This window comes from Chiloscyllium punctatum, chromosome 9 (assembly GCF_047496795.1).
Source record: "Chiloscyllium punctatum isolate Juve2018m chromosome 9, sChiPun1.3, whole genome shotgun sequence".
NCBI lineage: Eukaryota > Metazoa > Chordata > Chondrichthyes > Orectolobiformes > Hemiscylliidae > Chiloscyllium > Chiloscyllium punctatum.
The window spans coordinates 80,244,831-80,489,592 of record NC_092747.1 but is presented as its reverse complement, the minus strand read 5'-3'; the positions used below and the strand labels follow the sequence as shown (position 1 = coordinate 80,489,592).

The 244,762-nt window shown below is 41.5% G+C and overlaps 1 protein-coding gene and 1 long non-coding RNA gene across 6 annotated transcripts; one reads left to right on the top strand and one right to left on the bottom strand.

Annotated features, from left to right (window-relative positions):
* Nucleotides 1-1,456: 1,456 nt before the first annotated feature.
* On the bottom strand, nt 1,457-112,387 carry dnajc3a (DnaJ (Hsp40) homolog, subfamily C, member 3a). 4 transcript variants are annotated; one of them, XM_072577881.1, is made up of 12 exons: nt 112,220-112,387; nt 54,776-54,886; nt 40,614-40,738; nt 40,405-40,479; nt 30,619-30,771; nt 26,114-26,295; nt 22,113-22,232; nt 19,019-19,124; nt 18,634-18,754; nt 14,684-14,816; nt 14,114-14,262; nt 1,457-1,837 (listed from the first exon to the last, which is right to left on the bottom strand). In XM_072577881.1, the coding sequence occupies exons 2-12, from the start codon at nt 54,840-54,842 to the stop codon at nt 1,680-1,682; spliced, it is 1,389 nt and encodes a 462-aa protein (XP_072433982.1). In that variant the 5' UTR covers nt 54,843-54,886; nt 112,220-112,387; the 3' UTR covers nt 1,457-1,679. The 4 variants fall into 4 exon arrangements, with proteins under 4 accessions (XP_072433982.1, XP_072433980.1, XP_072433981.1 ...); XM_072577879.1 differs by lacking the exon at nt 112,220-112,387 and adding an exon at nt 69,387-69,864; XM_072577880.1 differs by lacking the exon at nt 112,220-112,387 and adding an exon at nt 69,242-69,381.
* A 170-nt stretch (nt 112,388-112,557) lies between these two features.
* On the top strand, nt 112,558-130,262 carry LOC140481015 (uncharacterized). Of its 2 annotated transcripts, none has more exons than XR_011961451.1 (3): nt 112,558-112,620; nt 114,429-114,543; nt 128,977-130,262. It is a non-coding gene; the product is annotated as an uncharacterized lncRNA (long non-coding RNA). The 2 variants fall into 2 exon arrangements; XR_011961450.1 differs by having other exon boundaries at nt 112,567-112,718.
* Nucleotides 130,263-244,762: the final 114,500 nt, after the last annotated feature.

Genomic DNA, 244,762 nt, shown 5'->3' with positions numbered 1-244,762 from the left:
TTGAAGGCATTTCTTGTAATTATTTTTTTTATTTCTAGGTGTCATTTCCAGATGTCAGTAGTGCTTGTTGGGGAAAAAAAAAAATCACCCTTGATCTAAAAAGTGTATATCATTACCACCTTCATGGACAATTTAGATATTAAAAACCCATCTGTCACATTAAAAAGTTGTCACAAGTGGGATGCCAGATGTTAAAAAGAAAAATCTGGTATTCACCTGAAAAGAAGTCCATGCTATTGCCAAAAAAAAGGTTGCTAAACAAGGCAGAAATATACCCCATTCTAATCCCTGTACAAACACATAAGAAATGTATTACTATTATTCAGTATTTCAAGTTCCATCTAACAATACTTTTAGGATACAACTGATGGGAGATTCTAATACCACAAACTCTGCCTCAAAAGATAGCAGAAATGAAAGCAAAGGCTTCTTTATGTCTCAAAAAAAATAGTATCCATATCAACACACTACTGCAAAGCCTGCATCATAAAACTTTTGCATGTTCATCAATCTTGGACAGTCTGAAAAAAGATAGACATTTATAATTTCATTTTCTAATATGTTACTAGAATAGAAAATAGAACTGCAAGAACAGCCTTCAGACGATTCATTTTTCTATCAACTAGAGAAGCTCTATAGTAAATTTAGAAAGATGTCGCACTAATGTCATATATAAAAAAAAACATCTCTCAAAATTGAGAAGGTCATTTGTGACCAGAAAATGTTATTCCATCACTAAACAAGCCACATATAAAAAGAACAGGAGTTGCTTACTCTCTGACTTCATGGAAATTAATGAATTTAAGTAAAGAATAAATGAGTTATAACTGAAACAGGGAGACTAATTGCAGCCAAAATCTTTAAACCTATTAATTACAGATAAATTCATTGTTGAAAGCAGTGTGTATTATTTTGAAAAGTTCATAGATTGTATTTGTTGCCCATAAATGCATAATGTGTTAAACACTGTACGGAATTAGTGTTTCAAATATTTAAATTCCCAGATTTCCAAAATTAGAAAAAACTACTTTACCAGAAAGTATATTCACTTATACGGTCACATGCTATATAGGGAACAACTGCTTTTGTGAAACCATTCTAATGTCCATTTTCGTTAGAAGCAAATAAGAATAGATCAAATAGTGAATGGGATAAAACAGGTCCTATTACAATTCCAAAATGTTCTATTTACCTGAAGTTGTAGAAGTTCACATTCCATGTATTTGAAACTCTCTCACATCACGAAAGTTACAATCATTGCAAGCTACTAAATCATTCTCATTCCACTAAAAAGTTATAGAATTCAAAAATTCCTAAAACCAATTTTAATTATAAAAAAATGCAATAATAGCAATTTTGTAAGAGGTTTTAGACTTTCAAATCACCTGTGCAAGAGGATTGTAATAATAATAATAATAATAATAATAATAATAATAAAATAAATTTTTAAGTGGAATTACATTTAAGGCAATCTGCTTTATTAGAAGTGTACATCACATCTTTAGGTTTAATGAAAATATTTCAAAAGTGTCATTCAAGAGTGAAAAATACTACATTCTGAACATTTTTGGCTGAACAAAGTTACACTGTTTAAACTTTTAGATCTGGGTTTCTGGCATCACATTCAAGATTCTGTTCTATAAAAGTCTTTACAGAAATGAGTAGATGATACTCAAGACTTAGTTAAAGTGGAATTTAAAATTAAAAGGTCCTCCTGAGCCAAAAGGATTGAATCCTTGCCACTGGTTCCAAGATCTGTGAAAACTGTGACCACCTCCACCTTGTTGATTTTCTGGATCAAGAGGATCCTCTCCGGAATCAAATTTCTTCCTCATTTCTATGACAAAGAAACAAAATATTAGTATAAAAGGTTAGAGTATTCTGACAGATTTGGCCATCCAGTGCCCTAGTCACCTTTGCAATCCATTTAGATCCATTCCCCACTACATCCCCACAGCCCTGAAATTCTATTTCCTTGAAGTTTCTTTTCATTTTACTGGTCATCTCCACTTACACCACCCTAGAGACAGCAAGTGCCAGATCATGTACTGCATAAACTAATTCTGTCTCACCATCCATACCCCAGCTATTTATGAAAATCTTGTGGAAGTAACTGTGCTATCAGCTAACACTAACAGTCTTGCCTTTTCTACCTTGCAAAGCCTACAAAGTTTCCTTCAAAGTTATGAAATCTTCAAAAATTCAATCTTGCTCGAGGTAAAAATACAGCTTTTTAAAATTCATTCTTGGAATGATGGCATCACTGGCTGAACTAACATTTATTGCCCAGCCCAAATTGCCAAGAGGGCAGTTAAAAGTCAACCACATTGCTATGGGTCAGGAATAGAGGCTAGAGCAGGTAAGGATGGCAGTTTCTCTTGTTAAAACAGGAGATTGTGAGCTAGATGGTTTCATAACAAAATGGACCACTGTTTGAAAAAAGACCCCTGCCAGCCCAGCAATGCTCTCCTATAACCTCTTCCATCAGACAGAAAATACAGAAACTTAAATGTGCATTGGCAGGTTTAAAAACAGATTCTTCCCTGCTGTTATTAGGCTGATGAATGGATTCTCTATCTTCAAGTAATGTCAATCCTACTAATGCTGATGTTGCTTTGTGGACTTCTTGTGTAATGTAACATTTTTGCCTTCCTCTAAGCGCCCTGAAATCTGTATGTCCTGGTTTGCTATATCTGCCTGTACTGCTTGCAAAGCTTTTCACGGGACTTAGGTATAAGTGACTACAATAAATCAAATCAAGTCAGAGACTCTTAATTCCAGATTTTTATTGACTTTAAATACCACCATCCGTCATGGTAAGATTTAAATGTGGTTCCCCAGAACATTGCCTGGTCTCTGTTAACAGTAGTGATAACCTGCCTGGGCCATTGTCTCTTTTCCACAATTTAACTTCATAGCAAAACACCCTCATCCCTGGAACCATTTTGACAAATGATCTCTGCACACCCTCAAGAATGCTCACAACCTTCCTAAATTATAACAAAAACTCAAGTGCGCCCAGAAGTTTAAAAGAGGTTCAGAAGTTTTCCTGGAGTCATACAACATGGAACAGCTTGTTTGGCCCACCATAGTCTGTGTCAACCAACAAATTCTACTAATCCCATTTACCTGCAATTAGAGTCAGATGTATACCACAGAAACAGACCCTTTGGTACAACCCGTCCATGCTGACCAGATATCCCAACCCAATCTAGTCCCGCCTGCCAGCCCCTGGCCCATATCCCTCCAAACCCTTCCTATTCATATACTCATCCAAGTGCCTTTTGAATGTTGCAAGTATACCAGCCTCCACTACTTCCTCTGGCAGCTCATTCCATACACGTTCCACCCTCTGCATGAAAAAGTTGCCCCTTGGGTCTCATATCTTTCTTCCCTCACCCTAAACTTATTCCCTCTAGTTCTGGACTCCCCCACCCCAGGGAAAAGACTTTGCCTATTTATCCTATCCGTGCCCCTCATGATTTTATAAACCTCTATAAAAGGTCACCCTCAGCCTCCAACGTTCCAGGGAAAATAGCCCAAGCCTTTTCAACCTTTCCCTATAGCTCAAATCCTCCAACCCTGGCAACATCCTTGTAAATCTTTTCTGAACCCTTTCAAGTTTCACAACATCTGGAAGGAGACCAGAATTGCATGCAATATTCCAACAATGGCCTAACCAATGTCCTTTACAGCCACAAAATTATCTCCCAACTCCTGTACTCAATACTCTGACCAACAAAGGCAAGCATAAAAAGGCCTTCTTCACTATACTAAGTACCTGCGACTCCACTTTCAAGGAACTATGAACCTGCACTCCAAGGTCTCTGTTCAGCAACACTCCCTAGGACCTTACCATTAAGTGTATAAGTCCTGCTAAGATTTGCTTTCCCAAAATGCAGCACCTTGCTTTTATCTAAATTAAGCTCCATCTGCCACTCCTTAACCCATTGGCCCACCTGATCAAGATCCCATTGTAATCGGAGGTAACCTTCACTGTCCATTAAGTCTCCAATTTTGGTGTCATCTGCAAACTTACTAACTATACTTCTTATGCTCACATCCAAATCATTTATACAAAAGATGAAAAGTAGTGGACGCAGCACCAATCCCCGTGGCACTCCACTGGTCACAGGCCTCCAGTCTGAAAAACAACCCTCCACCACAACCCGGTCTTCTACCTTTGAGCCAGTTCTGTATCCAAATGGTGAGTTCTCCATGTATTCCATGAGATCTAACCTTGCTCACCAGTCTCATGGGGAACCTTGTCAAACATCTTACTGAAGTCCATGTAGATTACATCTTTACCTCTGCCCTCATGATTCCTCTTTGTTACTTCTTCAAAAAACTCAAACAAGTTTGAGAGACCTGATTTCCCATGCACAAAGCCATGTTGACTAACCCTATTTAGCCCCGGTCTTTCCAAATAGATGTACATCTGTCCCTCAGGATTCCCTTCAACAACTTGCCCACCACCGATGTCAGACTCACTGGTCTATAGTTCCCTGGCTTGTCCTTACCATCTTTCTTAAACAGTGGCACCATATTAGCCAACCTCCAGTCTTCCGGCACCTCACCTATGACCATCGATGATACAAATACCTCAGCAAGAGGCCCAGCGATCATTTCCCTAGCTTCCCACAGAGTTCTAGGGTGCACCTGATCAGGTACTGGAGATTTATCCACTTTTATGCATTTCAAGACATCCAGCACTTCCTTCTCTGTAATATGGACATTTTTCAAGATGTCACCATCTATCTCCCTACAGTCTATATGTTCCATGTCCTTTTCCACAGTAAATACTGATACAAAACACTCATTTAGTATCACCCCCATTTTCTGCGGCTCCACACAAAGGCTGCCTTGCTGATCTTTGAGGGGCCCTATTCTCTCCCTAGTTATCCTTTTGTCCTTAATGTTTTTGTAAAAACCTTTTGGAATCTCCTTAACTCTATTTGCCAAATCTATCTCATGTCCTTTTTTTGCACTCCTGATTTCCCTCTTAAGTATACTCCTTTATACTCTAAGGATTCACTCAGTATACCTTACATATGCTTCCTTCTTTTTCTTAACGAAACTGTCAAATTCTCTCAGCATCTAGCATTCCGTACACTTATCAGCGTTTCATTTCACCCTAACAGGAATACATGTTCTCTGGACTCTCGTTCTCATTTCTGAAGGCTTCCTATTTTCCAGCTGTCCCTTTAGCTACAAACATCTGCCCCCAATCAGCTTTTGAAAGTTCTTCCCTAATACTGTCAAAACTGGCCTTCCTCCAATTTAGAACTTCAACTTTTAGATCTGGTCTATCCTTTTCCATCACTATTTTAAAAACTAATAGAATTATGGTTGTGGTCCCAATGCTCTCCCACTGACACCTCAGAGGAGGTCAAGTTTTGCACCTTCTCTAGTAGGTACTTCGACATACTGAATCAGAAAATTGTCTTGTACACACTTAAATTCCTCTCCATCTTAACCCTTAACACTATGGCAGTCCCAGCTAAGTTAAAATCCCCTACCATAACCACCCTATTATTCTTACAGACAACGGAGATCGCCTTACAAGTTTGTTTCCCCATTTCCCTCTGACTATTAGAAGGTCTATAATACAATCCCAATAAGGTGATCATCCCTTTCTTATTTCTCAGTTCCACCCAAATAACTTCTGTGGATGTATTTTTGATCCATAGCCTACTATACTCTGGCTTTTTCTGTGTTCATCCAGATGCTTAACTACTACAAATGTAACAGTCTCCCCCACCCTCTCAGGCAGCATATTCCACACTTCTACCGTCCTCTCGGTGAAAAAGCTTCCTCAGATCTCCTTAAATCATTTACGCCTTACTTGACACTACTGGTCTTAGGTCACATCTGCCATGGAGAGAAAATTCTCATGATCTATCCCTTGCTTCTCTGTTTTGTATCTCAATCCCCTCAGCCTCCACCTCCTGCCCCACCCCCCAAACCAAGGAAAATAAACCCAGACAATCCAGTCTCTCCTCATAACTGAGGACTTCCCATCCCAGGCAATGAGTGACCCTTCCTCAGGACAGCATAAATCCTACCAAACCTGTTGAGCTTTACCAGCAATTATTAGATTACAGCATCCACATTTGTTTTGGTTTTTAAAAAACTTCTACCATAGCTCTGCCTAACTTATCACTCCAACATCAGACTGCAACCTGAAACCATCCTCCTTACTATCAACACCAACACCAAAGTAATAAATATCTCCACTAGGGTCCAAGCAATTTTCAGGTCATCTGTAAGCTAACTAAATATAATCTTCCAAGTCAATAATGTACCAAAAACAGCAAACATCCCTGAACTTATCTCTGTGGCACACTAATAGTTACATGGACTTAATTACAAAACCAAACCTCCAACATCACCCTCTGTGTCCTATTTGTCAGCCAATTTTGGTTCCAGGTTGCCAACTTGTCTGGGCTCCCATGGGCTCTTATCTTTTGCACCAGCCTTCCAAGTGAGACCTTGTCAAAGGCCTTACTGAAGTCCATGTAAATCACATCACCTGTTCTACCCTCAATATATTTAGTTACCTTTTCAAAAACAGGTTCTCCCTTTATCAAATCTATTATAACTATTCCTGATATATCCCTTGCTTTCCAAACAGATTCATCCTGACCTTCAGAGTATTTTCTAATAATGTCCCTATCAGTGACATCAGATTAATTGGTCTGCAAATACCTGGCGTATCTGTGCTGTCCTTCTTGAAGGATGGAACCACATTATCTTACCTCTAGTCACCTGACACTTCACCCATGGCTAAAGTAACAAATATCTCCAGGAGGGTCCCAGCAATTTTACACCTTGTATCCCAGGCTGCTGTGGGAGCCATCTCAGACGTCAGGGATTGATACACTTTGATTGCCCATACAAAATCTAATACCTCCTCCTTATCAATCTCAACATGCTCTAGAACTTATCATCCCCAATGAAATCTCCAGCTCAGTCTTTTTCTTTTGTGAATACAGATGAGAAATATTCATTTAAAACCTCAAGTACATCTTCCAGCTCCATGCACATTTTGTCCCTTTGGTCTCTAATAGGTTCCACTCTTTCCTTAGTAATCATATTGCTTTTAATATATCTACAAAACACCTTGAAACTTTCGTTAATCCTATCAGACAAAAGGCATTTCATGGCTCTCGTTGCCTTCCTAATTCAAGAAAAGCTCATTTTTAATAAGCTACCTGAAAAAACGTCCTTCTTTCTTTATCAAACTCTTAAAATTGCTTGCCATTCAGGATTCCCTGGATTTGCCATCCTTTTAATTCACTCTTGGAACATGCTAACCTTGAACTGTCACTAATACTTTTTTAAAAAAAAGATTCCCATTTTCCAAATGTAGACTGACTTGAGCAGCTGCTCCCATATAGTTTGCCAGATCCTGTCACATGATATTGAAATTAGTCTTCTCCTAATTTAGGCAACTTCTCCACTATTCTTCTCCATTTCCATTCCTTTAGCTCACTGCATACTTATGAGAAATGATCTCCTAACTACTGCATGAAGCTCAGAGAAAACATTGGTTAACATGCAATGCATATACTTACATAAACAGGGTCTCAATTTGAATGGATAGCACAAAGGAAAGACTAACATATGGACCAAACTAGTCTACTTAATGATAGTTAAATCGTGCTTATTCCATTATCAGTGTTAAAACTGAATAACGAATGTGGAAAGGGAAGCTCAACTGATTAAGGATGAGACAAATGGAATGGTGTTTTATTCAAAATGCTTGCACTCAGTTACAGACCAGTGTTGTTTTGTTATTCTTAGTTGATTACTGGTTTTCAGAGAAGAATCCTGAAATGGTTTGTAAATTTAACAAATAATATTGGCGTATCTGGCCCTGGAAGTGAAATAATAGGCCACCTTGACAACAATTTTAAACTCATGATCTTGGCCTTTCTAATGCAGTGTTAGGATAGATTTTATGCTTTACCTTATTGATGGCATGAACTTGAAATGAGAAAAAAAATCATGAACTTGAAGAAATAAGAAACATGGCAACAAGAAATGCTGAAACAAATGTTAGTCAGAAACTATAGACTTCACTAAAGATATAGCAGATTCATGGTCAGCAGCTTTTATAGTTCAGCTGCAAACAATTGCCAAAAAGTACATTTTTATTTTTTATGACAATTCCAATTGTTTTGCTAACTTGTTAAAATGCTCTATTTTCATTAGCACATTTGCAAATTTTCTGCCCTTATACATTCTTCAGAGATTCACAATTAAGAATATGATGTCTCTTCTCTATCCCTTCTTTCAAATATATCATCTCACGTGTCTCTAAATCCAGTCTGCTACTAGTCTGCCCATTGTACGAGCCATGTCATTTTACAGCTGAATCTATCCTATTGTTTGTCACACTAGGGTAACAAATTTTGCAGACCAAGTCCAAGTATCTCCCATATGACAGCATTATCTACTATCCACCAGTTTAAACATCCATTTACCACAACTGTTTTCTGTCCAAGCCAAACTTTTAATCTAAATCTTAACAAGCCTTTTACCAAAACTTCAGTAAAATCCATAGAATCCAAAATATAACACCTGCTATATTCTCTTAAACCTCTTGCCTATCATACAAATAAGGAAATGGTGGTACGGACTGTCTTTCATTATTCCAATAAAATCTGAATTAGCATGTTCTGTCTGCATCATGCCACAGTACTTTATCAAATTAGTTCAATTCTAGAAAAGCTAAAATGATTTTTATTTCAATGAATATGGACACTTTATTTCAACTCATTTCCAAGTGCTGTGCAACACAGTTTTTGCCAGATCGCAGGTCCCAATGGATCAGCTGGTGAGATTAAAAAACACTCAGTTCTGAGGCTGCTGGATTACACAGAGGAACAATGTGTATATGAATTTCAATGCTGATCTGGTGCTAGCTACGTATGCTGTACATTCATGGCAGATTTAGATTAAACAGCATATTCCTTCAGCTGTACACACCAGGTAATGCACTGAATAGCCTGTGCTTGCACAATTATATACTGTCCAACACATGTGATTCCACAATTAAATTATGCCCAACCATTTAAATAATCCTGAGCTAACAATTACACTGATAACTAATTTAAGATGGTCAGTTGAACTCTGGCACAACTGCAAGTACTGGATGCTAGATACTGTAAACACACACAGCCTGTTCTTCACAAACTCAACAGGTACACACATTTTACCTGTTTCAATTCAGTTAAATAGATAAAAACCTTTTTTTCCCCTTTACTTAGGGCAATGCCTTGATCAGAGTGAACCAAACAACCTGGCAGTTAGTAACCAACTGTCAGCTAACTGGTCCATTCTCCATAGCAATGGCACTATCAAAGTCCATTTGCCAAACGATCAGTGCTCTTACAAAAACAAATCTTTTTTCTTCAATGAATTCTCTCAATCATAAGAGGTTAAAATTTACAAAATCATGAACCTGAAGTTCCTCTTCAGGATGCACTGTGTAGATAAAGCAAAATTCCAAGTCAGAAATATACATCCACGTAAGACCATCTATATGGCCAGCCATTTCATAAACAATGGAAATATCATTGTCTGAAGTGTAAACTAATTTCCAGATCTTAAAATATTTCATTTTATGGGACTTTGAAATAAAAATCAGATGTTTTCCACACATTAATGCGGCAAATAATTGCAGAAACTCTCAGTCTGTTTATAATAGCGATAATGGAATTGATTATAAGCACCATATGGTTGGCATCCTTATCCAATAATGTAACACCTCATTTCAGCGATTTCAATATTAGACATGTAACATTTGCAGCACACTTTGAAGCACAACCTTGAATAATGCAAAAGTGCTACTGCTGAGCCAAAGATAATTCACCAATGATGTATCCTTATTAATCTAATTAGTTGGATAGGAGAGGGTTTAAAAACAAGCTTCATTTGTCCGATTTGCACCAAGACACCTTTAATGCTCTCGCTCTTCACTCAATGATTGGGACCCAAAAAGACAAAGTGAAAAAAGGATCATTTTGAGCAAAACAAAACAAGACTATGATATCATTATGGGCTTTGGTTTAGATTTCAAACTTTGGTTAGGATCACAAATGTAGAAATCAAAGGGAGGTTAGGCTGTTAGTAAATGCTCTCTTATTGAATTTAAAGCATGAACACTCACATAGGACAATTTCTCAATTGACTGTCATCTTATACCACCCTGCAAAAAAATGCTATCCCTTATTCCCAACTCCTCTGCCTCTGCTCCTAGGACGACTAGTTCCACCACAGACCAACCACACGGCCTCCTTCTTTAAAGGCCGCAATTGCCCCTCTGACACATTGTTGATGATGCCCTAGAGTGCATCTGATCCACATCCTGCACCTCCACCCTCGAACCCCACCCCTCCAACCGCAACAAGGACAGAACCCCCCAATCCTCACCTTCCACTCCACCAACCTCCATGTACATAGTGTCATCCTCTGCCATTTCCACCACCTACAAACAGACCCCACCAGAGATATATTTCCCTCCCCACCCCTATCTGCTTTTCATAAAGACCGTTCCCTCGGACTACCTAGTCAGGTCCACGCACCCTAACAACCTACTCTCCCTTCCCAGCACCTTCTCCTGCCTCTGCAGAAATCTCAAAACTGTGCCCACACCTCCCCCCTCATGTCAATCCAAGTCCCCAAAAAAGGAGCCTCCCACATCCAAAATTTCACCTGCACTTCCACATGTCATTTACTATATCTGTTGCTCCCAAAAACGGTCTCCACTATATTGGGGATACAGGATGCCAACTCACACAGCACTTCAAAGAACTTCTCCGGGACACCCACACCAACCAACCCCTAATATGGATTTTACCAGTTTGCTCATTTCCCCTCTCCCCACCTTACCCCAGTTCCAACCTTCCAGCTTAGCACCATTCTCATGACCTGTCCAATCTGTCAATCTTCCTTCCCACCTATCTGCTGCATCCTGCCCTCTGGCCCATCACTTTTACCCCCACTTCCATCCACCTAATGCATGGAAATGTTACACAAAAATCACCTCTCCTTCATTTTCTCCTTGAAGAAAAAAGGATAGGTACTCAAAATCATGACGCATCTGGATAGAACAGAACAAAAAAGGATTCTGGAATAGTGGTGCTGGAAGAGCACAGCATGCAGGCAGCATCCGAAGAGCAGTAAAATCGACGCTTCGGGCAAAAGCCCTTCCTCAGGAATACAGGCAGAGAAGCGTGGATCTGCTCTCTGCCTGTATTCCTGATGAAGGGCTTTTGCCCGAAACGTCGATTTTACTGCTCCTCGGATGCTGCCCAAACTGCTGTGCTCTTCCAGCATCACTAACCCAGAATCTGGTTTCCAGCATCTGCAGTCATTGTTTTTACCCACACAAAAAAAAGGAGGCTGTTTCCATAGTTGGAAGGTCAACCACCAGAGGGCACCAATTTTAAGAGTATAGCAATAAAAGTTTGCTTTCATTTTGTTGTATTTGCACAGTATACAGAGAATTTGCATTCCACACAGCATGGTGGAGGCAGATTAATCATGGCTTTCAAAAAGAGAATTGGATAATTGCAGAGAGAAAATTTGCAGGTTGATAGGGAATAGTAAAGGCACTGGAATTAAAAAGTTGTTCTTGCATTGCGATACATCAACATGACACACTGAACTGCCTACTTCTGTGCAGTCACAATCTGACCTAGGCAAATTTGATGGCAAATCAGGGAGTCAGTCAATATACAGAAAGAGAAGCTCAATGCACTCCTAAAATGAGATACCAACATAGTAAAAGTACAACCTTAAACTACATGCAAGCAGCATATTATACAGCTACACAAAAGCTACAAATAGTGGATTGTAGATAGGAATGAAGAAGTGGAATATAAAATCATGGCACAATTCGAAAGGATGTGCATAAAATCATTGGACGTAGGTGGAGGACTGTGGCTAATAAATTATCCTAGACTTCTAAATAAAGGGCTCGGAGGACAACAGCAAGGCGGCTATTTTGCACAAGACACTAGTTCAACCTCAGCACAAGTATGGTGTTCAGTTATACACATCTCACTTTACAAAGTGTAAGGGACCACACATTTTTCCTTTTGGGACACGAAGTTGCTATATTGCTGAAGTACTACGAGAGTTTTACAACTTGATAATATCATCATGTACATTTTTAACCGTACAGACAATGTTACTTTTTTTGAAACAGTGAAACTTTTAAGATAAAGTGACACATGAGTGTTTGCAAAGGAAGGCCAACAGCCTTTCAATTAGTTGGAGGTTCAGTCTGCTACAGATATACAGGTACAAGACAATCAAGGGCCTATATAAAAATGAAAAAAAAATCTCTTCCTAGTTGTATGGGTAAAGGCAAAACAAAAAGCTAAAAGAAAATCACATCCTAGGTTTACTGAATCAAAGTGGAGATGACCATCACTTTAAGCGGAGTGTCAATGCTAAAAATCAAAAAAGGAATTAAGACTTTTTAACCCAAGTGTGTTCTGGACTAGTCTTCAGAAGAATTCTTCTTCTATAGCTATTTCTTCCCACCTAGGGAGGTGCCAAATCATCTGTCTTTTGCCTGAAATCGACAGTGTCTGTATGTATTTGAGTTTTTTTACAAAAGGGAGATAATTTAAATTGCATAGCAGTAAATAGAAATCCTCTTTTCTGTTTATTTGTAACATACAGCTTTAACAAAGGGCAGTTATTTTCTGTTAATGGTAAAGTATTGTGTACCATTCTGGTCATGACAATATGTGGAGGCTTTGGAGAGGGTGAAAAAAAAAGGTTTACCAGAACATTGCTTGCTTAGTCGTGTATTAGCTCTAAGGACAGATTGAGCAAATCTGAATAGTCCTCGCGAGAGTATTGGAGTCCAAGTGGCAACCTGATAGAAATTTATAAAATGGAGAGGCCTGGATAGGGTAGATACTGAGAGAATCTTTCAGAGGGTGTCAAATACTTGAGGACATAGGTTTAAAGCTAGAAGGGAAAGTTTAAAAAAGATGAGTAAAAGTGCTTTTACAAAACGAAAGGTGGTAGGTGCCTGGAAATGCACTGCCAGGGAAGGTAGCAGAAGCAGGTACAATAGCAACATTTAAAGACGCATTTAGCTAACATATGAACAAGAAAAAGGATATGGACCATGAGCAGTCAGATGGGATTAGTTTAGGAAGGCATCACCGGTCGCGCAGACAGTAGGTCAAAGGGCTATACTGTTCCATGTTCTACAAAACCTGGTAGAAATCCTTTGGTCCTGAATAACTGTCAGTTCGGCAAAATGAAGGCCTCAGTGGATTTTATACATTTTGTGATAGCTTTTAGAATAGTGGAGCATGACGATGTGGTGGTGCTGGAGGAAGAAATTGCCTTCTCCATGCAACCCTGCACAAAGGAAATTCCTCATTGGGATACCACTGCAGGCCGGATACCATTTGAATGGTATCCTAATTCTGGAAATAACTGTCTATTTTGCTGAAAGTGACCTACCTCAAACAGATCTCCTTCCGCAAAAATAAACTCAGCATTGACGAATTCAATTTGCAGCCAAAATTCCTTAACCCTGGAAGCATTCTGGTAACTCTCCTCTACATCCTCTCAAGGACTTTCACATTCGACTCAAACCATGGTGACCAGAGTCAGATGCACCATTAATTGTGGCCTACCTGGAGTGTTATAAAGATTCAGCATAACTTCTCTGCTTTTGTACTCAATACCTTTGTAAAGCTCCAGATCTCCCCATGCTTTGCCCATTACAATGTGGCATGATTCCTGCCCTCTTTAAAGATTGTACACCTCAGGCCTTGCCCCTGCACACACCAAATATGTAGGAGTTGATTATCGCCCTATTCCCTTATCCTAATGACTCAGTTCTCTTGTATTAAATCCCAGCTAGAACTTGCCTGCTCATTCTGTTACATATTCTGTTGCAGATTGCCAATAACTACACCTTTTGCAGGTTCAACAACTGCAGCAGTTAAGTATTCGTCCTTTCAAGCATGAATTTTACAAACTTTAAAGAGAATTTTGGTGCATTCTGAAAAGCAATGTCAAATAACCTATTAGAGAAGGAATGGCAAAGACAAATGCTGCTCCATACCTGGATCAGTGAGTACCTCTTTAGCAGCTGCTATGTCAATGAATTTTTTTTCTGCTTGTTTCTTTTCAGTTTCTTCCTGGAAATTATCAGGATGCCACTGCATTGCCAGCTTTCTGTATGCTTTAATAATCTCACGCTTTTTGGCACTTCTGAAAATGGCAAAGTACACAGAAACCATGCTCATTGTTTGGACGTTCTTTGTTTAACATCTACATGAATAAATGTTGACTAGGTCTGAGCTATGTGAAAGAGTTGAGGTTATGTTGTTCCACATTTCAGCCTATTATAAAAGTAAAAGTTGGAACAGTTCAGAATACATGCTTAGAAAGTATATTCCTGGATTTAAAATACTAAACATGAATTCTCTTATAAGCATCATAATTTAATACACAGCACAATCAGTAAATAAACAAACCCATGTATACAGTAATAATGGTATAGGCTATAGATGGGTGATTGAATGACTTATTATTTGCAACTTGTAGGTTAAGCATAGAGGTTTTCAATTACTTTACTCCAGATTCAGGATCTTTAGATATTGCAACATTTAGCAAAGATTTTGGTAAATACCTTTTCACTCCTAATATCTTGTAGTAATCTTTCTTCTGTGACTGTTTTAGAAGTTTCTGTGCTCTTTCCAGTCCTTCCCTTATTTCTTGATCATGGTCACTGTGGTCTCTTGCAACTTCGTAGTCTTTGATTGCTGTACAATTTAGACAACAAAATTTACTCCTTGCATGCTGAACTTCACGTCTCTTATTAGTAAGAGAGTGGCTTAAAGCAAGCTGTAGGTTTTACGGTTGGATAAAAACAAATTCCAGTTTTATAAGTGGGTAAATATCAGTGAACAAAAGCAAGTTAAAAAGGAAAAAGTAGTCTTCATCACTGCTTGATTTACTTCAAAAAGGTACAATGGATAGACAAGTTGGAGAAAGAAAATGCCAGAATTCAAAACATTATAATCCATTATTTGCAATGTTAATAAGCAAGTGAGGATCGGGTATCCAAAATCACGAGTGGTCTGGATAGAGTGAAAAAACGAGAAGCTCTTTCTATAGTTGGGACTATTGCAAAGCAGAACGCACAGATCTCAGGTATTTTGTAAAAGAAAAGTTCTTTCATGCCGTGAATGGTTAGGTTCTGGAATGTACTGTTAAGAGTATGCTGGATGCAAGTTCTAATAAGCTTTCAAAAGAGAAGTAGATCATTATTTTAAAAAAAAGGTAGAAAAGTTGCAGTCACAGGGAAATATGGGGAATAGCATAAAGAAAGCTACTTCTTCACAGGGCCAGCACAAGTGTGATGGTCCAAAAGGCTGCCTCCTATTTTCTTAGCCATTCTTGATTCCATGTGCCAAAGACTGACACCAGCATCCTTTCTATCTGCACATGAAGGGCATTAAAGTAAAACGATTGGGTGATGAAAAATTCATAAGGTCACATTCTTCACTGGCAGAAAGAATGCAAAAGCAGCATGTTATCTAAAATGGTGAGAGACTGCACGGGGTGTGGGGTGGTGGCATACATGGCCTTGTGGCTTTCCAGGGAAATGGAATACAAAAAGGTGGGCAAGTTATGTAGGCTACTGGTGAGACAGTATCTGAAATACTATGTGCTGTAATGGTCACTTTAAAAGGGAGGCTGTAAATGCATTGGAGCTAGTTCAGAAAAGGTTTAACCAGACTAATTTCTGTAATGTTTGGATGCAAGAGAGATAGTCTAATGAGGAAACGTTTGGGGAGACTCTGTATGCGAGTTGAGAGGTGTAAGTTGAGGCTTAATTAAAAATATACATAAAGATTTGGAGGGATTTTTACAGGGCATTTGGGGGAAAAATAAAAGGATGTTTCCTCATCCAGGATCTAGAGGGTTACTACTTATCAAGAGTTGCCTACTTATTTCAAAAAGGGTAAGTGAAATTTTCTGTGAAGGTCCTGAAACTTTGCTTCCATCACCTTTCCAGGAAGGGAGTTTTTAAGGCTGGGGTAAATATATTATTGTTAAGCAAGGGAGCTAAGATCATCAGGGATGCAGGAATGTAGGGTCACAATCAGATCAGCCAGCAGAGCAAGCTCAAAGGGCTGATAGGCCTACTTCTATTGGTACTTTTGTGTATTTGCTGATTGGCATTTTTGCTGATGTCTAAAGAAGTGACCAATTCATGAGAAGTGGGTTCTGATAAAAGTGCTGCATGTCATGTAGTTCTTCAGACTGAAATCAACCTATGATAACATCGGTGACTGCTGCCAAGCCATTAACCACCCAAAACCACTGTGGTACAAGCTAGCCCATAAAATAATCAGCATTCGTCCGCATCACCAGCTGTTGTCTTCAAACTTGTGAACACCAATGTTAAAGACCTTCACTCATGTGTAGAATACTCGTGTGGTTGTTTTTCACCACTGTGGACATGATAAGCTAGAGGGCCTTTTCCTGTGCTGCAGATCTTTATAATGCTCCTCAGTGGTTCAATAGGAAGTTGTAGTGGCACTTTACAAACAAGTACTCAGCTAAAGTGTGGATGGAGCAAGTATGGAGTCTCAGCCTCAGCACTCACGTTGTATGGAACAGAAGAAAGGAAGGGAATAAATGCAGATATTTGACTGTCCCCACAATCAGTTAAGGCAGAATTAAAATAAACTGCAATTAGCCTAGCAGAGTTTACCATGTCCACACTCATTCCAGGAAAAATGAGTAGCAAAGTATTTGAGTTCAACACAAAAATACTGAAACACTTACAAAACAAAGTGCTGGAAATACTCAGCAAGGTCAGTGTGGGGAGAGAAACGAGCGACATTCTGGCAAAAGATTATACAGCCAAAATATTAACTGTTCCTCTATCACACCACAGTATTGGAAATTGGGATCCCACCTAAACCTGCATTCAATTAGCATTCCATATTTGGCATTGCCTGTGTAGAACAAGACCTCATTTACATCTGTCATATCAATAATCAGTCTTCTAAAAATGTAAACAAATGCCCACTGCATTAAAAACACACAGGAAAGCAAGAACTATCAAGGTCATGTCAAAAAATTTATTAGGTGCCGCCTTATCTAATATTTTCAACAGTTTGTGTGAATAAAGACTTTGTTCTTAGAAGAAAAACAAAAATCAACAAAAAAAAGGGAGGTGGGCAAGGAACCGTATTCTGGTTTTGTGAGGAGCTGAACCATGGGCAACAGCCGAGAGGATTTAGACAGCGATTGAAATAGCATAGACAGCCAGTCCCAAACTGGGGTCTACTTGTAAGGGGAGGATGGGCAAGATGATCCTGGCTCGAGACTTGGGCATTCCCCTACATCAATCCAAGGCAAGAACAAAAAAAAACTGTGTATAGTCAAAAGACCACCAAATAAAAAAAAAAAAGAGTTAGGTGTGTGCTGGGCTAAGCCATTGTTTTTATTAGTCAATACAAGGCGGCACGGTGGCTCAGTGATTAGCACTGCTGCCTCACAGCACAAGGGACCTGGGTTCAATTCCCACCTCAGGTGACTGTCTGTGTGGAGTCTGTACATTCTTTCCATGTCCGCAAGGATTTCCTCTGGGTGCTCTGGTTTCCTCCCACAATCCAAAGATGTGCAGGTAAGGTGAATTGGCCATGATAACAATTGCTCAGTGTTAGCTGCATTAGTTCAGGGGTGAATATAGGATAGGAGAATGGGTCAGGATGGGTTACTGTTCAGAGGGTCAGTGTGGACTTGTTGGGCCAAAGGGACTGTTTCTATACTGTAGGGAATCTAATCTAAATCAAAATTCAAAGCATCAGGTGTGCTGCTCCTACTCAAATTTTACAGAAAGGATTTGGTATCAATGAAGCATTCTCAGCTGTTCAATGCCAATGTACCATATCTAAACTGGCATCTTTCAATAAACTCAAATTGCTATAAATCAATACAATGTAACTGATTACAGACCCCAAAAATAACAAAACACGGATGATACAAGTATTTCCGGCATTGACCAATAAAAACAATGGCTTAGCCCAGCACAAACTAACATCTGTAGGTATAGACAAAAATATTCAGAAGGGAAAAGCTTGGTAATGTCATTATGATAATATGGACAGGACCTGACTACTTGTGCATAAAAGTGCAAAAGAGAGACAGGCAAAGTTAAAAAATTATGGATTTTACAAAAGGAAGACTTAAGTACAAACCAAATCTGGTTGATCAAAGTATTGCATCAAGAAAATAATGCAAAAGGGAAAGACAGAAAAGGATTCACTGCATCCAAATTCACATGTGAGATTCCTCTGCTTATTGGCAAGCTGTCAATTTAATAAGTAAGCTTTGTATGTTTAGCTGTAGAGTCTAAACTGACCATCCAAATAATCATTTATAAAACCTGAGAATAGGACCATATTGTTATACCAACTGTAAAGATCACAGGAGCAAATTTACAAATGTGTAGAAGTGCACAGGTTTGCCCAACGGTTTCACAACTGGTTCAAAAAAAAAAAGGAATGAATAAGATTTTAGATTTGAACACAATAGACAACATAAAAACAGAACTAGTACCTTCTTCATATCGTTCCTCTAAAATATAAGCTTCTGCTCGGTCTTTCAATGCATTTATATTGCTGGCATCCTGCTGCAATACTTCTGTGCAAGTTTTGATGGCTTCTTTTCCTTGTTGGTTCTAAACAAAAGATAATGATGATAATAAGAAAAATCAACTTAAATGGATACTAATCTTCATGATTTACTCCCTAATTTATCCCTGAAGAAAAACAAATAACTTCGGCATAATTGCACCCAGATACACATTTCCCACATTTGCAGATACCTGAAGTGAATAATGAATTTACATTGCATATTCAAACAAAAAAAAGGGAACTGTAATCCACCACAGTAGGATGTCATTACATTCAAAACAAAAACCTCAGATAACTGAAATTCTTACCTTTGATAAACAATGACAAATTCTTTCCTTTGCATGCAAGGTATACTGCAGAACTTTTGGCTCGGTTTTCATAGCAGTTTCATATTTACTGACAGCATCAGAGTATCTATAGCAGGAAATAAAGAGTGTACACAGAATTAGAAGCAATATTTTCTGTATTCCTTGTGGTAAGCAGAGGAATTTACTCACTGTGATTGATAGATTGTCACCAGAAGCTCTGCTAGATAATGTCGCTAAAAGTTTAGTTTGCAAATAACCCCTTTCAAGTTGAAGGATCAAAGAAGGTGCAAGAGGATGATGCAGATTCCAGAGACATTAGAGCAGTTTACCCAGGAGGTGAGACCTGCACAGGTTGGATGGGTTACATCTGAAGAGGAGTGGGACCATCTCGTTCATAGGAAGGATTTCTATGTTATTGGGATGAATGTATCCTTTTTTGTTGGGGGGAAAATGGGGGAGTTTCTGATAAGTACTTCAGAAGGGAGACAACCCGAAATGGTATTAGAGTACAATATGTCTGGTAGGCAGAGGAAATACTGGCCAGATAAGAAAAAACAAAAAGTGCTCAGTCTAGCAAATCTAAATTGAAGACATCTTCATGCAATAAGCTCAAGGGTAAGGGAATATCATCTGTAGGAGCCATTTCCTTGGCCATGTCTGCCCTCCCGGATAAGTATCCATTTTGCAGAGAAATAGTATTGGGCAGGGGCCTCCCACACAGTTTAGTTTATTCTCTCACCATGACGTAATACTGAAGTGTAGCGGATTGGTTCAAAAACAAAAAGCCTCCACCTACCTGCTCACTGTTTTCCCACAGTGATGTATTGTTAGATGTATGTCGCTTAACTGCTCACATGGTGCCTAGCTTGTCAATTAGCTTCTCTCTCTACAATATACTGCCAATATTTGTTGTTCATTTAATTGGGGAAATCTGTTCTTAATTTGGTGTGGATCACTACAAATAGCATGCTACGGTGATAACAGTTAATCATGTCCACTTGTGGAACACGTAGCATTACTTAGTTCTGACCCAGAAGGCGGACCTCCGATTCAGTATCATCGCATAATCATCCTGAAGCCTTTGAATTAACGATCAGTACCTGTCTTTTTGCTATATAATCCTGTAATTTTTGCTGCATATCGGAGATTTACCAAGCCACTATGTGAACAGAGGGTCTCCCCCGATGTATTGTGTAATAAACTGGTTAATGCTCAAGGTCTGCCTCAGAGACTTTCTTCAAAATCATCACATAGCTATGTCCGAGACTTAGTGTTACAAAGCGGAGGTTGTCACCCCTCTGATAATTAAAACCAAAACACCCGAAGAGATCGCCTCGCCATCTGATAAAAAAGTGAAACTTTTACCACCAATTTGTTATAAAAGTGGTTAAATGAAATGGAATCCTTTCACCCACTCTACAATTAACAAATAACAATTTATTTATCTAACACCACAGTGAACAATTAACAAAATTACTAACATACAGAATAAATTTCTAACGGCTACCTATTACCTTAGGAAACTAAATTCAAGTTGGTATACTGTTTCAATAATAGGTCCTACTTATATAAATCCAACTAATAAGAATATATTACACACACATTAAAACTTAGTCTCTCAAATGTCACACACAATATATCCTCCTGAACTTTCTGTATCTTCTTCCTTCGCTTTTTTCTAAAATGCCTTCTCAGGTGGTTTCTGATGTGAACAATATTTGCTAAAGATGCCTTTATAGGTAGGCATTACTTTTCACAGCACGTAGATTTCTTGACAGCATCATGTATTTAGTTCTCAGATGGCAGGTTTATTCTGTTCAGATAGAAGCAGGCTCTCATTTTCAAGTGTCTGCATCTTTTATACCCGTGATTACCTTTTAATTTCTTTACAACTGGTTTGGTTCGAGTTTGTCAACACTATCAGATTTGAATTTAATTGATCCTTTGTATCCAAGTGCCTTTCTAAATTAATTGGCTGAATTTAAACTGTCGTCTGAATAAAAATGCTGCTTTGGTCTGGTAACTCAACCTTTTCATACAACATTTCTATAAGTGCACCTGCAGTAACTGCTGTTCAGATATCCATTTTAACTCTAAGCATAAAAAGCACTTCCCTTAAGAAACAACATGATGCTTCCCTGCCCCCCCCCCCCCCCACCCCAAACACGTGCAGGTTTGGTGGACTAGCCACGTTAAGTTGCCCTGCACTTTATAAAGGACCTCCAGGATTGATGGCTTAGGCAAGGTAAATATGAGGTTAGAGGGCAAAGGTGGGTAGGATACTCTTTGCAGGGTTGGTTGAACAGCCTCTTTCTGCACTGTAGGGACTATAATTACATCCAAGAGAGCATTTGTTTGGTCAGTATGTGAAAAGCCCAAGGAGGCAGTTCTGAAGTTAATATTTGGAAAGATCGAGCAGGAGAAAGATGCAGGAGCATTTTGGAGACAATGAACGTAATGGAGTTAGATTCAAGTTAGCAATGGAAAAAAAGATCAGGATATACGGAGAATAAAAAAAGAGTTTAAAGTGGCAGAGAAGCTAATTTTACAAAAGGTAAATTTGGCCCACGTAGACCAGGAACAGCTACTTGCTGACAAAAACTTTGTTTTTGGGCAGTGGGGGGTATTTGAGGAATGGGAGTGTACAGGACAAGTATGATCCTGTTAAGGCAACTAGTGGAACCAAGATTTCAGAATTGTCAGTGTCAAAAGAACATGGCCTTAAGCTTCTACTTCTCGTGTAATATTTATGACAGATACCAAAGGCTCAATAGAGTAGAATGCCCAGGGCAGTGTAAAAGGTGCGAGAAAGGTGGATATAAAACTTAAATGAATGAGACATAATTGGCAACAAAAACAGGAAGTTGTTTTTTGAATTTCAAGAGACTCTCAAGCACCGAAGCAGACTTGACAGAAATGTTGGCAAGTGAACAAGATGGCGTGCTGAAGTGGCAAGTAATTGGAATTTTGGGGTCAGAATGGGGACTTTTTGGAACACTAATAGTCTGCATTTTCTCTCCCAGTGTAGAGGAGACCACATGGTCAGTAACAACCTCACCATTTAATAACCAAGAGTAATTTAAACATTTCTTACTTTTCTTGTTTTATCAGTTCTTCTGCAGTTGCCAACTGCTTGTTGAGTTTCTTCACTTGCTTATAATGGGCAAAACAGAGCTTGTGATCTGGGTCCAATTTCAGGCACTCCCGAATTTCACTACACAAAACAACAATGTTACCGCAAAAGCTGGCAAAAGGTTTCAGTGAATCAAATATTAGTTCCAGGAGGGAACAGGAAAAGAAAACAAAGAATTGTGACCAGTGGGAATAGTTGGGCTGAGGTACAAACAAATATGGCACCTACTTTTATGTTAACCTCTTGCACTCTGAACTGAAAGACAACAAATATTGGAATGGCTTAAATCAAGCCAAACTAATATTCATGAACAGCACATATTCCTCATAATTGCTTTGTATTTACTATAAATATTATTGCAGAGTCATTATTTTGTTCAAAATGGTTAAGGTCCTGCAGACAGAACGTAGGCAGGATTATAATAACTGTCTAGAAATTTAATATTCCATAATATTTTTTCCACTCAGAGGCTTCGTGACAGTTTATTTTCAGAAAACATTTGTCAATAACAGAGAGAGAGATTTTACTTTGTTTTCTTTCTAGAAAGCTTCCATTTTAAGTAATTCTCTTTTCACGTTGTTTAGCCAATGCAGGCACCATTCATGTTTAGTACTGCCGTGTCACATTAGATCCTGTGACCCTATAGCAGATCCAATCAGCACAATTTTCTGCTGATGCTACTCCCTGACCCTTTTAGGAAGTGGATTGCAGATCACAACTTGCAAAACACAAACATCATTCATCATCTCTCCCAACCCCACTCGGAGGAATATTTTAAAAAAAAAGGCTCATAAGAATGGCAATCCTCTTCTTTCAAGAGCCAATGAGGAAATTGGCTCCATATTTTGTGGAAAGAAGAATGAGTAGGATCTCAGACATTCAAGTTCAAGTTCATGAAAGGGGCTAAACATTGAAAACAACAAGGATGTACTTACCCTGGCTAGGAAATCTAGAACAAGGAAAAATAGCATCTCAGAACAAGGTCCATTACTTAGGACTGAGGTGGACTCATGAATCTTTAGAACTTTCTATCCTAGAAGGCTGTTGGCGCAGTCACTGACTACATTAGAGGGCAAGACAGATTTTTATTCTCTCAAGGAGCAGGCAAAGGCTTCATCTGCAGGAAGAGCACCCAACTCCAGCTCCTTGGAAACTGTGCTGTGAAACTGGAGCTGGAATAATCTTGGATCATTTGGGAGGGGGGAGGGCATTACTGAGAGGAGTTACAGGGAGGTAGTCACACCTCACAACAAGAAAAAGGCAGATGGGTTACAGTCAGGACACAAAGAGAGCTGGCAGAGAGTGCAGGGATGTTAGTGGGTTTTGAGAAGATTTATAGCTCAGGTTGAGGTTCTGGATGTCAGTTTGCCCGCTGAGCTGGAAGGTTCATTTTCAGACATTTTGTCACCATACTAGGTAACATCCAGTGAGCCTCCAGACAAAGCACTGTTGATGTTTCCTGCTTTCTATTTATATGTTTGGGTTTCTTTGGGTTGATTAGGTCATTAATTGTGGTGATGTCATTTCCTATGGTGATGTCATTTCCTGTTCTTTTTCTCAGGGGGTGGTAAATGGGGTCCAAGTCAATGTGTTTGTTAATAGCGTTCCAGTTCGAATGCCTTGCTTCTAGGAATTCTCGTGCATGACCTCTGTCAACAAACATAGGGGGTGGTAAATGGGGACCAAGTCAATGTTTGTTGACAGAGGTCGCGCACGAGAATTCCTAGAAGCAAGGCATTCGAACTGGAACGCTATTAACAAACACATTGACTTGGATCCCATTTACCACCCCCTGAGAAAAAGAACAGGAAATGACATCACCATCCCAAAGAAACCCAAACATATAAATAGAAAGCAGGTTCGTCTGGAGGCTCATTGAAGATGTTACCTAGCATGGCGACGAAACGTCTGAAAATGAACCTTCCAGCTCAGCGAGCAAACCTACATCCAGTGCAGGGATCCATTGTGGCTGTTCCCTTCAATAACAAGTACACTCTTTTGGATACTGTTAGGGGGAGCGACCTACATGGGGAAACCATGGGGTACAGATCTTTGGCACGGATTCTGTCCCTCTTGCTCAGAAGGGAAAGGGAGAGAGGAGCACAGCATTAGTCATTGGGGACTCCATAGTTAGGGGGACAGATAGGAGGTTCTGTAAGTCTCTCTCGGTCCCACAATTGGCATTGCCTCCCAGGTGCTAGGGTCCATGACGTTTAAGATTGTGTTTTCGGGATCTTGGAGGGGGAAGAGGGAGCAGAAAGGATGTATCTATGGATGTAGTATGAACTAAGGTTAGAAACAGGAAAGGAGAGGTCATCCTGTTGGGAGATTTCTATAGACCTCCAAATAGTTCCAGAGATGAGGAGGAAAGGAAACCACGGATGATTCTCAATATGAGCAGGAGTAACAGTAGTTGTTATGGGGGCCTTTAACTTTCCAAATATTGACTGAAAATACTATAGTTTTGAGTACCTCAGATGGGTCCGTTTTTGACCAATGTGTGCAGGAGGGTTTCCTGACACAGTATGTAGTAGACAGGCCAACAAGGGGCAAGGCCACATTGGATTTAGTACTGGGTAATGAACCTGGCCAGGTGTTAGCTTTGGAGGTAGGAGAGCACTTTGGTGATAGTGACCACAATTCAGTTATGTTTACTTTACTAATGGAAAGGGATATACCATGGAGCAAGAACTACACCTGGGGGAAAAAGGCAATTATGATGTGATTAAGTAAGATTTAGGATGCATCGGATGGGGAAGGAAACTGCAGGGAATGGGCACAATTGAAATGCGGCGCTTATTCAAGGAACAGCTACTGTGTATCCTTGATAAGTATTACCTGTCAGGCAGAAAGGAAGTTGTCAAGGGAGGGAGCACTTAAATATGGAAAAGTGTGACGTGATTCACTTTGGAAGGAGTAACAGGAATAAAAAAAGAGTAATGGGCTAATGGTAAGATTTGTGGCAGTGTGGATGAACAGAGAGATCTTGGTGTCCATGTACGTAGATCCCTGAAAGTTGCCACCCAGGTTGATACGGTTGTTAAGAAGTGTGTTAGCTTTTATTGGTAGAGGGACTGAATTTCAGAGCCAAAAGGGCATGTTGCAGCTGTACAAAACTCTGGTGTGGCCACAGTTCTAGTCACTGCAACTATGGAAAGGATGTGGAAGTTTTGGAAAGGGTGCAGAGGCGATTTATTAGGATACGGTCTGGAGGAAAGGCTGAGGAATTTGAGGCTGTTTTTGTTAGGGAGAAGAAGGTTGACAGGCAACTTAGTTGAGACATACAAGATGATCAGCGAGTTAGATAGGATGGACAGCGAGAGCCTTTTTCCTCAGATGGTGATGACTAGCACAAGAGGACATAGCTTTAAATTGAGGTGTGATAGATGTAGGTCAAAATGTCAGACAATTTCTTAACTCAGTAGCAGGGGCGTGGAACATTAGTAGACTCGCCAACTTTAAGTGCATTTAAATGATCATTACATAAACATATGGATGAAAATGAGATAGTAAACGTTAAATGGGCTTTAGATTGGTTCCACAGGTCAGTGCAACATCAAGGGCCAAAAGGGCGCTGTAATGTTTTATGTTCTAAAATCAGGTTAAAGCCCAAGATCAGCCATGATCATAATAAAAAGGCAGAGTGGGTTCCATGGATTGATCAGTCTATTCCTGCTTCTCATGTTTCTTCCAGCAATGAATACAAGAATGCTTATCTACTAAATTGCAACAATTTCCTGTTTGATACTTCAAAAGGCAACAACGAAATTTTAGATTTCTCCTGGATAGTAATTAATCCACAAGTTATTTTACATTAAACTCCTTCAAAAAAGAAATTTACAAATAGCTCACAAGCTAGGTGACCAAAAACACGGAAGTGAATAATCCTCACAAAGACTACGATTTGTAGTTCAAAAATCATAGAAGATCAAAGTTTAAAACAAAAGTGATAGGATACTTGCCTAAGAGACATTTCATGATCTCCAAGCTGGTAATAGATTATACTGACTTTGTAGAATGCTTCAGTGTTGTCATGTTTAAGTTTTGATGCTGCTTTCAAGTCACTTATTGCTTTTCCACTTTCATCAATTTGTATGTAGCATTCTGCCCGAAGTTCTCGCAACTCAGAATCCCAAATACACGTCTGTTGAAGAAGGCACACACAAACCTTTAGTGCTAAATTGTTTAACATGCTTTGCAAAACTTGAGAACAACTTGCATTTACTGTAGAGATCATTGTAGAAATTGATTTTTGACACCTCAGATCATTCAAAAAAAAAACAACTGTGCGCGCAGCGGTGTTGGGAGCGGACAGGTCAACTTGTACATCAAACTGCAATAAAAATTGGTGTATGGGATCTGCTCATCTTCGGCATGTTTTGAACTCCTGCATATCTCCACAACATAGTTCTATTAGCTTTTGATCCCTTGCACCAATTGATGTACAAGTTGGCAAAACAATTTTTGACGCCCACAAAGAAGTAAGTTGCACTACTGATGCAAATGTAGCATGTTGTGGCTGAAAACAGCAGTACGCTGAGCATATGCAAATACATGATTCTTGAGGTAAAAAGATCTTTTATACTGAGTCAATCTGTATGCTGTGATCTATGGTATACAGTATCTTGAAAAATAGGAACAATTAAAAAATGAGAAACATTTATGTAATGAACACTAGGCCACATGAGACACGATTGGATATTTCTAAATGGTGAAAAGTAAGAAGGGATAAAGGTGATGCAAGAATTATATGAATTCAGAGGAAAGACAAGGACAAGGACAGGAGAACTGGAAGAAATCATGCAAACAGGACAGTGTAGGCCACGAAGAAATGTACACTTTAAAATTTGGGCTAGTCTGGAAACCATCACCAAAAGGACTGTACACACTGCGAGAGTAAGAGCAAACAGGCCCAAGAAGAATGACAGCAAGAAAAACCGCAAACACCATAAGGCCAAAGGAAAATAACTCAGTTGATCTTGTCCACACTTGGTTTGAGGCACATATTCAACTTCTACTTCTTCAGTGCCTTCACACACCAAAAATCTTCATCCCATAAATTGAGCACATCCAAAATTATGGATCTGCTGTCCTAATTTGTATTTATTCACAGTACCCCACCCCAAAACGACATTGTCAAGTCAAGAGCCAACACTGCAATTTTAAATTCTAATCTTGGTTTCAATTATTTCATTGCCTTATCCATAATTAGTTTTATAATCTCTCTAGCCTTACAACTATTCAAAACCAGTTAGCTCCTCCAATCCTAGCCTCTTGCACAACCTAGATTTTAACTGTTCCACTGATAGCAGCCATATTTTCAATCCCCTCCATCTTAGCTTTACAGTTTCTTCCTAGACCTCTCCATTTTTGTCTTCATCTGGAAAACTTGCCACAATATTTGTCCTAAGGTAGCCCCATGTCAAATGTTGTTTCATAACATTCAAGATACTTGGGGAAATTTCATCTATTAAAAAAGGCATTACATAAATACCAGTTAGCATTGACCTTGAGCATAAAGCTGACAGATCGAAGCACATGTCTGTGATGCATCCTATGAGAGGCTTTCCAGATTATAGAGTCATAGAGATGTACAGCATAGAAGACGACCCTTCGGTCCAACTCGTCCATGCAGACCAGATATCCTAACCTAATCCAGTCCCATTTGCCAGCACTTGGCCCAGATCCCTCCAAACCCTTCCTATTCATATATCCATCCAGATGCCTTTTAAATGTTGCAATTGTACTACCCCCCACTACTTCCTTTGGCAGCTCATTCCATACACGTACCACCCTGTGAGTGAAAGGGTTGCCCCGTAGGTCTTTTATGTCTTTCCCCTCCCTCCCTAAACCTATGCCCTCTAGTTCTGGACTCCCCCACCCCAGGGAAAAGACGTTGTCTGTTTATCCTATCATGATTTTATAAACCTTGATAAGGTCAGCCTTCGACACTCCAGGGAAATCCTGATAATGGTGATCATCCCTTCTTATTTCTCAGTTCCACCCAAATGACTTCCCTGGAAGTATTTCCAGGAATATCCTCCCTCAGCACAGCTGTAATGCTTTCCTTTATCAAAAACACCACTCCCCCTCCCTTTCTATCCTTCCTGTAGCATTTGTATCCTGGAACATTAAGCTGCCAGCCCTGTCCATCCCTGAGCCATGTTTCTGAAATTGCTATGATATCCCCAGTCCCATGCTCCTCACCATGCACGGAGTTCATCTACCTTCCCTGTTAGGCTTCTTGGATTGAAACAAATGCAGTTTATCAGTCTACTTTGTTCCTGCCTGCCCTGACTGTTTGACTCACTTTTTCAACTGTACCAGTCTTGGGATTGACTTCTTTCTCAGTATCTCCCTGGGTCCCACCCCCACCCTCCCAACTTCTTACTAGCTTAAATCCTTACACATAACTCTAAGTCCCCCTACCAATACTTTAGTCCCCTTCCAACTCAAGTGCAATTCATCCTTCGCAAAACAGATCCAAAAATGTGAATCCTTCTCCCCTGCACCAGATCCTCAGCCACGTATTAATCTGCTCTATCCTCCAATTCCTACCCTCACTAGCTCGTAGCACCAGGAGTAATCTGGATATTACTACCCTAGTGGACCTCCTTTTTTAGTTCCTGCCTAACTTTTGATATTCTCCCTTCAGAATCTGATCCTTTTCCCTTCCTATGTCACTGGTTCCAATGTGCACAGTGACACCCTGCTGGCTCCTCTCCCCCTTGAGAGCATTCTGCACCCTCTGAGACATCCTTGATCCTGGCACCAGGGGGGGGCGACACACCATTCTGATTTTTCACTGCTGGCCGCAGAAACATCTGTGACCCTGACTAGAGAGTTCCCTAACACAAAAAAAAAATCAATCAAGGAACCCGGTGTACCCCTCATTACATTACAGCCAGCCTTGATACCAGAAACTTGGCACTTCATACTACATTTTCCCTGAAAGTCCATTGCCCCTATATTTTCTAAGAACAGCACACTTGTTTGAAATGGGGATGGCCACAGAAGACTCTTGTACTAACCACCTATCTCTCCTACCTTTCTTGGAGTTAACCCACTTACCTGACTGTATCTGTGGCTTTTCTCCCTTCCTACAACTGTCATCCATTACACCCCCTAGTTTTTGTAAATTCCTCACTGCCTTTAACCGTCGCTCCAACCGATCCATTCGATCAGATAGGATTTGCAACCAACGGCATTTATTAAGATATAATCCTCATTAACCCTTAAAAACTCTCCTGAAACTCCTACATCCCACAGCATAATCGCTCTGCTCAAGGCAACTTTTCTCCTTTCAATCTACAGACCCAGAAAATTGCACTATCTTATTGCTCTACAAAATACTGTTCCAGGCTAACTTAATAGCTATGGCTAATATTTTTGGGATGAAGATAGGAGATACATCAACAGCAGGGACACATACACAGTTCCCTGCTCTTGGGTTATCGCCTATCTTTGTCCTAACCTGTGAAGCCTACCTAGCTGGTCCAAAATTATTTTTTTGGTGGTCTACAGGAAATGGTGTTCATTTAAGCCATTTGGCTCTTTCTTCCCTATCACGCAAAACGTGCAAAGTGTCAAACCAAACATGGCAACTGGCTTCCTGGTGATCCTTATGCAAATTAAAGTGGATCTACAATACATGGCAGGAAAGCAATTTAAAACACACCCAGGTGTAGATTCCCTTCAAAGTGGCATGGGCTGCATCAGGATAAACAAGAGAATAGGACTAGTGACCCCATTTTGAAGTAGTTACAGCAGCTATAAATGTTCTATCTATTCTGTGGAGCCATTTAAATTGCTCCTGACCATGCCAAGTCAGAGGTACAGCTAACTTACACGCCAATAAAACTTCAGGATTAGAAATGCAACAGCTTAAGCTGTAAAGTGAAAAAGATGTCTAGATAAATGCCTTGGTAGATAATGACAGATGTTAAAATTGAGCTGGTAAATTCCAGACATCAGGCAGTAAATTAAAAAAAGGACAGATATATTGATGCAATATTAGTACACAACATCAGCAAGGTGTACTTATACAACAGTTAAGGGGGATTCTTGTAAGGTAAAGGCTATAAAAAAATATTTAAAACGGACTTTTAAGTGTGGACACATTAAACAAATTTATAACATCATCATCAGGAAAGCAAGCAATGCAAATGATTTAAAAAGAATGGAGATGTTGAGAAAGGAAAAAAGGTTCCATGTAATTAGATAGACTACACTGATCCTAAGCTACACAAAGTCATAAGGGTCAAAACGAGAAAACATACACCAAGTTTGAAATTCAGAGTATCCTTAATGAATAAGCAGGTAATGAAAATCAGAAATGCACAATTGTATAGTTGCAAATCTGCATTCTGCACTGTACTCCTTCAAAGTAAGGTTGAAACAGCAGAATAAATTGCATCCCCTTCAAATATAGAACTTTGACTTGTAAAGGAATATAGCTAAAGCTTACCTCAATAAGTATGTCGAGGAATTCAATTGCGTTTGTGTAATCCTGGTTTTGAAATGCAGTTTGAGCCTGCGTAATAATCCGTTGTAATTCATCTGCTTTCGTTAATTGGGCATTTGCTTCATTTTCTTCTTTCTCACTGGGGTTAGATTTTAGCTGACAAACAGAAGGACAGATTCAGGAGTTTAATCCAAAAACAAAAACACCAAGATAATCTGCAAAAATCAGGAGGTGATGGCCTAGTGCTATTCCCAGCGACCCAGATAATGTCTGGGGACCCTGGTTCAAATCCCTTCAAAGCTGATGGTGAAATTTGAATTCAATAAAAATATCTGGAATTAGGTGTCTAATGATGATCATGAATCCATTGTTGAAAAATAAATCCATCCGGATTACTAGTGTCCTTTAGGGAAGGAAACTCACCTTACCTGGTCTGGCCTACTGGTGACCCCAGACCCACAATAATGTGGTTGACTCTTAACTGCCCTCTGGAATGGGCAATAAATGCTGCTTGGTCAGTGATGCCCTCACCTCGTGAAAGATTAAAGAAGGAAAACTCCACTGACTCCTATGTCACTACCCAATTTATACCATCATGAAGTCAGTTACCTGCTCACTACAATTGTTTCCCATACATTCTAGTTCTTGGACAGTCAATTTCTATAAATTCTGAAGAAATGTTCTGCTGCAATCTTTGTGATCTACAGCTCTTCAACTTTTCTTAACCCATATTTATCAGGAATCAGTTCTTAAATCCTAATGAAACAGGAAAGCCAGTTCAGCAATATTTAGGAGTAAATGGAGTTTTTTTGAAAAAGTAACAGAGCATTGATGAGAGCAGAGCAGTAGACAAAATCTATATGAAGGGATGGCACGGTGGCTAGCACTGCTGCTTCAGAGTGCCAGGGACCCAGGTTCGATTCCGGTCTCAGGCAACCGACTGCATGGGTTTCTTCTGGGTGCTCCGGTTTCCTCCCAAAGACTTGCAAGCTAGATGGATTGGCATGCTAAATTGCCCGTAGTGTTAGGTGCATTAGTCAGGGGTAAATGTAGGGGAACGGGTCTTGGTGGGTTGCTCTCCCAAAGTTCGGTGTGAACTTGTTGGGCAAAAGGGCCTGTTTCCACACGATAGGGAATCTAATCTAATTAAGGCTTTCAACAAGTTACTCGTGGGAAACTGGTCAGCAAGGTTAGATCTCATGGAATACAGGGAGAACCAGCCATTTGGATACAGAACTGGCTCAAAGGTTGAAGATTTTCTGCAATAGAGGTCATAGAGTCAGAGATGTACAGCACAGAAAAAGACCTTTCAGTCCAACTCGTCCATGCTGACCAGATATCCCAAACTAATCTGATCCCACTTGCCAACACCCATCCCATATGCCTCCAAACCCTTCCTATTCATATTCCCATCCAGGTGCCTTTTAAATGTTGCAATTGTCTTAGCCTCCATCACTTCCTCTGGCAGCTCATTCCATACATGCACCACTCTCTGCGTGAAAAGGTTGCCCCTTGGGTCTCTTTTTTATCTTTCCCCTCTCACCCTAAACCTATGCCCTCTAGTTCTGGACACCCCCATCCCAGGGAAAAGACCTTGTCTATTTACCCTATCCATACCCCTCATGATTTTATAAACCTCTATAAAGGTCACCCCTCAGCCTCTGACGCTCCAGGGAAAGCAGCCCCAGTCTATTCAGCCTCTTCCTATCCTCAAAATCCTCCAATCAGGCAACATCCATGTAAATCCTTTCTGAACTCTTTCAAGTTTCACAACCTCCTTCAGATAGGAAAGAGACCACAACAGATCAGTAGAGAAGTAAAAGCAAGCATTAAAAGGGATATTTCACAATATAGAAGTAAAATACCTATGAAACAAAGTTCTAAGGCCACCCACCTTGTGTTAACGAAAGAAATTAAGGAAAGCATAAAAAAAAACTAAGGAAAAGCACAAAATTCTACAAAGTCAATGGAATATAAAGATAGGCCAAATAGTCCAATTCTACTCCTATTTAGTTTATTCATATGACCAAAGAAGGCGACCATAATGGATTATCCAATCAGCTTTTTGGCTGAAAATGCTTGCAAATGCTTCAGATTTCTTTTGCACAGATATGCTGCTCTCCACCATCATTGAGAATGTGCATGCTTGGAGGTGCCTCCAGTTATATTGTTATTTGACCACCACAGTTTGGATGAGAAACAATTGCAGAATACAGCTCTAAATTGTTGTAGGTTTGCTTAGCTCTCAACTGCATACTACTTCCATTGTTTGCCTTACAAGTCATCCTGCTTTGCAACTGAATTAAGTTGAAACCTCAGGTTTTAGATATAAGACTATACGACAAATGAGCAGAAATTAGGCCATTCACCTCAGAGTCTGCTCCACCGTTCAATTATAATAAGTTTCTCAACCCTATTCTCCTACTTTCTCCCTGTAAACCTTGACACTCCAGGACCTATCCTGGTCTTAAATACACTCAATGACCTGACCTCCACAATCTTCTGTGGCAATAAATTCCACAGATTCACCACCCTCTGGCTGAAAAAGTTTCTCATTATCTCCATTCTAAAAGTCTTCCTTTTACTCTAAGGCTGTGCCTCCAGCTCCTAGTCTCTCCAACCAACAGAAACATCTTCCCAACATCTACTGTCCAAACCATTCAGTATGTTTCAATTAGAGCCCCCACTTATCCTTCGAAACTCCATCGAGTATAGACCCAGAATCCTCAAACATTCCTCAGACATGAAGCAGTTCATTCATGAACTTTCTCTGAACACGCTCCCGGGCCAGTACATCCTCGCTCAGATATGGAGCCCAAAACGGTGCACAATACCCCAGTAGTGGTCTTATAGAGCCTCAGGAGTACATCCCTGCTTTTATATTCAAGTCCTCTCAAAATAAATGGCATCACTGCATCTGCCTTCTTAACTACTGACTCAACTTGTAAGTTTACCTTGAAAGAATCCTGGACCAGAATTCCTAAGTCTCTTTGCACTTCAGAACAGTCCATGCTTCTATTCTTCCTAACAAAGTGCATGACGTCACATTCTCCCACGCTGTACTGCATCTGCCACTTCTTTGCCCATTTTCCTAACCTGTCCAAATCCTTCTGCAGCCTCCCCAATGCTACTTGTCCCTCTACCCATCTTTGTACTGTCTGCAAACTTAGCCAGAATGCCCTCAGTTCCTTCATCTAGATTGTTAATGTATAAAGTGAAACGTTGCAGCCCCAACATCAAGCCTGGCAGAACACCATCCAGAGAAGGCCCCTTTTATCCCCACTGATTTCTGCCAGATAGCCAAGCTTCTATCCACGCTAACACCTTACCTCTAACACCAAAGGCCCTTACCTTACTCAGTAGCCTCCTGTGCAGCACCCTGCCAAAGGCCTCCTTGAAGTCCAGGTGGCTAACATCCATCCCTCTCCTAGGGTCTAACCTACTCGTTACTACCTCAAAAGAAGAAATCTAGCAAATTTGTCAGATATGACCTCACCTTGATAAAACCATGCTGACTTTGTCCTATTTTACCATACACTTCCAAGTATTCAGAAATCTCATCCTTCCAGGATCTTACCCACAACAGAGTTTAGGCTAAATTGGTTGGTGATTTTCCATCTATTGCCTTACTCCTTTTTAAACAGGGTGTCACGTTAGAGATTTTCCCTCCCTGATTCTAGCGATGCCTGAAAGATCACCACTAACTCCACCACCAGCTCTTCAGCTTAGAACTCTGGGGTTTCATCCATCCGGTCCAAGTGATTTATCCACCTTCAGGCCATACAGTTTTTCCAGCACCTTCTCCTTGATGTCAGCCACCAGACTCAGCTCTGCCTCCTCACTCTTGAATTTTTGGGATATTACTCATGTCTTCCACCATGAAGACTGACGCAAAGTATTATTTAGATTAGATTAGATTACTTACAGTGTGGAAACAGGCCCTTCGGCCCAACAAGTCCACACCGCCCCGCCGAAGCGCAACCCACCCATGGCCCTACATTTACCGCTTGCCTAACACTACGGGCAATTTTAGCAAGTCCAATTCACCCGACCTGCACATCTTTGGACTGTGGGAGGAAACCGGAGCACCTGGAGGAAACCCACGCAGACACGGGGAGGACGTGCAAACTCCACACAGTTAGTCGCCTGAGGTGGGAATCGAACCTGGGTCTCTGGCGCTGTGAGGCAGCAGTGCTAACCACTGTGCCACCGTGCCGCCCATAGTTCCTCAGCCATTTCCTTGTTCCCCGCTACTACCTCTCCAGCTTCATTTTCCATTTTTGCCCTTTATCTATGTAATGAAATTCTATAGTGCTCCCCTTTATTACTGGCTAGCTTACCCTCTTATTTAACCTTCTCCCTCCTTGTTTGTTGCCCTCTGTTAGTCTTTGTAAGCTTCCCAATCCTCTCGTTTCCCCACTGTCCTTCATCACATTATAGGCTTTGTCTTTTGCTTTTATGCTATCCCTGACCTCCCTAGTCAGTCATAGTTGCCTCGTCCTCCCTGTACCATACTTCCTTTTCTTCAGCATAATCTCTGCTGTGTCATGGTTTTAGCCATCCCCCGTCTCATTGTCATTCATTTGTCCAGAGTACTTGAAGTTTGACTGCTAGCTCTTTCCATACACTATCGTATTGGCATCTGTGCTGGAAATTTTAATAACCACTATGTTCTGCACTCTTACCTCCACCTCATTCGGCTTTTTGCATTTGCCCTCTAACTGAGCACCCCCCTCCCTCCCAACAATTTAGTTTAAAGACCCTGTCTACAGCCCTAATTATGCAATTCACAAAGGCTCTGGTCCCAACAAGGTTCAGATGAAGACCATTCCATCAGAACAGCTCTGTTCTTCCCCAGTACTGGTGTCAATGTCCCATGAATTCAAACTCTTTCTCCCACAATCTTTAAACCATGCATTTACCTGCTTTGCCTTACTGAGGGTGTGTCAATTAGCTCGTGGCTCAGATAGTAATCCAGAGATTACCACCTTTTTGGTTCTGCTTTTTAAAATTTATCCCCCAGCAGTTCATACTCCCTTAGCAAATAAAACTAGGGCAGAGGTTTTAGGTCATTGGTATCTACATCGTCCATGGCCACTAGATCTTTATCCTTCCACTCTAAGCTTCTCTACAGCCCAGATGAGATATCCTGAACCAGAGCACCAAGCAGGCAACACAGCCTTTGAGAATCACAATCCTGGTCACAGAAAAAGGTGTTAATGCCTCTAACTACACTATCCCCAATTACAACATTTCCTCTTCTCTCCTCCCACTTGAACGACTCCCTGCATCACTGTGCTCTTGTCAGTCAGCTCCTCCTTCCTGCAGTCCCCATTCCTGCCCACAGGGAGCAAAACTCGAACCTGTTGGACAAGGACAGAGGTTGAGGCTCCTGCAACTCTACCTCCTGGATCCCTCTACCGGTTTCACTCATAGCCACACCCTCCTGTACCTGACTAGTGGCCGAATTTGAGTTAGTCTAAAAGGGGGTGTGACTGTCTCCTGAAACATAGCATCCAGGTAAAATCGCCCCCTCCCTGAGGTGTCACAATGTTTGAAGTTCAGACTCCAGCTTATCGACTCGAGCCAAAGTTCTTCTTCCAGCAAACATTTAGTACAGACATGGCTACTGGGAATCACAATGGGGTCCACCAGCTCCCACATCATGCAGCAATAATACACCATTTGACCCTCCATTTTTATTTTAATTAGTTTTGAATTTGCTTTTTTAAAATCAACTGTTTTTAAATCTCTGCTTATACAAGTCATAACCAATAAATCAAGATTAAATTTAATACAGATTCAAAATTTAGCAGTCCTCTTAATATGAGCCAGCAAGCCACTCAGTGTATCAAACTAGTCAAAGTACTGAAACAAAACTGACCAAACATGGACTTACACACTGGAAATGACCATGGTCAATCCACCTGTTACAGTAGTGTTCATCAAAATGACACTATTAATAGCAGCTACCATCATAGATTGTCTAATGCTATCCCTGGCAAACTCTCCTGCACTCTTCATTGAAGCAGGATTGATCTACTGGCCTGAGAATGAGATCGTAGGATATCTAGCCACAAAGTTACAAATGGAGTGGAGTACAATGCTGCTACGGCTAATGGCCTAAAGGGTGCCACAGTTGCCTCGTTGTGATTAGCTAGATCTATTGTAATCCATCCCATTTAACAAGGTGGGTAATACTAAATAACATGGGAGAGTTTTCACTGTGAACAGGGGCCTCCTTTCCAGAAGGACTGTTGATGATCACTCCCACTAATATGGTCAGAGGGACACATCTGTAACAGAGAGAGATTACACGCATTGGAAATGAACATGGCCAATATTGGGTGGTCAGTCTGGTTTCATCGCTTTAACAAGTTTGACACAATGAGTGGCTTGCTGGTCCATTTTAGAAGGCATTTAAGAGTCAATCATATTGCTATGGGTCTGAAGTCTCATGAGTCAGAACAGGCACATGGATGGATGGATGGATTTCTACAACAAATTATTCAGAGCCAACACAAGTTTGCTTTTAAAATCCAGACTTAACTGATTTTTAATTTCACTAGGTGCCAGAATGATATTTGAAGCCATGTCTCTAAAGAATCAGCCAGCACCTCTCGAAGACTAACCCAGTGATATTACAATTACAAAAAAGGTCTTCCTTTGAAGGACCAAAACATTGAGTACATATAGGCTGAGAAACAGAAACAGCAGTTATTGGAAGTCCCAGTTTCAGGAGTTTGGGCAAAGGTAGGACTTCAAATACTAGCATTTTATGCATTATTAACAGCACCACACGATAGGGAGAACAGAATAGGAAAACAAGGATGATCAGTAGCATGAGGCACAGCACACAAAAAAGGAGAAAGTGAGGACTGCAGATGCTGGAGATCAGAGCTGAAAAATGTGTTGCTGGAAAAGCGCAGGTCAGGCAGCATCCAAGGAGCAGGAGAATCGACATTTCGGGCATAAGCCCTTCAGGAATTCCTGAAGAAGGGCTTATGCCCGAAACGTCGATTCTCCTGCTCCTTGGATGCTGCCTGACCTGCTGCGCTTTTCCAGCAACACATTTTTTAGCACAGCACACAAAAAAGGTCAGTTTCAGATTCTTGGGACATTAACTACAAATAAAATCAGCACTGGAAAAGCTCAGCAGGTCAAGCTACTCTGTGGCAAGAAGTATTGTTGTGTTATCAGTTTTAGACTTGGCTCAAATAAATGCAATTATAGCAATATTTGAAGACATATAGACAATATTAGCAGTCTTAACTGAATTCAAAATGGGAATAAGTTTTTGATCAGTACTCCTGACAAGTACTGCCAGGAAAGATTGGATAATTCTTTTAAAGACAAACGTTCAACTATAATGTTTCATCATGGCATTCTGAGCCCTGGTTCAAATATATCTTTACTCATCAGTTCTAGGCAACCAGCTTCCAATTAAAAACAACTATTTAAAATGAAGCTAGCTGCTCATTTCCAGTATACAGAAGTAGTAATATTAACACTCAAAGAACTGCATTTAGAAAAGTTCAATTAAAAGAACAAAATGTTTGCTTGGCATATCTGACCTAAATATTCAAGACTTGCTCCCCTTGCAATCAAGATAATTTTTTTTTTAAAATGAAGAAAACTGCAAGATACCAGTTTCCCCAAGACTACTGTATTTTAGTGCTTTTTTTTCCCCCTAAAAGAAAGAACTGAATTAAGTAATGACAAGGGGGTCAATTACCCAAATCTGATTTCCCACAGATGTCATTAAAATGCTGTAGTGCATGACTGTAGTCACATTTAGATCCCTTCTTCCTTTCCCTCAAAGACACTGTTGAACAAGTGGATGTTAATGATCATCTGATTATTTTAATGGTAATTTCATCCTGCCAAAGCATAAATGATTGTTAACTCAAATTTGAAAATTCCCATGGTGGGATTTGAACGTACCTTTGGAATGCCTGCCTACCATTGTAACTGTTGAATTTATTGGTTGGCCAATACTAAATCAGTACTTGCTTCTTTTAAAAAAAAAACTTTAGTACCATTTTGGATAAATTAAATGAAGCAACAATTTGTGCAGTATTACACCATATATCTATGAAACATTTTTATGAACTGCAAAAAGGTGGCACCAACAAACACCTTCAGAAAAAACAAAAATCAAGAGGCATCCTATGTATTTATGAAACAGCACATCATGAAAAGTTGCTTAAGTAATCTGGCCAGTTGTTATTTTTATTTTTCTCAAAAAAATTATCCCTCAACTTTGTCTGTCTAAATGGGTGTGAAACGAAGGTCATCAGGTTTAAAAGCATTGAGTTAGATTACTTAATTGTTCAACTTTGCTCCACTTAATTTATTAACAATACAATGACTTAAGTCTTTTGTTGAAGATAGAAAGCTGATGTCTAATATTGATTATTCAAAGTCATTAGAAACAATACAAGTTAACTTTTAGGGTCCTTGAGGCTTTTAATTTTACTGTGTTGGGAATACAGAGGCAAGGAGGCGGATTTAATTCAGCATTTATTGATATAATATCATGAAGGTCTGAAACATTAGCTGTATAAATACAAGAGAAATGGATTTCACTGACAGATCAAGATATGAAGTTAAATGCAAACAACCAGCACCCATACAAATTTGCTAACTTGAAGAGTTAAAACAAAGTTAGTAGATAATCTTGAAGAAAATATGAAGTTCTATCTTAAATTAAGCAATTGGAAGCTTTTTGGACTTGGATGAAGAATTGCAACTGCATGGGACACACAATTCTAACACCACTCATGATTTCAGCAAATTTGGTAACCAGGCAGAGACTAAAGGTAAAAATTGGCAGAAGAACAAGAAGAAAATTTTACACTTAAATTCTTTAGCATGCGGAGCATTCGTTTAGGAGCCATTAGTTAATTATACAGCAGTGGAAAGAAGAAAAATTGCAGGCTTTTGGGACAGATCCAATCTTTACAGTGGTTCAAGACCTTAAACAGTGTGCAATATTTAAGGCAGTTACCCCAGGGACAATAGGTTGTATTAGAACAAAACCTCTAAAACTAAAAGAGGTTTTCTTTCTTGATACAATTTTTCTTAGGCTACTGGAGCGGTGTGTGAAGGATGCAATTTTAATTTGTCTTTATTTACTTAATAAACTAGAATACTGGGGGGACAAGGATGAAGAATAAAAGATCTTTAAAACACCATCTCCAATTTGGCCAATGCACCAGTCCTGGCCAAATAGTAGCACCATCTCAGAATTTAGACACTAGAGCACAACTAGGATTGCCCATGGGTAGATTTTCAAACAAAGTGTTTAATGAGGAAATACACACTTACTCAATAGCCATATACAACATAAGTGACACAACAGTATCTGAAGACCAAAGGAGCTGTAGAATCTTGCATTTATTCCTCAAATAGCAAAACAAAAACATCTTTAATTTAGCAGTTAATTTTGGAACCTTGCCAAGTAAAAAAATGGCTGAAATATTTAAGTAAAGCAATTACTGTACTTCAAATTATCTTCAAACTTTGAAGTCACAGTGATGGTGAAAGGTACTCGAAATGCAGTTTACTTATCCCCAAAGATAGAGTTTTTAGTGGCAGGTTTAAAAAAAAAGTGCCTCTAAATTATTCAATGCTTGGGTGACAAAAAGGATAAACACTGTGCGGAGGCCAAGTGAACATTCCTGCTTCAGTGATTTTAAAAACTGGTATGGATGTGGTAAAAGTTGTTCACAAACGCAACAAATTTAAAACTAAAAGGTAGTATGGTCTGTGTTTGCACAAACTTACCACTTTCTTGAAGTCATCTTCTGCTTCATCCAACTTCCCTTGTTTTAGCAGCAAGTTTCCCCTCTGTAACCTAGCCTGAAATGTAACACAAGATCATTTCTAAGTCTACTTATTCAAAACATATGGCATTACCATCAGCACAATTCTGTGCAAGATCACCTTGCTGTTCAATAGAAGTAATAAACAGCATTAAATAGAATGTTACTTACAGATGTGAAGTCTGGTTTCAGCTCAATAACTTTACTCAGGTCTGGGAGAGCAGATTTTGATTTACCCATAGCTAAATAGACTGTGGCTCGCCTGTAATAAGCAACATAGCTATCTGGGTCTCCATCTGTAAATGAAAACAAAATCATGATTACACCAAAAAGTCTGCTCCCCGCTCCCCTCCCCAGCCCTAAATACACTAACAAACCAAAGCTCTCAATAAAAAGACAAGCCACATGTGAAATGAAAGATTTCTGTGCTATAGCAGTAAATAATTTGCAATGTCTTCAAAACAGCAACTTGGGTCAGTAACAAAATATCTTAAATGCATATACACCTCTTGTGTACTAACAGCAGAATGCACCACAGTGAGAAGCTGAGCAAATTGATGGGAGTATGAGGAAGATAGTGAAATTTTTGTATGGTGATAATATTTTTGAATGTCTATGCTGACCAGGTAGCAAATTAAAGTATTTAAAGAAAGCAGCAAAACTGCTGAACTTCAGCAAGTAGAATATTGTTGAAAACGCATTTCACAAACAAACATCAGCAGGAGGGCCAGTGATCATATATATGTGACCTGAACTTAGGTTTAACAAATATTGTTTACAGATGACAAAACTCAGTTTATAATAATCAAGGATCATCATAGACTTAAAAATATACACAGGTAACAATGGAAAGTGCAAAGTAATAGTTTACAGGAAGCATGAAAAAGGACCACAAATGAACAAAAATATATAATTTTCAAGTGCAGAAACAGAAACAAAGACTTGGGAATTTATGCACACAAACCTTAGATGGCAAGGCAAGCAAGAGGACAGTAAAACAAAAACCAAAAATAGATTCTGTGCCTTGATTTTAAAAAAAACTAAAAGAAAGTCATTCCCATCCTTTATAAAATATAGTCAGGCAGCAGGTATTGTGTTCAATTCTAGATTTGACATTTAAGAATGACAAGAGTTGAAAGATTTACTACAATAGAACCAGAGTAAAGAATTTCAAATGTACACAGACTACAGCAAATAGCGCTGCTCTCTTTAGAGTTATGGAGGTTCATAGACTGATTTAATGTTTACAATTATAACTGATTTGAAAACTAGAATTATGCAAACATACACAATGATAATCAATGCACTAAGTTGAAAAAATATCAACTAGAAACTTATTCATTGCATGGATGCTGCCTGACCCAATTTAAATTTAACAAAAAGTGTACATCAGCAATATCCTGACCAAAAATGAAATCATTTGCAAGTGTTAAATGGCAGACAAGTTTTTTGCAAAAAAGCAAAATCCATCTGAGAACTTAGACCAAGGTGTCTACTTCATGTTGAGCAATGAGGCTCACTAACCATCTGCCAACAAAGCAGAGAATTAAATAAACAGCAATCACAGGAATAAGGGAACTGGAGTGAACTTGATTGTGACTGATCTATACTTTAACTCCATCTACTGACCTTGGTGCTGTAATTCTGGATATATCCTGCAAGCACTCGAGGTGCAATAGACGCCAGCTATTCACCCAAAATTACTTGCATACATCAGGAGATCTAATCTTGGATTGACCTTTGTGCCCAATGGGATCTCAGGATGCGGAAGGAAGCAGGGAGGAGATGGCTGAGGCCTTCAGAAATCTTGTATCCTCTTCAGCCACAAAGTCCTAAGACTGGAGAATAGCCAACTTTGTTCTCTTAAAAGGGCAGAGATAATCTAATAACATAAGCAAGTGAGTTTACAGTGATAGGGAACTGTTGGAGAAGATTTACTCACTGCGAAAAATTGATTTATTTGAGATAGTCAGCATTGCTTTATGTTGAAGATGGGGAGTTCTTGTCAACTTGATTGCTCTTTTTGGAGGAGAGATGCCAATTATTAACTGGGGAGGGCAGTAGATGGTGCCTACGAGGAGTTTAAAGCATTTGGCAAGACCACTCATGGTAGACTGGTCCAGAAGATTAAGTCACAAGGAATTCATGGTGAGTCAGGAAAGTGGATGTAAAATTGGCTTAATCATAGAAGGGAGGATAATTCTAGAGGAGTCTTTCTCTGACTGGACATCTGTGACTAGTGGTGCTGTGCAAGATATGTTCTCAATATGTCTCTTATATAAAAAAAGTTTTGAATGAAAAATGTAGTGGTCTGATAAGTTTGGGGATGACCATGAAAACTGAAGAAAGATTATCAGAAATTGTAGCAGGACCATGATAAGCTGGGGAAGTGGGCAAAAAAAAAGGCAAATGGCCAATCAGGCAGACATTTCATGGTGAATGGTAGAACCTTAAAGGAGTGTAGTGGAACACAGGGACCTTGACGTTCAGGTTCACAGTTCCCTGAAAGTCGAGCAGTGAAGGAGGATTTTGGCAAACTGGCCTTAGTCAGGGCACTGAGCATAGAAGTTCGGAAGTTATGTTGCAGTCATACATGATTAGGGTTCAGTTTTGGTCACCTTGCTATAGGAAGGATGTTGAAGTTGAAAACTATAGGCATTGGAAGAGCACAGGAGGTCAAGCAGAATGTGAGGAACTGGCGAGTCGGCATTTCAGGGGTTAAGCCCTTCATCAGGGATGTGGACGGAAAAAAAGTGGGCTGACAGATAAATGGAGGATGGTGCGGGAAGGGGGGAGGTGGATGCAGGTGGAGAGCTTCGAGTGAATAGGTGGGAAGGAAAATGGACAGGGAGGACAAGTCAAGAGGGCAGTGCTGATTTGGAGGGTTGGATCTGAGATGGGTGGGGAGAAGAAAGAGGTTTGGAAACTAACTAAATTGATGTTGATGCAGTATGGTTGAAAAAGTCCCAAAAGGCAGAAGTAGGGGGGTTCGCTCTCTAGTTGTTGGGTGGCTTGCATGTCCTTGGGGTAGTCGGCCACAGGGGTTGTTTCGTGTGTCCTAGAGATGTCCTGGGCCTCCTTCACTGCGCATCTCTGGGGCACACATGAAATAACTCCCCCTCCCACTCCAAGGGGAAGTAAGTCCTGAGCTCCTCCACCATCAACTCCAAGCCACCCAACAAGTGGTGGAACAATGCCTCATCTTGAGTCTCAGGACCCTTCAACCACATGGCATCAACATAGACTTCACTAGCTTGCAAATCGCCCCTTCCCGCACCTCATCTCAGATTCAACCTTGCAACTTGGCACTGCGTTCTTGACCTGTCCTACTTGTCCATCCTTCTTCCCACCTATCCACTCCATATTCCCAACAGACCTATCATGATTATCCTTCCCAGCTACCTTCCCCAATGCTCTATATCTCATTCCCCCTTCCCCCTCCACATTCCTGATAAAGAGTTTATGCCCAAAATGTCAACTCTTCTGCTCCTCAGATGCTGCCTGGCCTGCTGTGCTTTTCCAGCACTTCACTTTTCAACTGACTCTCCAGCATCTGCAGTCCTCACTTTCTCCTATGGAAAAGATGTTATTAGACAGGAAAAAGAGTGCAGAAGAAATTTATAAGGATATTGCTAGGATTTGAGGGCCTGAGCTATAGGGCGAGGTTGGACAAGCTAGGACTTCTTTAGAGCATAGGAAACTGAGGGGGATGTTAGAGAAGTGTATAAAATCACGAGAGAGTGAATGCACTCAGCCTTTTTTGCAGGGTGGTGGAATAGAGGACTAGAGGGCATCAGTTTAAGGCAAGAGGGGAAGATTTTTAAAAAGATAACCGTCAGGGCAACTTTTTTTAGAAAACCACAGAGGGTGATACACAATTGGAATGAGCTGCCGGTGGTAGTGGTTGAGGCAGGTATTTTAATAACATTTTAAAAGGTATTTGAACAAATACACAGACGGGAAAGGTTTAAAAGATAAAAGGGCCAAGTGCAGGGAAATGGGACTAGTGTGAATGAACATTTTGGTCGCATGGAGCAATTTGGCCCAAAGGGCCTGTCGTCTCGGTGCCGCAAATTGCTGACTCTATCACACCTACCACCTTCTAAAATCTTGCCTCACACATCTCTTTTAAACTCTTGTCCGAAACTTATGCCCCCTAGTATTTGACATTTTCACCCTAGCACTAAGACTGACTACCCACAACACAATTTTATATATATTTCTGTTTGATTGTCCTTCAACACTCTAGCACAAACATATCAAGTTTGCCCAACTTCTCCTTTGATCAGAATGGTGCACACTACTCCAATGTGGCCGAAAATCTTGTACAGCTGCAACATGACTTGCCAACTTTTATACTCGGTTCGGAGCAAAGAAGGCAAGCATGCTATCAGCCTTCTTTATCACATCAACCATTTGTGTTGTCACTTTTCAGGGAGCTAGAATCTGGATATAAGCATCTCAAGGAGTTCAGTGGAGGGAAAAAGTTGTTTGCTTTTTACTGAAAAAAAAAAACTCATTGGTGAGCATTTCTAGTTTAAAATGTAAAGCTAAGTTTGTCTAGATCCAGTAATTCTTTTCACACCCCCCCCCCCTTCTTACAAATAGCTTGTTTAGTACAAGATTAATATGAATGCTTATCAAGGAGAAATACAACAAACTATTCAGAGTGGGAATTCTACAAGTATAAATAACAGGGATACTGGAGTGATTTAATTCTCAACTGAAAATATGACAGGTGGCAAATCAGGTGATGTTACAGCTGTAACATGTGGGAGATTGCTGGGCACAAAAGATGGTCCACAAGTACGTCTGTAGCAAATGTTTGCAGTTTCAGCAACTTCAGATTAGAGTTGAGGCACTAATCTGAGCTCAGATACCGTGACACATTGTCTCTTGGAGTAAAGAGGGAAAGTTACCGAGACAGTCACACCATTTAGATTAGGCCATTCAAACTTGATCTACGATAAGAACACATTGAGACTGCAAGTGAGGCAAGTACGAGGACTCAAAGGGCAGCCACTGTCCCTGCACTTGCCCAATATTTATGAATTATTGTAAGCAGAGTGAACAAGAGAACAGACGATAAGCAAACTGACCACGGAACAAGGAGCCAAAGTGCAGGAAGTAAATACACATTAGTGATGGAAAGCAGCACAGTTAGGGAAATAACTCTCACCAGGCAAGCAACATCACCTTTTGAGTCAGGCTTAGCTACAGACAATAGTATGGTTAAGAATATCGTTGAAGGGTTGGAGGGGATCTTGAAAAGGATCCAATTACTATTGTGAATGTTGGTACTAATAATATAGGATGGAAGGAAGGGAGATTCTAAGCATATTGAGGTGGTAAATTTAAAGCAGAACCTCCAAATCATCTCTGGATTACTACCAGACTCACTGGTAAACTGGCTCAAGGTAAATAAAGTAAGAAGAGTTAAATGTATGGCTTAAAATTTAAAGATGACATGGAAAGAATGAATTTGATTTCATGGGACACTGGCATGAGTATTGGGTACAAAGAAGCTGAACTAAAACGTGATAGCTATCACAAGAGAAAGTACTGGGGTAACTAATGGATCTATGGTCGATTATGGAGATAGAAGATGAAAAATCCCAGAGGATTGGAGAGTTAACTCCCCTTATTTCAAAGGGAGACTAAAAATATAAAACTTAGGCCAGTTAGCTTGCCGTCGGTCATTGGGAAAATGCTACAGTCTATTATAAAGAGTAGAATCGCAAGGCACTTAGAAATACATAATAAGAATCAAGCAGACTCAGCACAGTTTCATGAAGGGGAAACTGTACCTATCAAATTTACTAGAGTTTCTGGAGGTGGTAACAAGTAGCACAGATAAAAGGAGACCCAGTAGATGTAATATACATGTATTTCCAAAAGCTAGACAAGTCTATTTAATAAAGGTAAGAGCTTATAAAAAAGTGAAGATGATGGTTCTGCGCAGTAAAATAGCATAGATAGAGGACTGGTTAACTAATAAAAGAGTTTTGAGATAAGTGGGAATTTTCAGATACTACAGGTTTGAAGAATCATAGCACCCCTACAGTGCAGAAGAAGCCATTCAGCCCATGGAATCTGCACGGATTCTCCAAAGATGATCTCAATCATTTCCACCCCATACCGTATTCTCATAACCCTGCATTTATTCTGGTTAATCCACCTAGCCTGCACACCCCTGGATACTGCAAACAATTTTAGCATGGCTGAATGTTTGAACTGTGGGAGGAACCTAGAGCATGGAGCAGAAACCCATGCAGACATAGGGACAACATGCAAAGTACACGGTCTTCCAAACTTGGGTGACTTTGAACCTGGGTCTCTGGTGCTGTAAAGCAGCAGTGCTGGCCACTGTGCATTACCCTTTGTGATGAAATGTGTCCTGTTATCAGTTCTAAATATCTAGCCTGTATCATGAGATTCTATCTCCTGGTTCTAGACTTTGCAAACTGAGTAAGTATTCTCCCTTCACCAACATGACATTATCCTCCTAAGTTCCATGGAGCACAAGCCCAACCATCCCTACAACTATAATTGGTAAAGTGTCACAGAGATCAGTACTCGACAGTGTTTACTTACAATATATATTCATGACTTGGACAAAACCAAAAGACATAGCAGAAATTAGGCCATTCAGCCCAGAGGTTGATCCGCCATTCAATCATATCTGATAAGCTTCTCATTCTCCTGCTTTCTCCCAGTAACCCTTGATACTCAAGAACCTTCATAGAAGGAAATATGCCTTTATTCAAATGTGACTACTGACCAACAATAATGTAGTGGATCTTTAAATACCCTCTTAAAAGCACCAACAAACTTTTCAGTAAAGGACAGTTAGGGATGAACAAATTAATGCTCATGGTCTTGTCATTGACACTCCATTCAGTAAATGAATAGAAAGAGGTAACACTTCCCAGTGTAATTTACAGGAAAGAAAAGAAAATTTCATTGTAAAAATTTCTACTTTAATAATTTGAGCTGTTCACCTGTGCATTTCAACCTTGGTTCTGGTAGTATTTGAATCAGAAAGTTGTGTATCCAAAGTTTCAAATCGGATTTGAGCACTGAATCTGCTTTAATGTTGTACTCTGCGAAAATGCTACATTTGCTTCATTTGTCAGAGGTCTCATCCAGAAGATAGTACAGTAAATAGTCTGACCTTTGGGGTGGATATAAAATATCCCTTTGCACTATCCCAGAAAGAGCAGGTGAGTTCTCCAATAGTTTTAGACAGTATTCATCTCCATAATTAAAACAGATGTTATGGCCCTTTACTTTGCAACTGTGGTGGAATTTTGCTCTGATTTTGTCTGCAACCATCTATCCTCATCCCTCTGCTCTATTACTGGGAGCAGAAATTTGAAAGCATCTGACAGTTTCACTGTAGTCCCCTTGACTGTTTAACTCAGTCTCCATGCCACTTGAATGCTCCAGTAATGTATAATAGTTTCTAAAATGTTTCTTTTTCCCCCTAAATTTTCAAAATCCTTGACTGTGTTCAGTTCAACCCTATGCCTGCACATTCTGAACTTTCATGGCCTATTTTGATGTGCCTAAGACTTTAAGACACTCGTTTTTGTTGCACAATGTTGTAACTAAGTTCAATTACATATTGAGTGACATCAAGAAAATGCTCGACTTCCTGCTTTAGATGCAGCATATCTTGAAAATTCTGAAGGGCAATATTTGGCATTGTATCTAACTAAACTTGTCAGGGCAAATGCAAAACACTGAATAAAGCTATGAATGTGAAACTGAGCATATTTACATTATGAACACTGGAGGGAAAAAAAAACATCTTTATGCACCAACAACAGACTAAACATCAACTAAACTTTTCCAGTCCATTTCTGTAGACAGATGTCAAAACTTCTACTGATTTGAAATGGCTGCCCTGGGTCAGTAGCAGTAGAACTCTCCAGCATACTGTTTCTTTCAGTTTAATGTATAAATACATAAAATGAAATAAAAGAAATTGAGAAAAGATAGCAATTCTTACCACACCTCACTGCATTTAAAAAAAAATGAAGTGGAAGAAAATCTCAGGAAAGTTAGAATGCAGACAGCCATTAGAAAATTACTTCTGCCAGTGGATCATTCTCATTGGGGAACAAGAGGAGAAATTCTCATCATAGAATATTTTTGTGAACTGCTGAACCTTTTTTAGGATTCAAAGATGTTCATAGATATCAGGAACAGTGCTTGTGAATTATTGTATTGCGGTTATTCCCAAATGGGGATTTACAAGGCTGGCAATGAACACAGTTTAGAGGAGCTTATTATGGGCACCTGCTGACTGTTGCACTGCACTTAATTTTGCTCTTGGTATGTGAATGCTATTGGCAAGGCCATACCGTCACCCTGGTAAATAGTGCTGTGAAGAAGGCATATGGTGTACTGGGCTTTATTGGTAGAGGAATTGAGTTCCAGAGTCCTGAGGTCATGTTGCAGTTGTACAAGACTCTGGTGCAGCCTCATCTGGAGTATTGTGTGCAGTTTTGGTCGCCATACTTTAGGAAGGATGTGGAGGCATTGGAACGAGTGCAGAGGAGGTTTACCAGGATGTTGCCTGGTATGGTAGGAAGATCGTATGAGGAAAGGCTGAGGCACTTGGGGCTTTTCTCATTGGAGAAAAGAAGGTTTACGGGAGATTTGATAGAGGTGTACAAGATGATTAGGGGTTTAGATAGGGTTGACAGTGAGAACCTTTTTCCGCGTATGGAGTCAGCTGTTACTAGGGGACACAGCTTTAAATGAAGGTGTTGTAGGTATAGGACAGATGTTAAGGGTAGATTTTTTACTCAGCGGGTTGTGAGTTCATGGAATGCCCTGCCAGTAGCAGTGGTGGACTCTCCCTCTTTATGGGCATTTAAGCGGGCATTGGACAAGCATAAGGAGGTTATTGGGCTAGTGTAGGTTAGGTAGGCGTTGGTTGACGCAACATCGAGGGCCGAAGGGCCTGTACTGCGCTGTATTTTTCTATGTTCTATGATTGCCCTGGAGGAGATGGTGTGTTGCCTTAAATTGCTGCTGTTTATGAGCAGGTCATCCCACAATAGTGTTGAGTACAGAATTTCAGGATGATGATGCAGGAAATAGTTAAAGGGCAACAAATCAGGGTAGTAGGCAAGCTGCACTTGTTGCCCTACTTAGAGATTGAGGTTTGTTGACTCCATTCTTGTTGCCTGCCTCTTTTGGCTAACTTTTTGATACAAAAGTAAAAGTTGTGAATCCCGCACATCTCTTTTAAGAGTACAAGTTTGAGTTGATTCAGTTGTATAGGTTTTACAGGATAAGCGGCACTGAAGTCAGCCATTTGCTGTTGCTGCTCCACTTATCTTTCCTTATCTCAGCCTAATATCGTAACCCCACATTCACTCCTCCCTCATGTACTTTTCTACCCTCCCCTTAAATGCTGTCGACTGTTCTGCAATTGAACTAACAGCATTTAATAAGATGCAAATTGAACACTTAACGCTGGCCGAATACAGTGCCTTTTGTTCAAACCCCTATGTTTGATGTTGCATTTCCACAGAAACTCAATAGAGGAGCCTTGATTATCCAAATGAGATGGACAGGCGCTATTTCATTCAGATAATTGGTTAGCCAAGTAATCAAATTTTATCTTAAACAAGGAAAGCCATGCTAATATAATTCTGGATTAGTGGTGCTGGAAGAGCACAGCAGTTCAGGCAGCATCCAAGTAGCTTCGAAATCGACGTTTCGGCAAAGCTTTTGCCCGAAACGTCAATTTCGAAGCTACTTGGATGCTGCCTGAACAGCTGTGCTCTTCCAGCACCACTAATCCAGAATCTTGTTTCCAGCATCTGCAGTCATTGTTTTTAACCATGCAATATGTTGTTGTGTGCTACCGGAGCATTTTTAAAAAATCAATAATTTTAATGAGGACATTGGGGAAGCGCTTGATGAATACTTTCCTTCAATATTCACACTAGAAAAGGGCAATGTTAGTGAGAATACAGAGATACAGGCTACTAGATTAGATGGCATTGCAGTTGAAAATGAAGAGGTTTTAGCAATTTTGGAAGATCAGAAAATAGACAAGACCCTTGGGCCGGATGGGATTTATTCTGATTTTCCTAGGGAGGAGATTGCAGAGCCTTTGGCTTTGATCTTTATGTCATCATTGTCAACAAGAGTAGTGTCAGAAGACTGGAGGATAACCAATATTGCTCCCTGGTTTTATCTTTTTTTGCCCTTTATGTATGTAAAGAAATTCTAAGTGCTCCCTTTTATTACTGGCTAGCTTACCCTCTTATTTAACCTTCTCCCTCCTTGTTTGTTGCCCTCTGTTAGTCTTTGCAAGCTTCCCAATCCTCTCGTTTCCCCACTGTCCTTCGTCACATTATAGGCTTTGTCTTTTGCTTTTATGCTATTCCTGACCTCCCTAGTCAGTCAAAGTTGCCTCGTCCTCCCTGTACCATGCTTCCTTTTCTTCAGCATGAATCTCTGCTGTGTTTCTTGAACTGCTCCCAGAAATTCCTGCCATTGCTGTTCCATTGTCTTTCCTGCTGGCTCCTCTTCAAGTCAAATCTACACAGCTCCTCCCTCATGCCTCTGTAGTTGCCTTAATACCTCAGATTCTATTCTTGCTCTCAAATTGCAGATTAAATTCAATCATATTATGATCACTACCTCCCAAGGGTTCTTTCACCTTAATCTCTCTTAACAAGTCTACCTCACTGTATAACACTAAATCCAGTATTGCCTGGAAGAGGGGGATGGTAGTATCAGCAAGCGTGCAGATGCCAAAATAGATGGGAAGGCCAATCGTCAGGATGACATGAGAAGGTTATGGTCAGAGACAAGTTTAAAGGGTGTGGTGGAAAAAGTCTTAACAGATGGAAAAAAAATGTGAAAAAGTAGGAGGCTATGCAACTTGGCAGCAAGAGCCAAATACTATTTAAAGACTGCAGAAAGCTACAGAAGAGAAGGATCTGTGGGTTCTTGTGCATGAATCACAAAAAGCTAGCATTCATGTTCAGGAGGTAACAAGAAAGACAAAGTGGGTGGTGAACCTATGTAATTCTTTACCACAGAAGATTGGAGCCCAAGTCACAGAATATATTCAAGAAAGATTTTAAGCATCGAGGGATATGGGGAGAAAGACTGAGTTTAAAATAAATATAAATCCTTTCACAGGTTGAGGGCATTGCTAGCTAGGTGATTACTTCTTACCCCTAAGGTTAGTGGTCAACCAAATTGCAGTAGGTCACAACAGTTGTGGAGGGAAACTGCCATCCTTAAAAGGGCACTAGTGAACCAGTTACATTTTTTCTGACAAACAATGGGTTTGTGGTCATCATTCAACTCTTATTTCCAGATTTTCATTGAAATCAAGTATGGTTTAGAGATGTTCATGGTTCATTATACTGAAACTGTTAAAACATCAGTTAGGCCACAGCTCGAATCATTGTGTGCATTTGTAGAATCCAAATAAAGGGTCAATTAGTTCAGTTGGCTGGACAGCTGGTTCGCAATGCAATTGATGTGGACAGCATGGGGCCATCTCTCACAGCAGCTGAGCTTACTGTGAGGCAATCTCCTTCTCAAAAAAGTGCACCCTCCACCAGCTCTCTTTCTGCCACCCCCCCCCCCCCCCCCCCAAAACACCTCAGGTGTCAACACCACCAGTCATCTCTACAGACAGCAGCCATCTGGGACAATGGCAACTTTACCTTATCGAAGGGATAAGGTTAGCCTGGAAAACATGCAAGGGAATTTACCAGGATGTTGCTTGTTCTGGACAGCTTCAGTTACAAAAGAGATTGGGTAGACTGGAGAGCAGAGGAGACAGAGAGTGACATGATGGAGACCTATTAAAAAAGGGGCATGGACAGGGCAGACAGGAAGAAACTTCTCCCCTTGGGGACTAGAGGCAGAGAGATAAGGGAAGGGGCAAGAGGCTTCGCGGGGATGCAAGGAAAACCTTTTTCATCCTGGGGATTGTGGGAATGTAGAACTCTGTTTGCAAGGGTAGTACAGGCAAAACATCCCAACACTCAAGTAGTTAGATGCTTATTTGCAATGGCCCAAAACCTTGTATGCTTTGCCAAGTGCTGGAAGAGGAGATTAGAATAGTTAATGCCTCATTTTGACCAGTACAGACTTGGTGGGCGAAAGGGCCTGTGATACAGACATCTAGGACTCTACCATATTCAAATGGCAGAACAGGTCCAAACAGCTAAATGGGCTGCTCCTACCCAAAGTTTCTACAGTTTTATGACTGAAGTATACAAGAGGGTATAATCTTACAGTAAGCAGTTAGCCATTTCAGAAGGAAGAACAAGAATTTCCTCTCAGTGTAGTAAACCTATAATAATAATTCTAAAAATTAAGTCATTAGTGTATTCAGAGATAGATGCCCATTCATCAAGAGAATCCAGGGTTACAGAAGGCAAAGCAGAGCTGAGAATTATCAGATCAACCATGATTGCATTGAATGGCAGAGCAGACTCAGAGCCAAATGAACCACTCAGGTTCATTCACAGTTCTATAAACAAGAAAACTTGAATATTGTCGTAAATACATTTTATCAAAGCTTCTCACCTTACATTTATCAGGACACTTCACATTAATCTCAGAAATTCTTTTGATCAGGTACCAGAAGAGATTCAGATAATGACTTGTGGGGTGCCACAGGTATAAGTTCTTGGACCCCAGCTATTCACTAATACATTAGTAATTTACATGAGGGAATTATGTGCAACACCACCATGTTTGCAGATGATAAAGCTGGGTGGGAGAATGCAGAGATGCTTCTGTGTGATTTGGACAAATTGAGAGAGAGTTAGTAAATGCATGGCAGCTGAAGTCATAACGCAGATGAACAAGGAGGTTATTCTCTTTGGCAGCAAAAATTGAAAGTAGATTATCTGAATGGTGTTAGATTTGGAAAGGGGCAGAGATAAGAAGACCAGGAAATCCTTGTAAACTAATTGGTGAAAGTATGCATGCAGATGGTGAAGGCAGCAAATGATATAGTAGCCTTCTAAAATGAGAGAACTTAAATTCAGAGTAGGATGTTTTGCTGCAATTGTCCAGAGCCTTGGTGAGACCGTATCTGGAGTACTGTGTGCAATATTGTCTCCTTATCAGTGAATACACTCATGGTTTATCAGTCGGATTCCTGGGATGGCAGGACTAACATATCAAAAGAGACTAGATAGTTAGGATTATATCCACTTGCATTTAGAAAGGATGAAGAGATGGATCTCAAATTTATAGAATTCCAATAGGACTAGATAGGATAAACATAAGGATGTTCCTGATGACAGGGGATCTGGTACCTTGTACATCAGTCAATGAAAGCAAGCATGCAGGTACAACAGGCAGTGAAGAAAGCATGGTGGCCTTCATAACAAAGGGGAATTGAATACAGGATGAAAGAGGTCCTTCTGCAGCTGTACAGGGCCCTGGTGAGACTGCACCTGGAGTAGTGTGTGCAGTTTTGATCTCCAAATTTGAGGAAGGACATTCTGGCTATTGAGGGAGTGCAGCATAGGTTCACAAGGTCAATTCCCAGAACAGCGGGACTATCATACATTGAAAGATTGGAGTGACAGGGCTTGAATACAAGAGTTTGGAAGGATGAGAGGGGATCTGATTGAGACTATTAAAAGGATGGGCGAGTACAGAACCAGAGGACACAGTTTAAAAATAAGGGGTAGGCCATTTAGAACAGAGTTGAGGAGAAACTTCTTCACCCAGAGTGGTGGTGATATGGAATGCGCTGCCCCAGAAGGCAGTGGAGGCCAAGTCCATGGATACTTTCAAGAAAGAAATCGATAGAACTCTTAAAGATAGTGGAATCAAGGGTTATGGAGACAAGACAGGAACAGGATACGGATTGTGGATGGTCAGCCATGATCATAAAGAATGGTGGTGCTGGGTCAAAGGGCTGAATGGCCTACTATCGACTGTCTAACCAAGGGCAGGAATGATAAAAGGTTTTCATCCCAAGAGAGGTGAACCTCCAGAATTCTGTGTCACAGTACAGAGTTGAGACCAAAACAATATTTTCAAGAATGCTTCTTTTTAACTAAATATGATTCTAAGAACATGGGGAGAAAGAAGGAACAGGGTACACAATTGCTTGATCTGCCTTCAATATGATCATGGCATAGTAGGCATGAAACGCCTTTTTCTGCTTATACTTTCTATGTTTCCATCTTTATACTGTGAGAGACAAGTGCTAAGTGGACGGATTTCTAGAAACAATGCCTTGGTGAATGCACCCATGAATGTACTGTTAAGAGCCAAACAGTAATAATAATGCATTTCCAACATGCACATACCTACAGCAGCATGAAAATGAGACAACGCATCTGCTAACTGTCCTGCAGCCAGCAGCTTCTTCCCCATTTCAAGGTGCTTTTCAACTTCAGCATTTATGCCACCTTCTATCCCTGTAAAACAAAAAAGTCATATACAGCATAAAGCACTGCAGACATTAATATTGGCACCTAGAATTTTACAGTTATCACTAGTTTGAGTGCGACTACCAAGAAAACAAAAAAAAAGTACTTGGAGGAAATCAAGTGAGAAAAAGGAGCAGACAGCACAAGTACTTCAGGTTGTAAGTTTGCTCGCTGAGCTGGTAGATTTGTTCTCAGACATTTTGTCACCATGCTAGGTAACAGTGAGCCTCTGAGGAAGTGCTAGTATTGTCCTGCTTACTGCGATTGTGTCTTGATCTGTTGTGGTGGGTGATATCACTGTTGGTTTTTTTGAGACTTTGGTAAATGGGGTCCAAACTGAAATGAATGTGAATGGAGTTTTGGTTTGAATGCCAGGCCTTTAGGAATTCCTGTGTGTGTCTTTGTTTAGCCGGTCCCAGGATGGATGTGTTATCCCAGTTAAACTGGTATCCATACACACAGACGAAGAGCAGCAGCAGCGATAGTTGGTCATGTCTTTTGGTGGCTAGTTGGTGCTCATGTACCCTGGTGGCTAGCTTCCTGCTTGTCTGTCCAGTGTAACGTTTGTTACAGTCCATGCAGGGTATTTTGCATATGATGTTTGTTCTGCTAGCTGTTGGCGCAGGTCCTTTAAATTCATCAGGAGCTGTTCAAGTGTGGCGGTAGGTTTGCGGGCTACCATGATGCCTAAAGGGCCTGAGGAGTCTGGTCATCATCTCAGAGATGTCTTTAATGTATGGCAGTGTGGCTAGAGTCTCTGGGCATGTTGCGTCTTCTTGTTTAGGTCTGTTGTATAGGAAACAAGTGGACTGCACTTAATCAGGTACCTGTAGTTACTGAATACATTTGTATAGGAGATTTTCCTCAGCTTCTTGTAGTCCGAGTGCTGCAGTGTGTTGTAGCTCATTTAAGTAATATCCTGATGCAGTTCCGTTTCTGGGTGTTGGGATGATTGTCCCTGTAGTTGAGTATCTGGTCAGTGTATCTGGCTTTCCTGGAGACACTGGCCTGCAGCTCTCCATTGGCTTTTCGTTCTACTGTGATATCTAGGAAGGGGAGTCTGTTGATGTAGTCTTCCACTGGGTGGCACGGTGGCTCAGTGGTTAGCACTGCTGCCTCACAGGAGCAGGGTTCCAGGTTCGATTCCAGCCTCTGGCAATTGTGTGGAGTTTGCATATTCTCCCTGTGTCTCCAGGTGCTCTGGTTTCCTCCCACAATCCAAAGATGTGCAGGTTAGGTGAATTGGCCGTACTAAAATGCTCATAGTGTTAGGTGCATCATTCAGAGGGAAATGGGTTGGTGTGGACTGGTTGGGTCGAAGGGCATGTTTCCACACTGTAGGAAATCTAATCTAGTCTTTAGAGAGCTGTTGTTGATGTTTGTGGGTTTATAATTTGTTGCGTTTCGTGATAAAAAAAAATGATGTCAATCCACATAGCAGACCCAAAACTTGGGCTGGATCATGGGAAGTGCTAGGCAGATGTGGGTACTGTAGATGCTGGAGATGGAGTCAAGATTTGAGTGGCACTGGAAAAGCATAGTGGGCCAGGCAGCATTCTAGGAGCAGGAAAATTGACATTCTGTGCAAAAGCCCTTCATCCGGAATGAGCCTAGGGGAAGGAGAGGCTCCCAGCCTCATTCCTGATGTAGGGCTTTTGCCCAAAACATCAATTTTCCTGCTCCTCGGATACTGCCTTGACCTGCTGTGCTTTTTCAGTACCACTAATCATGGAAAGGGCTGTTCATCCTAATGTCTGCTAAGGGTCCTGCTATCAGTGATGATGTGGTAGTAGTAGTCGGAGGAAGAAGACGAAGACAAGGTGGATGGTAAAATTAGTTAAGCACATCTTGATAAGAAATCTTTTACCTATTCTGCAACGGAATGAATTTCTTGGATTCTTTCTTAATATTTTGGTAGAATGGACAGTGCTTGCTGATATTCAGGTACACAGGATGCTCGTTTGTATTCATGTTCACATATGAAAAGGGCAATGAAGCTCAAATGGTGAACTTCACCTCCTTTACTGGTGCTAATACGTGTTAAAAAAAATCTGATTGTATGTTATGCATAACAACTGTATAACAAAAAGAATTTGAAATAGAGGTCATTTTGGTTCAATCTTTGTAGAAAGAGATGAACAAGAATAAAAAAAAAGTGTCAACTTAAATGATGGTAAGTTGTCATTAGTACAAGACACTTCGAAAACCAAAATGAAGCATACACAAACTACTGGCACTGCAGAAATTTTTAAAAGGATCTTCAAGCTCATCTTCAGAGGAAAGGAAAAAAAAACTTGCCAAATCCAATGAAAGCACTAAAAGCTTGGAAACTGGAAGGGATCGGGATGCAACAAAATAAAATAAAATCATGACAAATGCACTACAAGACTAGCATGGCACGTAAACAAATCATCCTGAGTAGCCAGCTTGAATTCTCTTATCTCTGGCATAACCAAAGAAATATTCAACATATGACAGCCAGAACTGAATCATAAAGCAATTTAGAATGCAATAAGTGTTTTCTTTAAAATAGCTCAGATGGCTGTGAAAATGGCTGCAGGAATCACTTCAGTTCAGGAGGCAGATGTGTGGCTGGAAAAGGAAACAGGAACTGAGAATAGCTTTGAACTGTCTTTCCTGGAGAGTGAAGCATATACACAAGGGACAAAGTAAAGTATAGTCATGGTAATTTATTAGCTGGGTGGGGGGAAGAGGAGGAGTGTGGTAATGTGATATTGATTAGTTTCAAAAAAGTTAGGAGTTAAATGGAAAAAAAAACTTGTGCTATATACTTCAAAATTATCAGCCAAAAAGATTACTGTGACAAACTAAAAGTCAAATTTTAAATTTACTTTAGCCAGTCACTGGAAATTCAAAGTACATTTATAAAGAAACTCTACAGATTATAATTCTTGAAATAAAATTAAAAACTGGAGCTGCTTATACACACAGGAAGCAGTTACAGTAATTCTTAAAACACCTCTTAATTACCCTGAAAGCAAAGTGCCACACTGAAATACAATGAGGAAAATGGATAATTACTTCATTTTTTGACTCCAAGTGGTGGCAGAAGGCCATTTGTGTGACTGCAGGCCAGTACCCAATGGCAAAGAAGGATCAGTGTTGGGTCCCTTATTGGTCAGGATTAGTTTGGGGTAGCATGGTGGCTCAAATAGTTAGCACTGTTGCTTCACAGTGCCATGGACCGAGGTTTGATTCCAGTCTTAGGCAACTGTGAAGTTTACACATTCCTCGCCCGTCTGCATGGGTTTCCTCTTGGAAACTCCTATTTCCACCATCAGTCCAAAGATGTACAAGTTAGATAGACTGGCCATGCTAAATAGCCCCATAGGTGTCCAGTAATGTGCAGGATGGGTGGACCAGCCAAGGGAAATGCAGGGTTACAGGGATAGGTCTGGATGGTATGCTGTTTGGAGGATTAGTGTGGATTTGATGGCCTACTTCCACATGATTTGTGAGCCAGGATATGTTTTTTTTTCCCTCTCTATTTCAATATGAGGTGATAAGTTTGCAGATGACACCAAGATTGTCCAGGTAGTTGACAATAAGGAAGATGGTCTTAAATTATGAGGACTGTGGATTGGAGGAGGACTGATGGAGTTTAATATGTTAATAAAAGGCAATGCATTTTGGAACAAGGAATAAAACAAGGGTATAGTTAATGAACAATAGGACACTAGCAAGCTCAGGAAGAATGAGATCTTGAGGGTGCTTATCCACAAATCCCTAAAGATGCACAGCAGGTTAACAACATACGAAACTCTTGCCTTTCAGTCGAGGCATACTTCATTAGAGCAGGGAGGTTATGTTGGAGCTGTACAGAACTTTGTTTAGGCCACAGCTGGAGCACTTTAGCAGTTCTGGTGTTCCAATGTACTAATAGCATTATAAAGAAATGATGGGGCAAATGACCCCTTCTGCACTGCATGATTCATGACTAAACATTTAACAATGCTAATCTATTATCTTGGGCCTTTTCTAAAAGGCTTCTGACAGCGTTGAGATAGAAAGCCATGAGGAGAATCAAGGAGAAACATTTTCCACCATGAAGGTGTTTAGAATCTGGGAGGTCGAGACTTGAAATGGTGATCACAAACTCTAAACATTTACACAGCATTTTAGAGGTTCACATGCATTTTCATTGCCTACAAAGCTGAGCCAAGAGCTGGAAAATAGGAGGAGTGCAGGTAGATCTTTGTTGACCTTTGCAGATATGATGAGCCAAATAGCTACTTCTGGGCTGGAAGTGTCTGAGTCTCTGCAAGTAATTTGAGTATCATAGAAACGTGGGATAATACAGCACAGTACAGAAGTCTGACTTGTTGTGCTTTTCCAGCACCACTCTGATCTAAACTCTGGTTTCCAGGATCTGCAGTCCTCACTTTTGCACAGTACAGAAGAAACTATCCCATTGAGCTGTTTGGTCATCTCAAAAGGAAAAAGCTTAATACATTCAAATACTGATTCCTTTGGTACCTTTGATTTTTCAGTAAGAACAGAAAAGAGGTAAAAAGAGGGGGAGGAGTGGCATTGGTACTCAAAGACAGCATTACGGTGGCAGAAGAGATGTTTGAGGACTCATCTATTGGAGGTAATATGGGCTGAGGTTACATACAAGAAAAGGTCACCCTGTTGGGAATTGTCTATATGCCTCCGAATAGTTCCAGAGATGTAGAGGAAAGGATAGCAGAGATGATTCTGTATTTAGTACTGGGTAGTGAACCTGGCCAGGTATTGGATTTGAAGGTGATGAGCACTTTGGTGGTAGTTACCATAATTCAGTCATGTTTACTTTAATGATAGAAATGTCCCGCACCCCCCTCAGTCGACCGAAAACGCTCAGAGACAGAGACAGATAACGATCACCCATGTGCACAGAAACATGGGTTCGCGGTCTTCTCTCTCAAATAGCAGTTTCTTAATGAATTATATAGTCATTTTATAGGGAGGAGCATCCAGATAAGGCAACATATTAATTGGCTAATCATTACAATCAACGAGAATCAATAGCAGAGACCAAGCCTTTATTATTAACCTTGTTAACTAGATTCATACAATGGATACTTTTTCCCCCTATTAGCAGACCTTGCATACTGAATGCTTTCAATATTGTTAAATGCCTCTACATAATGAATGCTTTGCCACCTTGTTAACCCACTACCCTTGCCTCCAGCACCCCATTCTTAACTGGGAGTGCTTATCTGATCTGAGTCATGCTCAGCTGAACCTTGCTTCACAAAACTCAGAACTTAACTCTTTCCCTGCCTGCTTATACATGACACACATTCTCAGAAAGGGATAGGTATATACTGCAGGGAAAGAGTTACAGCTGGGGGAAAGGCAATTATGATGCAATTCGGCAAGATTTAGTACGCATAGGATGGGGAAGGAAGCTGCAGAGGATGAGCACAATTGAAATGTGGAGTTTACACAAGGAACAGCTACAGCGTATCCTTGATAAGTATGTATGTGTCAGGTAGGGAGGAAGTGGTCGAGCAAGGGAGCGGTGGTTTACTAAAGGCGAATCTCTAGTCAAGAGGAAGGAGGAGGCTGATGTAAGGATGAGACATAAAGGCTCAGTTACAAGCTAGCCAGGAAAGACCTAAAAGGGAGCTAAGAAGAGCCAGGAGGGGACATGACCAGTCTTTGGCAGATAGGATCAAGGAAAACTTTCTGAAGGTATATCAGGAATAAAAGATTGACTGGTGCAATATTAGGGACAATCAATGAATGACAGTAGTGGAAAGTGTGCATGGAGTCAGAGAAGATAGGAGAAGCGTTAAGTGAATTTTTTTTTGGCAGTACTCACACTGGAAAAAGCATGTAGCCAAGGAGAATACAGAGATACAGGCTACTAGACTAGACTAGATGGGATTGAGCTTCACAAGGTGGCAGCATTAGCAACTCAGGAAAGTGCGAAAATAGACAAATCCCCTGGGCCATATGGGATTTATCCTACAATTCTCTGGGAAGCCAGGAGCGAGATTGCAGTCTTTGGATTTGATTTTTAATGTCATCATTGTCTACAGGAAAATGCCAGAAGACTAGAGGATAGTAAACGTTGTCCCCTTGTTCAAAAGGAGTAGAGACAACCCTAGTAGTTATAGACCTGTGAGCCTTACTTTGGTTGTGGGTAAAGTGTTAAAAAAGTTATGAGGTAATATTTATCATCTAGAAAGGAATAAGTTGATTAGGGATAGTCAACACAGTTTGAAGGGTGGGTCATAACACAAACCTTATGGAGTTATTTAAGAAAAGGTGACCAAACAGGTGGATAAGGGTAAAGCAGTTGATGGTGTATATGGATTTCAGTAAGGCGTTTGATAAGGTTCCCCACAGTAGGCTAATGCACAAATAAGGAGGCATGTGATGGAGGGTGATTTAGCAATTTAGATCAGAAATTGGCTAGCTAAAAAGACGACAGAGGCTGGTGGTTGATGGGAAATGCTCATACTGGAGTTCAGTTACTAGTGGTATACCGCAAGGGTCTATTTTGGGGTCACTGCTGTTTGTCATTTTTATAAATGACCTGGATGAGGGCATAGAAGGATGAGTTAATACATTTGCATATGACACCAAGGTCAGTGGAGTTGTCAATAGTGCTGAAGGATGTTGCAGGTTACAGAGGGCCATAGATAAACTGCACAGCTGAGCTGAGAGGTGGCAAGTGGAGGTTAGTGCATAAAAGTGTGAGGTGATTCACTTTGGTAGGAACAACAGGAATACAGAGTATGGGTTCATGGCAAGATAGGTGGCAGTGTGGATGAGCAGAGGGATGTCAGTGTCCATGTACATAAATCCCTGAAAGTTGCCACCCAGGTTGATAGGGTTCTGAAGGCATACATTGTGTTAGCTTTTATTGGTAGACTGACTGAATTCCAGAGCCACAAGTTGATGTTGCAGCTGTACAAAACTCTGGCATGGTCGGACTTGGTTGCCACGTTATAGGAAGGATGTGGAAGCTTTGGAAAGGGTTCAGGAGGAGATTTACTAGAATGTTGCCCGGTATGGGGCAGCATGGTGGCTGAGGGGGTGGCACTGCTGCCTCACAGCACCAGGGTCCCCGGTTCAATTCCAGCCTCAGGTGACTGTCTGTACGGAGTTTACACATTCTCCCAGTGTCTGCGTGGGCTTCCTCCAGCCAATTTCGGAGACTTCATCATCATCCCTGGTATTCTGCCACACCAGCAAGACAGACCTAACAAGTCATAGTGACAAGGGCATACTGCAATTACAGCAATACTCCGATTGACCTGATCCCATGAGGTACTGTGATTAAAGCGTGATAACACTGTGGCTCCGGTTTCCTCCCACAGTACAAAGATGCACAGGTTAGGTGAATTGGCCGTGCTAACTTGCCCATAGTGTTAGGTGCTTTAGTCAGTGGGAAATGGGTGTGGGTGGGTTACTCTTCGGAGGGCTGGTGTGGACATGTTGGGTTGAAGAGCCTGTTTCCACACTGTGAAGGTTCTAATCTAATGAAGGGAAGGTCTTATGAGAAAAGGCCAAGGGACTTGAGGCTGTTTTCATTAGAAAGAAGAAAAGTTGAGTGGTGACTTAATAGAGGCATACAAGCTGATCAGAGGGTTAGATAGGGTGGACAGTGGAGAGCCTTTTTCCTCAGATAGTGATGGCTAGCACGAGGGGTCATAGCTTTAACTTGACGGTGATAGATACAGGGCAGATGTCAGAGGTAGTTTCTTTACTGAGAGTAGTAGGGGTTGTGGAATGTCCTTAACATTAGCAGACTTGCCAACTTTAAGGTAATTAGATAAACATATGGATGAAAATTACACCTCTGAAAGGTGTTTTTGTCCTGGTACCTTTTGAAAACGAGAGAGTTAACGAGAAGGGAGGAACAGTCTGTCTAACAACCAACTTGACAGCCTTTATATAGAAAAAAGCCTGAATGGGTGTGGCCATCTATTTCTAGTTTCTCTTTAAAGCTTTTGTTATCACAAGCTGCTGCCATCTTGAAGCAGCTAATTCTCAAACCATCCCCCCCACCCCCCACTACAGCTAGAAGCTGGGGTTTCTCTTCCTACTCTGGGCACTGCCTGTGAGAAAATCTGTTTCCTGCCTTTTTGTCAAGGGGTATTTTATGGGATGTTACTCATTGAACACAGTTAATTAGTAATAACTACTGTATATATTATCTGTTAAGTTTTCCCAAGTTATTTATTTTGTTGTGCTTTAACAAAAATTTGTTGAATAAATTGTGTTTTGCTCAATGTTGAGTAGTTTGACCAGTCAAATTGCATCTATAATATAGCACTTCACGTTTGCTTTTAAAATTGAAAAAGGTTAGAGTCTAGGCTAACTTAAAATATTGAGAGGGTCTGGTCTGATCCATATCAAAGACTATGTTCGAACACACCATCACAATTCAAAAAATCTAAATCCAAACTGTCAGACTACTTAGCCAACACAGTTTACATCAAAGTATGTATTAGGAAGACTTAAACCACTGTCTCAACACATTCCAAAAACTGACTCCTTAAAAGGAGATAGCTTCTTCCCTCTACTTGAAAGCTGTTTGCAGCATGAACCAAATATCTTTGAAATTCTAATGTGATTTCATTGAGCGGAGCTCCCAAAAACATATTCATATCACCTTGAAGACCACTAAGTCCACCTCCATACCATCACCTGATTCCATCCCTACCTCAGTTCAGCTACCAAAACTCTCATCTGTGTTGTTGTTCACCGAGATGTGACTGCTTAATGAATTCTTGGCCTGTCTCAAGTGTGCTACCCTCCATAAACAGGAGCTAATCCAAAGTCCTTCTGTACTCAAACTGATTCCTGCTCACCCATCATAGACCAAAATTGACTTTGGGAGTTCAGCAAAACTAAAAATTTAGAATTCTCATCCACATTTTCCAGTCTCTCAATCATCATATGCCTTATTTGGGCAGTCTCTAACCCTTGAATAGCTGTCCCAATTTGGAACTTTGACTTCATAGCTTGACTGCTGGTGTCTCTGCTTTGAAGGCAGAAGTCCTCCCAAAACTCCTCTTGCACCATACTCAAAATTTACCTCTTTGGTCAACAGTCAGATCCAATGTGTTTCCAAACATTGTGAAAGCAGCTCAAGACCTAGGACAGCATTTTAAAAAAGGTAGGCAAGAGTGAGGACTGCAGATGCTGGAGATCAGAGTCTAGGTTAGAGTGGTGCTGGAAAGGCACAGCAGGTCAGGCAGCATCCAAGGAGCGGGGGAAAAAAAAAAATTCGATATTTCAGGCAAAAGCTCTTCATCGGGAATCCTGCTTCTCAGATACAGTGCTTTTCCAGCACCACTCTAATCTAGATTTTAGAAAAGATGCCAACTTAAACAGATGCAGATGCACCAGCTCTCTGGTAGCAATTAAATTCAACCCACTTTCCTGCTGTTAGTAATCTGGCAAACAACTTCTCCCAATGAGATCTAGTGTTCTGCCTTTGTTTTCAGTAATGTCCCAATTAACACCTAACTTAAATTTATGGGAAATAATTCAATTGTTACAAATGGACAACTTTACATAAGCATGAATTAGAACCAGTCATAGGCCTTTCAACCCCTCAAGCATGCCACACCATTCAATAAGTTGTTAACTGACCTGATTGTGACTTCAAATCCTCATTCCTACCTACTCCTGATAACCTATTAAGTAGTCATATGGCATAGAAGAATCCCTTTGGCACCATTTTATGCGTCAATCTATCTACACTAATCCCACCTTCCAGCATTCAATCCGTAGCATCAAATATTATGATATTTCAAGCACTAAAATGTACTTTTTAAAACTGTTGAAAGATTTCCCACCTCTACTGCCTGAGGGAGTGCAATCTAGATTCCCACCACCCTCCAGGCAAAAAAGGGAAAGCCTTCTCTGCTGTAAAAAAAAACAACCAGAGTTTATTTAGCCTTTCATTGTTAAAATGTTCCAAAACTTAGGAAATGTGTTGCTGAACTTCCTCTGTGCATCCTCCCCAACCCCTCCAATTTCCCATTAAGCTGGATCGGTGAAAAAGGACCCCAAAATTCCTCTGTTCCTGGACCAACACCCCCCCTGCCACCAACCCCCCAATCCCATTTGTATCACTGATAGCCACAAGTGAGGTGCCGGAAGATTGGAAGGTGGCTAACTTTGTGCCTGGTTTAAGGAAGGCCGCAAGGAAAAGCCAGAAAACAGATCAGGTAGTAGTAGTAGATAATTTGTTGTAAGGGATTCGGAGGATCTAAATGCATTTGGAAAGATAAGGACTAATTAGGGTTGGTCAGCATGACTTTATGCATGGGAATTCATGTCACTAACTCGATTGAAATATTTAATTATAATGACAAACATAGATGAAGGCAAAGCTGTAGACATTGTTCAAGGCCTTGCTAAAGTCCCTGTAGACAAAGTAATCAATCTGTCATGTCGAACCAAGGTTAGATTACATGGGATCCAAGGAGGGCTAGCCAAGTGGCTACAAAGCTGACTTAATAGTCAGAAGGCTGTGGTCTACTTGGCAAGTTATCCCTAGATCCATGTGATTTTACCTTCTTAGTTGCTAATATGGGGCACTGATTCTGAATAAGCAATGCGACAATGTACCTACACTTGGATATGGAGGACACTTCAGTCATCTTTTCAGAAAAAGAACGCCAATGTTTTGCTACCGAGTATATAAAAAAAACCCCTCACCTTTCTAATTTGGCCACCCTGATTTTTAAGATAGTGGTTTATAGTTATAGATTCTCACAAGGTGTATCGTCCTCACCATATTTAATCAATCAAGACCTCTTTGGATCATATATCTAAAATAATTCAACCTTTGCTCTAAACTTCAGCAAATAAGGCCTAGCCTGTTCAATCTTCACAGTCTGATAAATACTCTCTGAATCTACTTACTTCACTGCTGAAATCAAAAAGGCGAGAATGCCTGTACACAGTACTCGAGATGCAATCCAACTAATGCTTTGTGTAACTGAAGCATCATCTCTACTGCTGCAGTCAATTTCCCAGATGTTAATTTAGACGATGGCCTATCGGAATTAAATTGCTAGACTTAATTTAGGTAATTTTCTGGGAACCTAGGTTCAAATCTTGCCACAGGAGATGGAGTGTGAACTCAAAATCCAGAATGACAAAAAAAAAGTCTAATAATGACCATGAAACCATTGTCATTTGCTGGAAAAACCCAATGACTCACTAAATGTCCTTAAGGGAAGGAAGTTGGTGTTCTTCCCTAACTTGGCCTAAATCTGACTCCAGACCTACAGCAATGCTGTTGACTTATTGCCCATCCCCAGCTGTCCAAAGGGCAGTTGGGGTGGGCAATAAAAATGATGGTCCTAGTCAATGACAGTCACATTCAATGACTAAATGACAAAAATTTCTATTTACTTTCCTAATTATTACTGTACCTGCATACTAACCTTTTGTAATTCATGCACACAGATCCCTATGCATCACCTCATCACTTAGATGATGATTTATTTTTCCTGTAAAGTGACCAAATTCATACTATCCCAGAAATTTACCTCATTTGCCACATCTTTGCCTCCTCACTTCATCTCTATCATGTTGTAATCTGCTATCCTCTTCAGTTTGTCAGCCGATTTGACACCATTCCTTCATCCTAGTCATTTACAGAAACTGTAAAGGTCTAAGCAATGATCTGTGGCACAACACTTGTTACACGTACCAACCTGAAAAAGACACAAATTTGGGTACTCCCCATTTGCCAGCCAATCTCCTATCCATGTCAGTATGTTGCTCTGACAAGAGGGGTTTTTATTTTCCACAACATCCTCTGAAGCAGCACCTTACCTTCTGGAAATTTTAAGTACAGTACTCCTCCTCGTTCCCCTTTAGACACATCATGTTACCTATTTAGAACTCCAAATGGATTGGTAAAACATTATTTACCTTTCACAAAACCATTGTGATTCTCAGATGATTTTGAACTTATCCAAGTACCCTGTTATAAAGCTTCTTTAATAATACAACAATCATAGGATCCCAACAGTGGGGAAGCAGGCCATTCAATCCACACTAATCTGCTGAAGAATCCCACCCAGAACCATTCCGTACGCTATAGCCCTGCATTTCTCATGCTAATCCACCTAATCTGCACATGCATAGATACTCTGGGTAATTTGGCATGACCAAACCAACTAATCTGCACATCTTTGGACAGTGGGTTCTAATGTTTTTTACTATTTAGATGTTATGCTAACTAGCCCGCAGTCCTTCATTCTTCATCAAAATAAAAGGGAATTACATTCACTTCCAATCTAGTAGGACTGCCCTTAAAACAAGGTTTGGAAACTTGAAACCAATGCATCAGCTATCTCACCAGCCACCTCTTAAAATCCTCAGATGAAGTCCATCAGGGCACCTGTCAGCCAGTGCTTCAGCAATTTAACCAGGATCACTTCTCCAGTAAATTGTGATTTTCTTGCAATTCCTCTTTTTCATTTTCTAGTTTATTGCTGCTTCTGGAATGTAACTTGTGCCCTCTGTAGTGAATACAGATGCAAAATATCTGTTCAAGTCACCTAACATTTTCCATATTAGTTCACCAGGTTAACTTCCTACAGGACCAGACTTAATTCTGTTCCATAAACTATACAAACCTTTGCGGTCTGTTTTTTAAATATTTCTGGCTAGCATTCACTCAGCCTAACCCCATTAGTTTTTAAAAAAATATTCTGCCCAATTTTCTGACCTACCAGGTGTCTTTGTTCAATTCTAGGAGTTTACTTTTCACAAAATTTGTCTAAATTAACTACAGATGATGTGTCCATCCCTCAAAATGTTCTTACCTGTTGGATTGTATCCAGTCTGTTTATTCTGAAATATCTCCTTACAATGTCTGTTAATGCATTTTTATTGACCCTTAAGCTAAATTTGCTAATTCACTTTAGCCAGCTCTGCTTTCATGCCCTCTACTTTAAAAATCCATCAATTGTATCGCTCTCAAACTGAATTTTAAAATTCAAATCATTATGGCAACTGCGATTTAACTAATCAATATTAAGTCAAGTATAGCCTGCTTTACATCTTCCCAAATGCAATCCCTTGCCTAAAGCATTTAGAGTCAGATGTACAGCAGGGAAACAGATCCTTCAATTCAACTCGTCCATACTATTCAGATATTCTAAATTAATCTAGTCCCATTTGCCAGCACTTGGCACACATCCCTCTAAACCCTTCCTATTCATATACCTATCCAGATGCCTTTTAAAAGGCTGTAATTGAACTAGCCTCCACCACTTCCTCTGGCAGCTCATTCCATACATGCAACACCCTCTGCATGAAAAAGTTGCCCCTCAGGTCCCTTTTCACCTTAAACCCCACCCTGGGGGGAAAGATCTTGTCCCTTTACTCTATTCATGTCCCTGATGATTTTATAAGCTTCTCCCTATAGCACAAGCCCTCCAACCCTGGCAACATCCTTGTAAAATTTTTCTGAACCCTTCCAAATTTCACAACATCCTTGCTATTGGATGGAGACTAGAAAAGCACACAATATTCCAAAAGTTCCTGTACAGCCACATCATGACATCCCAAGTCCTATACTCAATACTATGACCAATAAAAGAAAGCGCACCAGCATTCTGGAGCTACCAGGGGTTGCAACTGCGACATAATTCATTGACACTTAAATGCGTTCTAAAGAACTACTTTATATTTAGCTTTTTTTTAAAATATAGTTTATTAACCTTCTAGATACTGAACCTCAGGAACATAATAAACCTTAGTCATTTACAAGAAACTCACCAAACATTAGCTACTTGTGTAACAATACAAGTTGTGTCAGCTGAACAACTTAGGAAAAGTAAAAGCAGCAGAACACTTCTTTCCCTTCTTCCAATATCAGTTTGATCACCAATGAAGTGTTACCACATTAACTTGGTTAGTTTTATATGTTTAAGACAAAACACCTCACTGACTCAATCTAGTTTCTGCTACTTTTTAAAAGTACAGCTGCTTCTTGGAACCTTGTTAAAGCCTCATAAGGCAGGCAACTACAGAATTGATTTTATTGCTGGCTTCTGTTTACAAAATTAAATTTGCACAAAATTAATAGAGATTTTCCTGCTCAAACTGTACTTAAGTTTACACAAAATGACACTTAAGAAATATACTTGAGGATAAACTCTGTTTCAGCTCCAGTGTTCGACAACTAATTCGCCCTTAGTTACACCACTGGCAAAGGCCAGGTGCCAAACAAACAGCTAAACTTGTAACGAAATCTAAAGTTTCCATCTGGGAATGGACTGGCATGATTAGCAGGATTGCTATGTCTTAATCTTTCCAGTTTGTATAGGGACAAATAGTTACCGAAATCAGTTTCTGGCTGTAAACCTCAGCAGGCAAGATGAGGCGATTGCTGGGCCTTGTCCCAGACATATGCCCTGGCTCTGGAGCACGCAGATTGGAGAACAGGACACGGCCGAGGCCAGACAGCGACGCACCCGTCCCTCACCTTCACACTGAAGATCGATGATGACCAACAGGAAGGGAATGTAGTAGTTCACTTTCCTCAGGCAGGCCCGTGGCGCCACCATCCCGAAGCCTTCGAATCCTCGGGCGTGCGGCGGAGCGCGAGGCTCTACCTCGGCCCGAGTTGATCTTGACCAGTCGGATCTCCAGAAGAAGCTACTTTCCCCAGCGATACAGTTACTGCCTCCCCGGGATCAAGCCTGCCTCTGGGCCGCTGTCACGGATTCAGGCTAATGTCTCCCGGAATCAGGCCGCACGCTGCTGGATTGATTCCCTCATCAGTGGTCATTCAGTGATCGGTCGATCCTAGTCCTGCAGGTCACCTAAAGCTCAGTTAACCCCTTTCCCGCTGGGCCGCTCAATTAATCCCTTCCTCGCAACGCCGTTCTCTTAAAACCCAGAACCCATCAGTCGTGGTTAGCTCTGATTGGATGCCAGCAGAACAGGTCATACCTCCACTCTGAATGGGCAGCAGCCACGCAACACCCTGCTACACAACATGACGAACACGATGACGTGTCTCCGAAACAAACCCCGCCCCCGGGTGCGCCGTCCTGCTGCCCCGCCTCCTCGCTGTTCCGCGTTATCTTCGATTCCACGCCGCTCTAATCCTGCAACTCTCTCCGTGAAGCTGCGTCCCGCTCCTCGTGGGCCCTGCACCGCCTACTCAGCAGGGCTCCACCGACTGCGCTCTCAATGTACTCGCGGATAGGGTTCGCAATCCATTACAACAGCCCAGGGAATTTAAATTGAACTGAATAAAAATTTTCAACATAGACCTAGTCTTGAATGATCTTAACCCCATTAGGCCATTCGGCCCTTCAATCTATTCTACCATTCGATTATGACCGATAAGTTCCCCAATGATTTGGCCTCCTCAGCCTTCTGCGGTAATAAATTCCACAAAAGGTCATCCCTTCACTCTGGATGTGCTGTCAGGACCTAGTATCTACCTGCTAGTGGAAACATCTCCACCTCCACTATGTTTCAGGCCTGTAGGTTCTATAAGTTTCTACCAGATCCACACTCACCCTTCTAAATTCCATCAAGTACTGACCTCTAGTCCTCAACTGCTTCTCCTATCTTAATCACCAGGATCATTTTCATAAATCTTGTCTGGAACATTCCAAGGCCATCACAAACTTCTGTAGACATACTGGACCACAACTGCTCACAACATTCAAAGTGCAGGCTGCTAAGGGCCTTGCACAGCCTCAGCAGCTCATTTCTGGCCTTATAGACAGAGCCCTCGACAAATGAATGCTAATATTGCATTTGCCTTCCTAACTGCTAACTGAACCTGAATGTTAAGACAATCCTGAACTAGAACTCCCATGTCCCTTTGCCCTTCAGAGATCCAAAGCCCATTTAGAAAATAGTCTATATCTCTATTCTTCCAATTAAAGTTCATAACTTTCCATCTTCCCACATTATATTCCATTTGTCAATTCTTTGCCCACTGTCTTAGTCTGTCCAAGTACTTCTGCAGCCTCCCCACAACCTATCCACCTGCCTATCTTTGTACCATTCACCAAATGCAGCAACAATGCCCTCAGTTCCTTCATCCAGATTGTTAAAGTGTAGTTGTGATCTCCACACTATTCACTGTGGAAATCCACTTGTGACTGGCTGCCATCCTGAAAAGAAACATTTACCTCCACACTCTGCAACTCTTCTATCCATGCTCCTAACACCATGAGTTCTTGCTTATTTAACAGACTGTAATGCACCTTCTTAAAGGCCTTCTGGGAATGCAACTAGAACACATCCACTGGCTCTCCTTTGTCTGACATGCTCATTACCTTCTCTAAAAGAATTCTAACAGATTTGCCTGGTATGACTTTCCTTTGACAAAGTTGTGCTAACACTATTATACCATGCACTTCCAAGTATTCCACAATCTCATCCTTAATAACGTGCACTAACTGGCTTCTGTCTTGTGCCTCCCTCCCTTCTTGAACAGAGGGTCCTCTGGGACCCTCCCTGACTCCAGTCTGATCACCACCGATGCCTCTACAATCTCCTCAGCTATCTACTTCAAAACTCTGGTGGGGTGGTCCATCAGTTCTAGATGAATTATCTGCCTTCAGACCTTTCAGCTTCCCCAACACCTCCTTTACAGAGGCTACTTACCTCTGACTCTGGTGTGCTGCTGATGTCTTCCACTGTGAAAACTGATACTGTTACAATTCCGTTCCTCCACCATTTCTTTATTCCCTTTACTACTTCTCCAACCTCATTTTTCTCACAGTCTAATGTCCACTCTTCTCTCTCTCTTCCCTTTTATCTATCTAAACCTATTGCAATACTCTTATATTACTAGCTAGTTTACCCTAGTGTTTCATTTCCTTCCTCTTTACTTTTTAGTTTCTTCTGCTGATTTATAAAGGCTTCCATTCCTCTAGCTTCCCACTAATCTTTTCTTTGGCTTTTATGTTGTCCCTGACTTTCCTAGTCTGACATGGTTGCCTCGTCCTCCCCAGAATATGTATTTCCTTCCTTAAGATGTTTTTTAACTGTGCCTCCTGAATTATTTCCAGAAACTCTTCAATTGCTGCTCGGCTGTCTGCCCTGCAAGGTTCCCCTTCCAATCAACTCTGGCCAGCTTGTCCCTCATATCTTTGCGGTTACCTTCATTCAATTGTAATACTGTTACATCTGAGTCCAGCTTCTCCCTTTCAAACTACAGGTGAATTCTCCCATATAGACACTGCCTCTGAGGGGTTTCTTCGCATTAAGCTCCCTAATAAAGTCTGTCTCATTCCACATCAAATCCAGAATTGCCTGTTCCCTAGTGGGTTCTACAAGCTGCTCCAAAACAAAATTTCACACACACTCTACAAATTCCTCTCCTTGAGGTCCATGACTAACTTGATTTTCCTAGTCCACCTGCATATTCAAGTCTCCAATCATTATTATAATAATGCCTTTCTTACATGCCTTTGCTATCTCCTGATTGATTTTCTTCCCCCATCCTGAATACTGCTAGGATGCTTGGATATAATGCCTTTTTACTTTGTGGTTCCTCAACTCTCCACACAAAATTCTGCACCTAAAGTGTTATATCAAGTCTTGCTATAGATTTAATTCCATTTTTCATGAAGGTAGCCCAGTTCCTCTGCCTGACCTTTCAACAGAATGTGTATCCTTCAATGCTTTGTTCCTAGCCCTGCTGTCTTGCAACCTTGCCGCTACAAGCTTATTTAAGTGCTTTGTAGACTACATGCATTTAAGTACAAAACCCTCGGTCCTGCATTGACTGTCCCTTTTCTCTTAGTTGTCCCCTTATCTGCTGTGTCATGAAGTTACATCCCTGACCCTTTCCATACTCTTTCCTATTGCTTGTTCTGGAAGCTGTAATTACCTCTGCTGAGCCCTCCCCATTGAGTTTCCCTGACACTTTGTTTTTTATTATTACCTACTTCACTAAAAGTATTTTAGGGAAGAAAATCAGGCATCTTTACCCAGCCTGGGATACTTGTGACTCCATACCCCCAGCAATATGATTAACTGTCAACTGAAGTTAGTGATGAAGATTCTAACAACCAGATAACTGTACATTTCAATACTTAAAACCATTGTTATTACCCCAGTAACAAGGATGGGACTTTTGCAGAGGTTTAATAGATCAACCAGACCATTTGAATGATCATCAAAAAGTAAATCTGAAGTCAGAAGGTGACACCATGTTGCTAAAAAGCTGCAGTTAGTTGGCTCCATGCAGTTGGGACAAAGAATGGCATGTGGCAGCAGAATTCTGCACAGAGGCACTAGAGAACTTAAATGTGCCAATGGTTAGATGCTGGAATGCAGCATTATGAAGCCCAGGATGTAGCTTTGTAAAACGAGATTGAGCAGTTGAGAGGTGAGTAGTTGTTGGTAGCAGCAGCGTTGAAGAACTGGGGCTGTGTCTATGTTTAGATGCTGGCATATAGTAGACCAAAACAGTGTATTGCAGTCCTAGAAGCAGGTCATCTGTGGTGAAAACAAAGTTTTAAAAAAAATTTATAGGTAGTTGCTGAGAAATCTACCTTGATAATCTGCTAGTTAATGTGCTCTGTGATATATCTGAGCACAGTTTGTCTGTTAATCTCTATTCTGGAGCTAATTCTTGATATTAGAGTATATGTCATATTTACAGTGGATTGTTTACTATTCTAAGTTTGTTTGTATTATTTGTTTAAAATTATGTAATTTCTTTTCTTAGAAAGTAGATCTTAAACTTATAATAAAAATGTTACTGGCCCTTAAAAAATTCTAATATGGGCATTTCCATTCTCATCAGAATTGTAACAATGTAAAAACTAAAATACAGACCATTTCAATCTTTTATTCTATTATTAATTTTAATTTGGAGCTGCGAAGAGAACTGTGAACTGAAAATGACCTTTGGACTGTGGGCAGCAGCTTGTGTAAAGGAAAGGAAGAGAGAAGAAACAAGCTGGTGATTGTTTGAGAGGATGGGTTTGTTCTTGATCAAAAAGTTCTACAACACTAATAGCAGATGTTTGGCCATTAAGGAGGTCAGTACCTGGGAATTGGTTCCAGCAAGTCTGGGAGAGATCTTATGCTTAAGTAGATAATGGTAACTGGACCTCTTTGGGAGATGGTCAGTCTGATGGAGAGGCCAGAGTTCTGAACAGGACTTTGATCTCTTTTCTGAGAGAGGGAGTTTGGCTGTTGATGCTTAATGAAGATTTGAAGTCTCTCTGCATGACCTCCCATTATCAACTACTGAAAATTGTGAGAATAAAAACAAAGTTCTAAGTATCACAGACTTCTTCAAGGTCAATTGATTTACATCTTCAGAAAATCAAGATAGCAGCAATCATATACAGTGACACAGCAACAGAAACTCTCCGTGGAAAGCACGATTCCTTAAAAGCAAACATTTAGCTTTCTCACAACTGCAAACAGCACAATCAAATACTATTACAATTCAAATTTTTTCCATAATTATTACAAAGAACATATGAATCACCTTCATAACTGAATTAAGAAATATTTTAAAATTCTCAGCTCGAGGATGAAATGCATGCATACATTGACTTTTCAGATAACTTAAAAATTAACTCTGCAATGCAAGTACAAATTCTTTTTGCCCGCATGAAGAGAGATCCTATACATGAATATTTGTACTTTCTAGCATATGCAAATACATTACACTGTAAACCAAACTGTTAATCTTAATTGATTTCTGGCATAATTCTGATTGCAGTATTTCCATCAATAGATGTGTTTCTGCTGCTGGAAAATATTTATTACAGAATGCAGACCACACTAAGAGTTTACAATTTGCACAATTTGGACATTAATGTATTCCTTTTACAAGAACTAATTTCTCTGATTGAAATATTAGATATGTGTTGTTGGAATCAGAAGATCATAGAGTCTTAGAGGTAGATGGCACAGAAAAAGGTTCTTCGGCACATTAAGTTTACACTGGTCAGAAACAACTACCTAACTATTACAATTCAATTTCCAGCACTTGATCCTAGTATTGTGTGTCTTGGCATTGTAGGTGCACATCTAAAAACGTCTTAAATTTTTTGCAAGGTTTGTAGCTCAGGTTGAGATTTAGGGTGTAGGTTTGCTCGCTGAGCTGTAGGTTTTATATCCAGATGTTTCATTACCGGGCTAGGTAACATCATCAGTGGCGACCTCCAAGTGAAGCGAAACTGTTGTCTCCTGCTTTCTATTTATATCTTTCTCCTGGATGGGGTTCCTGGGGTTTGTGGTGATGTCATTTCCTGTTCATTTTCTGAGTGGTTGATAGATGGCATCTAGATCTATGTGTTTGTTTATAGCATTGTGGTTGGAGTACCAAGTCGAAATGGTGGCTTTTTTCATCAGTGTGTAGGGCTACGAGGGAGAGAGGGTCGTGTCTTTTTGTGGCTAGCTGGTGTTCGTGTATTCTGATGGCTAACTTTCTTCCTGTTTGTCCTATGAAGTGTCTGTGGCAGTCCTTGCATGGAATTTTGTAGATGACGTTGGTTTTGTCCATGGGATGTACTGGGTCTTTTAAGTTTGTTAGTTTTTGTTTGAGAGTGTTGGTGGGTTTGTATGCTACTAGGATTCCGAGGGGTCTTAGTAGTCTGGCTGTCATTTCTGAAACTTCTTTGATGTATGGTAAGGTGGTTAGGGTTCCTGGCTGTGTTTGGTCTGCTTGTCGTGGTTTATTCTTGAGGAATCTGCACACTATATTTTTTGAGTATCCGTTCTTCTTGAATATGTTGTATAGGTGGTTCTCCCTCTGTTTTGCGTAGTTCGTCTGTGCTGCAGTGTGTGGTGGCTCGTTGGAATAGTGTTCTGATACAGCTTCGTTTGTGTGTGTTGGGATGGTTGCTGGTTTAGTTAAGTATTTGGTCAGTGTTTGTCGGTTTTCTGTATAAGCAGGTTTGTAGTTCTCCGTTGACCTTTCTTTCGACTGTGACATCCAGGAATGCGCGTTTGTTGTCAGTTTCTTCCTCCTTGGTGAACTTTATGCCTATAAGGGTGTTGTTGACGATGTTAAATGTCTCTTCTATCTTGTTTCGTTTTGTGATGACAAATGTGTCATCTACGTAGCGGACCCAGATTTTTGGTTTGATGGTTGGTAGGGCTGTTTGTTCTAGTCTTTGCATTAGTGCTTCTGCTATGAATCCTGATAGCGGAGATCCCATGGGTGTGCATCAAACATCAAAGAAGTTTCAGAAATTACAGTCAGACAACTAAGTCCCCTCGGAATCCTAGTAGCACACACACCCACCAACACTCTCAAGCAAAAACTAACAAACTTAAAAGACCCAGTACATCCCGTGGACAAAACCAACGTCATCTACAAAATTCTATGCAAGGACTGCCACAAACACTACATAGGACAAACAGGAAGAAAGTTAGCCACCAGGATACACGAACACCAGCTAGCCACAAAAAGACATGATCCTCTCTCCCTCGTAGCCCTACACACGGATGAAAAAAGCCACCATTTCGATTGGGGCAACACATCTATCCTGGGACAGGCTAAACAAAGGCATGACAGAGAATTCCTAGAGGCTTGGCACTCCAACCACAACGCCATAAACAAACACATAGATCTGGATGCCATCTATCAACCCCTCAGAAAATGAACAGGAAATGACATCGACACAAACCCCAGGAACCCCATCCAGGAGAAAGATATAAATAGAAAGCAGAAGACAACAGCTTCGCTTCACTTGGAGGTTGCCAATGATGATGTTACCTAGCCAGGTAATGAAACGTCTGGATATCAAACCTACAGCTCAGCGAGCAAACCTACACATTAAACATTTTAAATATTATAAAGATTTCTGCTCTGCCATCCTTATATGAGTTCCAACTTTCCATGAATTTTTTTTCCTCTCCCTTTAACTCTCCTGCCCCTTAATTCTATGCCCCTGGTTATTGAACCCTCCAATGCTCCAAGGAAAACAAGCCCAGTGTGTCCAATCTCTTTCCATAAGTAAAACCCTCTAGCCCAGGCAATATTCTGGCAGGGGTGAAAAGGGAAAAAAAGCTAATTATTTTAAAACTACATCAGCAGTTTGCCCATTCATCTTCTTGCAGGTTAAAATCCCATTAAAATATGCAGGAGCAAGGGATAAACAATACACTAACCTACAGTAGAGATCAGGACTAAATGTGATATATGTAATGACCCATAATGAATCTCCCATTAACGAGATACTTTAACACAGTTGTAACAATGGACTTGAAGGCATGGAATAAGGAAAATGAAACATAAAATATTTCTCTTCACAGACCTGGCAACTAAATCTTGTGATTAGATTCCCTTCAGTGTGGAAGCAGGCCCTTCGACCCAACAAGTCCACACTGACCTTCCGAAGAGAAGCCCACCCTGACCCATTTCCCTCTGACTAATATACCTGACACTATGGGCAATCTAACATGGCCAATTCACCTGACCTGCACATCTTTGGACTGTGGGATGAAACCAGAGCACCCAGAGGAAACCCACGCAGACACGGAGAGAAACCATGCCTTTCTGTGGCCTTGAACAATCCTCCAGCATAGTGTTACCTCCCTAGTGCCAGGATTAAGGATGCCTTGGGCGGTTTCAGCAAATTCTTAAAGGATAGTAATCTCTGGATTACTCACGATGCCACGTGTTAGTGAGAGGAGGAATAGGATGCTAGGTTAAATCATATGGGATTCAAGTACAGCTAGCCAATTGAATACAAAATTGGCTTGACTGACAGTAGGAGATAGAAAGTCATGGTCTAGAGTTGTTGTTCAGACTAGGGATCTGTGATCAGTTGTGTGTCACAGGAATTGGTGCTGGATCACTGCTGTTCATCATTCATATAAATGAATGATGGATATTCATGGTATGGGTAGTAAGTTTGTGGATGTCACCAAAATAGTGGACAATGGAGAAAGTTATCTGAGAATGCAGTGAGATTTTGATCAGTTGCGACTGTGGACTGAAGAGTGGCAGACGGAGTTTAATTTAGATAAATGTGAGGTTTTGCATTTTGGTAATATAAACCAGGGCAGGACTTACACAGTTAATGATAGGGCCTAGGAGGTGCAGGTGCATAGTCGCTTGAAAGTGATGTCACAGGGAGACTGGATAGTAAAAAGGCATTTGGCATGTTTGTCTCCATTCATCAAGAGCTCCGAGTACAGGAATTGGGACATCATTTTATGTCTGTACAAGACATGGGTAAGTTCACATTTGGAGGATGTTATGAACTTGAAAGGATGCAAAAAAGATTTAAGGATGTCAATGAGATTGGAGAGTTTGAGTTACAAGGATGTAAAGGTTGGGACTCTTTTCCCCTGGAGATTAGGAGGCTTAAGGTGGGCTGATAGAGGTTTAGAAAATCATGACGGACATTAAAACTGGAGGGCACAGGTTTAAGATGAGAGGGGAAAGATTGAAAAGGGACCAGAGGGGCAGGTTTTTCATGCAGAGGGTGGTGCGTATATGGAACAAGCTGCCAGAGGAAGAACAGGCAAATGGGACCAGTTCAGTTTAGGAAACCTGGTCGGCACGGATAAGTTGGGCCGAAGGATTAGTTTCCATGCAGCAGGACTCCATATTGCCAAGTTATCCCATGTGATTTTACCTATTTTATGAGTTGCTCATATGGGACATATATTCTTGTTAAGCAAGGTGACAATCTACCTCTGCTTTAAATATGTGAGGTGCTGGGTCCATAGTTGTTCCTCATTTGGGTGAGAATATCATAAGAATCAGAGAGTTTTGAGATTTGTAGCTCAGGTTGAGGTTCTGGATGTAGGTTTGTTCATTGAGTTCGAAGGTTCTTTTTCAGATGTTTTATCACCATACTAGGTAACATCTTCAGTGAGCCTCTGGACGAAGCACTGCTGATGTTTCCTGCATTCTATTTATAATGTTTGGGTTTCTTTGGGTTGGTGATGTCATTTCCTGTGGTGATGCCATTTCCTGTTCTTTTTCTCAGGGGGTAGTAAATGGGGTCCAGTTCAATGAGTTTGTTGATAGAGTTCTGGTTGGTATGGCAATCCAATTCTATCAACAAACACATTTACTTGGACCCTGATTACCACCCCCTGAGAAAAACAGGAAATTACATCACCAACCTAAAGAAACAAGGGATAGGAAAGGCAAGATTCGTGAACCGTGGATGGCAGGAGAAATCATGCAACTAGCCAAGAGGAAAATGGAAGCGTAAATAAGGTTCAGGCAGCGAAGAACAGAACGGGCCTTGGAGGAATATCAGGAGAGAAGGACCATTCTTAAACAAGGAATCAAGCGGGTTAAAAGGGATTATTAAATAGCTTTGGCAAGTAGAATTATGGAGAATCCCAAGACCTTTTATTCTTATATAAGGAGCAAGAGGATAACCAGAGAAAGGGTTGGTCCACTAAAGGATAAAGGAAGGAAGGCTGTGTGTCGAACCTGAGAAAATGGGCGAGATTCTCAATGATTACTTTGCATCAGTCTTTACTGAGGAACTGGAGGTGATGAATGCAGATATCAAAGATAGAAGATTGTTTACTCTGGATCACATTCACATAAGGAGGGAAGATGTTTACCCTACCCAACACAATATTACGGTGGACAAATCTACAGGACTAGATGGGATCTGTCAGAGGTTGCTGAGGGAGGCAAGAGACAAACTAGCTGGTGCTCTGACAGATATCTTTGTAGCATCCTTAAACACAGCTGAGGTGTCAGAGCACTGGAGGGTTGCTCATGTTGTCCCCCTGTACAAGAAGGGTAGTAGAGATATTCCAAGTAACTACAGACCAGTAAGCCTGATGTCAGTGGTGGGAAAGTTGCTGGAGAAGGTACTGAGGGATAAAATCTATTTATATTTGGAAAAGAATGGGCTTATCAGTGATAGGCAACATGATTTTGCACGGGATAGATAGTACCTTATCAACTAAATAGAGTTCTTTGAGGAAGTGACCAAGTTGATAGATGAAGGAAGGGCTGTAGATGTCATATACTTGGACTTTAATAAGGTGCTTGATAAGGTTCCCCATGGTAAACTAATGGAGAAAGTAAAGTCACATGGTGTGCAGGATGTTCTAGCTAGGTGGATAAAGAACTGGTTGAGCTACAGGAGACATAGTAGTAGTTGAAGGGAGATTCTCGAAATGGAGAAAGGTGACCAGTGGTGTTCCATAGGGATTAGTGCTGGGGCCACTGTTGTTGGTAATGCACATAAATGATCTGGAAGAGGGCATTATTGGTCCGAGCAGTAAGTTTGCAGATGACATCAAGATTGGTGGAATAACAGAAAACATTGGGGATGGTCAAAGAATACAGGAGAATATAGATAGACCGGACAGTTGGGCAGAGAAGTTGCAGATGGAATTCAATCCAGACAAATGTGAGGTGATGCATTTTGGGAAGTTCCAATTCTAGAGCGTACTATTCTGTAAATGGAAGACTCTTGGGAAAAGTTGATGAGCTGAGAGATGAAGGTGACTGCACAGGTGTATAGAGTGGGCAAGAAGGCAAATGGTATGCTTGACTTCATCGGATGGGGTATTGAGTATAAGAGCCCGCAAGTCATGTTAAAATTGTACAAGACATTGGTTTGACTGCATTTAGAAACTGTGTACAGTTCTGATCGTCACATTATTGAAAGGATGTGAGCACTTTGAAGAGGATGCAGAGAAGGTTTACGAGCATGTTGACTGGTATGAAAGGTCTAGCTATGAAGAGAGGTTGAGTAGGTTACGATCATTTTCAATGTAAAAAAGGAGATGGGGGGGGACCTGATTGAGGTCTACAAAATCATCAAGGGAGTAGACAGGGTAGATAGAAATAAGCTTTTTCCCAGGGTGAGGGATTCAATAACGAGAGGTCATGCGTTCAAGGTGAAAGGTGAAAAGTATAAGGGGGATATATGCGGCAAGTACTTTATACAGAGGGTGGTAGGTATCTCGAACGCGTTGCCAGCAGAGGTAGTAGAGTCAAGCATGGTAGATTGATTTAAGGTGCGTGTGGACAGATGCATGAGTAGGTGGGAAGCAGAGGGATAAAGATGCTTAGGAATTGGGCGATAGGTTTAGACAGTGGATTTGGATTGGCTCAAGTTCGGAGGGCCGAAGGGCCCGTTCCTGGATTGTAAATTTTTTTAAAACAGCCATCAAAATAAATTTTAATCTGGGGACATGATTTTTTTTAAAAAGTGCATGAAGAATGGAAAACTCTGCAAAAGGTTAAAGGTAGTGATAGAGAAACAATAATTTTACAGCAGGGTAAACAAACTATTGGGTACATTCCTAGAGGCCTATGAGCACTGATTACGTATGGAATCTGAACAAGTCACAGAAAGTGATGATGCACCATGTACCTTGCACACATATATATTGGGCAATTATGAGGACCAGATTAAAGCAAATTAAGGGCTAATAAGCGAGTCTCAACAACAGTGTGAAGCTATTTGTTCCGCAAGACAACTGCCAAAAGTTGACATTAGAATCGAACCTACGGATGTAGGTTTACTCGCTGAGTGGAAAGGTTCATTTTCAGATGTTTCATCACCACATGCGGTAACATCTTCATGAGTCTCTGGATGAAGCACTGATGGTGTAGCCCACTTTCTGTTTATATGTTTTGAGGTTCCAAGAGTTGGTGATGTCATTTCCTGTGGTGATGTTATGTCCTGTTCTTTTTCTCAGGGAGTGGTAAATGGGATCCAAGTCAATGTGTTTGTTGACAGAGTTCCAGTTGGAATGTAATGCTTCTAGGAAATCTCGTGTGTATCTTTGTTTGGCTTGTCCTAGGATGGATGTGTTGCCCCAGTTCAAGTGGTGTCCTACCTCATCTATATGCATGGATACTGGTGACAGAGGGTCATGTATTTTTGTGGCTAGTTGATGTTCATGTATCCTGGTGGCTAGTTTTCTGCCTGTTTGCCCAATGTAGTGTTTGTTACAGTTTTTGCAAGGTATTTTGCAAATGACATTAGTTTTGCTTGTTGTCTTATAGGGTCCTTCAAATTCATTAGCTGCTGTTTTAGTGTGTTGGTGGGTTTGTGGGCTACCGTGATGCCAAAGGGTCTGAGTAGTCTGGCAGTCATTTCCGAGACGTCTTTGACGGAGGGGACAGTGGCTAGGATTCCTGGACGCGTTTTGCCTGCTGGTTGGGTTTGTTACTGAGAAATTGGCGGACTGTGCTCATTGGGTACCCATTCTTTTTGGATACACTGTATAGGTGATTTTCCTCTGCTCTGCATAGTTCCTCTGTGCTGCAGTGTGTGGTGGCTCATTGAAACAATATTTTAATGCAGCTTTGTTTGTGGATGTTGGGATGATTGCTTCTGTAGTTCAATATTTGCGGTGGCGCAGGTTGGGAGCTCTCTCTGTTCCGTGATTGGTCAATAAGCATTCACAATCGGTCTGTTTCTTTAAGACTTCATTCTTTATTTCATCATATGTACATCCCTATTCCTCAGAAGAGCTGCGCACATGGCTTAAAACAAAAACATTTTTATCCTTTTCTTAAAGAAAGATACAGGCTATGATCACATAGTACATTCAGATAATTACCAATCAATAAATGATATTGCTTTATTTGACAATTACTTGGTCCAATGACATTTCCTGGGAACCAACTTTGTTTTCCAACACTCAGGCCATTCTTATCTCACTAACCGAGTCTTTGCAACAGCATCTGAAGGTCAGTTAGGATGGCGAGTAATGTCTTATCTAGTCTAGTTATTTCAATGCTGTAAAGGGAGCATTGTCTGCTAATCTCTGTTGAAGCAGACTGTGGTTAGTCAAATATGCAGCAATAGCAGAATTCTAAGCTATTTTATGCAGCTTTTAGCAGAATCGTAATTTGCAGCTTAGAAGCCATTTTGTCATTTTTTTTGCCTTGAGAAGCCTTTTTTTTGTTTTTTTTAACAGAACCTCTGAAACTCCTGTTTTTTTTTCCTTTTCTTTCCTGTTTTTCCTTTTTTATTAACCCCCACACCACCACCTAACTGCAGTAGTGCTTAATTTTCCCCCAGCACCATGTTGTGTGTGTGCAGGTGTGAGACACAGTGAAAGACACAAGGTGCACGAATCTTTATTCAGTTTCCACCACCAGGAAGAAAGGAAACACCCGACTGGCCAGTGACAAGCAGTGCCCTTCACATCAAAGGGCAATGCTGTGTGATCAAACAGTGAAGGGGAGGGCAGGGATTAAATCAAAATAGAGTTGAGAAGCCATTTTATTGCTACCTAAGTTATTAAGAGCATCCGTTAAGCAGTTGCTCCTGACAACAACTAGTTACCTCAGACTGTATTCAGGTTTCAGATCCTCACGGTGGCAACAACAAACGAGAGTGCTAGGGATCATTCCATGGTGATGGCTGAGTAGGGAGTGTCAGGGTTTGATTCCAGTGGGTGCAGTGGAGACAGGTGTCAGGTCAGATGTGGTTTTGAGGGAAGGTGGGTGATTGATGGTTTGCACATTAGGATTCTGGATCCCAGATAGTTAATGATTCTCTTGGGGTATTGTGCGGCGAGGTCCCGGGTATGGGCATAAATGAACAGCGGAGGTGTAGTTCGAACGTGTGAGCGAAGAATGGGGTCTATTAAATAGTGATTTTACTTAAATGGGAGACTTCAAAGAATTCTGGCAAAATTTAAATGGAGACTTTGAGGCTTCCAAACAATTAAATTGCCCACAGAAAAATCAAATTTCCTGCACAAATCCTTTGGAGTTTTCTACTATGTATATTCAGGGTCCCTATGTGCATCTTTGATTAATCTGAAATAACAATTGCTTAGCCATAAGAATGTCTGAGCCAAAGAATTGCAACTGCATAGACTAAGACCATTAAGCCAGTCATGTTCTGGTTCTGTGATGTATCAATTTATGCACAAACACTTTTGCGACTTTCTACCACAACCTTGCATATTCTTCCTTTACATGTGAACTAGGTACAGGACGAGGCAGTTTGGTGCCTAGTGTCTGCTCTGCCATTTCATACAATCATAGTTGATCTCACCTTATCCTCAACTCCTCTTTCCTGCTGGCTCCCCACAATTCTTCAAGCTAGTACCGATTAAAAATCGGTCTACCACCTCAAGTTTATATCGTGCCTCAGTGTCCTCAACATTATACAGTCATAGAGATGTACAACATGGAAACAGACCCTTCAGTCCAATCTGTCCACGCCAACCAGATATCCCAACCCAATCTAGTCCCAAGACCTTAGGCATTTGCTGTGTGAAAGCATTTCTCCTTATATTGTCATCGTTTTTTCACCAATAATCTTATGTCAGTACCCCCTGGTTCTCTAACCTTCCATCAATGGAAACAATTTCTCCCCTTTATTCTGTCCAACACTTTATAATTTTGATTACGTGTCAAACCTCTTCTAAACCTTTTGATGACCATACAACTAGATGTGATTGTATATCCTTTTGTGCAATGTTCCTTCGAAACTAAAGAGGGCTGGGAAGTATTCTTAAAGAAGACTAATTTTTTGTTATTATGACATGATCAGTTTGTAAGAAATGCCTATATCCTGAGTTAGTATGACGACGTAAAGCTGAAAACAAAGGGTAAATAGGAAGCTAGTTTCAGTGCAATAAGTATGTAAAATGTTTACTTTATTCCTCTCCACAGATGCTGACTGACCACTGATTGTTTTTGGACTTTTTTTTGTTCTTATTTCAGACTTCCAGTGAAGTGTTTCACTTTTATATTAGTAAAATTTGAATGTCCAATAAGAATCACCATTTACTGCAATGCCAATTTCATTTGCTATACTTACATTATTCATTTGAAGCGCTTTCTTTTTATATCCCTTTCCCTCTTCCATACCTATTTCCTTTGATGTCCTTCTGTAAAATGCTCTCTCCAAATTTCTTTATAACCACATTTCAAAATCTTAATTGTCACATAATCAGAGTTTTACAACATGGAAACAGACCCTTTGCTCCAACCCATCTACACCAATCAGATAACCTAAACTGATCTAGTCCTATTTGCCAGCATTTTGTCCATATCCCTCTGAACCATTCCTATTCATATACCCATTCAGATGCCTTTTAAAATGTTATCATCTTGCCTGCCTTTACTACCTCCACTGGCAGGCTGTTCCATACGTGCAGCACCCTCTGCACTGAGAAGTAGCCCCTTAGGTCCATTTTAAATCTTTTCTCTCTCACCTTAAACCAGTACCCTCTAGCTTTGCATTCCACTATCCTGGGGAAAAGATCTTGGCTATTCATCCTATCCATGCTCCTCATGATTTTATAAACCTCTATCAGGTCAACTCTCAGCTTCCGATGCTTTCCAGCCTCTCACTATATCTCAAACCCTCCAATCTCAGCAACATTCTAGTAAATCCTTTCTGAACCTTTTCAAGTTTAACATCTCTCCTATAGCATGGCAACCAGAATTGCACAATTTTCTAAAAGTGGCCTCACTATTATCCTGTACAGCTGCAACATGATATCCCAGCTCCTATACTCAATGCATTGTCCAATGAAGGCAAGCAGGCCAAATGTCTTCTTTACCATCTTGTCTATCTTCGATTCTACTTTCAAGGAATTATGCATCTGCACTCCTTGGTCTATTTGTTTAGCAATACTCCCCAGAGCCTTTCTATTAACTCTACAAGTCCTATTCTGGTAGTCTTACTGAAATGCATCACCTCACATTTATCTAAATTAAATTCTGTCTGCCTCTCCTTGGCCCATTGGCCCATCTATTCAAGACTTGTACTCGGAGATAATCTTCTTCACTGTCCACCACCAGCCTTTGTCTCTTTATTCATCCACAGTTGCTGAACTGTTCAACCATTATTTCACTGAAGCTCATCATGAAATCCATTTTCTGTATCAATTTATGCATTGAGAGTTAGCAACCAATCGAGATTGTGATGTTTAAACACAAGATGCTCCAAAGCTAATTACCTTTGATCTTGTCCAGGAACAAGAGAAGGCTTGCTGCAAGATTTTTAATACGTTACTCAGACCAGGTCAACAGTCTGTTAAAAGCTATCAAGCATCAGTCAGTGCACCAGTGAGTGAGAGAGCATCAGAGAAGGTGAATGAATCCATGAAGCTAACATTCTGCTGTTAGCTGGCTACATGTGGTTGAGGCAAACAATAGTCCATTGGCAGTGGAGCTTTGTTCAAGTAGCTATAGAACTCAGATTGTGCCAGTGATTAGTTTGCTGGAGTGCTGAATTGTGAAGCCCAATGCGATTCAGTCTTCAGGGAAGAGATTGAATAGCTGGGAGGTGAGCAGTGGTTAATAGCAATTTAGCTGAGGAGCTGGTACAAAGCTTAAACTTTGGTTCTGGAGTACAGCATGGCCCAAAACAGAGTGATGCCGTCTCAGAGGTAGGCCAGCAAAGTTGTGTCCTCAGTCCTTACTATACTCCTCATGACTGTCACATGTAGCCCTAACTCTATTTCTAAATTAGTTAGAAATTTAGAACAAATTCACTGTTGTGGGTCATATCTCAAACAACAATGAGACAGAGTACAGGAAAGCAATAGAGAGCTTAGTAGCATGGTATAAAGACAACCACCTCTCCCTTAAATGTCAGCAAAATGAAGGAGCTGGTCATTGACTTCAGGAAGCGGAGTGGAGGACATGCCTTGTCTATATCACTGGTGCTGAGGTGGAGACGGTCAAGAGCTTCAAGTTCTGAGGAGTAAAATATCACTGACTGTCTGTCCTGGTTCATCTATGTCAATGCTATAGTCAACAAAGCACAGCAATGCCTCTAATTCCTCAGGAGGCTAAGGAAATTCGGCATGCCTACTATGATTCTTATCAATTTTTATAGATGGACCATAGAAACTGTCCTAGCTGGATATGTCACAGTTTGGTATGGCAACTGTAACCCAGTCTACCATTGACTCTCTCTATACTTCCCTTGGTCTCGGAAAACAGCCAACATAATCAAAGATCCCTCCCACCCCAATTATACTCTCTTTCATCAGGCAGAATGTACAAATGTTTTGAAAACATGTTCCAACAGATTCAATAACAGCCTTTTCCCCACTGTTATCAGACATATGATCAGACCTCTCATATGTTAGAGTTGATCTTTCTCTGTACCTTCTCCACAGTTGAAACACTATATTCTGCATTCTGTTCTATTACCCTGATGAACTCATATAATGCATGATTTGCCTGGATAGCGTGCATAATATTTTCACTGTATCTTGTTACATGTGACAATAATAAATTAAATCAATTCCTGTTGGAAAAGAACAGCAAGAAAGCTGGATTTGGGAGATCGGAGAAGAATCTGGAAGAGTGCTCCTCTTGGATGAAGATTATATTTATAGAACATGGACGGAGTATTAAGGCTGTCTGCTAGAGGATCAAACTAGCTCTGATGAAGAGATTGAAATTCCTCATCAGCGAGACAGAGAGTTGAATTTTACCAAAAATTAGCTAAGTATCAATTTTGGGGAGTTTCAAGGAGGATTTCTCTACACGTGCTTCATAAACACAAATAACCTAGAAAATACAGATAACCTGCTGCTAATGCTAGGGCACAAAGGATCTAGCACAAACTGGAAGAAATCCTTATTAGTCAGGAAATGGAACTTGGAAAATTCATTGAGATGAAAACCCAAGAAGTCTACAGCACCTGATGCTTTGCATTGCAGAGCACTTAATGAAGTGGCCCTCGAACAAGTGGATGCATTGGTAATAATTTTCCAACATTCTATAGACTTTGGAAGAGTTCCAATAGACTGGAAAGTAACTAATGTAACCTTACGTTAAAAAAAAGAGAAAGAGAAAATGCGGAATTACAGGTTGGTTAGCCTGACATCAATGGTGGGAAAAGTGCTGGAGTCAATTATTAACATAGAACATTACAGTTCAGGCCCTTTGGCCTACGATAATGCACCAACCTGTGAAACCAATCTCAGCCCGTCTAACCTAAACTATTCCATTATCATTCATATGTTTATCCAATGACCATTTAAATACCCTTAAGAAGCTAATTATCGCAAACTAGGAGAAAGTGAGGACTGCAGATGCTGGAGATCAGAATCAAAGAGTGTGGTGTTGGAAAAGCAAAGCCAATCAGGCAGCATCCAAAGCAGGAGAGCTGACGTAGGATGGTTGAAACGTTGACTCTCCTGCTTCAGATGCTGCCTGATCAGCTGTGCTTTTCCAGCACCACACTCTTCGACTTAAAGTTGGTGACTCTATTACTGTTGCAGGCAGGGCATTCCATATCCTTACCATTCTCTGAGTAAAGGGCCTACCTCTGACATCTGTCCTGTATCCATCAACTCTCAATCTATGGCTAGGTCCCCTTTTGCTCACCATCACCATCCAAGGAAAAAGGCTCTCACAGTCCACCCTATTTAATCCTCTGATCATCTTGATGTCTGTTAAGTCACCCCTCAACATCCTCTCTAACGAAAACAGCCTCAAACCCCTCAGCTTTTCCTCATAAGACCTTTCCTCCATACCGGGCAATATCCTAGTAAATCTCCTCTGCACCTTTTCCAATGTTTCCACATCCTTCCTATAATGCAGCAACCAGAACAGTACACAATACTCCAAATGCAACCACACCAGATTTTGTACAGCTGCAACATGAATTCACGGCTCCGAAACTCAATCCCTCTACCAATAAAAGCTAACGCACCGTATACCTTCTTAACAACGCGAATCAATCTGGGTGACAACTTTCAAGGATTCATGTACATGGACAGATCTCTCTACTCATCCACACTACCAAGAATTTTACTATTAGCCCAGTATTCTACATTCCTGTTACTTCTTCCAAAGCAAATTACCTCACCCTTTTCACATTAAACTCCATTTGCCACCTCTCAGCTCAGCTGTGCAGCTTATCTATGTCCCTCTGTAACCTGCAACATCCTTCTGTACTGTCATTAACACCACCAACTTTAGTGTCATCCGCAAATTTACTAATCCATCCTTTTATGCCCTCATCCAGGTCATTTATAAAAATGAGAAACAGCAGAGGCCCCAAAACAGATCCTTGCGGTACACCACAAGTAACTGAACTCCAGGATGAACATTCCCTATCAACCACCACCCTCATTGTTTTCTTTCAGCTAGCCAATTTCTGATCCAAACCACCAAATCACCCTCAATCCCATGCCTCCATATTTTCTGCAATAGCCTACCATGGGAAACCTTATCAAATGCTTTATTGAAATCTATATAAATCATCCAGACTTCAGGCACTACTCCTGTAGACAGTGAGACATAAACATCAAAGCCAAAAGGTTCTGCAATCTCCTTCCTAGTTTTCCAGAGAATCCTAGGATAAATCCCATCCAGTACAGAGGACTTGTCTATTTTTACACTTTTAAGAATTGCTAACACCTCCTCCTTGTGAACCTCAATCCCATCTAGTCTAATAGCCTGTATCTCAGTATTCTCCTTGACAACATTGGAAAAAGTCAATGTGAATACTGATGAAAAATATTCATTTAACTCTTCTCCTATTTCCTCAGAGTCCACGCACAACTTCCCACTACTGGCCTTAATCTTACTCTAGACACTCTTTTATCCCTGACATACCTATAGAAAGCTTTAGCGTTTTCCTTGATCCTACCTGCCAAAGGCATGTCATGTCCCCTCCTGGCTCTTCTTAGCTCTCTCTTTAAGCCCTTCCTGGCTAACTTGAATCTCTCAAGAATCTCATAGAGTCATAGAGATGTACAGCATGGAAACAGACCATTCGGTCCAACCTGTCCATGCCGACCAGATATCCCAACCTAATCTAGTCCCACCTGCTAACACCCGGCCCATATCCCTCCAAACCCTTCCTATTTATATACCCATCCAAATGCCTCTTAAATGTTCCAATTGTACCAGCCTCCACCACTTTCTCTGGCAGCTCATTCCATACTCATACCACTCTCTACGTGAAAAAGTTGCCCCTTAGGTCTCTTTTATATCTTTCCCCTCTCACCCTAAACCTATGCCCTCTAGTTCTGGACTCCCTGACCCCAGGGAAAAGACTTTGCCTATTTACCCTATCCATGCCCCTCATAATTTTGTAAACCTCAAGAAGGTCACCCCTCAGCCTCCAACGCTCCAGGGAAAACAGCCCCAGCCTGTTCAGCCTCTCCCTATAGTTCAAATCCTCCAACCCTGGCAACATCCTTGTAAATCTTTTCTGAACCCTTTCAAGTTTCACATCTTTCTGATAGAAAGGAGACCAGAATTGCAAGCAATATTCCAACAGTGACCTGACCAATGTCCTGTACAGCCGCAACATGACCTCCCAACTCCTGTACTCAATACTCTGACCAATAAAGGAAAGCATACCAAACGCCTTCTTCACTATCCTATCTACCTGTGACTCCACTTTCAAGAAGCTATGAACCTGCACGCCAAGGTCTCTTTGTTCAACAACACTCCCTAGGACCTTACCATTAAGTATATAAGCCCTGCTAAGATTTGCTTTCCCAAAATGCAGAACCTCGCATTTATCTGAATTAAACTCCATCTGCCACTTCTCAGCCCATTAACCCATCTGCTCCAGATCCTATTGTAATCTGACGTAACCCTCTTCGCTCTCCACTACACCTCCAATTTTGGTGTCATCTGCAAACTTACTAACTGTACCTCTTATGCTCACATCCAACTCATTTGTGTAATGGCAAAAAGGAGAGGATCCAGCACCGATCCCTGTTGCACTCCACTGGTCACAGGCCTCCAGTTTGAAAAACAACCCTCCACCACCACCCTCTGTGTTCTACCTTTGAAGCTCCTTCTTCCTTTTGACAAGAGAGATTCAACTTATTTAGTAAACCACAGCTCAACCACTTACTCCCTGCCTGACAGGTACATACTTATCCAGGACATGCTGTAGCTATTCTTTGAATAAGCTCCACATTTCAATTGTGCCCACCTCCTGCAGTTTCCTTCCCTATCCTATGCATCCTAAATCTTGCCTAATCGCATCATGATTTCCTATCCCCCATCAATAACTCTTGCCCTGCGGTATATATTTACCACTTTGCATCGCTAAAATAAACATAACCAAATCGCGGTCACTATCACCAAAGTGTTCAACTACCTCCAAATCTGGCCCGGTTCATTACCCAAATTCAATGTGGCCTCGCCACTTGTTCGCCTATCTACATATGGAGTCAGGAAACCCTCCCGCACACACTGGATAAAAACTGACCCATCTAAAGTACTCAAAACTGTAGCATTTCCAGTCAATATCTGGAAGGTTTAAGCCCCCATAACAACTACCTTGTTACTTTCACTCTAATCCAGAATCACCTTTGCTATCCTTTCCTCTACATCTCTGGAACTATTCAGAGGCCTACAGACCGCTCCCAACAGGGTGACCTCTCCTTTCCTGTTTCTAACCTCAGCCCATACTACCTCAATAGACGAGTCCTCCTCAAACATCCTTTCTGCCAGTATAATATTGTCCTTGAATTATGAGGGGCATGGATAGGATAAATAGGCAAAGTCTTTTCCCTGGGGTCGGGGAGTCCAGAACTAAAGAACATAGGTTTAGGGTGAGAGGGGAAAGATATAAAAAGAGACCTAAGGGGCAACTTTTTCACACAGAGGGTGGTATGTGTATGGAATGAGCTGCCAGAGGAAGTGGTGGAGGCTGGTACAATTGCAACATTTAAGAGGCATTTGGATGGGTATATGATTAGGAGGGGTTTGGAGGGATATGGGCCGGGTGTTTGCAGGTGGGACTAGATTGGGTTGGGATATCTGGTCAGCACGGACAGGTTGGACCAGAGAGTCTGTTTCCATGCTGTGCAACTCTATGACTAACAATGCCACACCTCCTCCTCTTTTGCCAACTTCACTATTCTTACTGAAATATCTAAACCCCAGAAGGATGTTATAAATGAGCACTTGGAAAACAGTGACAGAATTGGTCCTAGTCAGCATTGGTCCACTAAAGGGAAATCATACATGACAAATCTTCTGGCATGTATTGAGGGTGTGACCAGTAGAGTGAAGAGGAGTGAATCAGTAGGCATTGTGTATCTAGGCTTTCAAAAGGCTTTTGACAAGGTTCTACTCAAGAGATTAGTAAGCAAAATTACAGCTCATGGTACTGCTTGGCATACAGGAAGCAGAGAGTTGGAATAAATGAGTCCTTTGCAGAGGGGCAGGCAGTGGCTTGTGGGGTACGAAAGGGTTTATTCCTAGGACCCCAGCTGTTCACAATATATATTAACGTTTTGGACAAAGGAATTGAATGCAATATCTCCAAACTTGCAGATGACACTAAGCTTGGTGGCAGTGTGTGCTGTGAAGAGAATGCCAAGAGGCTGCAGGGTGACTTGGACAGACTGGCTGAGTGGGCAAATACTTTACAAATCCAATATAAAAGTGGGTAAATGTGAGGTCATGCACTTTGGTGACAAATATAGGAAGGCAGATGGTTAACTGAATGGTGGCAGATTAGGAAAAGGTGAGGTGCAACGAGACCTGGATGTCATGGTGGATGGTCGCTGAAGGTTGGCATGCAGGTGCAGCAGGTGGTAAGGCAAGCTAATAGCATGATGGCCTTCATAACAAAAGGATTTAAGAATAGGAGTAGCGATATCTTGCTGCAGTTTTGGTCTCCTGTCTGGAGGAAGGACATTCTTGCTATAAAGGGAGTCCAGCAAAATATTCACCAGACTAAGTCCCGGGATGGCAGGACTGACATATGAAGAAAGACTGGATCAACTTCTGACTGGAGTTCAGAAGACATCCCATGGAAACATGTGAAATCCTGATGGGACTGGACAGGCTAGATGTGGGAAGAATGACCTTGATGTTGGGGAAGTCTAGAACTAAAGGTCACAGTCTAAGAATAAGGGGTAAGGCACTTAGGACTCAGATGAGGAAGAACTTCTTCACTCACTCAGAGTTGTGAACCTGTGGAGTTCTCTAGACAAGAAAGCTATGGGGTCAGTCCATTGGGTATGTTCAAGAGGGAGCTGGACATGGCTCTTGCAGCTAAAGATATCAACGGGTATGGATACTGAAATTGCATGGTAGCCATAATTATATGGAATTATGGTGCAGGCTTGAAGTTCCAAATGACCTATTTTCTATGTTCGTATAAAGTTATCTAATGCAATTCCCTGCTGCTCTCCTCATCACGTATGCACCACAATTCCACTTCATTTCTGTCACGCTATCTTGTGTTCAACAGCAACAGAAGTACTGACCACTTCTGAGATTTCCATCACAGGCACCATATTTAAACTCCAGCTCTGCACTATGCTGAATGCTGCCAGCCAGCAACTGCGATTCACTGTACAAGTAGGGCAAGGGTAATTAAAAAAAGCTTCTGAGAGCAGATGGCTGGCGAGAAGGACACTTGAATGGAAATAAAATCTCATTTGTAAATGTGTTGCTACTTTACATTATCTGTCTGATCGACTGTCATGATACTGCAGCTATAAGAATTAAGCTACAAAAGCCACCTTTCAGGCCCTGCCTGAGGGAATGCTGCTCTTCCCCAACATGACATTGGTCAAGCCACTTTTGGAATACTGTATTCAATTCTCGTCACCCTGCTATAGGAAGAATGTTGTGAAACGTGTAAAGGTTCAGATAAGATTTACAAGGATGTTGCCAGAGTTGCAAGGTTTGAACTATAGGGAGAGGCAGAATAGGTTGGGACTAAATTCCCTGGAGTATCAGAGGCTGAGGGGTGACCTTATAGAGGTTTATAAAATAATTAGGGCAATGGAGAGGGTAAGTAGACAAGATCTTTTCTCCAGAGATGGAGAATCCAAAACTAGAAGGCACAGGTTTAAAGGGAGAGGGGAAAGATTTGAAGTGGACCTAACGGGCAACTTTTTCACACAGTGGGTGGTGCATGTATGGAATAAGCTGCAAGAGGAAGTGATGGAGGCTGGTACAATTACAACATTTAAAAGGCATCTGGATGGATATACTAATAGGAAGGGTTTAGAGGGATATGGACCAAATGTGGCAAATGGTTCTAGATTTATTCAGGATACCTGGTCGGTATGGATGAGTTGGACTGAAGGGTCTGTTTCTGTGCTGTACATCTCCATCACTGTGTGTAGCACAACATCTTGTCATTCTTCATTGTGGGACCATCATATTCTGGGAACCTTTCAAACAATTGAAAACTTTCAACTTTATAAAATAACAGCAAAAAAGAAAATAAAATCAAAGCTCCATTTACTTCTAAAAATAAACCAGGACTGTTTGTTGTTCAAAGGGCAATCAATGACTGATGAATCAAAGGACTTACTTATCTGCCAAAACTGCTGGGATGTAAAGACAACCCTTCGAGTCAGAGGTCTGCAGCATGGAAATAGACCCTTGTGCCCAACTAGTCCACGCTACCCAGTTTTCACAACTATATTAGTCCCACTTGCCTGTATTTGATCTACATCCCTCCATAACTATCTCATCCGTGTGCTGTCTGAATGTTTCTTCAATGACAAAATTGTATTTGCTTCCACTATTACCTCTAGCAGCCCATTCTAGACATTCACCACTCTGTGAAAAAATTGCCCCTCTGGGCCCTTTTATGTCTCTTCCCCCTCTCCTTAAACCTATGCTCTCTAATTTTAGACTACCCCATGATGAGGAAAAGCTGTCTATGCCTCTTATGATTTTATAGACCTCTATAAAGTCACCACTCAGTCTGCTACCATTCCAAGGATAAAAGTTCCAGCCTTTCCAACATCTCTTCTTTATTGCTCAAATTTTCCAGTTAAAGCAGCATCCTAGTAAATCTTTTCTGCGCTCTCTCGTTGAATAATATCCTTCCAATAGTCGGGTGATCAGAACTGCATGCAGTATCCAAATGTGGCCTCACCAACGTTTGCGTAGCTACAACAAGACCAAGCCCCATTTCTAATACTCAATGTCCAGACTGACGAAAACAAGCATGCCAAAAGCCTTCTTCACCATCCTGGCTAACTATGACACCATTTTCAAGGAGCAATAAACCTGTACCCCTAGCTCTCTTTGTTTTGTAACACTCCTCCAAGGCCCTACCATTGACTGTGCAACTCTCACCTGATTTGACTCACCAAAACACAACATCTTATATTTATCTAAATTAAACTCAATTTGCCATCCTCAGCCCAATGGCCCACTTGATCAAGATCACACTACATTCCCAGATAACCTTCTTCACAGTTCACTGTACTATCAATCTTGGTGCCATCATATTAACCATGCCTCCTAAATTCTCATCCAAATCATTTATATAAATGATAATATGGAGGTGCCAGTGTTGAACTGAGTGGACAAAGTCAGAAATCATATGACACTAGGTTGTAGTCCTTTAGGTTCATTTGAAATCACAAAATTTCAGAGTTGAAAAAGCAGTTACGCTCCAAAGGCTTGTGATTTCAAACAAACCTGCCGGACTATAACCTGGTGTCATGTCATTTCAGACTTTGTCAACCCTAGTCCAACAACTGAGTGGACTTTGTCCACTCAGTTCAACATTGGCACCTCCATATTATCATTTATATAAATGATTTGGATGAGAATTTAGGAGGCATGGTTAATATGATGGCACCAAGATTGATGGTACAGTGAACTGTGAAGAAGGTTATCTGGGAATGTAGTGTGATCTTGATCAACTGGGCCATTGGGCTGAGGATGGCAAATTGAGTTTAATTTAGATAAATATAAGATGTTGTGTTTTGGTGAGTCAAATCAGGTGAGAGTTGCACAGTCAATCAACACTTAAATAAACGATTTGGATGGGAACTTAGGAGGTATAGTTAATATGATGACACCAAGAGTGGTAGTATAGTGAACTGGAAATGCAGCAAGATCTTGATAAACTGGGCAAGTGGCTGAAGTATGGCAGATGGAGTTTAATGGGGATAAATGCAAGGTATTGCATTTTGGTGGGTCAAACCAGGTGGGACATACACAGTCAATGGTAGGGCCCTGAGGAATATGACAGAAAAAAATGATCTAGGGATACAGATTAATTGTTCTGACGAAGTGGCTACGCTCCAAAAGCTTGTGATTTCAAATAAACCTGTTGGACTCTCACCTGGTGTCACGTAATTTCTAACTATATAAATGATGAATAACAATGGACTTAGTACTGATCCTGGTGACACACCACTGGTCTCAGGCATCCAATTTGAAAATCAACTCTTTACCACACCCTTTGTCTTCTACTATCAAGCCAATTTTGTGTCCAATTGGCTAGGTCTCCCTGGATTCCTGAGATTTAACCTTACTCAACAACCAACCATGTGGTACCTTGTCAAAGACCTTTTTAAATTTCATGTAGACCACGTCTATGCACGGTCCTCATCTACTTTCTTGGTCATCCCTTCAAAAAACTCCCATGGACAAAGCCATGCTGACTACCCCAAATGAGTCCTGGTCTCTCCAAATGCCTGTAGATCCTGTCTCTTAGAATCCTCTCTAACAACTTACCCACCACAGCTGTTAAGCTCACTGGTCTGTGGTTCCCAAGCATTTTCCTGCAGCCTTCCTTAAATAATGGTACAATATTAACGACCCTCCAATCTTTGGGCACTTCATTTGTAGCTGTCAATAATACAAATATATCTGCAGGGGGCCCCAAAATTTCCTCTCTAGCCTCCCACAAAGTCTTGGGATACACTTCATCAGGTCTCAGGGATTTATCTACCTTCGTGTGTTTTAAGACTATCTGTACCTCTTCTATAATGTGGACTCTCTACAAGACATCACAATCTATTTCCCCAAGTTCCCTAGCATCCATATCTTTCTTGACAGTAAATACGCACGAGAAATATTCATTTAGGATCTCACCCATCTGTTGTGCTCCAAATGTGAGTCCTTATTGGTCTGTAGGAGGTTCTATTCTCTCCCTAGTTACTCCTTTGCTCTTAATGTATTTGCAGAATCCCTTTGGATTCTCCTTCATCCTATCTGCCATCTCATTCCCTGTTTAGCCCTCCTGATTTCTTTCTTAAGTGTAATCCGTCACCTTCCATCTTCCTCAAGGAATTCACTTGATCCCAGTTGCCAATACATATCATAAGCCTCCTTCTAATTTTGAAGAGTAGTAGTAGGAAAACAATTGGAGAAAACAATAAGAGGAGAAAATTCATCTCTACTTAGAGAGGCAGAGTTTGATTAGGAATCAACAGCACAGCTTTGTCAGAGAGAAGTCATATCTAATAAATCTAGTGGAATTTTTCAAAGAAGTGATTGAGTGTTTGGATGAGAGCAAGGCAGTTTGATTGTTGATTATAATGATCTTGGTGCCCTCGCCAATGCAGTGGCTCAGGATCAGCAGTGACAGGATGACATCCTTGCTGCTGCATCCCCATATTGGCAAAACCTATTGACCTTATTCGTATCTTCCAATTTAGCTCTAAAAGTAAGTAGTCTCCTGAAGACATTTTTGAACGCTTCAGAGAATGTTATGAGTCCTATTCTGAGGATTGAGCTTTGAATTTCCAAGTTATCAATGCTAAATATAACTCTATATTATTGAACTGTCTGCTGCCCTCTGTCACCACTGCAGTCAAGACAAATAACCTGGACTGGGTTGTGCTAAACCTAATCAATTCCACTGTTCCATTAAGGCTTTGTGGAAACAGCAAAGACAAGACGCAGACCCATGTAAAGTCAGAATTTGTTGTCCAGGAAGACACTTCTCAACAATTACCTATGCATTGTAGTAGTGGTCCTTTACCCATTCGAGGCTACGGTCGAGGAACGTGGCCGGAGGGTCCCTCCCAGACAACCCCTTCAAACCTGTTTCAATTGTGGCAACCCATACCACTGGGCTCGTGTCTGCCTGACCCGAGGCTGCTTTAATTGTGGCCACGCTTTTCGTTGGGCTTCTAGTTGCCCTAAACCAAGGTGGCCGATATAGAAATTACCCTCATGACAAATGGGGGAAATTCCCTAACAATAATCACCCTCTGACGCAAGCAAGAGGCAGAGCATGATTCACTAATTCTTCACAAAATAACCCCTTTACCCAATGACTACGTAGCATTCCTTTGAAGTCTGTGCCTTACAAGCATGAACTTACAGTCTTTCTTAAAGTTGAAAATAGATGGTATCCCTTTCAGATTGACACAGGTTCCTTAATGGCTTCTGTGAAATTTGATAGGAACCTTTCAATCTCTAAGAAGACCTCAAAATTATCTGGCTTTCAAGGAGAAACCCACCATTATCCAGTTTCTGTCTATTTCCAAGGCTATTCCCTGGACCACCGCTTTATGATTACCACCACACTATCCTGCAAATCTAATGGGATAAGTTCGGCTGTGTGCCTTTCAAATCAAACTCGCCTGTTCCCCTGACGGTGTTCAACTTGACTCTGACTCAGTTGAATGCTTGCTGTATGGAGTCCCCTAAACCCCAATGGTGGTCACTTGACCTTGACCCCCAAAAGTTCTGGAAGTCATTTCACCCTTGCTCATGATCAGACAGGCCAAGACCAAATCTCTTGAAGATGTTTTCAGGAATTTATTTGGTACTGAGTGGACCATACAGATCCTGGCTCAGGTCATTGGGCCGGAGATTGAAGCAGACTACGTATAAATACCCGCGCTCACCTATGGAAACAGGTAGATACTCAGCCCCTGATATCACCTGTAAGGTCAATCCACCTCATTGTGCTAAAGACTTGGGCCCTTTGGTCCACCGAGCAATCACCAGGGCTGACCCACACTGCTGCTACATCTGCAAACACTCCAGGGAGGGACAACTATCCTCTATTATACAAATCCTACCTCTCACAGTGCCACACCCCTGCACCATGAAAGTTGGGATGTCCTTGATTTAGTCCACCCTCACGTATGAGCTGAAACATCCTCCCATGTTGGACTTACGGATTGTGAATCCTTTCAGATCACTCTCAAACCAAACATTACTCTACCATCCGTCCACCAATACCAGCTGAAACAACATGCCATACTAAGTCTCACTTCTCTAATTGAGGATTTTCTCTGCCAAGGCATCCTGGTCCTTTGCCAATCAAACTGTAACACTCCAATTATGGCTGTCCCAAAACCTGGCAAGCCAGACCCGTATAGACTGGTTCAAGACTTAAGAGCTATCAATGCTATTGTACAGCCTCTTCATGCTCTGGTCCGAAATCCAGCTCATATAGCCTTGATACCATCAGACACTACATTTTTGCTATTGATGACCTACAACATGCTTTGTTTCTCTCTGCCTCTTCACGAAGACAGTCAGTACCTATTTGCCTTTACTTTTAAGTGCCACCAGTTGACGTGGACTCAACTTCAAGGCTTCATACATTTTCCAACCCTTTTCTCTCAGGCCTTACAGAAACAATTGTGGCATCTCACTGTTACAGGAGGGTCTGCACTGATCCAGTATGTAGACTACTTCCTTGTTGCCAGTCCAGATGAAGGATCTAATTGCTCAGATGTCACCCTCCTCCTCAACTATCCGAAACACCGGAGTTATGTTGACCCTCCAAAAATAAAATCGCAATTGCACAACGCCAGGTAGTTTCTGGGTTTCATCCTGTCAGCTGACTCATGCTGTCTTGAACAGAGCCACATTGCTCCTATTGTCACTTTCCCAGTCCCAAAAACTATGAAACAGGTACGCCAGTGGCTGGGCATGGTCAACTTCGGCCGACAATGGATCCCTAACTCTGCCATTCTCATTAAGATGTTGATCCCTTTTCTTTCCTATGAAGGAACCTTGGAGCTCTCCTCAGAGGCAAAGCAAGCATTCAATGAACTTAAACATGCTTTGTCACAAGCTCCAGCTTTGGGAAGACCCCTCTATAACAGGCCTTTCCAACCTTACTGCACTATTCTGGATGACTTCCTCAGTTCTCACTCAACTACATGGAGATCGACACTGCCCGGTTGTCTATTTCCCCAGTAAACTTGACTCTGTTGCCTAAGGACATCCCCGTTGTACTCAAATCCTCAGTTAGTTTATAGTCCGCAGAAAACCTCACACTTCAACAGGACATTGTCGTCTACAGTTCTCATGCTGTGATCGCCCTGTTAAGACAACTACAAACTGGCATACCACTGGCCAATTCCCTGTCGACATTGGTAACCGTGTTGCTGATGAGACCGCAAAAGAAGCCTCTCGCAGCCATCTTTTGATTGTGCCTAAAATGATGAGCCAGACCGAAAGCTTTGATAAGACTGAGTCAACCTCAGACAACCTAATGCCAACCATTAAAGGTGTTGTTACCTCTGACTCTGAAAAGCTGTTGTGGTCCAAGGCCAGCTGTTATTGTAACCCTGTTACTAAACTTTGGACCACTCCTGCTGGTCATATTTGTCTGTCTGATGCTCTTGCCTTACGGGTCGTTGACTGTCTCCACAATGCAGTTCTCACTCGACATCTGACCTTCTCTTGACCACCTGGTAGCACCCTCTCTTTCAGCAGATGGCCCAAACTATCAGTGCTCGATGCCTCACCTGCCAAGAGCGCAACCCGGCAAGAGTGTGCCTTGCCCACTGGGGCAGACACCCCTCCCCGAAGAGCCCTTTCAAACCCTTCAACTTTACTTCATTGAGTGGCAAAAGTGTCAGCACTATATGCATGTTTTGGTCATTGTTGATTTTTCTCCCCCAAATGAGTTAAAGGTTACCCCACTTCCAAATGCTACTGCCAAAACCATTGTAAATACTTTGCTCGAGCAGATTATCCCTGCTTTGGTATTTGCTTTTGCCTGTCTTCTGACAATGGTCCTCATTTTATTGGTGATATTAATGAGGAATTATGTTCCCATTTTGGGATCCGCCGCCAACCTCATTGTGCTTATCGCCCACAGGATGCAGGGCTTGAAGCGCTGTAACCAGACTCTGAAAATAAACTCGCTTAATTAACTTCTGAGACAGGTCTTTTCTGGGTTAGTTTATTGTCTTTGGTATTGTTCGACTTACAGTGTACTCCTATGGGTACAACATACTTGTCCCCAGCCAAAGTAGTCTACGGTCGAGCTTTCCGCATGCCTTGGAATGACGACTCCTCCCCAATTCCACTTCCACCACATGACTGAGGACACGTCCTCCTATGTTCTTTCCTCGACTAAAGTTTTGTGAGGTCTTCACTCCCATATTTGTGCTGCTCATGAGAAGCTCCCTTCCCTCGACATGTTCCAACTGTTGAGCCAGGTTCCTTCATTCTCATCAAGAATTGGACATGCCGTGGCTTCCAAACCCGATGGGGAGGACCCTTCCGGGTACTTCTCACCACACCAGCTGGGGAACAGAGAGCAACTGGAATCAAACTACTAAAATATAGCTGCATGTTTCGAATAGTAATTCTTTTTTTAGATATCCTGATCTTTGATCCAAAAACGACCATTATGAAGACTGAACTTACCCTGCTATATGGACTCATCATCGCCAGCATTGGTGCTCAGGAAGGGACTGTTTACCCATGTGATCCTGAACAACCAGAGACTGTGTACCATTTATGCCTAAAAGATGTAATTGTGTGCCGAGAGACTGATTCCTTCGATGCATGTAATGTTACCAAGAAGGATTGCCACAGTGGACAAATGCATCAAGATGATCAGGCACTTCAATATAGTCTCACTGGTCTTTACCCTGTCAAGGTGTTTTGTGTCAGTTTGATTTCAGCTGTGCTATGGGTGGCCCTGGTAAGCCTCGCCCCTATCCAGAGAGGTCTAAATTGGCATGTCGCAAAAGAGAAAAGGGGGAAAATGCTATCTTTCACTAACAATTTGCTTCTTCAAAGTCACAATAAAATATTCAGCTGGGATAAAGTAATCTGTTACGCCCTCACATCATCAAAGAACTCTTTGATCTCTTTCCCCCTCCCGAATCCCAACAACCGAGTATGGAATACCCCTAAGGCATTTACCAGATAAAATGTTTCTTTTGACTATTACTTACCCCACCTGCTAGTTGCTTGTGGACTTCCTCTAATCCCAACTGTTATGACGGTAAGGGATGGGGGTACACTTATGTATCAACTGCTACTGCTCCCCTGTGGGGCCTCACATTTCATGCGCATGCCTACTGGAGAAGTGTGTCTCTGTTATTGCTGGTATTCAGGCCCTTTGTGGTATGGGTAATGGCATCCACCTTCACTATACACCCCTAAATGGCACCTCCACCTTCCCAATTGTGGGATGGAAGGAACCATTCTGGGACAATAACCGGATCTCTTACCGAAGGACCCACCTCTTTTTATTGAATAGCTTTCACCCTAATCACTCAGGACAACCATACTTTGTGGCCATAGACTACCTGTATGTCCAGGGTGGACCCAAAGACAGGTATGTCTTCCTGTTTGTCCTATGTAGTGTTTTGTGCAGTCCTTGCATGGGATTTTGTACACTACATTGATTTTGCTCATGCTGGGTATCGGGTCCTTTGTCCTGGTGAGTTGTCTGAGAGTGGCTGTTGACTTGTGTGCTGTTATGAGTCCTAGTGGTCGCAGTAGCCTGGCTGTCAGTTCAGAAATGTTTTTGATGTATGGTAGTGTGGCTAGTCCTTTTGGTTGTGGCAGTCCTCATGGAAGACGGCTAACGATCCGCATCCATGAACACCAACTAGCCACGAAACAACATGACCAGCTATCCTTAGTAGCCACACACTCAGATGACAAGCAAGATGAGTTCGACTGGGACAACACTACTATTATCGGACAAGCCAAACAGAGAACAGCCAGAGAATTCCTAGAGGCATGGCACTCATCCATTGATTCAACCAACAAGCATATCGACTTGGACCCAATATACCGGCCACTGCAACGGACAGCTGGAACTGACAACCAGAAGTGGCAGATACAAATCACTATAAATGCTGGAGGAAACATCACAGAAGTGCTTCACAGGAGGCTCCCAAGCACTGAGGATGTCACCTTGACAGGGGACGAAACATCTGCAACACAAATTTCTAGCTCGGCGAACAGAACCACAATCACGAGCACCTGAGCTACAAATCTTCTCCCAAACTTTTTCAGTTAAGGTAGAGCAAGCAACTTCCTTGTTGCAAGGTTTGTAGCTCAGGTTGAGATTTAGGGTGTAGATTTGCTCGCTGAGCTGTAGGTTTGATATCCAGATGTTTCATTACCTGGCTAGGTAACCTCCAAGTGAAGCGAAGCTGTTGTCTCCTGCTTTCTATTTATATCTTTCTCCTGGATGGGGTTTCTGGTGATGTCATTTCCTGTTCGTTTTCTGAGGGGTTGATAGATGGCATCTAGATCTAGGTGTTTGTTTATGGCGTTGTGGTTGGAGTGCCAGGCCTCTAGGAATTCTCTGGCATGTCTTTGATTAGCCTGTCCTTGCTTAGCTTGTCGCAGTCAAAATGGTGGCTTTTTTCATCAGTGTGTAGGGCTACGAGGGAGAGAGGATCGTGTCTTTTTGTGGCTAGCCGGTGTTCGTGTATACTGGTGGCTAACTTTCTTCTTGTTTGTCCTACATAGTGTTTGTGGCAGTCCTTGCATGGAATTTTGTAGATGACGTTGGTTTTGTCCATGGGATGTACTGGGTCTTTTAAGTTTGTTAGTTTTTGTTTGAGAATGTTGGTGGGTTTGTGTGCTACTAGGATTCCGAGGGGTCTTAGTAGTCTGGCTGTCATTTCTGAAACTTCTTTGATGTATGGTAAGGTGGTTAGGGTTTCTGTCTGTGTTAGGTCTGCTTGTCGTGGTTTGTTCTTGAGGAATCTACGCACTGTATTTTTTGAGTATCCGTTCTTCTTGAATACGCTGTATAGGTGGTTCTCCTCTGTTTTCCAAACTTTGTCTGTGCTGCAGTGTGTGGTGGCTCGTTGGAATAGTGTTCTGATACAGTTTCGTTTGTGCGTGTTGGGATGGTTGCTGGTTTAGTTAAGTATTTGGTCAGTGTTTGTCGGTTTTCTGTATACGCAGGTTTGTAGTTCTCCATTGTCCTTTCTTTCGACTGTGACGTCCAGGAATGCAAGTTTGTTGTCAGTTTCTTTCTCCTTGGTGAACTTTATGCCTATAAGGGTGTTGTTGATGATGTTAAATGTCTCTTCTATCTTGTTTCATTTTGTGATGACAAAGGTGTCATCTACATAGCGGACCCAGAATTTTGGTTTGATGGTTGGTAGGGCTGGTTGTTCTGCTATGAATCCTGATAGTGGAGATCCCATGGATGTGCCATTGGTTTGTTTGTAGATTATGTTGTTGAAGGTGAAGTGGGTGGTGAGGCACAGGTCCACTAGCTTCATGATGTTTTCGTTGGTAATGTGATTGATGGTGGTTGGTGTGTGTGTGATGGTCTCTTCTAAAAGTGTGGTAAGTGTTTCCTTTGCCAGGTCGATGTTGATGGACCCACTCTCCCTCATATCCCTACACATGGACAAAAAAAAACCATTTCGACTGGGACAACACATCTATTCTGGGACAGGCTAAGCAAAGACACGCCAGAGAATTCCTAGAGCCCTGACACTCCAACCACAGCACCATAAACAAACACATAGATCTAGATGCCATCTCTTAACCCCTCAGAAAACAAACAGGAAATGACATCAACACAAACCCCAGGAACCCCATCCAGGAGAAAGATATAAATAGAAAGCAGGAGACAACAGCTTCGCTTCACTTCGCCACTGATGATGTTACCTAGCCAGGTAATGAAATGTCTGGATATCAAGCCTACAGCTCAGCGAGCAAACCTACACCCTAAACTTCCTTGTTCTTGATGAAATAGGTACTCCCTGTGCTGCAGCTGTGGGGATACTTTTCCAGACTACTGTTCCCTGTCCAATTACCTGGGAATGGGATTGGGGTTTCCCTACCAAACATTCAGTTTCGTCTGAATTCTGCACGCATTGGGCAGCAGTAAAGCTCGGTTTGTGGGCTACACATTTCTTAATACATTTTCCTTAGGAGGATCTGCAGGAATTATTAGCCATCAAAACCAAAACTCTTATTTGCGGTCTCACCCTCTTGGGCAACGAGACAGACTCGGCCTTAGCAGGAGTTAAGGACATGCTCTCAGAATTACATCTATTTTCACAGCAAAACCGGTACGCCCTCAACTACCTACTCGCCAAGGAGGGTGGGGTTTACGCCATAGTAAAGGGCAAGTTTATGATGGGCGTTACTGATCTCATCAAGAACATTACCAAGAACGTAGATAACATCCAAACCTTCATAAATCAAATGATAGAATGCACTGCATGGGGAGATTAGGGTTTTGGCTCATGGTACAACTGGTTGATAAATCTGGCCATGTATATTGACATTATTTTAATTTGTCTCTTTGCTGGCATTGCTATGATTAAATGTATTATTACCAAGCTAACAACTTCCGTTGACAACATCAGTCCCTCCCAGAAGATGCTTCTTCTCGGTCCAAATGAAGATGAGGAGATACAATTGCTTACACCTACTTCCTCCTCAGAGAAAAAGGAAGTATGGCAATCTCTAGTGTCCATTCGACTTGACTGATCTAATCCATCCTATGGTTTAGATTAGATTAGATTAGATTAGATTAGATTACTTACAGTGTGGAAACAGGCCCTTCGGCCCAACAAGTCCACACCGCCCCGTCGAAGCGTACCCACCCATACCCCTACATCTACATCGACCCCTTACCTAACACTACGGGCAATTTAGCATGGCCAATTCACCTGACCTGCACATCTTTGGACTGTGGGAGGAAACCAGAGCACCCGGAGGAAACCCACGCAGACACGGGAAGAACGTGCAAACTCCACACAGTCAGTCGCCTGAGGCGGGAATTGAACCCGGGTCTCCGGCGCTGTGAGGCAGCAGTGCTAACCACTGTGCCACCGTGCCGCCCGTGTGGTCATTGAATTACCAAAGCGGGAAGATGAGGATCTGAAAACTGAATGCAGGCTGAGTTGTTGTCAGGAACAACTGCTTAACAGATGCTCTTAATAACTTAGGTGGTAATAAAATGGCTACTCTATGCAAATAACATGACAAAATGGCTTCTAGGGTGCAAATGGACAAATCTGCAAAAAGCTGCATAATTTGTCTTTTAATTCTGCTTTAGATGCATATTGAGTAACCACAATCTGCTTCAACAGAGATTAGCACACAATGCTTATTTTTCAGCATAGAAATAACTAGACTAGGTAAGACATTACTGGCCATCCTAACTGACCTTCAAAGGCAGGTGCAAAGACGCGGTTAGTGAGATAATGAAGGTCCAAATGTTGGAAAACAAAGTTAGTCCCAGGAAATATTAGACCAAGTAACTGTCAAATAAAGCCATATTGTATATTGATTGGTAATTGTCTGAATGTACTATGCGATCATAGCCTGTGCCTTTAAGAAGTGTATGAAAATATCTTTGTTTTAAGCCATGTGAGCAGCTCCTCTGAAGAACATAGAAGTGTTTAACCTCTGTTTCTGGGAGATCAATGCTTCACCGTATGAAGAAATAAAAAGATGAAATCTTAAAAACCAGACTGATTGTGCGTGTTATTGACCGATTGCGGAACCGAGAGACCCTGCCAGGGGTCCAGATGCTCATGGTGACAGGATACCAACCACTGTAGAGATTTTTCAGCTCTGTATAAAATAAGATCCACAATTCTCCAACTAGCTCATTGACTGGTCTCTTACTCTTGCTTGAAAATTTCTGTTCCTCATAATTGTAAATTCATTTTGAGCCTTTTCAGATTTTATTTGAATTACTGCAAAGCTGCATTGGCCAAGGCAAGATTTGTAACAGAATTAGATAGGAGCACATTGCTGCATTTTTCTACTTTTGCTGAGCAGAGAAACTTAATTTGCCAATTAAGGGAAAATTATAATTTGTCGTATTAATTCAGCAACTTCCCTCAATAACTTTCAACTCCTTATCCTGTCAAATGTGCTGAACAACTAGACACAGATTTCTGGACATAGAATCTGGAGCAGGTACCCTGACAACTTTACCTTGCTACTAGCTGTGAGGAGCCACCGTCTTGCTCAGAACCAAACTGCATCTCAGGATATATTCCAGCCACACAAACTCCTTTATCCATAGACATTGGAAAATGTTGGAGCCAACACCTCACAACCATAATAGTGCCTCTCTGATCCACTTGTAGGACACATAGGAAACATAGACTTCCATTGTAGGGCACACCAGCAGCTATCATTAAAAGACTGATGAGAGAACACTTTGCACACACAGGAAAAGGAACCCAACTCATTGTCCTGAATTGTATCAGGTTGCATCTCTGGGCTGTTCGTTTGTTTTTTCAGCATTCACTCAATTAGCATGTACCAACATGCTTGCAGCATATTTGCCTTGTCATGCTGTGACGTTCCCTGAGTACATTGGTACTTCAGCCAGAACTAAAGGATATGTTACATTTCACTGGGACAGTGCACTGGAAATCAGGCCGATAATTCTTGGAGTTGTCATAAAAGTTAAACATTTTATAGAAGTACACAAAGTTCCCCAATTTACCTGTCTTTTTATAATCAGTTTGACAGAAAGCACCAGGTTTCTGTACGTAGCAAGAATTACTGTTGATTATATAAATAAGTAGATTTTAGCTACAGGTGAACAATTACGAACCATCAACTGATGACTCGCCCAGTTTAAAGCTGCCATTGTAAAAAATCCAGACAGTCACAAGAAAACGTTATGAGTGGAAAGAAAATCTGGAAAGGTAAATCAATAGTCCCTGTCCTTTTGTCATATTGGGCAACATCTCTTGGTACTTTTACCTGTCTGCTGGAGATACAAAGCAGCTAGCTCACAATAATGAGCTGATTGGTTAACAGCAACAGCTTACAGCAACTGGTGAGGGAAAATAAATTGGTTCTACTTAGTGGCAGTGTTTGCTGTCACTGACAACAGCAGGCATGCTCATTGGAGAAGACAAAATTCCCCACACAAACCTCATCACAGAGACTGTGACAGTGTGTGCAAATACACTAATTGCGCATGACCATGTGACAGGGAGCATCTAGGATCTGTGATGCAAGGAGGAGCCAAGAGACCTTCTCCCCCATGTCTCCCTTCCCCATTCCTCTCACTCTCTTACCTCCCCTCAACCTGTCACGATCTCTTCTCCTGTCCCAACTTGACCTCTCACCCTCCACTGTGCATCTCAATGTCTAATTCCTCTCTGCTCATTTCCCCAGTAATCTGCACGTGTGATTTAATATGGTGTATTGCGCACATTTGTCACTGCCAGCAAATGCAGCATCTTTTATGTTTTTTTAAAAAACAGCAGAGACAAACAGTACCTCCATTTCCATAAATTTGAAAGCTTCTGACCCCATTGGTCATAGACAAGCTGATCATCAACTCGGAAGCCAATGACAATTTTTGGAAAGCAGAAAGTCTTTATCATCGACAACCGGCCATCACCGGTTCACCTACTTGTTGCCAGCTAAATCATGTTTTCTACACAATTTTCAGGTCTAGCTCATCTACTGGAATTCTCCCAATTGCATGAACTAACAATTATGTACATTGCACTTACAATAAGTACTTGCTTTAAAAAGATCAACCTCTTCAACAATCCTTGATTTTAAAACCCAGCTATTCTCCAATTTCAGTCGGTAATCAAAAATACAATTAACAAGTACAGTCTTTACAGATATTAGTACAGTAGTGTCATATTGATGTGTTTTGCGTTGGCACACAGACTGCTTGTCATGCTAAATACCCATTTGTATAGGGATTGAAGTGATGGCTTTATTTATGAATGACACACCAAGATATCAATCTTACATATAAAGTATATGTTAGGTAGCTGCATGACAAACGCGCAGCATGCTTAAGCAACCAAGTGACCAAATTGAAAAGTGGATAGGGGCAAATGTTCAGGCCTGTCAAGGCGGTGGGGAGGGGGGTTATGCTGCTGTCTGTTGTTGGTGGGGGGGGAAAAAAGAGAGGTGGAGGGGAGGAGGTGATGGTCTTGATACCTTCAGTCATGAGCACATTCTGCTCACTATCCAGGGAGACTTGGCCCTGCTCAGTCGTGTGCCTAACCCAAGGTCAGGGGATCTGTTTGACCACATTCTGGGGAGTGGGAAACCTTCAGCCCTGTAGGACCAACACCAGTAGTCAGGTGAATTGTGTATCATTTGGGGATCTGCAAACACAGGGATCTAGTCAGTCATATCTAAGGCTGTTCATTGAAGGTGACCACAGGCTACTGTCTTGTGGGCCCAGGTGTTCATTGTTGAAATGTGTCCAAGGGAGGCCTAAAAGGGCAGAGGAAGAATTAAAGGAGGAGCAAAGAGCAGGTGGATGTCATTAAAGTGTAATGTTAGGGTTGAGAAAGACCGTTCAAGTGGTTAGTATGCACATGGAGATAATGTCTGGAAATTGTCTAGAAGGGTAGGGCAAGGTAAAAGGGGATGTAAAACTGTGTTTTGCTACGTGGCAAATGGCAGAGCCCTGTACTCAGTGTCTATTTGACCAGTGATCCCTGTCATCACTTGCAAAATGCAACTGGAAAGTGGCTAGGACGATGTCCATGGTGAGTGGAGTTGGTGTCAGCTCAATGACTGAAAGCATTGGGTCATGTCTGCTGAATGCTAGGATATTAAAGGGGCAAATACATGTTGCATTCTTTAGCAAATTCCAGGTATTTCTTATTTCCAATCGTTTCCTTGCTCACTTGCAATGCATGCAGATTGAATGTGCACAGACCTCAAATTCTGGTCAAAGACAAATTGCACATTGCCATAGCTGCTTGCAAATCAAACATTATATTCTCAGTGATGCACAAATTAGCAGTAATGACTTAAAAGGAGGGGAAACCTGGTTAAAAGCATCCAATCATTTGTGAAGCTTCTGAAGTGCTGAGGGAAGAGGGGAACAAAGCTGCATTATAAGACCAGTAGAAATAGGAACAAGAGCAGACCCACATAAGTCTGCTTCCCCATTCAACAAGATCACGGATGATTTGACATTCCTCACATCTGCTTTCTTGCTTTTCTCCACCTACCTATTTATCTCAGCCTACAAAAAGGTCTCTGCCCCCCACAGCTCTCAGTGGCAAGCAGTTCCAAAGAAACTCAACCCCGAGAGAAGAAATTCCCTCATATCTCAGTCTCAGAGTAAACATGTGGAAATTTAAGACAATGTCCTCGGGTAACAGACTCTCCGATGAGGGGAAATATCATCTCTGCATTTATCCTGTCAAACCACTTAAGAATCATGTTTCAATTGAATCATCTTTCATTCTTCTAAACTCATGAGTAGAGTCTCAACCTGTTTCATCTTTGCTCATAAGACAATCCTTTCATATTGGAGATCATCCTATTGAACCTTCTCTGAACTGTCTCCAATCAAACAATATCTTCCCTTAAATAAGGGGACCAAAACTTCTCCCAGTACATCACATCTGGTCTCATCAGAACCTTGTACAGCTGCTTTAAGACTTTCCTACTCTTACACTGCAACCACCTTGAAATAAAGGCCATCATTCCACTAACCTTCCAGATTACCTGCTGCACCTGTGTGCTTGCTTTTCGTGCTTCATACACAAGTATCCCCAAATCTCTTTATACGGCAGCTTTCCTCATTCAAATAATGCTCTGTTCTTCTCTTCTACCTTCCAAAATGAACAACTTCACATTTTCTACATTGTAATCCATTTGCCAACTTTTTGCCTACTTATTAAACCTATCAATTCCTTTGTGTATACTGTTTGTATCCTCTCACAAATTTTTGTGTCATCTGCAAATTTGGCTACGGTACATTTACTTGCTTCCAAAAGTCATTAATCTGTATTGTAAATAGTTGTAGTCTCAGAACTCATCCCTGTGGAACCCCATTGTTTACAAGTTGCCAACCTGAAAAAGAACTCATTCCATTCACTCTTTCCTGCCCATGAGCCAATTTTCCATCCACGCCAATATACTACTTCCAAACCCATAGGGCTCTTATTTTATGACTCAACCCTTTGTAAGGTACCTTGTTAGATGCCTTCCAGAAGTCTATATAAACACATCCAGTGGCTCCTCTCTATCCACCTTGGTTGAGTGTTTCTCAAAAAAACTTAAATGAATTAGTAAAAACACAATTCCCTTTCACAAAGCCAAGATGACTCTGCTTAATTAATTATAATTTTCCAAATGTGGAGCTTTTATTTTCTTTGTAATTGGTGACAACATTTTTCCCAACAGAAGATGTTAGGTAATCATCCTATAGTTACCCACTTTTTGCCTCCTTCCATTGTCAAAACGGCATCCAGTACTTCTCCAGACTCCAAGGATGTTTGGAAAATTATAACCAATGCACTTACTAACTGAGGTTACTTCTTTTAAGACTCTCAGGTGCAAGCCAACAGGGCCAGGGGACTTTGATACCTTGAGTCCATTAATTTGTCTAAAATTACTTCTCTTATGTGCTATTTAATTCTTCCCCCATATTCTTTAGCATTAATGGGATATTCAAAGTCTCCCACCAAAAAGATTGATGCAAAACATCTGTTTAATCCCTTTGCCAATTTCTTGTTGCCAAAAATTGTCTCCTCACATTCATTTTCTCAGGGCCTATGTCACTTTGACCTCTCTCTTGCTTTTTACATATTTTAAGAAGTTCTTATTGTCAGTTTTTATACCTCACGAGTTTGCTGTCATAGCTTATTTTCTCTCTGTATTATCTTTTAAGTTCTCCTTTGCTGGATTTTTAATTTATCCCAGTCTTCAGGTCTATCGCTGACTTTTGCCTCCTTCTTTGTTTTTTCTTTCAAATTTATACTCTCCTTAGCTTTCTTGTTAAACCATGGTTGGTTTATCCCTCTCTTAGAATCTTTCCACCTTACTGGGATATATTTTTGATAAGTCATGAATTACCTACTCAAATGTCTGCTACTGCATGCTTACTGTCTTTCTTGCTTATCTGTCTGCCTAGTCCACTTTAGCTGGCTCAGATTGCTTAGGAGGAGAAAGTGAGGACTGCAGATGCTGGAGATCAGAGCTGAAGAAGGGCTTATGTCCGAAATATCGATTCTCCTGTTCCTTGGATGCTGCCTGACCTGCTGCGCTTTTCCAGCAACACATTTTAGCTCAGATTGCTTAGGATTGAGAAGGAAACATTAAGGTTCTGCTGGTGAACATATCAATATAAACATTTATCTGACAGCAACAACATTTCCATTTCATATATTATTTTGTAATTTGTGAAATAAATTTGCGAACCTTCCAGGATTGGTTTGGAGTTTCCAGACATTGAAGATGAATTCCCAATACACGCTTGTGTGCAACCCTTAAGAAAAATCATAGCTAAAACAAACAAAAATACATTTATTCTTAGCATTTAAGTGATGCTCCTTTCTAAATGGGTGTAGAAAAGTAGCAACACAACCATTAATGGGTTGGCCAACTAATGGCTAGTGTGGGACAAGCAAAACTCCCAAGAATAGATTTAATCATTGTGGACACCCCTAATTATTAAAAGGTCAAATAAGTATTTGGTGAGACACAGACCATACCAGTTCATGTATCTTTTCCTGAGGTAGGATCAAAACGGTGTTCTTTTTGAAGATGTTTGTCCCAACCAGTTGTTCATCCACATGTACAGAATGGGCGTTAACTATTCACTTTGTCCATGTGCAGTGAGGCCCCCAACATTAAATCAACATTACTAGGAAGAACAATAGAGATCATTTTGATCAGCCTCACCGTTTTTCATTTTAAAAAAAGAACGTTTTTCAAAAAGGGCGGAATCGGAGGTGAAGGGGGTCCGCACTACACCCCAATCCCATTGGCTGAGACGTCCACCCGGTCCCCAATCGGGACAGAGAGTCAGTTTGATTCCAGACACGTCATGTGGCGGTTGGTCAAAACTACAGGGTCGGAGCAATCAGAGCTGGAGGATAAACTAGTTACCGCGGTAAACCTTGACGATAAACTGGTCAGAGCGAGAATTAACCTGCCGTATAAACTGTTTGGAGTTGGGAATGAGGCGGGATACACGCCGTAAATAAAGTGGTCAGTGGGACTGAACTACAAATAATCCAGGGAGCGGGGTAGTTCCAGAGAGAAATCGGTCTGAACCGGTTAGAACCGGGATTACAGTTTGCAAAAAGATAGAACTAGTTGTAGGTATTGAATGGATAGATTGTTTAGCCATTCAGCGGAGTTTAAATTGAAAAGGGGGTGGGGGAAGAGAGTGCTAGAGAATTAACCATGGGGGTGGGGGAAGGAGGAATGGCAAGACATGGGAGAGATTAACTGTTGAGACAGGGAGAATCATTCGATTAGAACGTAGTCAATTACTAAGGGAGTGAGATTTACTGGTTAGAGCAAGAGGATTCGTGATTAAAGTGGCTGTAAGGAAGAAAGAAACCATAACCAGTTATGGTTAGAACAGACGATTAACTGGTTGAGAGTAGGATTGGGGTAACAGACTAAGCCGTTCTGTGATGAAAAATTCCACAGGTCCAGTACTCTTTGGATTCACCTTGCATCGAGTCTGCCCGACCCTATTAGAGTTTTATAAATTTCAATCAGATCCTCATCATTTTTCTGAACTCTAGTGAATACAGATCCAATTGAACCAACCTCTTCCCATAGAACATCCCTACCATCCCCACTATCATCTTAATTAATATCTGCTGCAGTCCCTCTGTGCAAGATTTTTGGTAGAAAGATCAAAACTTCACGCAATACTCCTGATTGGTCTCATCAAAGCCCTGTAACACTGCAGTAAAACATTCCTTCCCCTGAACTCTTGTATTAAAGGCCAACCTATAAATTGCCTTAATTGCTTGCTGCACCTGCCTCTCTACTTGCATTGACTCAGTGGTGAGCATTGTAACCCCACAGCACCAGGAACCTTGGGCAAACTTGTGTAAAGTTTGCACATTCTCTCTGTATCAATGCGTGAATTCCTCTGAGTCCTCTGGTTTTCTCCCACAGTCCAAAGATGTGCAGGTTAGGTGGATTGGCCATGCTAAAATTGTTCATAGTGTCCAGGGATGTGCAGATTGGGTGGATTAGCCATGGAAAATACAGGATAATGGGGATGGGTTAGCAGGGCAGACCTTGGTGTGATGCTCTTTGGAGGATAGGTCTGGACTGGACTGGATGGGCCATCTGGCCTTACTCAATATAGGGATTCTGTGACTGGTGCACAATGCCTTTGCATATCCATATGTCCCTATATTCCTTAAATAATATTCCTCCTTCCTGCTTTTCTCTCTGAAGTGTAAAGCTTCATATTTACCCACATTGTATGACATCTGTCACTGAATTCAACTTGTCTAACCATCTTGAAGCTTCCCTGTCTCCTTCTTACAGCTCACAATCCTGCCCAGGTTTCTGTCATTAGCAAACTTGGAAGTGTTACTTTTGGGTTCCCCCATCCGGGTCATTTATATAAAGTGTGGGCTCAAGCACTGACCCTTGAAGTACTACCTACCACTTACAAAACTACCCACTTTCTGTTTTCTATCTACAAGTCAATTCTTGGTCCATGCTGATATGTTACCCCGTATCCCATGACCTATAATTTTACCCTAACCTCTTCTGATGGACCAAATTAAAAGCCTTCAGAAAATCCAAATACACCACATCCACTAGTTGTCTCTTCATCTGTAAGGCTGACCAAATGTTCTGTTATCATGTCTTTTATTATAGATTTGAGCATTTCATCTCTACTGATTCTTTTTTTGTTCTTCCCTTTCCATTTTTAAATAGTTCAATCAAGTTCAACTTGTTCTAACTAAGGAAGGGAGAGAAATGACATTAAACCGTTTAGTCGGGATTAACTAAGGGAGTAAACCAGACATTAACCTGTTTGTCCATCCACAAGGTGAGTTTGTTTACCTAAGCATGTAAGTTCCATTAGAGCATATAGCATCAAACAGGGCAGAAGAGGCCCTTTAGGCATTGGGTCTACACCAATACATCAGAAACACCTGACATTCAACCTAATCCCATTTACCAGCATTTGGTTTATAGTTACTGTAATCCCACATGTTATGACAGCCAAGTGTCATCCAGGTACTTTTTAGTAGATGTGAAGCAACTCACCTCCACCACCTTTGTAGGCAGTGCATTCCTGACTGTTACCATCCTCTGGATGAAGAAGATTTTCCTCACATTCCCCCCAAACGTTCTGCCCCTCATTTTGAACCTATGTCCCCTTGTGATTGACCTTTCAACTGAGAGAAACAGCTGCTCCTTATCTGTTCTGTTCATGCCTTTCATAATCTTGTACACCTCAATCACATCGCTCATCAGTCTTCGCTGTTCCAAGAAAACAACCCAAGCCTATCTAACCTTTCCTCATAACTTAAATTTTCTATCCCAAGCAGCATCCTGGTGAATCGTCTCTGCACCCCCTCCAGTACAGTCACATCCTTCCTGCAATGTGGCAACCAGAAATGCACACAGTATGCTAGCTGTGATTTCACCAACTTCCACACAATTCTATTACGACTTCCCTGCTTTTGTAATCTATGCCTTGATTGATAAAGCAAGTCTCACATGTCTTTTTTTCACCACCTTACTAACATGCCCTTCTGCCTTCAGAGACCCATGGCCAAAGATGCCAAGATCCCTTTGTTCCATAAGCTTTCCTAGTATCATGTTGTTTATTGAATACTTTCTTGTCAAATTATTCCTTTCAAAGTGTATCATCTCCCAATTTTCAGGGTTGAATTCCAAATGCCACTTAGCTGCCTATTTGACCATCCCGTCTATATTTTCTCATAGTCTAAGACACTCAAGCCTCACTGTTAATCAACCAACCAATCTTTGTGTCATCCACAAAAATTTTAAACCAACCCTCCACACAGTAGTTAGTCATTTGTATAAATGACAAATAATAGAGGATCCAGCACAGACCCCTATGGTATACACTGGACACTGAAGTCACTAAAACAACCTTCTGTCATCGCACTCTGTCTCCAACAGCTGAGCCAATTTTGACTACATTCTATCAAATTACCCTGTATCTCATGCATTTGCCCTCTTGATAAGTGTCCTATGTGGGATCTTATCAAAGGCTTTCTTAAATCTCTGTAAACTACATCAACTGCACTAACCTTCATCTACTTGGTCACCAAATCAATCAAATTTGTTAGGTTTACCCGCCCTCTGACAAAGCAATTGATCAAGTTTTATCTCTCCAAGTGGAGACAGATGCTGTCCTTCAGAATTTTCTCCAGTAGTTTCCATCCTATTATGTGAGAGTCATTGGTCTGTAATTCTCTAGCTTATCTTTACAACCTCTCTTAAATATTAGAACCATTTTAGCTGTTCTCTTGCACCTCCCCATGGATACAGAAGATTTAAAAAATTGGTTAGTGCCTCTGCGATCTCCTCCCTTCCTCCTACAGCAACCTGGGACACAATTCATCTGGCCCTAGAGATTTATCTACCTTTAATCCTGCCAACACTCCCACAGCTACCTGGATTACACCTCTTCCCACCCTACCTCTTGCAAAAATGCCATCCCGTATTCCCAATTCCTCCGCCTCCGCCGGATCTGCTCCCAGGAGGACCAGTTCCACCACAGAACACACCAGATGACCTCCTTCTTTAGAGACCATAATTTCCCTTCCCACGTGGTTAAAGATGCCCTCCAACGCATCTCGTCTACATCCCGCACCTCCGCCCTCAGACCCCACCCCTCCAACCGTAACAAGGACAGAACGCCCCTGGTGCTCACCTTCCACCCTACCAACTTTCGCATAAACCAAATCATCCGCCGACATTTCCACCACCTTCAAACAGACCCCACTACCAGGGATATATTTCCCTCCCCACCCCTTTCCGCCTTCTGCAAAGACCGTTCCCTCCGCGACTACCTGGTTAGGTCCACGCCCCCAAACAACCCACCCTCCAATCCTGGCACTTTCCCCTGCCACCGCAGGAACTGTAAAACCTGCACCCACACCTCCTCCCTCACCTCTATCCAAGGCCCTAAAGGAGCCTTCCACATCCATCAAAGTTTTACTTGCACATCCACTAATATCATTTATTGTATCCGTTGCTCCTGATGCGATCTCCTCTACATTGGGGATACTGGGCGCCTCCTAGCAGAGCGCTTTAGGGAACATCTCCAGGACACCCGCACCAATCAACCACACCGCCCCATGGCCCAACATTTCAACTCCTCCTCCCACTTTGCCGAAGACATGGAGGTCCTGGGCCTCCTTCACCGCCGCTCCCTCACCACCAGATGCCTGGAGGAAGAACGCCTCATCTTCCGCCTCGGAACACTTCAACCCCAGGGCATCAATGTGGACTTCCTCATTTCCCCTTCCCCCACCTCACCCTAGTTCTAAACTTCCAGCTCAGTAACTGTCCCCATGACTTGTCCGGACTTGTCCTACCTGCCTATCTTCTTTTCCACCTATCCACTCCACCCTCTCCTCCTTGACCTATCATCTTCATCCCCTCCCCCATTCACCCATTCACCCATTGTACTCTATGCTACTTTCTCCCCACCCCCACCCTCCTCTAGCTTATCTCTCCACGCTTCAGGCTCACTGCCTTTATTCCTGATGAAGGGCTTTTGCCCAAAACGTCGATTTCGAAGCTACTTGGATGCTGCCTGAACTGTTGTGCTCTTCCAGCACCACTAATCCAGAATCTGATTTCCAGCATCTGCAGTCATTGTTTTTAACACTCCCAATACCTTGTCCTTCCCTATGTCAATTTGCTGAAGCACCTCAGTGTCTCCCCTGGGTTCCATACCTTCATCCTCTCTCGAGTAAAGACAGTTGTAAAGTATTGGTTTAACACTCTGCCAATGCCCTCTGACTCCTGATTGCGCCCTTGGACCCTAATGGGCCCTACTCTTTCCCCAGTTATCCTGCCTTCCTGATGATATACTTATAGAATGTCTTGTGATTTTTCTCTACTTGTAGCAGCCAGAACTTTCTCATATCCACTGTTTGCTTTCCTAATTGCTTTCATAAGCTCCACTCTGTACATTCTGTAGTCCATTAATGCCTCTGCTGATTTGTTCCCCTTGTACCTGCTAAAAGCTTATCTTTTCCTTTTCATTGTATCCTGAATATCTCAAGGTTTTGTGGGCTGTTATTGTTCCCGAACACCCTAGAGGGAACATGGTGGACCCATTACCTTTTTGAACACCATTGCTTCTCTGTAGATTTACCCAGTTGTAGCTGTCCCCAGTCTAACTTGGCCACGTCTTGCCTTATTTTTCAAAAATATGCTGTCCCCAATCCAAAATGTATTTTTTGTTTTGTGACTTGTCTGTTTCTTTGGTCACAGTAAGCTCAGATTTTACCATGTTGTGATCACTATCACTAAAATGCTTCCTAAGTACCATCACAACCACCTGCCCAGCTTCCTTTCTCAGAATTAGGTATGGGACAGCTCCATTCCTTGTTGGACCCTCTGTGTATTGGCCTAAAAACATCTGTACACATTTCAAGAAATCCATCCTATCCAAGCCCTTAACACAATGCTTAACACTATGGGAAAGTTGAAATCATCTACTATAATTACCCTTTTGTTATTATTTTTACAAACATCTGTGAAATGTGCACAAATTTGCTCCTCAATTTCCTGCCGACTCTCTGGGGATTATAATAAACAGCTAGCAATGTGGCTGACCTTTTAATAATTTCTAAGCTGTATCCAGAAAGTTTCATTCGATGCCTCTTCAAGATATCATGATCTTAAGTTATAACTGTCTCCTTAACTAATAATGTAATGCCTCCTCTTTTAGCCCTGCCTTTGTCTTGCTTGAAGATTCCACATCTCAGAATGTTGGTTGCCAGTCTTGCCCCTCCCTCAACCACATCTTTGTAATGGCTACTATATCACACTTCCATGTGTCAATCTTCACCCTAAACTCATCCTTTTAACCTGTCAAACTCTTGGTATTAAAGACTGTCTAGCCTTGCCTTATTCCCTTGAAACTTAATACAGTAAAACTCCCTCTAAATTGATTGTTTTACTGATTGGTTCTGTGCCTCTATTCTGCAAATAATCTGTGTCTCCTCCCCCGCTGAATTAGCTTAAACTCCTCCCAAAAGCAAGAGTAAGCCATCCAGCAAGAATGTTGATCCCACTCTGGGTCACATGTAGACCGTTCTTCTTGCACCTTTCCCAGAAATGATGCCAAAGATCCAGCAATGTAAATCCATCCCTCCTGCACCAACACTTGAGCCACGCATTCAGGTGCACTGTTCTCCTATTTCTGTACCCACTAGCACATGGCACTGGGAGTAATCCAAACATTACAACCTGAGAGGTCCTACTTTTTAGTCTACTGCCGAGCTCCCTGAATTCCTGACAGAAGGCCTCATTCCTTCTTTTGTACTTGTGTCGTTGGGACCAACATGTACCATTTGACTTACCATTCCTCAGGATGCCATGCAACTGTACAGTGACATCTTATATCCTAGCACCAAGGAAGCCAGACACCAGCCTGGAGTCAGCGGACGTAGCGCCTACTGTTCCCATGACTTTGGAACCCCTTATTGCTATTGCTCTTCCTCTCTTCTTTCCCTCCTGTACACATAGGCTGCTTGTGGTGCCATAAGCTTGGCTCTGTCTGCAATTCCTGGAGGAACACAGCCCTCTCAGTGGGACACCAGGGGTCTTATGAACTACCTGTCAGTTTCTTTTGGACTGCCATTCCCTTTCTCTTTCAGGCCTACCTCTCTTAAAATGCTATCCACATTTGAATATTGATGATTTAAATGTTGCCTACATAGATTATGTTATTTGAAAAGCCAAGTGCTGTTGATGCTGGGAAGCTGAAATAAATATGTAAAATACTAGAAGAATTCAACATGATGAAACATTAACTCTATTTGTTTTTCCCCAGGTGAGTATTTCCAGCAATTTTCTTTACTGCTTTAAATATTGCTTTCAGGAGTCAATTGCATTTTTTAAAGAACAAAGAAAATTTACATCCCAGGAACAGGCCCTTCAGCCCTTCAAGCCTGAGCCGATCCAAATGTACTATCTAAACCTGTTGGTCAATTCCTAAGCATCTGTATTCCTCTGCTCCCCACCTACTCATGCATTTGTCTAGATGCATCTTCAATGAATCTACCATGCCTGCCTCTAGCACCTCTGCTAGCAATGCATTCCAGACGTCTACCACCCTCTGTGTGAAGCACCTGCCACGTGTATCCCCCTTAAACTTTCCATCTCTCATCTTGAAAGCGTGACCTCTCGCTATTGAATCCTTCACCCTGGGAAAAAGCTTGTCTTTATCCACTCTGTCTATACCCTTCATGATTTTGTAAACTTCAATCAGGTTCCCCCCTTAACCTCCTTTTTTCTAATAAAAATAAACCTTACTTACTCAACCTTTCTTCATAGCGAGCACCTTCCATACCAGGCAAGATCCTCGTTAACCTTCTCTGCACCCTCTCCAAAGTGTCCACATCCTTTCGATAATGTGGTGACCAGAACTGTACACAGTATTTTAAATGCAGCCACACCAAAGTCTGGTACAATTTTAACATGACTTGCCAGCTCTTATACTCAGTACCCCGTCCAATGAAGATAAGCATACTATATGCCTTCTTGACCACTCTATCCACCTGTGCAGCAACCTTCAGGGTACAATGGACCTGCACTCCCAGATATCTCTGCCCATCAACTTTTCCCAAGGCTCTTCCATTCATTGTATAATTCGCTCTAGAATTAGTCTTGCCTAAATGCATCGCCTCACATTTTTCTGGATTGAAAACCATCTGCCACATTTCCATCCAACTTTCCAGTCTGTCTATATCCTCCTGTATGCTCTGACAGTCCCTTATGCTTTCTGCTACTCCACCAATCTGTAAACTTGCTGATCATACAACAGTGCCCTCTTCCAGATCATTTATGTATATTACAAACAACAGTGGCCCCAACACTAAGCCCTGTGGAAACACCACTGGTCACCTTTCTCCATTTCGAGAAACTCCCTTCAACTACTACTCTCTGTCTCCTGTTGCTCAACCGGTTCTTTATCCACCTAGCTAGAACACCCTGCACATCATGTGACTTCACTTTCTCCATTAGTCTACCATAGCGAACTTTATCAAAAGCCTTACTAAAGTCCATGTATATGACATCAACAGCCCTTCCTTCATCTATCAACTTGGTTACTTCCTCGAAGAACTCTATTAAGTTGGCAAGGCACAATCTCCCCCGCACAGAAACATGTTGCCTATCACTGATAAGCCCCTTCTTTTCTAAATATAAATTGATCCAATCCCTCAGTACCTTCTCCAGCAACTTTCCTACCACTGACGTCAGGCTCACTGGTATGTCGTTAACCAGAATATCCCTACTACCTTTCTTGTACAGGGGGACAACATGAGCAACCCTCCAATCGTCCGGAATCTCACCTGTACATAAGAATGCCACAAGGATATCTGTCAGGGCCCCAGCTATTTCCTCTCTCACCTCCCTCAGCAACCTGGGATAGATCCCATCCGGTCCTGAGGATTTGTCCACCTTAATAACCTCTAGCCTACCCAACACATCTTCCCTACTTATGTCAACATGATTCAGACGAATAAAACTTCTATCTCTAATCTCAACATTCATCATGTTCCTCTCCTCAGTGAACACTGATGCAAAGTAATCATTCAAAATCTCACCCATTCTCTCAGGTTCAACACACAGCCTTCCTTCATTATCCTTTAATGGACCAATCCTTTCTCAAGTTATCGCTTGCTTCTTAGATAAAAATAAAAATGCTTTGTGTTTCTCCTTAATTTTGCTCACTAAATCTATTTTATGACCCCTTTTAGCCCACTTGATTCCTCGTTTAAGACTTGTCCTACTCTTTCGATATTCGTCAAGGGCCCATTCTGTTCTCAGCTGCCTAGACCTTATGTATGCTTCCCTTTTCCTCTTGGCTAGTCGTACGATTTCTGCCGTCATCCACGGTTCACAAATCTTGCCCTTCCTATCCTTTGCCTTCAATGGGACATGCCTATCCTGCACTGTCTTTAACCTATCTTTGAAAGCCTCCCACCTCTCAAATGTGGACTTCCCTTCAAATAGCTGTGTCCAATCTACATTTCCGAGCTCCTGCCTAATTTTAATATAATTGGACTTGGCCCAGTTCAGTACTGTTCCCTTCCGACCACTCTCTTCTTTATAGACTGGTACAGTTGAGAACAGAAGCGAGTCAAACAGTCAGGACAGGCAGGGACAAGGTAGGACTAATAGAGTAATCTACATTTATTTCAATGCAAAGGGCCTAACAGGGAAGGCAGATGAACTCAGGGCATGGTTAGGAACATGAGACTGAGATATCATAGCAATTACAGAAACATGCCTCAGGGAAGGGCAGGACGAGCAGCTTAATATTCCAGGATACAATTGCTACAGGAAGGATAGAAAGGGGGTGGGGGGCGGGAATGACCTTTTGATAAAGGATAGCATTACAGCTGTGCTGAGGGAGGATATTCCCGGAAATACATCCAGGGAAGTTTTTTGGGTGGAACTGAGAAATAAGAAAGGGATGATAACCTTCTTGGGATTGTACTATAGACCCCCTAATAGTCAGAGGAAAATTGAGAAACAAACTTGTAAGGAGATCTCAGCTATCTGTAAGAATAATAGGGTAGTTATGGTAGGGGGTTTTAACTTTCCAAACATAGGCTGGGTTAAGGGTTTAGATGGAGAGGAATTTGTGAAGTGTGTAAAAGACAATTTTCTGATTCAGTATGTGGATGTACCTACTGGAGAAGGTGCAAAACCTGACCTACTCTTGGGAAATAAGGCAGGGCACTGAGGTGTCAGTGGGGGAGCACTTTGGGGCCAGTGACCATAATTCTCTTAGATTTAAAATAATGATGGAAAAGGATAGACCAGATCTAAAAGTTGAAGTTCTAAATTGGAGAAAGGCCAATTTTGACGGTGTTAGGCAAGAACTTTCAAAAGCTGATTGGGGGCAGACGTTCGCAGGTAAAGGAACAGCTGGAAAATGGGAAGCCTTCAGAAATGAGATAATGAGAAGCCAGAGAAAGTATATTCTTGTTAAGGTGAAAGGAAAGGCTGGCAGGTATAGGGAATGCTGGCTGACTAAAGAAATTGAGGGTTTGGTTCAGAAAAAGAAGGTAGCATATGTAAGGTTAGATCGAGTGAATCCCTTAGAAGAGTATAAAGGAAGTAGGAGTATACTTAAGAGGAAAATCAGGAGGGCAAAAAGAAGACATGAGATAGCTTTGGCAAATAGAATTAAGGAGAATCCAAACGGTTTTTACAAATATATAAGGACAAAGAGTATCTAGGGAGAGAATAGGCCCCTCAAAGATCAGCAAGGCGGCCTTTTTGTGGAGCTGCAGAAAGTGGGGGAGATACTAAATGAGTATTTTGCATCAGTATTTACTGTGGAAAAGGATATGGAAAATATAGACTATAGGGAAATAGATGGTGACATCTTACAAAGTGTCCATATTACAGAGGAGGAAGTGCTGGATGTCTTGAAATGCACAAAAGTGGATAAATCCCCAGGACCTGATCAGGTGCACCCTAGAACTCTGTGGGAAGCTAGAGAAGTGATTGCTGGGCCTCTTGCTGAGATATTTGTATCATCGATAGTCACAGGTGAGGTGCCGGAAGACTGGAGGTTGGCTAACGTGGTGCCATTGTTTAAGAAAGGTGGTAAGGACAAGGCAGGGAACTGTAGATCAGTGAGCCTGACATCGGTGGTGGGCAAGTTGTTGGAGGGAACCTTGAGGGACAGGATGTACATGTATTTGGAAATGGAAGGACTGATTAAGGATAGTCAACATAGTTTTTTGCATGGGAAATCATGTCTCACAAACTTGATTGAGTTTTTTGAGGAAGTAACAAAGAAGATTGATGAGGGCAAAGCAGTAGATGTGATCTATATGGACTTCAATAAGGTATTCGATAAGGTTCCCCATGGGAGACTGATTAGCAAGGTTACACCTCACGGAATACAGGGCAAACTAGCCATTTGGATACAGAACTGGCTCAAAGGTAGAAGGCAGAGGGTGGTGGTGGAGGATTGTTTTTCAGACTGGAGGTCTGTGACCAGTGGAGTGCCACAAGGATCGATGCTGGGTCCTCTACTTTTTGTCATTTACATAAATGGTTTGGATGTGAGCATAAGAGGTACAGTTAGTAAATTTGCAGATTAGATTAAATTAGATTCCCTACATTGTGGAAGCAGGCCCTTCGGCCCAACCAGTCCACACCGACCTTCCGAAGAGACCCATTTCCCTCTGACTAATGCACACCTAACACTATGGGTAATTTAGCATGGCCAATTCACCTGACGTGTATGACACCAAAATTGGAGGTGTAGTGAACAGCGAAGAGGCTTACCTCAGATTACAACAGGATCTTGACCAGATGGGCCAATGGGCAGAGAAGTGGCAGATGGAGTTTAATTCAGATAAATGCGAGGTGCTGCATTTTGGGAAAGCAAATCTTAAGAGGACTTATACACTTAATGGTAAGGTCCTAGGCAGTATTGCTGAACAAAGAGACCTTGGAGTGCAGGTTCATAGCTCCTTGAAAGTAGAGTCGCAGGTAGATAGGATAGTGAAGAAGGCGTTTGGTATGCTTTCCTTTCTTGGTCAGAGTATTGAGTACAGGTGTTGGGAGGTCATGTGGCTGTACAGGACATTGGTCAGGCCACTGTTGGAATATTGTGTGCAGTTCTGGTCTCCTTCCTATCGGAAAGATGTTGTGGGACTTGAAAGGGTTCAGAAAAGATTTACAATGATGTTGCCAGGATTGGAGGATTTGAGCTATAGGGAGTGGCTGAACCGGCTGGGGCTGTTTTTCTGGAGCGTTGGAGGCTGAGGGGTGACCTTATAGACGTTTACAATATTGTGAGGCATATGAATAGGGTAAGTAGGCAAAGTCTTTTCCCAGGGGTCAGGAGTCCAGAACTAGAGGGCATAGGTTTAGGGTGAGAGGGGAAAGATATAAAAGAGACCTCAGGGGCAACTTTTTCTCACAGAGGGTGGTATGTGTATGGAATGAGCTGCCAGAGGAAGTGCTGGAGACTGGTACAATTGCAACATTTAAAAGGCATTTGGATGGTTATATGAATTGAAAGGATTTGGAGGGATAATGGCCGGGTGCTGGCAGGTGGGACTAGATTGGGTTGGGATATCTGGTCGGCATGGGCGGGTTGGACCGAAAGGTCTGTTTTCATGCTGTGCAACTCTATGACTCTATCTACAAGTATTCTAAAACTTACAGAATTGTGGTCACTGTTTCCAAAGAAACCCCCCACCGCAACTTCTACCACCTGGCCTGGCTCGTTCCTCAGTGATTTCTCTCTAATTTCAGCTCTGGAGTGATTGGAGTCTGCTAATTGGAAGATCACTTGTAGGACAAAAAGATGGGCATGTTGTAACATACAGTTTCTGTTAGCGAACCAATTATGTCTCAATGTCCTTTCTGAAGCGTTAACGCCTACCTGTGGCTGGACTTCAATGTAAAAGTAAAATTTTAATCATTATAAATCTTCCAACTTATGCTTTTTTGAAAGCTGCATTGAAAATATAAAATTAGAATATTACTCAACTTGGAGGCATTTCCAATGCCCAATAATATTTGTCACATGATATTCAATTGCTTTCAAGATTATAGTCTAAATTTTGGCTGAACTTAGTTAATAATAAGTGAATAGTGTGGTTGTTTATTTGTTATGTCAGTTATCTCTGTACTTGACAGTCATAGAGTTAAAGAGATGTATAGCATGGAAACAGACCCTTTGGTCCAGCTCCACCATGCTGACCAGATGTTTGCACATCCTCCCTGTGTCTGCATGGGTTTCCTTCGGGTGTTCCGGTTTCCTCCCACAGTTCAAAGATGTACAGGTTAGGTGAATTGGCCATGGTAAATTGCCTGTAGTGTTAGGTGCATTAGTCAGAGGTAAATGTAGGGGAATGGGTCTGGGTGGGTTGCTCTTCGGAGGGTCGGTGTGGACTTGTTGGGCCGAAGGGCCTGTTTCCACACTGTAGGGAATCTAATCTAATCTAATCTAATTTAGTCCCATTTGATTTGAAATAAATGCAGTTTAACTTATCAGTCCTACCTCTTTCTACACTTTGTTCCAGCCTGTTTGACTTTTACCTTTTCCCAACTATATTAGTCTCAGACTGTTCTTCTTCCTCACTATCTCCCTTCCACCTTACTAGTTCAAATCCTCCTGAGCAGCTTTATCAAATCTCCCTGCCAATTCAAGTGCAATCAGTTCTTCTTATGCAGGTCACTTCTACCCCAGAAGAGATACCAATGATCCAAGAATGTGAACCCTTCTCCACTGCACCAGCTCCTCAGCCACACATTCATCTGTTCTATCCTCCTGTTCCTACCCTCACTAGCTTGTTATACCAGGAATGATTCAGATATTACTACCCTCGAGGACTCGCTTTCAAATTCCTGCCTAATTTTGTATATTCTCTCTTCAGAATTTCATCCTTTTCCCTTCCTATGTTGTTGGTTCCAATGCGTACAATAACCTCCTGGTGGACCCTCTCCCCTTTGAGAATATTCTGTACTCTTTCCGAGATATCCTTGATCCTGGCACCAGGGAGGCAACACGCCTGTCTGCTTTCTCACTGTCGGCCATAGAAGCATTTGTTTGTACCTCTGACTGGACAGTCCCCTTACATAATCGATTGCTTCGAACCTGACATAACCCTCGTTATATTAAAGTCTCGGTACCAGAAACTTGCTGATGTACTGCATTCCCCTGAGAGTCCATCACCCCCTACATTTTCCAAAACAGCATACTTTTTTGAGATGGGGATAGCCACAGGAGATTCCTGCACTATCTTCATCCTTCTCCTACCTTTCCTGGAGGTAACCCATCTACCTGACTGTATCTATGGTTTCTCTCCCTTTCTATAACTGCCATCCATCACATCCCCAAGCTCCTGTAAATCCCTCATTGCCTCAATCTGCCACTCCAACTGATCCATGCAATCGGATAGGATTTGCAAAGACACACCTGCAGATATAAATGTCAGTAACATGGAAACTCTCCCTAGTCTCCCACACCCAACAGGAAAAGCACATCACTCCACTAAAGGCCATCATTGCATCTTAACAATCAACAGACCCTGAAAATAAGCACCATCTTACTGCTCTAAAAAAACACTGCTTCAGGCTAACTTAATACCCATGTTTTATATGTTTAAAATTTAATCAGGAGACATACCTCAATAAAACATATAATCACAAAAGAACCCACTCTACTATTAGAACATATAATACAGCACAGTACAGACCCTTCAGCCTTTATTGTGCCGACCTTTTATCCTAATCTGAGATCAGACTAACCTACATGCCCTTCATTGTACTATCTTCCATGTGCCTATCCAAGAGTTGCTTAAATGTCCCTACTGTACCTGACTCCACTACCATTGTTGGCAGTTCATTCCATGCACCCACAACTCTCTGTGTAAAGAACCTACCTCTGACTTCTCCCCAAACTTTCCTCCAGTCACCTTAAAATTATGCCCCCTTGTGGTAGCCATTTCCTCCCTGGGAACAAGTCTCTGGCTATCCACCCTACCTATGCCTCTCATCATCTTGTACACCTCTGTCAAGTCACCTCTCATCCTTCTTCACTACAATGAAAAAATCCCTAGCTCTCTTGACCTTCCTTCATAAGACATGTCCTCCAGTCCAGGCAGCATCCTCAAGTCCTTTGTACACTGTCTAAAGCTCCTATATCTTTCCTATAATGAGGTAACCAAAACTGAACACAGTATTCCAAGTGTGGTCGAACCAGGACTTTATAGAGCTGCAGCATGACCTCACAGCTCTTAAACTCAATCCCCTGTAATGAAAGCCAACACATTATACGTCTTCTTGACAACCTGATCAACTTGGGTGGCAACTTTGAGCGATCTGTCGATATGGACCCCAAGATCCCTCTGTTCCTCTACACTTCCAAGAATCCTGCCTTTAACCCTGTTTTCTCCATTCAAATTCGACCTTCCAAAATGAATGATTCACACTTTTCCAGGTTGAATTCCATCAGCCACTTATCAGCCTAGTTCTGTATTCTGTCAATATCCCATTGCAACCTACAATGGCCCTCCATACTATTTACCATTCCACCAACCTTCGTGTCATCGGCAAACTTACTAACCCATCTTTTCACTTCCTCATCCAAGTCATTTACAAAAATCAGAAAGAGCAGAGGTCCTAGACCCGATCTAGTCACCAAGCTCCAAGCTGAATTCCTTCCATCTACCACACCCTCTGTCTTCTAAAGCTCCTACAACCTTCCTATAATGAGATCAGCTAATTCTGTATCCCATACCTCCCATTGTAGATATACAGCAAGTTTACTTTAAAAACTATGCACTTAGTTTCTCCTGTACTGTTGAGTTATCTCACACAGGTTCCTTCAAAGTCAGCTGTGAATTTCGCTCTTAGTTAATTCTTCTTAGGCGCACTCCGATGTTCTGAGATACTTGAACTCAAACAGCAAAGGCAGTTGCTGTGCAGATTCACTGCTGTGTCAGACAGCAGTATAGGTTTCTTTCTCTGATCATGTGTTCTCTGCCTTTGTCTCTTCCTCCTTTTTAAAGTGCCGTTGTTTTGATCTTTTGGAGTAAAATTCTTGCCATACAAATAGCATGAGTTATCGGCTGTGCTTTTAAAACAAAAATGAGGGAATAGCAAGGAGTCCTAAAATTTAGGAAATGGGGTCATTATCCCATCAAACCATGCTGTAGAGCCTGCACCATCGTCTGAAGCAGTTTATTGCAATTCAGAATATCTTAGCTCTGCTCTGACTCAAAGGAGTTCTGGGATCAATGATAGATCAAATGTATAATTTGCACGTTGTGCTTGGTGGTGATATAGGTGGTGCTTGTAGGGTCAAATAGACGAGTATTGTGATGGGCGTGTGCACACTCTGTCTTCTGACAGAACTCCAATTAGATCAGTTGCATCTAGGTGGGTGTAGATGCATGAGCAACATTTTCACCAGCAGAGCTGGTTTTGAGTGATAAGAACCTTAGAGTGGGCATATTGGCTTGGGAGAGTATACTGCTGTTGGAACCCCTTGGTTGCCAATTGCTTTGGAGCATCTTGAGCAGGCAGCGTTGGTAGTACTTCTCCATTGCTTTGAGATGTTTAGATTATCTATAGTGTGGAAACAGGCCCTTTGGCCAAAGAAGTCCAAACTGACCCACCGAAGAGTAACCCACCCAGACCCATTTCCCTCTGACTAATGCACTTAACACTATGGACAATTTAGCATGGCTAATTCACCTGAATTGAATTTCAGGCACCTGACCTGCACATCTTTGGACTGTGCGAGGAAACCAGAGCACCCCGGAGGAAACCCACACAGACACGGAGAGAATGTGCAAACTCCATACAGAGAGTCACTCGAGGATGGGATCGAACCTGGGATCCTGATGCTGTGAGGCAGCAGTGCTAACCACTGAGCCACCGTGCCGCCCTAAAACATGCCACCGTGTTCTGTTATTTTTTTTCTCATGCAGCCAGCATTTATTTCAAATTACTAATTATCCTTGAGAGAATATGGAGAGCAGCCTTTTTGAACTGTAATCCATGTAGGATAGGTAAAACCACAGTGCTGTTGAGAATAGAGTTCCAGGATTTTAACTAGTGTCAGTTAAGGAACACTAATATATTTCAGGTGTGTATGGCATACTGCTTGGAAACTTGCACGTGGTGGCATTCCCTTGTATCTGTTGGCTTTTCCTTCTAGATGCTGCAAGTAGTGGGTTGGAAAATGCTGTTGAAGGAACAGTACTACATAGCTGTGTGGCATTGTACCTGATACTTCTGGAGTAAAGTTATGAAATAAGGATATGTGAAGTAGGTGACCTGGTTGTGTGAGATCAAGGGGTGTGTGTGTGTGCGCGCGCGCACAGTCTTAAGGTGGTGGCAGTATTGAATGTCTGCACTCTTAAGGCTCACGTTCATATCAAATGGAATTGGTGGATGATTATCAGGAAAAATTAATCTGGTTTGCAAATAGTGAAAATTTTATGCCTGTGATGTTTTGTATGGTTTCATCATCAACTCATGGGATATCAGCATCAGGTCACTCTAAAAATGTAGACTATCAAATTCAGTGAATGAACAGGAAAATAATTTGTGTTGGTTAGATGATTCCAACACTGAAATTACCACATATCTTCATATAAATAATTCATTCAATATACCGTGCCACATGAATTTAATTTAAATTACCAGTTTCATACAGTTGTTTTCCCATTTAAAGCTGGCAATGATCTACACCAAATATGACATTTTATATTCTACAAGTCACCTTGTGTTTTAGAATTTTCAAAGGTTGATTTATAGGTTGTGATCTGTGATAACAACAAAAGGATAGATGAGTATTTCGCCCAAAGATAAACTGAGGCAGACGCACAGACAGGCATATGAAGATGAAAGTGGTGATCTTAGGGATTGCTGATAGGCGAGGAACTCTTCTTGGGTTAGCTGAAATGTAAAAGGGAGAAAGTGAGGACTGCAGATGCTGGAGATCAGAGCTGAAAATGTTTTGCTGGAAAAGCACAGCAAGTCAGGCAGCATCCAAGGAGCAGGAGAATCGATGTTTCGGGCATGAGCCCTTCCTGAAGAAGGGCTCATGCCCGAAACGTCAATTCTCCTGCTCCTTGGATGCTGCCTGAAATGTAAAAACTAAGGTTGTGAGCCATTTGAATCAGCTTTGGACAATATCCAAGGAGAGGGAGGAGCCAGTGTTAAGGAAGTGAAACGTAGGACAGGGAAAGAAGGTAAGCAAACTGTTAGTTTAACAACAGTGAAGAAGTCAAAGACCTATTTTCTAGCTTCATATGCCTCATCTTGCTTCTGCTGTCCTTTAGATTTTTCTTTAAACAACCCTCCCCTTTCTCAGTTTTGAAGTCCAAAAAAGGAAATTGAGAAGACTCCTCAGTGGTCCATTTCTGATATCTACCTATTTTGGAAACTGATAAATGATTGCATTTGCAGTAGTTGCACTGACCTTTCCCATCATTCTACTTAAGTTATCAGAGTTGTGGGTTGACATATGGACTCCTGAAAATAATTTGACATTTTTGAAATAATTTGGGAATAACTTACACATAGCAGTCAGTATAGTGGCCTTTTTACCAATTAATTTTACGGGTTTAAAAAACAAAAATAAGTGACCTTCACAGGGCTTACTGTTTGCATCAGACCAATCAATCTACCTAGAGGGTGGCTTTTTCTATCCCAGTTGTTTAATGTTGCCTAATGTTAGTAATACGTGTGATGTATTGCCTAATGTTAGTAATACATATCATATTTCCCAAGTACCACCAGCAGATATAGTACATTTGGATCTCCAAAATGCATTTGATCACGTGCTACACAAAAGGCTATATGCAATCTTAGACTGAGTGCAGAAACAACGCTAAGGTTAACTTAACCAAATTAAATTGAGTTTAAATGTCATATCACAATTATATATATACTGTTATGATCCTGGCATGCCAAATTTATGATCTGGGAATGTCAGTGGCATAGTAATAATATCACTAGTAATCCAGAACCCATGTTAATGTTCTGAGGATCTGCTTTGGACCTTGTCAATATTCTGGCAATAGTAATAAAAGCTTGAGCTCCTGAATTTGCTGTGCCTTTAGCCAAACTATTTCAGTGCAGCAAGACACTGTCATCTACCTCCTAATGTGGAAAATTATGCAGGTATAATGAAAAGCAGGACAATCCAACCCGGGTTACATTCCCATCAGTTTGCTTCCAATCATCAATGAAAGCATCAGCACACTTGTATAGCAATAACCTGTTCACCGATGCTTTGTTAGAGTTCTACCAGGGCCAATCAGCTCTTAACCTCATTACAACCTTGATCCAAACATGGACAAAAATGCTGATCCTCTGAGGGAAGGTAGAGTGTTTGCCTCTGATATCAAGGCTACTGCATCACAGAACTCTAGCTGAAAATGTGTTGCTGGAAAAGCGCAGCAGGTTAGGCAGCATCCAAGGAGCAGGAGAATTGACGTTTTGGGCATGAGCCCTTCTTCAGGAATTCCTGAGGAAGGGCTCATGCCCGAAACTTCGATTCTCCTGCTCCTTGGATGCTGCCTGACCTGCTGCGCTTTTCTAGCAACATATTTTCAGCTCTGATCTCCAGCATCTGCAGTCCTCACTTTCTCCCATCACAGAACTCTAGTAAACTTTGAGTCAAGGGAATCAAGGAAACTCTCTTCTGGTTAGAGTCACAGCACAAAGTTGTCGTTGTTATGGAATACTCATCTCAGCTCCAGGAGATCTCTTCATGTTTTATCTTCTTTGTTAGGTCAAAAGTGAGGCTGTGCACTGATGATTGCACAGTGTTCAACATTATTTGTGACTCCTCAAATACTGAAGCAGTCCATGTTCAAATGCAGCAAGATCTGGATGATTTGCAGGTTTGGACTAACAAATTGCAAGTAACATTTGTGCCATAAAAAAGCTAGGCAATGGTCATCTCCAGCAAAATCTTACCGTTGCCTCGTGACATTCAAGGGCATTACTATCAGTGAATTTCCCACTGTCGATATCCTGGGCATTACTATTCACCAGAAACCGAACAGGACTATCCATATGTGACTACAAGAGTAGGTCAGAGGCTAGGAAGTTTGCCATGAGTAACTCAACTCCTGACTCTCAAAGCCTAACCTACCATCCACAAGGTACAGGTCAAAAATGTAATGGAATACTCCCCACTAGCCTTGATAAATGCAACTGCAGGAACACTCAAGAAGACTAAGACCATTCAGGACAAAGCAGCCCACTTGATTGGCACCACATCTCAAACGTTCACTCCTTTCACCACCAGCACACAGCAGCAGCATTGTCTACCATCCACAAGGTGAACTGCAGAAATTTATCAAAGCTCCTTCAGCTGCACCTTCCAAACCCATGACCATTATCATCTAGAAGGATAAAGGCAACAGATGCATGGAAACACTATCTGCAAATATGCCTCCAAGCTAGACACCATCCTGAGTTGAAACTTTATTGCCATTCCCTTACTGTTGCTGGATCTAAATCTTTAGAATTCCCTCCCTAACAGTACTGTGAGTATATTTGCACCAAATGAACAGCAGGAGTTCAACAAAATCGCTCGTTACTGTCTTCTCAAGGGCAACTAGAGATGGGCAATAACTGATGGATTCAAAATAAGGTTCAAATCCCAGCCTCTCACATAGTGAAATTTCAATTCCATAATCATCTGGAGTAAAAAGCTACCCTAATGACAACTATGTAATCACTAAATTGTCATAAAATCCTATCTGGTTCACTAATATCAATTAGGGGCTGCATCTGGTCTGCATGTGACTCCTGATCCAAAACAATGAGGTTGACTTTTAAATGCCCTCTGAAATAGCCAAACAAGCCAATAACTTCAAAGGCAATTAAGGATGGGCAGTAAGTGCTGGCCTAGCCAACACCCATATTCCAGGAACAAATAAAAGAGAACTTCTTTTAGTTTAAAATAGGCAAAGTTTGAAATTCCAGATACTTATTGATCTAATAATTTTGAACAAACAAAGTAGATTTTATAAGATTAGAAAAAATAAAACTATGTTATTTTCATACTGTCATAATATTGAGAATTAATATGAGGCAAAATATGAATTAACAGACAAACTGGTTAAAATTTCCACAGTGCATATCAAATGTCAGATGCGGGTAAGACTGTTCCCATGGATTTCCTAGCACCCCATCCAGATGTTAGTGATATTGTGAGTCAGTAAATCCTATTAAAATTTTGCTGTCTTCAAAAGGGATTCAGATTCTTCACTTTTGAATATCTTGCATCCCAAATTTCCTACAAAACTGTACTAACTCAGACTGCGTCAATGATAGCTATCCTCTTGGTGGTTTACACTGTGTCCCACTAGACTCAAAGCTGCATCCTTCCTCTATTCCAGCACAATTCGGGCTGTTTTGCAAACAGCTAACTTTACTAAGCTGGCATCATCCCTGTGCTTCTTTGAATTCCAGTCTTCAAGCTGCACTAAACAAAGACTTCATAGGTTTCTTTCAGCTTCAAACATCAGCTGTACCAAACAGTTTCTGGGAGCTGTTCTGGGTCCTAACTCTCTCAGCATCACAAAGCAGCCAAATAGCTCCTGGGACTTCTCCTGAACCTAAACTGCACAAAGTTACCAGATGACTGTAGGGATTTCAATGAGCCCCCAGCTCATCAGAGCCAATAGCAGGGTTTAAGCTGTAAGAAACAATCTTCCTTGGCTATTTCTTTTGCTGATTAAAGTTGGTTGCAAGCTGCATACCCTTTGCTATCTTAAATTTCTTTTGCTCTCAAACAGTTGACTAGATTAGATTAGATTACAGTGTGGAAACAGGCCCTTCGGCCCAACAAGTCCACACCGACCCACCGAAGCGCAACCCACCCATACCCCCTACATTTATCCCTTACCTAACACTACGGGAAATTTAGCATGGCCAATTCACCTGACCTGCACATCTTTGTACTGTGGGAGGAAACCAGAGCACCCGGAGGAAACCCACGCTGACACGGGGAGAATGTGCAAACTCCACACAGTCGCCTGATGCAGAAATTGAACCCAGGTCTCTGGCGCTGTGAGGCAGCAGTGCTAACCACTGTGCCACCATGCCGCCACTAACTAACAGTTAAAAGCTAGCAATTTTCTGTTTTAACTGCCTCCAACCCACTGCGTCATTTGCATTTCCTTTTTGCACTTCCCTCAATCCTGTGGTCTCCCTTTCCATCTATTTCCACCATATGGTACACTGCTGTTGGAATGGTCTAGCCTTGCCTATCTCTGCAGTTACAGTAGAATAACTTGAAGAAGTATACATTATGTCAAGTTGTCATGCATGTGCAAGGACTCCCAAGCCATACGAGAATTAGTATTTTCAGCCTGGCTGAGCATTCCCTGAGTAAACTCTGCTAACCTATTCTAAAAAGGTATGTTTAGCATTTCTTCACAATATGACACAAATTAGGAACAGACATTGGCCATTTGGCCCCTCAATCCTTTTGATTACAATCAATAATCAGATCTGTCATGATTTTGTGGACTCAACTCACTTTTGTGTCTAGCTCTAAAGCACTTTGACTTCGTTCTCAATGCAGAATCCATCCAAATTCAGAATTTAAAATATTCAAAAAACTTTGCCTCCATCCTTCTCTGGGGAAGAGAATTCAACAGACGAGTGAACCTCAGAAAGAAAATAATTTTCCTTACCCTCAGATTAAAAGGAGATCATTTAGTTTTAAACTGTGTCCCTTAATTCCAGTTGTAGACTGCCAGAAAGGGAATCCTTTCAACATTCATCCTGTCAAAAGCCCTCAGGGTCTTGCATATATCATTTTAATAAGGTCCCATCTTCTAATCTCCACTGTATACAGGCTCAATACAGTCCAAACCTTTTTCATAATGCAATCCCCTCATCACAGAAATCTCTGCTTCTAATTCAGCTATGTTGTTTCTTAAATAAGGAGAGGAACACTCTTTACAGTACTATGTGGTTTCACCAATGCCCTGTATAACTGCATGGAACTTCCCTATCTTTGTATTTAATTTCTCTTAGAATAAACAAACTCTGCAGTCTCTCTCTATTTAAGTAACATTCTGCTTTTTTATTATGTTTACTTATCACCTGTTGAAATATGTTGTTATACATCTCTGGAGCAGGTGGAACTTGAACCCAGGTCTTCTGGCTCAGAGATAGGGCCACTATCACTGCACCAAAAACCCTTTACTGCTTTTCTGTTCTAGGCTGTGAACAATCTGGTTCAGGTGACAATGCAAAATCATAAATTAGAATAGACCATGTGACCCCCTAAAGCCTGCTCTGCCATTCAGTGGAATAATGGCTGATGGACCATGTCGCCTCCATTTTCTTGTACAAGCTCTATAATATTTTTCAATTAGAAAATGGTTGCCTGAACAAAGTCTTAATTAAGTACCCAGAAGTTTTGCAGGAAAGATTAGTTATGGGGCAGAAATGGTTGCCTGAACAAAGTCTTAATTAAGACCCAGAAGTTTCGCAGAAAAGATTAGTTATGGGCCAGACTAAACCCCTTCAAATTATTCATAAGGTAGTCTAGAGTTTTTTTTTGTTATTTTAAAGATAAATGCAAAGTGTTGCATTCCAGACACAATTCAATTGGTCAAACTACTGGATTTAAAGTAAAATTCACTACAATTAAAATACAACAAAAGAAAGAAGAAATTGGAAGAATTTAACTCTATTGGAAAACCTAGCACAATAATGTATACAGTAACTATTACTAATTAACTGTTCCAACATAGTAATATCTCATAAACACACCCTTAACAAAAGGCAAATTTAAAAAAACAGATTGTCTCACATGCAACTCCAGCAGCTGAGGAGGAAAGAAAGAATGTTAAGAGAAAATTCTGAAAGAGTGTAGCAACTGGGAAAGATTTACTGCAGCTTCCAACCCTGCTGAGACCCCAGTAACAACTGCTGCTCCTGAAAAATCTAAAAACCAAACAGAAAATCTTGGTTCTGTGAGAGCTTCACCACACTTTCAGGCTGCTTCTATTGTTCTAACTTAAAAGGAACTAAGGCCCCACAAGCTGTCTACTCTAGTGAATCTGTTAAACTGCTCGTTACTTATGCCTTAAAACCTCTCTTTTTTCAAAAAAAGGACAAATTACACCTCTTAAAGCCACAGTGTCATCACACTAGGGTCTATCAAAGAAGCCAAGACCACCTTACATGCTGACCAGGAAGAAATTCCACAGTTCTGTAAGATCTGCCCAGTGTCATTTGCCTTACATGCAAAAGTAGAAGCAGAAATCAGGAGGCTGGAAAGCAATGGAATTATCAAGCTGGTACAATTGCGGAATAGGCAGCACTGTTTGTACCAATTTTGAAGCCTGACAGGTCAGTTTGCCTTTGTGGGGATTTCAAGCAAACAGTAAACTGCTTCTTACTCGAGGACTTGTATGCGAAAGTGGCAGGGAGGCTGTCTTTCACGAAGCTGGACGTGAACCATGCACACCCTCAATTGCAATAAGTTGAGGAGATGAGGAGTTGACAGACTCAATTAATACCTATGAGAGTTTGAACAAATCTACCAGTGTTTTGTGGTAGCTTCAGCCTGTGCCATTTTTCAGCAGACGACAGAGAACATTTTACAAGGTCTGCCTCAGGTTTCCATTTATCTGGACGACATGCTAATAACTGGGAAGACCAATAAAGAGCACTTGGAGAACTTGGGCATACTGCTTACATGTTTCTCCTAGATGGATATACGACTTAGGAAAAAAATATGTTTGAGGCACCCCAAGTGACCTACTTGGGCTACAGAGTTGACAAGACAGGGTTATATCCATTAGAAGATAAAGTGAGGATGATTAATGGTGTCCACCTCCCACATCTGTACCAGAGCTTAGGTATTTCCTTGGGTTGATGAATTATGGAAAATTCATATGTAACCTGGTCTCTATTTTGGCACCCTTACACCTCTGTTGAAAAAGGGTCAGCATTGGAAATGGTCACGTAGCCAAGAAGCAGCTTTTAGGAAGGGGAAAAAGCAGCTATCGTCACGTAAGGTTTTGGCCCTTTATGATCCCAAGCAGGAGCTGGTGCTTATATGCAATACTTTCCTGAACAGTACTGCGGTAATACTGGCTCATTGGCTGACCAACAGTGAGGAATGGCTGATAACATATGCTTCCTGGATCAAACGTATCAGAGAGAGAAGGAAGGTTTGGCAGTCACCTTTGGTATGTGAAAGCTCCACAAATATTTTTACAGGTGTAAATTTGTAGTTGTAATGGACTACAAACCCCTGCTCGAGCTATTAAAGAAGACAAGGCCATACTGTCCATAGTGTTTGGGCAAATTCAGCAGCAGGCCCTTATTCTCAGTGCGTGCAATTACAATTGGAACACCATCCAGGAGGACAACTGACAAATGCGGATGCCTTGAGCTACCTCCTACTGGCACACACCACTGGTGGAGCCTCCCTTGGAAGAGTACATTCTGGTTTTAAACTTTCTGGACACCCTCATGGTCGCCACTAACATTATCTGGTTGTGGATGCAAAATGATCCCATTCTGGCAGAACTAAAATAGCTGATGGGGAACCAAAAGGAGTATCACAACCCGGATCGAAATGTTTGCAGACCCGGCAGGACCAGATTACCTTAGAAGATGGCATATTCTTAAGTGGAGCAAGAGTGATTGTCCCAAGTAAATGTTGCCGTCAGTGTTGTCCAGAGGTTCCGAAAATGAAGTTGTTGGCAAACGTTATATCTGGTGGCCAGGATTGGATGCTAACAAAGCTGTGTTGATGGGGAAGTGCCCAGAGTGCCAACAAGGACAAACATTACTGCCAGCAGTTCCCTGGCATACGTGGGAATAGCCAGGTAAACCCAGGAATAAGTTATATGGTGGCTATATCGGTCCTTTCATGGGCTCAATGTTATCGGTTGTTATGGATACACATTCAAAGGGTTTGGACTTGCATAGAGTTCATTCGTCAAACTCATGGGCAGCAGTTGAGAAGCTATGGGCATAGTTTGCAATTCATAGACAATGGGATGTCATTTACCAGCATAGATTTTGTGTACTTCCTAAAACTGAATGGCATCCGGCATGTTTGGACATCTTCATACCGTCCATCGTCAAATGGTCTGGCAGAAAGAGCAGTCCAAATGTTGAAAGCAAGTTTAAAGAAACAATCTATAGCTTCACTTAATATTAAACAGTCCTGGATCATGTTTGCTTATAGGACCACCCATCATGCAACTGCAGGGATAACTCCAGCAGAAGGCTCTGCAACAGGTTAAACTTGACATTTCCGGACCTGGGGGGAGGTTGAAACAGTATCAGCAATACCAATGCCAGTTATTTGCCTCCTCTAAATGAGAGAGATAGTTTACTTCAGGAGATGAAGTTTGGTGTTGAAACTACAGAAAGGGGCAGGCATGGGGATGGGGCAAAGCCAATGTGACATACAGCTAGGTGAGGTGGTCCTGACAAACATGGTCACATGAAAGCTGCTACCTTGTAAACAGGAGCAAAACATATCCGGCCCCTCAAAACAGCTGGAAAGGCTGTCAGAAACTGTGGGTTCTCCCCGCCCGCTTCGCTGCAAAGGAATCACAGAGTTCAAGATGCCGCTGCTGTCGCAGCCTTGATACCATTACTTACCTGAAGATGAGGAGACATTTCTGCTGAGATGGTGCAAGGGATAGCCTATGGTCCAGTACATGCTGTCCATATCCAAGCTTGAGCTGATACAAAAACATCCCAGGAGAAGCTACAAAGAGAAGAACAGGCCTACATCCCCGGACTGAGTGGAGGGATGGATGTCGTAATTGGAACAAGGTTGGCCGGGTGGATCTCATTGTGTATGATTTTCCTGGTTGCAGGTGTAAACGTGGGCCAATCGGGGATCCCTGGCTGACAGATATAAACAGGAGTCTTGGATCCCCAGTGGAGGGCTCTCTATGCGGGAGTCCTCCCCCTTTCTCTCGGGGATCTGGGGTGGAGGGTGCTGCACGCAGCGGTCCCCTGCAACCGCAGATTGCGGTGGTTCACGGACTCCCAGCCCAACTGCTTGTTCTGTGGCGCTGTGGAGTCCGTGGACCACGTGTAAATTGGGTGTGGGCGTTTGCACTCCCTTTTTGATTTTCTTAAAGACCTCCTCTTCGGTTGCACTTCAGTCCCACGGTCCTGATCTTCGGGCACCCAGTACGGAGGAGGGAGGGCAGGTCTGAAGACCTCCTCGTGGGTCTGCTCCTGCGCCTGGCCAAACTGGCCATCAACAGGTCCAGGAAGCGGGCTGTGGAGGGGTCGTTAGGGCTGACTGTCTGCCCCTCTTCCACGGTTATGTTAGAGCCTGGGTGTCCTTGGAGAAGGAGCATGCAGTGTCCACCAACACCCTGGAGTTGTTCAGGGAGAGGTGGGCGCTGCAGGGAGTGGAGTGCATTATTTCCCCCTCCAACTCTATTTTGATTTAGTCCCTACCCTCCCCTTCACTGTTTTGATCACACAGCATTGCCCTTTGGTTTGAAGGGCAGTGCTTGTCACTGGCCACTCGGGTGTTTTCCTTTCTTGCTGGTGGTGGATACTGAATAAAGATTCGTACACCTTGTGTCTCTCACTGTGTCTCTCACCTGCGCACACACACAACATGGGTGTTGGGAAAAAAAAACGGGAGTATTACCTTTTAAAAGGACAGTGACCTGTGTGAAAACTCAATATGTTTTATGTAGTGTTATTGTTTTGTTAAAACTTTGGTTACGTCCCTATTTCTATTGTGTATTGTTACTGTTGTATTTTGTATAACTGAATTAAAAAAATATAAACAGGAGGCTTAGTTTAATCAAAAAACAAACAGGATTTTCTGAGATTTTCCTCATTATCAGGACTGACTCTGAGCTAGCTGGTCAGAGTCTCTGTACATGAAAGTAAAGGGTGACTTGTTGACGGGATACTGGCTTTGGTGGACAACATCAAAAATCAACAGACACCAAGTTATAGTCCAACAGGTATATTTGAAATTATGAACTTTTGGAGTTCAGCTCCTTCCTTGGGCATGATATGATGGAAAGGTATAAGACACAGTATTTATAAGCAAAAAGTTAACAACTTTAAAGCAAGCTGCCCTTCTCGAATCCTTTAATTAGTTTGGAGCTTGACTGCGGATTAAAATGCAAACTTGAAATTCCTTTCAGGTCTTTGCCCAAAGATAATTAAAAGTTTTATCAATGTACAAGTGATGATATTGCAGGTTAGACAATGCACTTTAGGTGTGAGGTCCTGCTTCGAAAGAGTCTGTGTTTTGAGTTGAGGTCAGGTTTTATTTTTTGACAGAAAAGAATCTTGAATGAAATAATGCCCCCAAGCGTCTTTATGTGTGTGTGTGTGAGACTCTCAGAGTGATAATGTGCGTGTGTGCATTTGAAAGAGTGTGACTGTGTGCACTTGTGAGTATGTATGAGTCTACATGTGTGAGTGTTTGTGGGAGAGTGTTTGTGTAGGTCTGTGAGTGTGGTGTGGGAGCATAAGAGTGTAGTGGGGTTACTTGTAGTGTGACATGAACCCAAGATCATGGTTGATGCCATTCTTATGGGTACTGTTGTGCCTGCCACACAGTGTGTTTAACACTTCTACCTAGCAAAGAAACTGTGAATCGACTCGTAATAATAATTAACGATAATATTTATTTATTTACCACAATGAATATTATAATAGTAAAATACTCTACAAACTAACAATTTACACTCTAACTCTAATTAAATATCTTGTACTTTAACTTAACTCTGGCAGATCACTCTAGATCTTGGCTTTGATTCGTGATGATGATCATTTGGTCTTCTTCTCCCGGTGGCTCTAGGGGTTTCTTCTTTTCACGGTGGTTGATCTCGAGTTACTGTCCTGAGGATAGTGTTGAGGCGATTCTTATACTTAGATGTCTTTGCACCTTTTGGGAGGGCCTTTGATGTCCTCCAAAGGAGCGACCAGGACTCAATTACTCTGATTGATTGGACCCAACCAGGCGTTGATATGTCAACGGCAGGATGGTCCTTGGGCGTCCATTCCTGCTGGTGTTAGGGCACATAAAGGTCCGGTAGCCCTTTACAAATTAGGGTCTGAGGCGGCCCTGTGTCTGATAAACAATTCAATGTTTCTGGTTGTCCTGGCGATGGCATTCAAGTCAATTCTATTCAATTCCAATTCAAGTGTGTATTCTATTATGTGCATCTGCTGGGTTGGTTACATTCTGTCTATCTGTAGATGCAGCCAGTCTGGATTCTGCAACATGTTTACTCCAGAGTCTTTGAGCACAGTCACTTTTGGTCAAGGCTTGTCTCAATTTCCCAGCATACCTCATTTATTATCCATTTTTCATTAATTCCATCATTTTGAGCAACCTGTCTGGCCACAACTTGGAACTTAACTATCAGCCTCTGCTCAGTGATTTTGTGTTGTTGCAGATCTTTGGGTGGCACGGTGGCACAGTGGTTAGCACCCCACCTCAGGTGACTGACTGTGTGAAGTTTCCACATTCTCCCGTGTCTGGGTGGGTTTCCTCCGGGTGCTCCGGTTTTTTCCCACAGTCCAAAGATGTCAGGTTAGGTGAATTGGCCATGCTAAATTGCCTGTAGTGTTAGGTGAAGGGGCAAATGTAGGGAAATGGGTCTGAGTGGGCTGTGCTTCGGCAGGTCGGTGTGGACTTGTTGGGTCGAAGGGCCTGTTTCTACACTGTAAGTAATCTAATCTAATCTTGAAGTCTGCTATGGAGGACACTTATCTGAAGATCAAAGGCTGAATATCCTGGTCCGTCGAAGTGTCCCCCCAAGGTGGAAATGAACCCCTGTGTATGGATCGTTGTGCAGTGTCCATTCTTCCATTGTAATAGCGTCTGCATGCTGTTGCCAGTGTACCATGCCTTGGAGTATCCTTGCCTGCATCATATAAGATAGGCGTGTTCTTGGTGGGTGGTGTTCCCACATGTGATGGTAGTATTCATGTCGACGATCTGACGTGTCCTGCAGAGGTTGTCATAGCAGGCTTTTATGGTGTTGTGGTCGATGTCGCCCTGAAAGATGAGTAGTGTGCTGCGAACAATGGTCTGTTAAGGTGTGGCGGTTGTTTGAAGGTGAGAAGTGAAGATGTAGGGAAGATTATGATGAGGTAACATTTATGGTTGGCATTGATGTGTTAAAGACTGTGAAGAACATGGAATAGTTTCTTCACTCCAGGGAAGTTCCCAACGATGAAGGGTACCTTGATCATATCCTGTGTCTGTCTTCTGAGGAGGTCATTACGGTTTTACGCTGTGGCACGATGGAATTAGCGATTGATGAGTTAAGCATTGTATCCTGTTCTTATGAGGGCATCTTTCAACATCTTCAGGTATCCGTCACGCTCCCCCTCATCCAAGCTGATTGTGTGTATGCGTAGGGCTTGTCCATATGGGATGGCTGTTTTAATATGTTTAGGATGGAAGCTCGAGAAGTGTAGCGTCATGGCATTATCTGTAGGCTCGCAGTAGAGTGTGGTGTTGAGCTGTCCATCGTTGACAGAGATATGCTTATCCAAGAAGGAGACTGATTTTCCAGAGTAGAGCATGGTAACTCTGATGGTGGGGTGAAACTTGTTGCTATCACTATGTAGTTGTTTCAGTGATTGCTGATGGTGATGCCAAGTTTCTCCAATTTCTTGATTTTGGTGTGCATGCAGGTGGTATAGTTCTGCTGCTTCATCTGCTTGGCAAAGTCTCTTAACTGTTCTGCTGGATCTTGAGTGCAAGTTGAGAATATGGGCTCCATCTCGATTTCAAGGTTGTGGTGCCTGCTGTATAGTTGGTGCATGAGATGATTGAGGAGTTTGCGAGAGGTGAGATGGCAGCGTTTCTCAGCACACTCTGCGTTGTAGGTTGACCTGAGTAGATTTGTGATTTGAGAAGATCCTTTTGAGAGCTTCTCTACTTTCTTATGTTTATTTGGAAATTTGATGTCTGTGTCTATATGCATGATTTTTGAGAGAGCCTTTGTCCATGGAGCTGGCAGTTCTGGATTTATTTCAATATCCCTCAGATTGCTTTGGAGTCTAAGAGTCTGTGGTGCTCAAACATTCAACAGTTGGACATCTAAAATCCTCTGAGGTAGTGAATTCTGAAGACTCACAACCCTCTGTGAATGAAGACTTTTTTTTAGTTCAAAGTGATCAATCATGTATTCCAAAATCATATCTCCTTTTACTGGACTCTTCATGCCAGAGAAAGGAACTTTCCATATTCACTCTGTCATACTGTCTCAGAAATGTTATTTAATGTGATTACTTGCGGTGTGGGCTCATTCTACTCAATTTTTTTTCATAGGGCAACACTCATCTGAAGAATCAGTCTTATAAATCTTTGCACCCTGTCTTAAGTTAGATTGATCCTCCCTTAGGCACAGAGACTAAGACTGTACGCGGTATTCCAGGTGTGGTTTTGCTGATGTCCTGTCCAGTCGCAGCAATATTTCATAACTTTAAAACTTCCTGATAAAGGCTAACATGGTATTTGATTTTAATTGCTCACAATACCTGCATATTAACTCTGTTTTGTCTACAAGGACACCCAAATTCTTCAAGGCACTAGCATTTAAAAGTTTTTCGTTTTGTTATTTTTCCAACTAAGTGAATGCAAGACTGCATATTTCCTCATATTATGCTCATGTGACCCTTTGTGTGAGCATGACAATAGTCTAGAGAATGTCAATATATTGACAGAGGACATTTTGGGTATCCTAAATTGCATTAAGATATACAAGTCCCCAGGGCCAGATGAAATCTATCCCAGATTACTTTGGGAGGCATAGAAAGAAATAGCTGGGGCATTAGCAGACATTTTCACATCCTCTTTGACTACAGGCGAGGCTTCAGAGTACTGGATCAGTCTTAGGTCCTCTGTAGTTTGTAGTAAATATAAATGATCTGGAGGAAAGTGTGGGTGGTCTCATTAGTAAGTTTGCAGAAGACACGAAGATTGGTGGAGTTGCTGATAGTGCCGATGATTGTGAAAGAATACAACAGGATATAGATAGATTGGCAACTTGGGCACAGAAATTGCAGATGGAGTTTAATCCAGACAAATGCAATGTGATGCATTTTGGAGGATCAAATTATACTGTAAATGGCAGAACCCTTAAAAACATTAACATGCGAACAGATCTGGATGTGCAGGTCCATAGTTCCTTAAAAGTAACAACACAGGTGGCTAAGGTATACAAGAGGTATATGGCTTGCTTGCCTTCACTGGCCGGGCCATGGACTACAAAGAGTTGGCAAACTGTGTTGCAGCTATATAAAACACTTGTTAGGCTACGTTTGGAATACTGTGTGCAGTTTTAGTCGCCGCACTACCAGAAGGATGTGAAAGCTTTGGAGAGAGTGCAGACAAGGTTCGCCAGGATATTGCCTGGTTTTCAGGGCATTGGCTATGGGGAAAGGTTAAAAAGACTTGGATTGTTCTCACTGGAAAGATGGCAGCTGGTCTCAATAAGGTCTACAAAATTATGTGAGGCATACATAGGGTGGATAGTCAGAGGCCTTTTCCCAGGTTTGAAGTTTTAATTAGAAGGGGACATAGGTTCAAGGTGACTGGGGGCAAGTTTAAAGGAGATGTGCGGGTTAATATTTCATGCAGAGAGTGATAGGATCCTGGAATGCACTGCCAGAAGAAGTGATGAAACAGGAATATAGGTGACATTTAAGAAGCATCAGGATGTTTATATAAGTAGGGAGAGAATGGAAGGATATGGACCAAATAAGGGCAGAAGGTTTTTTTTTAGTTTAGTTAGGGCTTGATGATCGGCATAAGCTTGGAAGGCTGAAAGCCCTGTTCGTATGCTGAACTTCTCTTTTGTTCTTTTCCTGTCCACTCATTTTTGCATATACATAATCTGTTTAAAGACTATGTTCTCTTCACAGCTTACTTTCCCACATAGCAATGTATCATCAGTAATTTTGCATACATTACAATGATCCATTCATTTCAATCATTGATATGGATATCAATGGCTGAAGCTTCATCTTTGTTCCACTCCAAGATTAATAGATTGTCCCTTTATTTCTATTCCTTGCCAATCCTTTAGCCAAACATTGTTTCGTGCCAATAAATGAGCCCTGTGCATCAGCATTTTAAGTGATAATTAAAAACATGCCATTAAGAAAAAGTATAAGGATGACATTCTCTTGTTCCACTTTATCTGTCTTTTCATTATAACTTCAAAAAATCTCAAATACATCTGTTAAGCCAATTTCCCTTTCATAAAAGTGCATAGTCGATAGCTAATCTCAAGATTTGTCTAGCCTGTTACTTGCATAATGGGCTCCAGTATTTTCCCTGTGGTAATAGTATGCAGATTCGAAATGGGGATGGAAACAAAACTGAATTTACAGTTATAAGTTGGAAGTATTGAATTTGAAAACAGGCTAATTAAATACAACGGAACTTATAGTTGAGAAACAGGACTCATGAGCATCAGTTAACATCAGTGCAGGAGTTGTGGAGAAGCAGTTTTGCACAAGTCATGACAGTTGGAAGGGATTTACAGATATAGAGACATAGAAATGTACAGCATGGAAACAGACCCTTTGGTCCAACCCGTCCATGCTGACCAGATATCCCAACCCAATCTAGTCCTACCTGCCAGCACCTGGCCCATATCCTTCCAAATCCTTCCTATTCATATACCCATCCAAATGCCTCTTAAATGTTGCAATTGTACCAGCCTTCACCACTTCCTCTGGCAGCTCATTCCATACACGTACCACCCTCTGTGTGAAAACATTGCCCCTTAGGTCTCTTTTATATCTTTCCCCTCTCACCCTAAAGCTATTCCCTGTAGTTCTGGACTCCCAACCCCAGGGAAAAGACTTTGCCTATTTACCCTATCCATGCCCCTCATAAGGTCACCCCTCAGCCTCTGACGCTCCAGGGGAAACAGCCCCAGCCTGTTCAGCCTCTCCCTGTAGCTCAGATCCTCCAACCCTGGCATATTCTTGATTCTATCTGCCAAAACTATCTCATGTCTGCTTTTTTTCTTCCTCATTTCCCTCTTAAGTATACTCCTACTTCCTTTATACTCTTCTAAGGATTCACTCGATCTATCCTTTCTATACCTGACATATGCTTCCTTCTTTTTCTGAACCAAATCCTCAATTTCTTTAGTCATCCAGCATTCCCTATACCTACCAGCTTCCCCTTTCACCCTGACAAGGATATACTTTCTCTGGATTCTCATTATCTCATTTCTGAAGGATTCCCATTTTCTAGTCGTCCCTTTACCTGCGAACATCTGCCCCCAATCAGCTTTCGAAAGTTCTTGCCTAAACCATCAAAATTGGCCTTTCTCCAATTTAGAACTTCTACTTTTAGATCTGATCTATCCTTTTCCATCATTATTTTAAATCTAACAGAATTATGGTCGCTGGCCCCAAAGTGCTTCCCCACTGACACCTCAGTCACCTGCCCTGCCTTATTTCCCAAGAGTAGGTCAAGTTTTGCCCCTTCTCCAGTAGGTACATCCACATACTGAATCAGAAAATTGTCTTGTACACACTTAACAAATTCTTCTCCATCTAAACCCTTCACACTATGGTAGACCCATTCTATGTTTGGAAAGTTAAAATTCCCTACCATAACCACCCTTTTCTTCTTACAGATAGCTGAGATCTCCTTACAAGTTTGTTTCTCAATTTCCCTCTGACTATTAGGGGGTCTATAATACAATCCCAATAAGGTTATCATCCCTTTCTTATTTCTCAGTTCCGCCCAAATATCTTCCCTGGATGCATTTCCAGGAATATCCTCCCTCAGCACAGCTGTAATGCTATCCCTAATCAAAAATGCCGCTCCCCCTCCTCTCTTGCCTCCCTTTCTATCCTTTTCTATAGCATTTGTATCCGGAACTTTAAGCTGCCAGTCCTGCCCATTCCCTCATCTTCCACCCTACCAACCTTTGCATAAACCAAATCATCCGACGACATTTCCGCCACTTCCAAACGGACCCCACCACCAGAATATTTCCCTTCCACCTTCCGCAAAGACCATTCCCTTCGTGATTACCTGGTCAGGTCCACGCCTCCCCAACAACCCACTCTCCCATTCTGGCACCTTCCCCTGCCAACGCAGGAATTGCAAAACCTGCGCCCACACCTCCTCCCTCACCTCCATCCAAGGCCCCAAAGGACCCTTCCACATCCATCAAAGTTTTACCAGCACATCCACCAATATAATTTATTGTATCCATTGCTCCCGATGCAGTCTCCTCTACATTGGGGAGACTGGGTGCCTCCTAGCAGAGCGCTTTAGGGAACATCTCTGGACACCCACGCCAATCAAACACACTGCCTAGTGGCCCAATATTTCACCTCCCCCTCCCACTCTGCCGAGGACATGGAGGTCCTGGGCCTCCTTCACCGCCACTCCCTCACCACCAGACGCCTGGAGGAAGAACGCCTCATCTTCCGCCTCAGAACACTTCAACCCCAGGGCATCAATGTGGACCTCACCAGTTTCTTCGTTTCCCCTTCTCCCAAACTTCTAGCTCAGCACTGTCCCCATGACTTGTCCTACCTGCCTATCTTCCTTTCCACCTATCCACTCCACCTTCCTCTCTGACCTATCACCTTCATCCCCACCTCCATCACCCATTGTACTCTTTGCTACCCTCCCCCACCCTCCTCTTTGACCTATCACCTCCATCCCCATCCCCATTCACCTATTGTACTCTATGCTACTTTCTCCCCACCCCCACCCTCCTTTCATTTATCTCTCCACCCTGCAGGCACTCTGCCTGTATTCCTGATGAAGGGCTTTTGCCCGAAACGTCGATTTTCATGCTCCTCAGATGCTGCCTGAACTGCGATGCTTTTCCAGTACCATTCTAACCCAGAATCTTGTTTCCAGCATCTGCAGTCTTTGTTTTTACCTATTGAAAAGAGATTCCAATGATTCAAAAATGTGAATCCTTCTCCCATACACCAGCTCCTCAGCCATGCATTCATCTGTGCTATCCTCCTATCCCTGCCCTCATTAGCTCGTAGCACCAAGAGTAATCCAGATATTACTACTCCCAAGGACCTCCCTTTTAAATTTCTGCCAACTCTCTGTAATCTCCCTTCAGAATCTCAACCTTTTCCCTTACTATGTAGTTGGTTCCAATGTGGACAATGACCTCTTGCTGGTCCCTCTCCCTCATGAGAACATTCTGCACCCTCTGTGAGACATCCTTAATCCTGGCACCAGGGAAGCAACACACCATTCTGCTTTTTCACTGCTGGCCACAGAAACATCTGTCTGTACCTCGGACTAGAGAATCCCCGAACACAATTGATCTCTTGGAACCCGACGTACCCTTTGTTGCTTTAGAGCCAGTCTCAATACCAGAAACTTGGCTGTTCGTGCTATGTTCCCCTGAGAATCCATCACCACCTACATTTTCCAAAACAGCATACCTGTTTGAAATGGGTATATCCACAAAAGACTCCTGCACTAGCTGCCTACCTCTCTTACCTTTCCTGGAGTTAACCCATCTATGTGACTGTACCTGAGACTTCCCTCCTTTCTATAACTGCCATCCATCACATACTGTTGCTGTTGCGAATTCCTCATTGCTTCTAACTGTCTCTCCAACCTATCCATTCGATCTGATAAGATTCGCAGCCAACAGCATTTATGGCAGATATAATCCTCAGTAACCCTTAAACTCTCTTTAAACTCCCACATCTGACAAGAAGTACATATCACTCTATTAAAGGCTATTTTTGCTCCTTCACAATCTACAGACCCAGAAAATAACACTGTCTTATTTCTCTCCAAACACTGCCCCAGGTTAAATTAATAGTTATGGCGTATATTTTAAGTTTAATCAAGAGACATATCTCCAAAAACATATAATCAAGAGAGAACCCACTCTACTCACTACTGCCTATTCTCTACAGGCCACACTTAAAAACAAGGATTAACTTATCTGATTCTGTGCTGTGAACTTCGCCCAACAGTTCCTCCAAGATCAGTTGTGAATTTCACTGTTTGTTAATTTTCCCAGATGCACTCCGATGTCCAGCGATACATGAATTCAAACAGCAAAGGCAGTAACTCTGCAGGTTCGTGTTCGTGCTCTCGCTCTCTCTCTCTCTCTCTCCTGCAATGACCTCACCATGTGCTTCCTTTGTCTGTTCTTCTCCCTTTTAAAATTGCTCTTGTTTTGACTTTTTTTTCCCAAAGTTTCAAATCAATGCAACAGCATATAAAACAGTAATTGCTGCTCCTGAGATTCGAGGAAATCACCTCCAGCACCTAAAATATCTCAGAAAAGAGCAACTGCTACAGTCAAACATTTTTCCCCTCCTCCATCTTGGATTTCCCAGAATGCAATTCATATAATTGGGTAGATACTTTTGAAGTCAGGAGCATAATAGAGCAGGTATAATCTTGGTCTCTATTAGCTTGATAGGTAGAGCACAAATTTCAGGAAATGATTGTTTTTTTTATTTTACATGGAGTGTGGACATTGCTGGCTAGAGTATTATTTGTTAGCCATCTCTAATTGCTCTGGAGAGGATGGTGGTGAGCTGTCCTCTTGAAATACCTAGAGTGGAGGGACATCCACAGTGCTATTCAGAAGGCTTTGACTCAGAAACAATGATAGAATGTAATATAGTTCCAAGCCTGGATAGTGTGTCGTTTATTGAGAAACTGGTGTGTAGCTGATGGTGTTCCCATGTATCCGCTGCCCTTGACCTTCCTGCTGGTAAAGGTCATGAGTTTGGGAGGTGTTACTGGAGAAGCCTTGGTGAGTTACTGCTGTGCATCTTGTAAATGATACATACTTCTGTCATTCAGCATTTTTGGTGGAGTAAGTGAATGTTGAAGGTAGTGATCGGAATGCCAATCAAGTAGGCTGCTTTACACTGGATGTGGTGGAGCTCCTTGAATATTGCAGTATCTGCATTAATCCTAGCAAGTAGAGTGTATTCTATCACAATCCAGACATGTGCCTAGTAGATGGTGAGAGACAAGAGGCAAATTACTGCAGAATTTTCAGCTTCTCACCTGCAATTTTTATGTGGCAAGTCCAGTTCACTTACTTGTCAATAAGAACATAATAAATAGGATCAGGAGTAAGCTGTTCAACCCTTTGAGCATGCTCAGTCATTAATAGGATCATTGCAAATTTGACTTTCCTCATGTCCACTTTCCTGCCTTTTCTCCATAACCCTTGATTCCCTGACTGATCAAGATCTATCTCAGAATTAAATATACGGAAAGACTCTGCCCCATAGCTGTCTATGGCAAAGAATTCCAAAGTCTCACTTCTGTGAGAGAAGATTGTTCTTCTCATCTCTATCTTAAATTAGCCAACCAAAATTCTGTGGACGGCATGGTGGGTCAGTAGTTAACCCTGCTGCCTCACAGTGCCAGGGACCCAGGTTCAGTTCCAGCCTCAAGCTGGAATTTGCACATTCTCCCCATGTCTGTGTGGGTTTCCTCTGGGTGCTCCTATTTCCTCCCACAGTCTAAAGATGTGCAGGTTAGATGTATTGGCTGTGCTAAATTGCCCATAGTGTTCAGGGAAAATGTAGAGTAATACAGTAGGGGAATGGATCTGGGTGAGATACTCTTCAAAGGGTCAATGTGAAGTTGAGTCTATGATGATTCTAGATTATGCCCTCTGGCCCTAGACTCACCCATCAGGGCAAACATTCCCTCAGCATATACCCGATGAAGAATCATATATGTCTCAATATTTAAATACTTTCAAATTCCAATGAGTAGAGTCTTAGCCTGTTTAATCTTTGCTTCTAAGACAATCCCTACTCACCAGTGATCATCCTGGTGAACCTTCTCTGAACTGCCTCCAACAAGATAACTTATTTTTTTAAATAACTGGTCCACAATACTCCCTATGTGGTCTCACCAGCACTATGTACAGTCACAGGAAGACTTCCATACTTTTATACTTCAACCCCCTTGAAATAACGGGCTAACATTCCGTTAGCCTTCCTGATTATCAGCTGCAACTGTGTGCTGGCTTTTTGTGTTTTGTGTACAAGTACTGATAATTTCCAGCGTCAAGAGTTTAGATTCTCCTTGGCATAATTGGTATGATTATTACTTGCCACTTATCAACCAAAACCTCGATGTTGTCCAGATCTGTCTACATATGGGCATGGACTGGTTCACTACCTGAGACATTACAAGTGGTGCTGAATGTGTTGTAGTCATCAGTGAATGCCCCTAATTCTAACATCATATTGGACGGAAAGTCATCAAGGCGCCGAAGATGTTTAGCCTATTAGACACTGTCCTGACGCACCTTACACCCTGACCTTAAGTTCAACTGGACACATCGGACACCTCCCTCCCCTTCCTGGAACTCTGTCATAACCAATTCAACATTGACATTAATTTCAAATCAGCTGACGCCACAGCGATCTGGAATACACCTCCTCCCTCCTATAAAGGTGCGATCTCTTACTCCCAATTCCTCCGACTCTGCCATGTCTGCACGCAGGAGGAGCAATTGCCCTCCAGGACACCCCAGATGGCCTCCTTTTTCAAGGAACGCAATTTCCCCACCCATGCGATCAACCATGTCCTCCAGCACATTTCCTCCATCTCTCTCACCTCTGCCCTTGAGCCCCACGCTTCCAACCGCAACAAGAATAGAACCCCCTGGTCCTCACATTTCACCCATTAATCTCCTGATACAGTACATTATCCTCCACCATTTCTGCCACCTACAATCAGACCCCACCACTAGAGATATACTTCCTTCCCCTCCCCAATCTGCATTCCCTCCATGACTCCATCATTAGGTCCATGTTTTCCCACCAACCCACCCTCCATGTCCGGTACTTTCCTTTGCCACACTTCACCTTTGTCCAAAGCCCCAAAGGATCTTTTCCCATTTGGCAGAGATTTTCCTGCACATCCATTATTGTCATTATTTATTTCTCCACGTTCTCTATCTTCTATATCCTTTTCCCCAGTTAAGACTGATATAAAGTACTCATTTATTATCTCATCCAATTACTGCAGTGCCATACATAAGCGCCTCTATTCTCTGCCTAATTACCCATTTATCCTTAATGTATATGTAGGATCCTTTTGAATTCTCCTTAACCCTATTTGCTAAAGCTATCTCATGACCACTTTTTTTCTGTCATGATTTCCCTAAGTATACTCTGACTGTCTTTATACTCTTCTAGGATTCACTTGATCTTTGCTGTCTACCTGATGTATGCTTCCTTTTATTCTTAACCAAAGCCTCAATTTCTCTCGTCATCCAGCATTCCCTATACCTACTAACTTTGTCCTTCACCTAAAAGGAACATACTGTCTTTAGACTCTTGTTTTCTCATTTTTGAAGGTTTCCTATTTTCCAGCTATCCCTTTACGTGTGAACTTCCACTCCCAATCAACTTTTGAAAGTTCTTGCCTAATACTGTCAAAATTGACCTTCCTCCAAATTAGAACTTTAACTTTTAGATCTGATCTATCCTTTTTCATCACTATTTTAAAACTAATAGAGTTATGGTCACTGGCCCCGAAGTGCTCCCCCACTGACAACTCAGTCATCTGCCCTGCCTTATTTCCCAAGAGTAGGTCAAGTTTGCACCTTCAGTAGTAGGTACATCCACATACTGAATTAGAAAATTTTCTTGTATACATTTAACAAATTCCTGTCCATCCAAGCTCTTAACACTATGGCAGTCCCAGTCCATGTTTAGAAATTTAAAGTTCCATATCATAATCACCCTATTATTCTTACAGATAACTGAGATCCCCTACAAATTTGCTTTTCAGTATCCCTCTGACTATTGAGGAGTCTATAATACAATTCCAATAATGTGATCATCCCTTTCTCATTTCTCAGTTCCACCTAAATAACTTCCCTGGATGTATTCCCAGAAATCTCTTCCCTAAGTACAGCCCTAATTTTGTCCCTAATTAAAAACTCCATTCCCTCTTCTCTCTTAACCCCCTTTCTATCCTTCTTATAGCATCTATACCCTGGGACACTATTGTCATCGAGTTCTACAGCATGGAGACAGACCCTTTGGCCCAAATCAATCCATGCTGACCAAAATGTCCATCCATGCTAACCCCATTTCCCTGCACTTGGCCCATATCCTTCTAATTCTTTCCTGTCCATGTGTTTGTCTAAAAGGCTTTTAAATGTTGTTAATGTACCCGCCTGAACCACATCTGCTGGCAGCTCATTCCATATGCGTAACACCTTCTGTTTAAAAAAGTAGTCCCTCAGGTTCCCTTTTATTCTTTCCCCTCTCACCTAAAAGTGATGCCCTGTAGTCCTCAATTCCTTAAACCCTGGGAAAAAAACTTGACTGTATTCACCTTGTGAGAAATGAAGCTCACTCAATTCAATAATTTCAGTCTGAGACAAGATCTGAATCAGTAGTGTCATTTATTTCGCTCTTGCAAGAGGGGTGTTGTGTCCGCTGTCCACAAGGCAGGGACACACACACACTGAATTCAACTAGGACACAACATTTATGTAATTTGGTTCCTATTCTTTCATCCCATTGCTCCTCCCCTGTTTACATTTCCCACCTCTCTAAGACCGGCACCCATTACTCTTGTTTATCTCTTGCCTTATCCGGCCTTGTCTGTGTCAAAATGCTTATTTCTGGCCTCACAAGGCCATTTGACCACATCCTGATGTGGTCCATTATTAGGTATATCCTCCTTCACTACCATCTGTTTCCCTCACTTGTTATGATCTTATGACCTCATGACTTCTTGATTGTGGCTTGTTCTTGTTTTTGCAGAAGCGGGAAATAGATGCTTATAACTACTGCTTGTACGGGCATATCTAGCTTAACCCCCTCCCCTCACAGCACCTTATCTATTTGTCTGTAACATCTACCATCTATTTGCAGGCACATTTCATTCTTGCATGCACATTTTAGCTAATACAAAAACAATTATGTATTTCCTTCAAATAGTTTTCATTCTTGTTGACTCAGCTCTTGGCTGAAACAATTATACACAGGTGTGAGTTCATTTATCTTGCATAAGTAATTATGATTGCAGAAGTAACACCACTTTACCTATACCGCACAACCTTAACCATGCCTCTCATGATTTTATGCACTTCTATAAGGTCCCTCCTCAGTCTCCTACGCTTTAAAGAAAAAGGTCATGGCTTGTCCAACCTCTCCCTGTGACCAGACTCTTAAGTTCTGGCAACACCCTTGTTTATTTATCCTGCATTCTTTCCAGTTTAATAACATCCTTCGTATATCAAGGTGACAAAAACTGAACACAATACTCCACGTGTGGCCTCACCAATGTCCTGTACAACTGCAACATAACTTCCCAACTTCGATACTCAATGCCCTGACTGATGAAGGCCAGTGTGCCAAAAGCCTAATATACATAAATGTTCTGGAAGAGGGCATTGTTAGTCTGATCAGTAAGTTTGCAGATGACATGAAGATTGGTAGAGTAGCAGAAAGCATAGGGGACTGTCAAAGAATACAGGAAAATATAGATAGACTGAAGAGTTGACTGGAGAAGTGGCAGATGGAGTTAAATCCAGCCGAATGTGAGGTGATGCATTTTGGGAAGTCTAATTCTAGAGTGAACTATCCTATAAATGGAAGAGCCTTGGGAAAAGTTGATGAGCAGGGAGATCTGGGAGTTCAGGCCCATTGTACCCTGAAGGATAGGTGGATAGACTGGTCAAGAAGGTGTATGGTATACTTACCTTCATCGGACAGGGTATTGAGTATAAGAGGTGGCAGGTCATGTAAAAATTGTACCAGACGTTTGTTCAGCCACACTTAGAACACTGTGTACAGTTCTGGTCGCCACATCACCAAAAGGAGGTAGAAGCTTTGGAGAGGGTGCAGAGAAGGTTTACGAGGATGTTGCCTGGTATGGAAGGTGTTAGCTATGAAGAGAGGTTGAGTAGGTAAGATTGTTTCCATTAGAAAAAAGGAAATTGAAGGGGGGACCTGATTGATGGTCCCCCTCAATCATGAAGGGTATAGACAGGGTGGATAGACATAAGCTTTTTTCCCAGGGTGAGGGATTCAATAATGACAGGTCATGCTTTTAAGGTAAGAGGTGAAAAGTTTAAGGGGGATACCTGCGGAAAGCACTTTACACAGAGGGTGGTAGGTGCCTGGAATGCATTGCCAGCAGAGGTAGTAGAGGCAGGCACAGTAGATTCATTTAAGGTGCATCTGGACAGATGCATGGGGAGCAGAGGGATACACATGCTTAGGAATTGGGCGATGGTTTAGATAGTGGATTTGGATCAGCTCAGGATTGGAGGGCCGAAGGGCCTGTTCCTGGGTTGTAAATTCTCTTTGTTCTTTGTTCTAACAATATGCCATTCTCTACTATGAGGTGGTCTCTCCCGGTTTTAATTCTAGCTGCAAAGGCCCTTTGGATTTCCCCATTAATACCAATTATTTCAGTTTGGAAAGGATTGGGTCTTTCTGTATTCAAAGTCTAATATTGTTAGCTATAACTGGTAACGTACAGAAAATTGAATGTCATGACATTCTTCCATTGTGGGTACTACAGGCAGTTTATCTCTAATAGAAGGCAGCTCAATGCATCTGCATTCTCTACTTGGCCTCTTGGTCAGTGTTCTGATTTATAATTATTAGCACTTAATATTAGACCCACCTCAGAATGGAGCTTGAAGCTATGGGTGGCACTGTGTTTTTCTCTTTAAGCAGACAAAGTCAGAGCTTGTGGTCGTAGATTATCACAAATCTTTATCTGTAACAGCATTGGTAGAATTCCAATACAACCACCAGTGTTTCCTTGTCGATTTGGGTGAATTTACGCTCAGCTTTAGCCAAAGTGTGGATGAATATTGGGCATTCCTCTCTGGTGGGTCACCTATGAGCTGATACCACCTCAATGAAAGACAGGAAGATTTTGCATGTCAGTACGAGATCTTTCTTGGGATCATGGTGTGCCAACACTTTAGAGGATAGTGATAGGATGGTGCAATAGTCATAGGATGGATGCCAGATTGTGTATTAACTTTCTGTAATAATTTACCAGCTCCAGAAATGACTTGAACTCCTGGACAGATGTGGAGACCAGGGCAGTTTTGATCACTCTCACTTTAGTTTCTAACAGGTATGCCCCAATCTTGTTGACCTTTCGACCTGGGGGTCTAGAACACATCATAGGCACACACCTGCCGTGGAAAAGTGCCTTAGGACAATATCCAACTTCTAAGTTACCTTATTATTTTACCATTATAAGGATGTAATTGAGGTAAAGGAAAATTGTAATTGTCTCGTCAAGACTTGGCTTTGTTTTGGGGTTTTGCTGTGGACTGATATAGAATTACTTTTTTGGACATTTCCTGAGTGAGGCTTTGCAGTTGCCTGTATTCAGTTGGTGTTCCCAAAGCTCAGGCAGACTGGTGAGGGTGTCCATTTGCATCATGATACTTAGCAGCTTACACGCTCCACTTGCCGTATTTTCCAATGATAAAACCAGTTGTGGTGCCTGTTTGAAGTCCAGTTGAGCTTCAGCCAGTGATTGTTATTCCAATCACATTGTTAATCCCACATACGAGACTGTCTCTGTGCATCTCATTAAGGGTTAAACCAAATTCACAGGATTCTGCCAGTTGTCTTAACCTAGTCAACAACACTAATCCGAATCCCCTGGTTCTCAAATTGTCAGTAAAAGTGATAGCGTCTCAGAAATAAAGGAAGATTGGGTTTTCTAATATCCCTTAACTATGTGAATCAGTCCTTGAAAGGTTTTTGTATCTGATACCTCACGAAAGTGTTAGGTTCCTAATAACAGAAAAAGCTGCAGCTGCACAGGCAGTCAGGAGAATCACTCATTGTTTGCCATAACGTCATTTTCCTAGAAAAATAACAAATACTTTCCATATACTAACCCCAGTCCCAGTGGCAGGTTTGAATGAATCAAACTTCTTAAACACAGATGTGATGTGAGAAAATGCTGACGCTATTTCAAAGTCGACTGTGTGTATGACTTTCTTGAGGATCGTGCTTTACTCGTTGCCACTGAAATATCTCTTCAGAGGCCAACATCCCATCATTCATTACCTTTTATTTACAAATGCATTATCTTTCACAATAGCACTTCCTCTCACTAAGTCAGACATCTGGCAACTCAATATACCTGATATTCTTCCTTTTATGTCACCAGATCTCTCTGACAGGGGCTGTTAATCTGGTCCAATCAGAAAACTCATATTCTATGAATCAAAGAAACCCTACAATGTGGAAACAGGCCCTTTGGCCCAACAAGTCCGCAGCGACCCTCTGAAGAGCAACCTACCCAGATCCACTCCCCTGTCTGATAACTCTACATTTACCCTGACTAATGCACCTAACGCTATGGACAATTTAGCATGACCAATTCACTTAACCTGCACATCTTTGGATTGTGGGAGGAAACCCACACAGACACAGGGAGAATGTGCAAACTCCACACAGACAGTCACCCAAGGCTGGAATTGAACCTGGGTCCCTGGCGCTGTGAGGTAGCAGTGCTAACTACTGAGCCACTGTACCACCCTCTGAGGTCCAACTGGCTGACCTTATTACAATTAGTACGGGTGTCTTCTGGACTCACGTATGATTCTCTGATGAAAAAGAAATCTTAATATGCAGAAGGTCATTGTACACATTGGAACCAACGACATAAGATGGGAAAATGATGAGATTCTGAAGAGAGAATACAGAAAGTTAGTCAGGAATTTAAAAAAGTAGGTCATCTATCATAGTAATATCTGGGTTACACCTGGTGTTACGGGCTAGTGAGGGTAGGAATAGGAGGATAGAGCAGATGAATGCATAGCTGAAGAACTGGTGCATGGGAGAAGGGTTCACAATTTTGGATCATTGGAATCTTTTCTCGGAGAGAAGTGACCCATACAAGAAGGATGGATTGCACCTGAATTGGAAAGGGACTATTATACTGGCAGGGAGATTTGCTAGAGCTGCTCGGGAGGATTTAAACTGGTACGGTGAGAGGGTTGAGGGGTGGGACCCAGGAAGGTAATGAGGAAAGAGATCAATCTGACACTGGTACAATTGGGATATGGAGCAAGTTTGGTGTGTGGATGTACCTACCGGAGAAGGTGCAAAACTTGACCAACTCTTGGGAAATAAGACAGGGCAGGGAGTGAGGTGTCAGTGGTGGAGCACTTTGGGGCCAGCGACTATAATTCTATTAATTTTAAAATAGTGGTGGAAAAGGATAGACCGGATCTAAAAGTTGAAGTTCTAAGTAATAAGGGGTAAATGTAGGGGAATGGGTCTGGGTGGGTTGCGCTTCGGCGGGTCGGTGTGGACTTGTTGGGCCGAAGGGCCTGTTTCCACACTGTAAGTAAGTAAAGTAAAGAAATGTAAAGTAAATTGGAGCAAGCTAATTAGGAAAGAACTCTCAAAAGCTGATTGGGGACAGATGTTCATAGGCAAAGGAACGGCTGGAAAATAGGAAGCCTTCAGAAATAAGATAACGAGAGTGCAGAGATGGTATATTCCTGTTAGGGTAAAAGAAAGGCTGGTAGGTGTAGGGAATGCTGGATGACTAGAGAAATTGAGGTTTTGGTTAAGAAAAAGAAGGAAACGTATGTCAGGTATGGACGGGAGAGATCGACAGAGTCCTTATAAAAGTATTTCTAGGATAAGTTGGTTGATCGCCGAGACATTTCTCAGGAAAGATCATTTGTCAATCCAGAGAAACTGGTATCTTCCAATAGACACTTTGGCCATGAGTAGATAAAACTGCACCAGGTGAGGCTCGAACTCTCAACCTCAGCATTACACACGCTGCCATACAAGTACCGCATGCTGACCAATTGAGCCACTGCAGCTGCACAGGCTACAATTGTGAAGATAGGCAACAGACCTTCTCCTTATAAAAGTATAAAGGCAGTACGAGCATACTTAACAGGAAAATCAGGAGAGCAAATAGGGTACGTGAGATAGCTTTGAAAAATAGGGTTAAGGATAATCCAAAGGGTTTTTATAAATACATTAAGGACAAAAGGGTAACTAGGGAGAGAATAGGGCCCACAAAAATCAGCAAGGCAAACTATATGTGGAGCTTCAGGCGATGGGGGAGATATTTTGCATTAGTGTTTACTGTGGAGAAGGACGTGGAAGATATAGAATGTAAGGAAGTCGAAGGTGATATATCTTGAAAAAATTTTAGATCCGGTCTATCCTTTTCCATCACTATTTTAAAACTCATGGAATTATGGTCGCTGGCCCCAAAGTGCTCCACCACCGACACCTCACTCCCTGCCCTGTCTTATTTCTTGTGCACATTTAACAAATTCCTCTCCATCTAAACCCTTAACACTATGGCAGTCCCAGTCTATTTTGTTTGCACCTGTATTTGCTACGTGTCTTAATGACTACCGTTCAGTGGCTCTGACCTCCATAATCATGAAGTCCTTCGAGAGGCTGGTCATGGTTCACAGCAATTTTAGCGTCCCAGCCTACCTTGATCCCCTACAATTTGCCTACCAATGAAACAGGACCATAGCAGGCGCCATTTCCATAGCCCTACACTCATCCCTGGAACATCTAGATAACAAGGACACCTACTTTAGGCTCCTAATCATCAACTACATTCCACCTTCAGTATCATAATGCCCTCCAGACTAATGTCAAAATTCTGTGAGTTAGGTCTCAGCTCCTCCCCCTGCAGCTGGATCCTCAACTTTCTGATCCTCAGACGGCAATCGTGAAGATAGGCAACAGACCTTCTCCACAATAATCTTTAACATTGGTGCCCCACAAGGATGCGCTCTGTGCCCCCTATCGTACTCTCTGTACACCCATGACTGTAGCCAAATTCCAAACGAATCATCTGTAAGTTTGCTGACTATAACACCATGGTAAAAAGGATATCAAATAACACATTAGAAGATAGTGTTAATTGGTACTGTGTCTTTACTATTACAGTGGTTTGTAGGTGGAAATGCTCCTCTTGATTACCGTGACAATAGGACGGGCATCATGTCAGGTTGATGAACATCGTACAGGAGTGAGAGAAATGTAATGTGGAGATCATTACTGCAGCAATAGGTCTTTGTAGCCCTAGCCGTCTCATCAATAATCTCTACAAAATAAGATTTTCCTGACAACATGGCAAGAACATTCAGATCCTTTAAACAACAGGACGTGCACCATTAATGAGGTTGCGTGGAATGAGTGAGTGTTAAGGAACTTATTGCAGATGCATATTGTCTATTTTGCAACATTTTGGGTTCTATTTTTAGCAATGCTTGAAGAAATTTATGATTTCCAGGTCAAAATAAGCAGGTTGAAAGCAATGCTGTTTTATATTAAAAAATCAATTATTCTTTCTACTTCTCTAATCTCTTCTCCTACCCAGGTTCAAGGATGTGGTTGAATGGGTCACCGGCAGTACATTTTTCTCACGATCCGCTTGCAGACAGTATTCCTTTGCAGACCGCATCAACGTTAGGTGTGCATGGAGGACAACTTCCTCTCTTCAAATTCAAACCTCGTCATGAAACTATCAACTGGAGGCGAATTAGTGCCATTGATGTGGACAGAGTGGCTCATGAACTGGACTTTGTCACTTTGCAGGAAAATATAATGAATATCACCTTTTGCAAGATGGATGCTGAAAAATGTCCTTATTGCCAAAACCCACTGGATTCTACTCTATTGAAAATATTCAGATTGGCACAGCTCACCATTGAATATCTTCTTCATTCTCAAGAATACCTTACAGCTAATTTACAGATGTATGAAGAAAAATTGCAAGCATCAGAATTTGGAAAAGAACAAATTAAAAAGGAACTTTGCAATTTATCTGATGAAATGAAGTCTCAGAAACAGGAATGCAAACGCAGGAAGCAGATAATTTCTTCTCAACAGATGATGATTCAGTCTGGCGCTAATAATTATTATAAGGTATGAAATGTCTAAAGAAACAATGTGGTGAGTTTAAAATCATATTTACAGGCTAGGAACAAAGTTTGTTAATGATGTTTTGGAATTTAAGGTGTGCTAATAATAATTTGAAAAGGTCCAGTATTAAGTTTGGGACATAAACGTCTTTTCATAGAGTTCAGCTTCAGTATAATAATGTCAAATGTGTGTGCATAGGTTGCCCAGACGGTCTCTGGATTGTTTACTTTCCCTTTATAATCCAAATTAAAATCATAAAGACAAGGACCAGGAGTTGGATCTATATTTAATTATTTGATCTAATATACTAATTAGTACACTTATTATTTCTTATAGTGTGCTGGATACACACAGCATTTTTAAGAATTGATGTATAGTATATGTTTTTGATTGACTAACAGGGCTGTATTGCACAGCATGTGTACATAGACACACACCATACTTTTTGCATATGAGGTGATTTTGTTTTGCCATTTGCAAAAATAAGTAAGTAACTTAGGTGATGGACACTTCTTTTTGCTAATGGGATTCAGATAGATCTAAGGATCCACATCAAGATGCGGAAGGTCCACAAACATAACCTTTCAAAAACATCCATCACTCAGACACACAATAAGTTTACTGATCTAGACCTAAAGTGTCAAAATGATATCTTATGGGATTATCATTATGTGTATTGATAATGCAGAATAGAAGGACAGGATTAAAATCTTCCATTTTAAATAGAAAAGTGGACTTGAGAAAAAAAATTATCAGATTGGAAGAGACTATGCTATTAAGTTGGAGTCGCTCTTGAAGAACAACTTGCAGTGCAGTTGACATAGCATAACCTCTCAAAGCATTGTAAAGGAGTATGACAACTAATAAAAACTCTTCAGATCTTTCTTAATCACGCTCTGTTTAGCAACTAATGCACAAAGCGGGAGACAGTGGTAGTGTAATTGAACCAGTAGTCCACAGGGCTAATTTTCTGGTGGGCATAGCTTCAAACACAGGATGGCAATTGGTGGAATTTAATTTCAGTACTAAACTTAGTCATGGTGACCAGAAGACTATTGTAATACTGACTGTTGGAAAAACCCGATTAGTTTAATAAAGCCCTTTCTGAAACAAAATCTTCCACCAAAACCCGTCTGGCTGACATGTGGCTCCAGACCCACAGTGATTGATTCTAATCTGCCTTCTTACTTAGTCTAGCGGTTACTGTATTTCAAAAGCAATAACACATGGGCCATATTGTTGTCCTTGCTGCAATTAAAGCACAAATAAAAGTCACAAACACTAAAGAATTTACTCCTGAAATCAATTGAACAAGTGGAAGCAAATGAAGGTTCTTTAATGCATTCTCACAAACCTGCCATCAAGGACAATGAGTCAAAACTAATGGTGACTACAGAGAACTATTACAGATAGAGGATTTCCATTGTTTCAAAAAAGACAAAACATAATTGAAGTTTATTGGATTTAATTTTACTTTGGTTGACGTTAATTGGTTCAAGTTATAACTTTATTTGGAGGTATTTGATAGTCAAGATAGATTACAAGAATATGAGAAGCATTCAATTTGTAGTTGTAAATGGTGTTGAGTATTTGCTGTCTTCAAGCTAATACAGAATACATAGAATATCACATTTTGCTGCGTTTGAACATGATTAAGAAAGGCCTTTTTACAAAAGGCTGTTAAGTAAAATCACATTTTCTGACTCCATTGAAAGCCAAGAGTTGTCAAGACAACAGCAAAATTACTTTCCAGGATGCACCAAGAGAACTTTAGAGACAACTGTAGAAATGGTGAAAAATATCTGAAACACTAATTGATTGATTTAAAATTAAGTACTTCTAAACTAGGTGCCATGTATGTTTATTGATAGCTAAACAGTACATCAAAACTGGAATAATGATATTGTGAAGGAGCTAGAACTTGGATTTCTCCAACTCTCAATATGCAATAATAAAATCTAAATGTTGGTAATATTGACACATCTAGAAATTTCTATAAAGATTTTTGAAATATCTTGATCAAAGCATTGTGAACTAAAAATTTTAATAAGGGACTTAAGCAAAAACCAGAAATAAGACAGACGAACTGAGGGTGTAGAAATGTAAAATGTAGTGTGATATCATAGCTATAAACGAGAATTGGCTGAAAGGTAGACAGTACAGTTGGTTATGAAAAAACACGATTGTTCCATTCTCATGTGATCTCGTGTTACTAGAAAATGGCACAATTGCTGCGCCATTTAAAGTAATGGGACCTGAATTGCATTACAGCCAATACAGGTAAAGACAGTTCACATTTTACAAATAATGCTCTAAATTCTTCAATTGCATTAAAGTCAATTCGCCTTGAAGAAACAGGGCAATATAGCAGAGCTGACTGTATTGGCATTTCAACATTCCTAAATTTTAGGTTATTCACATGTGAAACAGAGCAGATAGAAGTGAAGGAATGGTTGTGAAATTGATCAATTATAGCAGTGAGGAATATGATATAGAGTTATAGAGATATACAGCACAGAAACAGACCCTTTGGTCCAACTTCTCCATGCCAACTAGATATCCTGTATAAATCTAATCCCATTTGTCAGCATTTTGCCCATATCCCTCTAAACCCTTCCTATTCATATATTCAGCCAGATGCCTTTTGATTGTTGTGATTGTACTCGTTGCCAACACTTCCTCTGGTAGCTCTTTCCATCCATGCACCACCCTCTGTGTGAAAGAGTTGCCTTTAGGTCCCTCTTAAATCTTTCCCCTCTCACCTTAAATATTTGCTCTCTAGTTTTGGACTACCTGACCCCAGGGAAAAGACCTTGTCTACTTACACTATCCATGCCCCTCATGATTTTATAAATCTCAATAAGGTCATCCCTCAGTGTCTGATGCTCCAGGGAAAAAAGCACCAGTCCAATCAGCCTTTTCCTATAGCTCAAACCCTCCAACCCTGGCAACATCCTTGTAAAGTTTTTCTGAACCCTTTCAAGTTTCACAACGTCTTTTCAATAGCAGGGAGACCAGAATTGCATGCAGTACTCCAATAATGGTCTAACCAATGTCATGTACAGCCGCAACATCACCTCCCAAGACCTATACTTGATACGCTGACCAATAAAGGCAAGCACACTAAACGCCTTCTTCACTACCCTGTCTACCCACAACAAGGAACTATGAACCTGCACTCCAAGGTCTTTTTGTTCAGCAGCGCTCCCCAGGACCTGACCTTTAAGTGTATAAGTCCTGTCCTGATTTGCCTTTTGAAAATGCAACACCTCACACGTCTGCCCTCCTAAGTGGTCATAAAGCGTAATGAGTAGGCAAGTTGCCCCTGGTGTCCTGGCTAATATTAATACTTTGATCAACATCACAAACGGCTGAAAGTGAGTGCTGCAGAAGCTGGAGATCAAAGTTGAGAGTGTGGTGCTGGAAAAGCACAGCAGGTCAGGCAGCATCCAAGGAGCAGGAGAGTTGGTGTTTCAAGCATAAGTTATTCATCAGGAATGCTCCTGCTCCTCGGATGCTGCCTAATCTGCTGTGCTTTTCCAGTGCCACACATTTTGACTTTGATCTCCAGTATCTGCAGTCCTTACTTTCTCCAAGGAAGAAGAGTAGGCCACTCAGCTTTTCTCGTCTGCTCCATCATTCAATAAGATCGCGGCTGATCTGATTTTAACATCAGCTCTACATTCCTGCGTACCCCTGATAGTCTTTCATCTCCTTGACAATCAAAAATCTATCTATCTCTGGCTTAAAAATATTTAAACATTCTCTATCCATTGCCTTTAGAGGAAGAGAATCCCAAAGACACAGCCCTCAGAAGAAAAACGTTTTCTCATCTGTCTTAAATGGACAACCCTTTATTTTTAAACAATGACCCTAAGTCAGGAGTTTTCCACAAGAGGAAACATACACCTAGTCAAGTCCCCTCAGGATTTTACATGTTCCAATTAACTCATCTCTGACTCTTCTAAACTCCAGAAGATACAGGCCCAGCATGTCTAGCCTTTCCTCACAAAGCAATTTGTTCATTAATCCAGTAATCATTCTCTGAACTGCTGCCAATACATTAACAGCCTTCCATTAGTATGGTGACTAGGATAGAACATAGTAATCCACACTGCAGTCTCTCCAGGCCCTGTATAAGTGAAGCATAACCTCCTTACTCTTGCATTTGATTCCCTTCACAATAATAATTCTGTTAACTTTCCTGATTAGTTCTTGTTCCTGATGATGCCACCCAAACCTTTTGTCCTGAACACTCACTCCGAATAGATCCTCATATCCAGGAATGACAGGGCAGTGTCCAGAAGCTGACTGCCCACTCCAAAGGCCAAGTACTGTATCATCTACAGTACATTGTAGCTCAGTTTAGTCCAACTCATCTCCGCCACCCTCTCGCCTTTGCCCATTGAGTCTATCCTCTGTTTGCATGATGTTTTTGTCAGTCCCCTCAGATCAAACACCACCCGAAGTTCCCAAATCTGTCAACACACACCAGCCTCAGAGATCAAATGCCTACAGAATCACATACCCTAGAATTTTTGCATGTCCAAACATGGAAAGTGTCCCAGGCTGGAATACAGCATTGGGAAGTGATCATGAGGGGATCAGGGAATTGGCAAGCAGTTTGAGGTATCCAGATTTCATCCACTACTCAAATGCAAAACTAAGCATCCACATTTTCAGGACAATGACCAATGGCCAAGGTTAACAGGCAGGATCTGATCACAGGGAAATACCAAGGAGGGCACAGGAATCGAGCACTATTCCAGGCACTTGTCCTTCTGCTTTATCACCCATAGCCTATGACCTGCTCTCTGGGCATGCTTATTACATGCAGCAATGAAAGTAGGAGAAATCTGATTTTTGAATCTTGGAGGCTGCTCCACTATTCAATATCACAGGCATGGTCCTGGGGAATAAGAACAAATAATTCAAATGCTCTCCCATTTTCCAGCTTGAGGCAAATCACTGGCATGTCTGTCGGGTCAGTGATCAGTTTTGCTGCTTACTGCGCGAGGACTGACACCACTCCAACGTGTACATCAACCAGTGATCCATGACCTGGATCCATGATCTCTATAAAACTGGCCAACATTGTGACTAAACCACATTGTGACTTATGGTAGCAGTCACTTGTATGCCAGCACATGATTATGATAGATGGGGGCTGTTCCTAGGGGAGGATGGATCAACAACGTGCGGGGTAGCGGTGTAACAGCTTGATTCTCAGCTTCTGATTATTGCTGAGTAGTCTTCAACTGAGTGATTTCTCTCAGCCAATTCTGACAACAGTTGGGAATGAATAGAGTTCCTGCAGGAATGCAGTCATAGGACAGGGTCAGACTGGGTGAAAACAAAGATTTCCTGTTTAAGGGGCTAATTATTTGTCCACAAACAGGAGCAAAACTATCCTGTTCACACACCCTTCCCCACATTGCAAAATTGTACCAATGAAGAGAAAAGTTGCAGTCTATCTCCATTCAGTCTATCAAGTTTCTAATCATCACTAATCTTGGGTTTCTCATGCATTTTACTGTTTCCTCTGACTTATCAAGAGACCAAACGTCTGTCCATGATAGTTTTAAATATGGTCAATGGAGGTGACTCCACAAGACCCTGGAATCTAGAAATCCAAAGATTCGCGACCCGCTGACTGAAGGTAATTTTCCTCATCTCAGACCCATACAAGCAGCCCCTAATCCTGAGGCTGAGCATTTGTGGGTCAGGGTGCGGTGAGGGGAACACTATAATCTCAGTATCAGTGATGGGTCTGGCCGAATATTCACAGGGAGACTGTGAGGACTGCAGGTGCCGGAAGTCAGAGTCAATTGATGTGAAGCTGGAAAAGCACAGTAGGTCAGACAGCATCCAAGAAGCAGTATAGTCAATGCTTCGGCCCAAAACGTTGACTTTCCTGCTGCACAGATGCTATCTGATCTGCTGTGCCTTTCCAGCTTCACACCCAATACTCACAGCCAAGGTTTAGGCCTTGCTCATCAACAGAGAGCACCCCAAGGGTTCTTCATCATCTCTCGAAGTTATGAATCTTGGAAGGATGGTCTAATGAGCCAAATATGTGGAAGTAAAAATTGAAAAGGGGCAAACTGTTTGGCATGTATGATAGGCCCCAAAACAGTAATGGAGAGAGAGAGGCCTAAATACATAATTAAATTTGAGAAATATGTATGGATGATCAGGCAGTAATTGCAGGCATTCTAACTACTGAACCAGCTCGGATCATCTTAGTATGTAAAGTAGGAGGCAAAAAATTCTTAAATTGCATCCAGAAGAACTTTTTCAGCCTGTACGTACAAAATCAATAAAGGAGGGGGAATTTCTGGTCCTAATATTTAAATATGAGCCCAGACAAGTGAAAGGCCCAATAATGTAAGGGTGGCATGGTGGCATGGTGGCACAGTGGTTAGCACTGCTGCCTCACAGCGCCAGAGATCCAGGTTCAATTCCTGCTTCAGGCATCTGGCTGTGTGGAGTTTGCACATTCTCCCCGTGTCTGTGTGGGTTTGCTCCGGTTTCCTCCCACAGTCCAAAGATGTGCAGGTTAGGTGAGTTGACCATGCTAAATTGCCCATAGCGTTAGGTGAAGGGGTAATTGGTCTGGGTGGCTTGCTGGTCGGAGGGTTAGTGTGGACTTGTTGGGCTGAAGGGCCTGTTTCCACACTGTAAGTAATCTAATCTAAGCAGGGGAATATTTTGCAGACAGTGACCATGACTCAGTTAGATTTTAGTTGTAGAAAAGGATAGGATGGACCAGGAATAAAAGTTATAAACTCGCAAACCACTAATTTCATGAAGATAGGATATAATTTGGGCAAAGTGGACTTGGATCAGCTACTTGCAGATAACACTGTCAGGGCAAAAGGAGGCATTGAAGGAGAGAGTAGCGAGCTTACAGTGCAAATATGTTCTGATAAAAACAAAGGGTGCAAAGAGTGGAGAACCTTGGTTTCAAAGGACATAAATTTAGGATTAATTAAAAAAAAGAAGCTTATGACTGATTCCAAACGCAGTGTTGTTTGAAGAATTTATCAAGTGCAGGAGGATATCTTAAAAAGGAAGTTAAGAGAGTGCATGAGAAAGTATTGACAATTAGAATAAAGGAATATCCAATGAAAAACAAAGGAATGCCTAAAGGAAGAGTAGGGCTCATTAGAGACCACAGGATAATGTATGTGTGGACCTGGAAGACATGAGCATAGTCTTCGATTGTTAATTTGAGCCAGAATTTACAATGGAAAAGGATGATGCAAATCTAGACATCTGGATGGAGAATTGTGAGAGAGACAAAGTAGGAGTGGGTTTCACATCCTTAAAATTAGATAAATTTATAGATATAAATGAGACATATTCTGGCTGTTGACAGATGCAAGGGTGGGGATATCAATGACCCAGCAGCAATTTCAATTCTTTTTTGGTTGCAGGTGAAGTGCCAGAGAACTCAATAGTGTCCTATTATTAAAAAAGGGAGGAAGTGATAGACCAGGATATTTCAAGCCAGTCAATCCAATCTTGTTAACAGGGAAGTTTTTAGAAATAATTTAGAAGGAGAGAATATCTGCACTTGGAAAGACATTGATTATTAGAGAAAGTCAGCATGGCTTTGTTGAGGGACTGTTGTGTTTGACAATGTATGATTAAATTTTGGAGGTAACCAAGAACGTTGATGAAGGTAATGCATTTGATGGCATCTCCATGGTTTTCGTAAGGCTTTTTATATGGTTCTTCATCACAGACTGGTCAAGAAAGCAAGAATTCATGGGATCCAAAATAATGCAGCACATTAGATCCAAAACAAACAAAGAGAATATTAGAGAAACTCAACATGCATGGCAGCGTATGTGGAGAGAGAAACAGAGTTGAAAGTTTGAGTCTGTTTTGACCTATTCAGAACTACTCTGAAGAAGAGCCATACTGGATCCGAAACATTTAACTCTTTCTCTCTCTACAGATGCTGCCACACATAGAGTTACAGAGATGTACAGCATGCCTGCTGAGTTTCTCCAGCATTCTCTGTGTTTGTTTTAGATTTCCAGCATCCACAGTATTTTACTTTTATTGGATCCAAACTTGCCTGAGAGACAGAAAGCAGCGGGTAATTGTAGAAGGATGTTTCTGTGATTGGGAGTGAGTTTCTAGTGCAGTTCTGCAGGGCTCGGTGCTGGGGCCCTTGCTGTGTTATTATTGATATGGGCACAAATATAAGGGATGTGATCAAGAAGTTTGAAGATGACATGAACAATGATAAGATGATAAATAGTGAAGAATATAAGCATACACTGCAGGAGGATATCAACTACTGGTTTGGTGTGCAGAGCAGTGGCAGATGGAATTCAACCTGGAAAAGTTGGGTGACATGGTGGCTCAGTGGTTAGGACTGCTATCTCGCAGCGCCAGGGACCTGGATTCAATTCCAGCCTTGGGCAACAGCCTGTGTGGAGTTTGCACATTCTCCCCGTGTCTGCGCGGGTTTCCTCCGGTTTCCTCCCATAGTCCAAAGATGTGCCGGTCAGGTGAATTGGCCATGCTAAATTGCCCATAATGATAGGGGAATGGGTCTGGGTGGGTTACTCTTTGGAGGTGTGGACTTGTTGGGCTGAAGGGCCTGTTTTCGCACTGTAGGGAATCTAACCTAAAGGATCAGGAAGAGCCCTTAATGAGGTTCATCAAGGCTATGATTGGTAGGTCCCTCAAAAGTATTTAAAATCAAAGGAACATTAGCATGCATGTCCATCAATTCCTGAAAGTAGCAAGGCAGGTCAATAAGATGGTTGAGGAGGAATATAGAATACTTGCCTTTATTAGCCAAAGCATAGATTAAAAGAGCAGGGGATTTTTGATGGAGGTGCATTAGATATTAGTTAGGCCACAACTGGACTGAAAACAAAATTTGCTAAAAATCACACCGGATCAGAGAGCATCCATGGAGAGAGAGCAAGCTAACATTTCAAGTCTAGATGATTCTTCATTAGAGCTGAAGTGAAGTGTGGAGAGGGCAGTATTTTTGCTATAATTGATGGTGGTGTGGCGGTGGTGGATGTAGAGTGCTGAAGGAGAAAATATGTTGATAATTCAGATTAACAGATTGGATTGTGGGAATGGCAGAACAATGGTGTGTCTAACTGCCAGACTGAAAAGAACACAGTTCTACTGGGGTGGAGGGAAGGGAGAGAGAACATAGTAACAGAGAATGTAACAAGTAAAGCTGAAAGAAAGGGAAAAAAATGGGAGTTGATTCACAGTTTGAAGGTATTGAACTCAATATTAAGTCCAAAAGGTTGTAAAATGCCTTGTCTAAAGCTGAGATGTTGTTCCTCCAGTTTGCGCTGTGATTCACTGGAACATTGCAGCGTGCTGAGGACAGACAAGTGGACATGCGAGCAGGATGCTTTTTTGAAATGTCCAGCTACAGGAAGGTCAGGGTCATGCTTACGCGCAGACCAGAGGTGTTCTGCAAAGTGGTCACTGAGTCTGCGTTTGGTTTCTCCAATGTAGAGTAGGCCACATAGGGTACAGCAAATACAACGCACAAAATTGGAGGAGGTACAAGTGAAATCTGCTGCACCGGGAAAGACTGTTTAGGCCCTTGGATGTTGAGCAGGGAAGAGGTGAAGGGACAGGTGTTACACCTTCTGCGGTTACATTGGAAGGTGCCGTGAGAAGTGGGTGTGGTGTTGGTGGCTGTGGAATGCACTCGGGTGTCCCAGAGGGAACAGTCCTTGTTAAATGCTGATGGGGCAGTGAGGGGAAAATGTGTTTGGTGGTAGCATTTTGCTGGAGTTGTCTGAAATTGTGGAGAATGATTCATTTGAATATGGAGGCTGGTGGGATGAAAAGTGAGGACAAGGGGGATCCAATCATGCTATTGTGAGTGACTGGAAGGGGCAAGGGCAGAAGGACAGATGATAGGCTGGATGCAGTTGAGGGTCCTGTCAACCACAGTAGGTAGGAAACCATGGTTATGGAAGAAGCAAGTCTGTTAGCAGCACTGGTTTGGAAGGTAGCATTATCTGAATAGATATGTTATACGTAAAGAAACTAGAAGAATAGGATGGAGTCCTTGCAGGGTGTGAAGAATTGCACTGAGGGTAGCTATGGGAATCAGCGGCTTTGGACAGTTTATTCCTCAAAATGGAGACAGAGAGGTCAAGGAAAGGAAGGGAACTGTCAGAAATAGATGATGTGAAAGTTATAGAGGGGTGCAAATTGGAGGCAAAATGAACAAAGCTTTCAGAGTCCTGGTGGGAGCATGAAGCGGCAGTCATTGATGTATCAAAAAGTGATTGTGGGAGGGGTCCAATGTAGGGCTGGAACAAGGATTGTTCCACGTATCCCGTAAAGAAGCAGACATGACTGGGACCCATGCAGGTGTCCATAGCCACTTCTTTGACTTGAAGGAAGTGAGATGAATTAAAGGAGAAGTTGTTTAGTGAGAGAACAAGTTCAGCCAGGCAGAGGAGAGTGGCGATGGATGGGAGTGCCCAGGCCTCTGGTCAAGGAAGAAGCCATGAGCTTGCAGACCATCCTGGTGGGGGATGGTGGTGTAGTGGGATTGGACATCTATGGTGAACAGGAGGCAGTTAGGGCCAAGGAACTGGAAATTGTCAGTATGGTGGAGGGCATCAGAAAATCGTAGAAGTCAGTGGACAGGGTCTAGACAAGTGGAGAGAGGATGAAGGAAGAGAAAATGAGTTCAGTGGGGCAAGTACAGGCTGATATGGTGTGCTTGCCAGGGCAGTCTAGTTAGTGGATTTTGGGGAGGAGGTAGACGTGGGCTGTCCGATGTTGGGAGATGACAGGGTTAGAGGCAATGGGCGGGGGGAGGGGGGGGTGGGGGGGGGGTGACTTCCAGAGGTCATGAAGTTGGTGATAGTCCTGGCAACAATGGCTTGATGTTCAGATGTGTGGTCTTGATCCAGGGAGCAGTAGGAAGGGGTGTCCAAGACTTAGCGTTGAACCTCCGCAAGGCAAAGATCAGTGTGCAAGACTAGAACAGCATCACTTTTGTCAGTAGCTTTGATAACAGAGTTAGTATTGGACCTAAGAGAGTGAGGTGCAACAATTTCAGAAGGGGACAGATTAAAAGTGGATGAGAGGAGCAGAGAAATTGAGGTGGTGGACGTCATGTTGGCAGTTTGAAAAGAAGAGATTGAGAGCAGCTAAGAGGCCGGGGAAGGGATCCAAGTGGAGGGTGAATACTAGAGGCAGGTGAAGGGATCAGTGGGAGGGAGAGGTGAGTCCTACCTGAAGATGTGAGGCGGAGATGGAGGTGGTGGAAAAATATGTCATGTCGAGCCCAAAATTAATTCAGGTCAGGGTGTAAGGATATGAAGCTGAGTCCTTTGCCAAAGACATTACATTCAGCCCTAGAGAGGGGAAAGTTGGAAAGTTTAATGAGAACATGGCAAGGGCTAGAATCTGAAACCAAAAGAGAAAATGCTAGAAAATCTCAGCAGGTCTGGCAGCATCTGTAAGGAGAGAAAAGAGATGACATTTCAAGTCTAACTGACCCTTAGTCAATTTACTTTTATGACAAGGGCTGGGGTTGGGGGGAGTGGACCTAGGAAGACAGAAAGTGATGGCATTTGAGGGCTGGAAAGGGTTGGATGCGAAGGGACTCTGTGCAGGGTGGCTGTTGGAATCCACCAGTTGCTGGAGCTTGCACACCTTAATGTCCTTTTGTTGAAGTGGAGGATGAAGTGAAACTCGGGGGCCGTACAGCTTTGAGAGACGATGAGTCGATGTTGCTGCAGAGTGGAGTTGAGTGTGCGCATATGACAGTGCATGGTGTTGATCATGAACAGACTGAAGAACATTGTATGTTCTGGAGATACTTGTAATCCTGGCTGGATTCACAAAACAAAAGGGTGAAACTTCAGTTGAAATCCATGTTGGGTAAGTCTGAATCGTTGGTAGTCGCTGAGGAAGGAAACATGACTGTGGAAGCGAGTTTTGGCAAACACCTTGTAAAACACCAGCAATGAAATGGAAAGCAATGAAGATTACACGGTGAAAGAGATAGAAAGGATTTCATGTCAGACCATGCAGTTTGGTCACCACATTACAGGAAGAATGTGATTGTACTAGATAGAATGCCAAGGAGATTTATCAGGATTCTGCCAGGGCTGGAGGGTCTGAAAGAGGAAAGGTTGAAGAGGCCTTATTCTCTTCAGTGGAGAATAAAAGTAGAGATTTTGCTAAAATTATCTTTTGGCTGCTTATCTAAGTAAAGATATATTAGCATTGGAGGCAGTCAAGAGAAGGTTCATTGGCTAATACCAGGTATGGTGGGACTATCTTTTGAGGAGAGGTTGAAGAGAAAGTGTCTGGACTGATTGGACTATTGAAGAATGAGATATGTTTTTCAACCTCATTCCCCTACCTTCTTCCTATAACCTGTGATCCTCTTACAAATCAAGAACCTATATATCACTGACTTAAATATACTCAATGTCTTGACCTCCTCAGCCCTCTGTGGCAATGAGTTACACAGATTAACCACCCTCTAACTGAAAAACTCCCCCTCATCTCAGTTCTAAAGGGTTGTTCCTTCACTCTAAGCCTGTGCTCCTGGGACGTCATCTCTCCTACTAGTGGAAACACTCTATCTAGATTACTCTGTATTCTGTTTCAGTGAGATACACTCTCACTCTTTTAAGCTCCATTGTGTACAGACGCAGAATCCTCAACCATTCCTCATGTGAGTAGGTTAGATTCCCTACAGTATGGAAACAGGCCATTTGGCCCAACAAGTCCACTCTGACCCTCTGAAGAATAGTCCACCCAGACCCATTCCCCTAAATTTACCCCTGACTAACGCACCTATTACTATGAACAATTTAGCATGACCAATTCACCTAACCTGCACATCTTTGGATTGTGGGAGGAAATCGTAGCACCTGGAGGAAACCCGCGCAGACATGGGAAGAATGTGCAAACTCCACACAGGCAGTCGCCCGAGGCAGGAATTGAACTTGGGTCCCTGGCGCTGTGAGGTAGCACTGCTAACCACTGAGCCACTGTGCCACCTGACCAGCCCTTCATTCCCTTGAATTATTCTTGGAAACATGCTCTTGGCGCCAGACTAGACCAGTGCATCTTTCTTTAGATACGGAGCCCAAAATGTGGTCTGATGCTGTTTCAGCAGTACATCCCTGCTCTTACATTCTAGCCCTCTTGAAATGAATGTTAACATTAATTTGCTTTCCCAATTGCATGTTAACCTTAAGAGAATCCTGAACTAGGACACATAGGTCTCTTTGTGCTTCAGATTTACCAAGTCTTTCTAATTTATAATGTAGCCTATGACTCTACTGTTCAAAGTGCATAACCTTTGCCATATTGTTTGCCCAACCTCCTAGCCTGTCACCCCGCGCTGGCCTATTACCTGCCCTCGACCTCTTCATTTCCAACTGCCGCCGGGACATTAACCGCCTCAACCTGTCGTCCCCCCTCCCCAACTCCAACCTCTCACCCTCACAACGCGCAGCCCTCCAATCCCTCTGCTCCAATCCCAACCTCACCATCAAGCCAGCGGATAAAGGGGGCACAGTGGTAGTCTGGCGCACTGACCTCTATACCGCTGAAGCCAAACGCCAACTCGAGGACACCTCTTCCTACTGCTCCCTCGACCATGACCCCACCCCCCCATCACCAGACCATCATCTCCCAGACCATACAGAACCTCATCACCTCAGGAGATCTCCCACCCACAGCTTCCAACCTCATAGTCCGGGAACCCCGCACTGCCCGGTTCTACCTCCTTCCCAAGATCCACAAGCCTGACCACCCTGGCCGACCCATTGTCTCAGCATGCTCCTGCCCCACTGAACTCATCTCTACCTACCTCGACACTGTCCTATCCCCCCTAGTCCAGGAACTCCCCACATACATTCGAGACACCACCCACGCCCTCCACCTCCTCCAAGACTTCCGTTTCCCTGGCCCCCAATGCCTTATCTTCACCATGGATATCCAATCCCTCTACACCTCCATTCGCCATGACCAGGGCCTCCAAGCCCTCCGTTTTTCCTCTCCAGACGTCCCCAACAGTACCCTTCCACTGACACTCTCATTCGTTTGGCCGAACTGGTCCTCACCCTTAACAATTTCTCCTTTGAATCCTCCCACTTCTTCCAGACCAAAGGCGTAGCCATGGGCACACGTATGGGTCCCAGCTATGCCTGTCTCTTTGTTGGCTATGTAGAACAGTTGATCTTCCGTAATTACACCGGCACCACTCCCCACCTCTTCCTCCGCTACATTGATGACTGCATTGGCGCCACCTCGTGCTCCCGCGAGGAGGTTGAGCAATTCATCAACTTCACCAACACATTCCACCCTGACCTTAAATTTACCTGGACTATCTCTGACACCTCGCTCCCCTTCCTGGACCTCTCCATCTCCATTAGTGACGACCGACTTGACACTGACATTTTTTACAAACCCACTGACTCCCACAGCTACCTGGATTACACCTCTTCCCACCCAATCTCTTGCAAAAATGCCATCCCGTATTCCCAATTTCTCCGCCTCCGCCGTATCTGCTCCCAGGAGGACCAGTTCCACCACAGAACACACCAGATGGCCTCCTTCTTTAGAGACCGCAATTTCCCTTCCCACGTGGTTAAAGATGCCCTCCAATGCATCTCGTCCACATCCCGCACCTCCGTCCTCAGACCCCACCCCTCCAACCGTAACAAGGACAGAACGCCCCTGGTGCTCACCTTCCACCCTACAAACCTTCGCATCAACCAAATCATCCACCGACATTTCCGCCACCTCCAAAAAGACCCCACCACCAGGGATATATTTCCCTACCCACCCCTTTCCGCCTTCCGCAAAGACTGTTCCCTCCGTGACTACCTGGTCAGGTCCACACCCCCCTACGACCCACCCTCCCATTCTGGCACTTTCCCCTGCCACCGCAGGAACTGTAAAACCTGTGCCCACACCTCCTCCCTCACCTCTATCCAAGGCCCTAAAGGAGCCTTCCACATCCATCAAAGTTTCACCTGCACATCCACCAATATCATTTATTGTATCCGTTGCTCCCGATGTGGTCTCCTCTACATTGGAGAGACTGGGCGCCTCCTAGCAGAGCGCTTCAGGGAACATCTCCGAGACACCCGCACCAATCAACCAAACCGCCCCGTGGCCCAACATTTCAACTCCCCCTCCCACTCTGCCGAGGACATGGAGGTCCTGGGCCTCCTTCACCGCCGCTCCCTCACCACCAGACGCCTGGAGGAAGAACGCCTCATCTTCCGCCTCGGAACACTTCAACCCCAGGGCATCAATGTGGACTTCAATAGCTTCCTCATCTCCCCTTCCCCCACCTCATCCTAGTTTCAAGCTTCCAGCTCAGTTACTGTCTCCTTGACTTGTCCGACCTGCCTATCTTCTTTTCCACCTATCCACTCCACCCTCTCCTCCTTGACCTATCACCTTCATCTCCTCCCCCACTCACCCATTGTACTCTATGCTACTCTCTCCCCACCCCCACCCTCCTCTAGCTTATCTCTCCATGCTTCAGGCTCACTGCCTTTATTCCTGATGAAGGGCTTTTGCCCGAAACGTTGATTTCGCTGCTCGTTGGATGCTGCCTGAACTGCTGTGCTCTTCCAGCACCACTAATCCAGTATTTGATTTTCAGCATCTGCAGTCATTGTTTTTACCCCTATGTTTTTCTGCAGCCTTTCCACCTGAACACGACCTGTTCCTCCAGCTATCTTTGTGTCATCTACAAACCTAGCAACAATGCTCTCAGTTCCTTCACCCAGGTCATTAATATACAACGTGAATAGTTGTTCCAACACTAGAACCCCACGAGTCGCCAGTTGCCATCCTGAAAAAGATTCCTTTGTCCCCACACTCTGCCTTCTACCAGCCAGCTAATCCTCTATCCATGCCAGTACCTTGCCCCAACACAATGAACTCTTAGTTTGTTTAACAGCCTCAAGTGCAGTACCTTGTCAAAGGCTTTCTGGAAATCTAAATGGATCATGCCATTGGCTCTCCTTAGTCTAACTTGCTTGGTACCTTGTCAAAGTATTCCAGCAGATTTGTTAGGCATGACCAGCCCTTGATGAAGCTGTGCTGACTTAGCCAAATTTTACTGTACATTTCCAAGTACTCCACAATCTCATCCTTAATAACGGGCTCTAAAATCTTACCAATGATTGAGGTCAGGTTAACCAGCCAATAAATTCCCATCTTCTGTCTTCCTCCTTTCTTAAACAATCCGTTGGGACCCTCCCTGACTCAAATGATTCCTGAAAAAACACTGCCAATGCCTCTACACACTCCACAGCTCTCTGATGTGTCTGTTCTTCTCTCTTGTATTCTGTGCAATCTCACCCTAGAAGAGACAGGCATAGTTTCAAGTCGGCAACATTGGTAAGTGTGAGAGGATGTGGTGAAGTATCAGGATATTAGGGATGGGTCTAAAAGCCAGGGATTGGGTAAGACAGTAGAATGTCGATACTTTGAACCTGAACAGTCCAAAATCTCTGTTGGTCAAAATTGTTAAAGGTGTTATTGAAGGATTTTCATCTGATGAGCACAAGTCATATGATGTCAAGCCATGCAGATCATCTTAAAATATGTTTAAAAAGTACTGCTGGAAAGTGATGTATATTGCCAAGGGTTTTCCCCTTGCAGCTATGAGAGTAAACTCAAGAATGGCAATGTTCAAATAATTGTGACAGTTTATACTACAGGGTAAAAAAGGTGCCATTGGTTGACAGAGGCATGCAATGGAGAAGGAAATGGCTCCCTTTGCAGTCCAGTCATTCAAAAAAATGTGAGAGGTTTTTGTTTACAGCAAATTGGTCCCTGCTATGTCATTTCTAATAAAGTTTGTATGAGCTGCTTTGTCTTCAGTTGATTTATTGGTTTATCCATCTAGGAAGCTATAAGAAAAGTATTTACTGGACTACGTTTGAAGACATACCCATAAACTTCCCTTTAATTCAATCGCTAATTCTCTGCACTCTGGCTGCAGGAGATTTCTGTTTTTAAACCATATCGCATAATCTAAAAACAGCATAGAAGTTGAGTGAGGCTACATTTTGCAGATTATGTATGTTACATATCGACAAATTAATCTTTGAATGCAATTTTTCTGTAAGAATTTGATTTTTTTTGTTGTGTTACAAGATGCTACACAACTTTGTCCAAGTGAGATCGGTGTTCATGTGCAATATAAATGTCTGGGAGCATTGCAAGGCCTAAAGGCTAACCCAAACATACAGATCTGCAATTGCAAATCTGACAAAGGAGCAAGAATAGTCAACCTTAATTAGTGTCATCATATCAAAATAATACATACCAGAATGAAAGGTCCAAATTCATATCCATTGGACCTACTGGTTTGCATGACTGGAACCTTGCTTGAAATCAAGCTTAATAAATCACTTGATGCACTTGAGTAAGGTCAGCTAGCTGCTGGGGTGATATATATACAATAGGGTCCATACTCATGACATGTTTCCTTACATGAATGAGCTGCCCAAGGCACATGAGTGTAATGTTCCTTTTTGTCCTATCATGTCTCTGACCACTTCCGCAGAGCATGAATTAGCCAAACATTGGGTGATTTGCTGGAAGCAGGTTTGAGTGGTTTTCCACTTAGATAGGGTGGGATTCCTTCTAGGATTTGTATATTGATAGCAAAGCCTTGTCCATGTGTTTATTTGACATTGCTAGCCTGTTCACCAATACACCACTTAAGGAAGCTGTAGACTTCTTAATCATTCATGGGACGTGGACTTCGGCTGGGAACCATTTAACACCATTCCTGGTTACCATTGAGAAGGTGACCTGCTTTTTTGAACCTAATGTACCTGCACCCACAAGGCTATTGGGGAGGGATTTCCGTGACTTTCATCCAGTGGCAATGAAGGAATGGTGATTTATTTCGAAGACAGACTGTTGAATGACTTGGAGGGAACCTTGCAGATAGTAGAATTTCCATGTATCTGCTGATATTGTCCTTGTAGTGGGTTTGGAATGAGCTGAAGAGAATTTCTGCAGTGCATCTTGCAAATAACATACACTGTTGGGACTGAGCATCGGTGGTGGATGAGTTGAATATTTGTGCATCTGATATTAATCAACCTGGCTGCTATGTCCTGGATGGCATCGCACTTCTTCAGTATTATTAGAGCTGCATCCATCCAGGCAAGTGGGGATTATCCATTATACATTTGACTTATAGATGGGGAGTCTGGGGGTGAGTTACTCAGTGCAGGATTCTTCGCCTCTGACTGATGTTGTAGCCATAGTATTTACATGGTTAGTCCAGGTTAGCTTCTGCTTAATGGTACCCCAGAATCTTGATAGGTGGGATTGGTGATCTAATTGAATGCCAAGAGCGCTTGTTACATTCTGTCTTTTAGATGGTCATTGGCATGAATGTTACTTATCACTTGTAAGCCCAAATTAAAATATTTATCAGGTCTTGCTATGTTTACATGACAGTTCTACATCATGGTGATCTACAGCTACCACTATTGTGTGAATTGTATATACACTGAATTTATAAATTCAGTAACTCTCTTCTTAAGTTCAGTTTTAATGACATCATGTATCTACAAATATATGATGTTGCCATAGGATTCACTGTGTGGCAAGATGTTGCTAACATCTTTGTTAAGTTCCATGAGAAATTTGCATATCACACACCTCATAAGTGGGCCTAAGGCTACCACTTTCAATCCTGAAAAGTCTTTCTCAGGTTAAGGTATCTCAAAAACTGAGCCACAGGTGAAGCTAGCTGTTTCATGCTGGTAGCATGCAGTAGCAACAAGTGGTATTTGTTGCCCATCATGTCAAAAAGAAGTTCTGCTTATCTCACAAATGAGTAAGACAATATATGAATTTTAGTGTACAATGTGATTCAAGATATGTAGACCATCTATTCAGAGACTTGTAAACTGTATTAAACAGCGCATCTCTTTACCTGTTCATTACAGAAAAGGCACTGACTATACCAACCAGTAAATACTTGGAAAAGTCAATGGTGTCCATTATTAGGTGTTATTGTGCAATTGGACAACATTTGCTAAATAATAATGTGTGCATTAAGAATTATGCTGACAACAAATTCAAGATTGTCATTTGGGATTGCAGCATCTACACTTGCATGTACTTTAAGCTATGTATGTTAGGTCAGCCCTATAGATGTACACACCTTGTACCTGTTTCAATTTAACAAAATATGCACAGCTGCACTCTGATTCCCTAAGGCAATGTCTTTATTAATCAGAATCAACCTGCTTGGTTTAAATTGAAACAAGCTTTGCAGTTAACTGTCACTTATCATCCACCTGGTACATTCTCTACTGCAACACCTCTGCTAATCAGGATCAGTTTTCCAATGCTGTTTTTCATACAGTATAAAAATGTTATTCCCCATCACAATGGTGTTTTTGTCCTACTAGATGAGAAGCTTGGACAAATGTATCTTTTTTTCACAGTACTCAAAATCAGTGCTACCAGATTCAAAACTCACAATTCACAACTTCTAAAAAATTAAATCACTATAATTAAAAATGTATTTGACATAAAAACTGCCATTCCTTAATCAAGGAAGAACTTCACTGTGTTTTGAATTGTTTGGTTTATTATTAGATGTAAATTTAACTTTTTATTGTTTTTACAGTGCCCATATTGTGACAAAACATTTATGAACAGTTTCTTTTTGCAAAGTCACATTCAGCGTCGGCACCCAAACAATAGTGATGTTGGTAAGTGTTGATCATCTCAATATAAACCAGTTTAATTGATCTTACATTTCTATAATTAAACATGAATATAAGAAACATATGCCCAGAGATTGGTACCATACTAAGAACTGGCTTTTATGCCACCAGTTGGCATATTTGAAGATGGCTGCTCAGAAAATGCAGCAGATGGCCTTCCTACTGCCTGCCCACCCATCCTAGCCTTTCTGTCAGCTCACTTGTATAGGAGAGACATTATGCAGTGCACCCCCAAAACCCTTAAGCCTGTTAAGGGCCTTGCATCACCAATTGATGACCTCTGATGTTAGATTGATTTCTCAATGACCCATTAGTTACAGTGAATTTTGTTAAGGTCCTGAAAGTTAAACTTCATCCATGCTACCTTTGATTTAACCACAATCACTTTGTCCTTTTATTTGTTCTGTTTGCAGATTTTTTTAACATAGTTTTCAATTCATTTCTTATCTACATGTAAACTAAAATACAAGTACTTACTTGGTGTGATTTAATGACGAGCAAAAAGCCACAGTAAATGTGATGATATTGTTACTTCAATACTTAATGCACCTGATAAATTGTGAACAGTTTTGGTCTTCTGATTTAAGGGATTTATTTTAGTACTTGCCTTGGGGGTATAAAGCAAAGCTTTATTAGATTGGTTCGTTGGATGAGAGGAGTGCGTTATGGTGAGAGATTGCTGTGGGAATCAGTATACTTTAAAAATAAATTTGAATCTCCAGTGAATGACTGAAAAGATGACAGCAATATTTCAAGTTTTAAACTTTTCCTAAGACCATAAGACATAAGAGTGGAAGTAAGGCCATTCGGCCCAAGCAGTGAAATTCACAACTGATCTTGGAGGAACTGTTGGGCGAAGTTCACAGTACAGAATCAGATAAGTTAATCGTTGTTTTTAAGTGTGGCCCACAGAGAATCTGCAGCAGTGAGTAGAGTGGGTTCTCTCTTGATTATATGTTTTTGGAGATATGTCTCTTGATTAAACTTAAAATATAAGCCATAACTATTAATTTAACCTGGGGCAGTGTTTGGAGAGGAATAAGACAGTGTTATTTTCTGGGTCTGTAGAGTGTAAAGGAGCAAAAATAGCCTTTAATAGAGTGATATGTACTTCTTGTCAGATGTGGGAGTTTAAAGAGGGTTAAAGGGTTACTGCGGATTATATTTGTCATAAATGCTGTAGGCTGCGAATCTTATCAGATCGAATGGATAGGTTGGAGAGACAGTTAGAAGCAGTGAGGAATTTGCAACAGCAACAGTATGTGATGGATGGCAGTTATAGGAAGGGGGGAATGTCTCGGATATAGTCACATAGATGGGTTAACTCCAGGCAAGGTAAGAGAGGTAGGCAGCTAGTGCAGGAGTCCTTTGTGGATATACCCATTTCAAACAGGTATGCTGTTTTGGAAAATGTAGGTGGTGATGGATTCTCAGGGGAACGTTGCACGAACAGCCAAGTTTCTGGTATTGAGACTGGCTCCCATGCGACGAGGGGCACGTCGGGTTCCAAGAGATCAATTGTGTTCGGGGATTCTGCAGTCCGAGGTACAGACAGACATTTCTGTGGCCAGCAGCAAAGAGGCAGAATGGTGTGCTGCTTCCCTAGTGCCAGGATCAAGGATGTCTCATAGAGGGTGCAGAATGTTCTCACTGGAGAGAGGCGCCAGCAAGAGGTCATTGTCCACATTTGAACCAATGACATGGGAAGGGAAAAGGTTGAGATTCTGAAGGGAGATTACAGAGAGTTGGCAGAAATTTAAAAAGGAGGTCCTTGGGAGTAGTAATATCTGTATTACTCTCGGTGCTACGAGCTAATGAGGGCAGGAATAGGAGGATAGAGCAGATGAATACTTGGTTGAGGAGCTGGTGTATGGGAGAAGGATTCACATTTTTGGATCATTGGAATCTCTTTTGGAGTAGAGGTGGCCTGTACAAGAATGACGGATTGCACCTAAATTGGAAGGGGACTAATATACTGGCAGGGAAATTTGCTGGAGCTACTCGGCTGAATTTAAACTAGTAAGGTGGGGGTGGGGGGAGGAGGGGTGTGGGTTGGGGTGGTGGGGGGGGGGGGGGGGGTGTGGGTGGGGGGGGGGGGGGGTGGGACCCAGGGAGATAGTGAGGAAAGAGATCAATCTGAGACTGGTACAATTGAGAACAGAAGCAAGTCAAACAGCCAGGGCAGGCAGGAGCAAGGTAGGACTAATAAATTAAACTGCACTTATTTCAATGCAAGGAGCCTAACAGGGAAGGCACATGAACTTAGGGCATGGTTAGAAACATGGTACTGGGATATCATAGCAATTACAGAAACATGGCTCAGGGAATGGGCAGGACTGGCAGCTTAATGTTCCATGATACAAATGCTACAGGAAGGAGAGAAAGGGAGGCAAGAGAGGAGGGGAGTGGCATTTTTGATAAGGGATAGCATTACAGCTGTGCTGAGAGAGGATTTTCCCAGAAATACATCCAGGGAAGATATTTGGGTGGAACTGAGAAATAAGAAAGGGATGATGACCTTATTGGGATTGTATTATAGACCCCCTAATAGTCAGAGGGAAATTGAGAAACAAACTTGTAAGGAGATCTCAGTTATCTGTAAGAATACTAAGATGGTTATTATGGTAGGGGATCTTAACTTTCCAAACATAGACTAGGACTGCCATAGTGTTAAGGTTTTAGAAGGAGAGGAATAAGTGTATACAAGACAATTTTTTTGATTCACTATATGGATGTACCTGCTAGAGAAAGTGCAAAACTTGACCTACTCTTGGGAAATAAGGCAGAGCAGGTGACTGAGGTGTCAGTGGGGGCAGCACTTTGGGGCCAGCGACTATAATTCTATTAGATTTAAAACAATGATTGAAAAGGACAGACCAGATCTAAAAGTAGAAGTTCTAAATTGGAGAAAGGCCAATTTTGATGGTTTAAGCAAGAACTTTTGAAAGCTGATTGGGGGCAGATGTTCGCAGGTAAAGGGACGACTAGAAAATGGGAAGCCTTCAGAAATGAGATAACGAGAATCCAGAGAAAGTATATTCCTGTCAGGGTGAAAGGAAAGGCTGGATGATTAAAGAAATTGAGGGATTGATTAAGAAAAAGAAGGAAGCATATGTAAGGTATAGACAGGATAGATCAAGTGAATCCTTTGAAGAGTATAAAGGAAGTAGTATACTTAAGAGGGAAATGAGGAGGGTACAAAGGGGACATGAGATAGCTTTGGCAAATAGAATTAAGTAGAATCCAAAGAGTTTTTACAAATACATAAAGGACAAAAGGGTAACTAGGGAGAGAATAGGGCCCCTCAAAGATCAGCAAGGCGGCCTTTGCATGGAGCCGCAGAAAATGGGGGAGATACTAAATGAGTATTTTGCATCAGTATTTACTGTGGAAAAGGATATGGAAAATATAGACTGTAGGGAAATAGATGGTGACATCTTACAAAGTGTCCATATTACAGAGGAGGAAGTACTGGATGTCTTGAAACGGGTAAAGGTGAATAAATCCCCAGGACCTGATCAGGTGCACCCTAGAACTCTGTGGGAAGCTAGGGAAGTGATTGCTGGGCCTCTTGCTGAGATATTTGTATCATCGACAGTCACAGGTGAGGTGCCGGAAGTCTGGAGGTTGGCTAACGTGGTGCCATTGTTTAAGAAAGGTGGTAAGGACAAGCCAGGAAACTGTAGACCAGTGAGCCTGACATCGGTGGTGGGCAAGTTGTTGGAGGGAATCCTGAGGGACAGGATGTACATGGATTTGGAAAGGCATGGACTGATTAGAGATAGTCAAAATGGCCTTGTGCATGGGAAATCATGTCTCACAAACTTGATTGAGTTTTTTGAGCAAGTAACAAAGAGGATAGATGAGGGCAGAGCAGTAGATGTGATCTACATGGACTTCAGTAAGGCATTCGACAAGGTTTCCCATGGGAGACTGATTAGCAAGGTTAGATCTCACAGAATACAGGGAGAACTAGCCGTTTGGATACAGAACTGGCTCAAAGGTAGAAGACACAGGGTGATGGTGGAGGGTTATTTTCAGACTAGAGGCTTGTGACCAGTGGAGTGCCACAAGGATCGGTGCTGGGTCCTCTACTTTTTATCACTGACAAAAATGATTTGGCTGCGAGCATAAGAGGTACAGTTGGTAAATTTGCAGATGACACCAAAATTGGAGGTGTAGTGGACAGCAAAGAGGGTTACCTCAGATTACAACAGGATCTTGACCAGATCGGCCAATGGGCTGAGAGGTGGCAGATAGAGTTTAATTCAGATAAATGCAAGGTGCTGCATTTTGGGAAAGCAACTCTTAGCAGGACTTATACACTTAATGGTAAGGTCCCAGGGAGTGTTGCTGAACAAAAAGACCTTGGAGTGCAGGTTCATAGCTCCTTGAAAGTGGAGTCACAGGTAGATAGGATAATGAAGAAGGCGTTTGTTATGCTTTCCTTTATTAGTCAGAGTATTGAGTACAAATGTTGGGAGGTCATGTTGCGACTGTCCAGGACATTGGTTAGGCCACTGTTGGAATATTGTGTGCAGTTCTGGTGTCCTTCCTATCGGAAAGATGTTATGAAACTTGAAAAGGTTCAGAAAAGATTTACAAGGATGTTGCCACGGTTAGAGGATTTGAGCTATAAGGAGAGGCTGAACAGGTTGGGGCTGTTTTCCCTGGACCGTTGGAGGCTGAGGGGTGACCTTGTAGAGGTTTACAAAATTATGAGGGGCATGGATAGGATAAATAGGCAAAATCTTTTCCCTGTGGTCGGTGAGTCCAGAACTAGAGGGCATAGGTTTTGGGTGAGCGGGGAAAGGTGTAAAAGAGACGTTCGGGGCAACTTTTTCGTGTATGGAATGAGCAGCCAGAGGAAGTGGTGGAGACTAGTACAATTGCAACATTTAAGAGGCATTTGGATGGGTACATGAATAGGAAGGGTTGGGAGGGATATCGGCTGGGTGCTGGCAGGTGGGACTAGATTGGGTTCGGATATCTGGTCAGCATGGACGGGCTGGACCAAAGGATCTGTTTCCATGCTGTACATCTCTATGGCTCTATGAGTGCACTCCGCCATTTAATCACAGCTGATGGGCATTTCAACTCCACTTACCTGCACTCCCCATATCCCTTAATTCCTTGCGAGATCAAGAATTTATGAATCTCTGCCTTGAAGATATTTAACATCCCAGACTCCACTGCATTCCGTGGCAATGAATTCCACAGGCCCACCACTCTGACTGAAGAAATGTCTCCTCATTTCCATTCTAAATTGACCGCCTCTAATTCTAAGGCTGTGCCATGGGTTCTCGTCTCCCTGCCTAATGGAAACAAATTCCCAGCATCCACCCTTTCTAAGCCATGCATTATCTTGTAAGTTTCTATTAGATCACCCCTCAACCGTCTAAACTCAAATGAATACAATCTCAGGATCCTCAGCCTTACATTGTATGTTAGGCCTACAATTCCAGGGATTATCATTCCAGGGATTCTTGTTAGAAACAAACTGGAAACAACATTGACTAATTACTATTTCAGAAGACAAATTATACTGAAAACTGCAGAATCCCCATTCAACTCATAGGATAACTGAAAATCCCCTAACAGAGTTATACTTCATTCTATGAACAGAGCTATTCCCAACTCTTGTTCCCTTTCTCATAGATACAGGGAGAATGTGCAAACTGCACACACAGTCATCCAAGACTAGAATTAAATATGGGCCCCTAGCGCTGTGAGGCAGCTGTGCTACCGTGCCCAGCTCCCACCTGAATATTGCATAGCAAACAATAAAAAGATGCAGCCTCTATCTCACTCCTCTCATACTTTTGCATGCACACCCTGTCCATGGGCTGCACTGATATTGAGGAAATCCTGCAGCACACTTCTATACTAGATTCCTATGGACTCTTACCCTCACAAAGTCAGTTTCCATGGCAAAATGAATACATAAATTGGTGCTAAGTGGACATCTTCTAGACCCTCAACTGTACTCTAATTTGGAATTATATAAACATTTTAGTTTGTAATTATTACAGAATCTTGACAGTCCTTATCCCTCTCTGTGACTTTTGGATGAAGGCCATATTTTCAGTGTTGAAGTGAGTAGCTCAAGGTAGGAAATTTCATAGGTAGAGAGTGTCCTGACTTTCATATCTCATACCTGACCACCCCCACCTTTTGATTCATATTATCGACTCCATTCTCCCTTGCCAACTCCTTTAAATGCATTTCTCCAACCACTTATGATCACATCACTCCATGTCCACTCACTACAAACTCATGACCCCATACCCACCCTCATGGCCGGTTAGAACATACTTATCATCTCAAAGTCAACACAAAGCAAACCATGCCCATGACTCTTTATAATCTCCATACAAACTCATGCTAATTTGTGGCATGTCAGCCACCTGTTATGGACCAGGCCAGACCCTCACAAAACATTTCAAGAAAGTATCCTGGACCCTAACTTTGCTAGTTGTTTTAAGCAGGTGTAACATGGATATCTCAGGAGTGATAGAGCTGGTCCAACCATTCAGTTTTAAACAAAACAAAATTTATTTGCAAGACTACCGAATGAAACACAAACAAAAGAGAACAGAATATTGAATAACTTAACCTATCCGAACTCTGTACAGTTTATGTCAACTTAATGATGCGGTTCCAACTACTTGCTCGAATCCCTATAAACACCCATTGGCAAAGAAAGGAAAAATTAAACAAAGGTTCTTACAGGAGAGATGTCAGAGAGATTCATCATGGAACACCTCCTTCCATGTAGCTGTTTATTTGACCAGCAGCCTCAAACAAAACTGACTGACCTCTTTCTCTGAACAACCAAACTAAAAGTCCAAACCAAACCAAACCAGAGTAAAGCTGAGCTAGGAGAACTGGCCACTCCCTTTTCATTGTGCATTTATTTTTTAAACTTAAAAGCTTCTTCAAGCAAATTAAGCCAGACATTGAGAACCTGTGTCATAAAATGTTTTCGATAAAAAAAACCAAGGTCAACACAACCTTGTTGATGGGGCAGCATCACCATACCTCCCCTTTTGAAAAAAACCCATCAATATCTAAAGATGGCTTCATTTTAAAACCCCTTAGTCTTAAATTGTTAGTACGTGACAGCACACATAAACATTACAATGGCAATAATTATGCAAACGTGCACGACCACATTCTGTTTCTGCCAGTTTTACTCCTATCACCGAACGCCTCCATTTCTCATTCAAGTTTTGACAATGCATCGTCAATCACGTTTTCTCATCCTGCCACCTGCACAATTTTCAAAGTGAGTGGCTGTAACAACAAGCTCCATCTAAACAGTCTGGAATTTTTGTCCTTAAATTCCTTCACAAACTTCAATGGGTTATGAACAGTGTATATGATTGTCTCAAGATAACTGGTAACATAAACCTTGAAAAGCTGTAATGCCAGCACCAAGTTCAAAGTGTACTTCTCAACTGTTGAATATTTCTGCTAATGAATGTTCACTTTCCTGGAGAAATACCCAATGGCTCTCTTTATCTTCTCATCATCTTCCTGTAAGAGCACAATACCAACACCCACATCACTTGCATCGATAGCCGTCTTGAATGGTTTTGTGTAATTGGATGTGGCTAACACCGGGGTAGTGGATAATACAGCTTTCAGGCTGTCAAATACCTTCTGACAGTCTGCTGTCCACTGAAACATCTTGCCTTTCTTTAGAAATTTAATGAAAGGAGCAGCCTCACTGCTAAAATTTGGGATGAATGATCAATAAAATCCATTCAATTCCAGGTTTCGTAATATTGCTCTTTTTGTCGATGGTATTAAAAAACTCCCCAACTACTTTTGTTTTTGCATTCTGTGGGGCCATTTGTGTATGTCCAATAACATGGCCCAGGAAGCTAACTTGGTCTTTGACAAATTCACTTTTAACCAGGTTTATCACCAAGACTCCCTCCTGAAGTTGATCGAACCATTCTGATAAATGTTGCAAATGTTCCTATCATGTGTAACTAAAAATCACCAGGTCACCTATAAGTATGACATGATTGGGTAATTCGGAAATGACTTTTGTTGGTTAGTCTCTAAAATGTGTCTGGCGCATTCTTCATACCAAATGACATAACTTTAAATTGATACAGTTTATTCGGTGTTATGAAAGCCGAAATTGTCTCCGCTCTTTCAGAAAAAGGTACCTGCCAGTATCCTCTGAGGAAGTCCAACTTAGAAAAATAAGTTGCTTGGCCAACCTTTTCAACATCGTCTTCAAAACACGGAATCAGTAATACATCAGTCTTTGTAACTGCATTGACTTTGTGCTAGTTTACACATAACTGTTGGATACTATTTAGTTTTGGTGCCATTGGTGAGCTCCAGTTGCTGTAATTCATTTTGATTATGTCACCTTGGAGTGTACGTTCAATATCCTTTTGAACCTGTGCCAATTTTAGACGGTTATACCAATAAGGATGTTGAGAATGTGGTGCTGGAAAAGCACAGCAGGTCAGGCAGCATCTGAGGAGCAGGGGAATTGACATTTCAGGCATAAGCCCTTCATCAGGAATGAGGCTTGTGAGCCAAGGAGGTAGTGAGATAAATGGTAGGGGGTGGGGCTGGGGAGAAGGTAGCTGAGAGTGCAATAGGTAGATGAAGGTGGGGGTAATGGTGATAAGTCAGAGAGGAAGGTGGAGCAGACATGTGGGAAGGAAGATGGACAGGTAAGACAGGTCATGAGGGCGATGCCGAGTTGGTAGGTTGCATCTGGGATAAGGCGGGGGGAGGGGAATTGAGGAAACTGGTGAATTCCACATTAATGCTGTGTGGTTGGAGGGTCCCAAGGCAGAAGATGAGGTGTTCTTCCTCCAGGTTTTGGGTGGTTAGGGTTTGGCGATGGAGGAGGCCCAGCACCTGCATGTCCTTAACTCTCCCTCCCACTCTGCTAGTTTTCAGTCCCAGTCACATAAAAGACAGACAAACAAACACAGTTACATGAAAAATAAAGGAAAATTATAAAACTGGCAAAATTATTTTAAAATGGTTTTCATGATATGGTGTTCCATAGGCAGAGATATTGGTTTATTGGTTGATATTCTGAAGGTGTCGATCTGAACTCCTTCCTGGTGACAAATGCATCTTTAGGACCTTTTGATCAAGAACAAACCTGCAATTAACTTCCAGGTCTGGCATCATGTCTAAACAAAATCTCATTTGGTCTGTTTTCCTTTTGACACAAGCTGTTACCCACAGTCTATATGTCAGCTTTAGCTCCCAGTTCCCAGTTCACAGCTCCAAATCAAAAATTTTAAAATATCAAAATAAAAAAAATCAACATGGGCTGTATTAAGAAACTACTTTTCCTGATTTGAAGCTCTAAGTATAATCTCAAGATGATGCATTCAATATTTAAGATTGAAGTAAGAAGTGCTTTCTTTATTCAGAATTTTGAATCTTTCGAATTCCTTACACTAGAGACCTGTGGATAGTCAATTGTTGAGTATATTCAAGGTCATATTAGATTTTTCTTTGAAGGAATCAGGCAGAAAATTGAGCTCAAATATCAATCATGACACGATTGAATAGAGAGTTAGTTCAAATAGTTGTATGAGTTGAGAGTGCGATGCTGGAACAGCACAGCAGGTCAGCAGCAACTTAGGAGCAGAAGAATTGACGTTTTGGGCACGAGCTCTTCATCAGGAATGAGGATAGCCTCATTCTTGATGAAGGGCTCTTGCCTGAAACGTTGATTCTCCTGCTTCTTGGATGCTGCCTGAACCTGCTGTGCTTTTCCAGCATCAGACTCTCGACTCTGATCAATCCACAACTGCAGCCCTCACTTTCTTCTCAAATGGTTGTATGGCCTACTCCTTTTTTTTAATATTCTTAAACATAGTATACAGTTTTCAAAGATTTTTATGTGGGATTGTAAAGCTTTTCTCTTATTATGCTGAACAGATTCACTCTCTAGTTTTATGGTACATTTAGTTATTTCTATTTATGTGCTGTGTTCACTGTGCCATGATTCTTTTTATTTATTCAAAGGAGTTGGGCTTCACTAGCTGGTCCAGCATTATTGTCCATTCCAAGTTGCCCTTGAAAAGATGGTAGTTGTTCTTGTCTAATAAGGTCTGAAGGGATGCCTGAGACCGAATAGAATGAAGGAACAGGTGATAGAAAGATTAAGGGTTAATTTGAATGATAATTGTTTGTATAAACATTGGAAGCTCATAACCGGGGCGTAGGAGTTTTATGGAGTATTGCTAACTGAAAAAAAAGGTCTTACTAAAAGTGTGACTTTGGTACTGTTCAAAAATATTTATTTTCTGTTTATTTTCAATCGTGGAGAGCTTCCAGTTTGAGCCACTATAGTTCATTTGTTGTAGGTACACTCACAATGTCATTAAGGAGGGATTTTGACCCAGTGACAATGAAGAAACAGTGATTTATTTCCAAGTCAAGATGGTTTGTGGCTTTGGAGAAGAATTTGAATGTGGTGGTGTTTCCATACATCTGCTGCCTTTGTCCTTCTAGGTAGTAATTATGGTGGATTTGGAAAATGCTATCTAAGGAGCCTTTGTAAGATTCCCTGTGGAACTGCACTAAGGGTATATCATCTGTACTTTTGGATTTCAAATCTTTAATTTCAAGACTTGCTTCAACTACTATAGTCTGCTCGAAATCCTTGCCAATTCTTTGTGGCTTATTCACATAATTGTTATGCCAACAGAAATGCAGAAGAGGAATCATTCAGATAAAATCCAGGATGAAATAAATCAGCTGAAAAAGCAATTACAACATACTCAGTCCCAGCTAGAGGCTGAGAAGCAGTTATATTTTAAAACACATTCTCAGGTATTGTTACTAAAATACAGATCTTGTACTAGGCTGTCTATTTTCTGTTAAGGTTAATATTTAACTATTGCAAAGCAAACCTGTTTGAATAAAATTATTTACAAATGTGAATCTCCTTGCAGGAGGCAACTTTGTTAACCTTGTGCCCTCCTGTGGCTGTGCCTCTAATTTTAGAATTGGCTGAGTGCTCCACCCTCTTGAGAGGAGTACTTGCACAGGAATCCCCTGCTTTTGCCAAAAACTGTCCGATTTGTGCACTACCTTCATGCTGTATGTCATGCTGCACTACTGGCTGATGTCATGCTGCACTTCCTAAGTTGGAGCATACAAGTCCAGTGAATGGATTCACGCACAACCCACAAAAAGTCAAGTATTGAATTGTAAAGTGGATGCTCCAGCAGAATAATCCCTTAAAGGGATATGTATCCAACTTGTAAGCAAGCTGAAATTGAGCAACTTGTGCTATTGGAAAGCATTCTGGAGTAATTCTGAGTGTATTATGCTGAGTACTTGCACCTGGAAAGAAGTTTTGTTGCAACCTTTACAGAGATGGAAGACGTGGTTGACTCTTAACTGCTCTCTGGAACAGGCAATTAATGCCTAGCTGGCGATGCCCTCATCCAATGAATGAATGAATAAATAAACATTAGCTTGGGGTTCTGGATTACCAATCCAGTGACACTACTACTATGCCACCATCTCTGCTGGGTATTAGTACCAAGGAAAATATGTTCCGGTATGTTACGAACAGCTTTAAATCCTTAGCTCTGAGTGAAATATTTGAATAATAATTCCCCTGTCTGGATGAATTTGAAAAAAATACATGTGTTGAGATGCTTTTATTTTGTTTAATTTTGTTATGATTTCACACTGGTGTTTGTTTGGACCTGCCTAGAGCATGCAATGTTTCTTTAATATTGCAGTTTAGGAACTTATTTTTTCTGAAACTTGTGCTATCTTTGAAATCAACAAAACATCTTTAGACATTCATTTTACACTTTACAGACTTAACATTGCCTGATATATTATAGGAACTTGAAAAAAGAACAATGAAAGAAAATGAAACAACAAAAAACTTTGAAAGGTGGAAGGAGGAAGAAAAAAAGAAGCTGAACAGTGAGATGGAGAAAATGAAAGAAGTGCTTGCTGAAGAGTTTAAAGAAATGACTGAAAAGAATGCTGCATTAGAAAGAGTTAAGTAAATTTATAGTCCAATTTTTTGCATATAGTAACAAATATTCTTTTTCTGCTTGCATAATAACCACTTAATGAGATTTTAGGTAGCAATTACAAACTATTTTAGTCATCATTAATCTCATTTATGCATGGGGAACCTTGCTTTGCATTAAACGACTGTCTCTTCCTACCAGAGCAACTCCTGTATTTTGACATAAATTGTTGGCCTATTATTTAAGAAATAGAAGCATGAATAGGCAACTCCAGGTTCTTCAAGGCTGCTTTGCCAAATAACAAGATTATGGCTGATAAGTCTTCAATTCCTCTTTTCTGTGCCAGCTTATCATAGCCCTAACTCCTCAATATTTCAAAAATCTACCTACCTCCACTTCCAGATAATTTCAGCCTCCACAACTCTCTGGAGTATACAATTTCAGACATTTACTGCCCTCTGAGAGCAGATATCTTTGCATCTCAGTTTTAAATGAGAATTACCTAATCTGGCATTGCTCCACTAGTGGAAATTTCTTCTCACTTCTATCTTGTCAAGCTTTCTTAGTGTCACGTATGTTTCAATATGATCAACTCTCATTCTTCTAAGGCAATGAATAAAGGCCTAATCTATTTGGCCTTCCTTGATCAGTCAAATCTCTTGTCCCAGAATTCAGCTGAGTGAACCTCTTCTGAATTGCCTCCATTGCCATGATATTCTTTATTAAACATAAGGACCAAAACTACACAGTGCTCCGCCTTTGGCCTCATCAACACCCTGCAGAGTTGTAACGAGACTTCCCTTGCACAAAAGACCAAAATTCCATTTGCCTTCTTAATTTGCAGCACCTACATGTTAGCCTTTTGTATTTCTTGAATTAGAATACTCAGATTTCTCAGTGCTACACCTCTTTGGATTCCCTCTTTTTAAATAATAGATAGTTCTCCTATAACGCCATAGTTGCATTCCAGCGAAATCTGGTTTAATAGAAAATCACTTAATATAAGTAATGGGGTCTATGGGAGAAGTGGGGTTGGGGCAGACCAGCAAAAAATATAATTCACAATCGCTAAAAATCACCAATAAGTCTAACACGAAGAAAATAGAACATTACATCACAGTACAGGCCCTTCTGCCCTCAATGTCGTGCCAACCTATGGAACCAATCTGAAGCCCATCTAACCTACACTATTCCATTCCCGACCATATGTCTATCCAATGACCATTTAAATGCCCTTAAACTTGGCGAGTCTACTCCTGTTGCAGGCAGTGTGTTCCACACCCCTCCTACTCTGAGTAAAGAAACTACCCATGGCATCTGTCCTATATGTATCACCCCTCAATTTAAAGCTATGTCCACTCATGCTAGCCATCACCATCTAAGGAAAAAGGCTCTCACTGTCCAACTTATGAAACCCTCTGATTATCTTACCTGTCTCAATTAAGTCACCTCTCAACCTTCTCTCAAACAAAAACAGCCTCAAGTCCCTCAGCCTTTCCTTGGAAGACCTTCTCTCCATACTAGGCAACATTCTAGTAAGTGTCCTGTGATCCCTTTCCAAAGCTTCCATATCCTTCCTATAATGCGGTGACCAGAACTGTACACAGTGTTACAAAACCAGAGTTTTGTACAGCTGCAGCATGATCTCATGGTTCCAAAATCAATCCCTGTACCATTAAAAGCTAACACACCATATGCCTTCTTAACAACCCTATCAACCTGTGTAGCAACCTACAAGGATCTATGCACCTGGACACTGAGATCTCTATGCACGTGTAGACCACCAAGAATCTTATCAATAGCCCAGTGCTCTGCATTCCTGTTACTCCTTCCAAACTGAATCACCTCACACTCTTCCGCATTAAACTCCTTTTTCCACCTTTCAGCCCAGCTCTGCAGCTTATCTATGTCCCTCTGTAACCTACAACATCCTTCGGCACTATCCACAACTCTACCGACGTTAATGTCATCCACAAATTTAATAACCCATCCTTCTATGCCCTCATTTAGGTCATTTATAAAAATGACAAACAACAGTGGACCCAAAACAGATCTTTGCGGTACATCACTAGTAACTGAACTCCAGGATGAATACTTCCATCAACCACCACCCTCTGTCTTCTTTCTGCTAGCCAATTTCTGATCCAAACCACAAAATCACCCTCAATCCTGTATCTCCATATTTTGTGCAAGTGTGATTTTGCAGGATTTCAATTAATCTTTGACATGTTAAATTTTCGTACCAGTATGTATAAATAAAATGTACTATTAGTAATTCATTTTTTTCTCTTGCTTTTATCTGGGAATTACCATAATTCATCATGTTTTTCTTCTTTACCTGGAATTAGTTGTGCGATCAAATCAACTTCCGCTAATAATGCGGTATTTTGAACTGCAGCATGAATTTCAGCCCCTGAAAACTAATATCCGTGTATTAGTCAACCCTATAAATTGAACCTTTAAAAAAATCAATTTTTACATCAGTATATATCGTATTTGACCTCTCAGTTTCTTTCATTGAAGTCTATTTGCCAAGCTTTTTGCCCACTCACAAACTATTCCATATCTCCGTGCAGATTCAATAAATCTTCGTTGCAACACACCCTCCAGGCTACATTTGCACTGTCTTCAAATTTAGATATGTTACCATTTGCCCCCTCTAAGCCATTAATTTAGATCTTAAATAAGTGAACCTTTTGGACTGATCCTTATGGCACCACACTAATTACTTCTTTCCAACCTGAAATAAAATAGTGCCAACTCTCTGGCTTCTTCTGTTATCCTCAATTAATACCTCAATACTGGGATCTCCTATCTTAGAGTCATACAGCACAGAAACAGACCATTTGATCCAACTCATCTGCACAAATCGAACATCCCAACCTGACCGAGTCTCATTTGTCAGCATTTGACCTGTATCCCTCAAAACACTTCCTATTCATATATACATCCAGATGCCTTTGAAATGTTGTAATTGTATCTACCTCCAACATTTCTTCTAGCAGCTTGTTCCAAACATGCACAATCCTGTGTGAAAAAGTTACCTCCAGGCCTTTTTTAAATCTTTCCCCACTCAACTTAACCCTATGCCCTCTAGTTTTGGACTCCACTGCCCAAGGAAAAAGAGCTTGGCTATTCACCATGCCCATCGTCATTTTATAAATCTCCATAAAGTTACTGCTCAGCCTCCAGTGCTCTAGGGAGAAAGCCCCTACCTCCCCCTATAACAAACCCTCCAGTCCAAGCACCATCCTTGTAAATCTTTTCTGTACCTTCTCAAGTTTAACATCGTTCTTAAAGAAGGGTGACCAAAATTGTACGCATTATTCTAAAAGTGGCCTATGTATCTGAACACCGAGATCTCTTTGTCTGGCAACACACCCCAAGGTACTGCCATTAACTGTGCAATTCCTACCCTGGTTTGTCTTACCAAAATGCAACATCTCACATTTATCTAAGTTCTGCCACTCCTCAGCCCATTGGCCCAGCTGATCAAAATCTCATTGTACACTTAGATAATCTTCCCTGTCCAGTTTATAACCAATTTTGGTGTCATCCACACATTTAGTAACCATGCCTCCTGTATTCTTATCCAAATCATTTATATAATGATGAAAAGCAACGGACCCAGTTTTGAGCAATGTGGCACACTGCTGGTCACAGGTCAGTCCAAAAAGCAACCTTCTGTGGCAACCCTCTGTCTCCTACCTTCAAACCAATTTTGAATCCAGTTGACTAGCTATCCCGGATCCATGTGATCTAACCTTACTAAAGTAACTTCCATACGGAACCTTGTAAATGCTTTGTGCACGTTCATGTAGACAACGTTTACTGCTCTGCCCTCATTGTCAGCTCTTCAAAAACTCAATCATGTTAGTGAAACATGATTTCCCATGCACAAAGTATGTCGACTATACCTAATCATTCCCTTCCTTTCCAAATGTATGTAAATTGTCTCCCTCGGAATCCCCTCCCAACAACTTACTCACCATTGCTGTAAGGCTCAATGGTCTATTGTTCCCTGGCTTTTCCTTACAGCCTTTCTTAAATAATGGCATCACATGAGCCAACCCCCACTCTTCCAGCACCTCACCTGTGGCTGTCGATTATACAAATATCTCAATAAAGAGCCCAATAATTTCTTCCCTAGCTTCATCCAAAGTTCCAGGAAAAACCTGATCATGTCTTAGGGATCTACCTTTATGCATTTTAAGACCTCCAGCTCTTCCTGAAATATGAACTCTTTTCAAGACATTGCTATTTATTTCCCCAAGTTCCCTAGCTTAAATGTACTTCTCCATAGTAAATACAGACGCAAAACATTCATTTAGTATCTCATCCACCTCCTGGGGAGCCACACATAGACAGCCATTGCTGATCGCTAAGGGGCCTATTCTCTTCCTAGATACTCTTTTGCCCTTAATGTACTTGTAGAGTGTATTTGCATTCGACTTAACTCTATTTGCCAAAGCTATCTCATGTCCCCTTTTTGCCATGATTGCATACTTGAGTATACTCCTGCTGCCCTTATACTCCTGTTGGATTCACTTGATCTCAGCTATCTATGCTTGACATCTGCTTCCTTCCTTTTCTTGACCAGAGCCTCAATTTTTCAGGTCATCCAGCAATCTTTGCCCTACACACTAAGAGGAACACGCTGTCTATTAACTCCCGTTATCTCATTTTTAAAGGCCTTCCACTTTCCAATTGTCCTTTTGCCAGCAAATAGTCTTCCTCAATCAACTATTGAAAGTTCCTGTCTAATTGTTTAAAATTGGCCTTACTCCAATATTGAACTTTAACTTTGAGGTCAATTCTCTCCTTTTCCATAACTAACTTTTCAGCAGCGAGAGTCGAGAGAGAACGAGCCGGGGCCAGCCGGGAGGGTAAATTTGAATATTAAATGCTTCATGAACTAGCAGAGCAAATGTTGAACTGGAATGGGAGCGGATGCAGGATCTGTTGGGGAAGTGAACTAATATATAAGGCTAGTGGCTAAACCCAAAACATGACTGTGTCTCCCAACCGTTGCCCTCCTCTAACCAGAAAAAAAGAGCATTGTTAAGGTGAGGTTTTTTAAAATCTCTTTTAACAATTTTGAACAGAGGGGATGGAAGCTAGCGCAATTGAATGCTCCTCTTGCAGGATGTAGGCGGTAAAGATCTCCCACTAGTGTCCCTGCTGACTTCACCTGTAGGAAGTTCACCCTACTCCGGTTCCTGACAGACTGTGTTAGGGAACTAGAGCTGGATGAACTTCAGATCATTCAGGAGGCTGAGAGTGATAGAAAGGGACTAAGGGGAGGCAGTCACACCTAAGTTACAGGATGAAAGGTAGCTGGGTGACCATCAGAAGAGGAAAAGGCAATAGGTAAACAGTGGAGGGATCCCCTGTGGCCATTCCCCTCACTAACATATCTCTTTGGATTCTGTTGAGGGAGGGTGGGGGCTGCTATCAGGGGAAAGCCACAGTGTCAGGCCAGGTGTCTGGCACTGAGTCGGGCTCTGGGCTCAGAAGGGAAGAGGGGAGAATAGTGATAGTGATAGGAGAAGCAATGGTTAGAGGAACAGCCAGAAAATTCTATGGTTGTGAACAAGACTCCCAGATGGTATGTTGCCTCCTGGGCCCAAAGGGTCGGGGATGTCTCAGATGGAATCTGTAGGATTCTTAAGGGGGAAGGTGAGTAGCCAGCAGTCGTGGTACACATCAGTACTAATTACATATCTAGGAAAAGGGATGATGTCCTGAAAAGTAAATACAGGGAGTCAGGTTGCAAGCTAAAAGGCAGGGCGAGCAGAGTAGTAATCTCAGGATTGCTACCGGTGCCACATGCTAGTGAGGCTAGGAACAGAGAGCAAGTGCAGCTGAACACGTGGCCACAGAGCTGGTGTAGGAGGGAGGGATCATTGGGATATGTACTGGGGAAGGTGGGACTTGTATAACGAGGAGGGGTTAAACCTGAACCGGAGGGATAGCAATATCCCTAAGTTTGCTAGAGCTCTTCAGGAAGATTTAAATTAATTTGGCAGGGGAATGGGAACTGGACCTACAGATCAGAGGATAGGGGCAGCTGGTGAACAGGCAAATACAGCGTGCAGAGAGTCTGTGAGGAACGATAGACAGTTGATAGGGCAAAGTTGCAGTCAGTGTGATAGGTTGAAGTGTGTCTATTTTAACCCAAGAAGTGTCAGAAATAAGACAAACTTAGAGCATGGATCAGTACTTGGAGCAACAATGTTGTAGCCATAATGGAGACTTGGATATCACAGGTGCAGGAAGGGTTGTTGGATGTTTTGGGTTTAGATGTTTCAAAAGGAACAGGGAGGGAGGTAAAAGAGGTAAAAACAATGACTGCAGATGCTGAAAACCAAATACTGGATTAGTGGTGCTGGAAGAGCACAGCAGTTCAGGCAGCATCCAACGAGCAAGGGAGTGGCATTGCTTACCAGGGACAGCATAACATCTGCAGAAAGGCAGGTCGTCGGGGAGGGTTTGTCTTTTGAGTCATTATGTGTGGAAGTCAGAAATAGGACAGGAGCAGTCACTTTTAATGGGAATTTTCTGTAGACCCTCCAATAGCAACATAGACATGGAGGACCAGATTAGGAGGCAGATTTTGGAAAGGTGCAGAAGTAACAGGGTTGTTGTCATGGATGATTTCAACTTACCTAATATTAATTGGAATCTCCTTAGTGTAAATAGTTTGGGTGGAGCAGACTTTGTCAGGTGTGTCCTGGAAGATTCCTGACTCAGAATGTAGATAGGCTAATGAGAGGGGAGGCTATTGAATTTGGTGCTTGGCTATGTAATAGGCCAGGTATCAGATCTCTTGGTGAGAGAGCATTGGGGTGATAGTAAGCACAACTCTCTGACCTTTACTATAGTCTTGGAGAGGGATAGGAGCACATGGGAAAGTATTTAATTGGGGGAGGGGGAATTACAAATGCTACTGGGCAGGAACTAAGGAGCATAAATTGGGAACAGATATTCTCAGAGAAATACAAGACAGAAATGAGGAGGTTGTTTAGAGAGCACTTGCTGCAAGTGCTGGATAGGTCTGTCCACTGAGGCAAGGAAGAGATGGTAGGATGAAGGAACCTTGGATGACAAGAGATGTGGAACATCTCGTCAAGAGGAAGAAGGAAACTTACTTAAGGTTGAAGAAGCAAGGATCAGACAGTGCTCCAGAAGGTTACCAGGTAGCCAGGAAGGAACTGAAGAATGGACTTAGAAGCGTAAGAAGGGGGCATGAAAAAGCCTTGGAGGGTACGTTTAAGGAAAACCCATAAGGAACACGAGGATGGCCAGAGTGAGGGTGGGAAGGATCAGGGATAGTGGAGGGAACTTGTGCCTGGAGTCAGAGGAAATAGAGAGGTCCTTAATGAATACTTTGCTTCGGTATTCACTAGTGAGAGGACCTTGTCATTTGTGAGGACAGCATGAAAGAGGCTGATACACTTGAACAGTTGATGTTAAGAAGGAGGATGTGCTGGAAACTTGGAAAAACATGAGGATAGATAAGTCCCCTGCACCAGTGATATACCCAAAGTTACCACAGAAGTGAGGGAAGAGATTGCTGTGACTTTGGCGATGATCTTTGTGTCCTCACTGTTCACTGGAGTAGTACCAGATGACTGGAGGGTGGCAAGTGCTATTCCCTTGTCCAAGAAAGGGAATAGGGACAACCTTGGGATTACAGACAAGTCAGTCTTACGTCAGTAGTGGTCAAATTATTGGAGGGGATTCTGAGCGACAGAATTTGTGATTATTTGGAAAAGCATAGCTTGATTAGAAATAGTCAGCATGGCGTTGTGAGAGACAGAAGCATTTTTGTTTCAGCAGCAGGAAGGGAGGGAGCATCAATCAAGAGGTTGCTGAGAAATACTGTTTTAAAAACTTAGCTCATGAATAGGTGGAGCGCACGCTGAGCAGGAACAGACACAGGACTGCTAAGTAAGTGAAGTAATATATTTGGGTGGTTGCGTTACCTGAAACACTACTGAGGTAGTGTCTCCCACCCATCCTCCTGCTCTAACTAAAATATTCTGTGTGTCAGATTGGTAAGGTAACTAGATTTTAAAAAATTATTTATTTTTCCCACAATCTCTTATGGGAATTTAGATTAGTGGGAGTGGCAGTTAGTGCAGTTGAATGTTCCTGCAGAATGTTGGAGGTAAGGGTCACTACTTGTGTCCCTGCTGACTTCATCTGTGGGAAGTGCACCCAACTCCTGCTCCTTGAAAACAGTGTTAGGGAACTGAAACTGGAGCTGGATGAACTTCGGATCATTTGGGAGGCAGAGGGGGTTATTGAGAGGAGTTACAGGGAGGTAATCATACCTCAGGTACAGTAAAAAGGCAAATGGGTTACAGTCAGGTGAAGGAAAGGGAACCGACAGGCAGTGCAAGGAACCCTTGAGGCCATTACCCTCAATAACAAGTATACCAACTTACCAGAGGTAAGCCATAGCGTACAGGTCTCTGGCAAAACGTCTGTCCCTGTTGCTCAGAAGGGAAATGGGGAGATCAGCAGAGCATTAGTAAGTTGGGAATCCATAGTTAGGGGCAGAAGGGAGGTTCTGTGAGAACAAGAGCGACTTGTGTTGGTGAGTTGCCTCCCAGGTGCCAGGGTTTGTGATGTCTCAGATCATGTTTTCGGTATCCTTAAGGGGGAGGGAGGTGGGGGGGAGCCCCAAGTCCTGGTCCACATAAGTACGAATGACATAAGTGGGAAAAGGAATAGGGATTTAAGGGAGAAATTCAGGGAGCGAGGGTAGAAGCTTAGTGCCACAACAAACAGACAAAGAGGATTGATGAGGGCAGAGGGACATGATCTATATGGAGTTTAGATCAGTGGTGCTGGAAAAGCACAGCAGGTCAGGCAGCATCCGAGGAGCAGGAAAATCGACGTTTCGGGCAAAAACCCTTCATCTATATGGACTTTAGTAAGGCATTCGACAAGGTTCCCCATGGGAGACAGGTTAGCAAGGTTAGATCTCATCGAATACAGGGTGAACTAGCCATTTGGATATAGAACTGGCTTGAAGGTAGAAAACAGAGGGTGGTGGTGGAAGATTACTTTTCAGACTGGAGACCTGTGAACAATAGTCTGCCACAAGGATCGGTGGTGGGTCCACTACTTTTCAGCATTTATATAAATGATTTGGATGTGAACATAGGAGGTTAGTACGTTTGCAGATGACACCAAAATTGGAAGTGGACAACGAAAAAGATGACCTCAGATTATAATGGGATCTTGATCAGATGAGCCAATGGGCTGAGGAGTGGAAGATGGAGTTTAATTCAGATAAATGTGAAGTACTGCATTTTGGGAAAGCAAATCAGAGCAGGACTTATACACTTAATGGGAAGATCCTGGGGAGTGTTGCTGAACAAAGCGATCTTGGAGTGCAAGTTCACAGCTCCTTGAAAGTGGAGTCGCAGGTAGATAGGATAGTGAAGAAGGCGTTTGGTATGCTTTTCTTTCTTGGTCAGAGCATTGAGTATAGGAGTTGGGAGGTCATATTGCGGCTGCACAGGACATTGGTTAGGCCACTGTTGGAATATTGCATGCAATTCTGGTCTCTTTCCTATCAGAAGAATGTTGTGAAACTTGAAAGGGTTCAGAAAAGATTTACAAGGATGTTGCCAGGATTGGAGGATTTGAACTATTGGGAGCGGCTGAATAGGCTGGAGCTGTTTTCCCTGGAGCACTGAAGGCTGAGGGGTTACCTTATCGAGGTTTATAAAATCACGAGGGGCATGGATAGGATAAATAGACAAAATCTTTTCTCTGTGGTGGGAGAGTCCAGAACTAGAGGGCATTGGTTTCGGGTGAGATGGGAAAGATATAAAAGGAACCTAAGGGGCAACTTTTTCACGCAGAGGGTGGTACGTGTATGGAATAAGTTGCCAGATGAAGTGGTGGAGGCTGGTACAATTGCAGCATTTAATAGGCATCTGGATGGGTATATGCATAGGAAGGGTTTAAAGGGATATGGGCCAAGTGCTGGCTAAAATGACTCGATTTAGCTGGGATATTTGGTCAGCATAGACTAGTAGGACCAAAGTTGTTTCCATGTTGTGCATCTCTATGACTCTGGTTTGTTGCCTGTGACATTCTAGCAACACAAGGAATAGGGAGAGAGAGGAGTTGAACACGTGGCTACAGGAATGGTGCAGGACGGAAGGTTTCGGAGACCTGGATAATTGTGGCTCATTCTGGGGTAGGTGGGACCTGTACCAACAGAATGGTCTACACCTGAACCAGAGGGGTACCAATATCTTGGGGAGGAAATTTGCTAATGTTCTTCGGGACTGTTTAAACTAATTCAGCAAGGGGATGGGAACCTAAATTGTCATTCCAGTGTCCAAGAGGTTGAGAGTAGTGAGGTCAGAAATGAGGTTTCAAGGTCACAAGAGTTAACTGGCAGGCAGGAAGGTGGTTTTTAGTGTGTTTATTTCAATGCCAGGAGCATCCGGAATGAGGTTGGTGAACTTGCAGCATGGGTTGGTTCCTGGGACTTCAATGTTGTGGCCATTTCGGACATGGATAAAGCAGGGACAGGAGTGGTTGTTGTGGGTTCCGGGATGTAGATGTTTCAGTAAGAACAAAGAAGATGGTAAAAGAGGGGGAGGTGTGGCATTGTTAGTCAAGGACAGTATTACGATGGTGAAAGGACGTTTGAGGACCCGTCTACTGAGGTAGTATGGGCAGAGGTTAGAAACAGGAAAGCAGAGGTCACCCTGTTGGGAGTTTTCTATGGGCTTCCGAATCGTTCCAGAGATGTAGGGGCAAGGATAGCAAAGATGATTATGGATAGGAGCAAGAATAATAAGGTAGTTGTTATGAGGGCTTTAACTTTCCAATTATTGACTGGAAATACGATAGTTCAAGTACTTTAAATGGGTCAGTTTTTGTCCAGTGTGTGCAGGATGGTTTCTTGACACAAGGTGTAGACAGGCCAACAAGGAGCAAAGCCACATTAGATTTGGTAGTGGGTAATGAACCTAGCCAGGTGTTAGATTTGGAGGTAGGTGAGCAGTTTGGTGATAGTGACCACAATTTGGTATGTTTACTTTAGCGATGGAAAGGGATAGGTATATAAAACAAGGCAAGAGTTATTGCTGGGGGAAAGGCAATTATGATGTGACTAGCAAGGTTTAGGATGCATAGGAAGGGAAGGAAACTGCAGGGGATGGGCACAATTTGAAATGTGGAGCTTATTCAAGAAACAGCTACTGTGAGTGCTTGATAAGTATGTACCTCTCAGGCAGGGAGGAAATGGTTGAGTGAGGGAGCCGTGGTTTATGAAAGAAGTTGGGTCTCTTGTCAAGAGGAAGGTGAAGGCTCAATTACAGCACTTGAGAGTTATAAGTTAGACAGAAGAGACCTAAAGAGAGAGCTAAGAAGAGCCAGGAGGGACATGAAAAGCTTTTGGCAGATAGGATCAAGTAAAACCCTAAAGCTTTCTATTGGTATATCAGGAATAAAAGAATGACTTGAGAAATATTAGGGCCAATCAAGAATAGTAGTGGGAAGTTGTGGTTGGAATCCGAGAAATTAGAGGAAGCGCTAAATGAATATTTTTCGTCAGTATGCACACTAGAAAAAGTCAATGTTGTCGAGGAGAATACTGAGCTACAGGCTACTAGACTAGACGGGATTGAGCTTCACAAGGAGGTGTTAGGAATTCTGGAAATTGTGAAAATAGTTAAGTCCACTGTGCTGGATGAGATTTATCCTAGGATTCTCTGGGAAGCCAGGGAGGAGATTGCAGAGCCTTTGGCTTTGATCTTTATGTCGTCTTTTTCTACAGGAATAGTGTCAGAAGACTGGAGGATAGCAAATATTGTCCCCTTGTTCACAAAGTGGAGTTGAGACAATCCTGGCAATTATAGACCAGTGAGCCTTACTTCGGTTGTGGATAAAATGTTGGAAAAGGTTATAAGAGATAAGATTTATAATAATTTGGAGAGGAATAAGTTGATTAGGGATAGTCAACATGGTTTTGTGAAGGGTAGGTTGTGCCTCACAAACCTTATTGAGTTCTTTGAGAAGGTGACCAAACAAGTGGATGAGGGTGATGTGTATATAGATTTCAGAAATCTGTTTGATAAGGTTCCCCACGGTAGGCTATTGCAGAAAATATGGAGGGATGGGATTGAGGGTGATTTAGCTGTTTGGATCAGCGGTTGATGGGAAATGTTCATCTTAGAGTTCAGTTATTAATGGTGTACCGCAAGGATCTGTTTTGGGGCTACTATTGTTTGTCATTTATATAATTGACCTGAATGAGGGTGTAGAAGGATGGCTTAGAAAATTTGCAGATGACACTCAAGTTGGTAGAGTTTTGAATAGTGCTGAAGGATGTTGTAGGTTACAGAGAGACATATATAAGCTGCAGAGCTGTGCTGAAAGGTGGCAAATGGAGTTTAATGTGGAACAGTGTGAGGTGATTCACTTTGGAAGGAGTAACAGGAATGCAAAGTGCTGAGCTAATGGTAAGACTCTTGGTAGTGTAGACGAGCAGAGAGATCTCGGTGTCCATGTACATAGATCCCTGAAAGTTGCCACCCAGGCTGATAGGGTTGTTAAGAAGGCATATGGTGTCTTAGTTTTTATTAGTATTGGGATTGAATTTCGGAGCCACACGGTCATGCTGCAGCTGTACAAAACTCTGGTGCAGCCTCATTTGGAGTATTGTGTATAGTTCTGGTCACCGCATTATAGGAAGGATGTGGAAACTTTGGAAAAGTTCAGAGATTTACTAGGACGTTGCCTGCTATGGAGGGAAAATCTTATGAGGAAAGACTGAGGAACTTGAGGCTGTTTTCGTCAGAGAGAAGAAGGTTGTGAGTTGATTTAATTGAGACATATAAGATAATCAGAGAGTTAGGTAGGGTGGACAGTGAGAACTGTTTTCCTTGGATGGTGATGGCGAGCACAAGTGCACATAGCTTTAAATTGAGGGGTGAAAGATATAGGACAGATGTCAGAGGTAGTTTCTTTACTCAGAGCATAGTAGGGGCATGGAACGCACTGCCTGCAACAGTAATAGACTCACCAACTTCAAGGGCATTTAATTGGTCATTGTATAAATATGTGGATGAATATGCAATAGTATAGGATAGATAGATTGGTTCAACCACTCAGCGCAAATCCAAGTGCTGTCATGTTCTATGTTCTAGATCATGTCATCAATCCTTGTTGAACTCTTTGAGAATGTGTTAAAGCTATTTGATGAAGGTAAGCACTGGATGTTGTGTACATGTATTTTAGCAAGCCGTTTATTAAGGTTTCCCACGGTAGGCTCATTGATAAAGTCGTCAAAAAGTGTGGTGCTGGAAAAGCACAGCCAGTCAGGCAGCATCTGAGGAGCAGGAGAGTCAACGTTTCAAGCACAAGCTCTTCATTATAGACATTCCTGATGAAGAGTTTATGCTTGAAACGTCGACTCTCCTGCTCCTCGGATGCTGCCTGACCGGCTGTGCTTTTCCAGTGCCACACTTTTTGATTATGATCTCCAGCATCGACAGGCCTCATTTTCTCCTCATTCAGAAAGTGAGGAGACATGGGATACAGGGAAATTTGGCTGTTTGAATACAGAATTGATTGGCCCATAGAAGATAGAAGGTAGTAGTTGATGGAAAGTATTCAGCCTGGAGCTTGGTGACCAGTGGTGTTCCATAAGGATCTATTCTGGGACCTTTGCTGTTTGTGATTTCGATAAATGACTTGGATGAGGAAGTGGAAAGGTCGGCTAGTAGGTTTGCCAATGACACGAAGCTTGGTGGAGTTGTGGATAGTGTGGAGGGCTGTTGCAGGTTGCAACGGAACATTGACAGGATGTAGAGCTGGCAGATGGAGTTAAACCTGGAAAAGTGTGAAGTGATTCATTTTGAAAGGTCGAATTTGACTGCAGATTACAGGGTTAAAGGCAGGATTTTTGGCAATATGGAGGAACAGAGAGGTCTTGGGGTCTACGCCCATAAATCCTTCAAAGTTGCCACTTAGGTTGATAGGATTGTTAAGAAGGCATATGGTGTGTTGGCTTTCATTAGCGGAGAGATTGAGTTTAAGAGCCATGAGGTCATGCTGTAACTCTATAAAGTCCTCTATAAAGTTCTATAGACACACTTGGAATATTGTGTTCAGTTCTGGTTGCCTCATTATAGGAAGGATGGGGAAGCTTTAGAGAGGGTGCAATGGAGATTTACGAGGATTCTGCCTGGACTGGAGGGCATGTCTTATGAGGAAAGGTTGAGGAGATGGGCTTTTCTCATTGGAGCGATGAAGGATGAGAGATGACTTGATAGAGGTGTACAAGATGATGAGAGGTGTAGATAGAGTGGATAGTCAGAGACTTTTTCCCAGGGTAGAAATGGCTATCATGAGGGGTCATAATTTTAAGATGATTGGAGGAAGCTTTCGGGAAGATGTCAGAAGTAAGTTCTTTTACACAGGTAATGGTGGGTGTGTGGAATGCACTGTCAGTAATGGTAGTAAAGTCAAATATATCAGGGACATTTAAGCGACTCTTGGATGGACACATGTATAGTAATAAAATGTAGGGTATATAGGTTAGGTTGATCTTAGAGTAGGATGAAAGGTTGACGCAACATCGAGGGCCATTGTGCTGTACTCTTCTATGTCCTGTGATCTATGTTCTAATTTAAAGCTAATAGAATGATGATCACTTGTCCCTAAATACTCACCCACTAACACCTCAGTCATCTTCCCTTCCTTATTTCCCAACAGAAGGTTATGTATTGGTCCTTCTTTAGTAAGTATATTCGCATATTGAATAAGAGTGTGAATTCCTAATTACTCACCATCCAAGCCCTTAACGCTGTGGCTGTCCCAATCTATGCTTGGAACATTAAAATCCTCTACCATTATAACCCTATTATTGTTATATATATCTGAGATCTCCTTACATATTTGCTTCACAATTTCCGGCTGACTGTAGGAAGCCTATAATACAGTCGCAACAAGATGATCATCCCTATGTTATTTCTCAGTTCCACTCATATACTTCAATGGATGATCCTCCCTAAGTACAGCTATAATGTTATTCCTATCCAAAAACGCCATTCCTTTACCTTTCTTGCCTCTCTTTTTATCATTTCTACAGTGTATATACCCTGGAACATTAAGCTGTCAGTCCTGTCCATCCATGAGCCACATTTCTATAATAGTTATGATATCTCAGTCTCATGTTTTCAGCCATACCTTAAATTCAGGTACCTTAAGTTCTCTACCTGTCAGGCCTCTTGTATTCAAGTAAATGTGTAATAACCTTTAATATCGTAGTTTAGCAAATGCCTTCTGACAATCTGAATAAATTACATTTTCTGGTTCCCTTTTATTAATACTTAGCGTGCTTGCAAGTAAGTCCAGAAACAAGGCACTGAGAAGACAGGTGATGGGAGAAGTGACAAGTTAAAGCTCTTAAATAGTTGTTAATTGATTACTTAAGGACCTTCGTTGCTGGGGAGTCATGCAAGTTCTAATCCAGCAACTCATTACCGAGTGACAAGAAGGAGTGAGTTTCTCTCCAGGACCACTTCATCCATTTGTTTCCTTTTCTCTCCTGCCACCTCTAAGGATGGACAAATTTTGTCCTTTCTATTTTTCTTAGTCTTTGTTTTATTCCAAATAAATGCATGGCATGACATTAAATTAAATCATCTAATTGAAGCTTTCTAGTTTAGGTTGTCTGGCTTAACAGATACTTTAAGTTTGTTTGAGGCAACATATTGTCGATTGACCCCTGTTCACTCAGGAACCAGATCCCCTTTAGAGATTTGTACTATTTCAGTACCCTGTTCAGTGAAAGGTGCAGGTATGAAAGTGAGAATGCTGATCATTCACTACTGATCCCAAAATCCAGAAGGTTGCACATGTTTGTGTTAATTAAATGCTAATTTTATGTTTATTACATATCCTTTTAAGGAACTTTTGCAAATAAAGCATACAAGCATTCAGCTTAAATCTAGTCTTGGAGCTTTGAAAAATGAACATGAACACAACATTCAGGAGGAAAGCCGACGATACCAACAGGAAGTGAAGGATCTTAAAAATATTTTGAAAAAGCAGGTATGCTAATCTAGTCACATGGATTGCCATCATAATGATTAATCTTTGAAGACTATAATAGCATAAAATGCTTGGTATAAGTTATTAAGCCATTGTTCAAGACATTCTATCCACTTGTCCTCAAAAGGGAGATTTATTTTAGGTGTTGAGATTCAAGCCATAGTATATTCACACAGGATGTTTATGCAGAAGTACTGACACAGTGGTTGTTAATAAATTATTTTCCCCTGGATTATAAAATGGAAAAGGTGTTATTTTGTTACATTGATTGATAGAAACATGAGTCATCTTTTGGTGATCATGGGGCAGCATTGTGTAGTTATAATGTCACTGGACTAATTATCCAGAGGGTTTTAGAATATTTTTAGATTAGATTACTTCCAGTGTGGAAACAGGCCCTTTGGCCCAACAAGTCCACACCGACCCTCTGAAGAGCAACCCATCCAGATCCATTCCTCTACATTTACCCCTTCACCTAACACTACAGGCAATTTAGCATGGCCAATTCACCTAACCTGCGTATCTTTGGACTGTGGGAGGAAACCAGAGCACCTGGAGGAAACCCACGCAGAGAACATGCAAACTCCACACAGCCCGAGCTGGGAATTGAACCTGTTTCTCTGGCGCTGTGAGGCAGCAGTGCTAACCACTGTGCCACCATGCCGGTAATGGTTGGTCAACAAATTGCATGATGACAGCTGTAGCAATTTAAATTCATTAATAAATCCAGCATGTAAACCTAGTCTCAGTAATGGTGACCATGATAATCATTGTCAAAAACAAAATCTGGGTCATTGATGTCCTTTTGGAAAGGAAATCTGCTTCTTGGTCTCATCTGCACAATGAAGATGACTTACTTTTCTTCTGAATTTGCCTTGCAAGCCACACAATTCAAGAGTAATCAGCCTGGACCACTGATTACAAGGAGATTCGACAAAGATTGCAAATTAAGCAGTTTGTATAGAATTGGATTAAAAGTGATCTTGTCAATGGAGAAGTTGTAGTTAGAATAGTGCAATAAACGTCTATAAATTACATTGATTTTATTTTGGGGAAAACCTGACTGCTTCAAAAACATTGGCCTCATCAAAGCTGTTGGAACAACCATTAGAGGTAGAAGAACTTGACATGGTCCAAGTGAAACATCCCAAAATGTTACCCGATTTTGTTGTAACGGGAAGAAAAGAAACTTATTAAAAAAGATGATATGGACAATCAGTCACTCGACACTACTTTAGATATTGTCTGTAAAAAGAATTAAGGTAAGAGTGAATGAATGCTGAGACAGTCAAATTTTAATCAGTAAGGGAATCAACAATTAGAGGGTAAAGGAAGGAAAGTGGAGTTCAGGAGGATCAGATCAGCCATGACCTCATTGAATGGTGGAGCAGACTTGATGGGCTGAATAGCTGACTCTGCCCTTACATCTGATTGTCTTATGAAATTATGTAAAGAAGATGAGGCTGATGTTTAGCCTGTCATCTTTAATACAATGCTACTGCTGTATCAAATTCTATTCGAAAACTTAATCAGAATCAATACCTGAATGTTATTGTTTAATAGACAAAATGCTAAGGAGGAAGTGGAGGCTACCTCAAATACCAGCGGATAGGAGATAGAAGTAGTATATCTGAGTATTGTAACAAAATGAGAAGCTCACAAAACTATAATAACAAGTATCAAGTAAATGCTAAAATACTAAAACATTTTTATCGGACAGGATTCATATGAAATTTTGCCACGCGTACCAGGTAGGGTGGGAACACTGAATATTAATTAAACCTGCACCTTAAATTCTGACACCAGCTTTCAAAAAACTTAGCAGGACCTTAATAAATTGTGTAAGACTTCAAACCTCAATTTTTTTGAGGATGTGACCAGTAGATTGAACAAGGGTGAATCGGTAGATGTTGTGTATCTGGGCTTTCAAAAGGCTTTTGATAAGCTTCCGCTCAAGAGATTAGTAAGGAAGATTAAAGATCATAGTATCGGAGGTAAAGTATTGACATAGTTAGAAAACTGGTTGGCAGACAGGAAGCAGAGAGTTAGAATAAACAAGTCATTTTCAGAATGGTTTGCTGCAGGGTTCAGTGCTGGGACCCCTGCTATTTAAAATATACATTAAATTGTAACTGACAATAAGTTGGAATCATAGTCTTTAAAGTTTGATGTCATCTTTACAATGTTGTAGATAATAAATTTAAAGGTGTACAGTTGCTTTATCCCCAAATTATTTATCATTTGTTTAGCTATTTCTAACATAAAAGTTCAATCTTCTTCTGATTCTATTTCTTTGGGTAACTCATATCTTGGAAACAAAAGGACTAACTTTTCCACTCAGTTTTTGCAATAATAGAACCTAAAAAAATGTTATTTTTATTTTATTGAACCATCTATAATTGTTAAAAGCTACTAATTCCCACTCCTGGTTTTAACCATAGAAACATAGAAATATAGAGAACAGGTGCAAGAGTAGGCCATTTGGCCCTTTAAGCCTGCACCACCATTCAATATAATCATAGCTGATCATGCAATTTCAGTATCCCATTTCCAATTTCTCTTCATATCTCTTGATCTCTTTAGCTGCAAGGGTCATATCTAGATTTCTCTTGAATATATCTAATGAACTGACCTCAACAGCTTTATGCAGCAGAGAATTCTATGGGTTCACAACTCTGAGTGAAGAAATTCTTCCTCATCTCAATCCTGAATAGTTTACCCCTTATTCTTAGACCATGAACCCTTGTTTCTGGACCTCCCCAACATTGGGAACATTCTTCCTACATCCGGCCTGTCCAGTCTCATCAGGATTTTAGAAGTTTCTATGAGATCTCCCCCGCATGTATTCTACTGAGTACAAGCTCAGTCAATCTCGTCTTTCTTCATATGTCAGTCCTGTCACACCAGGACTTAGTCTGGTGAACCACCTCCATACACATCAACTACTGTGTCTGTTGCTCCCGATGTGGTCTCCTGTACATGGGGGAGACAGGACAACAACTTGCAGAATGTTTCAGACAACATCTCCAGGACACATACACAAAACAACCCTGCCGCCCCATTGCCGAGCTCTTTAACGCCCCCTCCCACTCTGCCAAGGACATGCAAGTCCTGGGCCTCGTCCACCGCCAAATCCTTACTACCTGACGCCTAGAGGAAGCACGCCTCATCTTCCACCTTGGGACCCTGCAGCCACACGGGATCAACATGGATTTCACCTGTCTCCTGATTTCCCTCCCCCCCCTCCCCCCCCCCCAACCTTATCCCAGATCCAACCTTCCAACTTGGTACTACCCTCTGGACTTTTCCATCTTCCACCTATCTGCTTCACCCTCCTCTCTGACCTACTACCTTCACTCCCACCTTCATCTACCTATCACGTATTCTCAACTACCTTCCCCCAGCCCCACCCCCCCTTCCATTTATCTCTCAGCCCCCTTTGGCCACAAACCTCATTCCTTATGAAGAGTTTATACTCGAAACATCAACTCTCCTGCTCCTTGGATGCTGCCTATACTCTCTCAACAGCAATCATGCCCTTCCTCAGACCAGGAGACCAAAACTATACTCAACACTCGAGGGGTGGCTTCACCAAGGCCTTATGTAACTGCAGCAAGACATCTCTACTCCTGTACTCAAATCCTCTCATTATGAAGGCCAGTATGCCATTAGCTTTCCTCACCACCTGCTGCACCTGCATGCCAACCTCAGCGACTACTCTACCATAACGTCTAGGTCTCGTTGTACCTCAGCTTTTCTGAAACAGCCACATTCAGCTAGCCGTGTACCTTCCTGTTCTTGTCACTAAAATGGATGACCTCACATTTAACCACATATTATTGCATTTGCCAAGCATTTGCCCACTCAGCCGGACTGTACAAATCTGTTAGCATTCGCCTCACTGCCACCCAGCTTACTGTCATCTGCAAATTTGGAGATATTGCATCCAATTCCTTTGTTCAAATCGTTTTTGGGATAATTGTTTTTGGGATAAAGAAATCTCCCTGTTAGTATTTGCCATGAAGGATGCCCTGGATGAGTACACAAAATTAATTCCTTTTGAACTGATAAACTGAGGTGAGAGGATTCCTTAAATTAATGAAAATAAAAATCTATAATACCAAAGTTCACTTTTGACCTATATGTAAAATTTCCAAAATAAAGTAACCAAAGTATGAGTTGGTCAAAAAAAAACTTTTAACAAACAATAAAAAGTAGAGCAGTGAAAAAGGTCAAAGCTATAAATTCACTTGCTACAGACAAAGTGCTAATACTGTTACCTATCCTTGGAGAACCATTACATGTTCACTGACCCTCATCAAATCAAACAGGAACTTAATGGTGAAGATTATGTGATGTGTAGTCCAGAGAGGAGAAAAAAAATCAGTGAGTGTGTCAGTTAATATGTTAAAGCAATTTAATGATGGAGAGGATAGTCAGAACAGAAGTGTTTTTACAGTCATGGAAGAAATAGACAATAAAATTAGAAATGAAGGACTTGTGCCAGAAATGTCAATTCTCATGCTGCTCCAGCGCCACACTTTTCAACATAAAATTAGAATTTCAGAACAACTTGAAAATGAATCAGAAATTAAAATGTCGAAGTTGAACCCTCCTGTAATCAAATTGGAAAAACAATGCTAGACAAAATATTGTGCTATTTCCTGGCAAATGTTCCAGCTGATATTATTTGTCAAAATGTTGCAATTATGAAAGTTATTACAGACTCATTAATTAATTTGTGTCAGTAGGCCAGGAAAGATGTTTTAGCTATACATGATGTTAATATAAGGGATGCGTTGCCCAGAAAACAATCGGCTTACAGACTGAACTCAAAGGAATTATACCTCAAGTGCGAGATAAAACAGACACTGTTTGTGATGATTGAAACGAGTCACAGTAGCTGGAGCTAACTGTTATGATGATTCCAAAACTAGATTGCACACAAGTATTATGTACAGGTAGTTCTTCTATAATGCAACGGTTGCGTTCTTGAGCAACCCAGCATTATAGAAAAATCGCATTTTAGAATCAGCGTTTAAAGTGTTGATGATGTTACAGCCAACACAAGTTTTAAAAGTTTGAGCTTTAGAAACATGTCACTAATTTGTCAATCGCTTGAATTTGTGTTAAAGAAACATCCATTATAGTAGAATGACCTGTATTAATCATCATAAATTCAATATACAGAGGAACCTCGATTATCCGAATTTTTGATTAGCCAAAGGGGATCTCACGCGCGGTATGTTTTTGCCTAGTCTCCTGAACAGGGAGCAGACTTCACAGAAAACTCAGAGTCCCAGAGGAAATCGATTAACTGAATAATCAATTATCCAAACGAGATAGTGCCAGCCCATCTTGTTTGGATAATCGAGGTTCCTCCGTAGTGACAACTGTGGATTCATATCTGATTCCATGATTGGAGGGTTTCATTGAGAGGATTGGATATGCATGATTTAGTATTAAAAATTGCTTAAAGCTTGTTTAAAAAGGTTGGAAAGTTGATGCTTTTTGCTTTGCGCTCGTCAGAGCCAAGATGCAAGAAAGAGGACCCTTTCTAAAAAAGAAAGGCACCATTTAGAGTCATAGAGTCATAGAGATGTACAGCATGGAAATAGACCCTTCAGTCAAACCCGTCCATGCCAACCAGACATCCCAACCGAATCTATTCACACCTGCCAGCACTTGGCCCATATCCTTCGAAACCTTTCCTATTCATATACCCATCCAAATGCCTTTTAAATGTTGCAATTGTACTAGTCTCCACCACTTCCTCTGGCAGCTCATTCCATACACAAACCACCCTTTGCATGAAAAAGTTACCCCTTAGGTCTCTTTTAGATGTGAATTTTACTGTTTGTTAATTTTCCGAGACGCACTCTGATGTCCAGCAAGAGGATGGTGATTTGTTAGGCATGGAGTCAGAACAAGAAAAGGTAACAGACAGTCTTAATTCTCAGACCAGACAAGTGGGTTCTGATTGGTCACAGGGTTGCCATAAGTATGTAGCAGTGATTTGCTGTCTCTATACAATGTATCTACAGATTCCTTGTGTCTGCATAAAATAGGGTCTTGAGTATTTATGCATGTAGTTCCTAGCAGGCACAAATTGTGAGCGCAGCTGATAATCTTAAGTTTGTTTCCAGTATAACCCAGCAGAGTCTGGATTTTTTAATGGATAATTTCCAATAGCAGAATCACATCTAAAGATGGATATGCTTTTCAATCTTGCAAACATGAGCATTGTGCTGGAAGCTGTGAATTGTCAATGGGACATATTGTTTAATATGGGGTCCTCCACTTATTGGGGCATATGGCTTCCATACCTGGCAGCACAATGCCACTGAAACTTGTATCATCCTTTTCATTAACTCATGGGAAATGGAAGTTGCTGGCTGGGCCAGCATTTATTTCTCATCCCTAGTTCTTCTTGAGAAGGTGGTGGTGAACTGCCAATGGATATGTCGATGGATCAGACATAGTGACTTTTTATTAACAGCTTATTTCTCCCCTCTAAGGCTTATGGTGTTTGTGAGAAATGTACTTTCTTTCAATGTCTCTGTTAAAATACATAATTAGAAATCCCTCAGGTTTGTTAATGGTACTCTAAATTTTCCTTTGCATGTCGTTTGTTGACGGGTCACTTTGGGTAAGGGTTACAGCATCGCGGAGCAGTTTTACACAATGAATCAAGTCATACTTTTTAAACTGGCCTGCAAACTGATAAAATGTCATCTTGTAACTAGGTTTGCTAAGGACTTTTATTTGCCAAAAATGACAAAGTTCATATTTTTGATTGATTATCTTTCAATAGACCTAAAGGCAGTTTTTTAAATAGGGGGTTTAAGGCATGGGGAAGAGCTGAAGACATCTGCTATTACAGTGGAGGTCAGGAGAGATCAATTTATGAAATGTTCCATGGTTAAAACTGCCAAGGAGCATGGTACTGGATCTGGTAAAGATATTAAAAAAAAGTGTTCACACGAATACTGAATGGATGTATCACAGCTATCTGAATGCAGCATGAAGGGCTAAAGGGAAAAATGAATTAAGACCAAGCCAGAAAAAAATATTGAACAAGCAGGAGGCACTGGTTGTGATCTGAACTTGTTGAGCTCACTGTTCAGTGCAGAGATCTGTTGAGTGCCAAGTTGAAAGATGAGATGATGTTCCTTGAGCTTGTATTTAGCATCACTGGAATACTATGAAAGACCAAAGACAGACAGTTGGAAAAACATTAGAGTGTATAATTTAACTGAGAAACAAAGGAAGTTTTGGATGTTGTACTTTCAGACAATGCAGAGATATTCTGCACAGTGGCCACTCAAGTCTGTATTAGAACTGTACATACAGGATGTTCATTGTAAACAGTAAGTATCATACTTAACTGAGAGAAATACATGTCATGGCTGTTTCAGTTGGAAGGATTGTTTGGTGAAAAGAGAAATATTAATAAGTCAGGGGTTTCACCTCCTGAACTTCTGTTGGAATAACGAAAGGGGAGGATGGGGAAGACTGTGATTGATGGTGCCATGCTAGTGACAAATGACAAATGGTGATCTACTGAATACAGAAGCTGGAGGGGTGGAAAGTAAGACATGACAATACTATAGTGCTGCTGGGAATTGGAGAGAGGAGTGAGAGGGGTGGAGAGTGAAAGAGATCAGGAACAGTGCAGAGCCCTGTCAGCTGTGCTAAGGGAGAAATTGAAGAAAAGGGAACTTGTATCAGAGGTTATATCAAGTATGGAAGGTTGTGAACATCTGAATAGATATGACAGGGATGAAGAAACTGGGAGAATGGTGCAGATATCTGACAGGAGGTAATGTGTAGATGTGTAAATAACATAGGTCTGGGAGTCCAGGGACTTGTGGAGAATATTGTTTGATAGCCAGCTACATAATTAGAAACATTAGAGTCCAGGAAGGGAAGCAAGATATCAGAAATAAATAGTGTGAAAGTGACTATGTCAGAAGTAGGAGATCGCACAAATATAAGTTATCAACACAGCTAAAGAAGAGGTAAGGAATTAACCTGATTATGAGTAGAATAAAGAAAGTTCTCCATTACCCCCCCAAAAAATGGAATGGAACTAGGATCCATGCAGTTAGCTACAGCAATTTTTTTTTGTTTGGAGAAAGTGAGTTGAAGGATAAATTATTCAGAATGAGAGCAATGTTAATGGTGACATTAATGGCAGTAGAAAGAAATATGACTTGATAAGGGAGCTTGAGGTAAATGTTGTGAAGTCGAAAGAATGTATGTTCACTTCAAAATAGAGAATGTTTTCTGAATATTGAAGTAAACTTAAAGTGCAGGTTCAGCTGCCTGAATGGAAAGGCTGGGAGATGAGCTGTTCCAAAATAGATACGTGTAACAATTGGCTGTTAAATGGGTACCTGAATTTTGGTTGCTGTTTTGACAACAATCCAAATTTAACCAATTAATTTAAATTATGCCCAGGATATTAAAACCTAATCGAGTTTGAATTTATCGTTTTGTCAACATCAGACCTATGAAAGGGAAGGATATTGGGGGATATAAAACAAGGACATTTTGAAAATTGGGAGAATGAGCAACTGCTGCAGAGCTGGAGAGCTAGCTTCCCATCTAAAGTCTTGGTCTCAAAGAAATTAGAAGATCCTCTATATCAAAAGGCACCTTTTTCTGTAAAACATATACTCACAGTAAAAGGAAAGAAGACCCAGGGAGATCAGCAGATGGAAGATTGAAGACAGAAGAGAAGACAGAGACTGTGTGGACATCAAAGTAAATTAATGTAATGCTTAATAATTACATTATTGGAACAGCATGTTAATAGGATTGTGTTCAATTTGGGGAAAGAATGGTCAGTTTGCTAATAGTTTTGTTTAGTGTTAGGAAAAATAAATTATTTTTCTTTAAATGATGGAAGATTAGGAGTTCTCTGTCACTCAGTCACAATTTAACAGATTATGAGGCGAGGCAAACTTTTGAGGGTATTTGGTTTTAATTGACAGAGGGGTTTGACCTTCACATTGTAACAGTCTGAGGGCTCGTCATCCAGGATTTGGACAGATTTGAACAAATTTGAGGTACAAAAGATCCCTGCAGATTTAGACACTTGGGGATTAGTGTCCTCAATGTTAAAATAAAACTTAGGTAAGAAAATTTCTTTAATTTCAGTTACTTGTGGTTGGTTAAATTAAAAGTGAGGGGAATGGCTTTGAAACATTGCTAAAGAGGTTCTGGAGTTTGAAGATGTTCCCAAATTTGCCAAAAACGTTTAGAAAGACAGAAGAAGGATACGCTTTTAGATTTAGCAAACAAGTTGGAATTTGGTTTAACCAGAGACAAAAGGAAAACTGAAATTGCAATGGAGTTGGTCAAGCACTTCAATATATCAGAGAAACAAACAAGTGTACAGTGAAGTTAGAAAAACTTCAAAAAACTGCAAATGAGACAACTGGAGTTACAAGATAAAGAAAGGGAAAGAAGGTTTTTAGCTGAGGAGAAAGAGAGAGAAGAAAAAGAAAGGGAGAGAGAATTTGAACTTCAGAAGTTCAAGTTAACAGAATAGTGATGAAGGGAGAAGATAGGGATGTATATGAAAAGTTAAAACATTGCTGCATTTTAATGAGAAAGATATTGAAGCTCTTTTTATTTCATTTGAATTTTTTTAGGAAGGTGGACTTTCCAGAGAACTTGTGGGTATTGCTAATTCAGACTAAACTAGTAGCAAAGCTAGCGAGGTATTTGCAGCGCTGTCAGATGAGGGATCAAGAGATTATGAAGATGTCAAACAGGCTATTTTGAGTTCCAGAAGCATATAGACAGCAGTTCAGAAACATAAAGAAGGAACGAGATCAGACTTAGGTTGAGTTCAAAAGAATTAATCATAGCAATTTGATAGATGGGTGCGGGCCTTAAAAATAGACAGGACATATGAGGCTATAAGAGAGAGTATTCTGATGGAGGAGTTTAAAAACACACTTCCAGATATGGTAAGAACTTATGTGGGTGAACAGAAAGATCATGCATGGAGAAAAGCAGCACAGATAGCAGATGAATATGCATTGGTGCATACAGTGAAATTTAGCTTCTGACAGCAGTTTCGTTCTGTGAGGGATAGAAATTGGGAAAAGAGGAGATCCTTCACTACAAAACCAAGAGTAGAGCACACTGGGAATAGTTTACCACAGGTGGAGAAAAAAGAACAAGAGAGTGAAAAGGAGATATAAGGTCTTAGGTATTTCCACTGTGGTAAAGTGGGACACACAAAGTTACAATACCAGTCATTGAAGAAAGGCACTGTAGGAAAAGATGTGGTTAAAAAAAGGCTATGTCTGTGAGATTAGTGAAAGTAGTAAAGGAAATCCCAGAAAAGTCAATGAGCTGCAGGAGAGTGCACAGCTGCGGCAGGGGTGGGTATTGAGTTACTGCCCAGTCTCTATAAAGACTTCACTTTTATGGGTCAAGTTTATTCAGGAAGAACAGGGGGAGAAGGGAAAGAAGTTATATTTCTAAGAGATATGGGATCAGTTTCCAATAGTAAGAGATGAAAGTATTTGTACTCTTTCTGACATGTTACTGGAGACAGTGATAATTTGTGGAATAGATAGACAAAAAATTAGCATTCCCTTGTGTAAGATCAGGTTAGAGAGCCAAATCAAGACTGGGGAAGTAACAGTGGGAGTGATTGACAGTTCCAGGAATGCAGGTTGTTCTTCGAAATGACCTAGCAGGATCCAAGGTGGGAGTGACACTCTTTGTTGTGGAGAAGCCAAAAGAAGACCAGGGAGCTGAAGAGTTAAAAGAAAAATACCCTGGAATTTTTCCAGACTGTGTAGTAACAAGATCCCACCGTCACAAGTTATAGCAAGAAGGAGAACCTGAACAGGTAGAGGATCAGACAAAGATATTTCATCATGGGGGCTTATAACAGAAAGATGAGACAATAACATGTTTATTATGATGCATACTCAGAAAAGGAATCAGAATATATTCCCGAGGGTTATTAACTTAAGGATAGAATCCAAAGATGAAAATGGAGATCACGGTAGGTTAGCGGAGAGGAGACATAGGCAGAAGTGCACCAGATTGCTGGTAGCTCACAGACAGGAAGTATTATAGGTAGCACATAAATTACCAGTAGATTTGAGGAAGACTCAGGCTAAGGTACAAAAGCACCTCTATTGGCCCGGACTGCATAAGGATGTGCTTGAATTTTGTCATACATATCATACGTGCCAAATGATAGGTAAGCCACAGGGCAGTAATAAAACCAACACCTTGGTTGCCAATTCCCACATTCAAAGAACCTGTCATGTGAGTTATGATTAATTGTGTAGTCCCCTCCCTAAAACTAGAAGTGGGAACCAGTATTTGCTAACCATAATGGATGTGTCTACCAGATTTCTGGAGGCAATTCCATTACAGAATGTTATGTCAAAAGGGTCGTGGAGGAGTTGGTAGCTTTGTTTACTCAGTATGGGTTACCCAGGGGGATTCAGTCAGATCAGTGGTCTGATTTTGCTACTCGGCTATTTAAGGAAGTCATGGATAGTTTAGGCATACAGCACTTTAAATCAAGTATGTACCATTCTGAATCACAGGGAGCCTTGGAAAGGTGACATCAGACCCTGAAGACTATGTTAAGAGTGTACTGTCAGGATTACCAGAATGACTGGAATAAAAGTATCCCATTCATAATAATGAGCAAGTCCTTGAAGGATGAGATAGGATAGTGAGTTATCTAGCTCAGGAGGAAAGCACCGAGTTGAAATGTTTGTTGCGGCAGTGTGAGGGCATATGCAGGAATAGAATGAGGAGGACCAATATTACTGTGGATGAGGTGGAAGTGGAGAATGCAGTTCTGATAAAACAACACCCCCACAGCTTAATCCTCTCAAAGCCACACAAGTCCAGAGGGGAGTGGATGTGATGCTTAATAAAGACACTATCAAACCCTGCCAAAGTAAGTTGAGTTTGCCAATTGTGCTAGTTCCCAAACCTCATCCGACTCAATAATTTTGTGGTGGACTATCGGACTCATACCAATACCAAGTTTGGAGAACTGTATAGACAAATTTGGACAAGCCATTTAGATCACTAAATTGGATTAAAGCATGGTTATTGGCAGATACCTTTATAAGAGAAAGTGAAAGAAGTTTCTGCATTTGTAACCTCAAATGGGCTATATCAATTCAAACTGATGCCCATTGGAATGAAGAACGCAATAGCCACACTGCAGAGACTCACAAACAGAGTTGTGGGGCCGGATTAAGAAATTGTGAAGTTTATCTTAATGATGTGGTGATCTTCAGCCATTCATAAAAAGATCACATGGTACAGTTGGCAGAGTTCTTTGAACAATCACGAAAAACAAAACTGCAAAAAAACACTTCAAGAAAACAGAGTTCATAAAGGCAGAGGTGATATTCTTGGGACATAATTTCAGACATGGAAGGATGACCCCCAAAGAATATGAAGGAGAAGGCCATCGAGGAATTTCCACGATTTTGCTCGAAGAAAGAGGTGCTTCAATTTTTGAGACTGAGAGGATTTTACTGGAAGTCTGTACCAAACTTCAGCAGCGTGGTGGCACACTGAAGAGGGAAATCAGGAGTGCAAATAGCTTTGGCAAATGGTGTTAAGTAGAATTCCAAGGGTTTTTAAAAATGCATTAGGACAAAAGGGTAATTAAGAGAGAATAGGGCCCCTCAAAGATCAGCAGGGTGGCCTTTGTGTGGAGCTGCAGAAAATGGAGGAGATACTAAATAAGTATTTTGCATCAGTATTTACTGAGGGAAAGGACATGGAAGATATAGAATGTCGGGAAATAGATGGTGACATCTTGAAAAATGTCCATATTACAGTGCTGTGGATGTCTTGAAATGCATAAAAGTCAATTAATCCCCAGGACCTCATCAGGTGTATCCTAGAACTCTCTGTGAAGCTAGGGAAGTGATTGCTGGGCCTCTTACTGAAATATTTGTATCATCGATAGTCACAGGTGAGGTGCCGGAAGACTGGAAGTTGGCTAACTTGGTGCCACTGTTTAAGAAAGGTGTTAAGGACTAGCCAGGGAACTATAGACCAGTGAGTCTGATGGTAGTTGGCAAGTTGTTGGAGAGAATCCTGAGGGACAAGATGTATTTGGAAAGGCAAGGACTGATTAGGGATAGTCAACATGGCTTTGTGCATGGGAAATCAGGTCTCACAAACTTGATTGAGGTTTTCGAAGAAGTAACAAAGAGGATTTATGAGGGCAGAGCAGTAGATGCGATCTGTATGGACTTCAGTAAGGCATTCGACAAGGTTCCCCATGGCAGATGACACCAAAATTGGAGGTGTAGTGGACAGATAAGAAGGTTACATCAGATTACAACAGGATCTTGATCAGGTGGGCCAATGCACTGAGAAGTGGTAGACTGAGTTTAATTCAGATAAATGTGAAGTGCTGCATTTTGGGAAAGCAAATCTTAGCAGGACTTATACACTTAATGGTAAGGTCCTAGGGAGTGTTGCTGAACAAAGAGACCTTGGAGTGCAGGTTCATAGCTCCTTGAAAGTGGAGTCGCAGGTAGATAGGATAGTGAAGAAGGCGTTTGGTATGCTTTCCTTTATTGGTCAGAGTTTTGAGTACAGAAGTTGGGAGGTTATGTTGCGGCTGTACAGAACATTGGTTAGGCCATTGTTGGAATATTGTATGCAATTCTGGTCTCTTTCCTTTCTGAAAGATGTTGTGAAACTTGAAAGGGTTCAGAAAAGATTTACAAGGATGTTGCCAGGATTGGAGGATTGAGCTATGGGCAGAGATTGAACAGGCTTGGGCTGTTTTCCCTGGAGCATCGGAAGCTAAGGGGTGACGTTATAGAGGTTTACAAAATTATGAGGGGTATGAATAGGATAAATAGACAAAGTCTTTTCCCTGGGGTCGGGGAGTCCAGAACTAGAGGGCATGGGTTTAGGGTGAGAGGGGAAAGATATAAAAGAGACCTAAGGGGCAACTTTTCCACGCAGAGGGTGGTACGCGTATGGAATGAGCTACCAGAGGAAGTGGTGGAAACTAGTACAATTGCAACATTTAAAAGGCATCTGGATGGGAATATGAATAGGAAGGGTTTGGAAGGATATGGGCTGGGTGCTGGCAGGTCGGACTAGATTGGGTTGGGATATCTGGTCAGCATGGACGACTGGACCAAAACATCTGTTTCCATGCTATGACTTTATGATACTGAACTATATACTAAAGAAATACACAAAGTTTTATGGACAGAATAATGCTAGGAGGCATTTGAGAATTTAAAACCACTGCACCAGTTTCAGCTACACCAAGTCTTTTGAAACACTGTTAAGTTGCAATCAATTGCCAGTGATCTAGAGCTTTGAGCTGTTTCGATGCAGGAAGATGTTGAAGGAATTAAATGGTGAATTGGCTACTTATTGAAGAAAGTCAGCATCCACCAGAGAAAATACTCTACCATCAAAAAAAGGTTATTGCGTTTGATATAGGCCTGACAACATATTAATGTGTATGTGGCGAAGAATGTGTTGGAGACTTTTGTGTACATGTACCACTACCCCTTCACATTTTTGGAAAGATTTAAAGACAAAAATATGAGACTATTTCATCGGAGTCTAATGTTACAGACTTGTAGTTTATGAATTGTATATGTTGCGGCTCCTAAGAATGTGATTGCAGATACATTATCACGGATTTATAAGGAAAGGTGTAGAAAAGATTGGACCATATCGATTTCAATGTAATATATGTGCAGAATTAATAAGGGTGGTATAACTTAGATGAATGACATACATATTTGATAGAAATGATATGAATAATTAGAGGAAAAAAGAATGGTGCAGTGGTTTTAGAATCAATATTGAAGCTATCTTTTCATTAGGATGGTTCATTTTTTCTTAAGGGGGGAGGTGTTACGAAGTCACAAGCATGTATGTTCACTTTATAATTGAGTGTTTTCTGAATATTGAAGTAAACTTAAAGTTTACAGCAATAAGCTGCCCAAATGGAAAGGCTGGGTGACTGGCTGTTCCAAAATAGATATATGTAACAATTGGCTGTTAAAGGAATACCTGGGCTTTGGTTACTGTTTTGACAACAATTAAAATTTAACCAATTAGTTTAAATTATGTCCAGGATATTAAAGCCCAATCGACTTTGAATTTATTGTTTTGACAACATTAGACCAATGACATATCAAGATGTACATTGGTTTTGTATCATGGCAACTCAGCTGTACTATTAGTTTCACAGTCAAATGTTACATATTAATTTCTTTGAGTACACTCTGTGCCTCTGTAAGTCTATGCCAGCTTCCAGTGTCTCTTAAAGGTACAGTACACACCTACACCTTTATAACACCTCCACCCTTAAGAAAAAATGAACCATCATAATGAAAAGATGGCTTCATTTCTGATTACAATTAGATTCCCTACAGTATGGAAGGCGCTTTGGCCCAACAAGTCCTTCTTTCAACTTGCAACATGTACGATATGTAAATTAAAAGTCTGTAACATAAGACTCCAATGAAGTCGTCTCATATTCTTGTCTTTAAAGCATTCCAAGAATGTAAGAGGATTGTGATCCATGTACACAACCATCTCCGACACATTGTTCGTGACATAAACATTTAAATGTTGTAAGGCCAGTACCAAACTCAATAGTTCTTTTTCTTTCATGGAGTATTTCCTCTGGTGGATGTTGAGTTTCTTCGAAAAGTAACCAACTGACAGTTCAATCCCAGCCTCATCTGTAGCAGTACAGATCTAACTCCTATGTCATTAGCATCAATGGTAACTTCAAAGGTTTTGAAAAGTTTGGTGCAGCTAAAACTGGTTTGGTGTTTAATATTGCTTTCAAATGGTCAAATGCTCCAATCTCAGTATTGGATATGAGTCTGATTTTGTAACAGCATTGACCATCCGGTAATCCACGCAAAATTGTTCAGTCACGTCCGGTTTGGGAACTAAGACGATCGGCAAACACTACTTGCTTTGGCTTAGTTCAATGATACCCTCTCGAGCATGTCCTCCACCTCCATGTGGAGCTGTCTGGCTTTGAAAGGATTAAGCCAATAGGAGTGTTGTCTTATTAAAGCAGTATTCCCAATGTCTACTTCATCTACAATAGCATTAGTCCTCCTCATCTGATTCTTACATATGTCCTTATCCTGCAGAGACAAATCTTTCAACTGCGTTCTATGCTCCTGAGACAATAGTTTACTAACCTATCCCACTCCTCGAGGATTTCTTCATTTTCTTAACATATTTTGAGGCACATCAAAATCCATCACATCTGGATTTGATTCCTCACTCTGCAGGGCAGTAACTAACACTTGTTTCTACAGTTCTTTCTCTCTAGTATAATACGGTTTCAGCCTGATACTGTTTTCTCTATCAGGCATCTTCATGAGATAGGTTCACCTGACTCAACCTTTTCTCAGTTGGATAGAGACCACTAAGCCTGGCTTTGAAGGGATCACTGGTAATGGTACTAATATGTCATCCCCTCAGGAAAACGTCCAGGTTTCAGAGTTTTTATCTGCCACCTCCTTTATTCTACACTCTTGAGGTGCTGTTTAGCTAACTCATCTACTCGATTTAATATCTCTTTCACTTCCGATATATAATCTATGTGTGAGATCTCCGACTTTGGTCCTGTCAGTTTTTCTTTAATTAATTTCAAAAGGCCTCTCACTTCATGTCCGAAAATTAACTTGAAGGGGGTGAACTGAGTAGATTTGTTTGGGGCATCTCTAATAGCAAACAATATGAGTGGGATACCTTTATCCCTATCATTTGGATAATCCTGACAGTATGCTCTTAATATGGTCTTCAAGGTCTGATGCCACCTTTGTAAAAATCCCTGGGATTCAGGATGATGCGCACCTGATACCATTCTGTATACCTAAGCTATCCATGATCTCCTTAAACAGCCTAGCAATAAAATTAGACCCTCACTCTGACTGAGTCTCTCTGGGTAGTCCAAACCACGTGAAGAAAGCTACTAACTCTTCTAACACACTTTTCCCCCTAATACTCTATAATGGAATTGCTTACAGAAATCTGATAGACACATCCATTCTGGTCAACAAGTACTGGTTCCCACTTTTAGTTCTGGGGAGGGGACCTACACAATCAATTACAACCCACGTGAGTGGTTCTTCGAATGTGGGAATTGGCAACAAAGTTTTATTACTGCCTGTGGTTTACCTGCCATTTGGCATGAATGACATGTATGGCAAAAGTTAACCATATCCTTGTGCATTCCAGGCCAATAAAAATGTTTTTATATCTTAGCCTGAGTCTTTTGTACCCCTAGGTGACCTCCTACAGATAGTTTATGTGCTACCCCTAACACCTCCTATCTGTAAGCTACCAGCAGCACAGTCTGGTGCACTTTGGCCTATTTCTCCTCTGCACTAACGTGCCATGGTCTCCATTTACATCTAAGGATTTTAACTTTCAGATAATATCTCTTAGGAATATTCTCTGCCTCCTTTTCGGAGGACACGTCCATATATATATCTTTTTTTGTCTTGTCTTGCTGTTGCAAGTCCGTTAGCCTTTCAGGACTCAACACTTCTGTCTGACCTTCTGCCTGGTCAGGGTTTTTCTGCACTGTTATGTAAAACAGTGTGTGCTAACTGAACCTCAACTCCTTCATCTTTCTCTTTAGTTTTTGCTTTGTGCGGTGACTTATGATAGTGGGATCTGGTTATAACAAGTCTGGAAAAATACCAGGATATTTCTGTTTTAACTCCTCAGTTTCTTGGTCTTCCTTGGGCTTCTCCACAACACTCCCGCCTTGGATCCTGCTAAATCATTGCCAAGTACAAACTGGATTCCTGGAACTGACAGTATGTCAATCACCCCCACTGTTACCTCCCCAGTCTTGAGTTGGCACTGCAACCTGATCTTACGTAGGGGAATGCTAAATTTCTGACCATCTTTCCCACATATCAGAAAGAGTGCATATTCGCTCATCCCTTACAATCAGCGACTGGTTAGATCCTGTATCTCTCAAAATTATAAATTCTTGTCCTTCTCCCCCTGTTCTTTATGAGTAAACTTTACCGAGAGAGGCAAATTCTTTATACAAATCACGCATTAACACCATACCCAACCCCTGCCTAGGCTGTGCAGTCTCCTACAGCTCTTCAGCTCTTTTGGGGTCTCCTTTACTACCTTCACTAATGCCACTGGCTTAGCTTCTTTTACCACATCTTTTCCCACAGTACCTTTCTTTAACAACCAGCACTGTGACTTTACATGTCCCACTTTACCATGGTGGAAATACCTGAGGCCTTTCACCTCCTTTCCAACCTCTTGGGCTTCTTTTTTAACCTGTGGTAAACACTTACCAGTGTTCTCTACTCTTTGTTTCGTTGTGCAGGATCTCCCCTTTTCCCAACCTGTATTCCTCACAGTTCAAAATTCTGGTCAGAAGCTTGTTATATGCACCATCATGTATTCATTTGCTAATTCTGCTGCCCTTCTCACTTCCTGAACTTTATGTTCCTCCAAGTGAATTCTTATCATCTCTGCAAGTGAATTTTTAAACTCCTCCAGCAGAATAGTCTTTCTTAGAGCCTCATAGGTTTTCTCTGTCTTTAAGGCCCGCACCCATCCATCAAAATTACTATGTTTAATTCTTTCAAACTCAACATAAGTCTGACCTGGTTCCTTCTTTATGTTTACAAACCACTGTCTATATGCTTCTGGTACCAATTCATAAGCTCTTAAAATAGCCTGTTTGACCTCTTCATAATCTCTTGACCCCACATCTGACAGCAAGGCAAATACCTGTGGTAAACACTTATCAGTGTTCTCTACTCTGCCTACTAGTTTAGTCTGAAATAGCATTACATATAAATCTTTGGACCACTCCATCTGCCTAGCCAATTTTTCAAATGAAATAAGGAAGGCTTCAACATCTTTCTCATCAAAATGTGGCAGATTTGTATATATGACTAACCTTTCTGTTAATCTCCATCCTGTTACCTTGACTTTGCTGACTAAGTCACAATTTCTCAAGTTCAAATTCTCTCTCTTTCTCTCTCCCTTCTCTCTATCTTTGCTCAGCTGTTAACATTCTCACTTTTTCCTGTCTCTTTTCTCTCTCTCTCTCTACCCCTCTCTTCTCTTTGTCTTTCTTCTCTGTCTCTTTCTCTCTCTCTCTTTCCTTTCCCTCTCTTTGTTTATCTTCTAACTCCATTTTCCTCAATTGTAATTGAAGTTTTTCTAACTCTACTGCTCTTGTCTATTTTTCTGACACACTTAAGTGTTTGAGTACCTCCCTTACAATTTCAGCTTACTTGTATCCTTGATTAAAATCAAATCTAACTTTTTTGCTAATTCTAAAAGTATGGTCTTTTTCTTTCCTCTTAAACTTTATTGGCAAATTGGAGAATCATCTTCAAATTCCAGAACCTCTTCAGCAATTTTAAGAGCCATTTCTCTCACTTTTAATTTCACCAACCACAAATCACCAAAATTAAATGAATTGTCTGACCTATGTTTTATTTAAAGATCTACTACTAACCTGCAAATGTTTAAATCTACTGTGCTTTTTCGTACCCCAAATCTATTCAAATCTGTCCAAACCTCACACTGAATCTGTCTAAATCTGTTCAAATCATGGTCAGAAACCCCCAAACTGTTACCACATGGGTTAAACCCGTCTGCTAATTTAGCCCGACGCACAGAGAAGCTCACCTTATGCCATAGTCTATGAAATTTCAAAAGGTCAATTCTTTAAGTTCAACAGAGACTATTGTTATGAAGATGTGGTTGTAACATGTGGTCCAGCAGTTAGTGTAGCTGGTTGCCTGGAGACAAAAATAAATTCAAATTCGGCCAATCAGTTTAAATTATACCCCAAAATACCAACCTCCAATCAAGTTTGAATTTAGTATATTGACAATATTAAAAACCAATGAAACAATTTGATGCTTTGTGGTATAAGACTGAGGGAAATTGAATAGTTGGAGGAGAACTGCCACGCTACCAGCATGTGGAGGATGCCCGAGAAATAGCTCTTTTAAAGTAACCTTTATTTATCCATGACCTGTAAAGCATAATCCCTAAGAAGAAGAAAGAAAGACACAGGAAGATCCAAACAGAAGATTTGACAGCTAGCTGGTTTTGAAAACTTGAATTTTTGGTAAATCTTAATTGAGGGGTTTTATCAGACTCTTATTATAGAAGGGAAGATGAAAGATAGGTTAGAGGAAGTAGTTGTAAAGAGTTGTTGGTTAATTATTCTCTGTTATACTTACAGCAATAAAGTTTTTAATTTTTATTTTAAATAGTTCTTGGTCTCTCAATTTTTCACAGATTACTGCATGGGATAAATCTTTTCTGTTTTACTCATTTAAATGGAAGGTTTACCCTGTGTTGTAACACTATTAAAACCAAAACTATTTGTAACTCCGTTTTTTTTAACCCTACTTTTTACCTCCCACTCTGCAATATTAGTCTGATTTTAAAAAAGACCCCAATTAAGATTAATTTTAAAAAAGTTTCAAAATCAATCAGCCTTGTCAATTCTCCTTTGTAGATTTTCCTCTGTAGATTTTTCTCTAGGTCAGCTTCAATGTTCTGCTGCACAATCTTATTATAGACAGATCCCTTTCAGAGAGCTCTTCAGCTAGCAAGCTATATGTTGGTGTCCTTGGTAGTTCTCCATTTAACTGTTCAAAATGTCCAGTTTTATACCCCAAAACATAAGATCATTTCATTGGTTTTGATGTTGTCAAAATGCTAAATTAAAACTTGATTGGATTTTGGTATTTTGGGCATAATTTAAAGTAATTGGCCAAATTTGAATTGTTTTTGTATCATGGCAACTCAGTTGCACTATTTGTTTCACAGTCAAATGTTACGTTTTAACTTCTCTCAGTACGCTCTGTGCCCTACTAAGTCCGTGCCAGCTTCCAGTCTCTTTTAAAAGTGCAGTACACACCTACATCTTCATAACACGATATATAACTGTTGCCCCAGCAAATAAAACAAATTTGTGATCCATATTGCGGCATAGTGACTCAGTGATTAGCACTTCTATCTCACATTTCAAGGGACCTGAGTGCAATTCCATCCTCAGGCAGCTATCTGCATGGAGTTTGCACAGTCTTCTTGTTCTGGTGGGTTTCCTCTGGCTGTCGTAGTTTCCTGCTGTGATGTGCAGATTGGGTAGATTGGTCATGTGAAATTGCCCATTGTGTCCAGTGATGTGTAGGTTAGGTGGATTAGTCATGGGATGTGCAGGGTTACGGGGATGGGGTAAAGGGGCGGGTCTGGTTGGGATGCTCTTCAGAGAGTCGGTGTGGACTCAATGGACCAAAGGGCCTGCTTCCATATTGTAGGGATTCTGTGTTTCTATGAAAAGATCCAATTATGTTCTGAACCTTCAGCTTATAATAGCAGGACTCTCAGGGTCATGCCAAGTGCTGTGAAGATTTCAACAACTACATTGGAGTGAGTGCCCAAACTGCTCCTACCAAATGTAGAGTAGTTAGCATCAATGCTAAAGGTAGGGGGGGAAAGACCTTATAAAGGAAAACCCAAATGAAAGCAAGAAAAACATTTATTTTTTGAAAAACCTCAGTTAACAATATCAGAATGAAGCACCACAGTTTAATTCATTTCCTTTGGACTGGATCTGTATGTAGTCAGTTTTCCACCTCAATGTTTAAAACTTCTCTTAGAGTACAATTTCAGAATATTAAATTGTAAAATCAATTCTGTAGCTTACCATTTTTTCTTTTATTATGCCGAATGGTCCAAAACATTTGTTTTGCTTTCAAGCAAATTGAAGTGTTTTAAGCAAAACTGAAGTGCCATTAAACAACAGTATCTGTGTGGTCAAATAAAACAAAGAACTGTGGATACTGAAGATCTGAAACACAAAACTAGAAGTTGGTGGAAAATTAATGGTCCTACCATTAATTGTGTAAGTCCTGCCCTTTTGTTTTACCAAAATGCAATACCTTGCATTTATCAAAATTAAACTCCATCTGCTACTCCTCAGCCCATTGTCCCAATTGATCAAGATCCCTTTGTAATCTTAAATAACCTTCTTCACTTTCCACTATACTGCCAATTTTGGTGATACCCACAAACTTACCCACCAGGCCTCCTATATTCTTATCCAAATCATTGATATAAATGACAAATATAAGTGGATCCAGCACTGATTGCTGTGGAACACTGTTGGTCACAAGCCTCCAGTCCAGAAAACAACCCTCCACCAGAACTCTGTCTCCTACTGTCAAGCCAGTTTTGTGTCCAGTTCGCAAGCTCACTCTAAATCTTATGATTGAACTTTAGTATTTAGTCTACCATGTGAAAACTTGTCAAAGGCTTTACTAAAGTCCAAGTGTTAATATTTCAAGCCCAATGACCTTTCTTCAGAATGTTTTCTCTCCACAGATGTTGTCAGATCTGCTGAATTTCTCCAGCAATTTGAATGTATAGTGTATATATTTCTTTTGTGTAGGGGATCATTTTGTGTATTCATATTTACAACAGGCAAGTTAAATATTTCAAAACATGTGCAATGACCAAACAAACATCAGGTGAGTCACAATTAACCTTTGATATTGAAGGAGGTAGCAAGTTATTAATGTAATTTTCTCTGAAGCACTGTTGCAATGGTTGTGAAGCAGTTTTCATTTTGTGAGAGCACCATTCCACGTAGGTAACTATTTTAAGTTCTTGAATTCAGATTATTTGAACTCAGAGATCTTAGAAGTCCAAACAAATTGTACTGTAACTTTTTGTCTTTGCATTATGACTGGATCAAAAGTTGATTTTCATGTTTATTTCAGTGACAGAGAAACAAAACTTCTAAAATATTTGAACAAGTAGTTGTTTTGTTCTCCTTGATGTTACAACTACTACTGGTAGATTATATATCACAGAACCATAATATATGTTGGAATTGAATCTACTGTATGTTAATTCATCAAACATTGAGAAATATTGAGGAATACACGGGCTCCTAATTTGCAGACCACATGTCTTTCTCTATTAAAAGTTTGAGAGACCCCATGAGGGCAGATGTTGAATCAAAGTAATCAAAGAACTGTAGGAATAAAGAAGAAAACAAGAGAAAGTAGAGTCAGCAAATAGGAAACAAAAGGGAGGCAAAAGTCATGATCAGAAATTATTGAACGTAATGGTCAGTCATAGTTGAAAGTTGTGATGCTGTTCCTTGTGTTTGCATTGCAGTTTATTGAAATAGAGGACAGGAAACGTCAATCTGGGAGAAAGGTAGAGAATTGAAATGACAAGTGAACGGAAGCTCATGCTTATGGACTGAAAGCAGGCATTTTGTAATGCATTAATCAGGTTTACATTTGAACTCCCCCATGTAGAGGAGACTACCATGAACAATAAATTTAGGTTGACTAAAAAGGATGCTGTTCATCTCCTCTTTTAAAAGATGAGACTGAGACTATGGCTAGACCACTTCAGGATCTAATAACTCCAAACAATGGAAACAGCTTCTCGGCATCTACTCTTTCAAGCTCTCACTTTTTTTTTAAGTTTGAGTGATATGAGCTGCTTATGTCAAGAGCCCTTGAAAATATATTGTAAGCTGTCTTTTGAACCACTGCAGTTCATTTAGTGTAGTTAACTTAAAGTGCCATGAGGGAATAACATCATGGTGTCAGGGATTTTGCTGTATCACATGGAATGAATTGAATTGGCTAATCACTATCACTAGGGACTACAGGAGGCAACCTAAATATAAAATTGCTTACCACTGCTGGCTAAACATGTTTGGAAACACTTTAGTGTCGTCTTTTGCACTGATGTGCTGGGCTCCACTACTGTTGAGGATGTGGGTATTTGGTAGGATGGGACCAACCTCCCTCTCCATTTATTGTTTAATTGTGTACAGTCATGAATGACTAGAAGTCACGGAACTGAAGAGCTTTGATCTGATTTCTTCAGGATTGGGCTAGCTTAGTCAAGCCAACCTTGATAATGGATATTGAGGATCACCAGTCAGAATACATCATATGCCTTTGCACCCCCCCCCCCCCCACTTAGTGCCTGTTCCAAGTAATATTCAACATGAAGAAGTACTGATTCTCAGTTGAGGGAGCGCAGGAGGTTGTGATATTCACTGCTGCCACCATTGAAATATTGCTTCTGCTTTTTTTGGTATGCATGATGTCTTATGCTGTAGCTTCACCTATTTGGAACTTCATTGTTCAGTAATTTTGGCGTTGATCCCAACATAGTCACCTACAATCATTGTTCCTGGATTGTTCTCTTGACTTAGTGGTTAGGGTAGAATGAAGGACATGCCTAGCAATGATGTTAAAGGTTGTTGTTGATATCTGTTGTTGCTGGTGACTCACAGCACCTAAAGGGTCACAGTACTGAACTGCAAGATGTATTCCCAAATCTATCCCATTTAGTACAGTGGTAACATCACATATTATGAATGATGATATTTTCAGTATTAAGGTAGAGCATCTTCTCCACAAGATCTGAGAGTTGATCACTCTTACAGAGGAACCTTGATTATTCAAATAACAATTGTCCGAGTTTTGGATTGTCTAAAGAAGATCTCAGGGTCTCGATAAAAACACTACATCAAAGAGATGCTATCAACAATGATCGCGTCTTTTGTTTGCAATGATTAAAAGTGAATTCAGCGTACTGAAATGCTGCCGAGAACAGCGATGGGAACCCAGGCACTGTCCCCAAATGACTGACTTCCCGTCCTTGCTCTGTCTCCCCACACTTTCCCTGGAGTTCTACACAGGAGTGTACCCTAAAACTCCCCTTCCCTAGATAATCTCTCCAACATTGTTCTGTACATGGCAGAGTGGGAACTTGCCAAAAGGTGCACACGCACTATTTTGAGACTCATTACCAAAGGAAACAGCAGTCGTGCTGTTGGTGTCCAGTCTGACTGCTATGTCCATTCCGGGGGCGGGGTCATGCGGGTGTGGGGGTGTGGAGGTGCGTTTGCGCAGTGTGCTGCTGCCTAGTCTCCTGAATGGGGAGCACATGTAGCAAGTGTTCACTCTGTCAATCCAATTGAAGTGAAACAGTGGCGGGCAGAGGCGTCAGTAATGCTGCAGGTCCCTCACACTCAAGTGTGTGTCTGCTCAGAAACAAACATTTGAGACAGAGAGAGGGAGCAAGGCAGGCAGAGTGAGGAAAAGGGAAACTTCAGAAAACTTTGAGTCCCAGAGGAGAGACATTGAATCAGTTACCCAAATAATCAATTATCTGAATGAAATACTGCCTGTCCATTCAATCCAATAATCGAGGTTCCTCTAATGAATAAATGTATTCACAACAGGGTAATTGGTAAAGATAAGATCAAACAGGTGTTTCTCTCATTTTGGTTCTGTCATCAAATGCCATTGGTACAAACGGGCAGTTTTGTCCCTCAGAATGAGCTAGCTTGGTCAGTAGAGGTGTTATCAAGTCAATCTTGGTAATGGACAATGAGGATCACCAGCCAAAATATATCATGTGCCTTTGCCAGCCTCAGTTCCTCTTCCAAGCGATGTTCAACATGGAGAAATACTGATTCTCAGTTGAGGGAATGCAAGAAGTTTGACCTCAGACATCTTGGGATTCAGAATCAATGTTTGAGACGGGTTCAACTAAGCACACATTCATTGTCAGTTCTAGTGCCTAGACAATGCCAGGTGGTTGCTAGCTTAAGTCCTTAGAAACTTAAGTTTCAGATAATCACCTTTCACCTTTTGAAAGCATGGAAAGTGTATATCTAATCTGCACAACCTCTTGTCCACAAACATCCCATGTTTCAATCTCATAAACTGTCACAATACTAATTAGTCAAATAAGAAACTAAAACTATACACTGTTCTGCAGGCGTGATCTTTCTCAAAACAACAAATATTGGCCAGCCAGTGGTGCCCACATCCCACAAATGAATTTTTAAAAAGACCCTGTACATGAGAAGTAACATATACTTTTATAATCCTTTAAAATGAATATCAACTTGCAATTTTCCTTCCTACTTGTTTCCTATCACCTGAATGCTAACTTACTGTCTTTCTTAGCTGGGGCATCCACATCTCTATGATCTTCGACAGTTAAGTTTCTCACCATTTGGAAAAAGCATTTTCCATTCTTTCTACAGGAATAAGTAAGCTGACTTTCTCTCACATTCTCTCTTAATCAGTGATCTTTGGGACCTGATATATCTTTTATATGACTTCAGAGCTCAGGGTTATTTCCAGGTCTCTGTGTTCAGAGGTGTGCAGGCAGTTTGAATTTTCTAGCAGATGACTAATCAACAGGCTGTTTCTTTTAGATGCTCAGTTTTGGGTTCCCAAGGTGAAGATGCTATCAGAGGGATGCGACACTAGATTGTTGGGAGCCATACGAGGAGGAGCTCACTTTAGCTCTGTTTAAAAGAGGGCCTGTTGAACATACAGAAACAGTAAATTGCACAAAGTCAGGAAAGAGAGATCACATCTGGAGTGAGATTCAGCTCAAGTTGAGTATATAGTTTGAGGAATTTGATGCAGAGGGGAAGAGGTGCTCTTTGCTTGCTTTTTTGGTTCCTCATTTGTAAGGTCTTTTTACAGGATAAATTAAAGCCCAGGATTGGAGATGCAACACAAAACAAAGAGTGGCATCACAGGAAATCCATAAGTTAATTGGTTGAGAATAGCTGCTAATTTTATTAACCCAGTTCTTAATTCTCTTTCTTGAAAAGTTTACAGATATCTAGAAATATTGACAGATTACAAACTAAAACACCATGAGAACTTTTCAAGAAAAATAATTAATAACTAGGTTAATAAAATTAGAGATGCAGGACCAGGCTATATGTTGTCCCTGCATAATGAGACCCCATTGTGATTCCTATTGACCACATCTGAAGAAAGTGTTAATTACTTGAAGAATTCTGGCTCAGAGTTGATGAGCTGGCGTCTTAGCTTTAAACACAGCGACATGTCTGGATGTGGGAGAGTACCTGGGTGTTGTGTTTCAGTCACACCTCTTTGACTAACAAATTTGATCAATAGTCAGATGCAGAAGAGTATGACTACGAGCAAGGCAGGTACAGGGATCTGGGAGGAGCCTCAGCAGGGAGAAAAGAGAAACATAGTTGTAATCAGAGATAGTGTAATCGGGGGATAGACACTGTTTTCTGAAGCCAAAATTGCAAGTCCCAAAGGCTTTGGTGTGTGGGTTCAGGATACCTCATCTGGGCTGCAGACAAACTTGGAATGGGAGTGAAAAGATCCAGTTGGTGTGGTCCACATAGATACTAATGATATTGGTCAAAAGTGGAAAGTGGTTCTGCTGAAGGAATATGAGCAAACAGGGGCTAAACTGAAAAGCAGAACTAAAAAGATAATAATCTAGGGATTACTGCTTGAGCCACAAAATAATATGCATGAGATTAACAAGATTAAAGATGTAAATGCATGGTTCAAAGATGGTGGGAAGGAAATGAGTTTGAATTCATGGGACATTGGCACCAGTACCAGGGAAGTAGGGAGCTTTTCCGATTGGATGATCTCTACCTGAATGAAAGAGTTGGATGATAGAGTTGGGTTGGTGGTGGCGTATTCGGTTGCAATGAAAGTTATGGAAAATGTTCAAGTGCAGGAGGGCTCAGCAGAGGTTATTAAAGCTTCCAGAACAAGTAAGAGGACACAGAGTATGGAAATGATCAGGTGTCTAACTTCAGGCACAGCAGATAAGGGGACAACTCTGAGGAGGGGGACAGTCATACAGTCCTTCAGCCCTTGATATTGCGCTGCCCTGTGATACCAATCTGAAGCCCATTTAACCTGCATTATTCCATTCTTGTCCATGTGCCTATCCAATGACCATTTAACTGCCCATAAAGTTGCCGAGTCTATAACTGTTGCATGCAATGCGTTCCTCGGCTCTACTACTCTCTGAGTAAAGAAACAACCTCTGACATCTGTCCTATATTTATCACCCCTCAATTTGAAGCTATGCCCCTTCATGCTAGCCGTTACCATCCTAGGAAAAAGGCTTTCACAGTCCACCTGATCTAATCCTCTGATCATCTTATATGTCTCAATTAAGTCACCTCTCAACCTTCTTCACTCTAACAAAAACAGCTTCAACCTTTCCTCATAAGACCTTCCCTCCATACCAGGCAACATCCTAGAAAATCTCTTCTGAACCCTTTCCAAAGCTTCCACATCCTTCCTATAATGCGGGACCAGAATTGCACACAATATTCGATATGCGGCCGCACCAGAGTTTTGCACAGCTGCAGCATGACCTCATGGTTCCAAAACTCGACCCCTCTGCAAATAAAAACTAACATACCGTCTGCCCTCTTAACAGCCCTATCAACCCGGGTGGCATCTTTGAGGGATCTGTGTACATGGACATTGAGATCTCTCTGCTCATCTACACTACCAAGAACCTTACCATTCGCCCAGTACTCTGCATTCCTGTTACTTCTTCCAAAGTGAATCACCTCACACTTTTCTGCATTAAACTCCATTTGCCTTCTCTCAGCCCAGCTCTTCAGCTTATCTATGTCCCTCTTCTGTAACCTACAACATCCTTCAGCACTATCCACAACTCTACCAACCTTAGTGTTGCCTGCACATTTACTAACCCATTCTTCTACACCCTCATCCAGGTCATTTATAAAAATGACAAACAGCAGTGGCCCCAGAACAGATCCTTGTGGTACACCATTAGTAACTGGATGGGATGAACATTTCCCATCAACCACCACCCGTTGTCTTCTTTCAGCAAACCACTTTCTGATTCGAACTGCTAGATCGCCCTCAATCCCATGCCTACATATTTTGTGCAGTAGTCTACCATGGGGAATCTTATCAAGCGCCTTACTGAAATCCATATACACCACATCAATGGCTTTACCCTCATCCAACTGTCAATGCAAGACTGAGGGTGTTGTACTTAAATGCACACAGTAAAAGAAACAAGATAAATGGCCGGAAAATGGCTAATGTAGCACCCTCATTTAAGAAAGAGAGGGACAGAAGATAGCAAATTATAGGAGTTAGCTTGACCTTAATTGTTGGTAAGATTTTGAGTGCATTATAAAGGATGAGGTTGCAGAGTAATTTGAATAAGTAAGTCAGATTCAGTGCAGCTAAGTCATTGCTAAATCATGCCTGACAAATCCTTCTGAATTCATTGAGGAGGTAATGAGCAAGTTAGACAAAGGAGATCCTGTGGACATGATCATTTGGATTTCCAGAAGTCCTTTAACAAGTTGTCGTGCAAGAGGCTGTTAAATAAGATTATAGTGTTAGGGGTAAGGTATTGGCATCAGTAGAGATTGGCTGACTGAAAGAAGGCAGAAAGTGAGATTGAAAGATCTTTTTCAGGATGACAGCTGGTGACCAGTAAAGTGCCATAGGGAATAGTGTTGGGACCACAACTACACACTATATACATTAATGATCTAGATGAAGGAACTGAGAGCATGTTGCTAAGTTTGCAAATGATGTAAAAGTAGGTGAGAGAACAGATTGTGTTGAGAAAGCAAAAAGACTGTAGAAGGACTTGGACAGGGTGGGAGGTTAGGCAAAGAAGTGGCAGATGAAAAGATGTTTCCACGAGTGGGAGAAACTGAAACCTGAGCACACAGCCTCAGAGTGAAGGGACAACCTTTTAGAACTGAGATGAGAATTTTTTTTGGCCAGAGTGTGAACCTGTGGAAATCATTGCTGTAGAGGGCTATGGAGACCAAGTCATTGAGTGTGTTTAAGATAAAGATAGGTTACAGGGAAAAGGTAGGAGAATGGGTTTGAGAAACATATCAGCAGTGGTAGAATGGTGGGAGACAAAACAAAATCTGCAGATCCTGGAATCCAAAGTAGAAAAGCAGGAGGCTGGAAGAACACAGCAAGCCAGGCAGCATCAGGAAAGGGTTATATCTGAAATATTGACTTCTCCACCTCCTGATGTTGCCTGGCTTGCTATGTTATATTAGCCTTCTGCTTGTCTGTTATAATAGAATGGTGGAGCAGATTCGAAAGGTGGAATGACTGAATGCTGCTCCTATATCTTTTGTCTTGTGGGGTATGAAGCATAAACTGATAGTGAGAGAGACCCAAAATGAAGTCCTTCTTCAAATAATGAACATTTAAAAATGGTGTTCACATTTGTAAAGACCATCAGTGTGGATTGCTTGTGGTTACATGACGAGATAGTTGAGAGAAAGTTAGGTGGCTCTGTCTGACAATTATCAGCTGGTTTCTGGGTTTCAGGCAGTCTGTAAGGTGCTGGCATGTTTTGGAACTGGCATTGGTCTGGGACCTTAGTTGATTGCTCAGCCAATGGAGCTAGTTGCCAGTTCCCATGGCATCTTATCTTCAGTAGGATTAAATGAAGAGAGGTGCATTGTGTAGCTGACTTGATGTGTATCTTTCAGAAAGTCTCTGCCTGTGCCCTGGACTATCCTCCAAAGTGTAACCTACTGTAATAAAATATTTTGAAAATGACCAACCCCTCTTTGGTTTGTACCTTTACTCTGGACTCTCAAATTGTTGTGGCATACTAATGTTTATTCAGCAATCAAAGAGAAACTTATGCTCACTAACATTTGCACTCATGTTCACATGTGCAAGTTGCCTGGGCTTTACTGAGAGTCAGAGAGGCAGTGATCAGTTCTCTCCATTCAATGTCGAAATAGATAATTTGCCGACTTTGTCCTGACATAACTAGCTTAACCTGCAGGGCACAGTTCCACATACTCCACTAGTGCATGTTATCCAAGTACTGAACATGCCTTATTGACATTTAGCGATGGGCCAGCTCTTGAATAGTGTGAACCTGCCTTCTCAATTTTATTTTGATTACCTTGCATAGCTACTTCTCTGTTGTGCAGCCCTCACGAAACTAAGAAAATAATCTCATCTCTCTCAATTTCTTAGCTTCTAAGCAACCAATAACTATAATGGTGTAAATTTAATATTATCTAGAATAATCAGAATAATTATCTAGAAAACTTGCAGATTCTGTTTGTACAGTTCTTTTAACAAAAGCACAGTTAGACCACTTTAATCACACGACAGGCTTGGAACTGAGATCATGAAGTCTTTAGGGGTTACACCATCACTTAAACGTTGATTTTTAAAAACAACATCCATGCTAGTCCTTAAAAGTCAATAGGATCAGTTGAACTCAGCATTAGAGATTCAGCATGTTCAACCCGCCATTTTCTGTCTCAATTGTCCGTTATTTATGTACAATGCTTCCCCTTTGCAGGGTGTCATACCATTCTCAGGTATAGTGCGGAAAGAGTGAGGACCACTTACAAAAGTTGTCTTCACTGATCTGACTCTTAGTACCTTCAATATAATCAATGATGTAAATTGTGCATGGGTGGGCCTGTATGTCTGATCCTTGCAGTACCCAAATGGCCGTAACTTGAAAATGTACCATACGTCTCTCCCCTTTTCCTGTCTGCCCATTAACCAGTCCCTTGACCATGCTAATAAGTTAGTCCTTAACCCAACGTGAAGTAATATATGGAACTTAACCAAATGCCTTTTAGAAATCCAGGTGGCATTGAGTTCACTTAATCAAATACTGTTAGTTATGTCCTCAAAAAACAAAAAGAATTGACAAACGTGATTTCATTTCCATTAAAAAATGTTGTTAGCGAAGATAGAAAGATTTATCCTTTCCCCTTTAGGAGAGGGGTCAATAACCAGAGTCCATGGACTTAAGGTAAGGGGCAAGAGGTATGAGAATATTTGATGATGAATTTGTTCATCCAGTGGATGGTGAGTAGAACTTACTGCTGAATGGATGGTAGAGGTGGGAGACATCATAATATTTTAAAAAGTATTTGGATGAACGCAAGGATACAGACCAAGGGCTGGAAAAATGGGCCAAAGTGCCTCTTTTTAGTGCTGTACAACTCTATAACTATTTTAAAGACCTTGTTAATACCTCCTTTTTTTAATACATTCTAGCTTTTGTGATGAATCAAGAACGACATGCTTCTGAGTTATTACTAGTCCAAGCTTCTACATAGTGAATTTTTATGATCCTTTGCAGGCTGTAAAAATGCATGGGATGTTTATGTGAATGCTTTCTAAATCTGGCTGAATTTTCCAGAACGGACCAAAAACAAAGTTGGCTGCTCCGTGGAACAGTTGAGGCTTTTTACTTAAAGAGACTTTTCCAAAGGCTTAGACTTTTCCAAAGGCTATGGCAGTGACCAATGTCAGAGTACCCCTCCACTCACCCTGCCAACTGCAAAGACCATCTCTTATTGAAGGAAGTCTCCATACTGCGGAATGGGTAGTAATTATCCTATGATTTGATGATTAATGTCAGGCTGATGAGCCTGCATTTTCCGTTTCTTTCTGACCTTTTTTCTTGAATAGCTGTTTTGCAACATTCCATCCTTTTTTGAACTTTGGATGATCACAAACAATATTTTCACTATCTCTAAATATGCAGATTTTAGAGTCCTAGATTGTGATCTATCAAGCCAAGGGTATTTGTTGGCCATTGTAGTCCATTTAGTCTCGGGGACGTTTTCCTTCATAAGATGGGCAGAACCATGGTTTGCACTGCTTCCTCACAGCATCAGGAACCCAGGTTCAATCCATCTCTAAGGTGACTGTGAGATGTTTGCCCGTTGTCCCCGTATCTCAGTAGGTTTCCACCAGCAGTTCCAATTTCCTCCCACAGTCCAAAGATTAGATTAGATTAGATTACTTACAGTGTGGAAACAGGCCCTTCGGCCCAACAAGTCCAGACCGACCCGCCGAAGCGTAACCCACCCAGACCCATTCCCCTACATTTACCCCTTCACCTAACACTACGGGTAATTTAGCACGGCCAATTCACCTAACCTGCACATTTTTGGATTGTGGGAGGAAACTGGAGCACCCGGAGGAAACCCACGCAGACACGGGGAGAATGTGCAAACTCCACACAGTCAGTCGCCTGAGACAGGAATTGAACCCGCTGTCAACCCCCAGTGCTAACCACTGTGCCACTGTGCCATGCAGGTTAAGTAGATTGGTCGTGCTAAATTGCCCATTGTGTCCAGGAATGTGCAGTGGATTAGCCATGGAAATGCAAGGAAAGGGTACAGGGTGATTCCAGATGCGATGCTGTTTGAAAGGTCAGTCTGGACTCGTTGGGCTGAATGGGATTCTATGATTCTGTATGCCACATCAGTAAAGAGAATTAGCATTCCATACTGTACAATATTTTAAAGAAAAGGAGGCAACATGGTGGTTCAGTGGTTAGTATCATTGCCTCACAGAGCCAGAGACCCAGGTTCAATGCCAGCCTCACACAGTTGTCTGTGTGGAGTTTGTACATTCTCCCCATGTCTACCGGTTTTCATCAGCAGCTCCGGTTTTCTCCCATAGTCCAAAGATGTGCAGTTTAGGTGAGTTGGCCATGCTAAATTGCCCACAGTGTTCAAGGATGTGCAAGCTAGGTGGATTAACCATGGAAAATGCAGGGTTACGAAGATAGGGTAGAGGGGTAAGTCTGAGTGAGATGCTATTCGGAAAGTCGGTGTGGACGTTTTGGGTCGAATGGCCTGCTTACACACTGTAAGGATTCAATGATTCTATAAAGATGTAAAAGCAGAAATAGATGGTTCAGCCCATTGAATCTGCTCCATATTCAATGAGATCATAAGCAAAAAGAGAAATTGCTGGAAACGTTCAGCAGGCGGCACGGTGGTACAGTGCTGCCTCACAGCGCCGGAGACCCAGGTTCAATTCCTGCCTCAGGCGACTGACTGTGTGGAGTTTACACGTTCTCCCCATGTCTGCGTGGGTTTCCTCCGGGTGCTCCGGTTTCCTCCCATTGTCCAAAGATATGCAGGTTAGGTGAATTGGCCATGCTAAATTGCCCGTAGTGTTAGGTAAAGGGTAAATGTAGGGGTATGGGTGGGTTGTGCTTCGGTGGGTCAGTGTGGACTTGTTGGGCCGAAGGGTCTGTTTCCACAATGTAATGTAATGTAATAATGTCTGGTAGCATCTGTGTAGAGAAATTAGAGTGAATGTTTTGGGTCCAGCAATTTCTGTTTTTGTTTCTGATTTACAACGTCTGCAGTTCTTTTGGTTTTTATTCATTAAGTTCATGGTTGATCTGATAATTCAACTTTCCTGACTTTTCTCTGTAACTCTCAATTCCCTTATGATTAAAAATCTGGCTACCTCAACTTTGAGTATACTTGATCACTGAACTTTGACACTGTCTCCGGTATAGAGGAGCATGGATAGGATAAATAGAAAAAGTCTTTTCCCTGGGGTCAGTGAGTCCAGAACTAGAGGGCAAAGGTTTAGAGTGAGAGGGAAAAGATGTAAAAGAGACCTAAGGGGCAACTTTTTCACACAGAGGGTGGTACATGTATGGAATGAGAGGAAGTGGTGGAGGCTGGTACAATTGCAACATTTAAAAGGCATTTGGATGGGTATATGAATAGGAAGGGTTTGGAGGGATATGGGCCAGGTGCTGGCAGGTGGGACTAGATTGGGTTGGGATATCTGGTCCGCATGGATAGGTTGGTCTGAAGGGTCTGTTTCCATGCTGTACATCTCTATGACTCTAATTAGTTTAATTAGCATGTAAGACCCTTGTTTCGGGCTGAAATATGCCATTTCTCCACAATGTCCACAGGCTCTTGTAAATGTTGTTAAAGAGATTATAAGTGCACCCTTAGAGACCTTCAAGGTGTTGAGAAAGAGGCAGCATGATTTTACGAAAGAGAATTCATTTTTGGTCATACTAAATTGACTGTAATATCCAGGATTTGTGGGCTAGGTAGATAAGCCATGATAAATGCAGGGTTCAGGGATGGGGTGGAGTCTGGGTTTAGATGAGAGGTTTGATGTGGGCTCGAGCCAAATGGTCTCTTTCTACACTGTAGCAATTCTATGATTGTATTCTCTGATTTATATTTCCAAGTCAGGGTGGTGAGTGGCTTGGAGAGGAACCTGTAAGATGGTGCTGTTCTCGATAGAGGTGGTTGTGGGTTTGGCAGGTGCAAACCAATGTTTTGCTAATGAAGTGACAAGGATAACCATTCCAATTGCAGGACCTGTTGCCTTTCCTTGGGCAGCCCACTTCTATTTCAGTCCAGTAGATACTTACCTGGACAGCATCAATCCTCATGTCCAATTCAATCTCCAGTTGTGCAACAATCCCATCTCTGAAAGCTGCTCACTAATCCGAGGTTAGCAGACCTTTAAGACTGGCAATGCCACCTTGAGCATTAACTGCAGTTGGTAATGAAGTGAGACCTTCATTCAGGGTCATTGGATACCTGATGAGAGGTAAGTGTTGGTGGCATGTATGTCGTGGAGAGGATTCACAGAGAGTATTGGGAGTTTGATGGAAGGTTAGGGCAGTGGATTTGAACTGTTCTCCGTGTCAGTATGGCCACCCTTCTACTTTTGGAGTTAAAGGAGGAAAGTAATACCCAATCATATGCCCCCTGCTGTAGCTTCAGATGTTCCCTATCCATCAAATGTGTTTCTCAGAACATAGTGATGTCAACCTTTTCTTTCTTGAGACTTGGGAGCACCTTTTTCCTTTTAATGGGGGAGTGGCTCCCCTTTATATTGCAGATGCACGATCTGAACAAATCGCTGGCCATGACCGCATTCTACAGCTTGGAGCGTGCCCCCCCCCACCGAGAAGAAGAAACCCAATCAAT

What these genes read in the sequence shown, in the direction of transcription:
- dnajc3a (XM_072577879.1), bottom strand. Translation starts at nt 69,468, where the DNA reads ATGGTGGCGCCACGGGCCTGCCTGAGGAAAGTGAACTACTACATTCCC. An exon ending in TCATTTTCATGCTGCTGTAG is followed by an intron (nt 40,739 to 54,775) that starts GTATGTGCATGT and finishes TTTCATTTACAG; the next exon opens with ATGGAGACCCAGATAGCTAT. An exon ending in TGAAACCAGACTTCACATCT is followed by an intron (nt 40,480 to 40,613) that starts GTAAGTAACATT and finishes GTTACATTTCAG; the next exon opens with GCTAGGTTACAGAGGGGAAA.